Source organism: Netta rufina (genome assembly GCF_964035555.1).
Source record: "Netta rufina genome assembly, chromosome: 1".
In the NCBI taxonomy this organism is placed as follows: Eukaryota; Metazoa; Chordata; class Aves; order Anseriformes; family Anatidae; genus Netta; species Netta rufina.
Genome location: NC_140123.1, coordinates 192,591,593 through 192,838,669, shown reverse-complemented (window position 1 = coordinate 192,838,669; position 247,077 = coordinate 192,591,593). Strand labels below are relative to the sequence as shown.

Sequence of the window (247,077 nt, the reverse complement as noted above, 5' to 3'; positions counted from 1 at the left end):
ACTGTAACAGGCCATGATATGGCTTGCTCTGTGTCCCACAGCCCAGCTTAGACTCAAAGCAAAATCCTTCCTACCATTGCCCTTCATAATTATAGGGTAATTAATTTTTTAGGCTGAAACATACAGAAAGGTGGCTTCTGCACCTAGGATTTACTGCATGTTCCCAATGGGCCCTCAGGCAGGTACCTGAGAGACCTGGTTCACTGAGAGGCTTACTTGAATTTTGCCACTGTTTCAGCCAGCCTCCTGACCTTCCAACTGTCTGTAAATAATTTCCCCGTCAGAAAAATGTTGTCATGCCAGTCACTAAGCTCAGTGATTAAAAATTGGCAAGTACCTCTCATTCCATACAACAGGCACACTTTGCTGGGCTATTTTCAGGCTTCTGGTCTCCATCCTCAGCTGCACAGGAGAGCTTATTTGCATGCTCACAGTGGTGATGTGCTGCCCGAGTGAATGCCCAGCTAACCAAGCTGCTGGGAAATGGCATCATGGTGGGATATGTTCTTATTGCCATATCCGAAATCATGAGTGCTGACTGTACCCCTTCTGGGCAGTGGAGAGAAGCCAGCTGTGCTCCTTCTGGCAAGCAGCCAGGAGGACACAAGGATTGCTTTTGCCAGTGCTAATCAGTTTGGACAAATCCGCAAGAGAAAGAAGGATCAACAGGATCTCCAGATAGCAGGGAAGAGGAGGGTGATACAAGGGTGAAGGATTGCCTCTGTTCTGGATCTTATTGTCTGCAAACTCTGGGAAGAATTAGGCAAGGGATGCTATGATGTCGCTACAGCCCAGAAATTAGTCCAATGCAGGTATCATGATTTTCTGTATGAATGATGGGGAATGAGATTTTAAAGTAATTCATAGTTATGATTAAAATCATACCACAGGTATTGCCATAATCTATTTTAGTTTCACATCTGTCAACCTTTGACATCAATGCTGTGATTCAGAGAGTGTTTTTAGTGGCCAGATCCAGTTGTGCAAAGGACAACGGGCGTTTTGCTGGTAGCTTAATAGTGTACAAAATTTCACACCAATAACAGTGATCAAAGACAGTCAAAGAAATGTCGTGGAAAACCAAGTGTGACAGCAGGCACAGACAGGGCAGGCAGGCACATAAAGAGCACATTCTGCTACCCAGCAGGGCAGCACTTCAGCAGCACAGCTCATTTTCTCGCTCCACTTTGCAGTCTTCTACTTCTCCTCCTGCGTGCGAGGCAGCAGCTGTGCTGCAGGAGATGATCCCAGCCAGCGCCGCTCGGTTCCCTCACTGTTTTGTGGCCCTTGTGAGAGCAGCAGGAACAGCCAGCCCTGCTGGCAGGTAATGCTTCAGGCTCTGTGCCCTGTCTCGGCTGTTCTCCTCTTCCCATCCACGCAGCACTAGCCTAGGTACACAGAAAAAGCCTTCCAGCCCTTGGAGGAGAAAGGCCTCCTGAGATAATTATGGGTGGGGGCAGAAATATATAATTATCCCCCCCGCTCATGTTCCTAGTACCTGCAACACTTGCTCTTCGCTGTCTTTGCAAAAATTGAATGCTGCCAATCAAAAACATCTGATCCGTGGGCAGTGACATCCTGTTTTGTCTGCAGTGCTGCAAAGCTTTAGGCCATCACTGAACCAAACTTCTGACAGAAAAGCAAAAGGTACAGAAAGAAAATATATTTTGCGATTACCCCCCACATTCAATGGAAAGTTTTTACTTAATATTCCAGTCACAAACATCCTGAACTTAAAACTACCCTGTACAGCACAGTACCTGATGATTTTGTTTACAGCTCTTTTTATATAATTACATTTTTAGTGAGGAACTTGATCAAAAATCACCCTGCCTAAAATTCCTACAGTATCCCTTGAAAAGATGTTTTTCTACCTCTCTCCTATTGCAGACTAATTGACCAAGGGATTTGGAGAGATGAACATGAAAAATAAGCAGCTTTTCATTTTTAAAACAGAATGGGGGTAGGGAAGAGGGGAAGTACAACTTAAAGGTGATGACCTATTTAAGCCTCAGTAGTGGAAAAACTCTGAAAAACAGTTTTGCCTTTATTTTGTAAATCTGTTTGATTGTTTTTGGACTGTTTTCAACATACTTCAAAGATACTTTCAACATACTTCTAACTGAAATTGCTTACCTTGAGCATTAAGTTCTCTATCACCCCCCCAAAACAGTTTTTCTCATAATACTGTAGATTTTGCATGCTAATGAATTATCACCTCCACTTTTTTCTTCATGCACGGCTTCAAAATAAGCATTAGCAATGCAAACAACCTACATATGAAAAATACATTAGGCTTTTAGAATTTCTTTCGTTTTAATTCTCTGTGGTGCTATTAGTGACATAGGTAAAAATCAGACCAGTTAAGTGTAAAGAGTGTAAAATTACAACTTATCAGCCTGAGTGTCTGTGCCCTTGGGAAACTTAAAACTGAAGAGTGAGCGCAGTTATTGATGCTCTCTTTTATTATTATTTTTTTTTTTCCAATGGATTGGGAACGGCTCAACTTTGTACCTTTGGGTTTTCAAGGAGCATGCCTGTAGGAGATTGACTCAATATGCTTTTTGCTTGTGTTCTCCTCGTAGCCAGACTTATGCTCCCACCTGCCAATACGTGCTATCCTGATATCCCCTCCTGGGGAGCCTGAGCATAGGAAGCCATTATAAACTTGAACTTATTACAGGCCATAGCTATTGTTGGTCATTATGTTTTTCAATGAAACAAACTTCCTTTAGGTTGCATTATTTAAGTTTCTATGGAAACATAACAATATTCACATTTTAATTGAGATTAAAATATTATTTTCATAATACCACCTGACTGGTATATTAAAACCATTCATAACAGAATAGTTGTTAAACCAACCAGGGGAAAAAATCAAGCTGAAGCTGCAGTCATATCATTATTTTCTTACAGTTTTGTATGTAAAAAGGGCATTTGACTAAGGGAAAGAGAAAGTGGTGATGACTACGTAGATGCCCTTTGCCAGCCTGCACATAGAAACCACTCTGGGGGCAGATCACAGCAGAACATGACTGGGTATACAATTTTTAAGGTCTGATGCTCTCTGCTTGTCAGGATGGCTCCATTTTATTTCAGAAACAGAACTAGATATTCCCTCCTTCCTGCCCCTGAGCTGTAGGAAGGCCAGTCTCAAGGATTTTGTCTGTAGATTATCAAACATAGACAAATAGTTCTTTGATATGTTGGAGATTACTACTGTTCTTGAGAAAGGAGTAATGAACTTTGCTGAATGTATTAGAAAACTTGAGAAATGCATAGTGATGATATTATTAGCTATTTACCTTTTGGTGGCACCTGCAGGTCCTTCAAAATGCTGGTTCTTCACTGTATGAAGCACTTCACGTCACTCCAAATTCTATTCAATCCAAGCTAATGGTAATGGATGGTACATGAACACAGTCAACAGGGAGAACTAACAGTAGGGTAATTACCATACCAAGCAGAGGTTGTAACGTACAAGCTACTTAATTACTGACAAGGATTTTGTAGACAGAGAGGTGCTTAATGTAGGAATCTGGAGGAGGAAAAATAAAAGTTTTAGGGAACTTCTCTTGCACAAGATGAAAGAAGCAAGAAGCTACATGAGAAAAAAGTTGGACTGATACATGGGAGAAGTCTTGCTGAAGGATCACCCCTGCAGATATTTTCAGCCAGATAACATCATGTCTCTGCCTGGGGAGGAGCAAGGGGCAACCTTTCAACACCTATGTACAGAAGCTACAGTAATTGGTGAGATGACAGCAATGTTCAAACAACACATGGCTCTTTTTTACATTTCCCCTACTGTGAAGGCAGCCTGGGAATTGAACAACAATAGTCACAGCTCTGGATTCCTCAGCAATGCTGTACTCTGCCGTGTCTATCACTGTGTCCAGTCCACCACTGACCTGTCTGCAGGAGCACACAAGCCCCATCTCCCTCTACTGGTTTCTAGTAGGATATTTAAATTCCAAGTGAGAAGGGTGGTCAGGAAATACACTGAGGGCCAGAAATAAAGACACAGCTTTGATCCTCTAGGACAAATCAACTTGGCAAAAGAAAGCTCTGTGGATCCATCTCCCTCCCAAGGATAGCCACAGATCTTTGCTCCTTCCTTTCTAAGTGCAACATGTGTTTCTTTAATATGGTCTTTTGTAAGCTAGTCACACAGCAATGCATGTATACGTGCATTTTTTTTTTTTAATTTTTAAAATTCAAAAAATTAAAAAAATTGGATTTTTAAAATGCAAACCAAAGTACTCCACTTTGTTGCCTCCCCTCTTGGAGCAGAGTAAGAAAGTAAGTACCAGGGATGCTCATATACATGCAGCGCTGTAAGTCTCATCACATGTGCATGTGATGAACAGAGTATGACTAGAGAGTAAGTATAAGAAACTAGAAATTGGCATTAATAGCCTTACAAAGAGGAAATATGAGGTTGGCTAGGATTATGATATACCACAAAAGGTCTTGAAAGTAGAGACAAATTCTATGTATTCAAGTTAATGATGAAGATGTTCTTTGCACTGCTGCTTACAGTAGAAAGGAGGGTGGACACTGACATTCTGACCGAGTCAGAGAATACTCCACTCAGTTCTTATTTGGTTTTAAAATGGTGCCATGATTTGAAATGGCGCTCAGACACGTCTGTGCCTGGGGACTGATGTTCAATTAGCACAATCTGCTGCGCAGCAGGAGAGTTCAGGAAGGCCACTGACTGCCTCACAGGCGTGACTCCCTGCCACTGACTCTAGCTGACTGAGGGAAATTATGCTTTTCTGTGCTGTTGTTGTTCTTTTGAGGAGTTTATAGTGCATTCTTGCCTGCTTCAAAGTATTTTTACTTGCAAAGGAAAACTTCAGCAGGCCAGCAGTGAAGGAAGGGTGTGCAGAGCAGCTGGCCATGGGCACCACAGCCTTCGCTGGGCTGCCCCAGACGGGAACTCTTTTAATTATCCTGCTAATGATGCCTCCCTGTGACAGCAGCTCCTTCCTTTTGCTCTGGAGGCAGCCCTGGATGCCCTGCCTGGAGCACAAGTCCTGTGAGGAGCAGCTGAGGGCACTGGGGGTGTTTGGTCTGGAGCAGAGGAGGCTCAGGGCAGACCTTATTGCTCTCTGCAGGCACCTGAAAGGAAGGGGTGGGGAGCTGGGGGTCGGCCTCTTCTCACAGGGTACTGGTGACAGGACCAGAGGGAATGGCCTCGAGTTGTGCCAGGGGAGGTTCAGGCTGGCAATGAGGAGCCATTTCTGCTCAGAAAGAGCAGTCAGGCACTGGGACGGGTTGCCCAGGGAGGTGGTGGAGTCACCGTCCCTGTGGGTGCTCAAGGAGAGGTTGGACGTGGTGCCTGGGGACACGGGTTAGTGGCGGCACTGGTGGCAGGGGGTGGTTGGGCCAGGTGATCTCGGGGGCCTTCTCCAGCCCCAGCAATCCTCTGACTCCTCGGCTCTCCCCACGGCCCGGCCCTGAGGCAGCTGCCGCCGCCCGCCCGCAGAAGCGCAGCCGGGGGCTGCGGCCGGGGCCCGCCCCCGTACACGCGGCGTGGAGCCGAGCTGGGCCCTCCTCCTCCTCCTCCCCCTGCTCTTCATCCTCCTCCTCTTCCTCCCCTTTCTCCTTCTCCTCCTCTTCCTCCTCCTCCTGGCCCGTCCTCCCGAGCCGCCGTGCGGGTAAGCGGCACCCCCATTCCCCAGCTCCCGGAGCCCTCCCCGTGCCCGCAGCCCTTCCCTTCTCGTCCCGCCCGCCCCAGCCCTGGGCAGGAGGCGGCTGGAAGGACCGGGACCGGGACCGTAACGGGGCCCCGGGCCCTCCCTGCCCGCCTCTTCCGGGGCCTGGCGCCGCCGCCCCGCTCCCGGAGCCGCTCCCCGGGCTCCAAACCCCGCGGGGGCGCCGCTGGGGTAGGGCCGGGCTCGGCTCCAGGCCGCCTGCCGAGCTCGGCTCATCACCACCATCAGTATCGGTATCGGTATCGCGACCTGCTGCCATCGCGTTTTGCTCCCTGACAGGTCCCGTGCCCTGCCTGCTGGAGGAGCAAAGCCCCAGTGCCCGCTTGGTGCGGCAGGAAAGTCGGTGGCTCTGCCAGGACCAGCTCCCTGCTGGGATTGCTGCAGAGCCTGGAGGAGCAGCTGCTGTCAGGGCAGAGGGCTGAGGCAATTCAGCAGCTGTCAGGGAAATAAAATGCCTTTTTTCTGAACCCCCCTGCGCTGCGTGCCCCCACACTGCAGCCCCTGCCAGCGGCTGCCCTGCTGCTGGTCGCAATTTTGGCACCAGGCGTGACCGGGCCGTGCCTGCTAACTTCAGAGCCTCCGCAGCCAGCACTGAGTTCTTTTAGCCATTTGTATCATTTAGTAACTCAGCATTGCATATTTCCTTTAGAAACACGAGATTTGTCTTGCTATCCCCTTCAGCAGCTGTTCCAGAAGATTTCAGCGTGCTCAATGTGGATTCGTTCACCATGCAAGGAGACTCAGAAGGTATCTAGAAGCCTTTTCCTCAACAGTGCTTTATTGCCAGCACCCCATGAATTTGGGAAGATATGAGAAGAATCCAGAAATGCTGGTGAATTGCTTCTCTTGGGTATGATTTTTATAATAAGGATTTTATGTATGTATATTTTTATATATTTATGAGGACAACCTGAAAGTGATGCTTTCTGCTAGAAGTACACTGCTTTTTGGATTGTTTTGCTTTCTGATGCTTGTGCTTTGTTACCCCTTTTCAGGTATCACGTGCATTTTTATAAGGCTCTACATACTTCCTTTTTATTCCTTTTTTTTTTTTTTAGCTTCTGTTGTCAGTCCTTCATTTGAGCAAAACGTTTCAGATGTTCCTAAAAGTGGCTTTCCTGCCTATTTACCCTAAACTTTTGTGACCTTACAACTGAAAGTTGTAATTTAAATAGGTAGTGGCTAACAGCTAAACTGATAACAATTAGTTAACAACTCAGCGTGTGATGATTAGTCATGAGTCCTCCTTTAAAAACATACCCTTTAAATTTAAATAGAACATTAGAGGAATACAGAGTGATGGACGTTGCTCCCTAGTAGGAGACCACGGTCCCCTGAGAGGTGTCCTTGGTCTTGCATGGAGCACACATCTCCAGCAGCGTTCCCTTCCACGTTCCTCCCCACAGGTCTTTCTTAGTATGTCCTCACAAACCTCATTCTGTGCCTCCCGTTGTGCTGCCACCGGCAGTTCCTGTCTTTTTTAAGCATGCCTGAGCAGAGGCACCGTGTGCACCTTTTTTGAGTAGAGTTTTGGCGTATGGTGGGTTTTCTCTGTCATGGAGCCAGCTGGAAGTGACCATGATGATGAGCACAGGGCTGTTAAGGGCATCCTTGCAACGTTATGGTTATTTTTGTTTGGTTTGGGGTTTATCATTTTTTTGTTTGGTTGTTTTTTCCCAAACTTTCTCAAATAGATATTTTTCCTTTGTTTTTCAGATCTTTAGGTTCTGGTTCTGCTGACAGAAGGGTGGCAGCTGAAGTTGCCAGTGAAGAGTCAGATCTCTGCTCCACCAGTGTGAGTAGTCATATTCTCAGCAATCATTTCACTTGCTTGTTGTTTCATTTGTCCCATTCATTCAAAAAATTTATTACCCCTTCCTTATTATCCTTTGGCCTGAATTCCTGCCATCTTGAGTTCTGTGTGGGATTGTGTGTGTTAGAAGAGATGCACACAGAAAAGGAGAAGGTGAGGTTTCAGGTTTAGGTGGAATCAAGCCATGTTCTCTCAATCCTTGCAAGATCAAATCTTGGTAGAATAAGGAATAACTGAGAACAGTAGTGTCTGACAGAAGACTTGGGAACAGAAAGTTTGTTAGGCACTAAATTACTGTTGGCAGCAGAGTCTGTATGTACAGGGCTCGATGCAGCTGTGTAAGAGTTTGCAAGAGTGACAGTGGTGGCAAATGCATTGTGTGGCGTCGAATCCTGCTCCTCTATAGCTTTATATCCTTGCTGCCTCAGGTGGGTATTAAGTCCCTTTGATATCTCCCTTCTCTCTTCTCAAGTACATATTGTTTCTAGCTGTAAAAAAGAAAACAAAACCCCACAACTGTATTTGATGTTTAATGTAAATGCAGAAAGTGTTATGGTTTTCCCAAACTGTTGCAGAGTGCAGTCTTTGGAGTGAAGAGACTGTGTATTGATGTTGCTCTTGAGCAGCCAGGAAATAAGCCATTCTTCTTGCTCCTCAGGGCTTTCTATCCTACACTGTGCCTTAAACATGGAAACTGTAGAAATGAATAGCGTATCCTTGAAACGTCCTCATTCTGAGGATGATGTGGCTAATGCAGACGATATTAAAAGACAGAAGATCTCAGAGAAGTCTCAGACAGGGAACAACTCTGGGCAGAGCGTTGAGACTGTAAAAGAACAACCTGACAAATCTCTGCTTGAGGACACGAAAAATGAAATAATCCCCAATGAGGAAGGTGAGGAGCAAGAAGATGAGGAACTAGAGGACAGTGATGAAGATGGAGATCCAGAGAGCTTTGCAGACATGATGAAGCATGGACTGACAGAAAGCGATGTTGGCATAACTAAATTTGTTAGCTCTCATAAAGGGTTTTCTGGAATCTTAAAAGAGAGGTAACTCTTTGTCTTGTTATATATGTTAATTCCTTGTGTTAGCAGCTGTTGTTTTCCATTTTCCTTTTCTGACTCACAGGATGCAGTTGGATTATGTGCGGCCATTTGGGAGGTTCATCGCTTTCTGTTGCTAATGCTGAGATTGAAAGAAAGGTTTAATTTGGCGTTTTTCTTGGTTGTTTCTCTATTTTATTTGTTTTTTGTTCCTGTCAAATGGAACTCTGGAGAGGGAAGCTCTGTGTGGATAGAAATTGATGACTACACTAAGCTTTGCCATTTGTCTTTATCTGTGGCAGCAGCATGCAGCATAAAACCTTGTGCAATACAGCTGCCTTCTGTACAGCTCTTCAGTGCTGGTTCAGGAGGCGCTGATAACAGTATTGAAGCCATCCTTCTCCAGCTCTTCCTTGCTTTTCCCTGACTTTTTAGTGCTGTAGGAGTTAAGCATGTACATGTATACTGGCAGGTAGTCAACTAGACTTTAAGTTACACTCTGATCAGCCATAGTGTCATTTACAAAACATAAAAGGGAATTTTATAACTCAGGGTATGAAATCTTGCATTATAAACTTAGTAAGATGTTTGGCTTATAGTAGCTTTTATTTTTTTAATGAATCTTTTAGAATTTTTTAATTAAATAACATACTTGAATAAAACTCTGAGAGTGCAAATACAAAAACTCCAAAGCAAAAAATCATTGTTGCCCTACCTTAGCAAATCAGTTTTGTTTTACACACCGAAAAGTCCTTGTTTTTAAATACTAGCTTCGTATATAGAACGTTTTATATAATAAAATGATATGTACGTGTTTTGTGTTTAATCTTCACGTGCAGCAGTAAACAGCTAGCATAATCCTTCACTGGTGAACACAGTCTGTGCAGAACCTCCTGCTGGGAAATTTGCCAGTCTTCAAACTGAGGTGGCCAGATGTAGCTGTGTGCTAGAAATGTTTGTAGACTCACAGTTTGACTTTGATCCCAGTTTATAACACCTATAATTAATTTAATCCTAACATTTTTATGGTAACCGTCACTAGCATGTCTAGACAGCTACAGTTAGTAAGAGAGGACATAAAACACTCTTCCTTAGGAAGGAATTCCACCAGTAAGATGTATGGCTGCACAAAAGTATGGCAAATGTAGGACTGGGGGGGGACACTATAGAAACATTCCAATGCTGAAATTTTTTATTGATCTTTCAACATTCGTACATTCATAAGCTGAGGACTTTTTTTTCCCCCTATTTACAAGCAGTTGCTACTTAAAAATAATTTATCAATTGCAACAGAGACTGTTTCTACTCTCTTAATGTTAGTATGTTTTTATTACTGAGTGTAGCAACTCGATCCAAAATGTCACAGTGAAATTTTATGTTGCTGTCACAGAGGGTGCAGAACAGTTTTTGTTGGAGGATGTTCTCTGTAACTGAGCATATGTAACAGAGCTGAGCTTGTCTTGCTTTCCTTAGAGAATGACTAACAGGCACTTTATCCTGCAGGTTGTTTGAAGTGACAGTGTATTTGTGTTCAACTTGTGGTAATGTTGTAGTCTTAATTGTCACTACTGACAATTAAGGACATAAATTACTGATCTCCCCAAAGTAGTGGGAAAATGACTGAATAACTACAGCAGGTGCTTGCTTATCTGCAAAGAAGTCTACTTGATTTAGATACGCTAGACTTTCTGCAATGTTTTCTTGGTATCTTTCTGAGGGGTGGGAATAGGTACAGCTTTCCCATGGCTGAAGTTTCTTTTGCACTCCCTTGAATGAATTCTGTGAGTGAATAGTTTCTTAGGAGAGGACTTTGTGATGTGGGATATTTTTATTTGTTAACTTACAGCTTTAATGCATGCTTCTTCCCATCAGATACTCGGACTTTGTTGTTCATGAAATAGGCAAAGATGGACGTGTGAGCCATTTAGATGACTTTTCTGTCCCAGTGGATGATGAGGTAAATTCTGAGGTAAAGGTAATGGCTAAACTCGTTAAGCAAGAACATTAAGAGACTGAAAACTGTTTTACATGGATTACTGGATGTTTGTTTTTTCTCCCCCCCAATCCCCTTAAATGCATGTCAGGACCCATCAGAAGAAACATTTACAGTTTTGTCAGATGAAGACAAGCAGCGTTTAGAGGAGCTCCAGCTTCTTAAGAATAAAGAAACTAGTGTTGCCATCGAGGTAAAATTAATAAATGGGATAACATTTGTGGGGGAGGGGATAAGAGTGAGTGACTGGAAGGTGTGTGCTTTCTAATGCATGCGTGGCATAAGAGCAGTTTGAACATGATGTAGCAGCAGGTAATACTTGAACTGTTGCTAATTTAGGTGCAATTCTGTAAATTCTGTTTAGATACACTCAAATTCATGTGCATGAGTAGTTAAGATTTCAGTGGGACTGTGCACGTGAACTCAATGCATGTCTTAATTTCTGTGGTGTTAAAATTTTCTTGCAATATTTTGGTTCTCTGTATAGAAGTGTTTTATAGGGTATCTATGTGAGGAAGGTTAAATAAAATCCATCCTGATAAAAAGACTATTTCCAAGGATAAATATGGTCTTCTGTCACAAAAAAGTTAAAAGGATTCAAAACAAAAACTTCATATTTTTTAAAGGTCAAATATTTGATATATTTGAAGAACAACTCTTGAACTACATTTCAGTTAGAGAAATGAGTAAGATTAGGTCTGGCAATTTTAAATAAGCAATCCCGTGAGTCTTAACTAGTGATTTTTTTTTTTCCTTTAATACATGTAGAAAAACTTGGTTTTGCCAGAGTTCATTAGAAGAGGGAATTTTATTAAGCACAAAAGAGGGGAATTAGTCTTGAAAAATTGTGGTTTTGAATACTGAGACTTTGTATCAGTTACTAACTGTTTTTCAAGCTAATGAATAGGCCAGACTTTTAAAGTGTATCTATTCAGTTTAGTGTGATTGAGTAGGTTTTCTTTAAGCACACAAAAATTCAACTCTCAGAGAGTCCTTCTCCTTTTGTGTTATTTTATTTGGTTTGTGTATGCATGTGTTTTACCACAGGTAATTGAAGACAGTAAAGAGAAAAGAACAGTCATCCATCAAGCTGTTAAGTCCTTGTTTCCTGGACTGGAGACTAAAACAGAAGATCGAGATGGAAAAAAATATATCATTGCCTATCATGCTGCTGGGAAAAAAGCACTGGCAAGTGAGTTTCAGTATTGCAGCAATTGGGTAAAGTATATGCTAAAACTAACCTGAAGGAAAACAAACAAACAAAAAAAACACATTAGAAAGCACTTCACATGGAGTGTACATCCTAAAATGTAGCCTGGCCTTTTTCTTTTTGTTTGTGCTGATGTCATGCATCTAAAATAACTAGGAATACAAGTGGTATCTCACATTTAATTTTTTACTCGATTTTCTTTCCAAATCCTTAAATATATTTATGGTAGAAGTGAGAGGACCTTTCGGTATTATGAGGGGAACAGGCAAAACAGGGGCTTTATTATATGTATTGTTTGAACGTAGTTTACATGGACTTGCCTGGATCTGCAAGCATGCATTGTGTTTGTAGTTGAAACGCACTCTGCGTGTCTTGACTGTCTCGAAAAATCATGATAAAATTGTCCATGACTCAAATTGAGATAGGGCCTATTTGTTTGCTTGTAGTGTTATATAAACATAATATATTTACGGTGGTCTTTAAGATAGTTTCAGTCATTAGTTCTGAAAGCAGAAGTAGCTGTGTTTTATTTGCAAAAGATTGTCCATGCTGATTATGTTGTGGTTACTATTTTGGAATAATTACAGTACTGAAAGATTTTCAAAATGCAGTATCATATACACTCTTACCAAATCTTGTTTTGGTTACAGGGGATAAATTCACGTGTTCCACATCTTCTAATGTGTTTTAACTTTTTAATTTACATGCATTTTAGTTTTACTTTGATTGTCCTGCAAGTTGAGAGGATTGTCTAAATGAATGTTTTGCACACTTAACTAAAGGTTCTAAAGTTTGGTTTGAACTGATTTATTCCAATTTCATTTCAACCTACTGCAAGTGGTATAGTATGTAAGGCTAGCCCTTTTCATTTTAAAGATAAAGGAGATGGAGAAAGGAAAATAGAAGGAAATAAGATAATTTAAAATTTGGAAGAAGACCATCTCCACATTCAATGTAGTTATTACTTCTAAAGCTTTTTTTTAGGCAAGTATGGGAGTGTTGTGTTTTATTGGTACAAGTTATAACGTGTTATATATCTTGTTTAATCGTTTAGAAACTCTATGTTTGCATGCTTTATGCATGGAGTATGTATACTTACCAGCACAAAATTCTCCTCAACCAGTTTTGTTCTCTGTTGGTTTGTAACAGTTCTACCTCCACCTTTCCCTTCTGCTTGCACATATTCTTTAACCATTGTTACAGTCAAGTGGTTGTTATTAAGCTGACCGGTCTGATTTAACAAATACTGTATAAAATTGAAGTGTTTGGAATACACCAAAGAGAATTTAGTGATGTATCTCTAGGATTAGAACGTCTTCTGGAGCAGCATTTTGTGATGCAGAGGAGCATCATCTAAAGCTGAACTCTTAAGTTACAGTGCTACAAACATCTGGGCGAGGTGGTGGAGATGTGTACAGTTTCAGTGGGTGTGTGTAAGTGCTAATGAATGCAGGGTTTGAGTGCAAGTTCCTATTAGTCAGGATTATATGGCCTTCATGCTTATACAGCCACTAACACATCTCAGTCCTGAGCAGGTTCTGCAGGCAAGAAACATTTCAGAAGTGTATAATACGCAATAATTAGCTGAGATACCTGATTACTTTTGTTTATAATATAAAGGTTGCCAAAAATAGTTTCCTAAAATCTTAAAATCAAAAGCTGCTGTCTGTTTCTACTAAGTTCACACCCAAAATACTTAAAATACCGCCTTACTAAATTGTCAGTTAATTGCTGTTTCATCATTGTCCACAAATGAAGTTTGTTGCATCTCCGATTGAAGCTTTCCATATGTTCACTGTTTGCCTCTGCACGATTCCATTGCATAACTGTCTAAATTGCTGTCATCCACCACCTAACTGTTGGATGCTCTCTAAAGCATAAACGATCCCATAACCATAAACCTGCATGTTCACCTCTAAAAACCCTTTGACAGTCTAAAAATTAAATGCTACTCTTTTGTGCTCTTTACGCTATGCATTGGGACAGAGGTCAGAACTGCAACAGGTAAGAGATGTTGACATTTCATGCTAACAAAATGAAATGCCAACCATTACGACCTCCTAAATTGTGATGAGACTGGCCAAAGTAGTAACAATTAATTTAAAACAGAACAAACACAACAAAACAAAAACCCCAACCTACACACAAATAATGATTACAGTTCCCAGAAACAGTGAAGAATTAGGCTTGTACTGTCTCTTTTTCACTAGTGCAGTATAGGCAGTAGTCATTTGGTGCAGAGAGAGTCTGCCAGTAATAAGTGAAGTGAATTATTGGGGCTGACCATACTTATCTATCTATACACTATATGGTAAATTTCCCTTTGATTTCACTAAGCTAAAACTTTACGTTTCAGCCTTATATTTCAAAACCCATTCTCCAGATGTATACAACTTTAAATGTATCATACGTCCCAATCTTAACAGAGAGCTTCTAGCCCTCCAGTTGCAGCAAAAGGTTTGGAAAAAAAAATCTTGGAAATATGATTTTACTGTGAAATACATAATGAGACTCTGAAAAAATAGTAATAAGGAATGCGGGCTGCCCCTTCAGTCCATCTACCCAAATGAATACTTCAAAGTGTTGGGTCAGGGATAGATAAATAGTGGGATTATAGCTGCAGCTTTCCAGGACTCAGTGCTGGGGATAGGGATGTGGCTGTGATGCCCGGAAGTGAGAAGCCTGTGGGTATATTGTGCAGAGTCCTTTTAGTCTTGCCTTGATTAGGGCTCTCTTTTAGGAAGGTGTCAAAATAACTGTGTGCAAGATGAATTAGTTAAATTTGAAGAACTGTTTCAGCTGGAGAAGACCTTCTTGTGAATCACTTGCTGCTTTCCCCTCTTCTCTGTTAATTAATGAGTTCTTCATGAAGGTATCTTGTTCTTCAAACTGAATGCAGTATTTCATTGAGTGTGCTTAAGAAAAATGGTGGCTCAGAACAGAGACCAGTAGCAGCATGAGGTCTCTTAACAGATTTTTGATCATGCTACTCAGTTTAGATCCTAGGAAGCTTTATACTGGTTTTGTGGGAGGACTTTGCTTAGGAAGCAATGGTACAAGACAATCATTGAAATTATTTTTTAGTGATTAAAAACTACATAGATAGTATGTCAAACTGTAGCATGAGAAATTGTTTTGACAGTAGTGTTTGTGTGGATGGCACTTTCTCAAAAAAAAAAAAAAAAAGGCAAGAAGAGCTGTCCTTTAGCAAAAAGTTTAATGAAGCTTAAACACATGTCTGCGTGGGATATCTGAGGTTTATTAAACAAATGTGAACAAAACCAGCAGTGTTTTCTAAGACCTTCCTTTTGGTGTTGATGTTTATATACTGGAATAGGACTGGCTTTTTTAGATAGCTTTCATTTTTTGTAAAGAAAAGCTCTTTTGGTACAAAACAATGAATGTCTGCTTGGTGGCTACCAAGAGATAAGATGCTTCTTATTTAAAAACAAATCCTTAGTTTTGTTCTTGTAAAATAAATAATTAATGAACAAAGCACCTCCAAATAGGCTGCTAAAGCCTGTAGAATGAACCTTCATTCCCAGTAATGTCTTCAGCAGTGGATGAAGGTCAGAGGAAAGCTTTATCCCTGTAAGCTCCTGTGTGTAGCAGAAGCTCCACAAATATATTGACGGTTTTGCTTCCCTCTCCAGCAATCTCCAAATAATTGTACAGAACTGTAAATCAGCTGATAGTCTGCGAGAGCTGAAGTTCTCTCCCTCTGGTGTTCTCTAGACATGGCACAGTATCTGGCTTGAATTACTTGTTAATGTTGTAAGTGTGCCAGATTTTTCTCTCCCATATGACTTAAAAAATATCCGTAGAATATCCTGAGTAGGAAGGGACCTACAAGGACTTTTGAATCCAATTCCTTATTCACCTTAATCTTTTAATAATAAACTTTTTAAAGCTTTTATAGAGAGATAATCCGTGTTTTCTCATTACACACAGAAAAAAATCCTACAAAAATAAATAATATATTAGTACTATAAATATTACTGTAGTCATCATACAAACAGTGCTCCAATGGTCCAAATCTATTAATTAGAGAAGGCACCAGGTGAAAAGTGGAGTGGCTTTTACTGTACTGGCTAAAAGTAAGTATAATGATAATGTTTTTGAGGAGTTTAATCAGGTAATATGGCAATTAAGTGACTAGGGGATATTTTTATGTAGTTTCATGACAAAGGAGCTGTCACCATTTCATTCAAGCTTTTTTAGGTGCCAGGATTGATCAAACAGAAATTTACAGCCAGTGGAAGGAGAGAAGGTACTTTGCAATGTGCTTTGCAGCTTTTGCTGTCAGTATGTATTTATTTGTTTTTAAAGCGGATGGAGGTTATCAGAAATTGACTTTTACATATTTGTTTTAAATGGAACTGCAATGGCAACCATGTTCATTGTAATAAAAAAGTGACACTTCTAAAATGTTAACCTTTTTATTTTTAAAGATCCAAGAAAACACTCTTGGCCAAAATCTAGGGGAAGCTACTGCCATTTTGTACTGTACAAGGAGAACAAGGATACTATGGATGCCATTAACGTCCTATCAAAATTTTTAAGGTAAGGCTGCTGTGAACCTGTCTAGAACGCTGTCTTCCCACTGCATGCTTCATGTCACTGAAAATGTTAAGCCTCAGGTTTAGGTAAGAGAAATGCAATTATTTACTATTGCCTAATCTTTAGACATTTAAAAAAAAAAAAAAAAAAGACCAGCTTTGAAACTACGTTTCAGAAGGAAAGTACAAAGTGATCCCAAGTGATTTTAAAAGGCTACACAATTCAAATTGGCCCATCGGATAAGGGCTAGGCAGCTCTTAGCCTCAATGTAAATAACAAGAATTAAAAGCCAATTTTATTCAGGTGTGTGAGTAAGTGTGTGTTTTATGCAGGTATGTTATGAGTCTGTGTCAGGTACTGTTATGATGATATGCTAATTAGTTGCTAAGTACTAATTGATAAACTGTCATTCCATGTATTAAGTTCTCCAGTACAAACAGCGTTAAGTCCTTTTACCCTACAAAGTGCAACAACGCCCAGATTTGTGAAAGGCATAATGAGAACACAATGAATTACAGACAAAGAATTATTTCCAAATAGGGTCAAGCCAGTGATCCGTTCCCTGCTTTTCCACTGCCCTTCACTGTTCCTATTCAAAAATAAATATCTGCAGTTCAGACTGTAACCAGTGCAATACAATACTAATATTTGCATTTGAGAAGAGAACATTAAAAATATAATTTGGTGGAAATACATACCTAGTGGCAATCCTGCTACCACCTGGTGCCCATAGCTGGAATAACGGGATGTATTTCCTGGGTAACACAGGTTGTGGTACACAAAGTGGAAAGGAAATTTCCTTTTTGAGGGAAGAAATGGAACAAATTTTAAGTTAACTTCACATATTTTCATATAATGTGCATGCAAGGTATTCAAATAGACATGCTATTTGAAATTTTAAGGAAGAAATGGACCTGCTGTAATTTTATTTTTTATTATAATGGCTACGTATTTGTGAACTGAGTGGATATATAGAGAAAAGAATTTCAAAGCTCATATTTCGAAAGCACAGTTGTGGACCTTTTTTACATAAAATTAAAACAGGAAAGTTTAATTTTTATTTACTTACAGATGAGCTTAGGAAATGTCACACATATTTAGGAGTGTCGAATTGCAGTCTGCTTCTGGAGAAAAGTTTAAGTCTGCCTATATAAATGTATGTTCTATTTTAAATAGATGTATTTTCCACATAAAAGATAAATTAATAATTTGGGTAATTATACTGAAAATTGTGTTCAATCTGTGGCTACTTTAACAGTTTTTATATCTTTTACTGTTGCTTTTAAGAGTGAAGCCAAACATATTTTCCTACATGGGAACTAAAGATAAAAGGGCTATAACAGTTCAAGAAATTGCTGTTCTTAGGTAAGTGAAAATACCCTGGAGTGTTTGCACTCCTACCACGATGGCTTGGCTACCTCCCTAAAAAACTAAGACTCGTTATGCACGTAACGTGAACAGCAAATTCATGTCCTGATCTTGTTACGTGCTTGAGCATGTGTTAATGAATAAACTATAATCTTTTTTTTTATTCCATGGAGACTGCTAATATTTTCAGGCACTGGTACTCTGAGTCATAGGCTAGGTATGTGTAAATGCAGCTAATGTTTGGCTGAAGCAGTGGGCCAAATTATCTGTGTGCTCTTGCACTGCAGGGCCCTCGTGCAACAGCAGATAAGCAGAATGACACGGTGAAAATCCCGTCGCATTTCCTTCCTGACTTTTGTTTCCCCCTTCCTCCAGCTGGAATCCCATTTCCTTTCTCACTGAACTCTGAACAGCTCCAGAGAAGGCTTAACCACTGCCTTTGCTCATCTGTGAGTAGCCAGGAGGGGAAGAAAAGACAAGGAATTTTTCTTGCCTTAACCTACTCCCATAATACAACTTATGTTGGCATACTTCAAGATAATTACATGGTTCCTAGGCACTTGAAATTAGTGCTACTTTAGTAACAGAAGATGATGGATGCCTCACAGTCGTGTATTACAATATCTGTTTAGCTGGCTGGAATATTCTGCCTGTACTGATATTTACAGCTCTTTCAAAACCACAGTCCTCAAGTGGAGGAATTCTGAGGTTTGAGAGCCAGTAATTTATCAAGTTCTTGTTAAAAGGAGGGCATTCACTACTTAATTGTTCACAATTTTCCTTCCTGTGGTTTGCATGTGCATACATCTGTGCATATTAAAGGAATTAATTTGTGAACGATGTGAGGAGCCCAGATTATCGTTACTGAAAACAAGTTCACCCATCGATGGCAATTCACTGAACTTGTGGTGTAACCATCTCGGGGGCTGTTCTGTTTACTTTTAACACGGTCACATCTAACATTGCGTCCAAGAGCTTCGGTGTGTTGTAAGCATTGCCAGCTTCCCAGGGAGGAACCTACTCATTCTGGTGCACGTTCAGTAGCATCACAGCACCAAACTCTGCTGTAGATCACTGGGGACAGATGTCATGGGGACAGAGAGGTTACCCATTACCAGCCCCCTCTGAGCTGAGTGTGCTGCCCATACTGTTTGATAAACTTGTCTCTCCTGGTATCAGTTGTAGCAGAAGCGTCAAGGAGCAGCTCTGTGATGCAAAGAACAGGACATACTTCTGAAAGACCTCGCAACCAAAACGACAGAAATCAGTGACAGTTTCATACTCCTTCACTTCCACTGAGCTCACACAGTGGCTAGTTCCATAGCACAGTCTTAGAGTTAACCTGAGTGCATTCACGGTGTCTTTACTCAAATAAAGCAGAGTTAGGCTTGTGGTGTGGGGTACCACTGTACTTCAATATTAAAAGCTTTTTTTTTTTTTTTTTGAATGCATGTGCTAACATAGGTGTGAAAAGACAGTCTTAACACTGTCAAAGTACATGTTTTCTCTTGAATAAGTAGGCCTTAAGAATGTTCTCTTCTTTACAGAATCTCTCTTCTTCAACTAGATAGTCATTGCTTTTTTGTTTCAAAATGATGGCATTTCTATATTTATTTAACTTACCTGTTTTTCTAAGCATAAGGTGGTCACTGTTGGTCTGTTTCTCTTTAGAATCACTGCACAAAGACTTGCTCATCTGAATAAATGCCTTATGAACTTTAAATTAGGAAATTTCAGTTACAAGAACCACCCACTGAAATTAGGAGAGCTGCAAGGGAACCATTTCACTGTTGTTCTCAGGTAATATTGTTAGTGTGTATTTAGACAGTTCTGTTAGATTCCCCACCCCCTCCCTACAGGGAAGGGATGTCAGTGTATCTTATGTTACAAGAAAGAAGAAAAAAACAATTGGCAAAAGGCTATTCAATTTATTAAGTACTGCATAACACTAATGTTGAGCTGTAATATTTTGGGGATTATGAAATCATGTAAGCCCTTAATAATCTGTCTATGACAATCTTATTTTTTTAATGCTAGAAATATAACAGGGACTGATGACCAGATAGAGCAAGCAATGAACTCTCTCAGGGAAATTGGATTCATTAATTACTATGGAATGCAAAGATTCGGAACTACAGCTGTTCCTACATACCAAATTGGCAGGTACGTGTTGTTTTCATCACTTCTTATTTTTTTTAATCACCATATAACTTCTAGTGTATTTCTGGGAAGGTTTTTCTGCCCTATTGCATGTACCAGTTTTAATTTTAGATTCAAGGAAGGCCTTGTTTCTGAACTAGCTTCAGCAGGTACCTTGCATAATGCCACTACTTCTAATATTGCATAAATGCAAACAATACTTCTTATTTCAAATAAGTTTGCTCAATCTTAAAATATATTTGTCAAGTTCTTAATCAACTTTCCCGTTTGAATCTTAGAGCTATTCTACAGAACAATTGGAATGAAGTAATGGATTTGATATTAAAACCACGACCAGGAGGTAAGGTTCCAACCTCAACTATTCTGTGATTCTGTTAACCTGTGTAATTTGTCATGAGTGAAGTGTTAATTACTCAACTGTTTTAACAAAAGGTGAAATTAATGTTTTTTTGGCGTGTAGGTAAAACATTTTTATTCTGCATTCTTGTTCTAGCTGAAAAGGGATACTTAGTAAAATGCAGAGAAGAATGGGCAAAGACTAAAGATCCAGCAGCAGCCCTCAAGAAACTACCTGTAAAAAGGTGCGTGGAAGGACAGCTTCTACGCGGACTCTTAAAGTATGGAATGAAGAACATAATCTCTGCATTTGGCATAGTGAGTGTAAAAGTGCTGTGGGCTATTTACTTGAATAAACATTATTTTCATGGTATCATGATGAATTAGAAATACTCTCATCAGGCATCTCTCGCTCTAAGTGTAAAATCTTTATCCTACGTTTCTGCTTGAAGTACTGCTGATGGTAACGTATGACATCTGCAATCAATGTATAATGAGCTCTCCAATTTATACAACGGTCTCTTTAAATTGGAAGCAATACAGCTACACTTAGTAACCGTGTATAATACAGAACCGAGGATTTTGTAGAAATTCAGTATGATCTTTCTTCCTGTTGCTTAAAAAGTATAAATCAAACTGATAATATGTAAATGAATCAGCTTTGTATGGGAGGTGGATTCACTATCACTTTCAAGTTCTGTAATTAAGTTGAAATCTTTGGAGAAGATAGCTCATAACCAGCAATTATTGGGCCCAGCGCATAATTTCTTGTTTATGGAGAACACAATTAGAATAACGCTATGTCTCAATATCTGCAAAGTTTACTTAAGATTTCAGACTGTTGAATACGATGAATTCAGTGTGTTTTTTTAACAGCCCCATGTGTTTAAGCTGTTGAACAAAAAAACAACAAAAAGTTTGTCTCATTTTTAATTTAACCACAGTGCTTTTCACAGTGGATTTCAAATGTATAAAAGCATTATTTCTTCACATACCTTTTTCCCAAATCACAAATAAAAACCACAAGTCTGTATATAAAGTTGTTTTATTAGTCCTTTTGCTGGAGAAGGTAACATTTCAAATATGTGCATTTTTGGCTTATGAGTAACAGAAAAACCTAAAAATACATATTTCTGATTTTTCATTTTGTTTAACCTCCAGATACCAAGAAACAATCGTTTAATGTATATTCATAGCTACCAGAGTTATGTCTGGAATAACATGGTGAGCAAGAGAATAGAAGAATATGGGCTTAAAGCTGTACCGGGAGATCTCACACTTAAAGGAGGTAAAATCAAACAACAACAACAAAAGGCTGGTGATGCTTTGTAGTACAAATTCATAGGAAAACAAGGTGCAAATATCTATTATCACATAAACAGATCTGCTTTCTCTGCAGTCTGAGACTGCACTCAGTCAAAACTCTCTTCACTTGGATTTGCATTTAGCTGTGGTGAGATTGTCCATGATATTTCTCCTTCACGTATGCCTGATATGTGGTATGGGGACTGCTTATCTAGCAGTCCTTATTTCATTCAGCTTTAAAAGTCTTTGGAAACCAGGCTGTGAGTCTACTGGTAGCTGACAGCCTTGAAGACCATTATTTCTTTTCTTGGAAATGTCGTCTATTAGAGTGGAGATAAAACCGAGTAGTTAGCCCCCTCTAAGTAGGGTTGTTTCAACCAAATGGCTCATTTTAAATTTGGCTAATGTTAACTGTCACAGGCACCCATACTGGTAACTCTTTACTTTTCTGTCCTGATTGTAGCCACAGCTGTTCACATTGAAGAAGAAGATGTTCATAACTACACCATCCATGATGTTGTGATGCCATTGCCTGGATTTGATGTTATTTATCCAAAGCATAAAAGTAAGTCTGACTGTTGACTTACATAATGACTCTGAAACTGCAGATCTGCTTTAAGATTGCTCTTAAAAGGAAGGTGAGATCTGTGCAACCTTCCTGACCATTTAAAAAGTAGCTATTTCAGAGCTGTGCACCAGTAGTAGGTACGCTACTGTCAACCTCTCCCACTATGATAATAATGTTCATTATAATTTCTTTAACATAAATCCGTTTCATATTTTTTTTTAGCAAATAGTTTTTCCAGAAAACTTCTAATGAGGCAAAATGATTTATCTTGGCACAAGGGAAAAATTGGTGAAAAGTTCATTTAAAAAGTATGCACACTTGATTTTTTTAAATTACAAAACAAGTTAAACTTACAGAATACATAACCCAAAAGCTTGATGTTAGGAAAAAAACAAAACAAAACAAAAAACAGATCTGGCTTAATTAAATGTTAATAAGTATTAATGCTAAAAAAAATAATGCATCTCTCATCTGTTGTATATAAGGTATATTGGATTTAAATTGTTTTTAATGGAATAGGTTTGGCAATCTATAATTATCTGCATGGAACCCTATGTTATTATTAAGGGACAGAGTTGTAGAAATCATTTCAGTTGGAAGGAGACTCGGGAGGTCATCTGGTCCAATCTTTTGGTCAAACCAAGGCCAACTTTGTCCTGTCAGCTGTGAAACTTCCAAGGACAAATAGTCTCTAATGTCTTCTCTGAGTCTTCTCTAAGCTAAAGAAGCCCATTTGTCTCGGACTCTCCTCACAAGGTGTATGCTACAACCCTTTGCCATTGGGCTGGCCCTCTATTAGACTCATTTGAGTCTATCAGTGTCCCCTTTGGACTGAGGTGCCTGCACCTGGACACCCTATTCTGAGTGCAATCTAATGAGTGCCCAGCAAGGGGCAGTCATTATTACTGATGTAGCTTTTGTTGCTGCCAGCTTGCTCTGTTAAGTCTCCTTTCCCCCAGGATTCCCAAGTAACTGCCAGCAGTGTTGCTCTGTAGCCTTTACCATTACAATCATTCAGGTACGGGATTGTTCTTAACAAATTTCATGAGGTTGCTCTTGGCCCGTTCTTCCAGCCTCTGCCTAGGTCCCTCTGAATGGTAGTCCTGCCCTTGAGTGTATCGACTGTTCCCCCAGTTTAATTTTGTCCACAAACTTGATAGAGGAGGAGCTGCAAAGTTATTTAACATATCATGTCCCAGTTCCTTGAGGAACTGTACTGGTAACAAACTCCTAGGCGGAGCACAAACCAGCAGTGACTGTCCTTTGGGACCAGTTCTTTACCCATCTAGCAGTCCACCTACTGTGATGTTCTAACCTTGGATACAAGGATGCTGTGAGAACGTGTTGAAAGCCTTGCTAAAGGCAAGACCAGCAACATTCACGGCTCTCCACTCATCCTCTGATGTAATAATTTCATTACAGAAGGCTCTCACTGAGCTTTGGCTTTCCTAATGCCACCCCCGTGTGCCTAGGCAGTGCTTGTATATCCCATCTTTGAAGTCTGTCCTAGCCTTCACCTACTGTATATCTCTTTCTTAGATACAAACTTAGTCACAAATTCCCTACTTAACCCAGCCAGTCTTCCAATATTTGGTTAAACTGTTCTTGTGCTTTGCTGTCCCTAAAAGACTGGTCAATCTTGATTTTCTTTGGCTGTCAGAACTGAGTCTCAGAGCTGCATCCCATTCATAGCCCATATCTGAAACATTTGGAAAGCAAAGATCTGTTTACAATGTATGGCGCTGAACCACATTGAATTAAAAGATTGGAAAGAAAAGCTGAAAGTTTTTTGTATTCAGTGTATTTTTAATGGAATTTTCCCATGGGAAGCCTAATTTGTTCCTGTTCAAACTTCCCCGTTGCATGGAAGTAATGCTGACAATTGCACTGCAGACTACTGGCATCGGACAGCATTTTAGCTGCAGGATATTCTTATGTGTCCGTTGTCCATGTCTTTGCTTAGTGTAGAACGCTTCACACCCTTACTTAGGGATGCAAGACTGTAATAAAATTACTCATTCTTTTGGCAGTGTCAGAGCTACTTACAGGTACCCATCAGCTAAGTTCCTTGACTCATCTCAGTCTCTGCATTTTCAAAAATAGAACAAGGGGTAGTTTTGCCCCCCTGTCTTTAAAATCCATATATCTGAGGTTAGTCTTCTGAAGTTCGTTGACATTTCACTGACATCTTACACACGTCTTCCACTTATCGAAAGTATTTTTTAAGTTTTGTTTTCAGCTTGAATTTTGATTTGCCAAAAAAGATTCTTGGTTACTTGCCATTACTACTCAGGTTGTATAAGCAAACATTGTAGGTAGTAAGATTTGCAATATATAATTTTAAACTTTTGTCTAATGTTTAACCCATATATAACCATACGTGCTGAAAACTGTTAAAATACAAAGGAAGAAATGCTCTATGAAAGCTGTCTGTTTAATCAGAGAGTGTAGTGCAGCTGATTGAAATATTTTTTTTCTCTTGCAGTTGGTGAGGCCTACAAGGAAATGCTTGTAGCTGACAACCTTGATATCAACAACATGAGGCATAAGATCAGAGATTATTCGCTTTCTGGAGCATACAGAAAGATTATTATTCGACCTCAGAATGTCAATTGGTAAGTAGGAGAGTAAACAAACTTAGATGTGAATTGGCAGCATAGAGTCTATGTGGGATGACTAAGTTAGAAGCATCAGATTGACCCATGGCATGTACATATAGACTGAAGCATGGGTAGGGAGAAGTCTGTGTGCTTTCCTCATGTTGCTTATACAGCTGAAATTGAACCACAGCCTTATTTCTACAGTGGTCCTCTGGTTTTCAGATGCATTAGTGTCAAAATGTCTATCTGGTTGTTGCTCTCCTTGCAAGGGCTTGCCTAAACACTTCACAGATAATCATTCATGTTGAAACCATGATAGATAATATTCAAAATAGTTATTTGTTGTGATCTTGCTCTGAGAAAGTTGGTCTCCAATTAACTGTGTGTCAATCAGAAAGACCTATATCACTTCAATATACTAAATTACTGTATTAGAGACACAACCTACTTGTCACACAGCAACCAGATAAATACCTTTTAAACAGGTAACCGTATAAATGTGCAGAAAGACTTTGTCACTGATAAACAGACAAAATATAGAGGGTTTAGGTGGGAGTCAAAAACCTCAAATATTTAATTTTATTTTAAATACTATTGATATTTAAAGCTTATATACTTCCTAGTTACTTTTTTCAGCCTAGTCACTACATATGGAATGATTTCTGTAATATGAATACATAAATATGTATTTAAGCCTTTTCAAAGAAGTTTAGAGGGTTTTCTTCAAAGTGAATACTTTTTATTTTCTTTCCAAGTATTCTTAAGAGTTTACACCATTCTTCCCCTAATTTCATGAACTATACTTCTTGTATAGCTGGAAATCCTGATATGCCATGGGAGGAAAGAGATTACTTATGCAAAATCATTTCTCACTAGTTCATTATTTTGTGATAACCTTCATCAAACAGAGTCAAGTTTTCTATACAAAGCTTTACCAGTTATTGCAAGATATATTTCATAACAATTTCATTAGAAAATCATTCCATCCCAGTTGTATGATTGTACCTGGCAAATTTGAATAATAGTAGTAATGATAAATCTTATGTATGTTATAAAGGGAAGTTGTTGCATATGATGATCCCAAAATCCCATTATTTACTACGGATTTGGATAAGTTGGAAGGAAAACCATTACCAGTTCTTCCTACAGGTAAGTTAGTGTTCTTGCTGATCTTTAAATTTTTAAAATAAATTTCGTCACAAAGTCTTTTGGCACTACTTTCTGGGAGGTGGGTGAAGGGGGGGAGAAAGGAAGAGGGGCTAGGAATTTAATCTTGAAGGAACAAAAGCCTAGTGGTGGTTGTTGTTTGTTTTTTAAAGCAACACAAACACCCACACAAACCAAGGAAAACCCCATTCTTAACAAACATCACTGTCATTACCAATAAGTACTTAAGACATCATTTCTGCTGTGAGAAAACCTTTATTTAAAGTTATTTTTTATGAAATTCTATGTTACACTGTGGCTTGCATATTTGAGTGTGGTGGTAATGGCTGTTCTATGGAGTTAGGGGTTGGTGGAAAACTTGGGTCTACTTCAGATGACATCCAGAATAAGCTTTACTTACGCTCTTAACTTTTTTTTGCTTTGTGTCTCCTCTCACAACAGATGGTAAGTTCAGGGCACTGAAGATGGAGTTCTCCCTTCCCCCATCCACCTACGCTACTATGGCGATTCGAGAAGTTCTGAAGATGGACACGAGCATAAAAAACCAGACACAACTGAACACCACCTGGTTACGCTGAATGGGCTGTTAAAATGTCTTAGCTTTTAACATGTATAAAGCATTTTCCTATTTACATGTTCTGTACAAATCTTAAAGATTGCTAGTAAGAGATTTGTATTTTTTTAAGTTTTTATTAGTGCAAGCATTTAACTTCAGTAGTCATTTACAAGATGGTGGTTGTAATATAATTACAGGTTTTAGTGACTGGTGCTTTTAAACGAACGAATAAAGGCGTTGCTTGAGCTTTAACACGGCTGCATCTGTAAGAAGCGGGCTTATAATAATTTCAGACTTGGAAGAACGTTTAGCTTGCTTTTTTTTCGGTGAGCAGTGAATGTTTCTGCGAATTCTGAAGATCTATTAAATTACAGATCAGGAAACTGAACGGAGATGTTAATATTATCTTCAAAGAAGCTTGTGCCGGTGCGGTCAAGGATTCTGTCAGCAAGGCTGTAACGGGGTAGAGCTGCTTTAACCTCCTTGGGAAAATATTTGTGCCTATTCTCCTGCTTGCCCATAACTGTACCGAGAACAGGTAGTGGGAATAAACGCCCTGAAGAGCCTCGTATCGGGACCACCTCGCTGTGTCCCCTGACAGGGGCTGAGCCATGGGGCACAGGCAGGGCCGACAGGGGCGGCCCCTTCCCCTTCCCGCCCCTTCCCTCAGGCGGCAGCGGGCGGGTGGGGTGGGAGCGGCCGCGCGTGCGCAGTGCGCCCTGGGGCTGCGCAGCGAGGCGCTGACGCGGCAGGGGCGGGGCGGGGCGCGCGGCCGCGGCTCCCTCACGGGCTGAGGGGGACTGGGGGCGCTGAGGGCCCCGGGACCGGCGGCGGGGACCCGGTGGTGGCGGTCACCCGGTGCCCGCACCCCGGCTGTGGGGCCGGGCCGGGGCTCCCCGGCTGTGGGGTCGCCCAGGGCCTTGTGGAGCTCCTCGAGGCGATGCCGTGCTCCTCTGTTGGTCCCTGCCGGGGCTTCCTCACGGGTGTCCCCCCCCGTAGCTCTGGCAGAAGAAGCGATGATTGGTAACGTCAGACCTGAGCGGAGCCTTGGCCAGTTATAAATCCCTCAGCACTTGATGCTTCTGTGTGTGAACAGGTAAAGAGGGGGATTGTGGTTTCTCTTTCTACTTCACAAAATTATTTATTTATTGGTGTGTTTCCATGTTTTCTAACTTACCTAAGTAGAAACTACCTACATGCCGAACTATTTGCAATGATTATTAAGTCATGCTTTTGGGACTTTTTTCCAGTCGCACTCATGTTCCACTTCATTAGTTAATATATAATAAACCACCAGAGGAACGCATGTAAGTAAGATTTCTCAGCTAAGACTTAAGCTAACATCTCATCTCATGTAATGCAGGATCATTATTAAACATCTTATTTGAGTTGAACTGCCCTGCTCTTCATTGAGCTTTGTATCCTCGGGAGGTTTCTAGCTGGTAGTGCTGTCGTAGCGGTGAGTAACTGAAGTTGTATGATTAGTATTGCAGATAAAGAAAACATGGCAACTGTTAACGTTACAAAGAAAGAAGTCACTAGAGATCTAGACCGTTGCGATATCCCATACTATGTTTCTGAATTTGTGGAAAGAGAAGTTGGAAACGACTATGATTCTCTGAGGAAGCTGGGCAGCCTCATCGATAAGCTATCTGAAAATAAAAAGCAGTTAGAAGAACAGGTAAGCACATTCCCTTTTTTTTAATATGCTGAATGTGCCTTATGACTGATTAAGTAGTAAAATCGGTCATAAGATTTAACTAAATTGAAGCAAAGTATTGAAATTTCAAGATACCACTCTATATGATGCAATATTTTCATATGAGTTTCAATACTTTTCTGTAACTGTAGGTACTTACAGTTTCATCTGAAGTCCCTAAAAGAATTCAGAAGGCCTTGAAGAATGCAGAAGATTCTAAAAAATCCCTGAATCGGCTTCTAGAGGAAGAAGCTCTTCTATCTGATTCAATTGATAGCCACTTACTGAAAGCTGAGCCATGGATGGAGGAGCTTGGTGTGCTGATTAGTCAAGTAGAGGAGATTGAACGGCACCTGTCCTATCTTAAATGGATTTCACGAATAGAAGAGTTAAGGTAAAGTTGGTATACTTTAAAATCTTATATACTTTAAGAATATTCTCACTAATGTTATCACACAGCCTTTTCAGGGCTTAGCACTGCATATACGTGATGAGAGTGGTAACCATGTTTGTCTCATTAAAATATTTTAGATTAAATTTTATCTCAATTTTTCAGTGCACAAATGATTCTTAGTGAATGTCTGACCTCAACTTTTCTTGAATTTTATAGTGATAACATTCAGCAGTATCTGATGACCAACAATGTTCCAGAGGCAGCCAGTACTCTAGCTTTTATGGCAGAACTGGATATTAAACTTCAGGAGTCATCTTGTTCTCATCTTCTTGCTTTTGTGAGATCCACTGTTAAATTCTGGCATAAAATTCTTAAGGACAAGTTGTCAAGGTAAGGGATGCACTGTCACTGCCTCGCCTTTGTGTTGTACTGTAGGTTTGTGCTAAAGTACATATTTTATGTTGCAGTGACTTTGAAGAGGTGCTGACCCAGCTTCGCTGGCCATTTGTGGGGCCACCACAGTCTCAGGCATTTGGCCTTGCTGCTCCAGCCAATGCTCCTGACATATACAACAATTTGGAGACGTTATTCTGTCAGCTTCTGAAATTGCAAACCTCGTATCCTTTTAAATAGTTGTGGCGTGTTTTAGTAAGGATAATGGATTTCAGAGCTCTCGAAAGTCAAAAAGTGAAATCGAATTTATGTTACTTTGTATTAACATTATAAGGTACTTTACATATAGATAATGCTAGGTGGCCGGAGCAAGAATTTAAAACTCGTTTTCAGTTAAAATTCAAGTTCTTCTTTTTAGCAGTAGCAGGATCATAACTCCAAGTCATCAGATCCAGTGATCTCATGGTAACTTGCAGTTCAGGCTTCATGATGTGCACACCTTACGTTCTATACTTTCAGCAAGATTACCTATATTAATACAAATGATGATGCTTTTTTTTTTTTTAATTAGACGTAGTTAATGCTTTTAATTTCCTAGCATTACTTGAAATCTGTGTTAATCACTTTAATATATGCAGTCCCAGAAAGAAGAGAGAGAAAACTCAAGATGTTTGTCTCGGAAGGGAATTTTAAAAAATGGAACAATTTTCACTGAGCAGAAATAGTAACTTGCCTCTGAGGTAAGTCAGAAGGCACTGCTGCTCATCCTGTTCCTTTTGTTTGTGTGTGAAATCAAGCACAGCTGAAGTTCAAACAACCATTTTTACTCATTATTTTTCCTGGAGTGGTTGTAGCTTTTTTGTTGATGTTTAAATCAGCAGGACTGGACCGGGAAGAAAAAAGGTCATTCAGGGCAACCTGGAGCCAGTAACAATTTTGTCAGAGACTGGGCCACTTAAATCAGTTGCTTCAAAGTGGAAAACCATGAGTAGCATTTATTAATCTTGTGAGTCTGATACTTCTTTAGGAAACATGAATATGCACGTCTCTTGGATAGCCCTTTTATTTGGTATTGATGATGGTGGTTTTTCTTCCCTTTTTCTTTTTTTCAAATGATTCTGGTTTCCTAAATCAAACTGACTTCAGTGACTTGTACTGTCACTGAATAAATTATCCTTAGCAACCAGAGTTATTTAACATATAAAACGGAAGCATTTTGAATGTTGTTTGTATTTGAGGACTTGTATGCCTTGTGTAATACTGCCTTTAGCCAACAAGGTAGAGCTAAGGTGTTCACTCCTGTAAACCCACTTGATTGAAATTTTACCATTGGAGGAATCAACACTTAAATTTGTCCTTGACTGTCAAACTTAGCGATGAATTGTTAACCAAACCTAAACAGCTTCCAGAAAAGTATTCCTTACCCCCATCACCACCCATTATCCTTCCAATCCAGATCATGCTGAATCCTCTGCAGAAAAGATTCAAGTATCATTTCACTGGAAATAAACCAACCAATGTCTTAAACAAGGTATGGAAGAAAGCAGTTTGATTTATTTGTTTATTTTTCTAAGCAACAGATACATTACTGTATTTAAATTGTGTCACTTGGACACTTTCTTCTCTGAAATTAGGATTCTTAAATTGTGCAGTACTTGTGTGTCCCTTAATGGGGACAGATGCCAAGGTAACACGTGAAGATCTTGCAGAGGCATAAACATTTTCTCTGGGCCAGAGAGATGTCCACTTTGCCAGTTGGAAACTGACCTGCTTTTGTAATGAGTTATCTTCAAAGACTTGTGTATTTTATCTGAGAATTGTCACTGAAGCAGGTTTCCTACAGGTAAATGTTAATGTTGCTGTAATACATCTACAGCAGACTTGGAGAGCTGTTTTCTAATACTGTAGTTGCACAAGTCTCTGTTTGTGTTAACAGTCTTGAGTAAATATAAATACACTCACGCTCTTACAGTTGCTAATACAATGCATTTTTAATAGTATTACGTATGTTAGGGGATTCATTCTTTTTTTTTTTTTTTTTTTTTTTTAAATAAGCCTGAATGGTATTTAACACAAGTGCTTATGTGGATTGGAAATCACTCCAAGTTCCTTGATGACAAAATCCAGCCGATATTGGACAAGGCAGGATCTTCAGTGAATGCTGGGGTAAGCACTTTGTGTGTTTTATATGTAAGCATTTATACAGTCAATTTGTACAAGCATTCTTCTGCTGATTTCACTAAACTTGTGGTGAGACTTAACTGAGTCTAGTAACAGTTTTAAGATCATACATGTTTGCCCATGTTTGTCCGTATCTCTGATACTTTACTCACTTTCTTCTTTTAAAAGCTTGAATTCTCTCGTGCTCTGGTAATGCTGATTTTGGAGAAGCTTGCTGCAGATATTCCATTCCTGTTATACGATGATGCCCTCTTTTGTCACCTTGTGGATGAGGTACTTCAGTTTGAGAGAGAGCTCTACAGCGTTCATGGCTACCTCAGCACCCTTCCCAGTTGCATGCATATTCTCTCAGAAGAGTCCTGCTTCCAGAGGTGGCTAACAGTGGAAAAAAAATGTAAGATTTGTGATGGATTTTGTTGGCCTTGACACATTTTCTTTCTGATTGTGCAGAATACAAATAGTCTTCTCAAACAGGATAAGTCACTTGGACTGGGCTACGCCAAAAGTTGTATTTTTGAGGTTGGAAATGAGAGGAGTGCCCCAGGGGTTAATGCTGCGTCCAGCCCTGTTTTTTAAGCTGGTCTGTGATTCTGTGGTATTTTTATACTCTGCAGTTATTTTGACTAAAAAATGGTTTGACTCTAATAGTGCTTCTGAAGTTTATAGGACTGTTGTCCCTGAGCTGTATGGGATCTAGCCTGCGTATTTTGACAGAGTGTGCAGACAAGTGTGCAGACAAGGATAGACTTTAAACTGAAATGGAGCGAGGGTATTAATTTTTGAGAATCAGAGAAGAAATAAATTGGAATGGAACAAGCCAACTATTAAAAAAAAAAAAATAAAAAAATAGCCTTGACAGAATTCTTATACCTGCCTTTGTGATGCTGTTATTGGAATTGGTTCTGCATGAAGCCAGTCATCACTAGTTTTTTATGATCTGAAAACGTAAATTTTAACTCACTAGGGATAAAGATTTAATTTTTATATATTGTTTGGTTTTAGAGTTGTTTTTTTGTTGTTGTTAGAAATTTTTTTCATTATTAAATACTAAAACAATTTACAATTTCTGTGCTCAGTTGCTCTTCAGAAAATGGACTCCATGCTTTCATCCGAGGCTGCGTGGATATCACAATACAAAGATATCACCGACATAGATGAAATGAAAGTCCCAGACTGCGCTGAAACTTTTATGACTCTGTTGTTAGTTATAACAGGTAACTGCCAATCTGTGGACATTGCTCTTGTTTGTAATGACTAGTAGAAAAACTGCAGATATTATTTATTAAATATCTACTGTGTCAATAATAGTCAGCAAATAACAACTTTGCAAAGTTGTGATACTCGCAATTTAATAAGAGTTGTCCAAAATACAAGATGAGCAGGAAATTATCTAGCACAAATAATCTTGAGCTAGTAGTGACGTATTTTCAAATGCATTTTTTAAAATTTGATAATTGGCAACTTACCACATTCAAACCCATTAATTATGGAGAGAATATGATTTGTTACAATTCAATAAGAAAAATATCCTGCCGTTCCTCTTGAATCTACGGGATGTACCTTTTCAGGAGGTGCTTATTTGTATATTGAAGGGCTTTATCCTACACTGTGACTGGCTTTAGGGGCCATGTGATATTGCTAGGTGGTGTGGTATGATAACATATTTCCTAAAGTATTAGGATGCAATATGCTAGTGGAATCGTGAGGGGGAGGGGAATCTCAGATGTGTTGTTTCTTCACATATTTAGCTTTTGCATTGAGTAGTTTCTTGAGGTTGCTAAAAATAAGTCAGCTTTTTAAAAATTAAATACTGTATGATGTCTTTGTAGGAGTAACATCATGTAAAAAGATGACCATAATGCTTCGTGTTCAAAACCTTTTCTTCAGTGCTGGGAAACGTTAAATATTTTGATAATGTCTTTCTAGACAGGTATAAGAACCTTCCAACAGCTTCCAGAAAACTGCAGTTCCTGGGGCTACAGAAGGAGCTAGTTGATGACTTCAGGATACGATTAACTCAAGTAATGAAGGAAGAGAGCAGAGCTTCTTTAGGCTTCCGGTACTGTGCAATCCTTAATGCCGTTAACTATATCGCAACAGTGCTGGCAGACTGGGCTGACAATGTAGTAAGTAAATTTTATAAAAATAAATTAGTTCTGTTTGTTTCATAATCAAATATTACATTTTCAGCACTATTTATGTAAATGTATTTAGAAGAATTAATTATGGAAAAAATAGAACTAATAGTACTAATAGTATTGCTGCTGAAGTGCATGTGTTGCAGTAGCATGTGCACGCTTCTTGAATTATCCCTATGCTGAGCTAGTTTAAATGGATTTGGCGTGGGTGCCTGCATTACAGCTTGGTTCAGGTGGTGTCTGGAAAAGTCACTCTTTGATAACAGGGTGTTGGGTACAGTTATTTTCTGTGATAGCCCAGTGGCACCATAGCTATTCTGTAGCATGTCAACTTTTTCTGTGGTCATTGCAGAAATAAGCATTTTGTGGGAGATGGGCAGCTTCCAAATTGTTTTTGTCTTGACAGGAAACTGTCTGTAGCAGAGGATAATCTTGACTTGATAGGAGAGCAGCTTTTATGTTGTACAGCTGCATCTACAAAAGTATCTTGACGTGCTTAAAAGCAAAACCAACTTCATTACTGCTGTGTCACATTCAACTCAGTCCACTTCTTGCTATTGTCAGACCAGCAAACATGCCATTACCTATCTGCTGTTGTGTTTGGGACCCACATCAGTTGCATTACTAGGATTAAAACAGTTTTAATTGAATCAGGACAATGTTTTAAGTTTCAAGACTTCGTTTATAAACGTGTCAGGAGCATGTTTTGTAGAACCCTGTCTGTTAAAGTACAAACGCAGAGTTCAAATAATAAGATGATTTTTGCTAGTACTTATGTCTACTTCTGTTCCCCTAGTTCTTCCTGCAGCTACAGCAGGCTGAACTGGAGGTTTGTGCAGAAAGTAGCACTGTCAGCCAGCTACAGCTGGGGCAGCTGGCTTCAATGGAGAGCTCTGTCTTTGATGAGATGATTAACCTCCTGGAGCGCCTGAAACAAGATATGTTGAGTCGTCAAGTACATCATGTCTTCAAAGAGGTCACAGATGCTGCAAAGCTGTACAAAAAAGAGAGGTGATTCTGTTTGCTCTCTTCTCATATTCCAATATTATTTTCTGTTTAAAAACATTGAGGTAAATAAAGGCAAGAATAGCTAATAAGAGAAACTGGTTTCCTGGATAGGAAAGGCACAGGGTAGTAAGTATTGGAAAATTTTTTTTATCCTCACTTCAAGCCTGTTTTGATGTTATGCTTTCTAAAGTAGTTCTGCAGTGAGTGGGCATGTTGTCTTGAAAACCCTAGGAAGAACGCTGGGTCACTCTAGTTCAGATGAGAGTTACTTTCTTCCAAGTAGTATTAAAAATGGCCTGTAACTACTGCTTCTATCCTCACGGAATCACAGGGTTTCTTGAATTTTTGTGGTTGAGTTTCTGAAGCACTTCAAAATTAACACAACTGCTTGATGATTTTATAGATTAGCTTTTTTTTTTTTTTTTTTTTTTTTAAGAAAAAAAACACGTTCAGATTTATAACTAAAGCATCAGCTTAACATTAAAGGATATTAAAATAAAGCATTAGACTATGATTACCTTTAGGTTTGAAATGGGAAAGGAGGAAACTGAACCATTGTAACTGGCTAAGATTTCCTTACAGGATAATTTCAATTTCAGTTATTGTAATATGAATAATTATCACATCGAAGTCATAACAGTGAAATTTCTTTCAGGTGGCTATCTTTACCGTCTCAAGCAGAGCAAGCAGTAATGTCTCTGTCGAGCACAGCTTGCCCAATGTTGTTGACCCTAAGAGACCGCCTGCTCCAACTGGAACAGCAGCTCTGTCACTCGCTATTCAAAATATTCTGGCAAATGCTCGCAGAGAAAGTGGATACATTCATCTATCAGGAGGTAGGTATCTACGAAGTGTATGCAGTACTGTGCAGGTGTTGGTGACTGGCCTAAACAGAAGATCCCCCCCTCTGTGTTTGCAGATAATCATGGCGAATCACTTCAATGAAGGAGGAGCAGCACAACTTCAGTTTGACATGAGTAGAAATCTCTTCCCTTTATTTTCACACTACTGTAAGAGGCCAGAAAACTACTTCAAGCAGTAAGTAGGCAAATTTCTGATCCATTAGTGTTTCAGAACAGAACATCCAGATGAATGTTTTCTGTATCACCAACATTTTTTTTACAGTTTTGAGTGGGTATGAAATACTTGAACTACATGTATGTGGGTCATCTTTCAGTGTTTACAACAGCCCAAGTTTTGATTCTGCAGCACGTTTTCAGATAGCAACTGACTGTGATGTATGTTCTGGAGTATTTAGCACAGTGAGGATGTCTACTGCACGCAGATAGATGAACTTAGGGGATGTAAGCAGAATTCAAAAAGTGGGGCAAAAGAAACTACTCAAAGATTTAGTTACAGCACAACAAATTTTCTTTATCCTGAGGCTATTTTAAACTATGTTTCTGCTTAGCAGTCCAGTTGCTTTGGCTGGTGAGAAGCAACCTTCTTTCTGGTTAGTCTTTTTAAATAGCTGACAGTCTTATGCAGAGTCCAACGCTAAACTCCTGGGCTAATTGGGACAGAAATTTTACTACACATCTAAAGATCAATATGGAACGTGTTATTCAGTCCTGAACGCTTGAAGATGAAGGTTATATATTGGCATTCTTAATTGGAATATTCCTGTAGCAGCGTCTTAGTTTTTTTGAGCACATTACCTTTACAAAGGTAATCGATACCTATGTAGTATTCATAGCTTAAAAAAGAGATGCAGAAAGGAACATTAAAAGTAATGTGTAGTGGGTATGTGGCTATTGTACTAGAAACAATGTGGCAGGGTATCTGTTTGCTCTCTAATGAGATTAATAAGAGAAAATGTTCAGACTCGAGCAGCTTTCTGTAAAGGAGTGTTTTTTAAAAATATACCAAATAATGTTTTCTGTTGATAATTAGAAACCTAGCTTGGGAAGGCTAGACAGGTAACTTCTCTTCTGTATTTTTTAAACTAGTGGAAAAATTAAGAAGTCAAGCCAAGCATGGCAAATATTGGTGCTTGTAACACAAAGTGCTAAGAGAGCAAGACCAAGTATGCTAGGCAGCACTTTTCCACTTTTCAGTTCAGTACTTAGATCCTTTTCAGAAATCCTTGGAAGCCTTTTTCTTAGTCACTGTGCATACAAAATTAAGTGTATCTTATGGGTGAGTCTTCTACTAATTCATATAACTTTTTTTCCCTCCCATAGCATAAAAGAAGCCTGCATTATCCTGAACTTGAATGTTGGCTCTGCCTTGCTGCTGAAGGATGTACTACAGTCAGCCTCAGAAAATGAAGCGTCACTGAAGCCAAACCAGCCGTCAGCAACAGCAGCATTAAATGAACTTGGTGTTTACAAATTAGCTCAACGGGATGTTGAGATTCTTCTCAATTTGAGAGCTATTTGGCCAAATACAGGAAAATAAAGACTTCAGAATTGGTTAATAACTTGATCTAGATTACTTATTTGCTTTGCTTTTGTTTGAAGTAAGTTACAACATAGTTGTGTTATTTTTTTTCAACACTGTATGCTGTATAATTGGTTTGATCGAATCTTTACCATTTATTGTATATACTCTTAAATTATTTGAAAATGTTACTGACTTGGCTTCTAACTGCACAGGTCTTACTTCAATGTAACCACTTGGTCATTACATTTAAAAGCTAACAGTCTTCATTACTAATGACTATGACACTCTCACTTAAACACGTTTTTACATCTCTAAATCCCAGGTAATGGGTGATCTGTATCTAAAATATGCTTATGCAGGACCTGGGATGGAATGAAGGAATTTGTCAATTTGTTTCCTATATTTATGTTCTTTTTTCTTCTGTCCCAAAGTCTCTCCCATTTTTTTTTAGTAAGACCTCTTTTGTTTTTGAGACTCTTTTAAAAATTAATAAATGCTATGTTACTTGGCACTGCTATCTTTCAACCATGAACACTTCTTCCTGAAACTGATTTTTAAACCTCTTTATATATATATATATAAAAAAAGTATTGTCACAACTTTTAAAATTAATTTTATTTGCTGTCTCATTACCAATGATTAACAAAGTAAGCTACTAGCTGAAGGAGGAGACTTTAGGATACTTTTTTCTTTTTAAAGAGGTTTCTACTTATTTTTAACAAAATAATCTTACTAAGAAAGACAGTTCTCAAAAGATACCTTTCAAGTCCCTGGTAAATGTAAACAAATCTTTGTCATTTGTCCTTTTCAGCTGATTGCTACTACAGGGAAGAGAGAGGAAAAAAAGAGAAGAGAGCACTGTTTAAAATCAGTTGTTCGCAGCTGACACAGCAGTGAAAGAATGGAGCAAAATGCCTATTTTTAATATATAGAGCATACCGCTGTTCCATTTAATACACAGCCCAAATCTCCAGCAACCTTTTCTTCCTAGGAAAAAAAGTAAAATAATGCCCAGTTAGATAAGTTAGGATAACTAGTTTTAGTACTCTTTCAGTGATTGTCATAGTTACCGAAATATCCTCCCTAGAACCATATTGTAACGATGAGAAAGTACTGAAAAATTCTAAGCTTGTTTCAGCTATGTGTTACTACCTCTGCTATATCAGGCAGAAACAACAGTGGAGCTCGAGTACTTGACGTTTCTGGACCAGTGCTCTCAGTCCTGGGCTAGCTGATGGCTGCTTGTAGGGAAGAAAATCTGACAGGCCTGCTTTGTGTGGGTCCTAATGTGAGATGGCTGAGGGAAGTGCTGAGCAAACCCACCAGGCTAGAGCAATAGTGCCTGTTTAAATCTTTCGGTGCACAGCGGGTAAGCTTAAACCACCTGTAAGTCTTTTAATGACGTGCTTTTGTAAATAAAACATAAGCCACAGCAAAAGATCTGTGCATAGCAACTCTGCACATACCCGTTCCATTATACTTACACTTCTTCCTTGAACGTGTCCAGTGTGACGTTCTCATCATCACCAACGTGCAGGTTGTCTGTGCTCAGTCCCAAGGTTTTAAGAGCTAAAGTTAAGGGAACAGAATTTCCTATATAAATCTGAAAAAAATAACATCTGAAAGTGGCCTAGATATAATAAACAAAAAATAAAACAAACATAAGTAACTTTGTTTAACTTTCCAAGGTCCAGGTTGTGTGGTCAGAAGTGCTGATGCTTTTACATACATACAGATGGGGTTGAAGCTGTTTTAATGCAATTCTTTTGAAACTGTTTTAACAAAACTGTTTGAACAGAGGGGAGTGTGCTGACTGCCGTCTGGGCTGGACTGACCTTCTCGGTACTGCGCGGGGGTGATGTAGCCCAGGTCTGCCACGTCCAGCATCTGGAACATGGCGACCAGGTTGGACTCGTCCATCAGGCACGGGTACGTCCCCTCGCCTTGCCTGCCGGCCTTCACTGTTTCCAGCACCTGGATGAGGAACTGGCGAGGTCTTTCTGCAACAGAACCAAGCCACCGAGGTCTTTTTCTTCAAGGGAACCAAGCCACCGAGGTCTTTCTCCAAAGGCACCAAGTCACCAGCACCACCCGCCCCTCACCCCGCTCCTGCCTCCTCCTCTCCCTCAGCACCCCCGCCCGGTCCCCGGGTGCATCTCTCCCAGCGGCCACCACCTTAAAGACCCCAAATCTCCTTTTTTTTCCCCCCAAATCCCACCCTGGCCCCGCGGGGGAGCCGCACCGGGCTGGTGGTAGAGCAGCAGGGCGCTGAGGCGGCGGAGCAGCTCGGGGATCCCGTGGCGCTCCAGGTAGTCGCGGCCCCCCCGCTCGCCCGCCGCCATCTCGCCGTTGCCAGGGGAGGCCTCGCAGCCGCCGCCCGTTAAAACCGTTGGCCCTGAGGGGGAGAAGCTTCGAGAACGAAGCCGCCCAGCCGCCACCTTTGGGTTTTTTTTTGCTCCGTTGCCCGCCGCCAGGGCCCCCGGGCGGGTTCCGTCAGCCGCGGGGAAGGCGGGAGAACGGCGCCGCCTCAGGGCGGAGGGCTGAAAGCGGCGTCCCGCCGGCGACAACAGCCCAAAATTACACGGCAAAACTGCGGGAAACCGGGTCTGTCGCCTGTCTGCCGCGCTTGGCGAGCTGCGGTGCAGCTCTGCGAGATGTTCGTCAGGAGAAAGGGAAAGGGTGCCGCAGAAGGCCAACCCCTCAGCGCAGATAACCGCGGCATCCCGGACAAGCTCCGTTTCCAACGGGGTTTTACAAGATTCCACAGAAAAGTCCCCCTCCTGCCTACAAAAGCAATGAGTAGCAGCTATGAGGGAGAAAGATTTAAACATTTTTACTTCGCTTTGCAGCACAGTCCGTGCAAACAGGGACGAGACATCAAGTACCCTTTCTACTGTGCTACCCACTGTGAGGAGAAAGATAATGAAGCAGAATGTCCCACTAAAAAAAAAAGACACAGTTCATGGTTACCCAACCCATTCCTGCATTTCACTTTTCTACTCCCTTTCAGAAGATTTTGAACTAGCAAAGTTGGGTTTGTTTGCTGTTTTTTCCCCCTAAAGAAGACCAATGGGAGAAAGAGTATTTTGAGGTGCAGAGGAGTACAAACAAGTGTCTGAGCCGGCCAGCAGGGGAGAAATAATGACAGAAAACCTATTGAAAATGAGAACATAAGAAGATGATTGACTTGACAGGAAGGAACAACTGACGACCTGGAGAGAAAGGTAGGTAAAGGTCAGTGTTTGGGGCAGGGAAACAGCGTTTGGCAAAGTTTCTCCTTCAGTGGTCAACAAAGAAAACCAGCATGAAACGCATGCTGAAGGCTGAACTTCTAAGCATAAACACACAGGAACAGGCTGAAGTGTGTTTCTATGAGGAACGGTTCCAAAAATCACTAAAAGCAAACCCCAGTTTGATTTATTACTAGGAATGTATGTATTTTTAAAATTAATTTCACTGTTAAGAAAGCACAATTTGTTTCCTTGAAAAGATAATGTGTCGTGTAGGGGATTTATTAGCCACAGTTCATGTGATATTATCTGCTAAATGAGGGTTCTAAACGTGTGATAATTTAGGATAATATCTGAGAAGCTCACATGGACTATTGTATGAGGAATTAAATTTCTGGTGACTAAAAAAACAGGATTTGACAAAACATCTGAAAGTTTCCTGGTTCCATTATAGCGATGCTGCTAATTAAGTTTCAATCACAACTGCAAGGCTCACATCTATTTTTGTGTGTTTAAAGTGTCTTGGTTATTTAAAATTAAATTTGGTTAAAAGATTTAATATCTGCTATAACAGAAGGTGAGCATTTTACAAAATATGACTAATCACTTAAACCTTCTACCTAACTGTAAAGGACTGGATAAACTACCAAGACTCTTAAAAGATTTGACAAAGAGGAACAGGGACTGCAGGTCAGACGTGAAGCTGGTTGCAGAAGCATTTGGCTCACTGAGGAACTGAATCAATGGACATGTTTTTCCAAATCAGGTTGTAGAAGGTAGAAGTCTAGGGCTGTGGGATGAGACAGGAGCAATAAGAAGGGGGCTTGTTAATGCTGGGTGCTTCACCTGCTGCTGCTGCTTCTCACCAGGGGCATCAGCAAGCACAGCGGGAGCTGCAGTGAATGGGCTGTGCTGCTCCTGTAGATGCTCTGGAAAAGCTCCGCTCTATCCTTCCACCGTGTGTAGTGTTTTCCTCTGCTGTTCCTCAAGGGCTTCCAAGATCCCAGTGAATGCTTCATCAGAGGACACTACATTTATAGAGGGAAGTGCTTAACAGCAGAAATACCAAGTTTCTGGGTATTAATAATCTCAACAGCCAGAACCCTTTTACTTATTTGATAATTTTATTTATTGTATTATTGTCATTATTAGTGTATAGAGTGGCAGAATAATTTAGGTTGAAATGGCCCACTGGAGATAGTTGGGTCACCTCCTTCCCCCCCCCCCCCCCCCAACAAACGAACAAAAACCAAACAAACCTGGGGCTAACTTCAAAGCTGAGATCAGGTTGCTCACCTCCGTATCAAGTTCTTACAGTCTCTGAGATGATTCCACAACACCTATTGGTCCCTCTTCTGTTGTTCGTCTATGTTGCAAAGGCCCTTTTAAAATTATTTTTATTTTTATTTTCCTCCCTTGTGTTTAATTCTCATTGCTGTACCTTACACCTATTGCTTTTTTTTTGTCGTGCACCATCACGAAGAGTCTGGTGCACTCTTCTGAGAATCTTGGCACTCACCCGTTATGTAGCTGAATAGAGCAGTTTGAACTCTCCCCCTCTTAACCTTACCTTAGAGCTGAACAAATGATTTTTTCAGCATCTCCATCACATGCTCCAGCTCCTAACCATCTCGGTAGTGCTGCACTGCACTCACCTCGGCACTCGTACTGCATTTCGTGCTGTGGAGGCCCAAGCTGGAGGCAGCTCTGCAGATGGAGTCTCACAAGAGCCAGAGCAGAAGGGGACGCTCGGTTCCTCAGACCCCTGCCCGCATTCTTGCTGATGTGGCCCGGCGTGGGGCTGGCTTTCAGCACTGCAGGGGCCTGTTACTGCCTCGCGTTGAGCTTGCCCACCTTTGTCCTGCAAGGCTGCCTTTTGCCAGATGGCACCCGGCCTGGTCAATGACTTGGGGTTATGCCTGTCCCTCCCCCACCCCTGCTGTAGGCCCCTGCCTTTGTCTTTGTCCAACACACCAGGGCTACTGTCAGAGCCGCGCGCTGCTCTCAACAGCCCCCATCTGGACTTCCTCCCCCTGAGCCCCACAGTCCAGCCGATTTTCCACCCACCTCGTAGTTCACTCATGGCATCCAGAGCTGCAGCATGCTTGTAAGGACCACAGAATTATTCAGGTTTGGAAAGCCCTCCCAGATCACCTGGTCCAACCACCCCCTGCCACCAATGCCACCACTAACCCATGTCCCCAAGCACCACGTCCAACCTCTCCTTGAGCACCCCCAGGGACGGTGACTCCACCACCTCCCTGGGCAACCCGTCCCAGTGCCTGACTGCTCTTTCTGAGCAGAAATGGCTCCTCATTGCCAGCCCGAACCTCCCCTGGCACAACTTGAGGCCATTCCCTCTGGTCCTGTCACCTTTTCCCTGTGAGAAGAGGCCGACCCCCAGCTCCCCACACCTTCCCTAGTAGTAGGATGGTTTTAGAAAATAATGCCATCTAGTTTATTACACAATTAGCAACCCTTTGAGCAAAAATGTTCATGATTCCTCAAAAACAGGCTAACATTCTTGGAGAATGTCTGAAATACTCAGTTCTGTGAACTTTAAAATACAAAATGACGACTTGTTAGAGTAGACACCAGTTTCTCTGCCTTGCCCTACGCTGTCCCAGATACAAAGCAGGTAAATTTACTGAAACTCTACAATATGTCTCTAGGGAGAGGCTTAGGAAAAAAAAATCCAATGGAATATTTATCCAAGAAAGATATATTATTAGAGTGACAAGTAAAATGATATGGCCTCAGGTGTTACCAGCTCTGAGTGGAAGATACAGCTACTGAAAAAGTTGGTTAATGAGTAACAGGCAGACCAGGGTTTGGTGTTAGGAAAAAGCCCTCAGGAGGCCCTGTGGTGCATTCTTCAAAAAACAACCCTACTAGATGAGTCCCTGAAGGAGGAGGTGGATCGCCACCGTTGCTTCCTTCACGTTTGGCTCACAGGACAGGAGGGCTGTAGCCCAGCATCCTGCTCCAGTGCAGCACTTCCCTTGGGAAGTGTCTGTGCTCGGAGTGTGAAGCTGTACGGGCCTTGGATGCACTCTGTAAAACACCACGAGTGAAAAACAGCTCCCTACATCTTCCGTGTGTTTCCTCAGTAACGATGAAGGGAGGCTGGTGTGTTGGTGTTACTGCTCAGGCTGTGAGGCTGAAATACAAACCTTAAGGGGGTTAACAGGGAAGGAATAACTCCAGGCAAGGTCACAAACAAACAAAGCAAAACAACAACAAAAATGACAAGACAACCAAACAACTGACTGTGGGTCAAAATATGAGAGAAGGAAAATGAGAGCAAACAGCTGCAATTTAAGGGTGGAGCTGGCCAGAAGGGAAAGTTTTTGCAGATGCTGTTGAGAGGTTCTTAAGACCGATGCCTATGGGGCCTATACATTCTGCATCGGTGGCAGGGAAGGCTGAAGAGTTGAGCCCGAGCAATCCTTTTTAATCAACCTGTGAGCTCTCGTGTGACACAGCATGCCAAACCTCTGGCAGGGATGGTGGTGTCTCTCCTGCAGCGACGCTTTGTCACCATTCCCTTCTCTGGCTCGGTAGAGGCCGGGCTGGAAAAAGAGTGCTACAGCTCTGGGACTCGCAGGGTTACACTCGGGAGTTTGTCAGGCCATTTGTTTCATTTACACCAACAGGTTTTTACCTGCAGTGTTCTGTAAATGTGCCTTGTTCATGCCAAGCAGCTTCTCAGAAAAACTGCTCTCACGTGGTGTCACACCAACCTCGTTAACTGCTCCACATCAGCCAAACCCAGCTCCAACTCCAGAGCCCAATCTTTCAGGTCTGGTAGAAGGGCAGAGGGGCAGCTGAATGTTCTGCACCGCCTGGAACCCCTCCTGTTGCCTTTACCCTCGAAGTCAATCTCTCCTGATCCTGATCCATTTCTGGCAAGCTTCCCTTAACAAGGAGAAGTTTCCTGAAAGCTCCCCTTCTGTGGGGACAGCTGATCACAGCCTGGATGTTCCTATTCCTGCAGGCCAGCAGCATAAACCAAAACACTCTTGCACAAAGCAACCCAGCCCGTGTCACTGGCGATGGATTTTAACAAAACGAAACAAGAGCACACACACCATCTACCGCAGCTGCTATGGTTGAAGGACAAACGAGGACCCGCTGCTAAGGTGTCAGGTTATCTTTAGCTTAGGAAATTAGGTTTTAAAAGAGGTGTGTACTTGGTTGGAGTAGAAGCTTTCAAGAGGTATTCGAGAGGAAACACAGCACTAAGAACTGCATGAAATAAACACTGTGTTCAAAAAGTCTGACTGTGCTGCATGAATCGCCTCCAAGTATTTCTGGAATCGGTACTTGGCTTGGCTTCCGATTGTGAATTCTGACAGATTTGGATGAGTAAAACAGACACCGGTTGCAGACAGCAATGACTGCCTTCTAAAATCAATATTTCTCTGGTAAAAACAGAAGCATAAGAACCGGAGTGCAATGAGTAACAAAACTTACTCAGTGATCTGCTTACCTCTGAAACTGGTGGCATTTAAAGCACGTTAGATAATACAAGAGGGTGCTGCTGCAAGCAAAACACTTGTTGCGTAACCAAAAAGAGGGGTGTGGGGAACCAACTCCAAACAGAGAACAGCTTGTGAGCCAGTGCAACAAAGCAAAAAGTGCTAATAAACCACTTGGTCACATTTGGAAAATAATTTTAGTGGTCCCTGACCACTGCTGGCCATGGATGATGATGGTGAGCAACCAGTAACTCATGGCTGCAATATTGCATTTTCTTTTTTATAGCCCTCATTTCTAATGGCTGCAAGAAATATCAAATCATCTTGTAAACAAAACAAAACAAAAAATTGCAGTTCAATTTCTTGCTTTGAAGATCATCCATAATTGTGTCTCTTCCCTCCACTACCTCCAAGACCGAGTTTCCAGGTACTTCATGGAAGAAGCACAAAGCGTACATCTCCTCCAGACCTGCGGAAGAGGTTTGCTGTGAGAGAACAACCTGCAGTCCTCTCTGCAGAGCTGGTAAGTCAATGAACAATTTCAGTCACATTTGATCTGTAATTGGAAAGGGCTTTTACACAGAACAAGAATCTTAATGCCTAGAGATAAAAGTTGCATTTTTAGAATTAACAATGATAAAAACAAAAACTGGTTCTATTTTTACACTGCCTATTGAAGTCCAAATTCCTACATCTAGCAGCTCTGGCAAAGTTAATTCTTACACTGATAGAGTAAGAAAATGCAAATCAGCTCAGTGAAGGAATTCAGAAATGATTGATCAGAACAAAAACCTCAGCAGCTGATCATCATACATACAGGAATATTTTAGACACGAGTGCCAAAACCGATCCTAGAGCAATTCAGCCCTGTGCAGACTGGGCAGGTCTTTTGGACCAGGAATTCTCAGTGCTGGCTACTGCACGCTCTGTTGGAGTCTCTGGGAAGAAAAAAGGCAGCCTTGCAATACATACCCCTTTCACTTTGCCAAGATAAATAATGACAAAACCCATTTGTTTCTTACAAACATATAAATTATTTTATTTACAAAGCCATGTTACAAAAAAAAAATAATAATAATAAAGCAAAAAAAAAAATACAATCGCTCACTAGAGAATATCTCCAGGCCCGGTGTTGAACCATGGCAGTATCAATCAGATACATGTTTGTTCTGTTTTTCCTTTTTTAAACTGTAAGCCATAGAATTTACTATTTACACCTACTTTAGACATTTATTCTGCTTACAATTATCACAAGCATGGAATGAATTCTATTTGATACTGCTAATACATAAAGGTGCAGGACAAAGAATGAAAATACTTAGTGTTACAAAATATGGATTGTAGAAAAGAAATTGGCTGTACAAGTATGGCATTTTTTTTCTTAGAATGATTGGACATGCTTTCTTCAAAAGTCTTCTGGAAAAGGTTCTAAAATCTGTAGTAGGAAAGCACAATATAGCAGGTGCAAATTCATTTCTGTGCAACAACAGTTATTTAATATACCCCATGACTGACCAGCTATGCAAAACCCACAGAGTTTTGTTAAAGTGCCATGGGTCAACAGCATAACAAAATATAAGGTGTAAATAGAAAAATTTCTTTTTTTCTTCTTTTTTTTAAAACAATAGTTCACTGAGAATCAGCAATAATAGAATATGCTGTATAAACTATTCTCTACAAAGGTCGATCAGCACTATTTACAATTGTTACATCGATACAAAAGAAGGCATACAAGTTATCCAAGTCGCTTTTTATGGCTGACGGGCCTATGCATTGCGTATGTGTAACAACCAAAGCTTCTGAGCCTCTATTGCTGGAAACAAATCACAAGATTTTCAGGCAAATGGGCAAGAAAAAGAACTACCGAGTGAATGCTACACTAATAATGCATTATAGGCTGGTCCAGTTTATATCCATTTATTCAAATGTTTACTTCCATTTCGCTTTTCAGGCTGAATTTTTTGATACTTGCAATTAAATAATGATTCTTTGATGATGAAAGGCTGTGGGATTTTACTTGGTGCTGAACGTTCCTGAAATGCTGTCAGGTGTAAGCCAGTTGACACAAAATAACAAAGCAGCATTCAAAGGACAGGCTCCAGATTCCAGCTTTCCAATTAAAAGATGCATGGGAAGAGCTAAAGCTTCCTAAAACTACGAAATCGCTCCTTCAGTCACTGATTAGCATTAGTTCTCAGAAGCAACCACCAAATCTCACAACCACCGTTTTCCCTCAACAACTAGAAATAGCATTTCGTTGATTACAGAGGATGACTTTGTTACTGAGATTTTTAAACTCCTGCAGTTTTAAAACTCAAAATAAATTAAAAAAATCAACATAGTACTGCTCCTAAAACTGAACAAGACAAAAATTGTGCAAAAATAACAAAGATATGTACACATTTTTCAGTCTGAAGAAATGTACAATAAAAACATAATTCAAAGAACATTTCAAAAATATAAACATTGCTTAAACTTTCCTAAGTTTCATACTGTTTCTGAAACTATACGGTCAGTTAGCTCTGAAGTATAGCAAAACATAAATTATTACAAAATTAACACTATAAAAATTTATTTTAAGAATATTTCTAAACTTTTTTTCAAAGGGTCTAGCCTTGCTTATAATTGCTTAAACATTTTAGTCTTAAAATTTGCCTTAAGCCTTCTTTTTTTAAAAAAGAAAGTAGTAATAATCTCCCTATTTGCAGTCTCTCGCCTTTCCCCCAGATGTAAATAAACCAGCATATAAGTGCACTTTTAACACTGTAGAAATAAAAATTAACTCCTCTGTACTATTGTTCCAGTACCTAGTATTGGCTTCCTGATTATAAAATCTATATTTTATTAAAAAATTATTCAGTAATCCTATAAGAAACACTGTCAGTGCAATTCTATTAATGCAAGCCAATCTGCTCAACGCCCGTCCTTGCAAAGCCAAACTGTTACTGAAGTTATCAAGTACTGGGATGGATCTTAAGGGTCGAGACCTCCACCACGACAGGGGGATTTCGCGTGCTGAGCCTCGGATAACATTAACCACAGTTTGGTGCAAAAATCCTCTATGCATTGATTGAAGTATAGATTCCTTAAGAGCCTGATCCTGGAAGATGCTGAACACTCGGAATTCCCACTGAAATCATTAAATGCTGTAGGTAGAAGAGCACCAGTCAGGATTAGTCCCTAAAGTTGCAGTGCCCCAGCTGTTTGCAAATTACTAAGAAATGCACTCAATATTTATCCATAGGACAAGCTTAAATACAGAATTACTGTAATTTTTATTGAATGAAAAATTTTGGAGGTCCTTTAAATAAATTCAAATCATGATTTTTTTTTTCTTTCTTTCTTTTTTCTTTTTTTTTTTGGAATGTCCACTGTATTCTGGTAAGGAAACAAAGGGAGCATTGCAACGCTAACAGCTTCAAAAGGCATGAAACATAACCAAGCAGAACGCACAGATCAGTGGCAAATACAAGTGAAAAACTAAACAAATCACTATTACAGTTTTCTGTAAATTTGATTCTCTTTAAAACCACAAATTCATAAAAGGTTAAATCCATCTGCAGGACATAGAAAAGAAAAACCCTGTGGAGTAGGGCTGCTGAGAGCTAGAGATTATAGGCTGGTTCCTTTTCCTTGTTATGGAAGAGTCCTTATTCTACCAGTCCGGTTTGATGTCTTCTAAAAGAAAAACCAGAGCCAGGTTCAGAATCAGAAAATGTCTTTCAGTCCATAATACTTTAACAATGTCTGCATCTGAGAGCCAACTCAAACCATGAATCTATTTCAAGTCCATCCCTACTTACTGATTACATTTAAGAAAAGGACCTGCTTTGAATAAACTCGTTATTTCCTTTTGGGAAAGATTTTACTAAGCTTTGGCGAATCTTCTGTTCATTAACTGAATTTATCATTAGAAATAAAGAGCAGCAATTAGACAACAACTTTGAAGGATCTTTTTCCCTGCACAGCGTGTTTTCATGCATGATGGAACCCCATACAGCGCACACGTTGTCACCTTCCCTTAATAAAAAGATCTAGTTACTCAGTATTTAAAAACCACCGCATACTGAGGTCTTGAAGTATTAACACATGAAGGCACCTAAAAGCACTACGAAGAAAAAAACATTTGATTAGTTATAAACCTACAACAAGGTTTAAACAAAGTTTAAAATCTGGAGAAAACAAGCTTTTAACACAGTTCGTATAAACAGGTACAAAGAGTCTGATTGTAAAACTATCATTCCATTACTTTTTTTTTAATACACAAGTAAGGAAAAAGGAAAAGGAGTGTGTTTTTTTAATTAAAGCAACAACAGTTGGAAAACCAGACATGCTTTTATGTATATAAGCACTTGTTCAGGTCTCACATAGATGCAGCAAGGTTCACACTGAATGTGAACTGAGAACAACTCGTTAAGGTGAGTTTAACGTGATGGGGGGCAGCAGAGAGGCCCACCACAGTTGGCATCACAGCCCGCCAGTCCTAGGCAGGAATACCTGAGAATATAACGTGCCTCAGCAAATGTAGTAAATGACCAAAATAAACTCCTTTTGTGAAATGAGAACTATGGGCCCCCTTCTCTCCACACTGGTTTTGTCCAGGACAGAGCTCACTTTCTTCACACTGGCTTGCACAGTGCCATGCTTTGGGTTTGTAAGGCAAACAGTGCTGGTAACACTGCCACGTGCCAGCTGCCGCCGAGCAGCGCTCACACAGCAGCAGAGCCTTTCCTGCCTCTCATCCTGCCTGGCGGTGCACTTGGCAGGGGACACAGCCAGGCTGGCTGCCCCTGACCATCCAAAGGTGGCATCAGGAACAGCAATAAAAGCTGGGAGGAGGACGGTAGGACACTTAGAAGTTGTGGCATTTGTCTTCCCAAGCAACTGTTGATGAGGCCTGCCTTCCTGGGAATGGCTGGGCATCCCTCTGCTGATGGGACGTAGGGAATGAGTTCTTACTGCTTTGCTTGTGCGTGCAGCTTTTTCTGAATGCTTCGTTTTCACACAGTCACTCTCCCTTCTCTTGAGAACCAGCAGCCTTCCTCCCTCCAACTCCCCGCTCTGCTCCCCCGGAAAACTGACAAATTGCCTGGCCAATTGACGCAGCGGAGGGAGCCCAGAGGAGCTGCTCTGTACTCATATTTAGCTTGATGGCTGCAATTCTGTTTCAAACTGAATTGTTCCAAATCTGCTTTTCAGGCTTGTATTCATGAAAACTTGCCTGGTTTATCCAACTGTTAAACCCCAGTGTGGTAACATAAATCACCTCTGCCTCCAGCCTTGCCTTGGCCTCCCCGCAATGGTTACAACAATACTAACACTAAGCAAGAGAGCTCAGGATCCCCCAGTAATAACTTGATTGCCATGTCATACACTTGGAGATCCACTTATTGATACCTAATTAATAGCACGTTTATACAGACATATTACAGCACGCCTTAAGACTAGGAGTTTGTTTAGAGACTATTCAGTTGCCAAATTGGAGATGAAAGCTGTCAGCAAAGCAGCTCAGATTGGTTATGACAGTGGCAAGCATCTTTTAAGTAGGTAGTCGTTATTCATGGTTCCAAACACTAAAACCCCATGTCAGTGTTAAAACGAACAAACAAAACTAAAAACAAGCAACAAAATGTTCAATAAAGCTTAATATGCCTTCATTTTCTTTTGTATTTCTATTCCGAACTCCATACTCAGTTAATAAACTGACAGAAACGTATTTTTTAACAATAAAGAGTCTGTGGGGCTTAGAGCAAGCAAACACTTCTGGTTTTGATAAATTCATGGAAACAGGCAGCTGAAAAGCTCAGCAATAGCCTCTGTTTATATACAGCTGCCACAAAATTGATGTCTTGTCCTGTTAGGTTTTTTCCCCATGGGATCTAGACAACAGATCCCAACAAGCTCTGCTCCTCGGGTAGCGTGCATTTTATGTCCGACAGGAGCAGGAGGTTAAAGCAGAAAGTTTTACACTTCAGAAGAGCTTTATCACGTTTGTCACTGGCAGTTGGCTGGCAGTGTCTGACACAGCAAAATGCCAGTCCCTCCGAGTGCTTGGGTAGGAAGAAACTTTCCACTTATTTCCCTTCAGTGTAGTTCTGGCCTATGTACAGTCCTTTGCATTCAGCACCAGGGGGGTTGTTTCACCATCTGACAGTTCATCTCGGGACGTGAGTGACTCAGAATATGCTTTACTGATGAGACAGTTGTGGGTTTTCTCCACTACAATAACCACAATTCTTTTACGGCATCTACATAGCAGAAATTAAGCAGCACAGCCATTTGCAGTAGCTACTGTGCCAGGCCACGTAACAGGATTCCAACACTGCCTGGCCACAGAGCAAAACCTGCTGGAGTTTTTATTTACTTGTGACTACAGCTTGGTGAGGCGAAAGCCTTTTTCACACCAAGGACCTTGATAATGAATTCTTGAGAAATTACCCAGCTTGGAGAGTCAAACAGTACGGGCCACAATGAAAAAATTAATTAATCTATCAGTCTTCTGGCCAGGTGAGGGCTGGGCGACAGGTCCAACACCTGTCCTCACAAAGGGGCCGAATTACAGAATTTACCACCATTATCTGACTAGCAGTCTGTGTGATACACAGGCATGGCGTGAGTGCTGAGGATTTCACACACTCTAGGAGGAATTACACTTTCAGATTACTTTCTCTGAACAGCCGAGCCTTCTGCCTTCTCTGTCCTGTTTCTGTCCTTCCCTCGCTGCTTTCAGTTTTTGCCTATTTTTAAATGCCCACTCTTCTGTGCCAGTTTGGGGACTTTGCCATGCCACCTCGCTCAGCAGCGGAAGCTGGATAGAAAAGGCACGCTGGCTTAGCTGGAGCCCATGGAGACACAGATTCTGCTGCCGCTGAGTTTGTGTCACCAGAGCAACAGGCAGTGGGCATCGCCTAAGCCAACCTGAACCACAGCACAGGTGGTGAAAAACAAGCAGAAAACTTGTTATGCGTAAACCTCAGAGGAAAACATCCTAAGTGAGAGGAAAAAAATCTATTAGTTCACTGAAAGAAAGCTTCTATACAGAACTGCATTTATGACAAAATTGTATTTTAAGGTTTTACAATATTAAATATTTCAAAAACCATTTATAGACTATTGAAGTGTAATTTTTTAAAAGCAACTTACTTGTCTGTTGTGTACTGGGTTTGATGTACTCGAAGGACTGGACTGTGACAAAGCTACACTGCTATTTTTTCCAATCTGAAAGACATTAATTGAGCAGCATTGAGAGTATTTGTCAGTGGAACGCAGATGCTGGTAATGGCCTTCCTTTTCCTGAATAAAGTGGCACTAATTGCTCTGCATTCGGAACACAGGTATTTTGCTAGTATAAAAAACCCAACAGCTTCAGACAAAATTGTCGTTACCTCTCAGAGCCTGTATTTTAAACAAACACATTTTAAAAGGCACATAAATACCATTACAGGTAGGAAAATAACAGTAAGAAATGGCTTCTGGTGGAATTTAGGTTGTAAAACCCCACCTCTCTGGACTGGAGCACTCAGCTGTCACTGGACTCGCTTGGAGCAGCTCAGTCGGTGCACAGAGCGCTCAGGGTCACTCCTGCCTTGTCCTGGGCACCCTGCCCACTGCTTGGGGTTCACCAGTTTAAAGCAACTGGCCAAGCACCACAGCATGCCCTAAGTTACTCTCTTTTCCCCCCCCCCAGAGTCTCTTCATTTATCACTGCTTCATAAAGCAAATATTAACCAGTAGAATCAACCTCTGGAGGTTTAGATGTCCCGTTGTATCAATTTACTGGGCCAGAATGAGCTGGTCTTTGGGAATGAGTACGCATTTAACAGTATGTGTACATTGATTTTAAAAGTACTTCTTTAAAACAGTGTGATATTCAATCTGTATGTCAATCCCTGAAAGGTTACGGCACTCTGTAAGAGCAGTCTGCCTTAGGTTTTCTGCAGTGCCCCATAAGCACGTGGTAGATATTGTTGCTAAACAAAAGGGGAGAGCTGCTGGATCAAAGGAGCAACTCTCCAGGGGTTACAAGGCTGATAACAATGATCCAGGGCCCCCTGGTTACAAAATGGCAATGACTGGATCTGAACAGGATCCACATGGCCAGTGGACTTCAGGTAACATCAGCTCTAATCAGCTGATGGAGGAGCAGCAAGGCCCTGTCTTCTACATGCAACGAGAAATGAGGCTGCGGGTTTCCTGCTGGATGCATGGGACTCAGGCAATGGCTGGCAGGGCTTTCACCAGCATCAGTGTTTGCTCTTTCCCTTCTGCAACACCATTTCTTATTTTGCCATTTCATGTATGTACTGAGAAGCAGCCTTTGTATCCATATACGTATCTGCCCTTTCTCACAGAGACTCTCAGTTTTCTCTACTCACATCCTATCCAGAAGAAATGTTTAACGTTTTTATTTACAGCCAGTCCCGAAGGCAGTTCCCATGGCACGCAAACATTAAAAGGGCAGGCCTCTGCCTACCCTGCTCCCTCTCAGCATGTTTTGCATGTCACAGCTGTTCTTCTCCAGGCAGCTCTGTGCTGGATCAGGCTTTTCTTCAATATGCAAATCTTGGACAAAGACTCGCAGCCTTGTAAAATCTTTCTGAGCCATTCAGAACGCCGTGGCAAACCTGCAAACCTTTCTCCTCCATATCCACCACGGCAACATCCATGAAACTCTCGCACAACAAAACGCACACACACACCTCCTCCATCTTCTGAACGACAAAAACAGCCTCTGAGAAATCGACTTGCTGGGATCCTGGAGTCACGAGAGGGAGCACCACGCGCCTCTCAGCCTTTCCTTCGTTCCATGCTCCTCCGACTACTGGACTGACTGACTCGCTGCACCGCTCTGCGCCGAGCTGCCCCACCATCGTGTCTGAGCTCGGAGCTGGAAAGGCAGCGCTCCGCAACAGGAGGGTGATGCAGACAGGCTCGGCAGCTACAGCACTCAGTGTAAATAAAGAAAGATTGCCAATTGTGTTGGGTGTTTAGCGATGGGAACATTCTGAAAGCATTAGGGGTCAGGCCAGGAGTCAGATGATTTTTTCCTTTATCAGTACAGTGCAAAAACACGCAGTCAACACTTCCAGTTACTGCCTGTCCAGGCCAGACTTGAATAAAAAAAAAATCCAGACCCTATCACCAGTCGTTTGAGCTTCTTCCTGTGTTCTTACTCTCTTAATTTGATTTGCCTTATTACAGCAGGGAATAGAAGAAAGATTTTAAGTAATACTGTGTGGTTTTTTTGTGTGTGCAATTTTTACTGTGACTGCATTTCTAGAACACAGCAAGTCGAAACAGCAGAGGTTAAAAGTGATTTCCAGTATTGTATTCTCTGGAGTTCTAATATTCACACGTAGAGGACATAATATTACGAGACACATGTACTTAAGCGGATACAAGTGTCATTTGTTTATAGCACAAATAATCAGTAGGAAGAATCCATTTTGTATAGTGCACAATTCAGAATCCTTCTCACAAAGTCACCAGCTGTGAGCCAGGATTCTAAAACAAAATCAACTTCATTTTACCTTCTATATTTGATTGCTAGCGTAGCTCCAAAGACAGCAGTATGAGAGAAAAGGGATGGCTTCTACATATATATATACACACACATATATACATCTGTAGGTGTATGTACACATCCATATGTAAAAACATTCTGTTTAAAAATCTGCATATCATCATACTCATTACATATATTTAACATTTCCTTAAGGGAAAGTGATTAGTGTGAATTACTCACACATTAACATGTATTCAGAGAAGACCTCTGATTGATTCTTTCTGGTTTATTTGCATCCATTACTACGCAACGTGCTGAAACACATCACACACTGGAACAGGAATGTCCCACAGGAACAGATGTAATCACTAAGAGAATCAGAGTTTGAACCTGGGACCTCCTTGTAGCTCTTTATATTGCCTGGATCTGTAGGACATCTCCAGACCACAGCAGCTACAGATATGTTTATGTAAGAAGTTGATACAATCCATTTCCTATTACCAACAGTTGTACCAAACTAACAGTCTGTACTTTGTCTTCCCACTTGAGATACTTTGTCTTGGGGCAATTCAATCTTTTTGACACCTTCATTCTGTCTGCTGTATTAGTTTTTCATGAACTACTCAAATGATCTGTTTGCTCATTCCCTTCTTACATGCCCATTTCTGTCTGCTATTACCTGTGGATTGCCTTGCCCAAGATGTTACCCTGTCCAGTTCTGAATTCCACTTTATGTACAACATCTTTAGGAAATGAGTTTCACAACAGTTCATAAACAAAACAACCAAAAATTGTCCTAAGCTACCTCATCTGGTATTTCTCAGGTATTCTGTTCTCTCTGTCTCTGTCTTTCAGAAGCCAGGACCGAGCTTTATTTTCTGTGCACTGCACAGCATTGCATGTAATAGCAAAATTAACCAGTACATCATTTTAAAGACAGCATTGGCAGCTTTTCCAGCAAAATTTAATTCACATCTACTTTCATCCTTATACAGCATCACTGAAAGAAAAGCCAAAGCTCTATTGTTAACGACAGTGAAGGCCGAGCTTGCATCCTTATCTGTTGCACTGACTTCACCATTCCGACCACATGCGCACTAAAAAAAGGTAACTAAATGTCCATTAAAGGTCATCTGGTTAAGAGCTTAATTTCTTAGTTCTCCCAGTTTCAAACAGGAAACAGCATCTGAGGTCACGCGTCTCAGATTTCCCCCACAGGAAAAGGTAGATGTAAGCATTTTGCATAAAACAAATGAGGTGACTCACATTGACATTAAAAGATGAATCAGCAACAAGGTTAGGAAAATGAAAAGCCAAAATGCTGACTCTTATCTTCCTGCTTTAAATGAGATATAATTTATTTCAGAGAAATAAGAATTAAGATCAGAAATTGGTTCCTAAAACTAATTTATCCATTCTGGACATTCAGTTTTACTTTAAAAATACAAATAGCTACTTTAGTAATTGAATAAAAATTCTGATTAAAATATTTTAAGTAAAAACAAACAAACAAACAAAACTTTCCCCCACCAGCATGTTTCTGTGATTGATACAAACCAAATACAAATACAGTTCTGTATTAACCTAGAAAACACACTGTTCGATGGAAAACAATCTGAAGTGCACGTTTATTTTCTTTTTCATAATGCATGAAATATTTCAGGTAAGTCAAACATGACCATCAAAAAAATAACTGGAAGAGTCCCTTACCTGTCGAGAGATGGAGCTGCTTGTAGGATCTGGCACCGCAGAAATAAGGTTGGCAGTGCTCTTTCTATGAACACTATTCATACCAGGCATTTTAGTGATTTTACAGGCTTTGCTACTAGAACTAGAGTTTTTACGTTTTTTTCCTTCTGATTTGTCGAAAGAAAGGGGTAAAGAAGACACTGCATTGTGTGCTCCCAGGGAGTGGTCCCCTGAGTGGTGCACAAGAGAAGATACAGACAGATTAGAAGAGTCAATACTGCTTACTACCATGCTCATGTGTTTCACTGAGTCTGTTGAACTACTTGATAATGAAGTCCGTCCTGAGGGCTCCGATTTGGCACTGAGTGGGCTTGTTCCGTTATTTGTATTGTGCACAGACATGCTGTTATAGGAAGATGTAGCCTGATAGGAGTTCAAAGTTGAACTGGGGTTCAGGACACAGTTCTTTTTGTGGGACCCTGAAAATGAAGACGAGGAAGATGTCTGCAAAGATAACGAGGATGATGACGACGACGATGACGACGACTGCGGCTTCTTCTTTTTGTTACTTGAAGACTCATCGCTACGAGATGACAGGTCTTTTACTTTTGAGGATTTGCTGGTTTTTGTTTTGGATGGCTTGTGGGATGGGGAAGGGATGACTGCTGGCACTGGTGACACAGCTGATGGCGCCTTAAAGGTTGAGTCCATGATACTTAGGCTCGCAGCCACGTGAGGAAAAGCTGTAGTGTGTGACATAATGGAATTCGTATCTGATGTTGTCACAAAGGCTGCGTTTGATAACATGGCTGATGTCATTATGTAAGAAGAAGTGATTCTTGAACTGATAGGGGTTGAAGGAATATACACAGCGCTGGGGTTGCTGAAAGGCTGTAAGACTGATGCGGGAAAAGGAGTGGAGACGTGTGCTGCTGGAGAAGGCATGGGGCTGTCTGCCGCAGGAGGAATTTTCCTAAATAGAACAGAAAAGGAGATTTAGATACACACAAAAAATTCCATCTGAACAATGCAGATGGGAAACAACTCCTGGGAAGGAAAAGTTTATTAAAAAAGGCATTTTAGTTTTGATTCCTGTTCTACCAGTTAGACACATTTTAATATTCACAGTTCAAAATAAGTTCTACATTCTACAACAGCTTCAAAATGCTTTTACTTCTATCGTTTTTTCTGTTTAAACATAAGACTCCATTTTCAGGTTCTCTTATTAAGTTATGTGTGATTTAATACAAACAGCAAAAACCTATCACAAAGCATGTGTGTTTTAATATTGTAAGGATTCAGGAAAACTGGATTGTGAAGCGTATTTTCATCTGAAATGAATTTTCAAACCAGGCACGTTAATTCTATGAAGGCAGAGGAGACCTAACAGAAGAAGATTAGATGTAGCCCGACAGGAGTTCGAAGTTGCACTAGGGCAAGGTAAAGAATTACGCAGCGTAACTTTCTGCACAAAATTCTGCCATGGCACATGACTTCTAAACTGTGCAACTCCTCTGTTAAACCAGAACTCAGCTTCACTTCTGCAATGTAGCAATTATAGGTACGGTGTTACAATTAACCACTTTCTTGAAAATTTCATTTCCTTTTTTCTTTGCTTTACTAGAAAAAATAAAAAAAATGCAAATAAAATTCCCGATGACGGTACCTATCAACACGCTAGATACTATGTTTCATTCACTGCCTGTGTTTTGCCTGAAACTCCAAGTTGTAGAACAGTTTCAAAATTAACCTGAACTCACAGGTCAGATTTGATGAGAGTAGTACATGGGTCAATTTGGGGGGCAGTTGAGATTTATTTATCACTGAGCGTAAAGAGGAAAAGGAGCAATCAGGTCATTTGGCTCATCCCTTTCTCAATGCAGTACTATCCCCAACAGCTCATCTGGGAGCAGGTTAGACAGGATTAACTAGTTAAGTTATTAATTGCAGCAATATTGAAAAATTGACAGAGTATTAAACAATGCTTGATAAGCTCTATAACTAGCTGAACACTATTCAAAGCATATATCACCTGTGAAATTAGTAGAATGTGTTCAACTTCCTCTCTATTAGGCCACTGATAGCACACCTTCTATTACTTTATCCAGTCCAGTGTTAACAAAGAAACAGGCTTCCGTAATGGTGTCTTGGAAGAGTATCATACGAGCTTTTCTCATTATTTGGATTAAAATTTAATTCTCAGTTTAACCCCATTTTTATCATTAGAACCTACAGCTCACCATCATTCTGCCCTTGTTATCCTCACTACTGACACCTTTTCAATTTGCAGAGACTTAGTCCTGTCCTCAAAGAAGCATGATAAAGCAGCACAGGGTACTGTTTATAATAAAACACACCCTCTGCTGCTCTACCATAAACCAAATCCTAATTACTCGTGTTCTCACATAGTATTTTTCCTATGAAGACTCTCAGACAGAACATCATTTATGGTACAAATACGTAAGAGATTACATACAGACTATGCAACCAGAACTGAGCAAGCCCTACTGCCTGTGACTTGCTATGTGACTGAACAAAGCAGCTTATCAGGTCTGTTCCTCGGTGTATTTTTAAAGAAGAGCCAATGATTTATACCCACCTTTGTAAAATACTTTGAGAACTAGGATAAAATGCACTCTGTGGATGTTGCTATTGTTCTCAAATATGGCCTTGCATCCCTTTTACCTTTCGTCTCAGCTGGATGAGCCACAGCTAGAGCTGAACTAGCATCAGCTATAAAATCACAGCTTTACACACACCCCTGCTTGGCAAAGACAGGAAAAGATCAGTCCAGAGGACTGAGGACAACAGAAGAATACAAAGAGATGAAGCACTGTGAGCTTCCTATGTTATACAGACAAGTGAGTATGGATATAATACATGAAAATATTAGAGATTACATGAACAGCTGGAATTTGAGAAAACATTTACAATTGGATTTAGTGGGAGCAGGATGAGGCCTGTTTATTCCTTGTATCACAGAACTACAACAGAAATTATTTTAGGTCTTCATGAAAGGTGTGATACTAGCGACATTGATTCACGTGCCTGAATATCTTTTCACCTGGCAAATAAAGCCAATAGGTAACGGGTTTTAATTTTACTATTTATAGAAACCAAATTAGTTTTATTTGTGGAAGGTGACAGACACTAGTTAGCTGCCAAATTTGCAAAGCAGAAGAGAGGAACCCGTTGTAGATCAAGCATCACCTGTCTCTGAACAGAGATGACACTGGCCCTTTCATGGCAAACCCACCCACCTTAAACTATGCCTCCCAGCGCTGTTATCACTGAGTTACCAGGTTAGTCAGACGAGCCAAGCTTTAGTGTTTCAAAAATATATGTAAATAAAAATCAAACCTTGTTTATCTAATGGCTGGCATCCAATGAATATAACACAGTCCTGATAATAAATAGTGACATGAAACACTGCACTTTAGTGTCATTATATTGGAAGAAGAATGCATGTTCCAAAGTAGAATTTAAAAAAGTCATACCTGCAGACCCCATGAGTCTTTCAAATATAGTTGTATATTGTTTTAAAAAATAGCTTTTTTTTTTTTTTTTTGAAATGCAGTCTATTTTAATGTTTTTACACAACCTAAGCTTATAGTGATGTGGCACAGAGGTGTTTATAGTGATGTGGCACAGAGGTGTTTCAATACTAAGTCATAAAGAGAAAATTAAGACCTCAAAGCCAGGGAGTTTAAAGGGCACTATGGACTAAATATTTCTATATTCCATCTTACATGTTAGCAAACGGGTACTGAATTCCTTATCACACAATCCGAGTCTCAGAGAGCAAAGTGTGAATGTTTGTGTGACACAAGTACAAAGAGAACAAAGTGTGAAAGTTGTGTGACACAAGTACAACGAGCTAGGCTAACATGTGTTATAAAACTGCGTGGTATCAAGATGCATCTCCAAACACAGGAAACACTGAGCTTTAATGCACTTAAATGTTAACAGAACTAGTGAATTATTCCTCCCCAGATTTGGAGGGACTACAGAAAAGTCCTAAATCTGGGAGAAATCCACATCAGGATAGGAGATTGTTCTGCTGTGCTGCATATTCCTTAAAGAAGAAGAGAACATTTTTACTGGCATGGGCATATTACTGACGTGACTTAATGCAGAAGAAATTTTAAAAACAATCCCCAGTGGAGAGTTTAATTTTGTAGTTGTACAGAAATACAAATGTTGAACTACCCACCAAGTGTAAAACTCCCACTTACTTCCACATCTGTGAATTCAAGTGTTTTTCTACCATGGAGTTTAGTGCGAATCGAAAATGGTCCCATCTTCTGTCAAAGACGTAGTACCCTCTTCCCATTAAGCGACTACCGTATGAACAAAACTGCAAGAAAAGATATTTCAACGTTGTTCACAGAAAAGTATTTCTACATTATGAAAGAATGATCATTTTTACATCAAGTAATAACTTTGTAATTTATATCACGAATACCTTTAAAAAGGTATTTCTCACTATCTGCAGCATAAATATTATTTAGCATGATGTATGAAATTTGCGCCTAATTTTTCAGCTTAGTGTAAAGTATACTTCATACTCCACTAACAATTTAGTTTACTATCAGGTAAAGAACAGAGGAAGAATATAAATGCTAAGGTACTGCTACGGAAGTAATTCTGGCCAGTAGTACAGGTGGTCTGACACTGGAAAGTTCTCCTTTGCTCCAAGGACCATAGACAATCCTATAGCTACCCCAGTGTTAATTTTATTCTGCATATCATGTGGAAAACATATAAATGAAGTCTTTGCTAATTTTATTCCTTGGCTAGATCTTTATGAGAACCAACTGCTCACAAGTTCAAGAGTTCTCCCCCTGTTTCTTAGTTTCTACAATGTAAACAAATTCCCACTGCAAATCTAATGACACAAGGTTGCACTTTACTACTTACAATAAAATTTGCCACTAGCATGGGAGAAAGACAAAAACAGCTGCCGGAGAACATTCTTCAGCCCCTGCCAGAGCTGATGGGGTATGCTGTGCTCTACTTTCCATTTTTAGACGAATGAAGCAATAGCTTCAATGTCCACGTACACTCTCACATAAATGATATTTAATTACTGCTTCATAGCAGACTACAAAGATCAACGAGCACTGTAATAGCACCTTGCTGCCACATGATTTTCAGAGCTATAACCAATTGCAAGGGAGTTTCGTAAGAACTATGACAACAAATCATCTGTTCAAGTCACATTTAAAACACTGCAGCTTTTCTCTACAGCTTAGCAGAACTATACCTGATTTACAAACTATTGAGAAGAATATCTAAACCCAGAACTTACTTTCTCCTGCTTGTCCTGCAACCTACCAATGTTTGTCATATGCAACAAGCAGTCTTCTCTTCCTACCTTATCCCATTCATAAAGAGAACAGATGTGTTTGTTCTCTTTAGAATGCAGGCATCGCAATATAATTCCCTCATTCCTTACATTTTTACTGAAGTACATCTTTTTCTCCCCTCTTTAATGACTTAAGAATAACAGCAAGGCATGCCAGGGAGAGACACATACCCCAAGAGGTCTGGGATGGTGTCCAGAAAAATGACAGTCTAATTTCTCAGATTCTTCAGCTCCATCTGCTTCTCCTTCATCACTGGACAATCTACTGGTTAGATCTCCTCCCATGGAAGGCAGTGGCAGTTCTGGTACGTACCCACTGTGGTTTGAAGAACTGTTGCTGTTTATGCTATTTGCAGATGATGGTCTAGAAGGAGAACAGACATTTACATCATCAGTGTTCGATAGCTCCAGAAACCCACCTGCCAGAGAAACGCTTCCAAGTAAATTACACCTGGAATGACCATGTAAAGGACAGTAAAAGATAAAGAATACCTGACACTTGGCCTTGTCAGAAATATATTGGGGTTATCACCAGGTTACCACTAACAGAAGCACCTGTGTGTTGCCTGAAATTTTAAATTTGCCGTGAAGTTGAGTTTAAGATCTTGAGGGAGGCAAAGTGTATTAAATATGCAAACAAAACCAGATGTGTGAAATCTTCTTACACAACACCGTAACTCTGCTACTTGATTAATCCCAAATGTCCAGTTATGCTGAAATTAGCACACTAAATATAAACACGGGCGTTTAGCTTACTCCCTGCACAGCTAGTTTAGTAAGTGCAGTAAGTAGGAGGACCTCTTACATCATGGAGGATTTCTTTACCTCTGCCTAAAACCCAGGAAAACAAAGTGGGAAAGCGTGTACACCACAGGGCACAACATCTTCCCCTTCAAATTAACTTGGAAACAAACCAGATTTGAAGGTAGGTAGGTAGGGTGTGTGCCTGTGTGTGTAAAGGACTGGCAAATACAGTTTATACAACCAAGTGTATATCTACATATATATTTATACATACATGTGGAACTCTGAGGTTGGAAGAGACGTACACACTGAGCAAAATCAGCAGAACAGCAAGCTATCCAGCCAGCCTTCTTCAACCTAGTGAATTTATGCTATCAGCCACTAGACCCGCAGACAGGCGCTCTCTTCTGAACAGAGCAGGGGCTGCTTGACAACATCCATCAGCTAGAAACTGCTGCTGCAGTCACTGTTGCATTCATTGGAATTCATTGTGCGAGTGCTCTTCAGCCTTCGGGAAAAGCTGGCCAGGTCAAGCCAAGTCACTTTCAGTGAAACCAGACAACTTTGCCTCCGCAGAGCAGGCAGCACTCACATAACCCTTGCCAGCACCAGAGCAGCAGGCTTGCTGACTCCCAGCAGAGAGGTAGCAAGGCTTTTCCCTGGCACAGCTGCTTGCAAAAACAGAAAAGATGACACAACAGAGCAGCTGTAGCAGAAACAGAAGTATAAATTGTACAAACACAATGCATGACTGCTAGAATCCTTCTCCTCGTGTACCACTACCTTTCTTTGCAGTTTCTTCAGCTGACTCTCACTGAATCACATCCCAGTTTTGTTTCCGGAACACCTACTAAAAAACTGTCTGCCTGTCCCTCTGCACTCCTCTACATGTGAGGATGGCGTAGGTCACTCTTTTAACAGAGATTATGCTGAGTTCTCACCAGTTTACCTAAGTGTATTCTTTCATTCACTCCAAGCCCTGTCAGACCCACCTCTGTTGTTGTACGAACAAAATTGCATTATGACATGATGAACATAGAGAAAACATAGGAAATGTCTGTTTTTAAAACTCGAGATAGCAAGTACAACTAAAAATCACTTGGAAATACGGACTTTGTACAAAAGCCCCAAAATGGGCACCCAATCCTGACCAAGGCTTTTGCAAAGAACTGAAATATGAAACAAACAAAATATGAAATATGAAACAAAACCAAGGATCTTAGCTCCATCTATCCCAGTCCAAACGAGTGTAAAAAAAAAAAAAACAAAAAACACACTCCAAAAACCAGCAACCAACCAAAGCACATGGGAAAGTTTGCCAGAGGGTAAGGAGAATTCAGTAGCTCCAATACCTCACGGCAGTTTTTCTAAAGGGACATTTTTGGAAGTTCACACTGTCTTTCCGAAGCCTGTCCTTGTCCTTTAAACGAAAAAATCTTTGAAATGAGGAAAGATGTGCTACAGGCAGTTTCAAATCTCAAGTTTTAAGAATTAGCTGCTTACACTGTCATATACATGAAATCATACCTTTCTTTGAAGGACATTCTATTGATGTAATCGGTGAATTATTTGCAGAGAAAATTTCTATGTAAACATGCTGAATTTTGCCACCAGTACTCCAATATATATAATCATAGGATCATACAATATCCCGAGTTGGAAGAATCACAGAATCACAGAATCACAGAATTTCTAGGTTGGAAGAGACCTCAAGGTCATCGAGTCCAACCTCCAACCTAACGCTAACAGCCCTCCACTAAACCATATCCCTAAGCTCTACATCTAAACGTCTTTTGAAGACTTCCAGGGATGGTGACTCCACCACTTCCCTGGGCAGCCTGTTCCAATGTCTAACAACCCTTTCAGTGAAGAAATTCTTCCTAACATCTAACCTAAAACTCCCCTGGCTCAACTTAAGCCCATTCCCCCTCGTCCTGTCACCAGGCACGTGGGAGAACAGGCCAACCCCCACCTCGCTACAGCCTCCCTTGAGGTACCTATAGAGAGCGATAAGGTCACCCCTGAGCCTCCTCTTCTCCAGGCTGAACAAGCCCAGCTCCCTCAGCCGCTCCTCGTAGGACTTGTTCTCCAGGCCCCTCACCAGCTTCGTCGCCCTTCTCTGCACCCGCTCAAGCACCTCGATGTCCTTCTTGTAGCGAGGGGCCCAAAACTGAACACAGTACTCGAGGTGCGGCCTCACCAGAGCTGAGTACAGGGGGACGATCACCTCCCTCGCCCTGCTGGTCACACTGTTCCTGATACAAGCCAGGATGCCGTTGGCCTTCTTGGCCACCTGAGCACACTGCTGGCTCATATTCAGCTGACTATCCACCATCACTCCCAGGTCCTTCTCTGCCTGGCAGCTCTCCAACCATTCCTCTCCCAGTCTGTAGCTCTGCTTGGGGTTATTGCGCCCCAGGTGCAGGACCCGGCACTTGGCCTTGTTGAACTTCATGCAGTTGACCTCAGCCCATCGGTGCAGCCTATCCAGATCCTCCTGCAGAGCTTTCCTACCCTCGAGCAGATCGACACATGCACCTAACTTGGTGTCATCTGCGAACTTACTGAGGGTGCACTCAATGCCCTCGTCCAGATCATCAATGAAGATATTAAAGAGGACCGGCCCCAGCACCGAGCCCTGGGGGACGCCACTAGTGACTGGCCTCCAACTGGACTTGGCTCCATTCACCACGACTCTTTGGGCCCGGCTATCCAGCCAGTTTCTAACCCAGCGAAGCGTGCGCCAGTCCAAGCCAAGAGCAGCCAGTTTCTTGAGGAGAATGCTGTGGGAGACGGTGTCAAAAGCCTTGCTGAAGTCAAGGTAGACCACATCCACAGCCTTTCCCTCATCTACCCAGCGCGTCACTCTGTCATAGAAGGAGATCAGGTTCGTCAGGCATGACCTGCCTTTCATAAAGCCATGCTGACTGGGCCTGATCGCCTGCTTCCCCTGCAATTGCTGCATGATGACTCTCAGGAGGATCTGCTCCATGAGCTTTCCTGGCACTGAGGTCAAACTGACAGGCCTGTAGTTTCCCGGGTCTGCCCTCCGGCCCTTCTTGTAGATGGGCGTCACGTTTGCTAGCCGCCAGTCGATTGGAACCTCCCCTGATAGCCAGGACTGTTGATAAATGATGGAAAGCGGCTTGGCCAGCTCCTCTGCCAGTTCCCTCAGTACCCTTGGGTGGATCCCATCCGGCCCCATCGACTTGTGCACATCTAAGTGCCGTAGCAGGTCACCAACCAGTTCTTCATGGATAATGAGGGCCACATCCTGCTCCCCATCGCCTTCCACCAGCTCAGGGTACTGAGTATCCAGAGAACATCCGGTATTGCCGCTAAAGACTGAGGCAAAGAAGGCATTGAGCACCTCCGCCTTTTCCTCATCTCTTGTAACTAAGTTTCCCCCCGCATCCAGTAAAGGATGGGACCCATCCAGCATGGAAGGGACCCATAAGGATCATCTAGTCCAACTCCTGGCACCACGCAGGTTTACCCAAACTTAAAATAAATTAACGTAAATATATTTTTATTTCCAAATGTGTCAGAAACGGTCTTGAACATTACTGGCCATCTTATACAAAAAATGCCGCTAGTCCAAGGTTCAGAGCAGCGGATGGACACCGCTCCTTACGCCATGCCCAACCAGACAACAGGCTACTGTGGACAAATGCAGGTTAATACAAGTATACTCTATTTTTTTTTTTAACTGCTAGGAGAAATTCTTATAATTAATGTATGTTTTATCATGCAATAGCCCAAACACCGAATATTTATAACATAGCCTGTATAAAAGACTAGTACATTTCTAACAGCAACTTCAGAATGCAACACTTCACGCTGGAGAACTGCTTACCTCGGAAGTACAGAATTTGGTGGTCTAGATTTTGCAGGAGATGTTACTTTAGATTCTTGCCCAGAGTTCACTGAGGATCCTGACAGAGAGTCTTGTGCTGGTGTGGGCTGGCTCTGATAGCTTTCCCTTGCAGACGGTGGATGCTCTTTGTCTTTTGCGACTTCTTTTTCCCTGGATCGAGCTTTGTGTTCAGCTAGAAGGATGTCAAACTGTTTTTTACGGCCTGGAACTGCTCGTCGATGATTAAGTGAATGAGTCTAAAAATAGGGTGGTTAAAAAGCATTTGTGTGTGCATGACATTGTTTATGAGTCCTCTATACTTCCGATACACCACAACTCTCTACAAGATAAAAATCTACTTCAAACAACTTTAGCCACAGTTATGGAAATAAAGCTGTTATTCCACGTTATCTTTGATAAATTATGAAGCAATTCTTAAGAAATGCCACATCGAGGCTAAAACTACTTCTGCAACAATCTTCATAATAGACTCTATTGACTTCCCCTTTCCAGCACAGAAAGCATAATTCCAATAATTGTAAAATATTAAGAAGTAACGTCACCGCAGCTCTTAACTTACAATGAAAAACTGATTTCATTGGATTGAAAAATGGGAATACATTTTTAAGCAAATGTAATTGATTGTCTCTACCAACAGGCAGCACATACACATACAAACGTTCATTATCAACATCTTACTTTGTTGCTTCTTTTTAACATGAGGCTTATTATTACCAGAAGTCAGCCTCCGTGTAATTTATCATATGAAAATCACGTTATATTTTCACTAAAAAGTGACTATACTTCAACATTTTTGCATATGTGAGCTAAAAAGAGAGTATTTAAAATAACTCTAGAGCTCCTACATGAAACATTAATGCTTTTTTTATAACGAGATGACAAGGAAAGAAAAACAAACATCTTTCTAGAAACATCAGTGGAATAATGCAGATGCTCTGATTCAAAGAAACAGAATTACTCAAAAGAATTACCTGAAAACAGCGTCTGAATACCATACCCATTGTCTGTAAGACAGGAGCAGGTATGACCTCTCAAACTACTGTGGTAGGATTTAAACTATAACAAAGCATCTGATATTTTATCTTCTAAGAAAAATACCTTGCAGGTGAGCGATCTTGTGCAAGGTTTCTTTGTTTCAGGATCCAGTACTCCACAGTGTTTATTTGGGTCAAATTCTCTTTCTGTTTGATGAGGGTGGAGGAAAAAAGGAGAAAAAAGCAGATTATTTCAGGAATTTTAACCGGAGCAACCATATTTGCAGGATTTCAATCACAGACTTCACAGGAGTAAGTCTGCTTACAAAGCTGTACTCAACACAGTGGTCTAAACGCGGGACCAAGCCAAAAAGTGGTGAGTTCAGTTCCCTCTCTAACACTGGCTGCCTGTGAGGCCTCGAAATGCAGCACTTGCAAATCTAGCCTTTGAGATCGACTCCGACACACACTTCAGACACACACAGACTAAATACCGTAAGTGCTTTACACATTACTTTGACATACTCAGAAACCCTGAAAAACAACCAGCGGTGCCTAAAATGTAAACACGAGATTACTGGTGACATTTTAAAAACAAAATTTATCTAAATCTGTCTCATTTTCAGGAAGTGTTAAAAAAAAAAAAAAGCGCATGTTAGTTCTTATTTCCCTAAGTCAATGGCAGCATGGAGCTTAAAGTTTGCAGCGATTATGAAAAAAAGTCTCATTTGAGTTCTACTGATGATTAACATTAGGCGTGCATTTAATATTTAATATGCTATATTTGCATATTTCATTGTCATTAATATTTTAGTATTTATATACCACAGATAGAGTCACCTCCTTTAAGTTATATTAATATAGTTTTATGTTTTGCACTATAGAGCTGTAACAAATCTACAGACATAGAATTTTTATTTGATGCCACCAAAAACCTCCCGTTATCTTTATATTCCTAGACACAGTGTGTTTTAATTGGCAGAATGGTTTGCTTTTGTTTGATACAGGGATATAAGCTATTTGGCAAAATCATTTTTAAATCTACAGCTGTGTTATATTCAGATAAAAATAATTATCCTATGCTTAAATGCAACAATTAATCCGAGTACTTAAATGTTCCTTATAAATAAACAAACAGAATCAGAGCTAAGATGAAGACAGCAATTCCCAGCTATGCTATAATGCTAGGACACCATACAGCAAGTGGAACAGCTGGAAGAAGAAATCTGAGGCCAAGTAGCCTACAGAAGGTAATTCTTGTCTTCCGACAGCAAAATTACTAGCAGTTATATGTATTCTAATATATATGGACTTACAAATGATAAAGCAAACATCAAATAAAAGGTTATGTTATTGGCCTACTAGCAGAAAGATACCAAAAACTGAGCTTGAAAAATATAGCTAATGCTAGTCTTTTGGTGAAACCTAAAAAAATGGTCTGAAATCTGTCACACGCAGTTGTAGTTTCTGTGGCTTCTACAGGTCAACAGAAAGAGTAAAGTGGTCTGTGTACAACTAGATATGATAAACATTTTTCCTACTTAATGGATGAAAATGCATGTTCAGGTTGAAGGAGTTAATTACTCCTGTTTTTCAAGTGTATGAGTTCTTATCTGAATCACCTGCCAAAACCCCAGAAAACACACAAAAACCCTAAACAAACTATATGGATTTATAAACGTGCCTTCTAATGAAAAATCAGTCCTGAAGGCAGTGGCAGGGCTGTGCAATGTATTCTGGAAGACACAAAATTGGGCTGTGTTGGACCAACGTGGAAACATACTGCAAAAATCAAGAATTTTGGGAACAGCCAGACTGCAATTTGTGTCCTGGCCAAGCAAGACTTTGGGGATTGATTGTAGGAAAGAGAGATTTCAGAAAACCATACAGAGGTAAAAGCTAAGCGTGTAATGGACTACAAGCACAAGAAGTGGAAGCCTCTGCCACCTACTGATCAGCAAAATAACGTGCTTGCTCTGAGGAACACCAAGTATTAAACAAACAGGAAACCACTTCTCCTGAGTGAAGCTTATGTGGCTGCTCCCGAGGAGTCATGAACAAGAAACGTAGCTACAAATACGCCTGGCTTGGGCAACACTTTAAATGAAGATTTTCACCTTCTTGTCAGTGATTAAATACAGCTTCTGGCTACTTTTGTATCAGGAATTGTGTAGATTCCTGTGCACATGCCCAGCTTGAGAAAGCTGTTTCTCCAGAATGGGTTTCACTTCCTTTTGGTGGCCAGAGCAAGGAGCATTGTAGCTTCACATACAGAAGGAAGGTCACACTCCTGTTTGAAACAGCACAGATATTCTTAAATAAAGCTTAAACCGGGCATCTGTGTTTTTTAGTTTTACCCCAAAGAGAACAAGAACTAAGGAAAATTTAAATACGTGGGGTTGTTTTTTCCCAGTTTGCTACCAGGGAACACTGATCCACTTGTGCTGGGCAGCTACAGACTGTCTTTTGTGGGTCCACGAGCTGACTCCCCTCACTCACCAACAGTGCTCCTGTAAAGAGGGCAGGTTCATTCATCACCCAAACAACCACCAGCTCTCAGCAAAGTAAAAAAAACAACCAACCAACCAAACAAAAAAAAACAAACAAACAAAAAAACACAAAACAAAAAAAAATACCAACCAAGCAAAAATAAACCTTCAGCCACAGGAAGGGAAATGGTATGAGAGAAAGTGGAGGTTGCTAAAAAGGAAGGAAAACAGATGTAAACCAGCCAGACCTATAAAGAGTCTTCAAAAATTAACAGCTGCACCCCTGCATGGCAGAGGACAGGGAAACCTAAATCCCCAGGCAGCTTCTCCTTTTAGTGTGAAAAGAATATAATTTATGGTCTAACTAAAACGATCATCTTCTTGACCCTCCAAGCTCTTTTTCTCAGGCTTTATGCCCTTCAGTGTAGCAGGATCCATCCGAGTGACACACAATCTACAGACAATTAATTTACAGGGCTCACAGAACTTTTGTTCTTTGCATCATCACTGATTTATTGCCTTGCTGCACGAACACATGGGGCAGCACAAGCAAGATTTAATGGATTTAAAATCTGATAATGATAAAGAAACTTTACTGCAAGTATCGGTTTTGTGCATTTGTTAGCCATCTAAAAGTAAACCAATGCCTGTCAGAGTGCTCAGATAGTCCTGCGCAGAGCCCCAGCCTACTTGGAAATTTCCACCACTGAAACTTTCCCTATCCTGGAAGAAATCATGAGTGATAGCTTAGAGACAGAATAATGATGGAGTCACCTCCACACACGACATGGAAGCTAAAGGAATGATACAAAAATGATTCTCCTTTATGAGCATATTTCAGCAAGCACTTGTACAAAAAAGGAGCAAGTATCTCCTACAGCACTGCAGAGGTACATGGTGACATGAAGAAAATAAGTATCAATTTCAACTACCCAAGTAAGAATCGATCTGAATCGATCGGCTAAATTAAGCCCATAGAGCATTAAATGAAATAATGGTTTAAAACAAGCAACAAATTGGATCTTAGCAAGTAAAGAGTAAGTTATAAAAGCCGAACCAGCCACTTTTGCCTTTTTTTTTTAATGCTATCATGAACAACTGCTCCATTTTCTTACTTGCCACCTTTAACTAGTCAAGAAAGCAATCAGTGTGCTGAATCCTTGAAGGCGATGGCATTCTTCCATACCACACACAGCCCTAGCAAACACCTCTCACTGGTCTGGAATCAAGCCATGGATGCAGTACCAAAGAGCTAACTGCCAACTTGGAGAAAATGGAAAAAATAAAACTGATATTCTGTCAAAAACAGGACACACTCATTAACTGGAAATGAAAGCATTTTTCTTGTACACTTCCACTTGATTCAGAGCTTGTGCACATTTGGAAATCGTATGAACCAACTCTGTCAAGCAGACGATCTAACGCAGATCGTGCTGCCATTAGCAGAATTAGCCTTTCAGTACACACAGGGAGTTGCTGCCCAAATCACAAAGCACTGCCAGCAGATGAATAGACCCTGCACAGCTTCTAAAGCAGTCAAATTGAATCAGTTGCTTTTGCTTTAAACGGTATATCCCTCAAAACACTTTATTTCCCCCCTTTTATTCGAAACAAAAATATGTTTTTGGCTTTAGAGGACAAATTACTTACACGCTGCCCAACAGCTGGCATGGGTTGCCTCTGGGGAGCTCTGTGGAAAAAAAAATCTTCCTCCAGCAGATGGCAACCTCCCGACCTGCCCCCCTGTGCTGTTCTGTGCTTGACTGGTAAATCTGCACAGGGATCTCCTCAGTGCCATACTGCCTAAGGCCAGCCAGAGCATTTCCATTTGTGATGCCAGTCCCTCAGCCTCACTGCCCTCTCTGCCTCAAAAAGATCAAGATCCCCGCGCTACCATCTTCTTACTTCACTCACACGTGAATCGCAGAGGTAGAAGTGGAAGAGGAAAATTATGACATTTAGGATTCCCCCAGCATTCCCCGTACATTCCTGGAATTTTCCAGTGTTCACTATCAAGAAAAATGACTGTTAAATAAAGTTATGACCTGGCGGATAATGCAATGTCCTAAACCTCAGCTGCTCAACGTGGTCATGACCATAGTATAGTCACTCAACCCAGGCATATTATCTTTTGCTGTAGACAAACTGGTATTATATAATCGATGGAAGAAGCTTTCTGCCTTTCTGTTTTAATGAGTTTTCTTCCTTAAAATTTTACATTTGACTCGTTGGCCAATTGAAAAAATAGACTAAGACACTCTACATTTAAGCTAAATGGAACACGCATTTTGAAAATAGTTTGTTTACACGTGCTAGGAGTTTGAAAGCTTTCTTTTTCATATATGTAAACAAGCATCTTACAGCAGAAAAATCAAAACAAAAACAGGCTACAGCAGTTTATTAGTACCTTATTTCTGAGCCACAGAAAGATAAATGAAGAAAGATGGACTACATCAAAAAGCGAACCACGACACTACTCACCTGAAAGTCTTTTGTAAGGCTTGTTACTGCTTTTAGTGCCATTTTGGTGTTTCTTGTCTATTGAAGGAGCTATAATTCCTTTGCCGTTCAGAATCTTTTCTGGTGACGGCGGCACTGATTTAGACGTCAAACCAGATTTGACCAAGGTTGGAGCAGGTATGGTGGATGAAGAGGCTGAGGAGGAGGTGATGGTGGTAGTGGTTGCAGAATTCATTTTAACGTTGGCACCATCTGCCTTCACTAGATTAGGAATTTTCTCTAGACTGACTACTGGAACAGGAACACTGCAAAACCAAGAAAAATCTTCAAGTTGTGTTTTCTGTATCACAGATTCACAGTTCATTAACTCCCTTCCACAGATAAAAAGATTTTGTTGCAAGTAAAACATCTTCAGACCAAAATGGAAAACTTACTACAGTTATTGGCTACTTTTGTTCAATCAAATCTTTACAAAACCAGCCATCTGTAGAGCCTGGTAATGTAAAGAATTATGCAAATAAAGCTTTTCATTTTTAAATATACATTTCCTTACTATTCATAAACAAAATGATTCCTCGGTGCCTAGCAAAACACGTCCCCTTACATCCATGGTCTCATGCCATTAACACCAACATGTATCGGGTGTGTGTATGCCATGCTAAACTCACCATGACACAGAAGGAGTGTGCTAACAATATTTGCAGTTTAAACAAACACAAAAATAATTCATTTGCTCGAAAGTGTGTAAATGACATATAAATTCTGGGAACAAGGAGAAAAGAGATTTTGAGTATAGCAGTCTTAACAGCGATCCCTTTAAAAGTATCACCATGCTTGATGAATTGAGCACTGTTTATAATGAAATCTTGTGAATGTATGAATGGAAATCCCCACTATAATTATTACCTTGGTTGCCCCCTTTCAGAATAAGCTCTGCAGTAACTAACTTCACCTAACTTAACTACTGCAACAGCATTATTTGTGATGCTAACAGAAGTTACATTCTCAATTTGGTAGCAAAAAAGATTAACGCGAGTCATTTTTAAATCCAAAATTATAACAATATTTCTGAGTCATATCTGCACGAGGAAATATTCAACAATAGTCGCTGCTTTCAATCTTCCAAGCAACCCCCAAACTGGATGTGTTAGCCTACCAATTAAAATTCTAATTACCCCTCTTTACTGAAACAAACCCAGAAAGAAAACATTAATTTAAAAATACATATTTAATTTAAAAGCCTAAATGCTCAGAGCTTTAAGCCACGGTTTCTCTAGAGGCTGCAAGTGGAGTTTCTTGCCAAAGTACACACTGCCGTCAGTGCCCCAAGACAGGCAGCAGTTGCCTGTCTGTACCTCACTGAACCCTTTGGGGTTTCTTGCCATTCATAAATTCCACATAATTCCAGTCTTTTGTGTCTGAAAAACGTCACCTTGCTATGTGAGGAATGGTTAGCAGGTAGGAAGTTGCTACGATCAGAAAAAGATGGCTTTGGCAGGACATCCTCCATGGGATGCCCTACAGAAGCACTGGAAGCAGGGGCCAAAATCACTCAAGTCCTGACCTTCGTGGGATCCTACAAAACCTGTTTCCTGTTGGCTGCTGAAGATGCTAATCAGGAAGTGCAGCGTATGTGGCTGGAGTGGACTCTCCTAGAGCGTAAAGTTGTTTAGTTTTAGTCTAAGGATATTTTAATAAAGAAAAATGTATCAACAATGACAAACAACAGGTATATAAAATAAAAATTAAGCTGCAGGCACCAAGACACGTCCTGCAGCTGGAATTAACTTACATAAAACTTCCTTATCCTGTGGTATCATAAACATGCAAGTCAGGTGGTCAGAATACAGAACCAACTACAGTGAGATGCACAGTGCTGGCCAGTATGGAAAACAACTCAACTTACTCATAAAACCAGAATTGCTTAAGTACTTCAATAAAAAAGCAATCATGAAGCTATGATAAGAGGACTTGATCCTCTGGTAACTTTTTTAACCTGCTCTGAATTTACTAAGTTAAATGACAGATATAAATTATAACGTCTTAGGGTGAGGATTTATTTATTTTTGCTTTTAAGCTGCTGACAATTAAATTTCCTGAAAATGGGAGAATTTCTTTACTCTAGATCAAGTAGTTTTACTACACAGAAACTATATATATACACATATACATGTATAATAGAGCTGAACAAATGTTCATGCCATTTATAAGGTTTGTCTTAATTCAAAGTACTGATGACACAGTGATAGAGTCCAGTATCTTCTCTGTTCTAGTAGCTAAATGTGGGTAATTTAGAAAAAGTTTATCTGCTTTGCGGTGTGCAGAACCCTAAGTCCTAGAGTACGTGTGGGTGCTCACTGTGAAAATGAACAAAACCAAAGGGAGGCTTTGGGTTTTGCTTCAGTTTTTTTCCAGACCAACAAGTCAAGCTTGAGAATAGGTGTAATTACTTGTTACGCATTTCACTGCAATGTTGATGAAAATAAAAACATTCTCGTATTTTAAGATGGCCATTCTATATGACTCCTGGTAGTCTACCATAAGTTTTTGGAGATCTTAGAAATTACAAATGATCACTTCTCTTAATGTCAGTGGGAACTACACTCAACATTAAGGAACTCTAATTTCATGTCAGCATAACAAATAAAGATGAATTGATAGCTGAACTGCAATCTGGAAGCTGCACAGGACCAACAACCGTGATTAACTGCTAAGGACTAAAAAGCTAAATACATCAAACGCCCATATTTGTACTTGATGCTTCAAGAGAGTTCTCTGTCCAAACCATTTTTTGATTGAAAATTAAGGATTTATTCATAAAGTTCATTAGATTTTAAAAAATCTCCTTAATCTATTTACTACATTTAAAAAACAATTTTCTGCACAAAGAACCTACTCAAATTTAGTAAAGATAATGGCTGAAAGCAGACATGCAACAAACACAAGAAGAGAAGGGCACATGGCAATCAGTGAAAATGAGAGTAGTGGGGGTACAGAAGATCGCCACAGATATGTGGAGAAAAATTTGTATTCATTAAAGACAGGTTGTTCTCCTCCTCCTTTTTACAAAGGAAACTAACAATAACAGCAGTATTTACCTAATGGTCAGTAAAATATTTATTAGCATGCAAAATAGCAAAAATGTTCAGTATTTTTTCTATACTAAGAATGAAGCAGGATAACGCACCTCGATCACAAAAAGATGGTTTTTGATTCCTTCAGTAACTGTAAAATGCTAGCTGAAAAATCAGAATTTTTTTTTTTAAATAAGCAAAGCTGGACAACATGGCCATGAGTTCCAACAGAGCTGAAGAGATACCTGATGTCTGCACATTACTTTCTAACTGCATCTTGGAATATCTGGCAACTTAGACAGCCTAGTGCTGATGTTGTATTCACACCAAAAACCCACACTGGAAGGTCTTGGAAAGAATAATGGAAAAGCTAACAATAACAAACTGATAAACAATTTGTTCGTATGGTTGTACTGAAAAGCAAAAGAAATCTGTTTTCACTTTCTGGTGAGGTTACCAGTTAAGCTGACAAAGATAACTGTGAAAACTCCAACTCTCTGAATGCATTATAAAATAAAAACACTTTAAAAGCACATGTTAAACAAACAAAAATCAAAAACTAGTTTTCAGAGATTCCAATGAGGGTGTTGCTAGTGGGACTTCTTAGCCATCATAACCCAGTCTGACATGATTGAAAACTTCACTGGCATTTAGAAACAAACACTAGATGCCTGTCGGTGACATTTGCTGATAGAATTAGGATTGAGGGAAACCGTGACAGACAAAGGAAGTTATAAAAATTAGCATGGGATGTTTGGTGAAATGCATTCATTCAAAAAATAGAATCAAATGTAAAGTTATACACGAAGAAAGGAGCTATTCAGTGTACAGTAAAATATGGGGAGAAAACATACTGGAAATACGGACAAAAATATTTAGTGGTCAGTGGATAAACAATATGAGATTTTATTGTATTGTTGTGCTGACATTAAAAGAAAAGGATACAGCAAACAAGATTAAGGAGCAGATTTACTTTTCTCATCTCCTCGGTTATACTGGTACGTCTCCCAGTTTTGCTGACCAGTGTTCAATACCGATGTTGATGAATTAGAAAGGAATCAGAGAAGCCTATGAATGTATCTGAGGGCTACAGAAAGTGCTTTATCATCACAGGCTTCAAAACCTCATTCTCTTTTTTAGATAAGGTAACTGATTTCCCTGTTTTCTCATGTTCTTAAATAGACAGTAAATAGTAACTCCTTCAGTGGAGCCTGTGACAAACTCCTGAAACAAGACTGTATTTCCCTCCTCAGTAACTTGTGATAATTTCTTTCAGTTCCAAGTCATTACTTGTCAAGTCATGCCCAAGCAAGAAAAATAGTCATAGTATGTCACAATACTGGTACTCCTATCTCCTTATTACCTACACTTCCCTTTCTTCAGGCTTTATTAAATAATTTTCCCTTGCTATCATGTAATTTTGCTGTGGTTTTTTTTTTTTTGGTCATTCATAGCCATATTAATTCTAAAGCCTTAGCTACCTGTTCAACTCTTTTTTTTGGGTTTGTTTTTTAATTCATAGGAAATAAAATTCAAAAACATTTACAAATGTAAAACACTTCCATTTTTTATTTCTGGGATTGCCTCTAGGTGTAAGAAAGTATTTTTGATGCAGTGATTAGAATATATGGCTCAAGTTAACTCTTTTGAATTTTGTTCACAATTCCACGTTGCATTAGAATTTCTTGACAAGCTCCACTTCCTCATCTTTTCTGTGTACAAAGGCATTTCCTAATCACAAAGAAATAAAGACTAAAAGATGGTTAAAAGATTCCTGTAAGTGACATTACAAACCGTAAATGGTTACCCACAGGTATACCTTTGTGATCTTACTACAAAAAGACCAAAAATTCCCTACAGGTCAATGAAAACTACAAAATTTCTGTTTCATTTCCTTTATTTTAAGAATTTCTGGCAAGCAGCAGCTAATCCTCATGGAGGGAGGTCAAGGAGACTTGCTTCAGCTGGGATCGCAGGGCTAGCTGGCTTTAACACTTCACCCTGGTCTTACACTGCCTCAGGAGCATGGTGCAGGGAAATGAACATCCCGCAGCATCAGGGCAGTGCTGGGAAGGTGAAGTGGTGTCCTTCAGGCATCCAGGGAGGAGCCAGGAGCTCCAGGCCCCTGCAGTGGGGCCCATGGACCCCAGAGGTGCAGTTCCTCTGAGGAGAGGGGAGCAAACTGTGTCGTGAGGCGAGGAGGGATGACCAGAGACAGGATCAGCTCAAGTGGAGAGATGAGTCAACTGTCACCTCCTTGGCACCAGAACACTTTTTACAAATGGTATCTGGGCTGTTTTTATGGATCACCATCTCATGTTCATTATTATTATTATCACTAACAATTAACTTATTTGTTGCCTTTTTCTATTTTCTACCTGTTTGCTGTGTCTCCTACAACCTCAACTGCAAGCTCCAGAAAACCCTGGTTCACGTTTATCTTGCGCACAGTGCAGTCGTGCTCCAGCAACCGCTCCGGTCTCTGCGCACTGCTGTATTAATAGCAACGATGCTAGAGAGAGACAGGAAAAAAATCAGAGCCGAGTGGTATTTCTGGATGATGTATTCACAGTAATCTCTCACATTCCAGCTACAAGAAGGCAAGGATTAAAACAGCAGAGACAAAAATGCAACAATCGCAGCTCTCTTTCACCTGAGCATTCTGATCACGCCTTCTAAAGCATTAGCTGAGGAGTCCTCTGAACCGCTGCAGCACGTCTCAGGACATGGATGTGAAGAAAACGAGCTGCTGGGTCAATGCTTAAGATGATGACTCAAGCAAATCAATAGTGAATTAACAGAAGAGCTGGGTCTACATGCAGGCAGGCATGCCAACAGAGATCTACTGGGCCATGCTGTCGCAGAGGCCATTTCTGAAACACTGCTATAAATATAGCATCTAAAAATTAAAAGAGAGACTGAAAAAAATGTGAAGGAATCAGCTAAGTGCAATAAAGGTTATTCCAGGTCTGGAAAGCACTCATTACAAGTGATACGGCTCCTGAATGAAGCTAACCTATGTATTTGTGGTGTCTCATAATTACTGCAATGTAACGGACAAAAGCACTGAATAACTGGAAGCTTCAGATGACGATAAGCTGTAACGCATGGATACATGATGAATTCTGTGCGTATTTTTTGAGACAAATTTGTGTCAATTCAGTATGTCTTTCTAAAAGATAAGTGGGTGAAGTTCTATGCCTTGTACAGAATGGTGAATGGAAAATATAAATCTTATCTTAAAAAAGAATTACATTTACAAGTAATTTCTCCTTTAAAAAAAAAACAGATCTGCTGAATAATTCCTAGAATTCTAAATAAAAATGACAATCCACTAATGGAACAGGAACAAACTGTTTGTTAACATCTCACTATAAACTGTGATGATTATCAGACTGATTTTATTCTCTAAGAAATCATGTAATCTACGGCACTTGACACTAAACTCTGAAAGACAAGTTTACCAATGCCCAATTCGGACTGTCAGTGATCTGTTGTGTGATGATTACAGTATCTTTAACCAGTAGATGCCTCATTTTCCCCTGGTAAACAGAACCACAGTGTTATCTCCTTGCAGAGCTGCAAGAATTTGGTAATTCACAAAGTAGAACTACTGACATATTAATTGCCAAATAATTAACAAGTCAGTACAACAGTTTTAAACAACTAAATCTAACTTCTTAATCATCAGTAGATGTTTGGGATGTTCCCAATAATGGCAAAAAGGGTTGGTGAAAATGGATATTTTGTTCCCTTTCAGCTTTTACTGACTGACAGAAAGCCATCTGTTGCCAAAACGGAGGATACTGTTTAGATTCAGTTAGCAGGCTGAAACATAGATACGGAAATTGCTGTCTTTAAAAACGGGTAACAGGTTTGTAGGATTAATACTCTGAAGACCTTTCTGAATTTCTTTTAATTAGATTTAAAATAAAAAGTTCATTCCTCTTTTTAACATTCACAATAAAAGGCCACTATTCAAGCAAGAGTGTTTTTTTTTTGTTTTTCTTTTTAATAGTAAAGGAGGCACTTAGATGTTAACTAAAATAGCCCGTATCTCGTGTGTGTGTGTGTAGTCTAAACATCCAAAATTTGTGTTTTCAGAATTATATACCGTAATTGTCCACAACATTCATCACATTTATAGAAATGGTGGGTTCTGACTTACAGGAAGATTAGATATTGACTAGGTTTATTCCAGTGCAAGGTAAATTCTATGGCTAGGCAGATGCTGCTGTCTTCGAACTCATGCCAAGGAGTGTATGTTTCAGGCAGAGAACATGAGCTACTATTTTAACATACTAGGAGTTTATGTTTTGTCTCACTGGTGAATGGCTTATTTACTGCTTTAAGGCAGTTGTGTCCAGAAATGCTACCTAAAATCATGACCCTCTTATGCTAGATACTGCATATAAATGGGAAGGATACTTATATAATAAGTAGATAAAGCTTGAGGAAAAGAAAAAGGAAGTCCTTTTATCTCACATTCACAGAAACGGAACTGAAGCTGAGGAAACTGAATTGTAACAGTAGCCTGTGTAGAAGCAGGAACTGAACCCAAATCTCCTGAGTCACCAACCTAGTGACCTAATCACTAAGCATCTTTTCTGTAGATAACTAAATAACAGTTTCTTAAGGGATAAAACAGTGACCCAGTTCTGCTCTCTTTTACGTCTTTGCAACTCTGCTGCTATCATCACAGTCATGGGAGGATGAACCTGTCAGTCTCAAGCCTAGATGTGTTTATCTATCACAGTACGTGATGCAAGACTCCAAAAAAAAAAAAAAAAAAGTGATTTTTGCAGCTGGAATATTCTTCTGTCTTCTTATAAAGCAGCACACATTATCAAAAAGCAGAATGAGCTCCAATGGCAGCTGCCACTGAAGATAAATGACTATAACCAGTAAGTTTTCATGAACATGAACTAAAACAATGTTAAGAACTTTACAAAAATTATCTATTTAAAAGCATCGGTTTTAAGGGCTGATACTGTAAAGGCAGATGGACCTTGAAGATAGCAAACTGACTCAATATCTCACTTACTGTATGCATCTCAGAAAGGCAGACATTTGATGGAACATCGCAAGAGTAAATCAGTCCTTTTTCCTGTTCACATATATATATATATATATATATGTATATTTAAAAGACATCCCAATTTCTTCCCTTAAGAAATGTAGAGGCTTAAAAGGCAAACTTAGAAAAGATAAAAATAGACTTTTTTTTTTTTTTGGCAATTGTGAAATGTATATATAGATACTGATTTTTTGAACACCAACAGCTCAACTAACTGTTCTTTTGGCACTTACCATGGTTTATCCCTTGATACTTTTGAAGGAAAGACTGTGTGCTGTTTGCTACTGGAGGTAAGTAGATTGTCTTTGGGCGTTTTGAATGGCTTTGAGTTGCTGCTGACAGGGTTATGGCCGCTGATACAGGATTTCGGTTTCATCTGTACTAGGGATGTCCTGGAATTACAGGCTGGAGAAGCTGGAGAAGGGGAAGGTTTACACATTGAACCGTGTCTTCGTTCTGTAATGGAAAAATAATATACTTAACAACATTTCATAGCCTAACATTAAAAAAAAAAAAAAAAAAAAGAGGAAATTGTTCCTCTCTATTCTCGTTACAATGATTTAATCAATCCAAAGAATGATTACCAGTTCATTACTGTAGCGAATGTAATCATGCCAAAAGATAATTAAACAAAATCAACTCTGTAAAGTGCCCTGAACAATGTAAACAGAGCACAACAAATGCTAACTAGCAACACATATCTCCCAGAAAATTTCACTACGAAATCTCAAACTGTTGCTCAAGCACCAGGTACCCACCAGCACCTGTGTGAGCTACCCTGGGTGTCCCAGCTCCTTCAGATATGCAGCACCAGCCCAGATGACTCAGTGAAATACACCCTGATAGACAGGAGACTGCTTCTATCCGGGCTCATGGCAGATCCATGTGACCCGGTTACTGGGCAGTTTACCTCAGGACTGCCTTGCTCCAGTTTAATGGGAAGCTGTAAGGACAACATGAGGAAGACTGAGCAGTAGCTGAAACTGAGGGGCCTCCTGGCCGTGCTGGCCCCGCAGCAGGGCAACAGGCTTCAGGACAGGCAGCCGTCAGAGAAATTGTTTGTGTTTAGTCACTAATATTACTAATATTCCAATCTACATGTTTTACTCCTGATACTACAGCCATTTGCTTCGGAATAAAGATGTTTCCTGGGGAGAAGTGGTTTCCAGTCAGCGGCCGACCAGGCCCACACAGCGCTAGGCCACGGGCACAGCCACCGGGCACAGCAATACGGCCTAAAAACTGACCCAGAGCGTCCCCAAGGCGACTCTCCCCTTTTATACACATCATTTTTCCTAGTCCAAAGCCTTCAGCACTGAAGCTGAAGAGTGCTGGGTGCTGCTCTCCGAGAGGGCTGGGGAAGCATCAGCAACCTGCTGCTCCACGGGTTGGCGGTCACATCCCAAACCTGGCGCTCGCTGCTTTGGTAGTTCAAGGATAACGAAGAAAAATTTTCCCACAGAGAATCAAAACACGACAATTTGTCAGGCATGTCCGCAAGTAAAAACTTGCCAGCAGCAGAGGGATTCATCCATGATTAATTTGCAATAGGCGAATACCTCAAGAACAAAGAGAAACGCTTAAAAAAATCTACGAGGAGTATTTCAAACTGTTTTACTACATCTCCAGTGGCTAAACAAAGGATTTTCCATCAAAGCCCAGCACTTCCAGATCTCCATACATTCACAACTTTAACTACAAATGCTGAAATTCCCTCACGATTCTCCTGTAACCGAAGAACAAAACTTCCATAATTATTTTCAGTGCAAGAAGCTCTCCTCAACCCCGAATGGCAACCATCGTTTGCTGGTTTTCACCCGGCCACACAGCTCCGTGTACAGTCCCTGCCTCCAGAAGTCCTCAGCAGGATGTAATTAATTTACATTCATTTCACTCCACGTTTGTGTGAACAGCCATGTGAGCTACGCGTCTGTCTCTGAAGTGCAGTTCTATTCACAGATTATTCATTTAGTTAAATAATCGCTGCTGTGTTCAGGTTTACCAGCCTTCTCGGCAACTATTTAATCAGTTTAAATTAGATTAATAAAAATCTGCACTTTTACTGTTAATTACTTGAGGGCTAATGAAAAGGAACTGCTGTGTAACCAAGAAAACCAAGTGACATTGGTGAAACTTTGGAAAAAAAAACAACAACACACTCCTCAGATACAGATTCTATAAATTCTGGATCAATCACTACCCAAATCTTCACCATAGCTTCTGCTTTTCTCCAGACTGACTGCCCTCGAGTAAACCATATCTTTGATATCATCCCTAAGGATATATTTGGAAGTGAAATACACTACTCTGATATTAAAATTAATCTTCCGGAAAGACAGACATTCAAGATACTGACCATCTAAAATTATATTTAAAAGTCATCTAAGTATCACATGCCACAGCAGGTTATTTTTTTTAAGAGTCACCTTACACTGCATTTTTAAAAAAAACACCAAAGCTGAACATTTGGTGTTCTTTCCAAGACGAGTTTTTCAGTTCATTAATTCCCCAGAGCCAAACACTACATTAACATTTTTTTAAACAATGTAACATAAAATAGTAGAAGAGGCATAGCAGTAATAAGAAAATACAGTAAGTGCATCCCACTATTTTAAATAAACGTTTACCTGTAAGATAGGGAAGGAAAAGCTCAGAAGATTCTATATTTTATCTCAGTGTGCCAGATTGGTGGTGAGTGTTGCGATCAGAACTGACTGCTAAATGTGGTGTTTCCTCTCATCTCCTCCAGCTCCATTCTTCCCCCAAAGCACAACTACAGAAAGCCCTCTGCGCTTCAGAGAGCCTCTGATACTTTGCGAATTAGCAGTGTTACTCAGCTTCTCTTGAAATTTCCTATATGCAAAATGGAAATTGTGACCCCTCTAAAGTCACACAGCAGGAAGAACATAAATAGCCGGGGCCGCACAACTGTTGATAGTGTCGGACACCACTACGACAGGGAAAAATCGACAAGGTTACTCATGCAAGGTAACATCGCCTTAGTGTGGGCAGCAGCACCTTACCAGGAGGGCTGCAGAGGAGTGCTGGAGGAGAAACTCCTCGAAAGGCAGCAGAAAGCAATTCTTTAAGCTGGGCAGACACTGCGGCAGGAGGCTGGGCTTGCCAAAGGTGTGAAACCTCATAGAAAATCCTGATGGTGGGGGCATAAATCATAGCTAAATATTGATAGATTTCTTCGCAAGAGCTGTTAGGATAAGGGCTATTATTGTACGAGCTCCTGTTTCTGTGCGGTGCTTCTTTATCAAACTAAATTTCCCAGTCACATCTGTTCTTTAAAAATTTCTACTAATTTGTCTATTAATATTTTACTTATTACATTATTAATCTGCTGTTACTCGGCCTAATTAGTAAATTAATAGGTGAATAAAAGACATTTGCACATCAGATAGATATTATCAAGTCAAATATTCACGTGCTAGCACATCCAGAACATAACTAGCCATCCATGTAGAAGCTTCTACACTCATCTGCAGTTTCTACATAGATGAATTAGATCTAGCAGGGCAGATGAACTCACACACACACAGCTGTGGACGTATCTGTCCCTGTTTACTTGAACAAATGGCAGAGTCACTGGTTATACACGAACAGAAAGTAGGATGAAAGTTTTTGCCCCTAAAAATAATAAAAAAGTCCTGCAAGACAACTAGAAATCCAGTCACCGCTCCTAGAACACTGACCCAAGTTTTACACCCATTTCAGTTTCTGCAGAAGCTTACAGTGATGTGAATGTGTTCAAGTTTAAAATATGAAAAATGCCCCCAACTCTTCCAGTTAATCTGAATACTTCCAACTACGCTTGTGCTCCTCAAAAATAACAACACACATTCTGTTTTCTTCCCAAATAGCAGTTGCTGTCAAATCCAAAGAACAGAGAGAGCACAATCAAAGTTGCAATCCTCTTTACCGCATTAATCCTTCTGCAACCTCTCAGCTGTCTCAGAGCAGCCACTGCAGCAACTGACAAGCAACATGTGACTCGTGCTGTCAAACAGTTAATGTATTAACGACAGGAATCGCAGAAGTTTAACACGCTCGCCCTGAATTCACGGCGCTTTCTGAAGAATCGATCGCAGATCGATACCGGTCGTTTTTTCTGGTTAGTGCCCAAAAGCTCAACGCTACAGACCGTCCTACCGCGCCTCGCCAACTCTGCATCAGTAGCATTGCGAACGATCTTAAACTTTTCCAGGAGATTCTCCATGTCCTATGGAAACATGGACGCAGTCCAACTTTCTCAGCCAAATCTGAATTGTTTGCTAGATGTGAAGTCCTTATGTTGTTGGAGACTTAACAGTCCCTGAATCTCCAGAGCTTCTCTCCCCTGCCCTTGCACTCAGTTTCAACTCCTCCTTCCTGCATCCTACAGAACGCAGTCCCCTACCTTTCCCCAAAACCTTTGCTGCAGCTGCCAAAGTCCTCTAGGTCTGTCTTTGAATCTGTAATTCCACTGGATCCTCTTTGACTGGCCACCGGGGAATACTAGCAGCTGTTTTGCAGGAAACGCCACATCTCCTTCTAATCATAAGCAAAAAAGCAAAGCAATAGGAAGGCAACATGATCTCCAGATCTACAAATAGTGTGTGGGAAAAGAGGCAAAACACGTTTTGAAGTAGAATGCATTCTCTTTAATTTTTGCCTCGACTATCCCTTATGAAAGATGCAACACCCCCTTAGCTCTCAGCAAACCTTAAATACAACAACACAACATTAAATACATCGCTGGTAAATTAAGCCAACCACATATTTCTAGGTGCACTGCAGCAGTAGTGCACCCAGAGAAGACCTTTATATGATACCGAAACCACAGATTTCTCCAATTTGGACTACCAACAAATACCATGCACAGTATATTCCACCTAAATCCATTCTTACCCAACATGCTCTACTCAACATTCATCAAATCAAGTGAACAGCTTTTGCCCACAGTAAGCGTCTCATCCGCTGGCGAGACTTAGAAGACTGCAAAGGAAAGAAGTCATGAGACAGCTTGAGCGCAGAGACAGATACGCCTTTGGTCTTTCAGTATTTTTTGCAGGTACTTCAAAAAAAATCCCTCTGTCGTTGACAGAAGAGCACACTAGAACTTTGTCAGCAACAGTCATTTCGAAACATAATTCTCGCTCAGCACGATCCTACTTCCTGCATACAAGAGGCCTACAGCAAAATCAGTTTTAAGTTGACCCATGAGTAACTCAGTGACCCGGCGTGAGGGATTACAGCTTGGTACTACATTTGGAAAAAACAAGCAAAACATAATTGCTAACACCCAGAAATGTAAGTTATTTGCTGTTAATAAACAGATTTAGTTGAAATAAAACTCCTTAAAAGCTTACGTTCATCACAACGCTCAAGCTTGTAGTATTTAAAACAGCATAAACCTTCAAATCTGAGTGCCCTTTACCCACCACGAATACCATTTATTGTTCCCTATTTACAATAAGCAGATGTTAATGAAATTTAGTATCTACTCCACAGCGTGATTGTGTCCCAGCAGTACACCCGCCTTGTTGATGACCGTGTTACTTATGGTAACAGCAGACACCACCTATGCACGAGTTGCAGTTTTGCTATTTACAGTATATCCTGAGGTGCTTTGTTACACAGCCCTTCGCCGTGCTCAGTTGAGCAATGTATACTTACAATTTCAGCAAACAGTAAAGTGAAACCTTCCACCTTGTACTGATCCCAGTTCAAAGTTTAAAAATGCACTTGGCATTAATTCTAATAAAACCCAAACAGAAAAAAAAACAACAACCACACATGCCCGAAAAGCTACGATCAGCCACCAGAAAATTGAACAAGTAGACTACTTGCAGAAATGTGTCATCCTGCAGTAACTGGCAGCTGGTTCATAACAAGAGTTCATAAACACCTTGTAAGCACTTTCATTTTGCAGCCACAGTCTAAAAAAAAAAAAAACAACAACCTAACAAAAGCCAGTACGTGAGGCTAACTAAAAATAAACTCCGATCTGAAGCTAACAAACTACAGCAGAACGTTGCAAGACCGAAGGACGACTTTACCAGCTTTTTGGACAAAATACTACTCCGAGTCCAGCTGAAAAAGTTTGGAAATTATATCCGCAAACCGTTCCTCCCTCCTTGCACCGTGCACTGTAAAGGAAACGGCACAGTCAGTTTCATTTTGATACTTCTTGTAAACTGACAAAGGAAATAAACTGCCAACTCAAACCCCAGCACCGATCCGCTGCACAAAACGCAGCTCGACAATTGCGAGCTTCATTCCAGGTCAAATGACATAATTGGGGAATTATCAAGTGCTAAAATAACCGCCGTTCCGCTCGTGTTTATTTACAATAAACACAAGCCTCGCTTTCTGACATAAACCCACGAAAACGGTTCTCCATTTCCCAAAAGCCTCCGACGGAGTAGGATCAGCAAAATTATGCAAAACATCCTGCGAGGAGAAGAAATGTAAACCGAGCCACTTACAGCGAGGAGCAGGCTGCCAACTTAATCTGATTCTACGACGACTGTAAACATGTACTTTTGGAACGTGAAGCGATTCCCATTGCCACAGATGCCGTCAGAGGAAGGCAGCGGCGCGAGCAGGCATTCTGCGCACGGCAAGAAGCGGGCGGGCGACCTGCCGCAGCGAACACCCCACGGGCGCTCGCGCGCACACCGCCTGTTTTGACTCCCGGCACTTGTTAAGCACCAAGTTTCAGGTCCTACCAGTTGGACACCAGAGCTGAGCCCGTGCCAAGGACAACAAGCCCTGAAAGCGGCTGCGTGCCTTTTCCTTTTTCTTTTTTTTTTTTTTTTCTCCCGAATTGTTGATCCAGCCCAAGGAACTGCAGAAGTGAACCAAAGTGCAACATTAAAAGCGACAAGAAGCACAGCCTTTTATCAGAAGACACTCTTTTCTTTTTTTCTTTCTTTTTCTAGGGTGTTTACGTCTAAGGGAGCAGGGCAAACCTGCTGTTTTGCTGAAACATCTTTTATTTAGGGAAGAATGCCTTGAGCTTTTCCAAGGGTAGTTACAGATGAGACAGCAGGATTAATCTCTAGAATAACACTAAATTACTCCAAAGTGGCTAAATTTCTTAAAAATGGCCAAATTCCATAAAAAACACTCAGCATTTCCCAGAACACTTATTTCTTTTTGGTATAAAGCATTAAAAAAACAAAAGAGGAAGGGTCGAACAGACCTCCATCACGGCACACAAAAGCTTCAGATGGCGGGATTAATTATGCTGAATGTGAAACGAAGCTGCTGGCTACTTGCTTGCTTCTTTGCGAGTATTTTGAGATCTAAAGCTGAAGCTCCAAGGCCCTGCTGGTGTATGAGAGAGCCAGGAAAAGGATGGAAGAGTGAATACCTCGTCCTGGTGACAATGTCACTCCTCACGTCACGCCGTTAGGAGACCTAGATTTAATGCTGGTGCCAAGGCCTATTTCTTCGGCTCTAAAAGCGGATACTAATGATTTAGGATATTAACTTGCTTAAAAAAAAAAAAAAAAGAAGTTGGAGATTTTGGAGGCACAATTCTCTACGTGCAATCACTATTTGCCACCTGACACTGCAGGAAAGCCACCTGTTTTTCTATCACAATTTACACGCTCTCCTCAGCTCAGAAAGACCAAAAATCCCTGGGCAAAAAAAAGAGCTAACAGAGCAAGTGAATCACGGGCACACACTGTTTTTTTGCGTGACATTCTACTACAGAAAAGCAAGGAGAGCTTAGGCATGGAAATTTCCAGTTCTGCTGGAAGAGATGCCCTGGTAGCCCAACACGAAATCTGTGAGACATCCCGAATTCCCTGGGAGGGTGTGGGGTGAGTGCATCTTACACCTCGTGCCCTGCGCTTATGCCATAAGGACAGCCCTCACCATCCTCTTGCGCTATTTTATTACCTGCTGACCAATGGTGATAATATTTCCACTGGTGGTAATACTTTTGCTCTCAGATCAGGGAAATATACTACCAGCCCTAACCTACGAAGTTGTCAAGCAATAGTACTTCCCTTTCAGGCAAAGGCAGCACCACAGACAAATAAGAATTTTGTGGGTGATCTGTGTACGTGAAGAGAAATCTTTAGTTGGGCTATTTATTGGATGTAACTAAACGTTGTATTCCAATATTAAACATAACGTTAGGAACGGCACACTAGTTTACTAGAAATATAAATTTAAAAGCAACTCATTTATTCACTCCCCAAAGAATCTGGGGAATAATTTTACTCCAGACTGTTGCAAAAAGAGGAAAATTTGGTATCGCTGCTCCCTCACGCTTCATACCATGTAGCAGAGCCCTTTACTGGGCCTAGGGCAGATCTTTTACACTCAAGGTCATCTGCTGATACCCGTTTTTATTCATTTACTTGTATTTTTCAGAGACACCCCAGAATATTTTACCTACCTCCATCTTCAATGATATTTACAAAATAATTTATATACATTAATGTTTCAGGAACTCATCAGATGTTGCCCCTGTAATAAGACTATTACAGAAAATTTGTACTTCTACCTCTTCAATGTTTTGCTTAATCTAAGCAGAGAGAAAACAACACTTCTTTTGGAAGATAAGATAGCCACAGACGAGTATGGAGGGACAGCTGAGGTGGCCTGGCAAGTCTCCACAAGGAGCTCAGGGTTAGGTGTCACGTATTTTCTCCACACTCAGACCCAAACTGATCAGACGAGCGGTGCTCAGCTCCTACAAAGCTGAACGCAATCACTACGGTTTTGCAGGTAACTGAGCTAATGGTGTGAACCATATCACACAGACCAGCAGAAGGCCATCATAACTTCCACAAGTTAAAAACGCCTCTATAGGCGAAAGAATAAAACAAATTTAACAGCAAGATGAGCCTTGTTTAAGCAAAATACCCAGATTTCATGACTCCACCAAAACAATGCTGTAACTTACTGAAATTGGCCCAGAATAATAGTTCTGTAGCACTTGCATGTAACCTACTATTTAAAGCCTCTGGCTTTTTCAGCTCTGTTATTTGGGATCCAAACCCAGCATCTGGTGAAACAACATATTTCTTTTTTTTTTTTTTTCTATATTAACAACCAGATGTGCCATAAACAGAAAAATGATGAAAAATGTTTTTCTCAAAGTCCATGGGTTTGATCCCTAGATTTTCTCCACCTCAGTTACCCTGAACTTCTCCACCCCACAGCACCCTTACATTTCATCCCATATCCAGAGTCTTTTGTGGTCCCTGTCCCACCAACTTCCCCCAGCAAGGTCTAGAGGTACACACATGACAACTACCAGCACAAGTGTGCTGCTGCCACAAGGAAAGCTGTTCCCTGGGGGCACAGTAAGGTGTCTCCTCACAGTTGCTGATTTTCACAAAATCGCTGAAACTTGGCCTCTTTGAAGACAAATTGGCATGGAGTTAAAAATTCTTCAGCCAGAATCACTGTAATCACATGAGCCTTACTAGTATTATTTTCTGGAAAACTCAATTTGAAAAATGTATATGGTATTTTTTACCTGCTTTTGTGTATTCGTTACTCCTCATGGATATTCCCTGGCCTCAAATTAATCCCTTTGGAATATTCTGACATCTTTTAAAAATCAAGTTAACCAAACACACCTGCCCAAGAGAGGACTGCTGTTTTGTTCGGAAAACTGAATGAGCTTGTATTTAAGTTCCAATCCGTATTATCAAACCTGCAATAAAAGCAGCATAAGAGCTTTTTAGAGTATTTTTTTACTTTTACAGTATTTTTTCATTCCCAGTGTTTTAGATAAATCAGCTCATGCGTTTTTTTCAGGCACCTCATTTGCCACAAGTAATAAACCCTATTATTTAGAACACTGCGGGAATACCCACAGGTTATAACCCCCTAAATCACAGCCTCCAAAGTGAATGTCCAAAATAATTCCTGAAGAGGTCATTTATTCCTGTTTCTCTCACTAATACAATCCACACAGAAAAACCCCAAACCCTCACCCTGCTACAGAAGAAAACTGTGAGCAAACCATGCTGAAAGGCCTACCTGTAAAGGCATTTTGTTAGCTGCTTCTTTTCCTTCAGAGTTCCTTTAGTTTCCCATTTATTTACAATTTCAGATCCGAAAAGATGGTTTCTAATTTAACTTGCATCATTTCTGACATCTAACAGTGCAAAATAAGAAACTCAGCCCTAACTGCACATAAACGACGTAGATGTAAATCAGCTTAAGAGAATCCATGTGAAATGCACCTGGTATTCTACCTCTGAACGTGTCTTACCCATTTGTCACTGCAAGTAACTCCGTGCATTACAGAAGCCTTGCTGGGCATAAAGCTGTACCCGGTCATAACACCAACAGTTTTTCCATCACTGCCCTGAATGAGAGAGACTGATACATGTCAAAGATGTTGTATTGCCTCTGCCACATATTAGCGTGGCAGGAGTGGCACAGGGGAAAGAGGCAGGTGATTCCCATTACAGCTACACACCGAGGTGCATGTGTGATCTCTACACCATGGCAAGGCTGTGGCAGCACGGCCGTGCAAGGCAGCTTTCCCTCCTGCCACTTCCAGTGCCATCCAGTTCAGGTGGTTTCAACTTTCTGTGCATCTTCTCAGAAGCACACACATGGTTTATTTTATACAAACTTTTAGGACAAAATGAGTATGTAGAAACTCACCAGCTGACGACAGGGGTTATTTTTCCTATGAGGCACCCTAATTACTTTACTGTAATTAATTGCACAAGTTCAGTGGGAAAAAAAAAAAATCACTTCTCAGGCATAACTCAACTCAAAGTAATTCCTGCAAGTTTCAGCACCGATGAGCTTGATTTGTAAACAAACAAACCAAGATCATTGCAAGTCCAACTTGTAAGCGAGTCCACATACGGAATCAGTTTTGCCTGAAGATATTTAAATATGAGAACAAGCATGCACTAAACATCTTCCCAAGGTATCATGTTTGACATGTATCAGTTGGTTTTGATTTAAACCACCTGAGTCACTCAGAGCACAGGTAAAGCATTTTAGGCTGATTATTTCCCATCAGGGCTGAGCTGGTGTCACGTCACTTCAGGTGGGAAGAATGAACAGCACAGCACAGCCTTTTGTCAGGGGACAGAGCAACCTCTGGCAGTCAAGAAATCATTACAAGGGGAGTAAGCTTGGGAGCTAACAGGAAGGAGAAAACAGTTTTAAGGGTAGGATTGCAAAGTGTACAGACGGTTATTTATAGAGTCAACACTCAATTATCCATGGTCAGATTATCTGTACCAGAGATGCAGAAACAAATGAGCTCCAGCTGGGCTCATTAGCCTACATGCAGCTCAGTGCAAATGTTCCTATACTTCTAGGGCTGGCGTGGGTCTGGAAATAATGCAACAACTTCTTTCCAGCATAAGGCCGAAGTCCTTTTTGATCTAAACTGAGGCACTTTGGTTGTCTCCGTATGACATTTCCAAAGACAAGAACACCGGGGAAAAGGGCCCGGAGTCCAGCTGAAGGCACTGCCTTGCAGCATTAGCCCCGTGCCCCAGGTCCCGAGCTGTGTTAACTCAGGCCCCGCGTCAAGGCAGAGCTGGCTGCGTGCATTCCTGCCCTGCTGCGTCAGGGCTGTCCTCCGCCTGGACTCCGGGGAGCTCGCTGCCGACCAGAGCGGGATACTTGTGACAGCGCAGCAGCCAGCACCAGCCAGCATGGCAAACGCTAATAAAAACCCAAATACAGCTGGGATGGCCTCCGTGCTGAGGGGCTGAGCTGCAAGATCACTTGAGGTTATGATTTACAGCCAGGTCACTCAAGCCAGATACTTAAAGTAAGGGGAAACTTCAAATGTAAGCGTTTTCCTAACTGAAAGGAAAACAAAGCAACAGACGGTACCAGTCCAGGCTGAAGCGGTTTTCCTGGCCACAAAGCCAAAATTTCCCTGTAATTAGCAGTGAAATAAAAAGGTACACAGGGAAGGAAATGGAAAAAGAGCAACATTGCTTCCTACCTGCCAATTGCTTCCTCTGAATCAAGCTATCTGTGCTCATGCTGCAGGGCTGAATCCTTTCTCCCATCTACCAGGAGACAGCAGACTCCAGAAGAGACTTTACGCTCTTTAGACCCTTCTGGAAGTTGTCTCTCCTCATCAAATCGATGCTGCTATAGCTGAAAGAAATCCTACTATTTAGAGATAATACAAGATATTTCCAAATTGGAGGAGTTTGGAATTCTTTTCTTTTTCAGCTCTGGGAGTAACTTGGCCGAAGAGGCAGACGGAGGACAACATGCAGGATGCTGCCATGAAAAATCTCAGCTATAATCAGCTGACTCCAGCTTGATTACAGAGGAGGAACTACACTCTGTTTTTGGCAAATTGATCACAGAGCAAGGCTTTTCTAAAGCTTATTGCTGAGTCTGCAAATTGGTAGCTAGACACAGCAGTAGGTTTAACCAGCAATGGCTAACAAGAGAACCAAAATGAACCATGCCTGAGCAACTGACCTTGTTTCTAAATACTGAAAGGAAAATACCTATTTACACCGAAGACAGCAACTTATAGCATGGAACTACTTAAAGTAGTTTCAAAGGCTAGCAAAAACCAAAGTGTCATGGTAGAGAACACAAGGTAGAGAAAGCAGCAATCTATCCCAGAAGAACATCACTGTAACACTTGCAGGAAATCTGCAGGTGCTAAATCGACCACCTTTAAACCCCTCCTTTCCTTCTCCCTAGTCCTAAATGCCTTGAATTCTAGGCTTCTTAAAGTCTGAAAAAGAAATAATTCAAGGAAAAAAAAAGTTCAAAACCAAAGTTCACCCCAATACTGCTTATCAGAGACTTCTGGCAGTTCCAGTTGTTTTATCTGCTTAGATTACAAGTGCCTAACACCTAAAAGCTGATAGCACTAGAAGTTACAGAGGATTTATTGTCTTCGCTATTTTATCTTAAGACATTAAATTTATTCTCATTATTAGGAATTAATACATTTTGGGTGGTATAACACAGCCAACAAAAATGGAAGAGAAATCTACTGCTGTACATTATCTGCACATCTTGTGTATGTTTTTTTTTTTTTTTTTTTTGAGTACTTACTAATGCTGGAGCATCACAAGCACTAGAAGGGAGCAGACTCGATTACTGATAAACAACTGGGAGGCAAAAGACTTTGCCAAATGTTTGACGACTCATATCAGCAGAAGGTTTACAAGTTTTCGCCTCTTATTTACTGTAACAAGGTACAGGCCAACGCTCCCCTCCTCCCCCCCGCCAAATGCCACTGAACTAGGAAAGACCAGAAATGCAAAACACACGACCTGAAAGCACTGCGCTGAGCCTCAACTGTTGTAAGGTTTAAGGAAATACGCCCAAGGTATTTCCCCTTCACGTGGGCTTCTGCCACAGCAAATTTCAGCCTGCAGCTTCCAGGTAAACTGTCCGCATATCTGTCAAATACACACATGTGAGCTGTGTTTAAATAAACTTTCTGCTCCATTACTGCTCCCCCTGCCACAAGATATCAGCTCTAGCCAGGAACACGATTAGCAACAGGCTGTGAAATGCTTTCACAGAACTTCAGAGGTGACACTTACTGAAGGGCAGTGAAATTTTATGGCCTGAGGGCCCTGGGGCAAAGCGTGGAGGCCAGCACTGGGCCTCACGTGTGACTGCCACAGTCGTACCGCGACTGGAGATGCGATTTCTGTACCTGCTCCGCCTCCCTTTCAGAAGGTTCCTGGTTCACCTTTGCCTCCAACCTTGTATTAATACAGGGCTGCCTCGCAGTGAAGGATCAGAGAGGGGCAAAATATAATAAGGTCACCTCCAGTCCTTTAGCAATTGCTTCCTCGGGCAGGCTGTCCCGAGGCATGGGCTCGCAGACTCGCTGCACTCAAAGGGAACCCACTTTCACAAGGTGCCTACGTTCACTCTGTACCAGGGACTCTCCCTAATCATCTTATGCCAATTCGCCGATCACAAATCTTGCAAGCAATTCCTAACTCTGTTCCTGGTTACTTTAAAATTATTATACAGAATCACAGAACAATTCAGGTTGGAAAAGACCTCTAAGATCATCTAGTCCAACCTTCAACCTCGTACTGAAGTCCACCACTAAACCACGCTAAGTTCTACATCTAAATGTTTCTTGAAGACTTCCAGTGCTGGTGACTCAACCACTTCCCTGGGCAGCCTGTTCCAAGAGCCTCACAACTCTTTCAGTAAAGCAATTTCCCCTAATACCCAACCTAAACCTCCCCTGGTGCAACTTGAGGCCGTTTCCCCTCATCTTATCACTTGGTGCTTGGGAGAAGAGCCCGATCACCACCTCACTACAGCTTCTGCCAAGGTACATGATGAGGACTCCCCTGAGCCTCCTTTTCTCCAGGCTAAACAACCCCAGCTCCCTCAGATGCTCCTCAAAGACTTGTTCTCCAGACCCCTCACCAGCTTCGTTGCCCTTCTCTGGGGATGCTCCAGCACCTTAAACTCCTTCTTGTAGTAAAGGGCAATAGACTGTGGTGAAATAGACTACCTCTGTATGACTTCTGCTTTCCCCTTTAAAACTACCTGTCAAAATCTTTATGTGGCCACTTGTAAACAAATTATGCTATGCCGGTTTTGTATTTTAATTAACATAGAGCAGTACTGGTCAGATACCTCAGAACATCCTTAGCTCTACAGATAAAGCTCATTTAGCAGCCACAAACTTCCACAGATTTACAGGTAACCCCTCCATCAGCTGACACAGGTTTCAGGTAAACAAGCAGGTTTTCTTCCGCCCCGGAAAATCCATACAAGTTTTCTAGGGTCACTTAGTTATAACTGTTTAATAAGAACATAATGGTGATAAAGAACTTCTTTCTCTTCCCAAATTTTTAGTACAAATAGAGGAAAGCTGTGATTGCTGCATACAGAAAGTAACTGAGCTGTAATCCATACTAGAGCACAGCAGAGGTGAAGTGGCAATGCCGATGTTACAGCTGATGGTAAGCAGCCCTTAAAGCCTGCAGGCAATCCTTGTCTTTCCAATAACTCCAAACTGGAAGAAATCAGATATATTTAGAGAATAACTCAGTATCATGACAGTACTCTCTTTTAATTTAAATTTACACAATTCAAGCCATACTGAAGCCTCCAAAAGCAAACGTTTGGTAGTTCCCTTGTTCTTTATTTAAGAAGCTCTATGGAATTTACATAAAGAAGTCCATTAAGAAGTTGACAGCTGCTAATTCGAGAGTCAGCAATTTCCCACTATAGTGGCAGACTGTGTTTAAACTGCTGTAGTACCACTGTCATGTTATTAATCAAGTAAGGAGAAAAAGGTAGGAATTATGTATTTCTGAAGCACTACCTTGTATCGATACAGTCAGATGGAGCTTGCACTGTTTTTTTTGGCACCCCACGGCACGTGAAATAGATGTGACGGTGCAAGCAGAGGGCGTACAAATACATACTATGAAAAAGGGAGAAGTCGTGATAACTCCTCTGTATGTATGGGTCCAGCTGAAGCTTTTCTGTGCTTTTTGAACCCTTCTGAAGGGACAGCGGTGCCGGCTGCAAGCGGCACCCAGCGCCTGCTCCCCAGCCAAAATCCCAGGCGCATTTCGTGGGGGTTTGTGCAAGCACGAAAATCGCAGGAGACATCAGTCCCCGAGACGGCAGGCAACGCGAACGATCGATACTTGCACAACAGCACGCTGATACGGCTGGAAAGAATAAAAAAAAAAATCACACATAAAAAAAAAAAACACCACAGATAAGCGAAGGGGCAAAGTCCCGCGCTCTCCTGAGGCGCCTCCTCAGAGGGGCGCGAGGCGCCGGCCCCAGCGCGCACCGTGCTCCCTCCCCAGCCCCGGGCACCCCCCGGTACCCCCCGGGCACCCCCCGGTACCTGTCGCCGCCTCGCCGCCGCCTGCCCGAGCCCTCCAGCACCGGTTGTGGCCCGAGGCCTCGCCCGGCTCCCCCGCAGCGGGGCCGCGGCCGGTAGCGCTTCCTCCGGCCGAGCCCGCCGGGCCCCGGCCGCCATCCTGCCCCCGGGGCCGCCCTGCGCTGCGCTGCCCGCCGCGGGGCCGCGGGCTCCCCCTGGCGGGCCGGGGGGCGGGCTGCCGGGGCCGCTTTATTCGGTGTTTTTTTTTTTTTTTTAACTTATTTATTTATTTATTTATTTATTTTACCTCTGCGCCCTGATCAGGGAAAGGCCAAAAGGCGACAGGTTCGCCAAGCGGCCCAGGAGACGCCAGCTCTTCTGAGCAGTTGTCCAATTCCTGCCTCAAGTTGAGGAAAGCCCGGAGGAACGCCCCGCCAGCTACCACAACCCCTGGCCTCTCCAGCCAGGTTATGCGCTCACCTCGTCTCTCTGAGGCTGTAGCACTGGCTAAACTCCACAGAATAACACACAGTAATTAATTTGAATCACACATATACATAATCACGAATATAATAGTGGCCGGGGTTTGAATATCTCCACAGAAGGAGACTCCAACATCTCTCTGGGCAAACTGTGCCAGTGCTCTGTCACCCTCACAGCACAGAAATTACCACGATTAACGCATATTCTTTACAATACTAAAAGATTACACTTCTGAGGTCTTATTATCTTTGATTTTTACACAGTCACATCCAAGAGGACATGGGATGAGGGCCCTGCTGCAGGGCACTGCATTGCCCCCAAGCCCTCTCCTGTCCCCACAATCAGCCAGCCCCGCACAACCCTACCAGAAATGAAGGGCTCTGTGAACAAGCTGGACTTGCCACAGCAGAGCTCCACATGCCACAGCACCTCTCAAGCAAGCCCACATGCAGCTGACCACTGCTGGGAATCCTAGGTTGCCCATTATCTGGAAATACTTCCTCAGGTGTAAGTCTCCCCTTTTATTCATTAAGGGGGAAGAGCACAGCCCACAGGTACAGCCCATCAGCAGAAGCTGCTCCACCTGCAGCAGAGCAGTTGTCAGACCGTACAGAAAGCCAAAAACATCTATATTTGCAGCAGCCTAGCACGGGACCCCAGTTGAATGTAAATTTATTCTCACAGCAGAGACCAACATAAAATACTCTGACACATGCAAGCCCACATCATGAAGCACTTAACAAGTATCTCAGGATTTAACTTGCATATATTTGCACACATGCATGGAGCCCTGGTCCCCAGGAAATTAAGCTCAAAGCTGTTCCCTGGGGCACTGCGCTCCCCGGCTGCTCACCCTCCCTGCCTTCTGTGGGGATCCCAGGGGGCAGGCGAGGAAACGGCCCCAATTTATCCGAGTCTCTTTCTTAATCACAGAATCCTCTGCCTGAGGCCCTGGAAGGAGAGAGAAAGCGGTTGGGGAGTGTGAAAATACAGAAGCAGCACTCTCAGAGATTAGTCACGGTAAGTAAGCTCTTCAGGGGGCACTTCGGGTCCTCCTGGCAGCAGTTTCCATAGGGCAGAAGACAGAACCGGATTCAAGACATCCTGACCCACTGGACCCGAAATGGAGCCCAGGCAGACCAGTAATGGAGCCAATAGATCTTTGAAGGTACAGAACCTGTTTTTTTAATTATTATTATTATTGTAATTACTTTTTTTTTTTTACATTTAATTTCAATGCGGGGCTTGAAATAAAAAGAAACAAACACAAAATGACAAAACAAAACCCAAAAAACAAAACCAAAACCAAAAAATATGTTGTATATTTGGGGTATGAATCTACCTAACCAAAACAATACTAAATGCTTCTGGGATTTCTGAGTGGGGAAACATTAACACTGTAGGTACACTTTTCTCACAGAAGAGGTTATCACAGAAGCAAAGGAATAATGAAACAAAATAGTATTAAAAAAAAAAAAAAGAGAAAGTAATCAAGTAATAAGTACAGAAGTAGTAGGTAATATCGATGTATAAATAAATAAAACAAATAGTTAAGTAAAAATGCTTACAGACATGCTGATAAAAAGCTGACAAATTAAAAGCTTAAGGGAAATTCGGATTGTGTCGCATACTCCATCACTTATGGCTAGGATGCTACAGACACTGCTAATGCCCATTTGCATATCTCAGGCTGGTGCTTGCAGGGCAGCTGGCAGAGCACCCTGCAATGGGTAATCCTGGGGAGCCACAGGACAGCACGGCAAGTGAGTGGCAATTGCTGCCTCACATCTGCGTGTGGCAAAGTTTGCCTTCCAGTCCTTGAATGGCAAGCAAGTCCCAGCATGGTTCTGAATATTTAAATTGTAGCAGAGGGTAACGTTAAGGAAGGGTTAACTTCCGTGTAAAAACAAAACAATACACTATTTTGGGGGGGATGTGGGTTGGAGGGGCGCACAGTAACCATGCAAACAGCCTAGCAAATATAATTTTACAACAATGCTTTCAACTCTCTGAAAAATAAAATTCTACTATTTGAAAAGCAAGGCTAATATTAGCTTTTGATTAAGGTACATCCAGGAGGTTGTCAATTTTCCATATCTTAATATTAGGTGTCTCAAGTGATCCATCAATAGATTGCCTGAGCCAGTGTTTCAGGAAGCCATAACCAGTGCTTTCGTTTTCAATCTAAAAAGGGGAATTCATCAACAATATCAAAACTCCTATTTAAATTTAAGAGGTCTTCTTCAGTAGAGATGAAGACTGCAAACATTTTCCTTATAGATTAACTTCCAGTAAATAGCTTTAGAAAATGCTCTACTAACAGAGACAGCTCGTGCTAATGACAGACAAGTTGTGCACTCAATCATACGCAGCAAGCATTGCAAGTAATTGCTTTCTACCTCTGCAATTCTGATATGGAAGTTTTAACTACACAACCCAGAATCTTTAAAAAAAGGTTGAAAACAAAACAAGCCAAGGGTGAGAAATGCAGTATCATCGTGGATAATACAGAAAATAATTTTATTTATTTATTTTTTAATAAAGGATCACTCTGTTTGTTCGTTGCAGAGGCTTTAACTAGGTTAAGAAATATGGAGCAGCTCAAAGTGATTCCTTTGTAGCCTGCTTTTTTGGGTCTGTAAATGTGGCTCAGGTAATAGTACTACTACATAAAAATATTAAGGAGACTGCCTATTTGCCAGTGCATAAAATCAGCCATTAACATGCCTGATGTCAGCAAGAAGATGTTATCAGGGTGTTTTTAAGACTAATTTGAAAAGAAAACATCTCACCTCTGTAGCTAGCTTTGGACAGATGGAGCTGGGCTTGTCCCAGCTAAGAAAGGACAACATGCCAGCATCACTTTGGAGAAACTTCTTTGGTGCTGTGCAACAAAATAATATTCCTAAGGAATTTTCAAGAGAAGGCCTCAAATCTAAGAAGTGCTTTTCTGATGGACACCATTACTGTTGGAGAGCTTTCACATTTTAAGCTATTTGACCCTGGGGACATTTCTTAGCACCCAGTACGTGGAGACTGGTGACTCTGCAACGTGTTCAGTGACTAAAACTTTAAGATGCAGAAACAAGAGTCCAATCTGTTGGGAGTATACGTGTTTCTTGCTAAAGCCGCGTGGGCCTAAAATAGGGACAAAATTAATTTTGTTTCCTCGTAGTGCTAGGTAGGTCAACACGCAGGCTTTTTTCCCACCTAGAAACAAGGCTACAGCTTCAGCAGTTCAGCACTGGCAAAAACAACAGAGCAGACTTCAGGCAAAAAAATTAACCCAGCACAGAAATGAAATACCAGCTCATATATTTGAGCAGCAGCCGCACTAAGTGTTTCAGGTTTTTCTGTAATTGTATATTAATCTCACTCCAAGCCCCAAATCAGTTTCCTAGTGTTTCAGTGCCATGGATATCTCAGCACCAGTGGACAGAAGAGGATTTTTAGAGCAGTGCAGGTCAGAACATTTGGGAAAGCCAAAATTCTACTGCTTTTGTCTGCAGAGATCATCTCAGAAGAATCCCTCAAGCTCCAGCTGATCATTTCTGCAGACTGCTGGTAAAAATTACTGGCAGGTGTCATATCTAAACAATATTTAGCAGCAAACAGATTTCTATGAATTCCCAGTACCCCGACTCGACAACTCCAGTAGATCAAGTGTCTGATCTATTTTCAGAAATACACTCTACGAAGCTATGTCTGCAGCCTATAAAACACTCCTGCTACTCTTGAAGCATCACAGATCTTCATAAACAAATCAAACAACTATTATTGTATGGAAGAAAAGTACAAATCCTTGACTAACAAGTGGTGCTTGACAGACATTCAAGTTACACTTATGTTCTCCTGCACATCAGACTGATGCAGTCCCAAATTTTCAGAGCTGCTCCTCCAGAAAGGCCATGGCATTCTGCCTTCGTGTTTAACCTCCAGGAAACAAGAAGGCTGGAAGGTGAGGAACACAGCTTTAACTGAGGCATACATTACTCCTGAACAGTTCATTCCTAAAACCCATAAATTATTCTATTATTTTTGGGAAACCCTAGGAGGCCTGAGATACACCCACTTCCATTTTTTTTCTGTCTGCACATCTGAAATTTGTCCATTTTTCAGGCAGGGAATAGTAATTTCAGTCCCTTCACTTGATTCCAGTCAGTCCTTGCAAGATGTTTGCCCCATCCTGCCTGATGAGAGATATATGACAAGTACAGGTCTCTTCCTTTTCAATCTGTATCCAGGCCAAGAAGCTGTTGCCCATTTGGATGTCAATAGACATTCAAGTGACAGTTTAAAAACAGCTCTGAGTACCTTACCAGCATAGGAAAAGACAACCCACTATCTGCTTTCTTAGGAAAAACGTCAGCTTTTCAGAAAGCTCGTATTCAATGGGTTCCTCTTTCTTGGCCATGATCCCTAGGGGATCCTTAGACATAAGTTTCTCTCATTAAAAATAAAGTATTGTAACAACAAAAATAAACTATTAAACTATTTAATAACTGTAACTATTAACTATTAATGAACTATTAAACTATTAAGCTATTTATAAAAATAAACTATTAAACTATTTATTTTTGGAGTTGAACACAATTTTCTTGGTGTAAAACTTCTAACCCAAATTGTCTAAGCAAGCTGAAATTCCAAGAGGTGTCTGTCTTCCCAGAACGTAGCTACAGCTAATTGTAAGCAATCATATAAAAACCAGACCTTGTTCTCAATTACTTATACAAGATGATTTGAACACTTGGGCACCTCCCCAGTGCCACGGAGCTCAGCAGTACCACTCTGGGTGCAGCATTGGGCTTACATGCGTCTAGGGAAAGAGATGAAACTAACCCTAAGAGGAATAAACATTCCTTCTCCAATATTCAGACCTGCAATTCTTAGAGCAAGCTCAGGAAGACAACAGGTCCTTCATTACTTCTCCTGTGCAACCTTTTCCACTGCTCTAGGACTCCAAAAGCTTCTGAGTATTTTTAGAGAGTATTTAGATGCAAAGGATTCATGTTAAATGATATGCGAAGATTTAATGCACAAGTAAAAATCACAAAAATTATACTTCTAATAGCAGCAATGCTGCTGTATATTGTAGAGTTTTAAGCTTATTGCTGTAGTCCTTGTATGCACCTTGCTTCCTTAAGGGGTTAGATGGCAAAGGTCTCCAATATTAACTACTTAGAGCAAACAAGATCATATTTGTTGCTTGATCTGTGCAATGCTATAAAAATCTTCACGAGTGCCCCAAACTTGTATTTCTTCAGACTCCTCAATTCCAATTAATATTGATATCTCTTACTGACTTAATTAAAAGGTTTTGGTTCAGTCAGTCTCCTAGTAGTGCATTAGAATCAGTGACTTAAATTTAAATGATATCCACACAATTATTTTCATGTAATGTGGATATATGCATTTGACAGTATTGCAAAAACGTACTCTAAGTTGCATAGAAGTTGCTTGAAATTGTTAAACCAGTATTTACTTGCTTGTGGACATTAACTTCAATATATACTTTGGGAAAATAGTCCAGAGAGTATTTATCTAAACATACGGACGTATACTTGTACCTTTTGTACATAAAAAGTACACTCAGAAAATATGTCTTAAAGGTCACCTGCATACATAAGAGGAATATAGATACTATTCCTACATTTGCTTATTCACTAATTACACATTAATTTTCTCCATTATTTGTTCTGAGACCACATGTACCACCCTCAGACTTCCAGATTCTCTCCCTCCCCCCAAATTCTAAGATTAAAAAAAGAGTGAAAATGTTTCAAACATACCAAGTTTCTTACTTCTTTAGTTCTGATCTCCAGTCTGAGAAAACCATAACATCAGTGCGTTCTCACTAAATACACGTGCTCAGATAACGTACAATAAAAGCTGTTCTGAGGTAAATTCACAAAGTTTTTGCAGAAACTTGTGCTCAATCTGCTGCCTCTTCCCTGCTGAACGCTGTGCTGAGGAAGCCAATGTTCTGGATACGCAGCCCAGCAGGCCCCACCACTTTTTGTTTTCATTTAATTCTCATTTTCTACACTGCATATGGAATTTTAGTTATGTTGTCCCTGACAGAGTTTCTGTGTTTTTTGATAATATGAGCAGGCTCACTCCATACATTAAAACTTTCTCCCTACCACATCCCCTTTTAGGGTTCTGAATTCCTGTTGGAGACGAGCATGCCTTTTTGGGGGAAAAAAATAACACACTGCCACTAAATCTTAAGATATATCATCAGTCTGTGGATACCAACTAGCAGGAAAAACACTCAAATCTGAACAGGTATAGCCCAGAAAACATCACTTTTAGGTTAATTCAAACAGCAGATCTTTCATCTTCAAGGTCAGATGCCCTTTCCAAAAGATACGCTTTTAAGATTGTAGTTTAGATAAGACAGGCTGAGCCGATTTAATAATTAATTGCTGCTGCTGTTCCCCCTGAACCATGTACTCTCCCAGCTTTTTCTTTCCACTGCCCCTGGTATTCACCTGCTGCCCCGCCGTGCAAGCTTAGCTTGCTCAGCCAGCTGAAAGCTACCAAAACAAAGGGGGGAAAAGTGTGAAACCACAAAAAAACAACAGCCCAAACCTACCCAAATCAAAGCACAGAGCTTTCTCGTAGTATTTATAGCCTCAGTAAAGGGTGCGAAGAGCCACAGAAGCGGGTGAGGAAGGTGATGATGTGAGCGGGGCAGGATGGGTGTGATGAGAGGAGCAGGTAGGGCTCCTCAGCAGCAGTGTGCCACTGGGGCAATTCACACCCCCATCGGGTGCCCAGCAAGCAGCAACCTGGCCAGTGACAGCCAGCGGAGCTGTAAAAGGGACACCGATGTCACCAGCAGAAAAAGCACCCTGGAGAGATGACGGGGTTTTCAAGTTTTGTTGCTGCTGAAGCAGGTTCCTCTCACAACCGAGCCTCAAACCAGTATTTTTTTCTTCCAATCTATGAAGAGTTACCACGGCTGAACAGTTTATTCCTGCAAAGCATCACTGAGCACTGCCCTGTTTGTAAGGATGTCCTTTTGGAAAACAACAGCTAACACTCTGGCCCTGGCCACCCCATAGGTTGTGCCTCATGGCTCCTGGCTGCAGCTAACCGCGGTAAGGAGGACGTGGCACACGCGGCAAGGACGGGCAACTCCTCACACTAATATTTTGAGAAACCAAACGGGTCTGGAAAGAACTGGATACAAAAGGAGAAAAGTTCTTCATTCGCTATCTATATACACCACCAAGAACCTGCCTTCTTCACTTGTGAGACCAAAACGAGAGCTGTGGAGCTTACTTTACGTGGCAGACCTGCTTCATCGGCGACCTGGTGTACCTAGGAAAAGCCAAAGTCATGCAACAGGGATCTGCTACAGCACTTCTACACTCAGGGCACCTTGCTAGACTTGCGACACAACACTATCGTAATATTACTACCTTGCCTGAGAGACTCATCGATTTCATTACAAAAAGTCTAAAAAAGTCTGCTGCTGAAAATTCTCCAGAACCAGAACTTGAACAATTCTGCATTTTTAATCTGCCCCTAAGTTTTCAAACTAGAAATATATTGCTGCAGCATCTTATCTCCTAGTTAACTGAAAGCCATATTTTGAGTTCAACACTGCTCAGAAAATTTCACTATGTTAAAACAAAGTCCTACATTATAACAGTTTCACTCCATTAACATCAGGAAGTCAGCGAGCAATAAACAAAACAGAGGTTGCCTGTTAAAATAACAACTGGTATGAAAGACAGTGTAACACTCTTAGGCATAAAAACGTCACTGTCTGTTTGCACCACAAGAATATTGGTTATTGTATTTCTTGCAACCACACACAAGTATTCCATGCATTAAGAAAAGACAAATCACTAAAGCAACAGAAATCAGGAAGCCTTTCAATAGGTTCAAAATAATAGATGGAGGACATCCAAAGATACCAATGCAAACTGATACAGTACCAGGAGAACTTTTCTGTAGATGGATAATCCACATTAATTAAAGCACTGCTAGATACCACTGCAGCTAAGCTGTTAGTTTAGCTTAATACTAAGACAAAACATTTTAATGTAACAATGTGGGTTACATTTTGAAAACTGTTTAGTCATTTTTGCCCTCAGTACAACCTAATGTTTCTAGGAATGCAAGTTATTTTTATTAGGCAGCCAGCTGCAGACATTGCTGGAAGTTAACTGCGTTAAGTTCCAAAAAAATGAGGAAAATTACAATTCTGCACATGCCTTCAAAAGTTTCCCTAAGACATGAATGGAATCTGTGTTTGAACAGCAAAAGTCAAACAATTTTGAAGCTCGATTAAAGGAAATAATGATTTATTTGCAAGGTATCTTTTGATTCAATGTAAAGCTGTTTGTGCTTCAGTGTCTGAGATTTGGTCCATACTTACAAGAAAGTACTGCTGCAATGATGTATTACAACATAACCTTAAAAAAAAATAACTGAGCAACTGCCTACATCTCTACATCCATGCTGCATGATAGGATGTGGAAAGCCAGGTGATAAAATCTTCCTTTTACAGAGAAATCAACAGAAAAAAGGTATTTTAAGCCACGGCACAGTTCCATATTAAATACTTAACGTAACTGTCATCAAATTAAACAAGTTATTAATTACTACAAGTTCACCCAGCAACACTTCCTATGCTTATTTCTAGATGATGAAATTATACTTTTGCTCATAATAAAAAGCACAGATTAGTTTTTGTAAATAGGCACGCTTTATTTTTTAAACCACCAAAATACGCAGTGTTTCAAAACTTCCAGAATTATTCCTGCTTTAGGCGACCTGAAGCAGATTTGCACACGCAGTGCAGTCGCTGAGGGTGTGCTAGCAGGACACCCAGCACCACGTGGACCACGCTTTACCCCTGAGCATAAAGGAGCCGTGTTGGCCCAGCATTGCGGCCGCTCAACTTGATCAAATTTTAAAAAAACTTGCAAGGAAATTCTCGGCAGAAACCTTTCAGACTCTGAACCCCCTCCCCATTTCTCCCAAACCAAACCGGTACACCTGCAGGGTGCCTCACAGGAGCCAGCTGTAGGGGTTTCCAAAACGTAAGGTGGCCGTGCTGTACCCGCGGTCCCCCTCCATCCTGGCAGGGTCTGTATCGGGGATGGGCATATTTAAGGAAAAGCAGACCTGCCCCCGACTGACAGGTAGCTGGAGCGTTTTACAGACCAGCTGGTGCTGTGTAGCCGAAATCAAGCTTTAAAGCAAAGTTTGGGATAAAAAGGAGAATGGCAAAGCTTAACCAGTAAAGCCAGCGTAGGTCAATGCTGCTGCTGCCTCATCCAGCGTAAACGTCTCGTGGGAAACGCACTAAGAAAAAGAACCCTGGCTGAAAGAGAAAAAATAAAAGGAAAAGAAAAAGAGGAGGGCCAGGCAGGGTGAGATCCTGCCTTGAGAAGCCCAGCACGGTCTGCAACACAAACACCGGGGAGCGAGCGGCTTCCTCTGCGAGTGAAGCAAGGCTCCGAGCCCTTCCTGTGTCACAACTCCTGCGCTTCCTTCGCGCGCCCGCTGCCGCAGCGACGCGCACAGCCTGCACTGGCACCGCGCTGGGGCTGCGGCCACTGCCCAGGAGATGCAAGGCACCCAGGGGACACACCCAGCTCCCGGCTGTCTGGACTGCCCACTGAAATCACCTGTGATGGAACAGCTTATAACTTATAACGAGCTTCAGGGTTTTTTTTTAAGGAAAGGCTGTGCAGCCACGTAAGAATGAAAAGTTGCTGCTCTAAAATTTACAAAAAAATGAAAGATAAAGGAAATACTATTTTGCATCTCACGTAACTCCAGAAGTCCACTTTACAAAACTGAGTTCAGCAAAGCTTTCTGTATTGATTCCCTTCACGGGCATAAAATGCCCAGGTCAGACATTCAGCTAGCTGAGTATGGCAGAGACACAAAAAACTTACAGGTGATTACGTTAACTGAATCTAAAAGCAGGCTGTAACACATTTTCAAAAGTATTTTCTCATAAATGAAAAGAAAAACTACTACAAAGGTAGCGGTGAACTCCTCAAAATCATGCTTGGGTCAGCTGGAGTGCAGTAAAGTTCGCATTTGCTGAAGCTAAGAGAGGAATTTTGTGAAGTAAAGGTGTGACGTGATGAAGCAGCAAGATGACAGCTTTGTTAGGTGATAAGCAGGTAAAGTGTCACCTGTTTTACTTGCTTTTCAATTGATAATCGTGCAACTCTGACTGCAGAGATTAGCTGCTATAAGCGTATTCTTGTAACATTAAACAGAACTTTCAAATAGATTCTAACTCTTCTTCAGCATTAAAGAACATTGCATTGTTTTCATTTTTGTGCTTTATATATTTTTTGAAAAAACAAAATCAATCTAATCCTACTCTAAATATAAAACTTAAAAACCAAAAACAAGACATGAGGCAATTCTACTAAACTGACATTGAACCAAGGTTTGGTTTAAAAAAGAAAATCTGTATTTTTTTTAAATCAGAACTACGTATAGAACAAAAACCCAGGAACTGAGCAGAAATAAAAATAAGGCAGCATACATTACTCAGTGAGTAATTAATGGTTAAAACAAAGTCTTGCATTTAGCAAGATGAATTGTTAGTGTTCAGCAGAAAATATTTGTTTCTATAGCTCTCTTATGAAACCATTATAATTTACACTCAAATATCTGTTTTCTGAACTTTGCTTTATCTCACTGATACCATCTAGCTAAAATTGCCACACACATCCATATCTGTGAGTTAAAAAAAAACAACACACACAACCACAACAAAAAATACGTTGTCTGCTTAAACTTTGCTTCTGGTGCACATGCTGGCAACACCTCCATAATTTCTTCATATAACTGCATCACATGATAAGCAACTGGAAATAAAACTGACCTAGCACATGCACTACCGAGTAACTTGAATCCCTCGCTGCGGGTGAGGGTGAAGCAGCAGAGCCTGGGGCCAACCTCGCCAGGTTTCACTGACACTGACCTCAGAAACACACGGGAGGAAGGGATTTCACCTTCTCCTGCTCACGCTTCCAAAATCCACTTTCACCTTCTGAGTTTTTATCATAAGAAGAGCAAAGGAGCCACTCACAGGATGAAGTTGACCGGGCATCCTTAAGCTAGGGCACAGGCACCGGGTCGGCTCAGTTCCCCCACGCCTGCTGGCAGCAGCGTGCTGTGAGGGCTCAGAGAGATGACGGGAGGCAGGAGAGCACGTGGATAAAGCTGGCACACCGTGTCCTGGAGGAAAGACCTGAGAGTGCGCACAGGCAGGATCTTCACTTGGCTCGTGCTAATTGAAAGTTAACAGCTTTTGGGAATTTCTCTTTCCAAGATCTCCGTAACTGGGAGACACCAAAACCAGCAACGCCTGTGGGGTGCTGCAGCCTAGCGCTCACGCAGTTCTTTCTTGGGTTTGTGAAGATAACGTTGGGTACATGTGAAGCTGTGAACACGACATGGACTGGATGCAAAAACATCCCGAGTGGCTTCTCTTCCTAGTTCCCTAAAACAAAACAACACAAAACAGAGCAAAAAGCTCCGTTCCTTGCCTCAGCATGTGTTGACCTTTTCAGTCTCGTCCCTTTCCAATTGCAAAGCCAGGCTAGCTCTGACCTGACTGACTCCCAGCACGCCAGGTAAGGCTTGTGGAGCAGCAGAAGAAAACCCAAAGCGTTGCAGATCTTCCCAAGACTGACAAATGGACATGGGTGAGGTTCTCGTGACTTTCAGGACTCCATGCGAGGAAATGTGAACAGCACCCCTGGGGCTGTGCATTACGTTCTTGGGTATGTCCTTCCGCTGCTCTGGGGGGAGAACACTATTTTATTTATTTTTTTGTATTTATTTTTCTTCTCCCTTCTACCTCAGCAAGAAAAACACCTGATCTTGACAGAGCAAGTGTTACAGGACAGCAGGGCTATTAGCACATCATGCACTTGAGAATATTCACCCCGGTGCACACACAGCCATACATCTCTGTGCCCAGCGGTGGCACAGACCGCACCGTGAGGGAACGCTGAGCCTTTATCAGCCAACCAAACCCTGATAACTGCTGGCTGAGCATCCTCACTGCCCTCAACATCACTTCATATGCAGGACACATCAGTAGCTATCACTGATCCAATACTGACAGGAGCTGATACCACTATGGATTTTTTTCCCCCTCAAACATCCATTTACAATTCTCTGACTGGCTTTATTTTTCTTACAGACCAGCAATTTTGGGATGGTTCAGAGTGCTTTGCTTTTAAAATTCTGACTGATCAAAATATTTCCAACTTTGTATTATTATTATTTTTATTAAAAGGCCATTTAAATGGCTCTAAACATCAGGAAGGTGATGAACCCCAGTTAGAGGACTGCTTCCCTGATGAAAGCACTCCCCTTTCTGCCATAATGGATTTGAACCCAAGTATTTCACCCTGCAGAAGAGGACAAACTATTGCCAAGGGGGCTCAGGTATTTGTTCTCCCTTCCTCCTGCTGAAATTATTTCACTTTTTATAAACACGTTTCCTGAACCATACGCTGGATCTTATTTGTCAAAGCTAGGGAAGGGCTCTTCCTTGCTCTGTTCAACAGCTATTTGGCACCTTTATTCAAAATAAAAACTTTGATAGGACAGAAGAAATCAGCGTGGTCCTGAACTTGTGCCTTCCCGCACAGGGGGACTCGGTCCCTCAGGCAGCAGGTAATTCAGAGCCTCCCTCGTTTCCTTCCATTTCTTTTCCATATGAAACACGCAATCAGAGAAACAGGCAAAGGCTCTTAAGCACGGTGGTTAGGGCACTCCCTCGGAGATGAGATAAATCCAGCTCCCATCAGCATTTCGTTCCCCAGAGGAGAACACAGTCTGGCTGAGTGATCACAAACTCCCACCGACACTAGGTGGCCTGCTTAAGATGCTCTTGATTCCAGTCCCCCCAGATTAGGGAAGGATAGGGTAAATCGGGTGTCCCACATCACACACAACCGTTCTGATCTCCAAACTATTGGGTAAGGGAACAGAAGTCATTTTGAAAAGGTTGTCCTTTATTTCCTCTGTTTTTACTTCAGTCTCCTAAAAGAGATTTCAACTCAGGCCAAGTGGAACACTCTGCTTCTCTCAGCATGACATTTATTTTGTTATGAAAATGAGAGAAAAATTAGTTATACTCTTTTAGCCTTTTTAACACAAAAAACCTGTGTGTTTTCTTCTTTGGCAAGCTGGAGGAAAAAAAACAACTTATTTTTTCTCAAATGTGTCTACCCATTAAGTGGCAATAAATTACTCCCTAGTATTTATTCCAGATTTTTTTTTTTTCCAGAAGGTTTTGTTTTATGGAATAAAACAAAGGACTGAGATCCCATCTCCAGCTGAAGGACGGGCAAGCTGGCTGCAGAGCAGGTTGGCAGAGCCAGGCCGTCTGCAGTCACTCAGGAGCTCTCCAGAACCCGCGGATGCGGTTTTTGCGTTATTAACCCAAAAGCAAAGCCTCTCGCCGAAAACCACCTTATACCTGAAGATCAGAAGGTACCATCAACGCTTGGCAGAACACAAACAAGCCGACAGCTGCAGGTCTGAAACACGTTCAGGCCAGAGTGGTAGAAACTATAAGGAACCAAATTAGCAGACGTACAGATAAGTAAGATATACTGGGGAAAGGTCAATGGAGTTTGTTAGAGTTATGAGTCACAAACGTACTGGAAGGCATAAATGAAAGTGTGGATAGGAGAAATCCAATTAACACGGACTATTTAAACTTATAAGTTAAAGGAAACCATGTATTTGCGTTTCCTAGAGGAAAGGTAGCTGTCGAGGGAGGGGAAGGAGCATTCAACCCCTCCACCCGAAGGCTACCTACAAGGCAAAGAGAAGAGGGTGAAAACGGTCAGTTTTCTAGGCAAGAATTTCACCAGTGGCATGCAACATGGGGCTGTATTAAGGCCGGACCTATCCAACATATCCAGAGAAGAAGGTAGTTAGCCAGCAAACAAGATGTTTGGTATTTAATTACTCAGAGAACTAAAGATGAAAATCAGCAGATTGCAGAAAGACCTAATGTTGCTGAACGGAGTAATAAACCAGTAAATGAGATTCAATGTAGAGAAATGTAAAGTAAAAGGATATGGAAGAAAAAAAAAAACACAACAATATATACAAAACGACGGTCTCTGAATTATTAGTACAGAATAATGAGGTACTGGTCTTGTAATAGAAGTTAATCTCAATGATCTGCGGTGGTCAAATGTTATGCAAGGAACGCAGCACGACACCACTGCTTCCCTTTCAAAATTGGTTTAAAAGAGCTGGGTAAGGTACAAAAACACACAGTGAGGACAGGGACGGGTCTCTATAGGAGTGACAATTAAACAGATGCAGACTTGTCAAACTAGAAAAGCGATGACAGAGGAGGGTTACGCTACACACTCATTATGAAGGTGGACAGGAAATGAGTGTTCGCTGTCGGACAACAAGTTCAAAACAAAAAAAGGGAGGTACTTCACACAGCGGACTGCCAACTGCTGAGAATCCTTTCCACAGGACCCTAAGCTGTTAAGTCTCCATTATGTTTAAAAAGCAATGGGTCAACAAAATTGTTTGGCAGCGCAGTGACAGACACCGGTCTTTGCAAAGTTCAATTCTTTTTTACAGAATTTCTCTCCTCATCTTACTGCGTTTCCATCTCCCAGGAAGGTATGCTGCACGCCAGGTTGCTGAATGAAAGGCTATCCTGTTCTTCGGTGACTCAGACCCCAACTATCTGCACTGATACAAAACTGTAGGATTTCAACTTCTACAGAACTATTTTCGGTCGAGTACAAACTCTTCTATTACAGCTAGTTCCTGCACCAAGGCTGTGATGGCTTCACACACGTTTTTAGTTAATGGACAGCAAAAAAACCCTCACAACCCTGCTACTGAAAACATGCTGTTCTGCACCGTGCTGTTCTCTGCAGCAGTGCCTGGGTCTGACTACGCCTTTCCTGCCCGTGTGAAAATGCTGAAAAGCTTTGCTGCTCAATTCAGCATTCCCTCTGAATGCATCTGGCATTAGACAGCAATGAAAAGGTTTACTTACGCTGCAAACTAATCCTTTGTCGTCCTAGCCAAGTTCGAAAGCACCATTTTTACTGATAGTCATCTACCTAGAGTCACAGAACGAGAAACACTTGTCTCCAGACTCATCTGGACATCCCCGGGTAGTCCTGCCAGGGTGAGAAAGCTGGAAGTACACGCGAGGATGCGCTGGACCGCACGCTTCGTGCAACCCGATCAGCAAACACAAACTAAATCTATCCGAGCAAGTCTAATCTACATAAACCTTTTCTGTATTGTTGGCCAATTCCTGGCCCGTGTTTCAGCTTGCACAGATGTATTCCTGCTTCAGTATTTTGAGGTAAAAGCTGCACCAAAAAATGAGACTCCTCCCTGCCAATCCTTCTCCCAGCAAGCTGGATTTTAAAATGAAGCAATTTTTCAGTCAATCTCAAGCCTAAAACACAATTAAAAAAACAATAATTTTCTAGTTATGTAATTAGCAAACTGCAACACCAATGATAGACACATGGAAAGAGTAACCCTATACAGCACACGATTTATTCACAGGGAATAAAATGGAAGCAGGAGCATAAAATAATGATAGATTAGCACTAGCGTTAGACGTATTTCTCATATGCAAGGCTTGATATTTTATGGAAGTATGGTATTAGTTATACTTCACTAGATGCAGAGCAGATGCTAAGCATGATAAAAGATTATTTTCTCGGATACCAGAAGTCTGTCCAAAAAAAAAAAAAAAAAGGGGGAAAAATCTGTTATTTCCCAGAACACCAGTCAAGGGAAACGTTCCTGGTTAACAGCAACACTAGTCTCACAAGCATAAATAGCTAACGAGGCAGATTTCCTAAATTTTATTTAGGCATCTTAACAGTAGGTAGCTCTTGGTGCAGGAAGCTAAATCGAGCATTAAAAATTGACTCCAAATCAAACTACACACCTAGTGAGGTGAACAAGTTGCCCCTCATCATTCGCCTAATGTATTTCAAACAGTTCTCTCATTGTGTCTCATAGAATTTAATTAATTACTCTATCTAGATGAATTTAACAATTTTATTTTAAAACCAGAATCTTACGGTGCTTCTAACCTATCTGTAGTGATAAAGTGTATTTTAGAAGAAGGTCTAATTCAATATTTTTAGATTTTAATATGACAATTATTACATTAATACCACTAGTTAAATAGAACAGCATTAAGCTATTAAGATAATTACATGAATCACTACAGGATTGTGAAATGGGAAACACACAGAAGAGCTTCAGCTATAGTTGAAATGATGAGAATTTTAAGTACAGTATTTTATGCATGGAAACAAAATGTTTTGAATAGATTTGGCACTAGTCAGGTACCAAGACGCTGTATACTACTAGTACACAGTGAAACGAACAGAACATTTAGATTTTAAACATGCAGCTGTGATAAACATGTTTGCACACTGGAGGAAAATAAAAATCATGTTGAAATAAAGAAGAAGAAATACTTTAAAAATTCAGAAGAATTTATCTGGGATAAATATTATTACTGAGCATTGTGGAGAAAGTATCTGAAGTAGATTTGCAAGCCTTGTACTAGCTGGTTTATCAATAGCTGACATTTTCCTCTACTAAAAAATAGAATATTTTGTAAAATACCGAATAAATTCATTTATTCATGAAAGGCATTTAGCATAACTACTTCCAACTTAAAAAACAAACAAACAACAAAAGCTCTCGAACCTCAGCTCCATTCTTATTTCAATTGCTCTCCGTTGCACCTCTCTGCAAGAGGACAGGGTCTATCCTATCGCCCTCCGGCATGCCAAAGGACTTTGGTCTTCCACGCTGTACCCCAGGCGGCCTGTAGGTGTTAAAAGAGGCCATGGAAGTGGCAGCAGAAAGTGGAATTTCGGACCATCAGAAGTGGTATTTCTGGACAAGTAAGAGACTGATGTTCCTGCTTGCTTTCTGCTCACCATAGCAGCCTGATCGGGGCAGATGTGTGGGCTGGAGCTGGCCTCCAGGTGCTCTGGCCTCCTCCAGCCCTGGCTCTCCAGCACTGATCTCCAACCCTTCCTGCCCTCCACCTGACCCAGCTTGTGGCACAGGAGGTGGTCGGCTGCTAGAGAGGGCACTGCCCCAAAACTGCTGCTGTTTCCTTTGGGAAGAAGCAATGGACAGCAGAATCAGTGTTTTGAGGCAGCTTTCTGGTACAGGTTTTAGTAGATGAAGAGCAAGAAGTTGCTAAATCTATGCTTTGCGAGAAATTGCTAAAGATAACATACTATAAATGCATAGAAGAGTTAGAAAATTAACTATACCTAAAATGTTTACGCAACTGTGAGATGTCATTGTCGATGGGTAGGCCCATACGCAGGAATGACTTCAACAGGACTGAGATGGGACTTATAGCATTGGGTAGTGACTAATCCCAGCGTTAATTACCTTCTGTGAGACACACTGAGTACAACGCATCTGAACGTAGTACTACCAGAAAACAACCACACCCAAAAAACCCCACCACATTTTTCTTGCCTGATCACAAGCAGGATACATAAAGAGATAACAGAGGGAAGAGAGCTGCTCTTGAAACTTCTGTACTTTTGAATACAGCAAAGAAGCAAGGATTTCAGATTTGGGCCTTTGGCAAAGTTGGATTCCACATCAACTGTACCTTCTGGACAGTACATCACAACTTGATATAAAAAAGGATTTGTTCTTTCTTATCTTTTACTCAGCAAAACACTTCCAAGCAGCAAATTATGAAGCTTGTAAAACACCAACACCGCATTCTTTCTCTAAGATGGGAGACATCTACTTAATTCAGCCCAGGGAAGGCATGCTATGGAGAGCTCTAGCACAAACAGTCCCATTTCTAATTTTGTCAGGTTTTTACAGGTTATGATGTTAAGTTTTCACTGCACCTCTTCCCTCTGCCTCACTACCGCAGCCCCAGCCCTCCAGCAGTGAGGCAGTTGGAAGGAAGAGGCCCTAAACTCAGCCCTGTAAATTATAGTATGTAGGAGATTAAACTTAAGCCTAATGCTACAGTCAACCTTCAACAGCTGAGCTCTATAAATGGACACTCCTTAAAAGAAATCCTTATTGGTTACTATTTAAAACTACATCTCTATTAAAATCTCGACTGAAAGAAATTACAAGCGATACACATCTCCCATCAATGCCATGACAACACCACCCGCTTCGAGTATGCACGGTATCATTTAGCACAATTTGCTTGCAGGTTAAAAAAACATGTAAGGGCTCACTAAATAAATATTACCAATGAATACGCTATGCGAAAGAGAATTTCTATTGTTATAAATTAGCTTAGGTGTAAACTAGAACAATACACTTTCAGGGCACTGAAAAGCCCAGCTCTGTCAGTCTGCTTCCTCTGTAGATTTATTTAAGATCAGCACTGTAAAATTACAGCACAATCAAGGCAGTGTAAAGGCAAAACAGAGAAAGTTAGGGAAAAGATGACTGATTGATGTTTTAGCCTCAGATTTTTCAATTTCATACACAGGTAAGGGGCGGAGGGGAAAAATTACTATGCTAAATAACAACTGTATACATGCTGCTCACTGCTGAGTGTCTTCTGCTGAATAAATCCTGCTCCCTAAAGTGCAGTCCCTTGAGAGTTCAACCCTGCCAAAACGTTCCTGCTATCTCATTCAAAGAATCTTTTGAATGAAGGAATTGTCAATTATTGATGCATTGACTTAGGGCAAATTTTTGAAGCGTCTAAGTTTTTTATGGGCAGTTGTGAGCTTCCCACTTAGGCTACTCATTGACCTTATCTCTCCCTACATTATATCTATGTATCTATTTGTATATAGATATATATCAGAAACAGAGTTCAGACAGATTTATAGATAGATATCCATATATCTATGTGCTGTTTTAGGCTCTGTCACTGGTCATGAATTAGTAACAACAAACAAGACAGCAGTTTAAGCAGTGGAGTGATAGTAGAAAATATATATTTTAAAAGCCCCATAAAATACTGTGCTACTTTTTCTAAGCGAGCAGGCCAGCCAGTCTGAACACAGCTCCACTTTAAACTCGCAAGCTAGACTAAGAGAAAAAAACGACAAACTCTTTCCAGCCTCCAGCAGCTCTCAGCAACCTGCAAAGTGAAGACACTACGTTTGCTCTGAGCATCAGCTGCGCATCTTTCAGTCCCTGCCACAGTCCGTCCCTTGGAGCTGGGTGTTACTCTCTGCATTCAGGTTTACTTTGTGTGATACATCTCCAACACAAAATGCGTTTGTTGCTCTTGCTTTAGTGTGGCTTATGATGCATCTGCTGGTTAGGATATTCTCTTCTCCTAAGAGGTGGAAGATGAGAGAATAGCTCCTAGGCGGTAAGGCTACTAAATCCAAATCTCTTGCTTCCTGGCCAAGTTATTACAGAGAAGGCAGGATTTTGTTTTGTTTTGTTATTCTTGAATGAACATGGCCTCGCCAATGCCTCTTTCATGGAGCTCTCTCTAGGGTACATCCAAAAAAAACCCAACCCAAGCTGTCTGCAGTTCTGGCCGAGCACAGGAACCAATACTGAGGTGACCAACACCCTCATGTATACAAGCAGCTAAGAAAGATTTTCATTTACTTCTTGATTTGAATTACATGTTAAAATTTCATTTTAGCTTTTACGCACTTAAGTACTTCTCTGAATCTGGCCAGAGTCTATCAGCAGTCAGGATACAGAGCTGTTCTCTCCAAGACAGATTTTCCATTTCTGCACCTATTCAGAATCCCAAGAATTGCTCTGACAGTCTAAAAATACAGCACTCCAAGAGTATGTAGGGAAAGAGCTGAATTCAGAAGAGTGCTGTTTTAGTTTTGCTTCTGCAAGGGTAACATCCACCCTATCTGGATTGTCCAGGCAACGACGTGCTATTTAAATTCTGCAGGAATGGTGCAGAAAATGGCTCGTGGCCTCAATTTCAGAGACTGCCGCTATGCTGGGCCCACAGAACTTGCATCGATGGAGTCAGGACCAACCTACATCACCTGCAAGTACCATTGCAGGAACTGGAGCTCATATTTTCACCATAGACAGGAAACAGTTAGGTCACTGGCTGCAATTTGGTCTTAAGATTTCTGATAGAAAGACTGTAAAGCTAGAGAGAAATTTTACATGCTTGTAGCTACCAGGGGGTTCCAATATAAAGTAATAGAAATGAAAGATACAGACAAAATGTGTGTATCCTAGGCAATTGCACAGGTCAAGTTAAATGTATGAATACAGTACATATAGAATATTAAATTTCTTCTCTCCCATCCCCCTGAAAGAAAAAAAAATTGGATTCTTGCCAGTCCAGCTGCTAACATTAAACAACTGTTGCCATATTTAACAAAAAGCAGGGGGGATGAGAGTAATTTTCATTATTGTAGTTCTCTTCTGCAGTGAAACCTTACCGTGTGACAGCCCCAAAGTTATTTGATGAGCAGCGATACCATATAACAAGTTTTGACAAGGCTGTGAAACAAGAAAATCCCAGCAACAGAAGGAGAATTACTGAAAATGCCATTGTTCTTGAAGGGCACAAGAACGCTCCCCTGATAAAAGGTCAAATGCAGTGGATAAAATATTAACAATTACAAAACCCCAAACAGGCGTATTTTGTAAAAAGCAAGCCACTGAATAATTGAAATAATATCAAAGCTGAGAGTAATCCATCAAACGTGACAGTGATACCCATATCAAAATCCTTATGCAAAAAAAGATGCCAGCTAGTGATGTTCCAGTTCGTGGTAAGAAAGCAAATTGTTCACACTGGAAGCTCAGCCTGCTTTTCTTTAATCGTGGTTCATTAAATTGTAACACACAGCTATTACAATGGAAAATAGCTAGTCTGAGTAATTCAAAGTATATAACCTCTCTTAGAAAATAATTATGATCTGGAAGGGAAAATAATTTATTTATATTCTCCTGTACTTCAGTACTTGCAAGCTTGTTTGTCTTTTAAATGGTGCTTAAACAGCCCAATAGAAGGATAAAAGGAAATATCCTTTTCCTCCTTTCATGAGGACATGAATAAGTCGACCCAAGGATTTATAACGCAGAAGTAATGAAAATTAAGGGCAGCTTTTTTCTTTTTTAAGGGATAAGAATTTTTACTTCTTAATCAGAAGCCTACAAAAAAACAACCTTAGAGACAAGAAGGAAAGACAGCAACGAACCTGCAACAGAGAAGTGAACAGAGGAGGAGATCTACACATTCATTTTTCCTTGACAAAACAAACGTGTTCTCCTCTATACGCTACTACTTCATCAAATAGGGGTCTTAGCTATTCGGCTCGTTAAAATACCCTCCTCATTTTTTTGAAATCATTCCAGAGTATGTTTGGAAACTTTCCTTGATGATTATACTGCAGTGATTGTTTAAATCAAGCTTCGCTATTTAGCTTAGCTAATTCATGCCAGCTCCCCCCCCCCCCCCCCTTACTTTTAACACTTTTTAAACACATTAATTTGTTTCCTCATATTAAAAGAGGAACTCCAGATGTTTTGACAAGCTCTCTGCTGCTCCAGAGCTACCTTTTGTAAGAGGTTTTCTTTTCAACAGGAAAAGACCAAAGTTAGCAAGCCTATGATTGTATGGAACCTTTCTGAAAAAGCAACCAGAACTGGATCTGATGCTCTTTATTCTGGTAAAGGGTAATGCAGTTTAAGAATATCAAGCTTTGCTCCGAGTGCAACTAACAAAATAGAAACATCTCCTGGGAAATGGTACGGGTCCCATCTCAACAAATAACAGATACGTCTTCTCTTAAGTTCTGCGATAGTCTACGACAGACAGCTCAGCACAGGCTGCTACCCTAAAAATCTTCCAGAAAACAGATATATCGGAGAAAACAAACAAAAAACAAATACCAAGGACACTGTGGTACTTCAGGGATACTAAAACACTACACTTCCAGTGTCCCAAAAAGCGCTCTACATCCTCATTGAGGTCAGCATTTGAGAACAAACAGTCTCAAAACAAAAATTCCCCACATGCCAATATACTTAGACACTCTGCGAGCCATCTAACTAGGCTGATGCCTCATTTCAAAGTAGTTTATGGAGAAACAAAACAACTGCATGTTCGCATATTAAACAAACAAACAGAAACCTAAGATATTGTTGCACTGCAACAAGTCACTGAAAAGAACTGGACTCAGAAGCAAACGACACCATTCCAATCCTGTTGTCGATGACATGGTGATATATTATTTTCAGAGTGTACAATAGTACTGAGTGACCTCCAGAAATGATTTGATTTATATTTCCTACCCAGCAGCCTATAACAGCAAGTAGCTCTTTCAGTTGGATTTACACCATACGAACATGAATGGTTTAATCCTCATAAATGGATGCAAATGCTTATCCCACAGATGTAAGGACCTGAAACTGCTCTTAATAGCTCAGCACTTCCCTTAGAGGCTTGGAGAGATCTCTTGCTTCGCAATGCCAAGCTTTATGCTGGGTTCATTACAAAGACTGTCAAGATCAACAAGTCAGTCCTCTAATCAGCCAGATCTCTTATTTTACCTTTCTAATTTCTACTTGTCTGAGGCTGTACGATGCACCGCTTCTCGTTTTAAAAGCCTGAACCACAAGCAGATTTTTGTCTTTTTCTGCTCAATAGTCCAGGAAGCAAACCCTTAAAAGTTAAACAACAACATCTGCTTCTACAATCTTCACAACTTCCCAGTGCCATCGAGGATGGCTGCCACATGTCTGAAATTAGAGACAAATGAACCACTGGGTCGACTTACGCTCTGGAGAAAGGCAAATGCCATCAAGGACTCAAGAGAAGTGTACCACAGCCCAAATGTTCACTAAAGTAAGCATTCCAGTGCTGCTCCAAAGCCAAGACCTTCAAGTTACAATGCAGAGAACCTAGAGACATAAAGCACATGTCTGGCATGGATCTGAATCCTTACTGAGAGAATATGCACTGGATCTTACCAGGGATATTAGCAACAAACCACACTTTGCAGGAGATTCTGGGATAAATCTCTACTAGTCCTTGTCAATAGCAATAAAGGCTCCCCAGGATGCAGCCTTCAAGAGCCAAAAAAAACACCAGTGCTGGCTTCTAACTCTGCCTCATTTCATTGTCTTCGTTTCAACTTTAAAGCTGCAATTCAAGACATGTAAAATAATGCGTTTTACAGTAAATAGGGCAGTCTAAAATAACCTCAAAGTCTACTGACTGAGGTCTTCTCTGTCACTGAATTTACAGGTATACTGCTGCATGACCTAATTAATTAAACAAAATTTGATTAATAAGATACATGTCTAGCTCTTCTTTTAATCTTACTCATTTCATTTCATATCAAAATGATTGTATGTTAGCCAATGTGTGCCAGTAACACAACCTGTAGGACTTTCAGCAATAAATTTTTTTGGAAAAAAATCACTGTTTTGCAAGAATTACTAAGACCTCCAAGAACACTTCTCTCTTCTAAAACTTTTTATATAGGTTTAGTACATCACCTTTTCTGTTTTTTCTTTAAAACAATGTATATATTATATATATATATAAATATATAAAACAAATATATATACATATACACACACATATATAAAAAATACGTATTTAAAGCTCTTCTCCAGGCCTTCCAGCAATATTCTAGAATACCTTCCCTGAAATAAGTCTGCCTACATCAGTTTGTTAAGTATATTAAGTACAATCTTCAAGGGGCAACACCTCTGTTCAATTATTTTCAGCATGCTCCATTTCTTTTAATGCAGACTTTTTAAAAGTCTTTATTAACCTTAGGTTCTTAAATCAAGTAGTTCAGAATTTAACTCTCGGTTGTTCAGTGTAACAGGATTGTGATGAAGTAAAAGGGATTGCATAAATAATGGAATAATGGAGAAAAGAGAAAAAAAAAAGAAAAAAGGCCAGTGACTCACGGGATCTCTGCAGTTCACAAACAACACACTAATGCTGATGTTAATTGGTTAATTCCAGAGAGCTCAAAAAGTTCCTTCCAACACAGATTACTTCACTTTCATCTATAAAAAATACCATTTTGTCCAGCTGTTCAGTTCTACAATATCCTTTTACAGCTCTTCAGTATCCTCAATCTCATATAAAGGACTTATCACCAGCAAGTTCTTCCACCTCTGCTCTTTCTAGCCGAGTTCACAGAATGGTTGTTTTGGCAATGCTACCCTGTACCAAACTTGGACATTAAGATAAAGAATTCAAAACACTAATCCAGCATCTCACTTTACACTTCTTGCAGGAGTTTCACATGGCTCCTACGTGAAAACAGGACCAGCTTTCATACCACTCTCCAGACCAGGTGGTCACATCCAGGAAAGGGCACAACTACCGAAGGCTACCGCACAGCATTGTCAATAGCTATGGGTCAGAAATTCAGCAGCATTTATTTTCTCTTCTGTCATACACCCCTGTATAATGCACCAATGCTTATGGCACCCACTGTACCGATCAGCACACACAGACAAGCTTTTCTGCTGTCACCGAAAGAACCATAAGATACCTGAAGCTGGACAAGAAGAAACTGTGTATAAGAGCAAGAAGCAAATTTTGGAGACAAAAAACATAAAAAACCCACACAGGACTGCTTGTCAAAACCCTGGAATTAGCATCCTATCCCTCCAATTAATTTAGAATGTCTTTTTCATAGTAATACTCTTTCAGATCATAAATTACTCAGTGGATGCTAAAAGCTGTATTTCCTTATTAGTGTTTTTTCACAGTTATTTCAGTCTGGGCCAAAGGTACCAGTGAGTTGTATGACTGCTTTTGAACATGAACACACTTGCTACTGGTTGGTTGTCAGCAGTCCATCCGTACAAACCCAAGGTAATACTTTGTTAATCTCTCCTTCAAAGTAAATACACTTTTACATTTTCCACTTACTGAGTTGCTTTGCTGTCAAGAAGACAGAAAGGGACACAGGATTTATGAAATCTATTTGTTGTTCGTAGTCAAGGCAAACTTTGCTGGTTCTTTTTTTTTTTTTTCCCCCATCAATGTATTTCACTGACACCATCCTCAGTACTAGCTCCCATTCATTATTTTGCAATCGAATCAATTTGATTAAACTGAATTTTAAGAAGAAAAAACTTTAAAACTTCAAGCAAATCTAGTCATTCCAGTCACATTTTGCAATCCTTTAAAAAACAAAAGCCAGGAACAAAACACTGGACAAATAACAAATAAACCACCAGATAAATAATAAATAAACCAGACCTTGAGATGAAGTTTTTCAGAGATTATTTGAGAGTAGTTTGTTAATCAATAACAAAAATTTCTAATTAAAGCAGTTTTGCTTAGAAATAAACAAAATAAAAGTTATCTAATTGTCATACTAATTGAGAAATAAATATCTGCACATTTCTGGTTTCTCAAATGAACAGCTTTCAATAGAATCTTAACTAATGTGATGTAACATGCCAATTATTTCAAAAATTAAACCATATAAGAGATATAAAAACAAATCTGTAAGTTCCTACATATAAATCCCATCAGAAAACAATCCATCATAACATCCAAATTCTGGTTAACATCAATCAGTATCACTCACTGTGCCACTTTGATAAAAGACAATCCAATATTATAACAGCTTTAGGCTAGCTAGTATCTAACTAACAGGATTTATTTATTGTAATAGGTTAATTTAGTATAACAAGTTCAACTTGAAAAGCCCAGCTTCTAGAACAACTAATTTAACTTCCTTCTTTACAGGAAGCATGCCTATTGAAGGCATTCCTGATATTTTCTGTGGAAATAACACAAGATAACTGGACAAGTATCTGCAATGCCTCTGTCACGATTGTATGCAAGGATTCTTAAGAGAACCATACGCTGGTTTGGCACTGTAATTCAGGAAAGAAAACATTCACTTACCGCAGTGTGACTGGAAAACCTGTGGCTTGACTACCTGATTGCAGATATTGCACACTACAAGATAGAAATCATCATGAGCTGGATAATGGCCAAATAAGTGCATATCTGTGGGAAAGTTAAAAATATATACAAGAATTAGAAGTTATGCTTTAAATAGATGTTAAGAAAAAAAAAAAAAAAAGAAAATACTGTAGGGCCGTTACTGTTATATTAACTTATACAAAACAATTTTATACACTGCTTGATTAGGGCTTCTTACTACGTTAAAGAGACATTTTTCCCTCTTCTGGGTTTCACGGAGCTGTCCTAAAGCTGCAGCCACATCCCCTCGGTCTGAGTCTGAACAATGCTCACTGCCAACAAGTGGACTGAACGTTTCTGTACTGGTCAGCCACAGAAAGAGCAGAAGAATATGTCTTTTAGCATCCCTTCCTAAGGATTATGTTAGAAAACAGGATGCCTGAGTTAGGCTCCATGTTACAATATTCCGAGCATGACTACAGAGTGCTGGAGAAAGTCTCCTGCTTAAAAGCTGGTTAGAATAACCAAGGTCAGCTTAAACCAGTCAGAAACACCATCCCTGTTTTGAACCAGGTGTCATGATGTGAAATTCCCGATCCTTTGCAAACACCCCTCCTTGTCCAAATGCCCTCCCGTTTGGTTCCCTGACAAGCCACAGACGGTTCCTGAGGTATTTCCCAGTGACAGCATGAGGAATCGCATGAAATCAAATGATGGGACAGGCAAACGATGACAGGCACTTGTCCCTCCCAGCTGAAACACAGACTGCAAGGCATGCATTAAGCCATTACAGGCACCGAGCACAGTGGGCTTCCATTACTGCCGAAGGCCTCCCAGCTCTGACACCAGCAGTGAGTTAGCGCGTTTCACTGCCTTGCCGCAACTTAAGAACAAGTGTGTGGACTCATCCGCCAATTTTCAGCTCTGAAGGCAGTCACTACGGTCACTCCTGTTCCTGTGACCGTGTTACCACACCCAGAGGTGCTAACGAAGGTGCTGCTGCCTTTGTGACCGCACGCCTGGCGCCAGCTGCACAGACCGCGCTGCTCCCCGAGCAGGGCCGCGACATCTTCGCTTGCAGTCATTTACTCAAGGACGTCACCTCTTTGTTGAAGGATGACACTAAATGGCATTCCAGGGTTTTTCAGCAGCTTCCAAAATCTATTAGAGAACCTGCAAGTGCGACTTATGACTCAGCCTGAAACGCCAACCTGGCACCTTTCAGGCAGGCGCTTTTCTGACAGGAAGAAAAATGGGGAGGTCCTCAGTGAGGACAAACACGCACGGCAGCAGCTGAGCGATAACCATCAGTGATGAAATCTTACTTCTGCAATACGTTTTCGATGTGCAAGTCATACTTTTCTTTAAAAATAGCTATTTATCTCAAAAAGCAACTTTAGCAAGTACATTATATCACCAGTTCTTAACAAAAGCAAGCATTTGGGGCCTAGCATTATTTTAAGTGATTCTGCCCTGTGGTCTTCCCTGCTGTGCAGTTGCCTGTGATGGCAGTGCTGGCAGCCATGAAGTGGGAAGTGTCTCCAGGCCACGAGAAACCCACAGGGCCCAGGACAACCACTCTCATGCTAATTTAGGCAGCACCACAGGCAGATGCGAACAGGCTCACTGACACATCCCTGGGCATGAACCAGCACTCCCGACCCACAGATATTCCTTGGTCTGACACGATGAGAATTATTTGTTATCCCCTGAAAACCAAAAGCCTCTTTCTCTGTTACTGCTCTTACCAGGCCATGAAATCCCACCGAAAGGTTTACTAATTGCGACCCCTTCGCGGTTCTAGCCTCGGACTACCCAAGGCTTTAAATGCACCACAAACAGAAGGAAGCAATCAACACATTCAAGGTGAAACTTAAAGAACTGCAGTAGTTAAATATAACTACTCAGGTAATATTTTTGTGCCTTTAGTGTTAGTACTGATGATGCCAACAGCAGGCCTGTTTTCTTTCTCGTTTTTCATGTGGATAAGCTCATGATCTTAAAGATCACTTTACATCAGCAACTCTTACACTGGCAAAATCTCATGTCCAATTGTAACACATAGATTCTCACTAACAGACTGACAACCTACACAGAAAAGAGTATTTCTCCATGGTATAATTTGATACAAATTCTCTGCTCAGAAGCAACCATTTCATTACACTTCCAAGATATTTCAAAAACGGTTAAAACATCTCAAAGACTCGAAACTTTTGTTCCTTCTGCTTGAATAGCCCAGTGACAATCTTGCTATGAAAACATGCAGGATTTGCCCTTTGCAAACACAAAAGATGCTTATACTTGCAAGTTTTTTTTCCATTTTAAATTCTTTAAGTCCATTTAGCCTTCACAGCTCTGTATGCTAGACAATAAAATATGCCTAGCCCTGAAGCATATGAAATCTGGCTGGGTCTGAGTCTGAGTTTTATGAAGTCTGGCTGCAGGGAGCAACTTATAAAGACGCATAAGGTAGTAATACTGCAGAAATCTATCCAAGGACATAGAGTAAGAAATCAGGTTAGTTCACAGGATCACTGAATCATCTGCTTTTTCCACCAGACGTGGTCAAGGAGCCAGAGCAGTAAAGGACAGGTTCTGGTACCTGTGAGCTCACTGCACAATCCTGGCAAACAGCAGACATTCGGGTTTTGGGGATACCCAGGTGGCAGAAGCTGAGATGCAAGGAAACTGCACAGATGCGTGAGAGATCACACCCAGAGGGTGCCGTGAGAAGCACAGCATCAAAGAGCTGATGTGGTGTACAAGATGTTCCGAAAGGCAGCGCCTCCAAAGTTTTTTTCAGTTTGCAGATTCTTAGAAATAGTCCAGTGGAGGTGAAAAACCTCTACTATAAACGTGGGCCGTTGGATACTAAGTTGATTTACTAGCCACCTGTCAAAAGTCTACTTAAACTAACCCAAGAATCGCAAGGATTGAAGACCAGAAGTTGGAAATCAGAAGCAGAAAGACTACACAAATAAATTGTTACTATTTAATCACAGTACCTGCAAAACAAACTGAAGACTATCATTCAGACTGGATTCCTTAAAAACTCATTACGCAGGAATTTGTAAGAGGGAAAATTCATCATGTCCAAACAGGTTGAACTAACCCTGGTAGTTCCATCAATGCTAACAAGATTGGCACAAATTGGTCTTCACGATTAAACTCATGATCCACAAGCACGCACACAGTATATATAAATTATTTTTTAATTAAAAACAGTACCAAGCATTAGTTTTGTCTCGCCAGAAATTCCAATCAGGGACTCACTTTATTAGGTGTGACGGTATTACAAATGCAATCCGTATCATAGAGAATTGGGAATGAAGAAAACAAGGAAAGTACAAAATGATAAAGAAAGCAGAAAATAAACAAGCATACATCTTTTTATAGATGTTTTCTTGTTTTTAATAAGAACAGCCTAATGCTAGTATGTCCTACTCGAAGCAGCCAGGACTAAAGGGTGATTTTGGACAAGGAATTTGTTCTCAGATCTGATTACAGCCATTTGACAATCTAGATCTTTTTATGTGCAGCAAAAAAGACAACAGCCTCTCCAAAGATTTATCTTCTCGAGCCAACCATCACACCTCCTTGGCTGCTAAGCTGGAAGCAACAGCGATAAGCTTCTCAGGAAAGGTTAACTGTGGAGAAGAGAACAGAAAACAGCCCTTTCCAAAGCTAACTCAGGAAAGCCCTCTTCAGGAGAGAAGGTAAGAACATGGAAGAAGACGGCAGATAATCCATGAATAGGGCGAGTACCTACCAAATGATACTGAAATCATTATTAAAGCACAGAAAGAACAGGGAGGGACAGAAGAGAGAAGGAGGATTGTGAAGAGTATTTGTTTTCTACTGACACTGTCAGAGTCTGTGGCCCACTTGTTTCCTACCTGCAAATACAGACAGCTACAAGTCCAAGGCAGAAGAAGAGCTGCCCACTGCTTCTACCAAGTAAAAGCTGTCCATGGCCCCCATCACAGTTACCTCATTTTACCAGAAGATGCTTTCAGCAGACTGGGAGTACGGTCTTGATGGAAGAACGAACAGAAAACTGATTTTCCAGTCCCCACAGGCTTTGTGGAAGGGTTCTCTCTATATACGCCTCTCCTCGTAGTACCAAATCATTGTCCCCTCAGAATGAAATCTTTTGGCCAGCCAGGTCCGTGATAGCAAACACTGACAACAGCCTTGCTTGAAAAGGAGCTATTTGACTAACAGGATGCGGAGTGTCCCATATCATGTGAAAAATATGCAAGATACGTGAAAATCAGAGACAGTGAATGCTGACTGTAGGAAACCTGACGTTCCTAGATTAAAATCTTAACCCAAATATTACTGTGTGTATACTTTGCCATGGTGCTTGGGAAACAAATGCAACTTCTGCTTGTAGTTTTATCACTAACATTTGCAAATAAAAAGACAGCTGTAGCCACATGACACAGTTTTGTAAGACATCAGCTTCGTAAAATGTGCATTGAAAACACAAATACCATAGAAACAAAAGAAAATGTTGCTTCTACAAACCGTGGCAGGAACATAAAAATGCAGGTGTCAAATACGACTTTTTATCTTCTACGACAACACACACAAAGGAATTATTTTTAGTTACAATCAAAGCCAGATGACTTATATGAAGTTCCTGCTCTGATATTATATAATTCATAATCACTTACATCCTACCATACAATAAAACACAAGCTAGAAGTAATCTAAAACACTCTTCCACTGCAGAATTAAGGTTGTTGAGCAGCAAGATCTCATAATATTGCGTGGGAAATTAAATTTTTAATGATGATCTTTTGCTATAAATTATACACACTTTAAACATTCTCCTATATATCAGCTGCTTCACTAAGTGTTCACACAAAGCCTGCTTTAAAAAATATTAGTGATGCATATGGGAAAGAAGAGGGGGGAGGAGGAGAGATGGAGAAAGAATATTCAACTAACACTGGTTTAAAAACTAATAGAAAAACTTAGAAAAGGCAGTGAAGAGAATTGTAATGGGAAAAAAAGAAATCCATGTGCAGACACAGACTTCCAAATTCTGTGTCTAGGAACTTGCTCAGTATTTCCCTCTTGTTCCACAGAAGTGAAAAATCCATGCATCATTCAAAAATGTGGGAAAGCAAAGAATCTTTCAGTGTATTACATTACTTTCACATTTGAGATTTCTTAAAAAAAAAATAAGTAATTTGAATGTTGACTTGAAACTGAAACAATATATTCAGGGTATTACTCAGAGAGCAGTTGAATGTGCTTGCATAGACAGGATAGCCTTATCTCAGATATAAGCGTCACACTCCTTGCATCAGCTTTCTTCTCCACCAAGTACAATTTTCCTTCGTTTTCTACTTTTCATGAAAAAAAAAGGTAAGTTGTTCAGTAATTATTTATCCTATATCAACTGCATTTTACCCCTGAAAATGTTGAAGTCAGAGATGCAATTAATCACAGAATTATTTAAGCTGAGGAACCTCTGGATGTCATTAGTCCAAGCCCTTGCTCAAGTCATGGGTAACTTCAGGGTCAGAGTGACAAAGTAATGATCAAGCTGATTTCTCTTCTGATGAATAAAGGCAGGTCACGGCTGAAGTAACCATGAAAATGAGGAAAAAGCAAAATTAAATATTCAGGACACAACTAACATAGAACCGAACACAACTGTCCTAAGTCCTGAGCGATGTGCTTTGGGTGTTAGTATAAGGAACCAAAGACTGTGTATGATAAAAACACAAGTATTAATGAGAATAATACAGAAATATTGGACTTTTCAACAATAATAAATTAAACAAAACCATGACCAAGACAGAAAAAATGCAGGGAAACAAGAAACAGCAAATAGAACAGACAAGAGTCAGAGTGGTAAAAGGTCTAGCTGGTGACACCTTCAAACCAGACTGGTAACATTGAATGGCATGCTGCCTCCCAGGTCAGAGCAATCATGAGGATGCTGGCAATCCTAAAGAACATTGGCAATTTTCCATTAATTACAGTTTGTACAGGAAATACCACCCCCAATGACTTTGAAAGATTTTGCACTACACTGCATTAGGTAGGCATCTTGAAATTGCGTCGGGTATGGAAGTGGTGCCTTCCGTTCCCAAAGACCCATAACAAATGAAAAAAACATACAGAAGTGGGAAATTAAAGATCTAAACAAGTGTAGCGGATTCATAGTATCTGTGGATTTTTCAGAACAACAAATTGCTTGTAGAGATTAGAAAGTGCCCTATGCTGACATTGCTGTTTTGGACAGGACACTCTGCATCAAGAGAAAAGAAACACAGGACAATGAGAAAATAACCAAAATAAGAGCAAGAAAGAGCTCTTCTTGCAGAATTCTGAAGCCCTCGATGAAATTTATGCAGACTATTTGCAGTCCCAGCCAATATTAATTTGGCAACACAGGATGAGAATTGCCTGGACTATCAGACTAATGCATCATAAGAATATTGGAAGAGAAAACGCAGAACTTGCATATCAGAAAGTACGCTGCATACCTGTGACACCAAGAAACCTCAGCTTTCCACACCTTAAGATACCTAAAGGGTAAGAAATTTGCTAATGCAAGTTCTTCCTCCTTGAAAAACTAATTTCTTAACACTTGCTAATATGGAGGCAGGCACCCCGTACCTCCTGGGGCAGGCAGAAGACAGCTCAGCTTATCCACCTATGGAGTCTTTATTGCCCTCCCTGTACAATAAGACAAAGCACAGCCTCCAACACAGAATAAACCAGCAAAGTGCCCAGCTGCTCTTGTATTACAAAGGCAGTTGATTTCTTCTGTAACAACTTTCTTTCCATAACATTTTATGACACTCAAAATATGTTATTTTGCAGTTTTCTGTTTCAGTTGTAAATCAGGCTTCCAAAAGAATTTAGACCAATCAAACTCAGGCACTGGCACTCCCCTGTGCCATCAATTGTCTGATTACACAAGGAGTCACGTTCAGAAAACTCTGAACTAGGAGCAACGTAGCAAGAGGAAGGACAAAACAAAACAGGAAAACGTTTTCTGGCAGTTGAATTCCCTGAGCTGTCCCGCTGCAGAGCCTGATGACCACTGCTAACAGCACAAGGGAGGGGAAGGAAATGCACAGCCCAGCACTGGAGAGCAGGAGGACCCACAGCAGGTAAAACTGCAGCAGAGCAGCTGAGCCTTGCCAGCTTGCTCTGGAATCTCTCACACAGGTATCTGTGAAACGTTCAAGGAGGGCAGTAAGCTCCAGAAGCAGCTTTGTAAAAATAAAGTTACTTGTGGCTCAATTAAAGATGGCAGAAAGCAAATGGATTAATTTGTACTGTAAAATTATTCTGAAGCACATCATCTTTTATACAGTTCTTTAAACATTTCTAACACTTCAGATTACTAAATTGATCTTTAAAACCGAATTCCCACTTTACCATTTAACTCCTCAATTATTTTCTACAATGTAACCAGACAGGTTAATTTTTACCTTTTCAGTTCCTGAGCACACTGGCTCTCCTGCCTGTCCCTCCATGACCAAGCCTCCTCTCTTTCTGATGCAAAGGGTGTTGGCAATAACGCTAAGAAACCAGAGCATGTTCAGAAGGGGCCACATGTCACTGGGGTCTGTTTGGATGGTTACATGAATTTCTGTTAACACTTCGTTGTTAATTCTTTATAATGAGATTTCCTACCACAGGGCAAATACAAGCATTTGCACAGGGCAAATACATTGCATATGGTTGCTGCAGCTCAGGACTGGAGAGGATGGAGGTGGCCCTGCAAAGGAGCAGCCAGGGCAGAGACAGACCTTCCCCTGCACTGCCCCTTCTCTTCTGAGCCTGCATCCAAGAATTTGGAGAGCAAGACAAGGCTGAAAGGCAAAGGCAAAGGAGTTCAGCAGGGTGACGGGCAATAAAACCCGTGCTAAGGGATCAGAAACATTGCCTAGAGATGGATTGTGGAGTTAAGGCTTATAAATACTATCTATCTCAATTCACTATTTAAAATTAAGTACAGTGTAAAGTATAATCATAATGTATGAACATGCAGCAACTGTAACAACCCCAGTTACATAAAATACAGCCTACAAAATTGTGACTGTTCTTAAGTTTTTCTTTAATGATTAGATTACACTGCAGGTAAATTAATCTTAAGGATATTAATTGTTAGGACCCCGTCCATATCCAGAAGCAGTGATGACATCCCATTTGTAGAACACACAGCACAACTACTCCTGAGCTTCTAAATACAGAGAATATGGGGAAGAAGCCCTGCTCAGGAGACCTTCTTACCCTGCCAAAGCAGTAGCTTTCCTTTAGATGCTCACAGATATCACTGTTGAAACCACCTAAGAGTGAACACGTCCACACACAGGTGTGCACACATGGGAGAGAGAATATGCAGGAGGACTGCCTGTCTATTCATCAGACTTCTGATTGCTGCAGTGCCCACAGCCAGGCCAAAACGGAGGAAAGGCTGGAAAGCATCTTCATTTCCCTCATAACTCAAAGTCACTGCCACACACTTGACTAGAGCCTCCACGAACGTAGCAAGAGAACAATTCTTCCTCCCTTGAACATGTATCAAGAGGAGGCTCGTTGCAAATGAGACTTGTCAGCACAAGTGGTATCCATCATGGATGATGGGACTGCATTTCAGTTCGGATTGATGTATGGCTCTCCAGAATTAGACGTCTGACCTTTAGCAACAGATACAGGGTTTCACCACACACAGACTTTCTCAGAGACCTGCCAGCTTTTCTGCTGGGACAGCACACCTTGACACTGAAAAAAACAAAACAAAACAAAAAAGAGAAGAGATCTCATGTCTGCCAGTCAGCTACAATAACTGACCGAAATACAGTATTTGAGCTTCTGATTTTCTGCCACAAAATGCCTAAGCTTTCTGATACACCAAACACACCGAAAAGGCAAGGAAACAACCTGAACGTACTGGGACTGCAGAAGAAGAAGGGTGAGGATCTAGAGATACTAAAAGCCAGCTGAAATGTTTGGTGCCTTTTTAATGTTTTTCTCAGTATTTCACAGAATCTTCTAACATTTTTAAGCTACAGAAGTACTCAAACTATGAAGAGGGTACCTGAGACCTCTCCTCAGCTTTCACTTTTGGCATTACAATGGCTGATGATTACCACAGGGCAATGGCTTGGTATCACCATTCTTCGTGAGAGGAGTGGGCAACCCTTGCTGAAGATCGAGACTAACAGGGTTTAAAAAAGGATATCAGACTTCTGCAAGGCAGGAGAGTCTTGACAAGCTAAATAAATTAGGAAGTGAAGAGCCAAAGGTGAAAACAGTATCAGTGACAATCAGGGAACGTTTTTCTGGAAAGAGGAGCCATGCAAATGCTCCTATTGTAGGCCTACCTCTTTTTGGTAGTTTGGCACTAGGCATTTGGCTAAGAATGCTAACAGGGAAGGAGGTTTCTCTTTTAGCAGTGGTGAAGAATGTCTTCTCTATTCCTCTACAGCCATCCATCCAAACACAGATGATTTCCAAGATTGCCAAGATAGGCACCAAGCCAGCCAGCAGGGCAAACAGTGCTTGGGGAGTGGAAAAAAAAAAAGTTTTTCCAGTTCCTTGGAAGTGAAACACACAGAATTTGAAGTGGGTTGCTATACAGCCTCCCTTACACTTTCTTTATCAGACTGACATCTTCTTTCTGTCTGAGCTTCTCGGTCAGCATTTGGTGTGATCCCACTTGGAGCCCGACTGTTCCGAGCAGCAGGGCCTAGTCCAGAGGGCAGCCACTGGATCACAGTGGTCAAAACAAAAGATAAGGGAAAAAGGGTTGAGGATGCACACGTTTATTAACTTGAGCTAAACGCAGGATATTCACCAACTCCTGACTTTGTACAAACTGTCAAAAATACTCAGTCACCCCTACAACCGATATGTACCACAGCAGTGGGACCGACAGCGACACTGATCCCAAGAACCTGTTCCATCTGCATAAGACATTTCCTCCCTACAGGACACCATCAAAAAAAAAAAAAAAAAAAAAAAAAAAAAAAAAAAAAAGCCTTTTTAAAAGAAGAAAAAAATACTAATGCATTTTTATTCAGGAGAAAATGCAGGTCTTTCTCTACTTCAAAGCAAATCTTGCAAATACCTTTTAATGTTCAAATTTAGTCGACAATTGCTAGCTGACTACCTCGAGGAACACAATGAGCTATTGTGGGGTTATTAGAATAGCTGAGAAACTGCCAGAGTGACCAGAGACATTTTTTTTTAGTTCTTGTTCACCAGAAATGTCACTTCTGATTGTGGCTAGACAAAGAGGTGAGAAGACAACATCAATTACTGTCAACTACTGCTCTTCATTACAGCACAATAATCCTACGGGTTCACTATAATCAATAAATATTTACTAATGACATAGATAGTTTATTACTTAATTTCAAACCAGCAGGCTTTCTGCATGGATTTAGTGCAAAGATTTGAAATATTTTGTTATGCGAGTCAAAATAAATACCTGAAATCAAAAGAAATTAATAACCCTTCTCCAAATTACACAACCAATGTACTACAGATCACCTTTGCAATAGGTCATGGGTCACAGTGAACTTGAAAGTGTTTTTTCCCTTATTTTTCCCCATTTGCTAAAACAATAGCTTAACAATAATTTAGCAGTTTAATACAAGATCGAGTGATCTGAAAAAATAAAATTTGAAAAGAAAGTAATGTATCTGATACTTATTAATGTTTTACCTCTTCCCCCTCCTCCTTTTTTTTTTTTTTTATTTAAAAGAAATGTTGAATACATCTATGTTAGGGGCTCCTGCGTACGGAGAAAAAAAAAACAAACAGAAATGTTTTAGATACAATTAATTTGTAATAAATTGTTTTAGTAAATCCATCATCTGAAGTGCTAGTAACAAAATCCTACAAGGAGTGCAGGTTTGCTTATTTCCTTGACAATACAAACCAATAAAAGTATGTTCACTCCATAATCAGTCCTCAAGAGAAAATCCCACAAGTGAAAAAACAAACAACCCTTCACTCCTATTTCTTCTGTGCAGACTGCCATGCAACAGACCTGAATCCTCCAACTGGCATTTTCATCATAAACACCCTGCAAGACACAACCGGCACCGATGTGCGGGCCTGGGAAGCTGCCTTATCTTCTGCAGAAGAGCAACTCTGGTTTAGGGCAGTACAACTGGACTGGAGGAGAGCTGGCTTCGTTCCTGGCTCCAGAACAACATACTTGTATGACCCTGATTAGATTTTTCTGTGCCTCAGTATCCCATCTCTAAAATCAGGATAATATGCTCTTTGTCTGCCTTGCCTGTTTAGATTGCAGCCTTTCTGTATTCTCTTACTATTTGTCCATACACTGCAGCCACAGTGGGGCCCTTCTTTTTGGCTGGGCCTCCTCTATTACTACTGAACAGGGAATGAATAAGATAACTCTTGGTATGTTTTAGGACTGCTCTGTGACAATTGCGATGCTACTGCAAGGACTTAAAGAAGTCTTCATAACCTTTACAGGAGCATTTTCAGACCCAACTGGCACACATCGTTACAAAAAAAATATTCTTCTTTGTTGACATTATAGAAAACTATTATGTATGCTTTACAGAAGTCACACTTTTTGAGTAAGAACCTATATATACTAAAGGTTACTGCTCTCAAAGTATCATTTGCTGCTAAGGAAAGTCTGCTTCAACATACGCAACAACTCAGGCATCAGAAAACTCATAGAAATCTCAAATCTAGTTCCTTCTCTCCCAAATTGTTCCACACATTTTTACAATCAAGTTACTATTTCTTTATGACAAATAAAGAAAATCCCTGCTGCTTTAGTACACCTAGGATGCAATATCCAGCAGTGAAGTGCAAGTTTGGCAAATATCATCTTTTACCACTAGGTTGCTACTTTAAAGTAAATGACTAATGGTTAGCCTTGTCCATCAAACATTTGGTGTCTACTCTATAAATAAGTTTAAGTAAGTTTTCCAACAAGACAATAGTGACTGAATGAATTCATTGGGGCACTTTCTATGCAGCCACAAGCACCAATTTCAAATTCTTCCAATAATTGCCTGTCTTCTCCCAATCTCCAAGTTCTCATCAATCATTCTGTTTTGTTACTCCAACTCTCTCTTAAAAAGACTGAGAGCATCTTTTAATATAGGAATTCTCCTCTTACTGAAGATCCAAGGTGCCTACTGGTTCCTAATTGATAGCTGGATATTACATGAAACTGTATTGTACTACTATTTTAGAAGTACACAATACTTCCTACGCCTCTCTGAGAAGTTACTTTCAGACAGACTTCCAACAAAATCATGTTTTATCTCCTTCTCTCTTTCCTGTAATGATGACTTTTACATTGTATTTCCAAAAGATCCTGGAAGTGTTTAGTGGCTTGAAAACATCCAGCCACCTCATTCAACAATTGGCAATGGACAGGGAGGGTAAAGATGTCCCCACCTTACAATGCCTTGTACGTGTACAAATCTCTATACCCAAAAAAAAGGGACTTCTAAACACAAGTCTCAGAATTTGCTCACAAAATGCTATGTGAACTCAGAGTTACAGCTGTTTCCACAGCCTATTTCACAAAATACAGCACGCGTGAAGAATTTTTGTAGTCAATATTGCAAAAGCCTAGAAGATGGCAGCTAGGAGGTTAAGCCTGGAGCCATCCCTCCTTTTCTTTTTCCTCCGCACAACTCCAAACGACACGAACTTTATTCTCATCCTTGTTGATGTGCAGATTGAGGTACCACTTCAGCACTCATCTGGGCTTTTATTTCAGTGAGAGGGTTTTATGCCGAAGAAAAATACGTGAGAGAAAGGTCATTAATGGATAACAAGATGTAGAAATATGAACGAGCAATTTCTTAATCAAAGTTCAAACATCCAAAAACTCTACCTCAAGGCCACTCAGACAAAACAGTAGAAAGAGGAGATCTATTTCTAGCAGATTAAAGAGCAGTCTTTAGTTCCACTAACACACAACTCCAGAAAACAGCTCTCTCATTTAAAAATTCCGCTCTCAAGGGAATAATTATCCTTGCAAGTACGATCAGTCAAATGTTTTCCTCTCTCAAAAAAGCATACATATGTAATCAGTTCTTACACCGAGATACATATAGTACAGTTACGTGCAGACCACAAACATCTCCAGAATAAGAATATGCTCCTGCTGGTACACGTTAAGTATAGATAAACTAGACTGGCAACGCGGCACGTGGTAGTGGTACAGTGAGCTCTTCCCCGTTCACTAAGGAATCACAGAACTGTAGGAGTTGGAAGGGACCTCCAGAGATCATCGGGTCCAGCCCCCCTGCCAAAGCAGGTTCCCTACAGCAGGCTGCCCAGGTAGGCGTCCAGAAGGGCCTTGAATAGCTCCAGAGGAGACTCCACAACCTCCCTGGGCAGCCTGTCCCAGTGCTCCGTCACCCTCACTGTGAAGAAGTTCCTTCACGTGGAAGACCAGGAGATAGAAGCACCTTTGCTGGACTACCCAGGGCCATGCTAAAAGCCTGCTGCACACCTCGGGGACTTCATACCTCACACAACCCTGACAGAGAACACGGCCATGAATGGCACAAGGGCCAGCACAAGCCCACATGGCACAAGAATAACCATCAAGGCTTCGATCTGAGCACCCTAAAACATACGTACACATTGCATTCAGAGGTATTCCCCTCCTTCCTTCAGTGGTACTTCCCACCAAGTTATAGTTTAGTACAGATACAAGATCAATGACAATGTAAAGCCTCAAAATAAAGCTATGTGGTTAAAGCCATCATCCTATAAAGGACCAAACCCTTGTGATGAGACATACTAGTAAGATTCACTGCCTAGATAAGAGAAAAATTATGTATTCTTCGTTATCGCTGCATCAGGCAAAATAGGTCTTAAGAAACTTGAAGAGCTTTTGCCAACTAAAGAATGAATAAAAGAAACCATAAGAAGTTCCCTCTATGAAATATTACGCTATTTCAGCTCTGAAGGCTTTCAAAAAATTCAAAGAGCAAATTTAAAGAAACCTGCAAATCTGGTAGTACTGAAACAGCAAAAGGAGGAAATGAAAAAAAAATGGAAGAAGCATGTGCTATTTGTATATGTCAAAAAAGATCATCTCTGCTTCTCATGCTGCACAGTACATCCTAATACTACAAATCATCAGTTTAATATTGCCACTTAAAGGCATATACACTAATATAATAAAAGCTATAAATAGGGCTCTTTCCTTTAATGAGGGAAAGTAGTTTATTAGTTCAATCACATTATTGTGCTATTTCAATTTCTGCCACCTATTGAATATTGCAGAAACCTTATTGTGATGTGCACACGTAATTCTCACTATGTCGTTTAACACACAAAATCATTTCATGATTTCATTATTACAATTGCAAATGAAGACTTTGAAACTTAGAAGTTTGGAGGTTTTTTGTTTGGTTTGTTTTGTTTTTTTTTTCCTGGACAGGTTAAAAAAGGTGGCGTTTGGGGCATGAACTCCTTAAAATAAGGGAAGATAATTGTTTTTCTTTCCTCTACCTTAAATATATGACTACAACAAACCTTCCAGCCCACTTTTTCACAACATTACTTCATTTTCCACTATTTGGCAGCAGCAATAACTTACTAGGACTTCATGGTGTAACACAAATATCACAAGGTAGCGTTTCTGAGGGCTGAGGAGCCTTTCTGTTTGAAGAAAGACCACTGCATGCAATGGAGAATCAGCATGCTGATTCATTTCTTGTGATGTGCTACACTGACCTAAAAAGCAAGGAGGTTTTACAGCCATTGAGCAAGCCTCTCAAAGCAACCCCGAGACAGGTTTCCTCATGGCAGGTAGGCAGCAGCAGCTGCACAGCTGCTGACACCTGGATGAGGTTAGGATATAAAAGGCTCAGCTCTTTCTGCTGGGGAGCCAAGACCATCCTGGGAACATGCACAAAGAAACCTGCCCCAAGATTAAAGCAAGCTGCTGAAAATGGGTCTGCTCAGTGACAGTCTCAGGTTCTCGGGGTTAACGTGTGAAAGGTGAGTGACATTTGCTGACATGCCCTGGTCCCAGAAGCGATGCTTCTGCCAGCTCCCAGCTTCACCTCGCCCACCTACCAGCTCACTGCAACGAACGGACCACTCAGTGCTTCTAGGAAAAGTTGTCGGGCATCAAACTGCAGCATAAGGAGGAATCTCTCTTCCAGCATTATGCTCTTTTAATGACTGCGTGTAGCAAAGAGGTTATTCATTTGCTTAATCCAATATTAGAGCATCGTGCTGGCTCTGCAACAATTAAAAAGTTAATTAAAAAAATAAATCAACAAAACAGTTCTATCTAAAGATAGGATCCACGTTTATTCAGCTTTTCTTTGAGACTGCTGTGCCTCCTGGTACTCCACAATTTATTTAATTGTAGAGATATTGGTACAAGAGGTCTCCTAGATACAGCCCAAGATGCAGCTTTTCACAGATACTGAGTTCTCTGGTGCACACCTGGCCCCAGCAGTGATAGCACCTTAGCTAGATGAAGAGAAAGGAGACAGAGAAGAAAAACCACCTCCTCTCGTGCATTCAAGATACACTCCAGCATCATAAAGCAACAAAAAGTCAGTGAGATCCGTGGACGGAGATCACGTGAGACCTTTCCACCACTCCCACTAAATAAAAACATCCCCCAAACTATTACATGGAACAAACCTACCCCCCATTTATATAACTGCACGGGTCCTCAGAGGACTGTTACTAATTACCATGCAATCCAGCAGACAGGGCAGTGGACAGAGGAGCCAAACCCTGCATTCTTGCACCAGCCCACTGGGAAAACCTTTAGCCAAATTTCTTGAATACTTCGTATTGCTTTCCCTGTACATCAGAAGCAGTTATGTACATTGTAACTCCTAATTCAACATTTTAAAGCTTAATGATTAAAAGCATCCTGCATGAAAACAAGTAATGTACATGTTTTAATACATGTTAACGCCTTATCTGCAAGTTTATGCGACAATTATAACAGTGTAAGTGAGGGCTAATTTCTGTCCCAACACTCCATCTAGATACAAAATCCCTGGTATTACTATTTTTCCCAAAAGACCAAGTCCAACAAAATTCAGTTTGGGAAAAAAAAAAACACAAAAACAAAAGCGCAGCAAATGGGCTACATATGGTGTAACAGCCATGCAAGTGAACATCTGCCCACTGAGAACTGTTTGCACATTCTCCAAGCACAACTACTTCGAGGATCTGAAGCAAACTCTGAGGCTGTATTTCAGAGTGCAGGAGGTCTGTACGTGTCCTGAGGGATGTGATGGATCCCAGCACAGGACCGTGCCCCGGCCGCTGCTGCGGCACCAGACCTGTGGGAGCTGCTTGCCTCAGGGATGCCGGCAGCAGCTGGCTGAGATTGATGTGGTCCGTGGCTTTAATGAAGGGTAAATGAATATAATGTCAGACAGGACCATTATTCTAACCAGAACAGGCTGTGAAATTCTTGCTGTTAAGGAGGTAAAACGCCTGAGAAGAGAAGAAGCGCAGGATGCACTAACACCCCGCTCAGCACAGTGCAAGGGAAGACCAGATGCATCTGTGGGGTGCTTGTTGGAGTATCACTCAGAGCCTCAGGTCACTGATGTACACCTTCCTTCTGAGTGTCCCCTTTGGCAGATGTGGGTGTTTTGCTGAACTCGGTATGTGAATGGCATGCGACACTGCTTGAGAACGTAAGATCCCTGCTAACGAAGCTCCTGCGGATGATCTATCTGTTCTGTGACTAAATACTGTCCTGTTTCTGAAATTATTGTGAACAGTCCTCCTAACAGCTAAGATCTGGAAAGGATATTCTCTAGTTATCAGAGCAGAAATGTTCAACGGGGCATTTATTTTTTTTTCAGGCATTCACGATAGAAAAGTCTCCGCCTAAGGGAATCTCTGGAAGCCAGACCACGTCGCCTCTCACAATGGCAAATACAAAGCATCCTCAAAGCTTCTGTCATGGGCAGAAGAATCCTAAACCAGCTTTGTACCTCAAAGTGCATTTGTTATTTTAAGTCTCCAAGTTCAAGTGGAGTCCATCATTTGAAACATAAACAGAGTCAAACGGCCACAGTTTAAAACTTGTCTTTCATTTAATTGTGAGCATTAAAGAACCAAGAATCTTTGTAAGTTTATAAAACCCAACTCTTTATTTTGATTAAAACAACATGTTTCTGCAATGAAAAAAGCCACTAAGAGCTGTAAAAATCACTAACTATGTGGAAGCAAATACTCTGAAATAAGTTACCAGGATGCATAATTGCTGCATGACTATACAATAAAGTCAAGGCAGTCTGGAGACTTGAACTATAAATTTCCTTGCTGATTTAATGAATTTCTTTAATGTCTAAACTAATAACTTTATCACGCATTTCCTACATTTGCAATATTTGTTTGAAGAATACTTGCAACATCAGTTCAACTGTTAAAAATCCTGTAATATTACTGCATTTTCTCATCGTAGTTTGACCTTATCTCTGTTTTACATTCGTGAGTAACAACAACAAAAAATGTTTCTTCTGGCTAAATAATCCTAAACTCATCATAAACACAGATAAGAACTTGCTAATCACAATTCTGTTCCTTTATCCTTTAAGTGGCAGCAGTTGCCATTTCATGCACCAACTGAATTTTATGGGAAAAACTGTCAAAGGCATCAACTATCAAATTCAACTACAATATACTCACAATTTCAATAGAAAACATGGGCATAAACAGGATCCGTCCTCAGATTCACGGTCTTAGCCTCTAACTGTGCATACATAAATACAACTCTTACATGGAAGTAGATCCTTTTAACAGCAAGCAGTGTTGCAACTCCCTACCAGCTACAGTCCAGAAGCTAGCCAGTTGGCCCATATTACACTGAAAATTGATTTATTTTGGTTCAGTATCAACAGGCAGCTACCAGAAATTAATTGATGACATCTCCCCTTGTCAAAGAAAAAAAAGAAAATACAGATTAATCATGAAAAAGAAATCATAATGCTTTAAAAAATCACCAGTGATCGTTCACGCCCAGTTAATTATCAAACGTGCCCCGATTCTTGCTGAAATAAGGCACTCGTAGCTAGCTTAGAATCACTGTTTACATTCCAAGATAATTCACAAGCACTTTACAACTGCATGTTTCAATAACCTTACAAGGACTTTTATTCCTCTGTGGAAACAGAGTATTACAAAATGTCAAACTTGTTGCAAAACTGTTGATGAAATTGTGAATAAAATAATCCCTGAAATTCCACCAAAAGAAGATACATCACACCAAAAATAATTAAAGCATTCCTCCCAAATGAATACTTCTTCACAAAAAGTATTCTTAACATTTTTATAAATAATACAGGACTATTTTTTCCAGCTCTGTCACCAGCTGTTATTTCACAGGCTGAATTATATTTCACTTTATTGAAGTTACAGAATAAAATGCACAAAGGCCTAAACTTTATTTTAATGACCGGATTACTGTATCAGCACCGTGACATGTCTACGAGGATATAGAGAGCTCCTCGGTGGCATATCTGGATTCATCTGCATACCTCTCAAATACATGAGGAAGACTTCTAGATTCTAAAACCACCAAACATAAATAAGAAAGAAATGCCATCAGTTCCAAAGAAATGCCATCAGTCAAAAACCTGAAATTTAAAGGCTCCTGGACGCATGAGGTGACCAGGATCACTCCCGGTGGGAGCTGTCCTGCTGTTGATGAAAACTTTGCCCCCTGTTTGGTCGGGCAGAGTGCTGAGCACACATTCCAAGGGAACTGGAAGCCAGCGGTAGCCCAGACACCCTCAAAACTTGGGACACTCTAAGCAAACAGAAACTTAATCATTTACCACGCTTCTCCATGCCTTCCATCAGATTCAGACAACTCGCAGGCTCCTGGAGGATTCCCACCTGAAGCACTTGCACACCCAGCAAATTGGGTGAGAGGGCAAGCTAGCGGCTAGGACACATCCCCAGCAGCTTCAGATTTGCTCCCAAAACATAACATCTCCCCCTGCTCCTCTTCCCTACCCTCCCCCAGGTAATCTCCTCTCACCTCGAGCCCTCTGTCCCCTTTCACCTCTCCAAATCTCTCTGGTTAAAAGCAATGCTATGGCAGAAATGGTGGGAGAAACTCCAAACCAAGTAAAAGAAGGAATCCCATGCAACACTAGGTTCCTTGCTTGCTCCCTCAACCAACTCCATAGGGGTGCTCTGGGACAGTTATTTTTTCTTGTTACGAGAGCAAACTGATACTCCCTGAAGTGAAAGGAAGCCTCCATCAAGTTACTGAGTGCTGTGACATCGAACTGCTACTCTGCCATCTGCTTGGAGCTAAAAGGAAACTGAGGAAAAAAAAACAAACAAAAAACCCACATGATTTTAAGGCATCTGAGGCTTCAATACACAGGTTAGACACCTACAGTAGAGTGCAGCCCATATATATTCCTGTATAAATAATACAATCCGAAGTAAGGTTTGCCAGTGGATTTTGCTAAGTACCTTGCTGTGTTTGACTGCAAGTACAGCACAAACACAACACAAAGTGTAAGGATTCTGAAGACATCTTCCACAACATGTTTTTTTTCTAGAAAGATTCAGAAAATAAGTTTTTCTCTCTCCTTAGGCAAAAGAAGAGTTAGAACTTAATTTGCCAGCAGCAGACGGTGTAAAGCTGTGGCTGGCCTCGGCCCCCAGGTCCCCCATCCCACCCTCCACTACCTTGCTCTCCATGAAATCAGCAGCTCCTCAAAGCGAGGCAAAACGGGATGTAGGCTCCATGCAGATACAGCTACCCACACTGGGTAAAGACCAGGAGATAGGGCTATTGGGAATGTCGTTGAAAATGTAGCAATTACCAGCATTACCATGCAGCAATTACCAGCAGCAATTCTTATTTCTTTTCCTCACTCCGCTCCCATACAGTCTCCCAGTGAAGGCACAGCCAAAGCACTCCAGCAACAGAACTGGAGATTTCTTTTCCATGTTTGGAGCAAGTCATTTGGCCTCTCTCTGTTTCTGTTTCTCCATCTGTGAAGTGTCGCAGAAAGCTTGAGAGGCTTAATTTATTAACAGGCTGCCAAGTGCTTTAGACAAGTGTGTTACTAAAGCATTAAAATTGTGTTCATTGGTTCTGAAAGGGTAAAGCGCTAGGCAAATCAAAATAAAAACAACAATATCCTTCGAGGAAGGCTACTCTGTTTGAATGCAGAAGTGTCATGTTTGTCTTATTTGCCTTTATAGGAAAAAAACACCTCCAGACTTTAAGTGTTTTATTACAGCAGGACATCCTGAACCCTCCTTTCTCCCCATGTCCCGTTACACTCTTGGAGGAGGTGATAAGCAGGGATAAACAAAACAGTAATGCCAAATGAAAGTGAAACATGCCCAGTCAGACTCACTGCCTCCAGGCCGCAGGGAGACCCATCGGCAACCCCTAATTGACAGCAGATGTCAGCTACAGGTTGGCTGAGCGGGGCAGAAAAGAGCCTGGATGCTAATACAGGCACGGGCAAGCTGCTCCCAACACCTGCAAAACACAATAGACTAGATACTGGTAGTGAGCAGCACTCAAGAGCTGGACTTCTTTCAAAGCAGCATCCACGTAGAAGTTTTATATCTATACAAAATCAGGCTTAAGTCATTTGCCTTTTTTTTTTTTTTTTTTTAATAAATATTCCTTTAGCCACCATAATTGGAATTGTAGAATCAGAGAATCATTAAGGTTGGAAAAGCCCTCCAAGATCACCTGGTCCAACCACCCCCTGCCACCAGTGCCACCACTAATCCGTGTCCCCAGACACCACGTCCAACCTCTCCTTGAACACCCCCAGGGACGGTGACTCCACCAATTCTCAAAGCCACTCCTGGCAAGACAAACAGTGCACCTAAAGCGCTGACAATGGACAAGGATGATATAAAAATGCCAGCTATATGGTATAGATACATATTGACCAAGCCCTCATAGACTAGTTACACTTAGAGTACATAACACCTACTTGTTGTAGCTAAAGCCACCTATGGTAAGCAGCAGCTGAAACAAAATAAGAAATCCAAAAGAGAGACTGGCAACAACAGCATGTTCATTTCCTTGTGTTTTTTTTTTTTTTTAATTATTAAAACATGATTAGCCCAAAGAGGTTAATATTCTTCAACACGTCACAAATGAAAAGCAGCCTGCATTTTGGCAAAAGACCCCCAGCACACACTGCCGAGGTTATAAAACCAGATGAGAGACTATAACCGATGCCTGAAAAGAATGTCATTTTCTATCACCAGACATTAAGAAAAACCTCAAAACCCAAAACATGATTGCAGAGAATTTTCTAAATATACGTATGTAAATGTATATATATTTTTATACACACACACACACACGTGTATTTTTAGGATAAAAAAGTGGATCTGTTGCAATCCACCTGTAGGAATTCAGCACGTAGAAACGCTAACGCTGCAGTGCCATCCTTCATCTTGTTCCTGCTAACCTTTCTGTGCACTTCAGATCTTTTCCAGCCTGCAAACAGGCTTTGCACCACACTGCTGCTGTGCCTTAATGCCGGTAGGTAGCCGAGCACCACACAGCTGCTCTGTCACAACCCCCCAAGCAGCACAGGGGGAGAAAATGTGATGGAAAACCTCACGGGCTGCACAAGAGCCAGCACACCACTCACAAGACGGCCCGATCCAGCTGTCAGGGCCGTGCACTAACCCTCTGCACCCCCAGGCTCCCACAGCAGCACGAGGTGTTTCAGTTCCACGCCGCTCAAAGCCCACGCTGCAAAACCCACCGTGCCTACAGCATCCCGAAGAATCACCATACACTGAAAGCAACCTTTTTTTTTTTTTTTTTAGTTCCTCACAGGTGTGGCTCTCTCCCAGTAGGTGACTGGCAGCAAGAAGTGAGGGTTTCAGTTCTGTCAGATGTTCAGAGAGCAAAGTGCTCCTCTCTGGGAGCTGGCACCTGACCCACGTGCCATGCCAGGCACGCACTGATAGCAGTTAACGGGCTCCTTCACACAGCTCCTTGCGGGACAGGAGCTCTTCTGGCTCTGCTGTCACTTGTCTCCTGCAGAAGCCTATCCTGACATTTTGATAAGGGGAGTGGAGAAGCGAGGAAGGCCTTCTTTGTAATCAACAGACATCAGGTGAAACTCAGGATTCAGGATGCCCTGACTGTTTTAGGCCATCACAAGCTACACGAGGCCCTGAAGCTCTCCAGCTTGTTTCTCCTACAGCAAGTACAGCTTTTGGAAGATGACAGTCCAGGTCAATTTAGAATTTGAGACCGCTGCATGACAATCCAGAGCACGACTTTTAATTATTATTTTTTTAAACATTTGCCTTGTTCCAGTAGAAGGCAAACGAGAAATAAGAACTTTGGGGCTGTTACCTTCCATCTTGATTACGAGCGATGAGAAACAGCACCTCACAGGAAGGTGAAGCCTTGTCTTGAGCTTTCTACAATACAAGTTTCCATACATTTACAGATCTTTATCTGACAGCGACAGTAAGCTAGACCTGCCTAAAACACAGCCCAGCAAACCACTGCCTTGGCTGGTTACCCTGGGCAGATGAAGTCTCTATCTGACTGCTTCCTCCAGCTGCCACGAAGCTGCCCCTACTGCAGGATATCAGCCTCCTTCTTGAATTCCTGCTTTCAGATTAGAAATTGAACTTTGTGGTGCTTTATGTCAAAGTATCACCTTCTGTATTTGCCAGAGTCTCATATGCAGTTTATCTTAACAGAAGTATGGATTAAACAATGAAGAAAAGGTTAAGCAGACCACGTATCTGCACGAACTTCCAATGGTTGTAAGCATTCTTCAGAGCAGATCCTGGCTTAATCCAGTGTTTGCGAAATTGGGGATAGAGGGACCTATATGGCGAGGGGATTATGACAGTGATATTCCATCCAAACATTCAGGTTAGCTCACTACACACATAAATGTTCTCTATTCCCAACTAAGAGCTGACAGATCAGCCCCCTGCCAAGCTACATCACCTTGTCCCCAGCACCGAAAAGGAACTGAGGAAGGATCAGCCTCTCTGGATGCTTAGACCCTCCTCCATGGTACGACTCCAAGGTAGCTCAGGCCAGGTACGGCCTTGACATTCCTGGCCACAAACAGCTGGAGCTCGTGCAGAGGATTCATGTGGCCCTGGAACAGGACGTGCACTGACACACGCTTGGAGCAAATCTCATTTCTCACTTCACAAGTTGCTTTAGCCTTCCCAACTGCAGAAAACAAAAACAAACATAAACCCAAAGCCTAAACCTGATCTGCAGTCCTGAAATTCTTTATTTTTTATTGGATGTGGAGGCCCAGAAATTTAACAGTTCATACACAGAAATCCAATATCGAGTATTTTCTTTTTTAGAGCCTCAATTCACGAAGCTTTATTTTACAAGTTTTGCAGGCAGTAATACTGGTAAGGGGAGGAGGGAGGAGAATTTATAAACGTGAGTTGTAGCACATTCACCTTCCCCCTATTTTTGTGTACAATGCTTGCAGCAGTTACAGAACCACCGAGGTTGGGGAAACCTCGGTGTGTCTGCACTGGCAGTTGGTTAGGTGCTTCCTTTAAGCCCACATACACAGCCTCTAAGTTGAGGAGTACCTTAAATCAGCCCTGCTGTGGATATAACCAGGAGAAGAGGTGACCCTCTCGCTCAGGTTATCCCCCGATTTTACAGCAAAGAGAGAAACTAAATGATTTAAATGCTATAGTCCTTCAAAAAATTTCTACTATTTCTTTTGCTAAACCAGGACACGGAGTTCTCCCACAGTTCATTAGAAATTACAGAGCCTCTTACTTACCATAAAGATTGACCTGCCATGCCCTCATAAATCCACGGGCAAGAGGGCAGCACCAGAAAAAACAACACGGTCACAAAAGTTGTTTTCCTCTGCAAACAAAGCGAAGCCAAAGAAGATCTTTGGGCCCAGCTGCCAGTTACGTGAACCAGGGTGAGAAGGCACAAAAACGACCTGCAATGCTTCTAAGAAGGCTAACAATTATTTTGTAAAAGATTAAGTTATTCTTAGAATTAGCAAATGGAGAGATATTTGTGGGTTTGATTGGTAAAATAAAAAGGGAGAATGGAGAGCACTACTTCCTCTTTTGCCTGTTCCTAGGGGACAGTCCCCTCTCACCCACCCTGCCAGCAAGCTGGCTTTTTGCTCTGACCACCTCGCCTTTCACATTAACTTTTCTTTTAACAAAAGCAGCATTTAGCATCTATGCAGTTTTACAGAGGGGAAGAATTAAGAACAAAAAGCTTGCTTATGATCTGGACTGAATGTCTACGTTAATTCTGCCCATAGAAATCTACCACGTTCCTCTAGCTTCACAGCCAAGCTTTTTGGTTTGTGAAGGCACCCTCCCTGGGAAGCACCAGGGCCTTACACGAGGATTTTGTGCAACAGGGAGCCTACTACATCCCTTGATAAGCTGTTCCTATTTAATTGTATCGTTAGAAAACTGCAACTTACTTCTAGCCTGAACTGATCTAGCTTCAGCTTTCAGCCACGAGAATCCCCTTAATCTTGCTGACAAAGAGCCACCGAACTGACAGATACCTTCGCCCTGTCTAAGTACTTACGGACTTATCAGGTAGCCTCTACCGTCTGTTGATAAACTAAATAGATTGAGCTGCTTAAATCTTCCATGCTAAAGCTGATTATCCAGACCTCAAATTAATGTAGATTTTTTCTGAACCCCTTCTCGTTTTTTTTCCATCACCTTTTTGAGTGCACACATCAGAAGTGAGATGTAGTTTTCCTGTAAAGCTGGGGAGAAAGCAGCAGTATTCACCTCCCTCCTGCTCTGTTTCGCTGTCGTGCACTTCCAGCCTTTTTCAAGGCTGCTTTGCACAGGCATGGTTAAATTTATCAGCCTTCTGGAGTAAACCTTCCTTCTCCACTTATATTCTAGATGAAAGCTCCTTCTAACACAACCACCTCAGAATGGACCACGACCAAATTTGTTGGTTTGTTATAGTGTTTTTTTTTTACCCCAATTGTACAAGCTCTACATCTAATGGAACATATGAGTTCAATGCCTACACTTCACAAAGGAAAAACCACAGAGCAAAAAATGACGTTGCAATCATGTAATAGTTCCCAAATTTAAAGGTACCTCCTTCAGCAGCTATTTCCTTCAATCACCTCACCGTTCACCATCTATTTTGCACCCCGGTGTACTGATGCTCCCTCGTATATTCACCTCTTGAGGTACTGGGTGGACACAGCAGAGTTTATTTTAAGCAAAATCAAGTGGGCACAAAGGAAGGTTGCTTCAGGCTAGAGGCAGTGAAAGGGCAGAGCCGTAGGCTAGCCATGGAGGATTTAATAATGCAATAAATCACCCCATGTAGTAAAAATTTATTGCCTGCTATGATCTTCAATCGGATTGGTGACCAACTGGATCACCAGCTAGTTTCCTCTTCTGTCTCAGATAGAAACATAACCCACCTATGGCCACAAAGTAGCTAGGGTAACCAAAATAAAAAACTGAAAAGTAAGATCGTATCCTTTCCTGGTATCCACCCTCCTCACTGGCACAGCAGGTGCAGGGAAGAAGATGACCCTAGTGACATCTGCACGGGAAAGCAGCAAGCAAACTAGGTTTTGGAGAAGTAACATCAAGTCCTACTTTCAAGTAAGTTTAAAATGAGAGAAAAGCACTAGAATTAACACTAATATTTATGGTGACTGTGTACAACACACTAGTATTCAGGGTGACTTGCTAAAATACAGTGAAGTACCTTTTATTCCCCCTCTTTTTCCCCTCTAACAACAACTGGCCGGTTCTCTTAAACTTGGTTCAGGCAACTGTTCTTTGGGGGAAAAGATTAGCCCCAGCACTTCATTTCAAGCGATGGCAGCCTTTGATCACTGCTTAATTTTAATAAGCAAAATTTGGTGCCATTGGGAGCATCTTTTGGAAATCTGTAAGCACGGAGCTAGTCTGTAAAGTACGCCACAACCTCTCACAGGCAAAGGTGAGGCACTTTGGTCTAAAAATGCTGTGTTTTGGTTGTTTGTTTTAAATTAATACATCCTGTGTTCACACTGCAATCTAGAAATGAGGTATTGCTCCTTTCCTTTCCAAATCATTATGCAATAAAATGTTTTGGGGAGGCTGGATGCCACCCTATCAGCACACTGAAGGCTTTCAGCATTCTTTCATTTAATTCCAGCGCAGGTAGGATTAGGCTGTCAACAGCAGCCATATTTGCATTCAAAGTCCCCCGTTTCAGTGACAAACGGATTGATTTCTGCGCATAGCTGTGGAACACCTTGGGCTTTTTCCCAAGGAAAGGTGATACACGAGAATTATCGGTCGTTACTTGGTTATTTTTGTGATTTCTTCCCATTCATTCACTTTCTCATCCAAGCGATGGGTGTGCTGCAGACACCGATCACATTTCATATCCTTCCTCTAGATATACACACACAATCTCAATTATTACTAAAAGCAGTTTTAACACATGATTTCAAACGCAGGGAAGTCCTTCTCACACCTTCACAGTATTAAAATGAAGACGCTTCCAAAAGCACGTTCTGTGTTGTTCTCACAGCACTCTACACTTGCACGTGGTACTTCCAACACCTGCCATGAAAAGCCCACCTTGGAAGGGTTCTCCTGAAACTAAATCCAAACTCTTGAGGACTTTGGTCACAACAGATTCACTCTAAGGATGAAAGTCCATAGCAAGAGTCAAAGCTGCTTACAATTTCGTATCCCATTTAGCCTCTAATCCCACAGCACACAAATAAATGGACATAAAAGAGCTAGTGAAGAAGAAGAGAATATGAAAGAACGACAAATGCTGGTGCGTACACATTGTGTTTGTTTCTCTTCAGTTCTGGGCTAGTATCAAAACCAGGGCAGGTTTCAGGAGAGCAGATGAGGCTGAAGCCTAATAAAGAAGGGAATGTTTAAGTATTTAGAGAACAGAGAGCATGTTTAGGAAACGGATTTAAGGAAGAATAAGATTTATCTTTCAGTAATGACACCGTGTGTCATTTTTGCAGTTCAACAATTACAAGTTGTTTCACTTTCCAGCTCCAAGACACTAAGATAATACTAACAAGACGCAAAAACTTTTTTTTTTTTGCTTTTTTTTTTAAATGAACTGCTTTCACTAGAAAACTCTTCTGCACACATCTTCCGTGTATGCTCTACTATCAGCTTTGATGCCTCCTTCCTCCACATCAACTAATTATTCTCTGCCTCCTTCAAATTCCTCCTTAAAATAGCTGTCAGCATGCCATTTTTCAACATTCATAGACAGACTTTTGTCTTCACAACACACACTGCTCATAGCTTTGTCTGAAGTACATTTGAAGGTCTCTAAAATACAGACCACCCCTTCCCATTTTTAGAGCTACCCCTTCCACTCATTTTACACTATTTAAGCATGTAAGTTACACACCTCTTCAGAGTTTTTTCCAAACATACTTACTAAAAAGGCATTAAAAAAAAATTCAAGAAGCCTCACATTCAGAATAAACTGCCAGGAAAGCAAGAAAGCTTCACCATAGTTTTGTTTTGTCAAAAAACTCGGAAAACAGTCAGGGTAGCGACAGGTATCTTGAAAGCTGGAAACATAATGAAAGCTGCAAATAAAATCTGCAGCATTCCCTCATTTCAGCGATGCAGTCAAGAAGACTATTTTTTTTTCTGATGAACAAGAAACCCCAAAATACATGAAGCTGCATTATGCTTTCCAGAGCCTAAATACCTACAAAGCTGGGTAACACACACCCAGTGTGCTGTAGGTTTTGATATTAGCTGGAGAAAACTTACCCCAAGCACAAAATATACAAAAAGTCTATAAAAATACAACTATGTGCAGCTCACCATAATTCTAAGAGCTCAAACACTTTTTCTCCAATTTCCCCTTATGTTTTTGAATTGCCATGCTTTCAGTTTCTTAGCGTATTTGCTCAGGATTCTCTAAGTCTTCTAGAAAGCCAAAAAAAAAACCAAAATAAAAACATGAATCACAGAACACAACTGTGGACTTAAGAGACCTTGAAGAGAAAATCTGAAGACTTTTTACAAACATTAATTCACTCTCCACAACTGCAAGATGTTTATGAACTAGTTGGATGACTGAACACTTACAGCAGGCAGGGAGACAGGCAGAAAGCTGCTTGGGAAAGAAAGGAAATGCAATGAATAAAACCTCCCAAGCCAAAAGATCAGCTCAGTCATCCTGTGTGTGTGCAGACAACTCTTTCTCCTCGCATTCTTCTCTTCCTGATCCTTTCCTTACACAGATGTTTAGATCTACTGAAGAAGTGTGAAAACCTGAGATTAACATCTTAAAACACCGCGTTGCCTGTATCAGGAACAGCCGCCATTCCCATGTAACACCTCGAAAATCATTAAGTCCTGCTTCCTCAGAAGGAAAAAAAAAGTGCTGCATCAAAACATGCCTGTCTGTAGTAGGTAGACAGTGCCAAGCTCGCTCTGCCATGCAAGACAAGCAAAAGTTCGTGTTTACCAGAGCGCTGAGGCTACACCCTGCACATTATGACTTATTAGCCTGGGCCCAGTCCATGAAAATGTAATCGTATGGCCTTGCCTTAGCTCTCAGAGCAGGAAGCACAAGTCAGGATCAGTAAGTGAGGGCTCTTCTAGGCATACAGCTGCTCCTGATGCCCTGTGAAGAACAGAACCACTGAGCTAGCAAAGCAAAGCCCTTTGATCTCCCTCACGGGATGTGTTAGCTATAACCAGTGAACAAAGCACAGGAGCCTTCTACTGCCAAAGCCATGGTCTACACAATCATCGCTCTCCTTGGAGAAAGGTGAGAGCCTCTTGATTGCTCCTCTTCTTCTTCAAGGCTTTGAAGCTTCTCAAAGGCACGCCATGGATTCAGACGCGGGGCAGTCGGGGAGGGCGAGCTGCCAGCAGTCCTCTCTCCAGTCATCTCCGAAATAATCTTTCATCGGGGAACCTGACCCAAAGGCTGACCCAGCATATTCTGAGTGGCATCAATTTACTCCCTCAGCACCGCTTGTTATTGCCAGCCCATTATTCCCGATATCCAGCACTCCACCCTCTACCACACTTACTACGTATTTTTGCCCTTTCTGTTTCTACCTTTGATGTTTTTTTTTCGCTTCTCCTTGTTATGACGAGGTCTGACTCCACCGATCCTGAACCCATGCTCATTTTAATGATATCCTCCTTTTAAATACCGTTTCCGCTGCTTTATCCTTGCCTGGCCTAGAATTTGCAGTGGAAAAGGGAACCAGTCTGGAAATGAGGTTAGTGCATTCTTTTTCCCCCCTCTCTCTCTTTCCCTGCTGCTTATTAAGCCGTGCCATTCCTCCAGTGGAGCTGAACCCACACCTGCAACTTCAGCCTTTTTTCCTCCTCCTTTTGACTCACTCCTCGAGCCTTTCCTCCTGTCCATCTCTTGCTCCACAGCAGAACACAAATACAAGAACACGAAAGAGCCAGAAAAAAAGAACACCGCAGAACATCTGTCCAAATCCTCTCTTATCACCCCAATCCTCACATCTCCTTTCCTGTTTTTATGTTCAACTTCTTTCTCCTCCTGCTCTGACAGCCAACCAGTATTTCCCCTGTCTGGGAGCCTACCTCTGATCCCGTGTTTCTCTAACTGCACTGCTTCTCTTTGTATCCGTCTTTCACCTTTAAACTCATTATGAGCTGTTTAATGACAAATTACACTTGCAATTTGTCTCCGGCTCCAGCCTGAACTCCCTTCAGCTGTCCCTGGCAATCCAAAGCAACTGCTTTCATTAAAATGTCTGAAAACGTCTTAGTACTGCAACGTCACCAAATCTGTCCTCCGTAACCCTCGTGTGTCTTTCATAGAAAAATAAATTTCTCCTTTTGAAGCATTTTCCTTTTCTGATTTCCATGATTCTGTGCTCTCCTGCTTCCCTTCCTCCCTCTGTCAACTCTTTCACAGGTCACTGAAGGCCTCCTTATTGCAGCTTCATCTTCTGCTTGGGCCCTACTGAGCTACAATTTTTGCCTTTTCCTTCTGTCTGGGAATCCCCCGAATCACACACTCAGCTCCTTCGGACACAGGTCTCAAACAGAGTAGATTTATCTCTACACAAAACTCTCAGCCTATCTTTCTGACACCTCTCGTCACCGAGTAGCTGTCAGCTTCAGCTCAGCATGGCCAGAACAGACCTTAGATTTCACCTCTCCCCACCCTCTTGTCTCCGCTGTCTTTCTTGATCGCTGTGGACAGCAGCAGCATCTCGCCCATCATTCAGATATGAAATACGATGTCATCATTGACAATGACTTTTCTCTCGATCCATTTACTCGGGCTACATCTGTATCTAAATGATTCTCCCTGTCTTGTATCCTTAGGACAGTCTTCGCTCAAGATCTCCAGAGCTAAAGGTCTGTCCTTTGCCTCACAGTAGTCACTAAGGTATTTTTGCCGCAACAAACATTCTCCTGCTTATTCACCCTGTTTCAAAAGTTATTTTGAGGAAATAGAAAAAAAATGATCTATCATTACTCTACATCCTTCTGTGCACAAGTCTCTAGTTCAACTTTAAGCACTGGAAACAATTCAGCTTTGCTTTTCAGGTTCCTCTGTCTCAACTATGTTATACTGCCCAAATCCTACTTGCTCTCACATCATTTGCTCATGTTTCTAGAGGGTTCGTGACGGCAGTGTTCATTTATTAAGCTTCTAACAACCAGGCCGTATTTGCATTCAGGCCAGCTTCCACCCTCGAGTAAGGACGCCTTGCAAGCACTTGCAGCACTACTTCACTGCTCTCTGAACATCACCTGAAAGCTTTTCTTGCACCATTCTAAGAAAAGCATGCTACTAGCAGTCAAAATCTACCATCTATCATGCTGAGCAACTGTGCTTTTTTGATTTGTCAATATTAAAACCCCTGCTTTGTCACGTATTTTAAAAAATAGTTCTCTGTGGCACAACGATTTCACAACACAAACACACACGCACACAGCCCTGTGCCCGTGCCCCGCACAGCAATGTCCAGTCCCTGATGGGGCTCCTACACATTGGGATCCTGCAAACAACAACACTCCCTTCCTACTGAGGGCCGTGACAGATGAATTACTTACATTCACCCAGCTCATTGTCCTCCAGCTGACTCCATTATCAGCCCCAAACAAACAAGTTTTGGCTCTGTCGATGCTTGCTGCGGTGGCGTGGCTCCAACAAACTTTTCTGATCTAAATCATCAGGAGCATCCTGCCTGCCTCCACGGGGCATAACTAAGAGCTGCTGAAATAATTACTGGAGAGGTTAACTATCACCTGATAACCGACCTGACCTGCACAAGCAGCCAGCCTGAAGGTGGCTTCCCCTAGAGCAGAGAACACCCCTCAGAGATTGAGGGATGAACGCACGTGATGATTTACACTTCTGTAAATCCCCACTTCCCCCATTCTGACCATTTCAACCCACAAGAATGACAAGCTAAAGCCACCTTCTGCTACCACAGGGGCGTTTCAGTCCATCCTGTTTTGTCTTAGTAGGCAAGATTCAAGAAGCTTGTCAACAGCTATTACTTCCACGATACTAGCGCTGTCCAATCCAAATAAAACTTCAAAATCCCAGAGTCTCTGCCCCTCCTGCGTCTAGCCCCACCGCAGGAGGAAGAGGAAGAATGACTGGACAGAAAACATCAAAGACTGTGTAGTAGGAAGAAAAACACACAACATATAAACAAAGGAAAGAAAAGAGCACAGCAAAGATCCCCTCACAGACTCAAACCCCACAAGCACTCGTCCTTTGCCAGTCATTCTTACATCTCGATGTTTCTTCGCCAGACATTCTTCTCTCTCTTCTGCCCAACACCTGCTCCAAGTGAACGGAAAGGGAAGCAAGCCCAAGCCCCTTGTGTGCTGTACGCGGCTCTGTCACAATACAACTGCTTCCGTTTTGCAGACGATTCAGGAGGAGCCTGGGGACTACGTGAAACTGCACTAGAAATAAATTGGTACCAGCAGCCGTACAGGACCTGGAACTTCTGCCTTGGAGTCCTCTGCTACTTCTGGCTGACAGTCCTTGGGATCTGGGACAACCACGTCTTTCCTTCCTCAGACACCACACATTTTATATACACGCGCTCACCAACACCAACAAGCAGTAAGACCAAACTATTCTGAAGGCTTATTGCTGTCAAGAACGCAGGGAGGAAGATATGTTGGGCTGTATTATTAATATAATGTGGTGAAATGTGAAAGGAGACTGCTGAACAATAATCGTGGCATTTCACAAGTATGGCAGACATCTCTATTTCTCTTTAGTGTACGACCACAAGCAATCAGAAAGCTCACTTCACCATCATCGGTGGCTTTCATGCATAACTTTTAATAAGCCACATGAGTTATGACGCAACCAATTCCTTAAAATCACCAACAATCAATCACAGAGAGTGGACAGAGGAAGAAAAAAAAGAAATGAGAGAAATGATGCATGCAATAGTTGGTTTTCCTCTGCCCCATATCTGTCTTCAGTAACTGCAGGATTCCATCTTCAGTCTGAGTCAGCTCAGACAGATGCACAGCACGATGACAGAAACTGGATCACTTTACCCACACAGGGTCTCTCCCTCACCCAGGAGGAGAACCATCAAAGACTTCTCGCTACAGACTTGCTGAGAGATCTGTCAAACACCCTTACTGTTTCACTACAGCATTAGCCACAGGTTTTTTGGCACATAAATTACTAGCTTCACCTGGCACCCTGCACCATAAACTCCGGAATCAGCTTCTTCAAGGACAAGCCAAAGAGATTCTCCACCAAGCTGAACTTGGAAGACAAGAGACGTTCAGTAACTTGACATCAATCCATACCCAATAGAAGCTGACAGTATTTTTTGTTAGTTATTCTAAAATTACTCTTAATAACAAGCTGTCATGACACTCGTATAACCTTATGGTGGAGTTAACTCTGAGAAATACTCATCCATACACTGCTTTTGCTGCAAGTGATCTTCCTTAGTGATGCACGTAGCGTTAGACATCAGAACTTCCCCTAGAAATTTCACCAGAAATTTAAGCTTTCTGCCAAGAGATTGAATGATCACTCCAGCAATACATAACTTAAACAAAATGTATTTTAACCATGTTTCCCATAGGATTTTCCACTGTTCCCATCTCATACACCTCAGCCCTGGCTAAATGGCCAACATCTTTTGCCGTGAAGGTAAAACAGAAGCTGATAATGGCCTGGTTTTTAGTTACCTAGGAACAGAAAGCCCATTTCTTGGAAATTACTCCATTTCTCAGTGGCAACTTGTGTAGTCCTTCTTTAAGCATGGAAACCTGTATTTCATCTATAAACTGTAATCCACATGCAGAGGCAGATCAACAAGGAAGCACATGTGATTCTGTATCTCAACTGAAATTAGATACACGTTATTTCACTTTCAGCTTTGACAACAGGGCTTGGGGTGCACTGCCGTAGACACGCCGTTTCCCTCTCTCTCTCAAGTCCCGAGATAAGTTCCAACAAGCAGGAGGAACGTCAGCGCCAGGTCTCTAGTGGCAGTGCTGTCCGTGGACAGAAAGCCACACTTGCTTTCCTCACTGGCATTCAAGAGACATACCTCAAACTAAAGGAGGACTAAGCCCTTCAGAGCAACTCTTGCAGAAATACAGGGAGAACACCTGAACATGAGATGCTCCACCTAAAAAAACAGAGCTTTTGAAGAAGTCATTTACAGAACATCAGTTTTAGATCCATATTCAAAAACCTCAAAATCCCGATTCAAACCACAGAATGACCAGAGAGCACTCCCATTACTCTGCTTTTGTTACCCAGAGTGTGGGTTGATGAGCTAAAGGACATAGACTCTAGCCTCACAGTTACATAGTTGTTTTCTGAAAGCTGACCTACAATTCTTTCTAAATTTCTGGGCACAATCACACACAAGGTTTCATTCTTCCTCCACCACTGGTCCTCAAGACGCGTTGTCTGAGGCCACAACCAGGAGCCACTCCGCTCCCGAAGCTGTCCACGGAAAAATAAACGGAGGCAGGTATCACATCTGATCAGGAATTCAAACGCCAGAGCCCAAATGATTCAAACCCACTGCCATTTCTCGTCCTGAACAAAACCCCCATCAGGACCTTTGCTCTTTACCCTTATCCTCAGCATAAAGATAAGAATGGTAAGGAAAAGTTCCTCTTTAGGACGGACACATTTCTGTATCCTGCAAATTCTCAGGCTGTTTGCTCACCAAGCTCTACCTGAATATTACATCTGCTTAAGAACCAGTATCTCTGGAAGACCTTATTAGACTACAGGGAAGAGAAAGAAAATTTTACAGTATTCACCCCTCTATTTTCTCCACTACAAAACCAAAAAGAACCCAAATCACCAACTAAGGTAAGGTGACCTAAATCCACTGACCTCTTCACCTCTTCCTTTTGGGGCAAGCCATTACCATCTTATTTCCCTCTCAGCCCTTCCCAACATTCCCCCCCACCACAAAAAGGTGAAAGATGAAGGCAACTAAAAAAAATAACAGCTTATTCTTAAGTTTTTCTTTGATATGTTTTTAAAGGAGACAGACATCACCCTCCACAAACCACTAGCAAACAAAAAATTAAAGAAATCAAATCAACTCCCTGTGCTTACATTAACCAGCTGCTTGCTTTCTCTTCTTTCACAATCTTCTCATAAATAATTTTAGTTCTCTTCCTTGTTTTTCATACAGTACAATGCTGTATGCTACAGCTTTTTTTTTCCCCCTACAGAAGTGTTCCCTATCATCTCCCATCCTCCTTAACTTCTTATTTCTCCATGAGGAATGATAAAACCATCAAGATACTTTTCTGAAGAAAAAAATACAGTGAGCAGAGCTAATCAGCATCCTTTTAATTTTGTTCTGATGTTACCAGGGCATTTAACAAAAAACTTTCCATCAGATATTTACGTGGGAAGTCAAAACAGGAAAAACACTGGAAACAATCACCCAATAGATAAAAAAGCTCTGGTTTGCACGTACAATCTTCAAGTCAAATGGTCACATTGGGGGCTGTACAAGTATCGTACAGAAAATCCCAGATTTTAATGCAACATCAGAAAAACTGAACAGAGTATTTTATGTAACATCCTTAATGCTAAACAATAATGAAACAGTCTGGTTACTGACAAGATTATCTAAGACAAAACACACACATCATCAGACCGAAACCTCAATAATACAAACCCACTGAACTGAGAAACTGAAGTTGACTATGACACCAAGTACCCAGATTTAGATCTAAATCCCACAGGTCATATTTAACCCTGCTGTAGTTAGGAAAGATACACAGGATATCTTTTGCTCCTTTTAACAGCCTGTGTCTGCCTAGAAATACTCCCAGCACTTAATCCTTGCGCGTTTGCTAACCTGATTTTATACACAAATAAACTAGAGTTCCGCAGGTAAGAAAAACCTCACATTCTTCTGTTTTCTTAAATGCTGTATAAAGTCAAACATATGCCTCCAAAATTAATCTAAACTCAGTTGCAGGTTATTACTGGCAATAAAATGCCACAACATCTATTCCAAGCATGCAGTTATGGTGACTTTTCACAGGACACAAATTGTCAAATAAATACAGGCTCGTTTTGTTATGCATGCTATCAGTAAGAAAATCTTCAATTCTTCAAATCTGCCATTCGACTTTTTAAAATTCAATATAAATTCCAAGTGCATCTCCTATTCTGATAACCCCTCTTCTAGCTAAGCTGGTTGGTTGGTAGTGATTTCTCAGATAAGTTACACAATACTGTTTCAGCTTCCTGATTAGATAAGCAGATAAAGTTGTTTTTATTTTTTTTTTCTCTGGCACACACATTTATGCATAAAATTTTTCATTTTCTGTGAACACTTGCAACTTCGTAATCCCCTCTCCACAAATCTACGTGCCAGTAAAAGTCAACCATGGACAAACTACATCACTGAAGGAAAACATAAAGTAAGTATTAGCATGCAAAAAGCAATTCTGTCTACAAAACTGAACAAACGTTCAGGAAATTTCTCTCCCTCTGTGCTGCCTATATACACACACCGTAGAATAAAAGAAAGCAGCGAGCAATCTTCCTATGGTGTTATTCCTTCCCTACAGATGGGGCACAGAGTGCACGCAGCCTCAGGCATCTCTTGTGTTACAGAAAGGAACAGCACGGCCGGACTGTGACCCCTTGGCCCAGGGATGTGCTAAGAGGTACCCACCACGTTGGCAGGAGGGTTTGGGAGCCCATTTCCCTGCTGCCACTGCAGAACATCATCTCCTGAGTCCCACCCGGGCTGCCAGGAGGAAGAAGAGCAGCCCGTCACTTAAATAAACAGAGGACGTGACCAGAAAGGAGGCAGCGACACAGGGATGAAGCTGGATGGAAGCATTTTTTTGACACCTGGTTCTACCAAACCCAAACGAGCCCCCTTGTCATGGTAGGGAGGAGACCATCGCCCTCCCACCCCTTCCCCACACCATCCTCCCTACGAACAGCTTCACTCACCCAAACGCGCCCCTTGCCTAGCCGCCTATAAGGGATATTGACCAAAGCTGACAAAACTCAGACAAATATTACAAGAAGCAAGCGTGGCAAGATCAGATTTTCCACTGTCTTTGTTGAACAGGGCTGTAATTTTTAATACTCACAGTCCTGCCCGTCTGTCACCCCAGTTACCTTACACACATAAAGCCTGATTTCTGTAAGACACCGCTTACGATCCCTACACAATTACCTAAGACTGCGAAGCAAAAATGAGTTGGGTTTGGTATTAAGACCCACCACAACTCCAATCCTTGTCTATTAACAAAGCAAATAAAAAGAGTCAACACCTCACGCAAGAGATGTGTGCAAGATCCGAATAAGAGCACAAGCGTCTCTGCAAGTATGTCAGCAATGTTTTCTGTAAACCACTCTAACCCTTCAAATTTTTCCCCACCTTTACTCTTAAGGATAGCGAGGCTCAGGGAAGATTTACAGTGGGCGTTCAGACACACGGGTGGGTGTGGTGAAAGCACCTGTATTAACTGGCTGCTTAAGTGAATGCAGTAGAAATATTTCGACACACGCTTATTTATTCAAACTTTTGGGAAGTTCTTTCTAAGTGATCCCAAGCAAGTTACCACTTGGAAGCAAAACAATTCCTAAAGATTTTTGTTTGCTAAATACAGCAGTCATTTTTGTTCGTTTCTTGTTTTTCTTTTAAACTGTACTGCAATGCAAGCACTATAAAAAGTAATAAGCAGTTCACACCTGTCACAATCAATAGCAATAACGACATTACGCTTTGTTTGGAAATAATTTTTCTGGAGAGCACGTTTAAATAGATCGCCCTTGCTGGAGTCTCTAAACTCCCCAAAAACAAACAAGGAGAGACTACAGCTCACAGCCTAGACTGAGTCGTTCTAGGAAACGATTTGCATATTAGGTATGACTAAGGAGCAGTGATGCTCTTCAGTCTTTCTCTCAAATAGCTCCACAATGAGAATTTGTGCTCAAGGACTTCTAGGCACAAAATATTTAACCTCAACAAATGATGCTCCTTATGGAGGCCAAGCTCCAGTAGCAAGATTTTTGTTCAATTGCTTTTGAATCAAGTGTATGCTCAATGCTACGGATGGACTCACAGAATGTTTGAGCCTTGAACATTTACCTATAAATAAGCTACGTTAGAATCCCAGTTCCGTCTCTAACTTATTTTTGGGCCGCAAAATAGAGTTCAGGCACATAAGAGTCAAGATGGGAATACAACCAAGCTTGGCATCTCTGTGGAGGCCTTTCAAAGTGGAGGTTTTATTCTACTTTTAATATATTTTTATTTAATGTGCACTCCACTCCAATCTTGTAGTTTATCACACAAATTTACGTTACTGATTAATTCATTCTTTTTCTAAGGGCTCACTTATAAGACATAATATTCAATTGAGCTGCCAAGATGCTCAAAATTAAACATGCCTGTAATGACAACAATAATATGATGAGAAGCTTAACATCATTTCAGAATATGTATTATGACATTACAGGTAATAGTGGGATTTCTCTCAGCACCCATAAGTCACGGAGAAGTTTCACTATGATGGGATCACTTGTTATGAACCGATTTCACAAGTATTACTCGCGATGGGAAGGTTACAAGTGCATAACACTGATCCTAACAGAACAGGAACAAATGGAAAGCTACATGAGAGTATGTCCCAAACCATTTCACTAGCTGCATTAGGTGTTACTCCAGTACCGTGTTAAGGACACACATCACAAACAGAATGGGTCAGATGGGTTTGTCTACGCTCACCAGTGAAGTTTCTCCTTCAGCAACTGACAGAACTATGTCAAGTATGGCATATTAGCAAATACCATTAGCCTGGAATTTGCCTGTTCGTATTTATGGCACCAGAAAACCTTATGACCCAGATGACCTTTTATATTTGTTTTTGCATAATACGCATGACTTAGCCTGGCATAAGGTGGTATTAGATGCTGGCCGCTTCAGTTGACTGTAAATCACATTCGGCAGTGAGAATGAAGGAATAAAACGTGATTTAACCTAAAGTGAATGAACTCAAAGATCGCGAGAGACTATTTCAATGAATAAAAGCGTTTTTTGCGAGAGTCGGCAACGATAACACAAGGCTTCAAGTTGATGCCCGGGTTTACACGCTCATCTTCAGCGAGGAGCGAGTGGATCGTTGCGCCAAGAAGGTCCTCGAAAGAAATCCAATATGGCCACTGATGTGTGGGGGTGCCTTTTGACTTAAAACCGCCTCATCCCTTAGCACGCTGCCAGCCTCACGCCTAATATCACACATAATACACCTGTTCTGCTCCTCGCACTTGGCGCGAAGTTGCCCCGGGGACGGCCACCTGCCTGCACCCAGCCCCCGGGAGCCGGCGGACAGGTAGCGAGGCGCGCCACGCACCGTCCACTTACCTTCTTTATTAAGCCTCATCACCTCCCTGCTCTTTCCACCCTCCTTTCCAGCCTCTTCCAGCTCTACACCTGCGGGCGAGAAGCGGCGTCAGGCAGGCCCGAGGGGGGCAGGTATTGTTCAGTGCTGGGGAGGGGGGGGGGGGGGCGAGGACCTTGCGGGGCGATTCCCCCCTCACCGCCACCCCCAGCCCGGGGGCACCCAGCCCCACGCACACCCCCCACCACCCCCTTTCGGGGCATCCCCCTCCCCGTTTCTCTCCCTCCCCACAATTCCCGTTTTTTTGGGGTGGGGGGGTTCAAGCGGCGGGGCACGGCGGCACACATGGCAGCGGGGGCTCGGCGCGTCAGCTGAGCGCCCGGGGGGGCGGCACCTCCCGCAGCACGGCCCGGCCCGGCCCGGCGGGCGAGGAGGAGGAGGAGGAGGAGGAGGAGGAAGGAAAAGGGATTGTGGGGGGGGTGGGGGGTGAGGGGGGTGGTGTCGGCCCCGCCGCTCCCCTCCCCCGGCCCCCCCGGCCCCTGCCCCGCCGCCGGGGGAGGGGAGCGGCGTGCGCGGAGCCGCGGGGCCGGTCCCTGCCCTTACTGTGCGGGGGGGCGGCGCCGTGAGCGTGCGGGGGGGCGGCCTCCCGCACCCAGGCGGCCCAGGGCTGGCCCAGGAACGCTTCGGGACTGGGCACGGGCCGCTCCAGGGCCGCCATGGCGCCGCGCCTGCTCTCCTGCCCCCCTCCTCGCTGCTTTCCCCCGTTTCCTTCGGCGGCGGCGGCGGTGAGCGAACGAGCGAGACACGGGATTCGAGAACGCCGCACGTCATCCTCGGGACGTTCCGCCGCCCACACGGGGGTAGTGTCAGCCCCTGCTCCCTATCAGATCGGGCTCCCCGCCGCACGGCGCGCATGCCCGCGGCGCCCCCCCCTCCTCCTCCTCCTCCTCCTCCTTCTTCTCCTTCTCCCTCCCTCCCCGCTCCGCCGCGCCTGCGCTGCGCTCCCCTCAGCCGCCGCCACAGCCACAGCCACCAGCGGGGCCCTGCCGCCCGCTTCGCCCCGCAGTAAGTGCCCGGGACGCGGTGTCGGGAGCCCGGCCGCGCCCTCCTGCCCCTCGCGCCCCGGGGGTGTCCGGCTCGCCGCTCGCCATTTTGTGGTGCGAGCCCCTGCCTCGGAGGCGCTCCGGTGCCGCCGCTGCGCTGAGGCGAGGGAGCCGAGAGGCTGTAGCGCGGCGCACCTCGCGCAGGTAAGGAGTTTGAGAGAATAAACTGACTGCCACAGGGCCGCACACGCACACCGGGGGAGCAGCCGGCGCTGTGCAGGCTCCACACACGGCGCCCTTCATCCCGCTGCTCCGAGCCGAAGAGCGAAGCCTCCAGCTCAGCAGACGCCTCTCAGGGTGTTGATGTGGCCCTCCAGGTCCCATCCTGCCTCTCCTTCAAGGCCCTTTGTCACCGCTCCTTGCTGCCCCAACCCCCTGTGGGACGCTGCATGCGGTTAATTTAGGCTAAAAAATACCCAGGGCCGGCCCAAAGGTTGGAGCAGAGCCCAAAGGTGAGCAACAAGAGTAGCTCAAGTCAGCAAAGCAACCTGGGGATGGGCACAGCACTGCAGCCTAAAATGGATTTAAGTGAATTTCTTACAATTCCATGGAGATCAGGCTCTTTATGACACTACAATGGATAAACACTCAGGGTAAAGGACAAACTCCCTTTGCCTCGTATACACTGTCAACAGATGCTGTATTAAATACAGACAGCGTTCACACTCCACCTCTTCCAAAAAGTAGCTGGAATATACAAGCCCCATCTTTAATATCTGGAGGCAAGCCTAAAATCTTTCATACCATATGGCCTGGCCAGAGTGCCTCCAGTCATGTAACACTAGCTACAAGAAACTACAGGAACACAATTAAAACAATCAAAGCAGCAGAAAGCTCGCCAAAGTATGCCTCAAAAGAAAATCAGTCAATCGCGGCAGGCTTGTTAGCAACCAACGTGAAGCAGCCACGGGATGTGTAACCTTAGATACACCACACGTGCAACTTCCAGAAGCAGGAAGAGCAGTCTTGCTATGATACAAAGCCCTGGTGAGATTTACCTTGAATATTAAGTACAATTCTAGTCAATAGTTTAAGTTAATCTTCCCATAAAACAGGGCGGAAAGGGTTATCAGAGAGATCAGAGGAATTAAAAGTCTACAGTATGAGAAGAGCTTGACTTAGTCTAGCAAAATTTAGCTGGAAATTGATATGATTGATGTTTTTAATTATCAGAAGACATAATCATCAATGGGGAGGAAAAAAATAAAGAACAAATAGACATAAATTGCTTATGCCAAGGTTGAAAATTAGAAGGTTTCCGGTTATGAATGAACTATATAATAGCTGCGTGCAAAAACAGGACACTGGACTTGACAACTCAGAATAAAAATAAACCTATGTTTCAATTTTCATTAAACCATCATTACAATACCAGACTATTTCCTGATTTTTTTTTTTCTTAATACTTTCAAAGCCCCCGCTATTTCTGTTCCTGGCAATTAAAACAAGCACCTATTTCAAAATTAAATACTTCACGCTCCTGATTTGAATAGCACATTACGACAAACAAAAAACATTAAACTGTGCTCACTGCAAATAAAACTTTAGTCAGGAATAGCGAGATGGAATTCCTTAAGAGGGATAGTAAATGTCATGAAGTTAATGGTCAACCGTGTTTGGCATTTGTGCTCAAACTGACTGCAAGAGAGTGGAGCAAAAAGCCTTGACAACAGCCAAATAGTCTGGTAATTAACGAAGTTGCACTGCACAGCCTTATGCCATCATGCTTCTGTGATTACCGAAGATAACGTATCTGGAGAGAAGATTCAGAAGGAAGATGCGAGCACCCAGGAAATCCCCATCAGTGAAAACCAACATAAGATTTCAGGGAAGTACATATGGCCAAACATCTAACTAATATTAAACACTGCCACAGGATACACAAGCAATAAAGCAATTCCTAACCACACAACTGAGAAAAAGGGGAGGGGGGAGGGGGAAACTATTTAATACAAGCTGCCACAAAACAAGCAAAAAAGTGAAGAAACTTTCCAACTTTAACACATGGCACTAATCTACATGCTGCTTACCATGACACACTGCAGATCTACAGTCTAGGCTCTAACAGAAACAGACCATATGAAAGAACATTAGCATAAAATCAAAGATGCAAGATGTACCAATTCCCTCCTAAAAAGAAACAATCCAGTGACTTACAGTTTGAGAGAAACGTTTCCAAAGCCCTCCCAAAGGAATTCTCCCTCCTCCCTACCATATGCATTCAAGAGCAACATTATCATTAAACAAATGGTTCCACAATCATCAGAATGGATGTGCTCAACTTTCCACTGATCACCACCTTTACTTTGAAAAGTGCAAGCTCTGCTTTGATTGTGTCCTCACCACCCGTGTGATCTGCACCAAGGAATGAACCCCATCCCTTTGGCTTGTAGGGTCCAAGCCCTGAAGCCGCAGAAAAGCAGCCTCCGTTCTGCACCAGGGTTCCTCCTCAAACCTGTTTCACTCCAGATTGGAGCCAAAGTGTGCAGCGTGGATGGCTGTATGTTTTGCTCCAGAGCCCTACAGTGAGACAAGAAGGTGGGCGACCTGGCAGTTTAGAAGCTTCTGCTATGGTGAATTTGAACTCAGGCTGCAGCTTTGCAGCAAAAGGGGCATTCAGATGGTTTCTTCTCCCTTTTTTTCTTTCACAGCATTTGTACAAGGACAATTTTAGTTAGGACTTTTTACTCCTCTTTCAAATTTGCTGGTATCAGTCAAAGAGATCCAAAAGTTATACATGGAGTTAATGGAACCAGAAGTTATAGATGGAGAGAAAAAAAAAGGGAGGGAAAGGCACAAACATTCTAATCACGGAAGACTTACTTCCACAGGAAGTGAGTAAAGAAAATGCACATGAAAGTGCAGATGAAACATCCTTTATATTTCTTCTCCACCTGCACACACAAAAGTTTAGTTCTTTTATGACCTTGAACAAGTCACTTTGCCACAGCAAAAGAGTTCAGTCAGTCAGGAAAGGTGCTTCTTTCCTTCCCCAGTCCCTCTGGATTTTTTTCTGTTTGTTTCAAATGCAAAGTAGGGCTTCCTCTTACTATGTGTTTTTCAGAATTTGGTATAATGCAACCTTGATCTTGGTAGCAGCTTCTAAATACTACACTGATTTAATCATTACATGGAATTAAAAAAGAAAACTATAAGCAAATTAAGGCGTTTAAGTAATAAGCAGTAAAATACGGATGAAACCTAACTCTAATCTTTTTAATCCATATCTCACTGGTCTTTAATAAGACAATCTCCAAATGCAAGCTTTCCACTAAGCGAGCAAGAGATAAAAATCGTATGTTCCTATGTACACTTACTAGAATTAAAGACTTGGGCTTCATAAAATCACAGGGAAAGTTACAGCGTTTAGAAGAAATCCGAAGTTGTGTCCTGGCCTTTGGTTTGTATGGAGATCAATTCAACATTTCTGTAATTTTCAGGATCTAAATGCTGAGAGATAACAAAACGAAACAGCAGTTCCCACATGTGGCTGTCAGGAACATCACATGTAATCACCGCGTACAAATAAATAATGACATGCTTGCGTTTCAGCTCCGTTGTCGTATACTGAGAAAATACCATGAGGTCGCTGAAGCTGCATGTGCAGTCACAACAACAACAACAACAATTCGTGAACCTCTGTTTTAAATCATGTATACCTGACAACAAGTGCACCAGATGGCTTTAAACTGGCTGCAAAAGTATTACAAAAAACAGCTGGATAAGGTTTCAATATCATAACGAGATTATAAACATATGATGTTCTTGTGACAAAATCATTATGATTTAAGCAGCTTGGCAAGATTCATTAGTACTTTTCAGAATCCTGTTTTACAATGGATTTTCCACAATCGTGGTTTTATCTTATAGAACAGAAATTATTACAGAGCAGACAGTTTTATGAACCCAGGTATCCACTTTGGTGGGAATGAAACAGTAAATGAATCACAAGACTTTCTTAAAGACAGTCAGCGATGGAGTTTGCATAAGAAAAGCCCCAGCAAACTAGCTGGCTGTTTTAACCTGTTGGCCATCTATTTGTAGTTAGTCTCTCTTTCCACTGTGGATAAATGAAATTTCTTACTGCGAAATCTGCATCTCAGGGGAAACGATACCAGAGAGGCTGGGACTGAGAAAGTGCGAAACCCACAAATAGTCCTGCCTTTCTGTGGTGAAACTGATTTTGAAACTTTTTCTTTTCTACAGCGTAGCATCCCAGTCTGCTGTGTGATAATTGCAGATTAGTGAAGCGAAATGGATACCTAAAAAATCCTACATTGAGGTTTCTGCAAGCGTTGCATACAGGATTGCCATTAAAACAACTCAACACCTAGCAAGCCAAATGTAAAAACCACTTTGACCCACTCCCTACAGCCACGTTTCTGACGGAAGTTCACTCCCTGTACTGTTTCTGATCACTTTGTGATCTCAGAAGGTGTCTCAAACACTATGCAAATGCCATCATAAAAGCCTTTTGCTAGAAAACTGGATAAAATAGACACTTATAGCAGAGAAATCTATTTTAATGTCCCCTGAAATAGCACAAGAGAAAAAAAAAAGTCTAAATTAAGCTTTTGGTTCCATCTTAGCCAAAGAAGCCAGCAAGCCAGCACTTAAAAAAAGAAACAGTCAGAGAAATGGAGAACTGAAAAAGAAATTCTAAGTGACAGTATAATTTTTTGTACATACCACTGCTCTTGTATCTCAACAAAACATATTTCTCAAACAAGCATTTCAAATTGCTTCACCCCAAACAAAAAACAGTGCTTGAAACACTACAGCAGCACTAATCAGATGAAACAGAAAATCTAAAGAAAGGTATGTTGCACAGAACTATGCCCAGAAAACGCACAGTACATTATCTTATTAGGGTGAACTCTCGAAAGTTTAAAGAAAAATACTACCAAAAAATGGCCATGAGCTAGAGGTGGAAATCAACACTTAACTACGCATTTCAAACCCAAGAGAGTTACGCAAGCAGTGTGAAAAAATAAATCGCACATCCTTCTGTTCCAGTGTCTAAAAGCCTGTTCTAAACAGTTTTGCTCACATATTGGTTGTAGTCTTAAGTACATTAACACAGCACTGTACTGCAGCTAATTTCTCCTGCTCTTCAAGAGGATAATTTATCTTACCTACTGTATTAGCAGAGCTGGCGTGCCTCTGCTATCAAAGCTAGTAACACTAATTATCATTGTATTTCTAGAGAGGAGTTTTTTGTACAGTGCAGACATGCATCTTCACTGGACACAGGAACTTACCAATTGCTTGTAGGAAGCAAAGCAAAGTGTTTCATTTTTCTCTGTAAGGGTTTCAGGTTTCAGCCGGGAGCCTCGAAGTTCATTCAGACCCATCTTCCTTACCAATACTTCAGCTCCCCCAAGACTGTTCCCCATGTCCAGGCCTCCACCAGACACCTGAACATCTGGTCTCCGTGATACGGTACAACCCGTATCAAACAGGGATCTCAAAGTCACTTCTTAAAACACACTACCCAGGGTCCCTCGCCTAACACTCCATCAGACAAAATTATGACAAGAAACTTTGGGTTAGCCCAGATCCAGGGAGTGCACTGGTAGCAGAAGATTGAGTGCTAGATACTTAAGTGTGACTGTTTGGGAAGATGGGAGACACGAACGACAGGTCAAAGAGTACTTCACAGGCTGAAATTGAATTTCCCTGTATTGAGAGACACCCAGAAAAGATCACAGTTGGATTGTTTCAAAATAACAGTGCATGTTTCATAGTGCTTCTTAAAATTATTAAGCATATCTAGTATTGGTGCAGCAAAAATCGCTTGTATTTTACCTATTAAATATTTATCTGGTTTGTTTTATTCAGAACAGTTTCTTGGTAAGTAACGGCAATACAAATATTTTTATGGCCATTTCCAAAATAGGCTCTTAACCATCCAGTCAGGACAGAAAACATGAAGCTTGTAGGAGTTCCCTGCATTTTTGAAAAACATGACAAAGTTGTTTAGATTTTGCATGATACTTGGGGATGGAGAAAGTTACCTCGCCTCAGTATTGAGTCTGCATTCAGACAGCTCGGTCCTCTCCTCGACTTGGCTCCCTCAAAATGCTCGCGTGAATAATAAAAGCCACAAAATGCAGGTCCCCGAAGATTTTCACACATTTCCCATGGTGTAGGTGTAGAAATATACTTGCATTAAAAATTAAGCTCGCCCTGTTGAATAATGCATGTTATCCCTTTCCATTCACCCCACACACTGCGCGTGCTACCTGAGCACTGCGTAGGCAGCACACACCACCACAGCAACTTGCTGCATCTCTCTCAATGGGTCATAATCAATTTTCTTTTGTTCCTTCTCAGCATAGAGGCCGTATTGCTGCTGTTTGTATCCCTCTTTCTCTCCGACTTACATTTGCTGAATTCTGTACCTTTTTCTCTGTCACTTTTAGCCAAAGCACTGCAGGGTGGGTTTTCATCTCCCACCAGGTCACTCTTGTGAAGCGCTGTCCTGGGGTTTGTTTCTTGCCCCCAGGCTCTCACTGATCACCTCCCACGTGGGCCCAGCTGCCTCGCCAAACACCACCACGTCTGTTAATACTCCCTGCCCTGCTTTTTATCCCTTCCTTGCAGTTCGGAGCCTGCCTTCCTCCTGCCTCCCTCACCAGAAGACTGGTCTCTCCCGTATGTCTCTCCCAGCCATGATGACTCTCTCCACCTCCTGCCAGTAAGCTGCCTCTCTCTTCAGAAAACTGTTTGGAGTTTCTTCTATTGAAATGCTTCCTCACCTGTGGAGAAACCACCTTTTCTTCTTCCTTCCTTTCAGCAGGCAGCTCTGAAAGCCAGCTCTGCCTCTCCTTGGGAAGCTAGAAGCCCTCCACGGCCTTGTGCTGCCTCTGGCCAGAGGCCTCTGTCCCCTGGTGCAGGGGCCTTCTCCCCCATCTACTATTTTCCACAAATTCTGGGCTGTCCCACCCTCCAGCAGCTTGCTGATGTCCACTGCAAATGGGGGCTCATCCTCAGCCCTCCCAGGCAGAACGGAGCCCCAGCCACCCCAGGGCAGCGGCCAGCAGGGTGGGGAGGCCAACAGGGCCAGGCAGGGGGCTTAAGGTACAGGCACCCAAATTGTAGCCTGTGCAGGCTGTCCCTTGGCATTCAGAAGCCGTTTGAGTTTCCTTCAGCCCAGCTCTGAAAGTTTGAGGCCAGCCAGATGAGAGGTTTCAGTGGGGGCCAAGTGGTGAGGCCTTTGGTGGTGGTCACGTTTGGGCCCTAAATCAGTTGATAGCAGAGGAGGCCAAACCTGCTCACATTGGCTCCCTGGGCCCTTGCTCAAAGGGAGCCAGCTCAAATCAGACCTTGCTTGAGGTTCTGAAATGTTTTGGCAGTTGTTATGGTATGTCCTATTTCCAGCTTGTACAGGAAGCAGACGTTGAAATCACAGAAGAACGCAAGCCTGTTCTTCTTGTATTTCTGGCTGAGGCTGGAAGTGGAGTGCCAGAAATCAATTGTATCTGATCTATTGTACAGGAAAAGTCTCCCGTAGCTCCTTGCGTTGACACGCTGACTGTTCAAGGAGCTTTGTCCTTACGAGATTCCAGCCACGAGCTAGCAGAGTCAAAGTTAGCATCTTCACGTACAGCATCTGGAAATTCATTACAGTCCAAATGGATCCCAAAGGCCGTAGCAGGAATTTGGGTACAGTGAGTGACATGCCTGGCAACTAAAGGCAACAGAAGTAAAAAATATATTTTATATTTAAACAGCAGCTTACATGCATTTTTTTTTACACTTGTTTTTTTTTTTTTTTTTTTTTTTTTTATAGTCTCATTCTTCAAAATGTCTCACAGGCCAGCCCGCACTTCTGTCAAGTTCTTCAGCAGACATTGTGCACAGACACTGAGGTTGCCGAGACCAGATTTGGATGGACCTCCGTTACGGTCTCACAGATCTAATGAATGTTGTAATTAAATCCTCCTCATAATGATAAAAATAGGTCATCCGTTGATGGTCTGTTTATTGGAAAACCATGGTCTGATGAGTAGCCACTATTTCCTTCAAGCAGACAAAGTGTAAGCAAACAGATCTAATGATACGTGGAGTTAAATACAACATAGGCAGTCAAGAAGGCAAAAGCAAATACATTAATAAAAATATTCAGCCTTGCCTCTGAAGGTTGCACGGTTCTGAAACACATAGGGGCCAAGATTGTTAGCCAAATTTCCAGGCTCATATTAAGAAAATCGTTGTAGATCTATAGCTATCAAATATTTAACTAGCTAATAACCTCCAGTGGTGCAGCTCTGGGCATTGAATTATGTCTTGATTTCTAGGTACTTTAGCATGAGGCATCTCATACATGCAAAAGTTACAAGACTAATAAAAAGTGAGCAATACTATTTTAGGGAAAAAAAAAAAAAGTTAATTAAAAATCATTATAAAATTCGTATTTGGATATTTTGTAGCTTAGATACCCATTTATTTGACGTGAGATTGTAGCTAGAACTGGCTTTTGTTTTCTGAACATTTTCATTGACAGATTAAAAAAAATGCTTTTCCCTTAAGGGACGGTGGACATCTGTAGATTCCCTCTGTACTTAATTCTGCTGAATTATTATTATATAAGATCAATTAAAAATATTCAAATTCAAAGCAGTTCTTAAACACAAACTCCTCTTCCTTATGGGGAATTGAAGTCTTATTCTGTATATACCAAATTTGAGCTCTTACATTTTTACTTGCATTCATATTTACATTCAAAGGCCCTGTAATAAGCTGATAATAGAATGCCAGTTTTTCCTGCTGCATTAAGAACATTATTTTTCTCTTGGCATCGCGGCAGCTAATGCATTCGAAATACTATTGGAATTGTAGCCTGTGATATAGGAAAGGCTACCAAAATTAGAAGGCTTGATGTATACTGGGCTGAAAACTCGTGCAGAATATTATCTGTCTAAGCATAAATGGACTGTCAGCCCTCTGTGGCAAGAGGTGTCTACTCTTCTGGTTAGGAGAACAATGGAGCCTTTCTTTCTGTGCCCTCACACATCATCAAAATTAGCACAATTGCTACAACTCTGTCAAATCTGTTAGTAGCATAAGCAGTGGAATTTTACTGAATTCTGTGTTCCTGTCATAGTATAGCTGGGCACTTTTAAATATTTCTTGAGCTGTTCTTAACCAGTGAAGCAAAACTTGTGTCATGCTGTTATAAACAAATACAAATAGGATGTTGGAGGTTGTATGTAAACAGAGTGAATTATGGTGGTGAACAGACCTCACAACAGTCCCTTGATTAACACGACATTTAATAGGAATACAATACGAATTCCTAGAAATGGATAAATAAGTTTGGAGGGGTTAGAAGTGGTCTTTTTGGAGGACTTAACGGATGTGCTGTGCCACGACTACATGTCCCCTGGATTTGCAGAGGGAAAACTTGAAAGGCATCTCTAGGTTGTGAAGGGGATCATATGTGGATGAATTCCTCCATTTATTCGGGGTTTAGTAATTTTGCCTATGGAAATTTATACATCAGTTGACAAAAAAACCTCAGTCTGTCCTTGTCAATCTGAATCTTAACATAGCCAACTGTTCTGTGCAGTTCTTATGCTGCATTTGTGGTGTAAGAGCCTAAGAGCATGCTGTGTTGGCCACAGGATTATTGGTCCTAGATTTTGTAAAATTTCCCATGCACACTTCTAAAACAACAGCAGAAGATTATGAGAGTTGGCAGATACCACAGACATAATTGTTTTCAGCAGTTAGAACAGATGTTTTAAAAACATTTCCTTATTCAAACCTTCAATTAGTTCAGGGCTGGTGAAATGCAGTCCCTCCTATTGTCTCCAGCCCTCGGTGTATCCATTAAAACTGGACCGCTTCTTGCAAGATGGTTGAACTCACCAGCATATTATTTCAAAAGGGCACATGGGTAAGAAGTTCCATCAATATCAAACCCTCATGATGTCACTGTTGTTTTACTTTCCTTTTCTCTTGTCCTTTCAAACTCAAGCTGACCTGGGATTAAACATTGTCCTCATAACTTACTTCTCTTGCACTAATAGGCTGACCTCAGCGAACACAAGAAATGGTTGGAGTAGCAAGAGGTGAACAACAGTACACGTGATCTTGACTGATTCATTTGTACCCATATCCTGCCTGCAGCACAATTGGCCACACGTCAATGAGAGAAGTTTTCCTTTCTTTTCTATCCATTCACTTCCCTGCTCTGTTTACCTAAGCAGCAGGAGTCATCTTAACAGTTGGTAGTGAGATAAGATACAGAATCGAATATATCTTCTTGTCCCTCAGAAAAGACCATTGGTAATTTCTGAATAAATGTCTCATTCTCTCCAGGATACTCTGAATGTAAAGAATTTCTCCAAATAATTACAGTTTAAATGCTGAATCTCAAATATATATATATATATATAATTATTTTTTTTTTCTGGTGTACATTGAATACATGCTTTAAGAAATTTCCTTTTTCGTGGTTGCTATGGTAAAAAGCAGGCCCCAGTCCTTTTACTTCAAACCCATGAACTGCAATTAACTGTTTAATGTTGTAACATACAACAGCTCTAGTAACACCTTAACAGCTTTGAGCATGATACTCCATCATCTCAGCAGATGGTGATTTTTGGCATTCTGCGTTTTCAGTTTATTCTTCTCCTTTATAATCCTTGCCATTATATCTTTTGGAAAACGCTCCTGGACTAACTTAATTGCGATTTGATTATACCGAGCGATTTCTTGGATCTTTTCTATTTCCATTAAAGATGACCGATAAATGAGAAAAAATATGTTTGTACATGTATCCTTGGCAGCAATTATAAAAGCAGATTTTAAAGAACTTTAAGAATCTGTTTCTTCTTATCTGTAACCTTAAAAAATACAGTATTGAAATACCCCATGTATTCTATCAGAGCTCTACACATCAACAGACAAGGAGACGTAATTGATTCTTTTGTGAAGAAAGAGCCACCCTGAATGTTTGTCAAGAGTCTGAATTGAATGAGAGCTACCAAATTGAACTTGTTTTACTAAAGGGAATTGCCCTTTACTATGATTTCTATAGAGCTGAAGACTCAATTCCCCATGAATTTTGTTCATTGTTTTATAGATTTATGGCTCATATAAATCTGTGTCATGTGGAGATTTAACCATATTTAGAAAAAAAGTTGACTTTGTCCAGACATTATTAGGAGCAAGATTGTCTGGTGAAATTGCTTTTCAATGGCTCTCCCTCTTTCTCCTATATAGTATATTTATATTTCACTTGTAATATTATTTTTTTTTTCTGAAGTTAGAAACGTATTCTTTGGATAAAAACAGAAGCGTTCTTCATTTTGCTCCTTGAAGGGATTTTATGTATTATGCAGGCAAGACACTTCAGATGTAGATGTTGTCTTAAATTATGTAATACAGGACCAAATAAAGGCGTGTTTTTTTTTGGTATCATCATCATCATCATCATCATCATCATCGCTTCTTATTTAGAAAAAGAAAACAATGGAGAAAAAGGAAAAGAACAGTTTTCCCAGAATCATGAGAAGATAATTTTGCAGTTTCAGGTTTTAAAATATGAATGTCTCATTCACAGCTATTTCCTGGCTGACTCCAGGTTTCTCTGATTATTATTTATTCAGTGCTGATAGTGTGTTTGACATTGTGCAAATATAGAAAGAGATATTCCTGTGGACTATCTGCCAGGATTTCCTAGTTGTTAGTGGCAGTGTTAGCCTCTTTAAGCAAAAGCTCGAGGCTGTCTTTAAAATGGAGATGCTTATCCGTCCTGCCAACGTGCAGCTTCATACATAAGACTGTGGGAAACACTGCTCACATGCACCCAGCAAGGCTTTGGAAGGATGGCCCCAGCAGAATTTAATTTAATTAGGACAGCAGCAGCATGTGGTAGCTCTAACTGATCAAACCTTTAAGAAGAGACAGTCTTGATAGTTTCAAAAGCTGGACTTTTTTTTTTTTTTTTTTTTGGAAAGGTAACTGGGAAGAATCAGTCCTCTGTCCTGATTTGACACCTGAAGAATCAAAGAAAGACTATGTGCCTGAATGCATCATGCTTCATTTTCAAACCTGTGTCTTCTGTGAAGTCACACAGGAACTTTTTGGTAAGTTATCTATAGGGCCTGCTGACAGCAGGTATGGTTAGTTTACCTGGACAGTGATGTTGGTGTCCCTCAGGTTGTTGCTGATGTTGGCAGACAGTTGCCAGACTGATGTCTACTACTGGCTTTGCCAGAAACAGTGTCTTCTGAATGGTAGCAGTGGAAGATTTCTGTCAAGGATTAATATCTCAGGTTAGTGACATTTGACACAGACAGACAAAAAAACAAAACAAACAAACAAAAAAACTTGCTTGTCTGTTTATTAGAAAAGAGTTATCCTCTCCAAGGAACTATGGAGCTGTAACAAAATCATTCTCACAGACTGGATAATTAGTGACTCTTGCTTGACTTTATACATGAAAGGACAGGTTTGCTGTTTCACAAATGAAGCACATTTTCCTATTGATCACTTAAACAAAACAAGCAACAACAACAAAAACAAATCAAGCAAAAACCAACTTGCAGCGAAGGAAAAGGCGGAATGCGAATGCTTATCCTTGTTTGCTCCCTCCCTAGAATGAGCATTTCACCATCTGATCCTTTCAGATATCCCAGCAGAATGAAAGGATGATGCCAATATGCTTATCTCTTTGTCTGAGGTGGTGACACCACCCATCGAAACTAACACTCAAAAGCCTTCAGTAGAGCAACACGTCATATACAGAAGTCAGTATCTAAAAGCCCTACTTCCAGAAATGAATATACTGCCATATATTGCACAGAAGCAACCAAAACAAAAAGACTCATTTAAAAAATGCACAAACCTCTGAGGGATTGGAAAGCTGAAGTCAAATGTGTTGAGCTCATTTCATAATTACAAAGAAACTTAGAGGGATATATCAAGTCTAATGAATAAATTGCAATTCTTGAATTAGTAATAGTCACTAGACCCTGATTTTTATTTGGAAGGGAAAAGTAAGCACTCAGATTTCTTTGCACCTCCACACACCCCAAAAAAGGCTTCTCTTTGCTTAAGAGAGAATTTTAAGCAAAGACTTCTCTTTGCTTAAAAGCAATTTTTTTTTTTTTTACATGGAGTGAAAAACCTGATTTACACTCACAGGAAAAATTTAATTAATTCTTATTTTACAAATCTTCCACAATATTTATTCAAAAGATTGGCAAATTCCAGGAAGTTCACCCATCCCTGAAAGAGAAGTTTTGTAAACAAATCTGGCAACAAATTTGTTTTAACAGCAGCAACCCTGCTAATCTGTCAAGATGTAGTTCGTTTCTGACACTTGATTAAATTCTTTTTTGCTTAGGAATTGAAAGTAATTTGCTAAAAACAAGCCATTTAGCTGGGACATGGTGGCTGCCCCTCTGATACTTCACAGAGCATTTAATTCATTTCAACAGAAAACAAGTAAAACTATAATGTTTAGCACTTTTTTTTTTTTTTTTTTTTTTTTTTTTTAACAGAAGCAAGGCTAAATTTCTGTATTCACAAATCAGCAACAATGTTAGGGGTTTCAAGGTCTGGTGAAACCCATTTATAGTGTTATCCCACAAATTGGACCAGCATTAATTTGCATCCTCTGGACGCGAATGAAGAGTTTTAGGCTGTGATTCCACAGGCATTTTCTTGCCCAGGCACCCTATGTCCTGCCATTCATTCTTGGCCATGTCGTTCTCAGTTCTTTTCCAGAATTAAGTCATAAATCCAGCTCCCTGGACAATAGCTGAATGGATAAAAAAAGTCTACCATCAGTGACCTACCTAATACCAAGAGTATTAGGCCAACTGGACTGACTGGTATATGAACATTTTGGGGTATCAATTTCTTGATTCTAACAGAGATTTGGCATTTCATCTCGCTGCTACCCCTTTGGATGGGAAAATATGTTGTGATTTTATTTTCTGTCATAGATTTCATAAAGCTGTGCATATCCCAGGGCAAAGGCTCAGCTGGTGTAAATGTCAGTAAAGCCACGACAGCAGCAAGGAAGATGTCCAATCTTCCTGCCACTTTCCCAGCTCCTTCAAAGCTAAAAGGTTGATCCAGGTCCCAAAGAAGTCAGTGAGAACTTTCTCACTGTGCTGTAGCCAGCTCTGGGCATGTTCACAGCCACTTAAGTAGAGCAATTAAGATATTGGGCTAATATTAGTAGTCCTTCCCTGCCTACTTACAACACCCAAGTTGTTTGAGCTAGCTTTCATCTCACACAAAAGCCCGAGGAAATCAGCTGGTTTTGTGTTGCATCTGAAAGGTCGCTCTGTGTCCCCATGGACCAAGAGGTATGGGGGAATTCCAGAATCTGTGGCCAGCTTCTTGGTATTTATTTCTGGAAGCTGTTAGCTTAGATATTTTAGCTAATCTTGGTCATGGAGAAGTGAGATGATAAGAGTGAGGGTTTTTAGAACATCACATTTATATGTGTTTTAAAATATATTTATAAATCTGCCATTCTTGCTTTTTAAGTTCTTTTTTAGATGGAATTTTAACTCAACAGTTTTTATGGACACTCAGGGCAGGCCTGATATTCTACTTCTCTAATACCACATGTAAGGACTCTACTGAATGGCCTTCTCTCTAAAGCAAAGAAGATACTCCTAAAAATCCTGGCAGGGTTTGACATCAGTAACTCCATATGGTAGTATTATTGGGAGGCATTTTAGTACCTAAATAGTACTTCATTTGGGGCAATCTGTGATACACATTTTTTTTCAGTATATAAAACATCAGAATGTAAGAGGAAAAAATCCCCCATAAGGATTTTTACTTTACAGTGGGAAATAATGAATTTATGAAATATAAGCAAATGAAGTTAGCAGCCTCTTCCTTAATTGTGATTTGTGCTACTTAAAAGAAAATGGAGTTGCGGCTGTCTCAAATTTCTAGCTCTTCTCAGGCTGAAAAGTATTATTCTTTTACACTATTGACTCTGATTACCTCTGTGATTTAATCCTTTTCTTTACATGCTTAGTGGGTAGACATAGTGGGAAAGTCACAGCTACAAGCAATAACATACCAATTAACTCTGAGGTACTGATGGGACATTTAAGTAATTTTAAGTCAACACACATAAACATTACATCGCTGGCTTGAAAATCTGGACATTGTTTGCAGCTGGAAGATTTGATTGCTTAATTGATTTTGATTTTCGAATTGCTTTTGAAAATCAACCACTGGTTTGAATCTGCTCCAGATGGGCAATGACTGGAAATTGTTATAATCTGGCATGTATTTGGTAGCATAGATAAGTGAGTTGATGGCCTCATTTTGATGGCCTCCAAAGCATTATGAGTCAGTTCCCACAACACACTCATTTGTTTAAAGGAGGGAATGTACCATTTTCAATAAGAAGCTTGGCAAAGGCACTGACCAAGATGATGTCCCTGGAATGTTTTTAATATGCTTTGTAACCATTGCCCACACAAACTAAATGACTTTCTGTTTAGACAGCTGGATTTCTGTGTGGCACTAGATGGCAATATTCCCTCAGCTCCAGCAACGGTCAGGGTAGCAGTGCACAGCAAAGGGACATATTCTGACCTTGTTTCCTTGTTATCACCCACGTAGCTTATAAGAGCTCAGTTTTACATGACTGAGGACAGTCTGAGCTGCAGACATATTTTTCTCTCTCTACATTCACCCACCTACCTTTACAGCTTCACGGTTCTCTGTCAAAACATTTGTTGGACAAGTATGTTTACTGCATGCGGTCTTCTGTTTCATTAAGAAAGGTTTTGTGGTCTCAGGCTGTTCCATGATGTTTGTGCTCAAATCCACAGGCAAGAAGTGTCTACATCCAGAGTAGTGCACTGCTTTCCTGCTGCCTTTCGCCTATTGATGTGGTGGTAGACTGAGTCAAGTCATTACTCAGATGCAGCGTTGCCTCATGTCACTCACAGGTGGCTCATTTTTTTACTCACATTTACTGTCAGATAAAATAAGTGTAATCTACACTCATAACTGTAAAAAAGTGCTCCTGTATCTGCACCCAGATGAATTTGGATCTATCTCTGTGTGATATTTCTTAAGTTTTTTTTTCTGATCACTGAAACTACAGGTAGCAAGGAACAGAGCCAGTTAAGAATACTGCATCTATCTCCTTTGTGTCGTTAAGATTGTGTTTGCCTTCAGGGTATTTTATTCAGACCCAGATCTATTGAAATGGCTTTTCACGTCCCAACCACCATACAACCTTTTTCTCACCTCATAAACCCACTGTCATGCTGCCACAGCTGTTCTGCTACATACTTTTTAGAGCCAAGTTCCTCAAACCATGTTCACTGCCTCCCTTGTCCTCTTATGGCACATCCCCATGCCCTCAGATCAGGACACAGCTTCACACATCCAATCTTCTTCTTTCTTCCACTCCTCAACTTCCCCAGCAGAGACTGAATTTTCTCCACCATTTCCCTTCACCATCACGTCAGTGAGAAACCCAGCTTCAAACTCTGCCTCATAAGTTTCTGTCCTCATGTCACATAGCTGAGAAAATAATGGTGCTACTGTGTTGGTATTGCCGAGCAAGAGAGTGGAGCAGAAACAAAAGTGTATACCAGATCCTCAGGTGGTATGATGCTGCTGCATGTCTTCTGACCATGGCAATGACTCTGCAGTGACTTTTGGCCAGCTGATGTGCAGTAGTCTGAGGGGGAGAGAAGCTGGCAGGAGCACCAGAAGCACAGAGCCCTGAATAAGTCACCCTGTAGTTGCTTCAAGGCCCCTCATAAAAGAGAACTGTCCTCTTCCAGATACTTCTGCCCAAAAGCCAGTCTGCAGTCTGTCGAAACAGCCACCGAGAGTGGCAGGAAGTGAACAAAGATGGCCGGTTCCCTGTGGTACCTCAGAGCCCTGGCACAGGCCCATCCCCACCGCGGCCATGGCAGCCCAAGCGAAACCGGGATGTCTCCAGGGCTGCATGCCCTTCTCTCATCACACGTTCCTCCGCTGCTCCCCCGGAGAGCTGCAGAGCCCAGCTGAAGATCTCGAAGTTCCCGAAACAATAAACAAACAAAGTTTGTTATGAAGCAGTGAATTGTTCTCAGTCCTCCTGTTAAAGGGTTGGAGGAACTTAAGTGTAAAAACCTGTCCAACTCCGAGTGAAACTCCACCACCTGAGCCCCAGCCCTGTGCCAAGCCATATTTCTATTCATTCCCTACTCTTTTTTAAAATAGGGATCATAAAAATGTTTTATTTGTGCTAAAATGTAAAGTCACTTTTGCTAAATATCATCCAATCCCTTTTGTTGAATAAAATAGTCAATATACAGCGTGTTTTGTGATGCAAAGGCCTGTTTAAGGAATTCTCGGTGGTATATTGAAGTATATGACTAAGCGAAGTGCATCACATTGTGTACATAGAAACCCCAGAGTTTCTGTACCCATATTTGCCCAGAGCATTCTTTCTTGTTGCATTTGCATTATTTGCTACTTCAAGTCCTTGCTCATTTATTTACTGATCAGCTTAGGTGGCCAGGCAATTACAGTAACAGACAAACTTGTAATGTGCAGTAAATACTGTATTATGAGGTACGAGGTATTGCCACATGGGCTCAGGCCCTGATCCAATATCCAGTGCTCAGGAGACTTCATCGGCCTCAACACATTTTTCACCGATTCTTTACTTTCACTGGAATTTAAAGACAAATCACTCAATTAAAATTCAAGTGATGTACATGGCTGGCATGGACAAAAGACAGCAATTCTTGCAGGTATTGAATGCTCTACACCACCACACATTTTTGATCTTGAAGCTCATGACACAAAGTTGTTGCTGGTAACATCTACTTTTGCTCAGGTGAATGAATAATGTGTTTTACCAACTTTAATGTTACGTTGATGCAGAAATAATAGTATTTTTAAGCAGTGCAAGAACTTAAAGGGAAAAACATTTGGCAATAATACACTGTTTAAAGTCATGGTACTTTTCAATTGGCACCACTGAGCTTCAGTGGAAGAACTTCAGCTCTTTGGGTCTTCCTGTGTGGCCCTGCAGAAGTCACTTGACCTTTCTGTAAGGAAGACTCAAGTATGTCTAGGGCTTTCCTAAACTGTCCTTGTAATTGTCTGTCCACATTTGTCATTACAGCAACACAAAGGAAGACAGAGGCTGATCGGGCAAGATGGAGCAGAGGGAATGGGAAGGATCAGAACAATCTTAATGCCTTAGTGCCCCCGGTCCTCCTAAACTGAGTGCTCAAATTCTCAAGTTACGAAATAAGTGGCAAAAGCCAGACTCCTGGGATTCATTTTTCTTTTGTGAATGCTCTCATCCGTAGGGTGTATACATGTAACTGCTGGAGCAATGGGAGAACTTGTTTTCACTGTTGAAAACAGCTACGTTTTCAGGTTTTGGTGTGTACTTGCCCAGATTTTAGGCTTTCTTTTACTTAAATCTGGATCCCCAAAAAGCTCTTGACATGATGGAAGTACTTGCAGACACCTCAAGTTAATTATGACTAGCAAGTTTATGTGTTGACAAGTAAATGCTAGAAAATAGATGGCCTGGATATCTGTCTGGGATGTTTTTACATAATTGTGTGGGGTTAGTTACTAAATTTACTAAGCTGGGATCGCTTTAGGTGAGATTAAGGTAGCCTGGATACTACTCATGGCTTTTAGTTTGCTCTTGTTACTCACAAATGGTACAGAGGAAGCTTTTAGCTGAGAAATCAAATGAAATGGTGCATAAGTTTTTGGTGTAGGATGCCGAGGTACTGTTCTAATATTTTAGGAAAGGTTACCAAGGCAGCAGATGGAGTAGCTGTACTGTTTAAAGAGAAAGGAGATGAAAATAAAACTGACAGTCTGGGCAATTTAATTGGGGAAATAACAATAAATACTCTTGAACTGAAGTTGGATCAGGTGTGGGAAAATTCTCGTCAGGCTGCTCCATTTTTGGTGGGTATTTATCACAAAAAGAGCAAAATGTCTCTTCCTGTGTGTTGGCTAAGCAAAAGAGAGCCACTACTCTGGCTGAAGTAGCCATTAATGAGAAAATTATGTCTTGAACCTCTGATGCATTTGAAAAGCGAGAGAACTTTTCCTTCCCGTTGACAGACTGGAAGTCAGTTGAGAATTAAATGTGCAGGAAAAAAGATTAATGTCCTGAACCTGCACATGTTGTTATGCAAGTAGACTATGTCTCTGATGATGACCTCTGTTAAAATCCCCAGCTTTCCTGAGGACAAGCAATTGAAATTTTGCACATCTAATTCTGTTCTTTTCCCCTTGATATCCCTCACTTTCAATATGCTTTATTTCTACATCCCAGCCTAACACTGGAACAGTCTCTCACACTCCAGTCTGTTGGTCTTTCCCCTGGAATTTCTTGAAATTTCTTGAAATTTCTTGAAATTTCTTGAATCTTTCCCCCTTAATTTCTTGAAAGGTGTAGCACCTTCCTCTTGCACTCTCTATCTTACCTGACCCCCAAGAAGACATTTTTTTCAGAAATTCATTTATTTTAACAACGTTCTAAATTGCCCAGGTTTCAAATCATCTTGAAAAACAAGGAATGATTAAAAACCCAGCTTGTTCCTTGACCTTTTCACATTCTCCAATTAATATTTTCCTCCCTCTGTTTTGCCTACAAACTCCCTGGTTATATTCTTGCTTGCACTGCCTTGACCTCTTTTTGTCTAACTGCTTTACATCCCCAGAAATCTCATTCCTGCCATTCCTGCAGTGGCAGAGGTGTTGCCAGCATCACCAGCGAACTCCTTCTACCTTGCTCACCTTTTCCTAACCAGCTCTGCATTTACCGATCTGAATATACTTATTACTACTTGATTTTCTCCCTTTTCAGGGCTCTCTTTTGACTTTGGTGTCTTTCTCACCTAATTCCTCAGAACCTGGCAGGACGGACCAGACAACCACAGAAATCTTCTCAGCAGAAGAGTATAAAAAAAGAGGGATCAAGGAAGGTACTGAGAGATATTGGCAGTGACTGCAAGACGAAAAAGCCAGACCCCTTTCTGCTCACAGGCGCTCCTCCTGTGTGAGCTGCCCTTTATCTGCTCTCTCCTCCCTCGCTGTGTGCTGCACTGGGCTCTCCCCCCGTCTCCCTGGTCACCTTTACAGTCTATTCTCACAACATGCTTGAACCATGAGGCTTATCAGTGACTACTTGAAAGCCCTGGAGACATATTTAGAGAGAAAACAGATATTAACTGCTCCATAGGTCTTCACATAGCACCTGAAAACCATTGCACTTCCAGGGAAAGCTGGTGAAAGGCTGGCATTTTAAGCACATATGTTTTCCAAATGCCTTCACTATCCATGTCTCCCATATCCCTCTGTGGTGTCTTTAGCACAAGATGTACAGAGGAAAGTCTGATTTATGTATATGGACACTGAACTCCTGCTGAAAGTAGGTCTGTGTGGGTTCTCATATGAAGGAAGGACAAAACAAGGATGTATTTATAGGGGAAAAACAAACAAACAAACAAACAACACAATAAAATAAAATAAAATAAAATAAAATAAAATAAAATAAAATAAAATAAAATAAAATAAAATAAAATAAAATAAAATAAAATAAAATAAAATAAAAACAGCCTAAGAAATAAGAAAATAAAATAAAGGATAAAAAATGGTGACCTCTGAGTTCTGGGAAAAGCTTGGCTATTCAGAGCATCAGATGGGAACAGTCCATCAAGCTAGATATTAAACAAGTGTAAACATGTATCTGAAATACTTTAAAACTTAGCCCCGATATTTCTCTAGTTTCTTCAAGAGTACAAGAAACAGCAGTAGAATGGGATAGATTAGACACTGCGACTGAAAGGAGGTAAAAAAGCTACCAACAGGTTTACACTGTGCTGGTAATTATTAAAAGATCACGAGGTTATTGTCCAGGCCTGGTTCATGTCAGCGCACACAGGCCTCACCTTTGTGAGGTATCCGTTCAGATCATAAGCTTCTTTGTGGATCCAGAAAATGCATGTGAAGGGATGGGCAATGAGCTGGTATGTAAAGGGACAGGCTAGATTTTTTTCCAATATAAAGACATTTACATTAATATCATATCATCATAACTAAGTCATCTGAGGGTAAAGTTTTCCATATATTTTTTTCCTAACATAATACCTAGGCACACATTCCCTGGGGCAATGGAAGATTAGTTTCCTCAGTACTACAGACCGATGCAGTGTGTGCTCACAGGATGATACAGTGTGGCCACATTTACTTGTAGACCAAGGCTGCATCTGGACTTGGCAAGAACTAGAAGCACTTTAAAACAGATGCAGATCAACCATCAAATGAACATTTCTTGTAATTCCCCAAAGCAGTATCAGATATGTGGGTATGGGTCAGCTCCGATCAGTAGTTTTACTGATGCATCTTTTCCAGGGTCATAGCAGCAGATTCCTCCCAGCTACAACCATCCTGTAGCTTAAGGTGTGCATGCAAGCACAGCCAATGCCCCTTGCAGTGTTATGCTAGCTGTTCGTGTTCAGCATGTCCAATTAATATTCTTGTACTATACAAAACACAGGAGCACAGGATAGAGCTACCTGATCTAGTGTCAGCTTTCACTGGGACAGCCACAGAGTGTCATGAATCACTAAGTCCTGCCTCATGGCAGAGCTGATAAGTTTGTATGGAGGTGTTTAAGAATTAACTGGACAAATCCCTAAGAAACCTGATCTAATTAGGCCTCCTTTGAGCTGGGCGTTTGACCAGGTGACCTCCAGAGGTCCCTTCCAACCTAAATTATTGTATGAGTTGATGCCAATGCACATATATTGCATCCAGTCCCAGTAATAGTGCCACCTCTATAATACACTCCTCCAAAAAGCGCTAGGACTGCCCTTAGATCAAAGAGAAAAAATTGCATGGGTGTATTGTGGGCTAGCTCTCTAAATCCAAGGGAGTCAGTGGTAGTTTATGCTGTTCCTGAAACAGCTACAGCAAAACTGACTTTGTCATGTACATATGCTACAATTTTTCCTACAGGTATGCAGTGTGCATGGTCTGAGTAATTCTCTGATACTCAGAGAAACGAGAAAAATTCAGGTTCTTGGTGTAAGAAAGAGAGCATGAGTATTTGATCCTGGTCTGTGAAAAGAGCACCTCATTTGCCAGAGATACAAAAGCAGCACAGTACTTCCACGTTTAGAACTTACTAGTTTCTTTACATAATGCTTCAATAAACAAGATGATTGCAGTGAAAGGATTATTCACGTCTGTTTTCTCAAGTGTGGCCCAGGTCTGTGGATGGAGTGTCAGCAAGGAGCAGTTCTCCGACAAGCAAACATGCTGGCGGTGTTTAGAAACTCCCTTAGAGACACGGGTCCTTTGTTTAATTTCTCACTCCACAACATGACAAAGAGGAAGAATTTAGGTGGAGCTGATTATAAAGGAGGGAAAAGATATCATAATCTTCCTTCAGTTGGCATCCTGGGGACATGAAGGAAAGGGTCATAAAGACGATGAAGAGCACAGTCCTCTTCATTTTGCTGGGAGTAGTATCTGGTAAGAACATGATTTCATTACGCTGCTAAAATTAGAACACTGTTGGCTGTTGTACTTTCTCTTGGGAGCTTTATAATACATATTTAAGGATCAGACACGGATGGAAAAAATCAAGTAACAATTATTTTTCTACTGAAATAGATTGAGCTCTGTGGTTACAGCAGTATAATGAAGAGAATATGACCTCTCAGTAAGACACTTGGCTGGAAGAGGCACTTCAGTGTGTAATAGCCACTGCTCAGTAAGAAAGTGTTGGAACAGGAAAGGAGATCAGTTCTGCAAGAGACAGTATCTATTAACAATACTGCAGTATCCTCCTTTCAAATATTGATAACATTTCTATCTGATGAAGTAAAATAAGCAACCAAACAGAGAAAACACTGGTAGAGGTTATTAGGAGCGTGTCAGTATTTTTGCCCAGGATAAAAACATGGAAGTTTTGCCAATATGAATACGTACGTGTTAGCAACTTAAAGTAGATCTTCAAACATCAATCTGTGTGGCTGATGGAGTTGCTTGTAGCAAGCTATCTACCCAGGTAGGATCACTTTGCTTTCAAGGAAATGAATTCTTCCAGTCCTCAGAAACGTGTCAGTATTTGGTGTTTTACCTTTATGACCCCCAAACTGTAATCAGGACGCTGCATGTGAATCTCAATGTTTCTTGAAGAATGGTGGTTTTTTGATGTGCATGGTTGCAGAGAAAAAAAGCTTGATGACATGACTCAGGCTAACAAATCACACATAAATAAGACTTGAACATACATATACATCTCAAAGCCAACTTCATGATCGCTTTGTTTTGGGCTCAGAAATTGTTAACGTTTGGGGCTGGTAATTCAGATATATAATTTATTAAATTTCTTCAGGCATAGTTCATCCTCTGAAGTAAAGTGGTAACCAAGGACTTGTGAATACAAAAGGAAGGCTTTTGTAAAATCAATTGGAAGAAGAAGACGCCATTTAGACACAGGGTGGAAAATTTCAGTTAAAAAAAAAAAAAAAAAAAAAGAACAAAAAATGAGAGCTTATGATTTAGAAAGACAAATCCTGAATAAACTGCCAAGAAAATCTTCAGAGATAATATGAAAATAGCAACTCTTTTCTTTCTTCATTTCTAAATGTTGTAAATGATTTCATTGATTTTATAAATGGTTTCCATTAATGAACTCTGGCTTGCTGTCAGTAGCAAGTTCAATGTTCAGCTCCACTTGTGGAAATGTATCCCCAGAAGGCCCTCTCAGCTCAGTCTCATTTGCATGGTTGATTTCTGTTGATGATGTTTTCCAGAATCTTTAAGAACATTGATAAACGCTTAGTCCTTCTCTGGGACTTGTAAAGAAGGGGAAATAGGACTCCATGCTTTGTCTCAGGGACTCATCTACTGTTATTACTTTTGCTTCTTATTAAGCAAAGACACTAATATCCTGTCTTTGATCCTATGGGGAACATTATTTGAGTGTCCAGTAAGAGGAGCAATGGCTGACACACAAAACAGATCATATGTGATCTGTCCCCTAAAATGCTCCAAAATGTTGCTAGCGAATCAAAGAAACAAGATTTGGGATGGTTTGGGGCAAAAATCACCAAGGCTTCTTCTAAAGTCATTGAAAGCACTGGAGCTGAACTCTCCCCTTCCAGATTAAAGATCCTGATGATCTTGGAGCAGTGGCAATTTTAATGCCTCTTTGGGAACTGGTGTGAACTATCCTTCCCTAGCCATAGGGGAAAGAGGGAAGTGGTTCCATCCTACCAGTTTAGGAGGCAAGTAGTGTAGTGCACAGGAGCCCATTTCCCTTTGGCGTCCTCGAGCTCCAAACTGAACCTGAGCATCCAAGTGTGGCTATGCTGCAGCCCTAATGGCCTCAGAATAGTTCCTCTGCAGCGCTTTACCTCGTAGCTGCCCAACAAAAATACAGGCTTTGTGAAGCTTTGCTACAGTAAATGCTGTGGTATGAACAGCCTGGCCCTCAAGTGAAGAGTATCTCCCGCTGTCTTGGCACAGGCTGTGTGGAAAGTTTTACTAAAGGCAGCTAGCTCCCTTGGCATGTGGTTTGGACAAGCCAGCAAAGCCCCCCAAGCAACATCCAGTCCAGCCGTGGTCTCCTGTTGAGGCCAGTTTAGGGATATGAGGGTACTAAGATGTTGTTTCAGGGCATGCCCTAAAAGCTGACCTCATTTATATTTCCTACACACTCTTCAGGAGATAAAGCACCACAGGCCCCTGTTAAAATAACACAAAAATACCCTTGATAAACATCAGAGCGAGCACAGATTTTGTCTCGGGGAGTGGGGAGGCCTGACGGAGTAGCAGGGAGTTCACACGAGGCCACGGGATGCCACAGCCTGGCTGCAGCCCGGAGGCTGTGAACCACGGGGTGCCTTTGTGGGCCCTGGGGAATGGACGGCTGCCCGTCCGTGCTCGGAGCAGAAGAGAAACCAGCACAGCCCCCAGAGATGCTGCTTACACAACTTGTCAGCCGGGCCTGCACACAGCATGCCAGAGAGATTAAGGAAAGGGAAAACGGAGGAAGTGGGCGCTGCAGGCAGCGTGGCTCACGGTGAAGATTGCTTCTTTAACATCCCGGCCTGTGTGGTTCAAGGTGGCAAACAACACAGAACAATACTACTTAAACATCAGCACCCTAAGTGACAGTAGTATAGTGCTGAATTAGAGATTCCTTCTTTTGCCATTAGTGCTGGATTTACTACAGTGCAATGCCACCATTCATAAGCAAAAAGAGAATCAGGCCGTTTTGTGCTCATTAATGGCATCTCCTGGCACCAGCTGTGCGCTCCTGCTAGCCTAAAACTCCCCGAAGTAATTTCTCATTCATTTTCATCTTGCAGGAAGAAGAATCCAGTTGCTTAGGGGCTTACCTGCAACAGGCACTGTTGAAGAAAATTCTCCAGCTGGTGTTTCCGTTCACACCTTTAATGTCACCCTTTCTCCACTGTCTTCTGAAGGTGTTGCAATACATCCTACCATACTAAATTCAAATCCACTTACAGAAGCATTTGATATTGAATCCACAGGAGATCTTGTATACAGGGTGAGTTTTACATTTAGCTTGAGCAATGCTCCGTCCTGGAGGCTGATGGTTCCTGGATTACTGAGAACTGACAGAGCACAGTGACTCATCTTTTAATCAGAGAAGAGTTGCAAATGCAGACCGCCGTACTATTTGGACATGCTGTAATAGATATGACAAATGAGTAGCAATAGTGATTATGATTTTAATTGCATCTAGGCAAAAACTGCTTATCACAATAATTCTGTTTATTCTGGGATAGAAAACATGATTTTCTAGAAAATCTGAGGTAAAGAAGGACATGTAGGAGCCGATTCTGTTTTGAGGTTTTATCCATAGTTTTTCAACTTAATTAATATGAAGTCACTGTGAATTTAAAGTGGATTATTTAAACCACATGCAGCTCTTACTTGGACACTCTCACCTCGAATTAAAATGAATTTGACTCACTTCCAAAACAAAGTAAGCTGAGTCAGATCAAAGCCAAGTTTAACTCGGAATGAGGGCTGTGACATATGAGGAAGTTACCTTGAGGTATAAAGTTATCACACTTCCACACATCTGTGATCTATTTCCATCTATTGCGTACTCTTGTCCTGTGGAAAATGCAAAGTAATTTTGGTTGTTTCAGGCTAGTTTTTCTTGCTGGATAAATTAGCAAGTATTACCTCACATTTGTCACTGGCAGTGAGTGTTCAGATGCATGATAACTTGTCATCCCGTTGCAACTCACTTGTATGCCTGCGCCTGAACGACACTCAAGAGCACCTTTGAATCCACTTTTCTGGAAGTTTCCAAGGAAATTCAGGTTTTCACAGAATTGATACAACGGCCCTTTTCTATTTCTCTTTGCTGATGTTTCTGGGAGAAAATGTAGGGGGAGTAAGACCATGAACCCGGGTGTCTGCAGCTCATGGATTGACGCAAGGCAGGGTAGCTCCTTCCAGGCTTTCTCCGCCCCAAACTGTCCCTTATACAAGAGGTCCTTGAGTTGCTCTGTGAGGCCACAACATTTTGGTCTTTCCATTTTCTTTTTACTCACATTTCAGCCAGTGGCAAGGGTTGTGACAGCAATCAGCATATAATCTAAAATACTCACTGCTTACTGATGGAAAATGTCCTGTTACTGGTATTCTCTCCTATAGATTATAAATTACATCTCTTTCATAATGTGCTAATCATATTTTTTTTTTCTCTTTTCAGGTTGTTACCAGTGGAAACCCTGTCCTAGATTATGAAACAATGCCAAAGCGCTTTGATTTACAGATTTTTGTTGAAGATACAACTGGGAGAACTGACCTTAGTACACTGACTGTCCAAGTAGTAGATAAAAATGAACCTCCTGTGTTTCGAGGAAATATGGCAATTCAAAGTAAGGTGGTAGAGGCATTTGAAAAGAACAATACTGAAAAAGCTGACATCACTTACAAAACAGAACTGCATACAGTGACAGTGGTTAAAGTGGTCTAAGAGTTTTCCTTTAGAAAAACAGGAGGAACAGGGTGATGTTTTTATCAAAGCTTTATTTTATACAAATATTTGGTATAGTTAATCTCTGGAGATGCCCTTCTGTTTTCTTAAAGTTTTGACTAAAATTGATGGAACCACTTAAAAATGTTTGAAGAATATATATATATATATATATAAACATACATACACACACACATATATAAAAGCAGACTTATTTATATCGGTAGATATATATACTATTTTTGATGTGAAGTGACATCAAGGTATATATTGGAAACATGAAGTTTGGTGGGGATGTAACCAGTATACTGTGGGTCCATGTTTCAGTAGTTTGTTGAAACTGGACTGATTTGGAGAAGCAAGATAAATTTAAATAAATGTATATTGTGTGTATGCAAGAGTTTCTTGGAGAGAAGAACAAAGACAGCAATCTGCCAGTGTTTGATACCTGTGTATCACATTTGCACCTGCACGTGAAAATTAAGTGGAAAATCATTCTGAAGAATGAGATCTCCTAGATTGTGATTTATGGTGGTGTAAATGGAAAAAGGCAAAAAAATGTCTCCTGCCTGTGGCAGATGGCAGTAAACCTGGCTACCTTTCAGGCTTACCTGAAACCAGGTTTTCTTTCAGACTACATGCAAGGTGCAACAGGGAGAAGTCTGCAATAGCATTAGCAACGAGGCTGGGGTGTCTGAACTCATAACAGCACCTAGGCAAGAACATTCAGTAATTCAACACCCAACATTTTTTTTTTCTTTCATCTGAGAATAGCAAGCTGTGGTCTGTTCGTGGTAGGTATTTGTAAGCGGCTGCTGAACCCTGTAGATCTGGAAAGCAGTGCTATTATTTAGGCTGGTGGCTTGCAGCTCCTGGAATGGTCAGCAGAGCAGTGTGGCTGCAGCCTGGCCATCCAGTGCTGCAGAGGGCAGGGCTTGCTGCAGGGATGGATTTAGCGCAGCCGTGCTCAAATCAGCCCGCTCACTAATGCCTCCTGAGCACATTGACGTTCCCACTTCCATACAATACTTAGTTTGTAAAGCAAATTAGCTTCCCTGAGGGAAAAGGCCGCGTCATCTTCTCGGTGTCAAGGGTGTCTTGCATATCATGGGTGCTGCTGGAATCTAATAATAATTAAACGTGACACTTCAGGGATCGGCACAGCATGAAGCACACTCTACGTGGGAGCTTGTTACAAATCAGTGCATCAGCTTAACTCTCAGCTAGAGCTGCCATAAATTGGTGAGCACAGATGTCTGATCTGTCTAACTGCGTGGCTTTAGTTAACAGTACCAGCCACAATTAGACGCTAATTGCACATTCGTTGGTTATTAAAAAGCATCTCCCTCTCATTAAACTTTATATTCATATTTTTGTCCTCTGGGAACAACTCATTACACTGCTCTGGGATTCCCACTGCTCTGATGAGAAGCAGCAGTCAGCAGGGGTCACAGTGGAAATTAATAGTCCAGAAACGCCAGGTCCAGCAGACACAAAAGGGCAGAAAGCAAATAATGGGATCTAAAGATTTGTTGTTTTGCTAATCACTCTGGCCAAGGAGAGCTAAGCCTGTTGCCTGTGGCCCAGTATGGGATAGCCCAGTTGGGAGAGCTCCTGATACAGAAAGGAGCTATCACAACACTCCTTGCACAGAATTAACACCCATAATAAGGCAAAAGTTCAAGCGCAGACCATCCACGATTTATTTACCTCACAGATGTAAAAAAAAAAAAAAGCATAAAAGATGAAGAAAAGCTCTGAGGTCTCCTGGCAGGGGACAAGGGTGGTTGTAGAGGGGATGGGAACCTAGCATGGAGCTATGTTCTCCCTATCTGCATGGTAAAGGCAGACACATGTGTACTCCATACCCCACTGAGCAGCTCAAGGGAGACCTGATGTATAGATCAGCCTCCCTAAGGCATAATTCAGATTGCATCTATCAGTGATGGTTTTCTGTTTACAGATAAGCACTTTTCCTTTTAATCTTTTGAGTGTTTCTTTCCTGTGATGATTTTGGAATTACACTGGTGAACTGAGAACACATATCAGTCAGAAATATGCCTGGACAGCTTTAATTTATCAGTATGTTTGCTGTTGTGTCCTTTATTCTTATCCAATTAACACTTAGTACACTTATATCTGTGCAGCTGTAACTATCTACGTCTTGGAAGGTACACGCCCTGAACGCATTTACCAAGTTGATGCAGCTGATCCTGAAAATGGTGGACTCAAAGTAAGCTGAAAAAAAACAACCAGAGATGATATTATTGACTGTTTCTGAAATGCTTATTGCTAGCATCTTTCAACAATGCACTTCATCGTCAGGAACACGGGAAAAGGTTTTGTCAGGAAAAAAGAACCATTTTCAATAATAAATTGAGAAAACCCAGCCTCAACACTTGGGCTCAAATTGCATTTTGATTTCTCAGCACTCCAAAAGTAAGGGGTATTGAAGGCAGAATTTGATATAGTTAATCAGAGATACAGTAGAAATCATGTCTCTTTTTAAAAAAAATAGCTTGCAAAACATTTTTAGTAGATGAGAGTGATTAAATGTAAGTAAAGTTTTTAATATTGTGTCACGGTGTAAATTCTTTCAAATGAGACGGTAAGGAAACTGCTTGCAAGGCAACTGAATCTCATTTTTGTGACAATCTTAGGGCAAACTGTGACCCCCAGTTAAGAAAATGGATTAGCAGATCTGAAAATACTCTTGATATCAGCAACATTCCTGGAAAGTGATAACTTTGTTTGCAGAAAGGAGAAAAGTAACTGCACTAACCTAAGAACCATTTTGTAGCTTTGCTTTGTTGACTTTTGTGTTATAACAGACAGCATGTACAAGAACAGAACCTGAAGATGTTAATTCCACGTGTAGCATTATTCAGGAGAGCAATTACCCTGACATCCATCCTCAGGCTTTACCCAGCCAAACCACCAAGCCCCGGTGGGCTGGTGAGGAGGGAAGCAGAGGCGAGGGGATGTATCTCGTGCACTGGTACGGTTACGGTACCCATTTGTGTTGTGCAATGCACAAAGCATCTGCAGCTACGTGCAGGTGCTGACCACTGTGTGAACACTGAGCTTCCACTCCCTCAAGCACCTCATGAAAGTCCACTCATCCCACCCCAGCCTCTCTCTTTGCCTGGTCCTCCAGACTTCATTGCCTCCTGCACAGCTCTTCTTTAGTCTCCCAAATCCAGCCCCAGCCCTTCTTCTCTCTCCTCTTGCATGGAGGTACTCTGCTGCTACCCCAAAAATGATTTTGCCAGCTGTGTTGTGGCTCTGACCTCTATGTTAAATTCCCATTGCAGGTCTGGGATAGTAGGAGATACTGTACCTTGGCCCCTTCTACAAGGCAAGGCAAGAACAGAGAGATGCTTTAACAAAAGGATACAAAAACTAATGCATTGTGCTCTTCATTTCAGTATTCCTCGCTTCCTGCATCAGTGCCATTCCTGGTCTTGGAAAGTGGAAGCATTTTTTCCAAAAAAGTATTTGATTATGAGAAAGATCCACATTGGTGAGAATTTATTTAATTCATGTGCTCTTTTTATTAGCTTACAGTAGGCAATGTTTTCCTATGTAGCCATGGAGTGATTCTTGTTTTGTTTTCTTATTTAACAGGTACTTTTTAAATATAACAGTGACAGATCCAGAAGGACTCAACTCTACTAAAACAGTGAATATAAATATAATTAACATCGATGATGAAAGACCTTACTTTACCACGTGAGTGAAAAACTTCCATTGTAATGAAAATGTAGATGTTTTCCCAGCTTTACTGCCTTGGCACCAATGGGAGGGCGTAACACAGGACAAGCTAATGTAACAACACAGTACTACTGAAAACTGTATTTTCATTTTGTCATGAATCCTGTTGTTTTTCTGAGAAGATTTGCTCTCGTTTCCCTTTTTTATTCTTATTTATATTTTTAACAGTTTTAAGTTTTCCAGGTTCTGCCCTCGTGCTAAAAGCAACCAAACAAGCTTGTTGTGCTTGTAAGCGTTTAGAGAGGTTAAAGCTATGCAAAGACCTGTGGACAAGTTCAGACAAAGACATGAGTTTTACTCTGTGTGAATACAATCATACAGAGTTTACCCTTCATGCAGATGTGCATTTCACCATAATGATGTTTATTCATGCAGAAATGTCTAGACATAAAAAGGTCTCACTTTTGATCTGTTTTTTCCTCTTCTTCCCAGACACTTACACTTGTAAATGATCCCAGTGCTGTTTGAAACGTTGCCATCTCTTACTGTGTCATAAGCAGGAAATTGTTGTGTCATAACACACAAGTCAGAAATAGCTTTTGAAAATTAATGGAGCTCTAGCTGGAAGCAGGAGTATTGTTGAAAATTTGCAAAACGGGAGAGAATATCCATATGCTACTAGAAGGCTATTGTGTGGTGGAAAGTGCAATGGGTGGTTGTTTCTGAAGTTGGAGCCTGACAAATGCAGTTCTTAGAGGGTTAGTCTGATTATGTTCTTGATTTATCTTCGTCACTTTGCATGAGACACTGACTGGATTCTGGACACTCTCTTTACCTCTCTTGATACTGAGGCTTTACAAGGTCCCTGCCAAGAATATTTATGGTGGGTTCTCTCCTGATATCTATGCAAAGAGGGAGAAGACAGTGCAGCACCTGGGCACACCAAGAGGTCTCCAGCCACTTGTTTGGAGCAGTCTTCTGGCTGCCTTGTGGGACCTGAGCAATGCACAGCTCCTGGGCTGAGGCCAAGGAGCTGGACAGTGCTGGGTAAAGGGGTGGAGAATCTGAAGAAGTGGAAGAATAAAATATTAGAAACAGATACGGATTTTTTATTGTTGTTGCTACTTATTTATAACTTGAATTTCATGCATGCAGTAAGCAGTAGGGTTAACAGCTCTCTCCATATTACTATACTGATATAAAAAGGAGGAATCCACCTCCCAGGCCCAAAGTCTGCATGGTCTGTTCTAGACTATTTTCTCCAAATGTTGCCCTTTCTGTTTATTTATCCTTATGTCTGGAATGCTGAAGGAGCTCTTTTAAATATTTATCTATTTGTTCAAGATAACAAAAGCTTCAGTGACTGGAGTATCCATAACACCTCACGTCTAAGGCTCGGATGTCGTATGGCACAAATAAAGCTTGGTATTTGTTTGAATCTTTTCCGCTTTAGATTGACACTAGAGACCAAAAATAGAAGCTCGGTTTGTAAAGAGCTTGAGATTAAATTGCACTTCATGAGCTGTCCTCACTGTGCACATGCATGCCCTCTCCCCTGCTAAAATGTGAGCTACATGCTGGGACTATATATTTTCTGACACTATAATAATTAGTGCTGGGATGGAAGCTGGGGAAACTTGACAAGTTAGAAAACCTTCTTTATTTTCTCCTGATCAAAGCTGTCAAGAACAGAGTTTCAAAGGGTCTTTTTAATTGTTCTCACAGTATATGTAGGCACATCTGTTTTTGGTGTTCACAACACTCCATCGGCATTTCAGCCTTTTGAAATTCTGCATGTTAAAATCAATGGAAAACTCATGGAGCGAGGAAAACAAAGGAGGAGACAAGAAAACAAACATATGCTTCCTTCACAATTATACTGCGGCGTCCAAAAGGTCTGCTTGAACCATACTGTAAAATACCACGGGCAGGCAGCAGGTAGGTCAACAGCAGGACACAGCCCAGATGTAGCTGTGTAGAGGAGGCCCCAGCTCCACAAGCACTCTGTGCAATGGGTCCATGCAGGGCTGGTAATTTTGGCTGTCTCACCAAAACCAGCGAGAGCTGTCCCTCCCGTATCTCCAGTGATCAGAGAGGAGTTTTCAGGAGGCATTTTTGGTAGCAGTGATGGAGATCTGTTGCTGTTTGTTTTCTTTCTGAGTAACTCCTGAGCAATGGGAGAACAAGGAAGCGATCCAACACCAAGAGTGGGACAGAGCCTTAGTAAGTACACAGACTCCATGGCTTTCACAAACACCTTTTTGTTTGTTGTTGGCTGAACGCTAGGTGTTTTTACTGAGAAAACTCTATGCGATTTGCCTGCTGTATGCTTTCCTCTTTTAACATCAGCTGACAGAACAGCTGAAGTACTGTGTCTTCTTAGCCATTCTTCAAATTGCAAGTGAAGACCTGGAGGCATCAGATCTTCTACTCTGCCTCTGCAATTCTCTGCTCCAGTTGCTAAATGCCCCATAATGCTGGGTTTCAGAGGAAAACAAAGGGCTCATGTTTTCCTATCGTAGGAACTATAGACTAGTCAATTAGCTACGTGGTGGCTTGGAAAGTTTAAAGTGCACAAAAATGGTTCGGTCTTGAAACATGCTCCTAATGCTTTTCTGAACTGTTGAACACTTTCAACTCCCTTTGACTTTTGTTAGCAGATGTTTTGTGTGTTTGTGTGTTTCAGTGGAGTAAATCAGCCCTCATAAAGTCCTTGCAGAGTTTTTGCGTGCTTGCCTACGCCTGCTTTCACATGTGGTTCAAGTACCATAATTGCATACCTGAGTACCCATGTGAACATGCAACTGCAACCATTACAAGCAATCCTGCACGATTGCCTGCCAGACCGTACCTGGGCCGTAAAATTCACTAACTTCATGGGAAATCTGGGAGCACTGGCATATCAAACAGCAGCACTAAAGAACCGTTTTCTCCATGTAAAATGAATCAGACAGATGTTGCAGAGAATTTGGAGCAACATCATGAGGACATCTGGGGGACACCCACAGCAGGGCTCTCTCTTGCCTCTGCCTACTGCAGGGCCAGCTCAAGCTTTTCAGTAATACTGTTGTCTCCCAGATGCCTCCAGCATTCATTCCAAAATACAATTAATTGCATTAGTGCTTCTATTTTTGTTTTTGTCTTGCAGAATGACAGCATGAGAGCAAGTGGCTTTACAGACTGGTGGCTTTACAGGGAGACAAACTGCATGACTTAACAGCCCCTTCCATTTTCAGCTTCCACAGTTCTGTGAAAGTCAAATTGCTTTTCCTGTGACAAGTTGCAGGGGAAGGGAAGGACACTTGGTTGTGTGGTTTTGTCATGCTTTATGCCCACATTCCAGTTCAGCTACTGCTACAGGTCCAGCTGGCAGAACCAGTGACTGGGATATTTACCCTGACATCTCCCAGCCCAGTGTGGCCATGGCTCTGCTGCTACAACTGGCTGCTTGGCTAAGTCTGTGATCAGCTGCTCCTGCAAACACAGACATGCCCTTTGCTGAATTTTGCTTTCTCTTGTAGAAAACAAAGAATCTACAGGATTCCAGAGGAACAAAGCCCAGGGACTGTGGTTGCCAATATAACAGCTAAAGATCCTGATGATGAAGACTCTCCTAGCAGACTTTTCTACAGCATCCAGTCTTCTGTCCCATATTTCTCCATAAATCCATGTAAGACAAAAAAACCCATATCTTCTAATACACCCCCCACCACACAGCAAAAAATGATTTTGCCTGAGTTTCTCGGTAGGTTTTTAGGGTCAAGTTCTTCCATCAGCTGAACAGGGTTAAATAAGATATCTTAAAGAAAGTAGACCAAAGGTGACTTATTGACAAATACTGACTGGAGTCAGTATGGCTGGAGGTTGATGATCCCTTGCATGAAAGTAAGATCAGCTGCCTTCTTTTTAATCTCTGAGGATTTTAATCTCTGCGGTCCTTCTGGGGCTCTTGCAACAGCTGCAAGTAGTTAGACCACAATTGGCTCTCTCCTACCTGAAATCTGCTCTAGCACTGAGATGCACAGCAAATCTACACCTCAGCTTCATGGCTCTATTTATGCCCTTCCCCAGGCAAGGCCATTAAAAAGAGTTACCTCTCTTGTGCTGTTTCTATGTTCTCTGGGGTGCACATGCCACTGACCTGAAGATTTTCCTTCTAGGGCTGGCATTCAGTGACTGCTCTGTCCCTCACCTGCTATTGTTTTAGAGCTGCTGATCACAGCTGTAAGAGATGCCATGCAGCACAGTGCTATGGGGGATCAAGATGATCTTTCTATGCTTTGGATTCCCCATGCCCTTTGGCCATATGTTGCTACTGCCCCCCTTAATTGCACCCCAAAAGGCAGAGGATATACAAACTGTTCTTCACCTCCTCAGTACTCTAGGAATAGTATTGTGCTCTGCCAGAACAATCTTCTCTTTTTTGGGCAGAGGCTAACAGAAGTGAAAAAAAAAACAAAAAAAAAACAATAAATTAATTGCATGGCTGACCAGAACACTTGGCAGAAGCTGAGAGCAGATCTGTTGATGTATGAGTAGATTTAGAGGTGCTGAAGGATGCTTGAATGACAGCAGCAGAAAGTGAAGCCATTTTACTAGATAGAGAACAAGGCATTAGCAGCTCACTGTCCTTGATGGTCTGCAAGTGCACTCAACTCTGACTTGCCCTACCTCTTTGAGAGTGTAAGGGAAATCTGAGGCCTCTGCTGAGGCCACCACTGGTATATTTTTGAGCAATGGTTATTTATCCATGAAAGTCTTACACAGAATTTTCAAGGCCATCGTGTATTGTTTTTAAAAATAACTAAACCAGCCATGACTTCCACAGAACAGAATAATTTTTTGTCCGCCACTTGTCTGCTGAGCTCTCCCATCCTTCCGCATGTACACCATGAGTTTTGCTGTCTCCCTGAGGGTGAGTATCTAACTTCTGGCTGCTTTCTGCCCAGCAACCGGAGTGCTGCAGGTGACCAGGAGACTCGACAGGGATGTCCCTCCCCTGAAGCTCCACCCTAACATCTCAGTGATAGTGCGGGTGGAGGACAGTCCCAGTGGTGGCCACGCCAGTGAAATGGAGATCATCATCACTATTGAAGATATCAATGACAACCCACCAGAATGCATCCCCTCTACCTTCAGGTATTGAGGCTCTTGTTGCCTGAGTGCCACCTTGTTGTCCCAGCCCAGTGACACGTCTAGGGCACATCCTTTAGGGTCCTCAGACCTACAGCTAGATGTTCAAGTGGATATTTAGCATTAGCCTTTGAAGGTTAGTGTTCACTCTAAGTACTTTAGGACAGAAAGTTCACTTTTCTGACTTGTGCAAACTGAAATTTGGGCTAAAAATATCTCTGTATGGTCAGATACGGTATTTATCTTTCTTTCAGATACCAAATTCATTAGGGTATCAGAGCCATATGATTTACAGAATTACTTTTCTGACCCATACAGATCCAGGCTCCTCCCTTTTTACTTTATGTTAAACTGTGGGGAATCACTCACCAGGGTAAGCTTGCCAGGCAGTTCTGGAGTTTTATTTTGAAATTTCTAAGCTTCTCTTCTGAATCTGTTTCTAGTGGCCTCCATGGTGTTTGTCTCATGAAATCTGTAAGGTCTTCAGAGTCCAGATCACCTCTTGTCCTGTATCCTCTGTACATGGTAATTTAGCCATGGACTTTTGCAGTGGCTCTGAACTCTCTGAGACCCTTGTGATGATCAGCTGGTTTACGTTTGTAGATGAGGATATGACATTATCTTCATTTTATAGAAATACTGAGGTCAAAACTGAGCAACAGAAATTGTCCATCTGAAGTGTCTGATGTGCCTGTGCTGCAATCTTTCAGGGTACACAGCGCTGCATAGTGCAGTTCTCAAAGAGTTCAACTGCACACGTGGTAGTCTGTTCTGCAGCTAAAAATCCAGTGCCTCAAGCCAAGACCCTCTGCAGTGAGGGATTCCTGGTTAGTGGGTATCTGTTTAAACTGCTTGTTCACTAACTAATATAAATGTCTTGCATTTAAATCACGTAGTTTTGTGGACTGGCAGGAAGAGAAATGAATTCTTTAGAGCACTGCTTGGTTACAACATCCATGACAATAACAGAACAGTCTCATTGTTATCCAGTGAGCTCAAACTTTGATCTAAATGAAGCAAAAGTTTTCTGGGGAGAAAATGAGATCAACTAAAGAACTACAGTTCTGCACAAGGAAAAAAAAAAAAAAAAACATCAGGTCTTAATGACATTATGACATTTAGTTAGTTCTTCCGTGTTTTTTTTTTGTTTTGTTTTGTTTGTTTGTTTTTTGTACTTAATCCTCTTGATTAAAAAAAAATGAAATCAACACCTTCTGTTCCCAGTTCCATCATGTGCATCACGGGGACCCTCACTGCCAACAGGAGGGACAGAAACGCTAGCTTCACAAAGTACCAAACAGTCCAGGTATTAGTTAAGGAGAAAAGAATGAGGTTCTCTTCAGAAAAACATAACACACTGAAGAAATGAGTGTTGTAAAGACATTTTAAAATACTAATTAGTAATTGAACTAATTACTAATTAGTAATCTTGAACGTTAAGATCTCATGGCAGCTTCTGAAGTGAAGCGGAGTTCCAAGTTTTTGGTTTGGGTCTGGCTAAATGTTTGTGTCCTGCCCATCACACAGGGCTGTTATCCACCACAGCATATGGTTCAGATTCTAGGTTGCTTCATCAGCTGTTGTCTATTTAGATCTAGGATTTCACTTAGAAAATAAATGGAAGTCAATGTTTTGGCATGTAATATATGAAGAGTTCAAGGGGAGAAATATAAGGAGCTCTGATGGGAAACATGTTTCTTTTAAACAGGAAAGAGATAAATGAAAATACAACTGCTGGAACATTTCTTCTTGATCTCAGAAATTACTGTAAAGATATTGATGTTGATGTACCAAACAATCTATTTAATTTCACCGGATTATCTGGTTTTGGAAGCAATAACTTTGCTCTGGAGTCTACTGGGTCCGGAAGACTTGTGGTCAGTCATTTGTGGCTTTATGCTAGATTGTCTCATTAGGAAAGCAACTTATGAAATATCACTAAGTCATTTCTTACTTTGTTGTCTGAAAACAAAAACAGAATTACTGTAATTCATGTCACAGTGGAGTGAGATGGGGAGAATGGCTGTTTTGACTAGATGTGAGCTACGTACCATTTGGTAGGATGATTTCTATGGATTCTACAGAATTTGGTGAACAGAAAACTGTCTTCTCCCATTTTAAATCAAAGTGCTAGATATGACTGAAAAAAAAAATAAATATTTGGGGGTAGTGGTGGTATGAGACACCAGCTTTGAGATAAATAAGCAGAGAAATCTGATGTTGCTTCATACCCATTTATTCATGACAGACCATGGAAGATCCTTGGTCTTCAGCAAGAAGAAGCAAAATACTTGAGAAATCCCAAACATAGGAACTGCTTCCCAGCTTCCTTGGTCAGAATTGTAAAACCACTTTGTGTGATAAAAATTCACCAAAGTGTGGTGGGATTTGCACGTGTGTGATTTTGCGTGTCAAAACATGGCTTCCTTATGCTAATAGCTGCTGCAATATTTGCATTTGCCAGAACCCCCACCAGCTGCTGGACAAGTGCAGTGGTGGTTGCTTTGTTAATTTAAAAAGAACCACAGACAAGTACAGAAAAAAGGAGGCATCACAAAAATTAGCGAATACAAAGGCATTCTGCCTAAGGGACAAGGGTGCTACAGGAGCAGTAAAATAATTTTGTATGGTTTACTTTGATTTCTCATCTGAAGTATAAATGTTGATGACCATTGTCCTTATCTGCTTCATCTACCAACACAAAAAAAAAGAGAGTTTACTTTGCTGCACAGGACATGATTGTTGTCAGCCTTTCGATTACCATGTTTGTGTAACGTAACAGGTTATCTGAAGTGTCCCATCCCTCCAGGAGTTTCCCTACAGACAATAAACAGTGGATGCCTGTGCTTTAGTGCTTCTGCCCCAGAGTTTATGAGGCTCCTGCAGAGAGACAGAGCTCAGGAGATGAGGATTTAAATCTCTGTGTGAGCCACCGCTTGGTAGCTACTTGGTTCCTGGACAAACAGTTGTAGCCGAACCTGATACCTATAATACAGGTCTGCAGGCATGAGCTCAAGGAGTAACTATTGCTATTTAGCAATCACAGATTCTTACTGAGCCAACAAAGGGCACAGCAAATAGCCAGCTCATTAGATACACTTTGAACTAACTAGGTAAGAGGCCAAGACCTTATCCTTCAAACGATATAACTTCCTGCACTTAAGAGGAAGATATTTTGTTGGCAGAAGGAAAGAGTTTTGAATTGCCAAGAGACACCAAAGCGTGAACGTAAAGAAAAAGCTTGAAATTCAATCCTGTAATTGATTTATAGCCTATATTACTCCTGCAGGGCAATTCTACATAGTCAAGAGGGAGACCACACTTACAGAATGCTGAAAAAACTAATTGCCATCATGTGTATTGTGACTTTATGTGTAAAGTGTAAATACAATTGTGTTTCTTTTTAATTTAGATGACTGGAAGTATTGATTTAGAAAACCCAGCTAATCTAGGAGTTGAAGTTTATTCTTTAACTGTCAGAGTGCAAGATATTGCCTCTCCTCACTACTCAAGCAAGTATCCCTTTTACACTTTTTTGATATTTTCCTGTGCTGTAACAGCATGGAGAAAGGAATACCATATGTATTTTGAATATATGCATGAGAAAATTTCACAGCCATACTTAACTATGATTTAATCTTCTGTTATATTTCCAGACATCATTTACATTTACATCAGGATAAAGCCAGTGAATGATTTTTTCCCAGTCTTCGATAGTTTATCATATGAATTTAATGTTCGAGAAACTACTAAAGGTACAGTAAGTAGCACCTACATGATAGAAATAGTGTTGTCATGCTGACAAATATATTTTTGCTCCAAATGTATTTTCATTTCTTTGAATAAGGAGAACGCCTCGAAGTTCCACTTTGACTGGGGTCTCACAGTATACCACCTAGTAACCCTAAATAGATAAAACTGGCAAGAACTCCAATTGTACAGATGGAAACTGAGACACAGACAAATTCAGCAATTGCACAAGAAATCTGTGACAGAGCCAGGAACTGAACTCAGATTTCTTGTTTTAGACCGTCTTTCTGCTCTTGCTAAATTAGCCTTTTGGAGGGATCATGATGGTATAAAAAAACAACAACACTGTAGACCATGGCACAGATGAGAGAGCCTTGTCCCAGAGATGGTGTGAGACTGTCACTCCACTGTCCCTTCAGACCTGGCTCACCTCAGGTGCAGCAGGCATCCTGGAGGTGGGGTGGGATAGGGATGCTTAGATGAGGAGCACGTGCTCCACCAGCCAGTGCAGCTTCTCATACTGGAGACAAGGTCCTGTCCATTCCTACAACAACCCAGGACCAACTGCTGCAAACGTGGCCTTAAATCTGTTGCAACTGAATTTGAAAAGGTTCATGTGCTTGACTCCCACCTCAGTGCCCTTCCTGTTCCTCGATGAGCCCTGCATTTTAAGTTTGTGGGGCAGCATCTTTCCTTCTTGGTAGTCCTCATATGCCAGATGTGACCACCAGCCTACTCTGTGCTGTACTGCTTGGCATGCAGAGGGGTCGGCACAGGAATGGCATCTTCCCCAGCTTCATCTTCTCCCTCATATGACCTGATGCATTGGCTTCCTTCTGTAGGCTGAGAATAAAATCTGACATCTGTTGGATATAAGCTGGATAAATCTTGATCCTCATTCTGGACTTTCCACAGTAACAGAAAAACTGAAGTTGGAAAGGACCTCTGGAGGTCTCAAGTCCAACTCCTGCTCAAAGTGGGACCAGTTTCACAATTAGGCCGTGTTGCTCAGGGGATGAGGATCCAGTCGAATTTTGAAAATTTCCACCAGTGGAGACATCACAGCCTCTCTAAGCCCTTGCTTCAGCTGACCAACTTTCATTTCAGATAATTTTTCTTTGTACACAGTTGGAATTTCCCATGTTACCACCTGTGTCCATTCCCTGTTCTTTCATGGTTCCCTCCTGAGAATGGTGAATCTCTATCTTCCCTGTGCCTGACTTTTAGGTAATGGGGTAAAGTAACTAAATTCCACTTTCACCGTTCCTCCTCTGGCCTGCACAACCCCAGTGCCACCAGCCTCTCCTCCTGCCTCCTGGGCTCTGCTCCATGCTGTCTTAATCCCCCCTGGCTTTACTCCAGTTTGTTAGTGTCTCTTCTACCTGGGGCCCCAAACTGGTCTCAGGTCTCCAGCTGTGACTTTATGAGTGCTGAGGAGAAGGGAGTGGTCACTTTTCACCACATCTTGGTAACACACCCATTAATGCAGCCCAGCATGTGGTGGCTCATGAATAACTTGTCCACCAGGGCCTGGGGTCCTGCTCGGTCCGTCCCAGCCTGTGTTGGTGCACGGGTTTGTTTTGGTCCAGGGGTAGGATCTACATTTGTCTGTGCTGAGCTCCTTAAGGCCTGTTGACCTATTGCTCCAGCCTGCCAGGCCCTTCTGAACAGCAGCACGTCCACCACTGCCCCGGGCTGGTATTACTCAGAAACCTGTCCCAATGGCCAACCAACAAGGAAGGTGTGCAACTGCATCACACAGCAGGCAGATAACCTAGTACCTGCTTGAACACACCAAATGATTATGGCCAGCACAGGCTCAAAGCACGGGTGAAGGCGGCTGTGCCTGTGGTCAGCAGACCTGTGGGTCTCTGTGGTGCTTCAATGCCCTGGGGGGACAGGAAAAAAGCATATTTCAAACAGCCCTGCTGTCCTGTCCACAACCTCCTCTCCCTTGTCATGGGCCAAGGAGCAGGCCCAAATCTCCAGCCCTAGCCCTTAGCTCTGTTTTCTTCCTCCCCTGGTCAGGGGGATCCTGCTAAGGGTCTGCAGGCCTGCACAAATCACTCCTGCGTGCCCTCTGGAGAAGCCGTCGTTGGTCGCTGAAGAATGTGGTGGAAATGCATCTGGTGTGGGAATGTGCAGCCTGGGACAGAGCTGGGGACACCAGGGAGGCTGAGGGTGACCAGCTCCCAGGGGAGGTCTGCCTGGCAGAGGGACACTGACAGCACTGGCTCCTGTAAAACAGGAAAACAAGGAGGGCTACGGAAGGAGCAGGAGACACACAGTGGTCGCTCAGCAATTGGGCTGAGCTGGCAAGACCTGAGCCCAGGTGAATCAAGGCTGAATCAAGTCTGCAGAGACGGGTGTGCACAGTCCCAACGTAGTTCCCACAGTTTACAGCACTGTCATTTGTAGCTTGCTTCATAAATGCTCCATGCAGAGGTGATTCAAACCACCCTTTAAACACCCCAGAAGGAGGAACAGCAATTATTTCTGAGGGAGGACAAAGAGTCTAGTGCTTGGGCTGCTGCAAGGCAGTAATTTTTGTGTCAGTGCGTGGCTCTGGGGTGGCTCTTGCCACCAGAGCACTTTTGCTGTGTTTCTCTACAGACTCCTTGCATTCCGGTATTTATTGCTAGTAGGCAAGCCTATACGTGGGGGAGCCATAACACAACACGGTAAACTGGTATTTCTTACAATTACGCTTTACTTCTTTGGGGCGAAAAATACTCTAAAACAAATGTGTAGTTACGGTTTCATCAAGCTTCTGTAGGAACAAGCAATCTGTACTTCCTTTTCCTCTATGTTTAAAATGTTAGTGAAATATGGATTTTCTTCCTCTTAGTTGGATCCAGAATTGGAGAAGTGCATGCCAGTGATGCAGACTGGCCACCCAGTGTCATCACTTATTCCATTGTAGCTGGAGGAGGCACCAGAGATTACACAAATATATTCTGGATCAGCCCAACTAATGGAGATGTGAAGATTTTGGCTAGATTAGACTATGAAACAACTCAGAAACACCTTTTCACAGTGCAGGCCTCAGACCAGGAGAAGACTGCAACAGCATCTGTGAGTAAATCCAGTCTACTTCTCCCCCTTTATCTATGCTTTTCTCTCCTTGACAAGAGCAGTAAGACGTTGGGCAAACCACTTTTGGTCTGTAAAAGGCAAGTCCTGCACAGGACTGTAAATTGGTCAGGTGAAAGAGATGGTGCTTACTGTCTTGATTCGTTTCTTACAAAATGGATTAAAGTAAAATTTTTATATTTTTAATTCTTTTTTTTCTTTCAGTCTTTCTTCCTTGTCTTCCAGATAAATAAAATTGTTTTCTGTGCCCTACCCAATTTAAGGTATTCCTTATGGCTACATATGTACCAGAAAACAGAAAAAGGAAAGAGTCTTGAGGCCAAGTAGCAGAGCCTAACTGTATCCATGCCTAGTACTGAGTCTTTTTTGGACTTCATGTAGTGCCCCTATAGCGCTCAGACATACTTATGATTTTATATGTGACCTTTTTTCACTGCAAAATGATCAGTGTAACATAAGAATTGTGTTGCAGTCCATCAGAGTTGTGTTTTTATGGGGTGAGTCAGAGGGGGTTTAGAAAGGCCATTACCAGCATTTCTCTCATACTGGCATGGTCAGTCTATAAGGAGTCTTCCTTCCTTTCATGGATCATATTCTGAATTATTATTAACTATGCTAAGAAGCCTACCTAATGTCTGTGAAGCAATTTGAGACATTTGAAAGGAAGTTTAATGAATGTCTGGTACTGTTATTAATTCTCATTCTTACTATGACACACTTCAGGTAATTCAAATGATCAGCCACATCAGATTGAAATCCCTGTGGTTTTGGAACATGCTTCAAGTTAAGAAAACTGTAACAAAAGATTGCCAATCACAAGAAGCGAAGGTCAAATGATCACAGACATTTTCTGGTAGAATCCAGTGTGGAAAGGAGGGTCATTGCTCTTCAACTGCGGTTGACCAGAAGAGCAAAAGGGGCAAAGTGAAATAGCTTCTGAAGTTAATAAAATTCTGCTTCAGCACAGTAGAGGAAATTCAGCTAGCTATTACTCTTTTCTTTCAGGTAACTGTGAATGTTTTAGATGTAAATGATGAAGAACCAGTTTGTTCACCCAATTTCTATGCATCTCAAATCCCAGTCAGTTTATCAGCTGGGACCAATGTAAATGGCTTCAGGATTCAATGTCAAGATCGCGATTCTGATCCCAGGTCTTTCCGTTACTTCATTAAAGAAGGTACTGTGTCATAGCATGTGAGCTGGGAGCAGCGCACAAATTCTTAAACACATGGTTCAGTTTTATTTGTAAATAGAAGTCTAGCACAGTTTAAGTGCTACTTCTCACGGAGAGCTAATTGTGATCCCCAAGTTTCACGTCATTATTTTGCTGATTACCAAAAGAGATGTTTCTATAAGTTGGCTATGGATGCTGCCACCTAGAATGATGCCCTTGCAAGTTTGGATTGCCTACCACATTAATTAATTGGCAACGGACTGCATAATTGAGAAGGACTTTAGTAGAATGAGCTAGAAAGATCTTCATGGTCAAATTTAACTTCCAATTATAGTTGAGTGAATCTTGAGAAACTGTGGTGGCTTTTGTTACTCTGCATACCTCACCCTTAGGTGATGATAATCAGATGATGGTAAATAACTGAGCAAACCTGCATGTCCTAATTCCATGCCCTATGCATTAAAACCACATTATAAAAATATATTAGGCTTGAACCTAATAATCAACTGCATCTGGAGAACTGTTACAGTGTGGACTGACATTTGGCTTCATAAAGAAGGAAACACTCTCTCTTGGGGAAATTTCATTTGTTGTTGTTGCTGAGGTTATTGACACACACTACTGAAACTTTAAGTGTGGTTGCTGGCATGATTTTGGTCTGTGCCAAGCAGTACATTTACAGAGAGATCTGGGCATTGCTGAGGAACCTAAGACCTTGCCCAGTGCACTGTGTATGGGCCCTATGGAGTGAAGGTTCAAAGGTTTGGCTACACAGATGTGCTCTGTGCCTTGCAGTGGGCCTTTGAGACAGAGCCCGTGGTCTATTGTATGTTGGATGGTGGACATGGCCTTCAATGTCACCTCAACTCTGGAGCTCTACAGGGCAACAAAAGCAAAACCAAAGTACATCTGGTGCTTTTACACCACACAGGTGTAAAATGATCCATAAAAACTCATCAACAGAAACTGCTCTTTTTGTTTGCTTCGTGCATTTATTTTAATGTGGGATTGTTTTTCACTTTTCTTCCTTTTTTTTTGTTGTTTTCATTTATTTATTTATTCACTGTTATCACTTGCAGGCAATGTGAACAATCATTTCACCTTTTCACCAAGTGCTGGCTCCAACACATCTCAGCTGATTCTTGCATCTAGGTTTGACTATGACAGCGGACTTGATAAAAGCTGGATTTACAGGCTGCGTGTCTATATAACAGATGACAATTTACTATCTGCCAGGGACAAAGCTACACACCTAGTTAAAACTGGTACAGTGTCCTTAAGCATCAGGGTTATCCCAAACCCAACAACTGCTATTACCACCACGGTAAGTTCACTCAAATTTATGCTCAATTCTGCAGTTCTTTTATGGGCTAATTGCCATGGGAATGAAGAAAAGAGGGTAGATATATGCAAAAGGAAAGCAAAAAACAACAGGGGGTCCACATTTGGGAAGTGTTGAGCCTTGTGTTCTTACATTGAAGCCACTGGTTGTAGATATGCTCGGGGTCAGGAAAGATTCTTGGTAAAGATTTGTAACATCTGTTTTGTATTTTAGTTTCTAAAACAAAAAGGGTGAGTATCCAAGCACCAGGCACTCTGCCATTACCATGTAACTGGAAAGTTAAGGATTTTGGCAGCTTTATTAATAAGGAAAGTGTAGGGGTTAACCTTTGCCTGGAACCTTAAAATTACCTCATGCATTTTGCTCAGCCTCCTTTTTCTTTCATTTATTTATTTATTTTTGCTTTTCACTACTCCGGTGTCCTTGCACTTCTGTTCGCTTCTTTAGCAGTGGGATGAATTACTCTGTGCCTACCAAAGTCAAAATAGGCAACAACGATGACAACAAGAAATCGTTATCATTTGCAAGGGCCATTTTTCCATCCCTCGGTCACCCTCATGTAAAAGTTCAAGCTGCCTGTCAGGAACTGAAACAGTTGTGCACATCCCAAGTTCTCAGCAGGTTTCAGACAGGCAAAGCCAGATGGGTGGGATGGGTATTTCCAGAGCTCCCTGTCCGCATGGTGGTCCATAGCTGAGCGGGGGAAGCCTGCAAAGCTTTTGGCAGCCAGTCTGGGACCTGGCCTCACACCCTGATCAGCCTGTGGAGCTGTGCACCTGCATCCCACTGACATAGCCAGCTCCTTGGCACATCCATCCCAGGCAAGCTCTGGCTCAATGGTTTTGCTCTGGAGCCAATTTCCCTCAGGGTGCTGCAGGACACAAGCAGAGCTTGCTTTCCTCCTGCCTGCTGGAGCAGCACAGCCTGGTGGGTGCAGAGCAGCCTGCCTCCATCCTTGTGCTGATCTCTGCCTTCATCCCTTGTCTCATCATATCTTCATCATCCAGAGTCCATGCATTTTCTTCCTGCCTGCGGATGGCATTAGCTTTTTTCCATTGCATGCAGGAAGGAAAATATTAGGATATTCAAGGGGTAAAATAGTTGTTTATTGTAAAACTGCCCAAATGTGCCAGGGTAGGCTAGTAACTGAGCCAGAGTCAGGGGATCTTCCAAACAGCACGTGCAAGTCCAGAAGCTTTGCTATGAAAGTGCTTAAATCCAGACTTGCAGACTGATTAATAACCCAATTATCATCTAATGCTCTGTTTGGAAGGAATAAATGGCTTTTTCGCAGCCTTCTCCTCTCCCCTGCTTGATGAAGGAATGAAAAGCTGAATAACGAGACTTATTCCATGTTTCTTTTCCCATGCTTTACTACAACCACAGACAGTACAGACCACATACCTCAGTGTTCAATCGGCCTGCCCAGAGATATCAGCCTCCCATTTTCAGACTGTTTTCCAGAAGAGCACTTCCATTTCAGCACCTTCTCCCATCGCTGCTCATTACTTGGGTTCAGTGTAGCAACCTGACGACTGGGATGCTGTCATGCTGGTAGTGCACTGACAGGAAGCCCCATTCCAAAAAGCCACTCGTGACTTCAGTCCCAATGAGGATGGGGTGGTGGTGGTGATCTTAAGATTATTTTAGCCTTTGTGTAAGGATTTGATGTGCCCAGCACAACTGACTGGCAATGGACACTGACAGCTCTTCACTTTAAACGTCTCCTTTTAATAGTGACTGATATTACCCACTTCAGCTACCTGTCAATTTTTGCAAGGCTAAATAAGTTACTTCAAAGGTGTCCCTAGGTGGAAAACAAATAGATACCCTTACTGAACTTCATACACAATGTGATGATAAATGTCTTACTGAAAATTTAATAAGAATGTTGGTAGAAGATTGAAATGAATAGAACCACACCATGTGTTGACCCAGGTAGAGCAATCAAGTAATTTCTAATTCATATAAAGACAGTTTCATGACGGGACCCTAATGAATGAGCTGCTAGTGACCTGCCAGCTCAGAGCTGTGTCTCATGGCACACAGAAGATGTGGGAGATCACGACTGCTCAGGAAGTGTGGTTTTCCCTTCTGGAGAAAATCACAGGGCAAAAAAATAAGTTTCATTTATTTTATACAATAACCTAATTCCTCAGGGTTCAACTGCTTTTATGAAGGGGGCCGAATGATCGCTGCAGTGCAGATGACCTACTTCCAGTTTTGCCTTAGGTAACAAGAAGCCATTATCTTGGTAATGGCAGTATTCCCTGAACTTCCAAACCCTCCAACAGTGCACTCACAGCTTCTCAGGCAATCTGAGGCTTTTCAACCCCACCATGGCACGCCTATTTTAATATCAGACATTGAAACACCATCTGGAACCAGCTTTTGCATTGTGGGTGGGCTCCGTTTCACCTGCCTTTGGTTGCCCAGGATCTCAGTGGCCTATCTCAGCCATCTGAGCTGCTTCGGCAGCCAGCAGAGAGGTACGTGGGGTGAATCACTTCTCCAGCAGACGCTATCTTCCTCTGCTGATCATCTGCAGAGCCCTGGGGCAAGCTTGGGCCAGGTGCCTGGGTGCAGAAGTTCAGCCAGATGAACGGTGCCGTCGGTGTCGGTAACCTTACAAGAATGCAGCGTTGAGAAACGTTTCCTATCTTGTTTTAAAAGCCTGGCTTTACTCTGGTGACGAGGAAGGAAAATCTCTACTCCGACTCGGCGTGGTACGTGCCCTTCATCATCACCCTCAGCGGTCTGCTGCTCCTGGGACTGCTGGGGTACCTGGGGCTCCTGCTGGCCACCTGGCTCCGCACCCGCTGCCCTCCGGCGCACAAGGCAGACAGCGCTCCTCTGTGAGTCCTCCCGGGTGTCATGCCAGGGAGCCCCTGGCACGGGCAGGGAGAGCTCAGCCTTTTCAGCCGTAACAAAATCTGTGCTTTGAATGCTTTATGGCGGTATGCCCTCTGCTGTAGTAAATGCAATTACTGGCTACAGCAATATTTGGTGTTAAGAAATGAAGGAAAAATGTCCATGGATTTTTTTTTTTTTTTCACGGATTTGCTAATACTTCAGCATTAGCTAAAGGTCACAGTGGAATTAACAGTCATGACCTCTAACAGCAGCTAAGCTTGTAAGGCCCTGTTGGAATCCGTGCCTGACTGTGCTGAGCAAAAACACAAATGTGCCTGCTGCCCACTGCAAGGGCGCTGCCATCCAGGCAGGTACCACTTGCATATTCCTCCCTCTCAGCCTAGGAGCTCTGAGGTCTTTCCAAACATTGGCGCTAATGCCAAATTCTGTGTTCTGGCAAAGATTCTGCAGATTCCCTGCAGTGTTACCCAGGCTTGCTGCAAGGCTCTGGCCCATAAAGCCTCATGGCACCTCTAAGTGCTCTTTTTTGGCAAAAGCCATGGAAGCACCTGGGAACAGCTCTGGTTCAGTGTGGGGAGAGATTGCTGCTGGGAGTCCGAGTGCCTATAAACTGGCATTGTCACAAAAGCAGAGATAAGCAGCTCTGTCAGCGGGCTGGGCTTTAAAAAGGATTTCTGTAAATATTCTCAGGATTTGAAGTTAAATTTAGAAATTGTAGAAAATGTAAAGAAGTAATATATGACTGTGATTATAATTCAAATGGTGTGTGCAAGGAGTTTAGCAATTCATGATAAAAATGACAAATGAATCTAGAAGCATATAGCTCGGCCATTGTTATTATTTATTAATAGGGCAAGTGATTCATTGGGAGCAGGCTCTTCCATTAAAAAGCAATTTTTATATTTTCAAATACCTTTACAATCTTTCAAATGTTTTAAAAAGTATTATCTGAGCACCGCAGATCAAAAAAATTGACCTTCCTCCAAGGATGGAACAAGATGAGAATGTCTGAAAATACATTTTTCCAGATTACATAAATCCATAATGCTATCATCAATAAGTCTGTATCTTTTTACTATCATCCCTTCCTGGAGATGTGCTAGCACAATGCTCAGGGCTGTTTTCCTGTTTGGAAGCAGTGTTAAATGATGCAGGCATTTAGTGAAAGGAAAGCATAAAACAAACAAATCAAGCAAATCTCAGAACTCAAGGAAACTCATCCTTCTTGCCAAGTGGAAGAGCATGAAGCATGATACTTTTATGTAGGCATAAGCATGATGTTTTCTAAGTGCATTTCTTAATCTTTTTTTTTTTTTTTTTTTTTTTTCATTACAGGATAAATGATCCAGGTGCGTGCCTCTTTTCTATATTTTAATACCTCTCAACAACACTGTGTTTGCTGTTCTGTGTAAAATTTGTAAATCCATTTCTAGACAAATACATTTGGCCCAGTACAGACGTACTCTGATCAAACACCCTGGCTGATAATGGGATGCCAGCCCATGAGATGGTCCTTTTGGTCCTCAGATCTATTAACTACTAGGTAAACCCAAGTTTAGAGTAGCCTGCTATTCTGGTGTGGATGCTAAAGAATTGCAGTATTTTTCACATGCATTTCATATGCTATCTGTTAAAAAAAATCTTATCGCTCCAAAGTACCTTCGAGAGTCCTCTCCACTGTAATTCCCTGTTCTCCGATCCCTTTCATTTGCTCCCCTGATTTCATCACACACTCCTGAAGATTTATATTCGAGTATTGGTGCTTGTAAAGGTGTTTGTATAACTTAGCAGAGGCTTAAGTTACATACACAAAACCAGGTGTTCTTTAAGCAGTCTTCCTTCTAATCCCATTAACATTCCCCTGACAAGCATGACGTGCCTTTTCTCAATCAGTATTGCCCAGCTTGAAAAAAAAAACACCACAACAACACGTGACTAACAAACCCCAACAAAACTAGCTGTTCTCTTGGTTGCCCAATCTGAGACTTTTCAGCATTGGCCGGCTTCCAAAAAATGGTTGCTTGGTGCTTTCTGAAAAACTGGTTCCCAAATGATGGGCAGCAAAGGTCAGACAGAACAGGTTCCCACTGATGCTCAGGTTCAGGCCCATCTGCAACATTTCAGAGCATTGCAGGTCTGGCCATAAAGCCCATTGGTGGCTTCCTCTGAAGGAAGGACATTAAACAAACCAGCAAGGAGTGCACAAGAAGAAATCATAGCAACTAGTTGGGTATCATCCACAAATCCATGCTGTCGAGATGCCTGTGGCACTGCCGCTGTGTTTGTTTGCATGTGGGATGAGTTAATAGTGTGGTAAATTCACACATAACCAAACTGTTCTTCAATCTGAATATGACTTGACTGGATCTGCAGCACTTCCCTGTTTTGTCTCCAAATGCATGTTTGAGTGCACAAGCTTAGTAAGTACAAACATTCTTGGGAAAAATCTACATTTGTAATTCAAATATCCCCCAAAGTGAAACTTGTTTGCTAGTAGATAGCCAGTCCAAGGCCCCTACAACACCGAAGTCCTCAACATACACCTTGAAGAAGTGATACGTGGTGCACAGACCTGTGCTGGCTGGGTGCCTGGGTGGGGGCATCTCACCCCTGAAGAAGACTCTGGTTGTGTCAGTGTGCAGTGCAGTGTCATGCATAAAAGGAATTATTCACTGAGCAAATGTGTGAATAAGTTTCAATAATGAACACACTTGAATTTCTACATCTGTTCATATCATTTATGAAGGATGTTTTAAGAAACCATTGTTATTTATTCATGACTGAAGGAATAAGACTTTTAAAGGCTCAACTTTTAATTTGTCATTGGCAACTGTGAATCGCCACTCCAAACCATTATGAAGATGTTTGCCTTTCAAATAGTGTTAGGGATCACTCTTTGAAAAGAATTAAGACTCACTTAAGATGTCTGAGAAGCTGAGAACTAAGAATCTCTATTTTTGGGGGGGAATCTTGACTTTAATATCTATAATCAATGTCCAAAAAAATCTGATTCTTTACAATGTGCATTTTCTTTCTTGTAGGAAAGAAGAAACCTAAGAAAGAAGTGGTTTTGGTGAGTACTGCCAGCCTCAGAGCAAAACAAAAGTTTAGTTTTGACCCCCATCGTGTGGTATGATCATAGTTATTTCCATTGTAATAGATTATTATTATTATTATTATTATTACTATTATTATTATTATTATTTTAATTTTTCTCCCAGATACCACATCTAGGGGCTCCTTCCTTTTTCACAGCCATAATGGCATAAAGGCTGCAGTGTGCTCTCTCCCTCCCCAAGTTCTTTGGAGAGGGGATTCCCAAGCCTCCTCTGGGTGGAGGCGAAGCTCTTGTGGTTTACACACGTGGGGGTATTTTGCATGTTAGACCTTATTAATTCTCCTTTGAACATCTAGCAGCAACACCCTACACCACAAATGGCCTTTGTTGCCAGTTTTGATTAAACTCAGCCTACAGGAATGCACTATACAGGTCATATATACGCCTCCATCCATGTAGGTCAGCATTTCCAAGTCACTGCTCCTCCTCCTTGCTTAACTAATTCACAGGATTTGTTCCATGTTTTGTCTCCCTTCACAGAAAATGACAAGGCTAAACACTGTCTTTGATGGAGAAGCCAGAGACCCAGGTAATAAAAAGCAATTAACAGTGAATATGAATATTTGGCCGGAAACAAACTGGATTAGTTGACTTAAATATGGCTTGACATTTGCTTTTCGTATTTCAGATTTGCTGTTTCCAAGGAGAGCAGGAGCTATATTTCACAGATAGTGAAAATCAAGACAGTGCCCTAGTAACATTTCTAATGGTAGAATACACTCACATCCACCGGTCAGATTATTCACTGCTGCTCTGCTAACCCTGAGTGTGCGGAGCTGGTACTAGGAGGTGAGAGACGAGGAGGAATTTGCTCCCAGCCTCCTGCCCTGCTGCTGTCACGGCTATGTGGTTTCACCTCCCCATGCATGGGAAATGGCCAGCAGGTTAATGTAGCCGCAGGGGTGCTGAGTCTGTCTCCAAAACCTCTCCCTGGATGCAGGGTGGGTGGGTGAGCTACTGGCACCTGCACAAACCTCCTCCAGGCAGGAATAGCACATCACTGCTATTTATCTGAGGCTTGAGCATCTCTTGCTGGGAAGGACAGGGAAGACCATTCTGCTTTCAGATACAGCTGTGGTGACTGAGGGCCCACATGGAGAGGAAGGGTTGGTAGAATGTGGAAAACACCCGGTCAAAATAGGTCTTCAACAAATATGTCTGAAAATAGGTCTGAAACAATAGATCTCAAATTATCCAGAAAAAAAAAAAAAAAAAAAAAAAAAAAAAAAAAGTTGGCCTTGTTTCGAGGCTTAGATTCATCTAGCCAAACTTCCACCCAAGTGTTTGTACCTCGTGTTTCTTATTAGCTGTCTCTGGGCTCTTAGAGGCTGTGAGCTAATAGGAAACACCAGGCGCAGGGACTTCAGTAGAATTTGGGTGAACAAACGGGCCCCTACTGTGCAATGAAGTTCATCCACAAGGCTGCCTGAGGATGGTTTGGGCCAAGTCCAAGCCCACCTGCTATTTATAAAGAGGTTCTGGAGGGACGTCCAGAAGTCCCTGCTTTTTGCCTGCGTAACGGGGTTTGTTAGATGTTAAATGTGGATATTCTCTAGGCCAGTGCAAGAGCTGGGCACCTGGCGGTTCCCTTCCTCAGCAGACCCAACCACACCAGGCTTATGGCCAGCTGAGCCCACCCAAACTGCCCCCCAGAGCCACAGCACCTGCGTTGTACATGCCACAGGCACTAAGATGTAACGCGGCTTTGTGGGGTCAGGAGAGAATTGTGGGCTCCTCACTCCTCCCTCTCCCCTCCATGACTTGTCCCAAACCATAGAGGATTGAGTGCTGGCAGTTCAGAGATGAAATCTGATAATTCCCAGCATATCATCTGTTGAATACGGTCAGGAGGGCTGGTCAGGGACTGCTGCCCAATCTGGGCTGCTTTAACATGCCTGCCTGGTAAGCACTCAGAAAAAATACCACGTGAAGGGATCCAGTTTCATCTCTAATTGCTCAAATTGTGTTCATATGTCAGAAACCATTAATTCTGATACAAACTGTAACGTGTAGTAACACGTAACCACCGTTTCTTTCCAGGCCTCAATAGTCTTGTTTGTCTCGTATTAATGGTGTTTAATTACAAGCAGTGCCACTGCAGATCCTGATTCTGTCTGTTTAGCAAGAGACAGTAATTCAGACCATGAGGCAATCACACTGGATGGATGGGCATTTTTCCACCTCTCTCTGGATAGTGAATGAACTGAGGGAGGAGAGATCTGCTTTTAGTGTCCAAGTAGAAATTACTCATAAAATCTGAAGAGGGCCAAAAATCTTTGTAGTAAGGAGAGGTAGCAACGTATGCTAAACAAACCAAACTTAACAATATTTTGTATATCTGAGGGAGGCATACCCATGCACCAACAGAAAGTGCATTTCATTTCACTGTACTCACAGCAGGCCAGGAGGAAATCAGTTTGTTAAAACAGTGACACAATGTGTACAGCTCAAACCCATGGGGAATCCCAGATCTCTGAACCTCGTGTCACCCTAGATGACCTGATGTGGTCTGGAAGGCATACACAGCGTATTGTGATCCTAGCAGGTTTTGCTATACCAAGTAAGCAACTCCTCTTGAAAAAATAGGCACACACATACACGGTGGCCTTTCCCAGCATAGCCACAGGCATAAATTTGGGGAGAGTAAGTCATAACAACTAAGGGCTATGTATGGGTTTGTTACACTGACCACAATAACCCACAGTAATTCGGATGGAGGGTTAGGATGATAACAAGGTCCTGTTTTGAATATTCCTATTCTCTGAAGCGCAGAGCCAGTTTTTGTATTAATGGAAAAGCATCCCCACTGAGCGGCCTCCACGACTTCCAGGGCACCACACTTGCAGAAATGCATATTTCAGGGCTGCCTTCCCAAACTCGCCTGCTTTTCCAGGTGTTTCATGTTTTCCTTTTCAGCCTCATCGTGAGGAGAGCTGTCATGTCGTAATCTGCTAAAGTAGTCATGATTTTAATTCCTTGTCTTTTCTCCCTTGCAAGTCACCGGCAAAATCTATGAATTCAATACATGGTCGGGGGCCCGGAGGTGGAAGAAGAGCAGTGAGCCCCTTCAGCCCACTCCGGCCATGCAGGTAACGTCAGGTGCCAAGCAGTGGTGGCCAAGCGACAGCAGTGGCCAAGACACAGGCAGAGCAGAGGCACCAAGCAAAAAAGAGACTTCAGAGAAGAGGAAAGAGCCAACCACAGAGACAAAGAAAGAACCAACCACAGCTGCCAAGCCTTCAGCAGGGCCATCACAAACACCAGGGCAGGACGGGGTGAAAGTACAAAAGCAGAAATAGGAATCTACAGACAGGGGGTTACCCACACCAGCCCCCAAAGGCAGATGCTGACCTCTTCTCCACAATGAATGCTGCATTTGTGTTACACCAGCCTGAAAGCTCTCTATCTGTCTCAGCTGCAAAACATCGGGTGGCCACTGCTGTGGACTTAAAGGCAGGATGAGCTGGACTTATTTTGGCATGTGCTGGTAAGACTGGGAGAGATGGGAAGGTGCAGTGACAATCAGGGCAATGATCATGGTCTAGGAGCTAGGGTAAATGCAAACCTTGCTTCTCCAAGTGCAAAAGCAGACCCTGGTTGTTGCAGAGGAGTTGCTCACTTCTTGTGAAGGGGTGGACATGAAAGGGCAAGAAGAAAAAACGAAAGCACTGTCATGGACAGAAGCATCTGCTGCTCCCTGGGCTGTAGCTGCCGACAGCTCCCTCCTGGAAGAGCTCTCTGCCCCCAGGCCACCATGGCCAGGTGCTTCTCAGGGCAGGCAGCACACACACGGACCTGCTGAAGGGGGCCAGGAGCACAGCTGCATTGAGTGTGAGGCTGGATTGCTTCTCCTGTCCCTGCTGAGTCTGAACAGCAGAAGGGGTGAAAAGCAGATTAGAGTTGAAAAGTTTGCTGGTAACAGCTAAAAATATTTTCTTTTCATTCAGTATTTTATTTCATCCTTTCCTCCCCATCCTGTCTTGCTGTAGGAAAGAACAGAGCTTGAAAGCAGTTTTGGAGTGGAGACAACCCACAACCTGTCATGGTATCTCAGGCTGTCATGTCAACATTTTTAGCTTATTTATCTTTTGTAACACTAGTGGCATTCAATATCTTCACCTTTGGTATTTCCTCTGGCATATTCAGAGTTTTACAGAATCAAGTGGAACACACTCAAAAGAATAATTACAGCAAACACATGTGGTGAAATAATCTTTTCCAAGTGTGATCATGTATAATGTAAGTGCTGTCTAAAAACCTGATATAAAACAAGCAAACTCTGCAAGATTTCAGAAAATTATTTTAATTGTAAGAAAATTAATTATAAATGATGACTTAATGCTCAGTGTCTTGGATTCTTTTCTTTTCTGATGAGAAAAAGGTGTTTTGGCAACAAGGGACTGATCTCAGCTAGGTGGTAAAAGAAAATTTTTGGTTTAAATTTAGCAGGGACAGTAAGTTAAGATTCTGTCACACATTGTTTTTTGTCATACAACAGAGGACCTGGGTGGGAAGGCCCAGGGTAATTTCACTGAGGATCCTACACTTCACAAAACCACCCTTCACAGTGCTGCAACCCTTGTCTGTACCCTGAAGGAGTGGTTTGGCTCGGGAACAGCTTTCCTTACAAGCACCAAACATCGAGTCAAATGACATTTCATTGTGCAATCAGAAACCCAGCGTGTCATGAGCACAATGATAGAGATAGGAAGGAGTGATTTATGGTCTCTGAACATGTTATCAGTTTGCTGTGGCTGTGGTGGTTGTTATAGCGCTGTTTGACCTTCCAGCACCAACAGGGCTTGTCACATTTTCAAAGCTCCAACCCACCATTGTTTGTGTTCATTTGCTGTAAGCCACAGAATCGCAGAATTGTGGAATGGCTGAGGTGGGAAGGGACCTCTGGAGATCATCTGGTCCAGCCTCCCCCGGAGCATATTACCCAGGGCTGTGTCCAGATGGCTTTTGAACAACTCTGGGGAAGGAGACTCCCCAACCTCTCTGGGAAACCTGTGCCAGTGCTCAGTCGCCCTCACAGTAAGGAAGTTTTTCCTCATGTTCAGACAGAACTTCCCGTGTTTGTGCCTGTTGCCTCTCATCCTATTTCTAGGCACCACTGAGAAGAGTCTGGCCCCATCCTTTTGACCCCCTCCCTTCACGTACTTATACAGATTGATCAGAATCCCCCTGAGCCTTCTCTTCTCGGGGCTGAAGAGGCCCAGCTCCCTCAGCCTTTCCTCATATGAGGGATGCTCCAGTCCATTCACCACTTTGGTAGCCCTTCTCTGGACTCCCTCCAGGAGCTCCATGTCCCTCTTGTACTGGGGAGCCCAGAGCTGGACACAATGATCTAGGTGAGGCCTCACCAGGGCTGAGGAGAGGGGAAGGATCACCTCCCTCGACCTTCTGGCAGTGCTCTTCCTAATGCACCCCAGGACACCATTGGCCTCCTTGGCCACAAGGGCACGTTATGGTTGCACCAGACAATCTTGGAGGTCTTTCCCAACCTTACTGATTCTATGATTGTGTGTTTGCTGGCTCATGGTCAACTTGTTGTCCCCCAGGATCCCCAGGTCCTTCTTCACAGTTGTAGGCACTTCCTTGGCTGCATGTACTTGAGGAATTTCCATGAAGCATCTCAGGTCACTACAACTCTCCCCTTCCTCCATCTCTCCTAGTTTAAAGCTCTCCTCACCATGTTGGTAAGGACAAAAGTCTCCGTCCTTAGTTCTGCAGTAGCTGGTAGCTCTGCTGTAACTCTGATCTCTTTGTCACTGTGACATAAAGGTACCCACAGGCACAGCTGGCACCTAGATCTTCGTTACCTGAAGAAGTTAACTGCATTGTTTTCATAATTTTTAGAAGTTTATTTTCCTGGCTTTTCTCTAGGGAAGCTAGATGAAATCCCCCTCAATTTCTCTCATTCCACTTCTGTGATTAGGAGATAATTACCCCTTTTTAAAGAGGAGGCAGAAACAGGCTTTCGTTTCAGCCAGGAAACTTGGAAGGAGATGGACAAAAACTCATCTTTGTTTACTGCTGTTCCTGCTGCTGAACTACGCAAACTTCCTTCCTTCCTTCTCAGGAAAAAAAAAAAAAAACCAACAACAGCGTAACATGGTGCCACAGCATGCTGTGAACATTCGTGTAAGCAAACTCATGGTCACGGCCAACACTGCTGGTGCCGCAGTCTCCCACAGCTGGCCAACATCTGGGTGAGAAGCAGATACCCTGGAAGGGGTGCTCGCATACTCTAGCTTCTGAGCAACAGCCAGCTCGATGAAGAGGCAGCGCTGATCTGTGAGCTGCCAGACCTAAGAGCTAGAACTGCCCAGGATGCCTCCATCCAGCAGAGGTGAGCCTAGCTGGTGCATTCAGCCTTTTGGGCAACAGGTTCCTTAAAAATACGTCCCCTTGCAAATTCCATGCAATTTGCTGCATGGGGCAACAATGTGCTGACCCTATTACGTGCTTCCTGACTCACAATTAGTTCAATAGGTGCGGTGCTGACCTCCAGCTTTGTCTAATTCTTCATCCTGATCTTCACCTCATTTTGGCCATGCCAAAACTACTTCCAGGTACTCCTTGTTCAGAATCTACGAAATCAAAGAACATTGATTGATGCTTGATGGAAAAGCAGCACAATTTTCCCATCAGCTGCCCCTAGTGCTATTGACTTTTCTCCCACTGAAAGAATCAAGAACAGCCTCACGTCTCACCAAGCTGAAGCCCAGCAGTTCATTTTAGTCTCTTTTGTAGAGCAAAAGCAGAGAAGATAGTACTGACTGGCCTAGATGTACACTTATTATTTGTATGAATATGTGAAAGATACTGAGCTCTGCAGTACAGCCTTAAATATTAGAAACCTCATCTTATTGTTAAACCAGCTTTTGTTCTTTTTTCATTCAGAAGTGTCTTTGAGAACACAGATTCAGTGTTGAAAACTGCCACTAGATGGACTGGGAGCAAGGATTACAGTAGGCTCTAAACAATAAAAGCATTTAATTATTGGAACAATTAGCTAAGATTGTGGGACTTTTCCATCATTTGAAGACTTCAGAAGTCAAAACCAGCTTCTGTGTGCTGGAGAAGGCCAGACTAGATGATGTGAACAATTTCTCTAGTCTTCAATAGCTCTACTAGTCTCTGTGCATATAGTTTACAAGGTGTGAATTTCGGTGCCATGTATTTTGTAGTGATGGCACTGATGAGCTGAGACTCTTAAGAGAAAAGTGTCTGATGGTTCAAGCAGGGTGGCTGAGGGCACCAGTTCCTGACCTCCAGCTGCTTGTCACACATCACACATTAATTTTATCCAAAGTTTACACAAAGCAGCGTGAGTTCTGTGGCAGTGTTTGATTGTTGTGTCTCCACACGGTAGCTTTGTATTAAAGTTGCTACGGAAGTTTCAAGAGGGATTACGAAAGAGCACAGGTCACTCTTCCTCACTAGGCCTAGTTCCCCCCCGCAGTTTGTGTGAACATATTGCTGTGGTTTTGGTTCTTTTCTCCAAAGCAAATACACTTCTACTGAATAAATGCTCTGCTTTCATGTTGCTAGCAGTACCAATTAGCACCTGCAGTAAACATCATAAGTCTCAGCTTCTGGCCATGTAACTTCATTTTTATCAAGGAATGAAAAAGTGCTGATACTGTATTTGTTCAGGGACCTACACAGGAGAACAGTTTCAGCTGCAGAGATGGAGAATGTCTGCCCAGGCAGCTGCCACTTCGTGACTGCTCGCTAGGAGCAGATGGGGCTGGGACCCCCTCAGACAAGGTGGTGGTCAGGCAGGGGGGACAATCCTCCTCTTGAGCAAAGTATCTAGCTGCTGATGAGACCCAGATTGCAACACCATAATGGAAATACGCAAGCGACCACAACTGCACACTGCACGTGTCCCAGGTCTGCTGTGTTTATTGCTAGCCTGAGATCTGCAAGCAGAGCAGGCCCTTTGCAAGGCTCCAGCTGAGAGGTGCCAGCATCTGGGACGTGCTTGGTCTGAGCTAGCTGCTGCAAGCTCCCCGTGTAGTCACCGGGGAGACAAAGGCACTTTGGGGGTTATTTATCTCATTGCAAATCAGTCGTCTGTCTGGAATCGATCAGATGAGCTGCACCCTAAGAGCAGCTCTCTCTGGCTGCCTCGATCAGATACCAATGCCAGCAGATCAGCAGAGCCTCAGCCCAGGGTGCTCAGACGGGGCGGGTCTGTGCTGCTGCACCCGGGCCTGAGGAAGCTGCAGATCAGCAGCAAGCAGTGCGTGGAGGCCAGCTCGGCTCTGCTGCTGCTTGCTCAGATCCCAGGAGGAGAACAGGCACCTCTGTGGTCTGCAGGCTGCTTCCTGGGACCCGCCTTTGGGGTCATTCTGCGTCTGGAAGATGTGAGATGTGCTTCCGAGCAGCCAGGTAGAAGAACATGGGCCTGGCCAGGAGATCAAAGATGACAAACACGTGAGTGAGTGTCTCAGTGCCTCAGTGAGTGTCTGGGTGTTATTCAAGGATGCCATCATGTTGCAGCTCTCTGGTATCAAACTCGGCCCAGTCTTGCAGTTGTGTCTGATCTCCAGTTCCACCCCATGGTTACTGGTGGGGGATATTCCAACAGGGCAGCAGGGCTGTGTTTGTGCAGGATCTGCCTGGCTCAGCCCTGCCTGGGCATCCAGCACCCCAAAGCACCCCATGGCACCCCGCAGCACCCTGCGGCACCTCATGGCACCCCATGATATCCGATGGCCTTGCCAGAGGGACTGTGTGTATCCAGGTGAAAATGAGCTGACACACCAACACCCCAGCTTGTGAAGGCTGCTCCAGGGATCTGGGGAGGTCCCAGTACCCCCAGTACTCCCAGTGCCAGCCTGATTTTCATGCTCCCACAGCATCGCTGTGACCGGTGCGGGACCAGGCCCCGAGCACCTACAACACCCCGAAACACACCGCCGGAGAGCTGGCTCCATCCCTCCCTTTCCCCTTAGGCTTTCCCCAATATTTCTTCCTGCTGCAGCCTGGCACCACTCCTGATCCCCCAGGACCCTCCTCCCCGTGGCTTTTTGCCCAGGGGCTGCTGCCTGGAGCCCGGGCCCGACCCTGACCCAGGGCCGGGGAGCGCAGCTTGAGCGGAGCAACACTGACCCCAAGCGGCTCGGCAGCCTGCGGGGCTGGGAACAGGGCCACGACGCGGGGAATTGTCCCTTTAATGTATTTATCTGCGTATATATTTCCGAATATATCCACACAGAGATATATACACACATAGCAGGTGTGTGCGGTGCAGCGTCGATGCCAAAGGGCTGCCAGCCTAGAGAGAGGAGAAAGGAAAGAGGTTGCAGAAGAAAGGCAGAAAGCACAAGTAAATTTGAGAAAAATGAATATTAAAAACATTGGAAGGAGTGAGGAAAAGGGTTGTAGGACACCATAGCAATGTAGATTTATCAAGTAAGGAATGATCCCATTACAGGATCATGTTGTGGTGGAGCAGGCTGGATCATTTCTGGAACAATCCTGCTTCAGCCCGTACACAGGAGCTGCAAGGCTGCTGGTACCTTGTTCCTTCTCATCCCTCCTCCCCATCACTGCTGTGCTTCGTGTGAGGTATCATACATCTTAGAAGATCGATGACGAACTGAGGTGACAGATGTTTCATGCCAGTATTTTGGTGCTGCTCTGACAGGTAAGTCAGGACAAAGGTGGATGGTCCCAGGGATTTCCTCATGGAAATTCAGCTAGGGCCAAATCAGTGTCATGCTGTTAGGTGTTCCTGCAGAGATCCTGCCCCATCACTGACCTGGAAGCTTTATCACTGAGTGAAAGCAGCCTGAGCTTACCTCTTAGCAAAATAAAGCAGCAGAAAGCCCCAATCCTTCAAAGTCCTGCCCGTTTGGGGGCACCAGCACTGATGCATGGCAGATACAAGCTCTGTCACTCCAGGCTGAAGACCTGCTGCACTTGCTGTAGATCCATACGAATAACTGTGCTGCACCTGGAAGAACAGGTTCATGGTCTCTTGAAGATGAAAGCAGAAATTTGGGGGGTTTCCAGCAGCCCTCCTCTATTTCTAGCAGGGTTGTGCAGAGCACACGTTGGCCACATGTAAAAATAGTCAGTCAAGAAAGATCAAAATGAAATTATTATTTCCTTGATTAAGAGCTTTCAGGGCCTCAGGGCAAGATTAGAATATGTGCCCTTTGGCTTCTTTGATTTAGCAATGCATTTCTCAGATTTACATCCTGGTCTAGCTTCATCCTGGAGATGCTCTTCATGGAGGTGAGTGCAAGCCTCACAGGCGCCAGTGCCTGCCAGTCCTTCCTCATGACTTTTGATGCACAGTCTCTGTGGAAACTAAAGCTAAAAATAATCACCCTTATCTCCTCCACTGGCATGCATGATATTCTTCTCTAACCATAACTGCTTGATCTACCTGCACTCGTGATGTTCTGGCAAGAGACCCTACCAGTCCCATGCTTATTTCTGCAGCCGCTGACTCTTCCCCAGCACTGGCACCTCCCATACTGCTGGTGCTGTGCCTGGGGTCATTGCTAGTACTCTGTATTGAAGATGCCTTCTGGGCCACTGCTGGGAACCTCTGAAAACCAGGAGTTCAGCCCTGAGCTTTTACAGCTCAATGGACTACACCACTTCCCCCCCCTCCACCCCCCTCCTTTTTTTTTTTCTTTCTCTTTTTCTTTTTCCTTTTCTGCTTTGGACCCATTATTAGCATATTACTTCCTTTTTCCTTCTTCTGTTTCCAACTTGGGATCTCTTCTTTGCTGGCCAGTTCACCAAGCATCAACGTGAAAAGCTCAGTTTAATTGCAGGCTGTTTCTGAGGTGTAAACATGGCTCGTTCATGCTACAAGCACACTGTGTCAGTGAGGAGCTTGGGGGCAGCGCTGGGTCCTTGAATGGGGGGCAGCTTCCGAGGTGCACTGTTCTGTGGTGTCTTGTTAAAGAGTAGCACAGTTTGGATCTGATGGCATTACAGACTCCTCGTGCTGTGCTCAGAATAGGGCATTGCACAGCACCAGAAAAAAAAAATGTGTTTCTCCAGCTAGCCAGTGTGTGCCCATCATGGTTTGCCCAGTCTTTTTCTCCTTTGCTGGACCATTAGGTCCTCCCTTGCAGGCAGAGACCTCAGCAGGCCACTAATGCCACCCAACTGATGCCAACTGATCCACCTGAAGATCAGAGTGATGTAAGAGAATACACAAACAATCAAACAAACAAAACCCCAAGACCTTCCAGGCCATGGGGACCCCTCTGTGGAAAAAGGTGTGTGCCATCTCAGCCCCTAGGACAAGGGGTGACACAGAGTAAGTGTTCTCCAGTTATTGTGGAAACCATGAAGTGAAACTTGAGAGCACAATTCCCATATTGCTGTGGCTGCTGTGGGAAGCAACTACAACATTTTGTGCTGAGAGAGCCAGTGTAAAAGCAGAAAATGACTGCTTTGATCTGAAAAATGTGTTTTAAAAGAAAATCCTAAGAAACCTGAAAACGAGTACCGTCTAGCGGCTCGAAAAGGTAATAGTGAAATATGGTATTTTCAGTGCTGAAAAGGGGAAAAATAAACCTGCAGAAGCAGAAAATGACAGATTCCAGCAGCAGGATTAACATGCGTAGTGCAGCGACTCGCCCTAGAGCAACGGAGAGCTCCAAGGGAACCTGATCATATTAAATGCAAAGCTAAAATTAGATGCTTGCAAAAGCAGATCAGGATGCAAAAATTAAAAATAGCTGCTGTATCTGCAGAAAGTGGCGGAGAATTAGATTTGAAGTCAACAGAGGAAAATGATTTAGGGGATGATATGCATACATGGTAAATGAAAAAGGAGCTGGGAACAGCGGCATGTGTAACAACTGATTGCACACCATGCCGAGGCGGGGAGGTGCAGCAGGTAGAACTGTGGTTGCTTCACAATGCAAGAAATGACCCTGGGGCTTTGGGACAGACAGCTGAGGATCGTGAGCCGCAGGGAGAAAGCAAAGCCGAGGACTGGAGAGTGCTACTTCTAGATAAAACTACATCAAATTTTGAATCAAATTGAAATGAAATGTGTAAATTTGTTAGTGCTTGTGCTGCACCAGCTTTTACTTAGCCTGTGAATCAGGCCTGAAGGCATCAGTACAGAGCCTCCTTGATGAGTGCATTAAGTCAAATTGCCCAGCAGACAGGTAAGAAGAAAATGCAGCTGGCAGCACCAACATAAATTCATAAGCCAAGAAAAGATAAGAGTGCATTTTATGAATAAATGAGGAATTGCTCTGATTTTGGCAGGATGTAGCATCGAGTACAAACCACTCGCTGCTGATGAGGCACAGGTAGCTGCAGTTCTCCTGGCAGCAGCAACACTGAGCTAGGTTCCTTCACCGGAGGATGAATTACGAGAAGTGGCAACCCAAACACACCTCCACTATTTGCAATGAACACCGATGTCACTGGAGGAGAGGGAACCCACCCTCAGACATCCCCAAATGCCGGCAGGATTCTGTTCTTGGCCAAGAAGTTCCCTCTGGTATCCCACATTGACCCCCCAGCTCCATTTTCCTGCACTGCCACCCTCCAGCCTTTCTTCCTGCCACAGGTTTCAGATCATGGTGCTTCACAGTCTCACCGTGTATCGCCCCTCAGTTCACCTGCCGGGGCTGCATAACCATAGCTTGTTACCAGAAGGATTTAGGCAGTCTGAGAGGATTTTTATGAGCTTGCTCCATTGATGGCTGCAAGAGAGATTGCTGCCAGCTGAGGACACCTTTCGAGATCTGGCAGATTTCCAGGCCCTTTGTTCCCTCGGTACAGAGGGATCAAGCACACTGCAGCTCCTGTTAGCAGCAGTGGTTCTTGTGCAGCCGAGATAAAGCTGGTAAATCACTCAGCAGTCTTTTTTTTTTTTTTTTTTTCCTTCCCCGCTCTCATGAGTAAATAAGGCACCGAGCATCTCGGCGCTGCCAGCGTGAACGTGATGTCAATTCAAAGGCAAAGGCTTCTCAGCCCTTTGTGGGTGTCCGGTGTAAATGCGAGCAGCTGCTTGCTCCTGCTGCACGACGCTTTCCATCTCATCCCAGCGGCAGGACTCGAGCAGACATCAAAGCAGGCCGTGTTCTGCTCCAGTCCCCCCCCTGTGCAAAGGAAAACAAGCCTTATCCTAATGAACCAGAAGGGGACACGTGCCTGTTCTTTCTTTTGGAAATCTTGCTGGCTGAGGACTACACAGCACATCCACCTCAGCACTGCTAACGTTTATCTGTGCAGAGCACGCCACGCGTGCAGTCATCGGCTTGAATTTCTTCACAACACAGCGCTGAATCTGTTAGTGTGTATTTTACCAGTTGTAGTCCTGCCATATTTTATCTCTCTGCCTTCTAAAGGAAGCACTCCTGAGATGGGACCCACTTGTTTCATCTACAAAAAATGCAGCAGAAAGTTTGAGCCCTGCTGAGGACAGAAATGCCTCTTCATAAAACACCTTCGTAAAAGCAGACCGCATTAAATTTAAGTTTTGGTTGAAACAAAAGCATTCCAGCTCTGGTTTGGCTTCAGCTGCTGGCTGGACCCTAGCCAACAAGGCATACACCGATCTAATCCATCCCTGCTCTCATGTGCAGAAGTACACACAATTACCAGTTTATAACTAAGCTGCTCGAATGTCTCCAGCAGTGCTGTTTGGGACACAGTCAGCTTGTCACAGCACTGAAGCTGCAGGTGGTAGATAAATAGACGGGAACGTGCTTTTGTTAAAAATAATATTAAATGTTAAAAAACAGTTTTATACGTATCATGTGGAGAATTACATATGATGAATTATATACATTCAACAATTTATATTTGATATACTTGGTATTTTATATCAAAGAATTATGAGATTGAAAAGCTTGATTAGTCTATAAGTAGCCGTGTTTTTTTTCCTTGGACAATAAGAAAATTCATAGAAGTTTTAGACTTTAGGATGAAATTCATACTTTAAACAAGCATAATGCAAGCAGGGAGCCTCTGGTTAAAAATTTAAAAAACAAACACCACAAAACAAACAAACAAGGGACAAAGGCAAACAACAATGCATCAGATGTTAGAAAAGAAAAGAACGTTACAAAGAGGAGACCTCTGGAAAAAAAACTTGGTTCAACCTTGGTCAAAGCAGTGCTAACTTTGATCAGGTGACAAACACTAATGGGCTCCAGATTTAGCTTTGGAATTAAAAATACAGCAATGGAATTACTAAAACTTCTAAATATTATCTATCTTCCTGATTGAGCCACTTGTATAAGGCTGTCTTAGTTCATCATGATGAAACAGCACATGGCTTTTGTATCTCAGGTGTCTACAATTCTGATAGGAAAACAACAGTTGATAAGGCTCAATTGGTTTGACTTAACCACAAAAAAAAAAAAAAAAAAAAAAAAAAAGAGAAAGAATAAACAAACAAAAAAATACAAAAAAAAAAATATATATATATATAAAAGCCCTATGTACAGCAACAACAAAGTATTATTATTTTTTTACCAGCTCTTTTTTTTTCTCTCCTCCCAGCTGTACATGGCGATATAAACATACTATTACGAAAGAAGCCATCAGTGACAACTGTCAGCTCAGGGCAGTGCTAGATGATAAACGACATCTCTTCAAGGAGGAATGAGGATTTGAGGCTTAAAGTTAGCACTTGGAACATAGAATTGATACAAGAGAAGAGGTCAGAAAGGACATCACAAGTCATTTTTTGTCAGGAGTTATTGAAAGGCAGGAGAGCAGCTAATATAAGACCACTTCAAGACAGTGCTTCCTTGTATATATAAACAATTGTCTGGCTCAGTACTTTAAATCTTGATAAAAGCTTCATGTTCTGCATTAGTTAACACCTAAGCATTGTAATTACTGTATATGCAGCCTTTCCAGAAGATTCACACTATAGCTCACTGCAATTCTGCTGGGTATGACCTAGTAGCAGAGATTAAAGAGACGATCAGGCTCATCTTTTAACATCAACAATTCCAGCGAAGCTTCAAGACCCAATTAAAATTACTAAAATGACAGAACACTAACCCAGCCAGGAGTCATCTTCTGATCATTTAATGCAAAGGAAGTGCCAAGAACATAGGACTACGAGCAGAGCATACACATCCTGGCTAATTGCATCTAAAATAGGCCCAAGGAAGGCTGTGGAGATAGCTTGGTCAATCAGTGTGTTAACACCAATCACCAACTGCTCGAAGACCTTTGAGTGTGAAGTTAACACAAGCATCACTGCCAAAGAATGAGGCTTTGGTGGTTTCATCTGCCCTTTAGATGAAAGCGTCTGCAGAGCACAGTTTGTGCTGGATGGTTCCAAGGAATACCCACAGTAAGTAACAAAACGGGCAGCAGCAGGCAGCTCTAGTCTGCAGGACTAACAGATAGTCTACAAAACAACACACCCACCAAAAAAAACAACTGAAGGCACCAGCATGAGAACTCCTCTACGTGATCAGCAACAGCTAAAGCCATGTCCCAAAAGATACTGCATTTGCATCTATCACAGCAGTAAGGATTGAAGGTACCTTTGTCATACTACTTTTACTATACTCTTCAGCGTGAAAGTGGATTATCAGAAATGCTGTAGCTCTAGCACACTGAACAATTAAGATTTGTGTTACACACACCGTAGCTTGCATATGTTTATTTGATGACACAGTTTAAAGGAATCAGAGAGATGGAACAGGAGTCTGTTTATTAATCAAAACAAACATTGTTTCTGTGCAATTCACAAAGTCAAGTATCTTCATTTGTGTAGTTTACATGGCAAGGTTTTGGTAGCAGGGGGCCATAGGGGTGGCTTCTATGAGAAGAATCCAGAAGCTGCCCCATGTCAGATAAGGGCCCTGCTGCTGGCCAGAGCCAGGCCAATAAGTGATATTTTTTGCGCCTCTGTGAGAGCAGATTTAAAAAAGGAAAAAAAAAAGACTGCTGTAGAACAGCAGCTGGGAGAGCGAGGAGTGAGAAGCAGCCCTGTAGACCCCAATGTGAGTGCAGCAGGAGGGCAGGAAGTGCTCCAGGCAGGCAGCAGCAGTTCCCCTACGGCCTGTGGAGAGGCCCCTGGTGGAGCAGGCTGTCCCCCTGCAGCCCATGGATCCCACATGGAGCAGATCTCCACGCTTCAGCCCGTGGAGGAGCCCCCGGTGGAGCAGGTGGATGTGGCCTGGAGGAGGCTGCGGCCCATGGAGAGCCCCCGCAGGAGCAGGCCCCGGGCTGGAGCTGCAGCCCGTGGAGAGGAGCCCACACAGGAGCAGGGTCTGGGGGGAGCTGCCACCCATGGGGGACCCGTGCTGGAGCAGTTTGCTCCTGGGGGATGAACCCTCTGGTACAGAGCCATGTGGGAGCAGTTCTTGAAGAGCTGCTGCCTGTGGGTAGCCCCTGCAAGACTGGTTCAGGAAGGATGGCATCCCATGGGAGGGACTGAGAAGGAGCAGTGGAGATAGCAGCGGAGATGAAGTGCTATACACTGACCACAAACCCCATTCTTCTGTGCAGCACCAGGAGATGAAAGAAGGTGGATGGGGAGAGGAAGGTGGTTTTGGTTTCTTCCCTTTGTTTCTCATTTCTTTAGTAAAATGTATTGCCTATTACTACCAAGCAATCTCCCTAATTTGAATCTAGTTTGCCCATCATGGTAATTGTTGGGCGATCATCCCATCCTCTTGCCCTCAAGAAGGATTGAGGGGTGAGTCCCCCAACCTTATCTCAACCCTTGAGCCCTTTGCATTTTCTCCCCCTTTCCTTCTGAAGAAGGGGGACAATAGAGAGCTGTGGTGGTGCTCAGCTGCCCACCCATGTAAAACCATCACACCATGGCTGTCTATAAGAAGATGACTCATAGTGCTCCAAATAAGTGGAAATAAACTCAACAATACTAAAGACTGGGATATTAAGGAGTGGGTCATATTCAGCTAACTGTATTCCTGTCCTTCCAGCTACGAGGACCGTCCACACAATGCAAAGGAAGTCATAGAAACCCTGACATTAGCTATTAGAATACATTAGCTTGAGTGTCCCAAAGTATTTGTGAAAGTGTTAAGCCATACTTTTTTTTGTTTTAACATTTAAGTCAGCTATTGCACATAGATAATCATATCTTTGAGAAACGATCTTTTATTGAAACTCAGTCTTCTTGTCCCAAGGCATTTAGTAGTAACACATTAAACACAGAAATAACACCCTTCCAGTCAGACCTGTTAACAGATTTGATACAGTAATCTGGATCATCTGCAAGTCACTGGATGATGCCTACAACTATGTCAAAGCTTCAAGTTTTACTGATACAGCTTCTGCAAGTTAGTGATCATAGGAGGCAGCTGAACTACATTTTCATTGGAATTTCACGCATCATAGTTGCATTTACATTTCATTTTTGTTAAAGGCTTATTAGAACTAAATAGGTTGCAGTAATAATGCAATTGCAGTTGCTCCTTACCCATACCTCCTATGAGGGTAACATAAGAACCCTCCCCACAGCATCAGCATTTATATAACCTCAACATTTTGCTCTTTAAAGATTGTACAAAGTTGTGCAGGTTTTTAAGGCATAATATATTTCAAGATAACATTTCAATTGAAATTTCAAAGACCTTATGTCAAGCTAATACTCTGTATAGACTTCCATTTTGTACTATCAGTTATTAGTAAAAGAAATCCTAATAGTTCCATGCTCTTGGCAACGTGATGTGAAAGCAGAAGCACTTCAAGTTATCATCTCATTTTCATATCCTTTGAGCTGGATATATTCCTACAACTTGAGAAATTTTGTTTGACTGGTTGTGCAAGTTGGTGTCCTTGTATACAAACCAAATATTTCCTCCCCACAAAACCATATTAAGCAAGCCAAATACCTGTAAGAGAAAAAAGTGAGTTTAGGCTTGAAAGAACTGACATCAAGAACACAGATCATGACTTCAAGGCAAGCCAGAAACAATAGCTATCTCTGGAACCTCTAATTGGGAGAAGAAACTGGCACATGCTTTCAAATATTACAGGGTATTTTAACTAGATTTTGAAAAAAATCAGATAGTCAACTTATTCCATACAAAGGACAGAGTTCTACGAGTTTTTTCAGTCCCTCAGTACCTCTGCATATGCAGAGTGCATGACTGATTATCGGGCCAAATTATAACAACCAGAGCTCTAAAAAGAGGAATTTACTAGGATGATCATACAATGAGACTCATTTGCCCTGCTGTGAGGAAGAGTTCTGTCTATAAATATGAGCACCCCATACTAATCTTTGTTTTATAAGGAACCTCTGATGTGCAGAAGTTCACAAAAGTTCATGCGCTTAAAAACAGCTAGGCTCAGCACCAAATGGAGAGCAGGAAGCATAGTGTTTCCTCCATACTTACAGAAGTCAGCAAGCCATTTGGGTGGCTGAGCAACATATTAAGGTGCTCTAGACTAGAGATAGAAATAGTATGGCAACTTAAGTGTATGGAACTACCATATCAATAATTCTGAGACAGACCCTACAAGTCATTTCTGTTCATTTCCTTGAAGGAAGAAGTTTCCTTTTAAAGAAAGGAATGCTAATCAATGGTTACCACTGTATTAATAGGCCTGGACAACTGATATCCCATAAAGCAATCTTAAGTTGAAGCAACATGTGTGATCAGTAGAATGGGAATCTCAGGTACTACTGACTAATTCTGTAACACATTTATTGTACACCATGTGGTGCAAGAAATACATACCACAGACACATTCAGAGTTCCCATTCTGGTCACAGAAACAAAGTGACAAGTTGTTCCTGGTGCTTTGCAAGAGTCAATTTGTGAAATAATACTGGCACCCGTGGATATTTTGATGTCAGCAAGTGCCTTTCCCCACGCAGAAGTACTGACCAGCCACAGAAAGGTTATTATGACAGTGAGAATTAAGTCCTACAGAAGAAAAGCATTCATTATAAGGTTTTCAAAAAATTGCATGGATGTACACAAGAAAATAAGGCAGAAACTACATCAGCTATATCAAAATAACCGCATCAGTACTAATAAGCACAAGCATATGTAGACATTAACAATATTGTAGTTACAACAGTTGATTATCAACTACAGAACTGTACTTATGCTTGATAGATACAAAATGCATACAATCTGATCCTTTGGAAGAAATTAGGATCTAGATCAGATGCCTGACACTTGTTATAAAAATTTAAGTTTCACAAAGCTAGGGTACCAGCAGGGAGAAGAAAGCAGAGGATTTAAGACTACACTGCTGTTATGCTAAGACTTTGCTTGAAAGGTCACTAGATCCATTTTTTGGGTATGCTCTGGATTATCTCATTCTGAGGATCATGGATTTAGTACTTAAGGTGAATAGAATTCACAAGATAGCAATTTCCCCTCTGCTACTCACATCTGCACAGCAGGTGCTCTACAGAGGAGAGATTCCTAGTGACTAACAGAAGAGGCTCCCCCTACAGAACAAATCTATATTCAAATACATGATAAAGAAGGTGTGAAGACACTGTTCACATAAGAATGAACTTCACTCCAGTCTTTGACTCAGTAACAGGGTAGCATGCCATAGATATTAAAGGGCATAGATTTCTATTTTCTGCTGAAGTGCTGTAGACATTAATGCAAGACATTTGATACAAGCTCCACTTATCTTTTGGAGCTACTGAAGCTTCATAAATTCAGGTGTTGTTGTGTTAGCAGTGTTTCCTATCTTTGTGTTTTTAAAAGGCAAGGCATTAAAAATCTTAGTATTACTTACAGTTAGTGGAAACTTGCTATTGTGTTGATACACATGCTTATATCCGACATATACAACAAGGGCAGCAATGCAGTAGAGTAATACCAACACTGCAAGCGTAACAAAAAACTGTGCAGAAGAGGAGAAGTTGCCCACAAGATAGCTGTCAGTCCAAGTACCACCACAGCGTTCCGGATCTGGTTCACTAAATACAACAGTATTCAGCCTAGAAAAGATGATATACTTCATGTGGTTAGAGCTCGCTGTACAGCAGAAACATCACACAGTCATGCCTCCAGAGCAACTACAAACTGATGGAGAAATAGGCCGTTAAGATTGTACTGTTTTGCTGATTAAATCAATTTTGCAGCTTTTACACACTGCTAGGTAGTTTAAGGTAGAGCAATTCAAAGCAGTAACAGAATGAATTGTCCCCTCTAACTACTTGTTTTTGTAGGGCACTTACAATCACAATGCTTTGAGCAGTTATAATATTCACTTTTTAAACTACCACAGAGAAAGTCAGGTGGTTTACTTTATGTAAAAGAATTAACAGCATAAGCAATCATGAAGAAAAAGATGAAAGCAAAGAAAATATAATCAGCATATAATGAGTAATAACTGAAGAGATAACACTCACCTGAATGGATATGCAAAAGCAGCTGTTACAGTTTTGTTCACCACACCCTTGCAGGAAACTAAAAGGGTAGTTTCACCATAAAAGCCTCCACAGGTTGCAAAAGCAAAAATGGAAAAAATCTACAGAAGTTCACACATAGCCATATTAGTATACATCACTAGAGCTCAAAGGAAACAAATATAAACTTCTGGCAAAAATAGCTAGTGAAAAAGTAAGCAAAGGATGAAGTTAGTGATGGGAACTTATGTCAAGAGGGAATGAAAGTGTTGAGTTTCTATAACCAAGAAAAGAGAGCAACATAACTAGTAAGGCAATTTGAAAGTTTTGTTTGCATTTTTCTCAGCTTTATAGCGGAGGTACCTTTTTTAATTTGAATGCTTGCAGGAAGAGCCAGCACAGCAGCTCTCAGTTAATAAGCATTTTTAGGAGTCTCAGACACCCACAACTGTACATTAAAGCAGTTAGTTGCTCCACACTCAGTATCTGTAGCTCTTACTTTCCCTTTGTTTACTAGGGAAACCTCAACACCACAGTGCCCAGGACACAAGATACAAATACTGAGCAGCACAAGTAGCTATAACATTTGTAATTAATACATAATCCTATTAATCTACAGAACTGCTTTCCCCCCTCCCAGCCAAAGAGCTGGCTGAAGAGCAGCTTCGTTGATCAGCCACCAGCAGCATGACAAAGCATGGAGCCAGCAGCCTGTTGGCATGCTCCTAATCAGGCCTGCCCTGATGAGGCATAGGAGCAAAGCAAGGCCCAGGCCAGGAGGAGAAACAGCCCAATGAAGGAAACACAGCCTCCCCCAGAGCCTTCCCAGCCCTACTCACCCACTGAAGGACCTTTATGAAGCCCAGGGGCTCCAGCAGCATGCCAATGTCCACCCGCAAGCCAAACATCCTGGAAGACACCAGAGCAGCCTGCAACAACCACAGACACCCACACCAGGACCACCTGCCCCAAGGCTCCCCCTTTTAGAGCCAGTGGCCCTGCTCCACCCCACCCCTCCCCACCAATTATGTCACGCTGGAGGCAGCCCCATCCAGTTACCTCATACTGGGATGGCCCTGCCCCTATTACCTCATACTGGGATAGCCCTGCCCCTTGTTATGTCACACTGGGGTCCATCAGCCTCGAATTAGAGGGAAAGTTCAGCTGTGTGGGGTGGTTGCTGCTGCCATGGAGGCCTTTGTCTCCAGGTGGGGCATCCTGCTTGGGGAAGCAGTGCAGGAAGAGTCATAGAAAGGAACAGTTTCGGCCATTTTGTGAGATAGGACAGCAGTGATCCTGGCAGAGGGGGTGCTCAGCTGAAGTTTGGTGAAACTACAGTGAGGCCCTGAGTGCTGTGGTGTTGGGGCTGTGCGTCCTCGTGGCCAAGCCATGCATTAGGAACAACGGGTGGTGGCCAGAGGACAAGCATGGCTGTGTGCCATACCTGGATTTGGGACTTACTGATCTTATTAGACCTTATTAGAGTAGTAAGCCATGCTTAGGGCCGGGGACTGGGTGAGGTGATCTCCAGAGGTCCCTGCCAACCAGAGTGACTCTGATTCTCCAAGTCAGGCAGGCCTGACCTGCACTGTCCCCCATCACAGCTCACCCCATGCAAGAGAAGTCAAACACATAAAATACTGTCCATAGATAAAATACTGTCCACTGCAGATGCTGGGTGCTGGGAAGGTTTTTTTGTTTGTTTTGTTTTGTTTTGTTTTGTTTTGTTTTGTTTTTCCCATTTCACTCAATTGTTCCCTGCATTTTCTATCCCTTTTGCGAGCACCAGGAGATGGCAGGCATTTTGAGTATCTTGACAAGAAATATTGAAAACATCAGCTTTTGTTGCGCAGGAAGTTTTCAGTTATGAATAATAATTGCAGCAAAATGCCACTGATTCCTTACAAATGCACAGAAGCCCAGACATCAGTGGTGAATCTTCTCATGGACTTTCCTGGTTTCTGTATTCCCTCCCCTTCTCACCTGTGCTGCTTTCTATCCTTGCAGTGCCACACACCCTTCTTTCCTCATGAAATAAAGTGTCAAACACTTACAGAAGTTGTTGATCCAATGAAGTAGAAAAGAAATGGCAGCAAAGCAAACCAGGAGCAGCAGGGAAATGCAGCTGGGGGTTGCTATACAGAATATGACATGGCTGTTACACTTCCCTGCCAGTGGCTGAGCAGGGCTGCAGAGGCACCTGGAGAGAGGTGCTACTGGACCAGCCCTGGCCTGCACATAATGCAGGCTCAGATAGGTGTAGCTGTGTGCCAAGTGCCCTCCTGAATGGTCTTTCACATGCCCGAATAGGAACAGCTGTTGTTTCTTTTTAATTGTTTACTGTAAAGAATAAAACCCTCTCTTTTCCTCACTGAGTCCTTATAAAATATTCCTGTGTTAGTTGTACGGCTCTGCATTTGCATTACAGTCATTAATGTCTCAGAACAGACCATCACACACTGAGTCTTAGGCAATGTGGTTCGTTTCTCTTCCTACCCAGTAAGAATATGCAGAGATGAGAGACTGAGCAGCCTGCTCACCATGAACTATGCATGCTGTCACCCTCCAGAAAATGTGAGGTGATCAGAGCTACCTCAACCTCCGGTGAAAGGAAGAGGAGCTCCCACATGTGTGCCCTGTGAGTCAGAACTGCTGCACTGCCAGTTCCCTGGGAAGAAGAGCAGGCAAAACTCCACCATGGGCTTGCCAGTCAAATTATTGCCAGGATCACACAAAAGTAGAGCGGTGCTGTGCAGGTACCATGCCCTGAGAAAGCTGGTCTCAGCTTGTGGGACAAGTGGGCACTGCAAATCCCAGTCAGAATTTTACCTGCAGTTCTGGTTAGCCTTCACAGCCTCCTCGCTACATGCCACAGACCTTTGGTGATCCCCAGTGCTGAGCAACTGTAATAATCAGACTTTCCTGAATTAAATCTGCGACAGATGTTACTACTGTGAATAAGTTGTGGGAAGCTGGCCAAGGGTGGTAATTCATAGGAAGCTGCCAGGCTGGGTAATACTTCTGAGAACGGTAGCAAAGAGTCAGGCTTTCAACTAGCCTGGGGTTGCTCTGCTGCGAAGCATTGGCAGCAGGGTATGACATTCTCACACAGTTTGCTTCTTCGTTCAAGGAGAATTTTCTACCCCAGTTTCCTGTGTGGCAAGCAGGAGAGGTACTGAGATCAGCCTGCTGCTTTGGGCTCCTGGAGGCAGTCCAAATTTAAAGCTGTGAAAAGGATGGTTCCTTCTTTTCTTTCACTGCTGCATTACAAATACAGCTGCTGCCCAGCCTGGCAGCCTCCTCCCTGGCTGGTGGCTTCTGCTTTGTTCTCATTTGTGCTTGTGAGCATTAGATGAACTGCACAGATGAAATACAGTCAATCCCCAGCTGTCAAATTTTGATGTGCCCGTCCCTGAGGGTTATATAAACTCTTAAAATGAATAGAATAGGCTCCTTTATTACAGGAAAATGACGTTGTTGATGCCTCAAAATTCAATGAATTAGTGTCACTGATTCTATTTATACCACTATCTGTAAACTGCTTTTAAATCTGATGTAGCTCTACGCTTGCCAGCCTTAATATTAACGTGGTTACTAATGTGTGACCTTGCTGTTAAGATCAACTTACAAATTAGTTACTAGTTACAAGTAATGACTAGTTGGCTTTTGTATTGGAAATCTCCAAGAATATGCATCTGTGGGTACAAAACACAAATGGTGTGGAGTGCACTGAAGGGTGAAAGCATGTGCATAGCAGATGCCACTTGCGGAGCTTTCCTTGGAGGAGTGAGGCTGTTCTGCAAGCACTCAGATGGGACAGGGTGCCAAACCTCTCAGCACTCCAGCAGCGTGCAAGCATCATCAAGCACATGCTAGAATTCATTTTTGAAATGTGGTATTGTCTTTTTCTGTCTGTGTGTATGCCTTGAAAGCACACAAGTGATCAGCTGCTCTGTGGAGCAGGCTACTAAAACACTCTGTACAATTAAAAATGACAGCGAGGTATCACAGGAGGGGGAGCACCCAGGACAGCAGGGACCAAAACTACCAGTCTGCAGAACTGCACCTTGCATTTCCAAATGAAGGTGACAAGGTGACAAGGAGATGGTCTGTACCACCTGTGTGTGCTCTGGCGTGGTTTTGAACACATGGAGCCTTGAGAAAGCTCCATCTCCTGCAAATATGTCGCTTAGCCCGGCATCAGACCTCTAGGAGCTCAGGGCCAGAGCTCTCTGCCTGGGCCTTCATCCACCAGCTTTAGGGGTGATTTAGATATGCTTAGAATCGCAGAATCATTAAGGTTGGAAAAGACATTCAGATCACCTGGTCCAACTACCTCCCCACCACCACTGTGTCACCCACTAAACCATGTCCCCAAGCACCATGTCCAGCCTCTCCTTGAACACCCCCAGGGATGGTGATTTCACCATCTCCTTGGGCAACCCGTTCCAATGACTGACTGCTCTTTCTGAGAATAAATGTCTCCTAATTTCTAACCTAAACTTCCCCTGGCTTAAGGCCATTCCCTCTAGTCCTATCACTAGTTATCTGTGAGAAGAGGCCGACCCCCAGCTCCCCACACCTTCCTTTCAGGTAGCTGTAGAGAGCAGTAAGGTCTGCCCTGAGCCTCCAATTCTCCAGACACAACAACCCCAGTTCCTTCAGCTGCTCCTCACAGGACTTGTGCTTCAGACCCTTCACCAGCTTTGTGGCCCTTCTCTGGACACACTCCAGGGCCTCGATGTCTTTCTTGCAGTGAGGGGCCCAAAACTGAACACAGCACTTGAGGTGTGGCCTCACCAGAGCAGAGCACAGGGGGATGATCACCTCACTGCTCCTGCTGGCTACACTATTCCTGACACAACCCAGGATGTCGTTGGCTTTCTTGGCCACCTGGACACATGTTCAGGTGTGCATTGACCAACACCTCCAGATCCTTTTCCTCTGCACAGCTTCCCAGCCACTCTGCCCCAAGCCTGTAGCATTGCATGTGGTTGTTGTGACCAAAGTGCAGGACCTGGCACTTAGCCATGTTGAATCCCATCCCACTGGCCTCTGCCCATCAATCCAACCTGTCCAGGTCCCTCTTCAGGGCCTTCATCCCTTCCAGCAGATCAATACTTCCCCCCAGATTGGTGTCATCTGCAAACATACATACCCTCATCCAAACCACCAACAAAGATATAAAAGAGGATAGGCCGCAACACCAACCCCTGGGGAACACCACTCATGACCAGTGGCCAGCTGGATTTCACTCCATTCACCACTTCTCACTGGGCCCGGCCATCCAGCCAGTTTTTAACCCAGAAAAGGGTGTACCTATCCAAGCCATGGGCCAGGTTGAGCTCATGCTAGGCTTTAGCCTTCCTGATTTTTTTCTCTGCATATGCTGGCAAATTCCTTGTACTCTCCCTGAATTGCCTGTCCCTTCTTCCACCAGACATAAACTCTCTTTTACTCCTGGACACTCAGCAAAAGTTCCCTGTTCAGCCACGCTGGTCTTCTTCCCCACCAGCTCATTTACAGCACACAGGAGCAGGCTGCTCCTGTGCTTTTAAGACTTCCTTCTTGAGGAGCGTCTAGCCTTTCTGGACCCCTCTGCCCTTCAGGACTGACTCCCAAGGGACCCTTCCTACCAGTGTCCTGAGCAGCTCAGAGTCTGCCCTCTAGAAGTCCAGGGTAGCAGTTTAACTGACGCCCCTCCTGACTTCACCAGGAACAGAGAACTCGGCCATTTTCTGGTCACTGACCACGATGGCTCCTGACCACCACATCTCCCACCAGTCCTTCTCTGGTAGGTTCACAAGCCAGCTGAGTCAGGAAGCTGTTTTCCACGTACTCCAGGATCATCTCTATTGAGCCTCATTTCATCCCCATCCCCCTTCATACCTAGTTTAAAGCCCTCTCAACGAGTCCTGCCAGCTCCTGGGCTAGGATCTGTCCCCCCCCTTGAAACAGGAGGGACCCATCTGCAGCCATCAGGCAAGGTGAAAGGCGTGAGCAGAATAGATCAAATACAACAGCAGCACAACCAATTTCAGCTCAGAATCTGCTCAGTTCCTTCAAGAGCAACATAAGGAGCAAATGGAAGAGATGAAATGGAGAAGACTGTTTCTAAGATCTGTGGTAAGGATGAGCAAAATGATGCTGGGTGTACTCAGTATCTGCCTCCTCTGCCATGAAGGGGCCTCCTGTGATGTCAGCTGCCACCTGCTCAGATGCCACCTCAGTGTATGCTGGCACCCACCCCATAAAAAGGGCAGCCCTATAGCTGGCAATCTCTTGCCAAGTTTTTTGCACCTGGAATTCAAGGAGACTTGGAGTAGACAGGTTGCAGGGAAATCAGGTAGGGACTGCCAGCCTTTGGGTGGTGTGCTGCAAAGGCCAAAGGATGGATGTAATGATCCGTCTGGGACAGAAGAGGAAATCCACCCAAGAAATAGATGCCCTCAATGGTCAACCCCCCAGAAGGTGTCCATAGATGGATGATGGGGGAATGATGGTTGGGAACCCACTGAAAACATGTGAGCAGACCACTGGGGGCTTGGCTGAGGAGAACAACATCCAGGACTTGTGCAGATGCCCACCAACAAAGTTGGTGCAGACCATGCCACCCAAGAAATGGATGGATGGATTCTCCCCCTCCTTATTCACTGACCTTGGAGACTGCAGGGCAGTTTCCCACTCCTCACTCTCCCAGCTGCTGTTGCCCAGCAGGTTTTCTATTTTTTATTTTTATTTTTTTCTTTCTTAAATCTGCTCTCCCAGAGGTCCAGCCAGCATTGCTCATGCCTTGACTCTGGCCAGCAGTGGGTCTCTTTGGAGCCAGATGAAACTGGCCCTTATCTAACATGGGGCAGCTTCTGGACTCTTCTCACAGCCCCCCTAACTTCTACTTCGTTAGTTAGAATTTACAGTTAGAATTACAGAATTAATTAGAATTTACAGCTTGACTTCATAAGATATTTTATTGACTGATGTTGTAAAGGAATGACAGTAATTTGTGATTCTGGTGCTGAAATCAAATCCTGTTAAAGTCAATGGAGTTGAATGGTTCCAAAAAATTATGGAACAAGACCACAGCAGAGCTGTGCAGGTCTCCTAGGGTCTCTCTCACAGGGATATTGCAACGGCACAACTAAAATGCACTTTGATTTGGGCTGTGAAGGTCTTGTAGGATTGGACTCCAGTGGGCCAGTCTCTGTAGAGCTGGCACTATTTTTTTCTGTGTTTCACAGTAGTATTTTTAATGCAGCTGGTGTAATGCCCTCATATCCTGAAAGGATCTGTCACAGTTCAGTGCTGTTTTCCCTGAGTTAAATGAGTAGCGGCTCAACCAGGAAAGCATACCCTATGGGAGCCTGTCTATGATCCCTACTGTCTTTATAGTACATGAATCCCACCAAAACGTACCAACAAAAACCTCCCAACAAATCTAAAAAAGTACTGCTGAGGTTTCAGGCCACCCTAACTAGCCTTGCTGCCTTGAATAGCCAGTTCCTTTAAGTAGTTAAAGAAGCATATAAGAAGAGGGACAGGTGAAGATAAAAATGGAAGATCTATTTGGTCATTTTCTCCACTGCATCCTACATGTTCAAGAAAAACTGTTCCATATGTTAAGTGGCATTTAAAGCCTTGTTTCAGTCTAAATGAACCAAGCAATCCTCCCATCCACATCCAATGTTTCTCAGTATTTTAATTTCTGTGTCTGTCTTCTTTCCTCCCCATCTTCTACTTAATCCCTGTAAGCAATACATCTCCATAAAAATACATACAGGCATTTGTCTGATTCCTCTCCTTTTCTGCTTGTCAGTTGGTTGAAAGTATTTCATTATTTAAAGCATTCTTCAAAAATGCTCTCACGTCCTAATAGATTTTTTTTCCCAAAGTATTTTCAGGTGTCACATACCAGGTATGGAAGTACTCTGAACTGTATACAGTGTTCTAGCTATGGGCTCATTAATTCAAAATTGTAAAAGGCTCTTAATTTTTCACTCCATATAACTTATCTCTCCACTGGGGTTCAAAGTATTTTGGAACATTTTTGCGAGTGGTTTGCATTCCAAAGTGGTATCAAACATATTAAAGATAGGTGGTGCTTCCATAAGGCTAATTTCATACGCTGAAACCAATTCTGAATCAAATCTCTGCAAGGATAAATTTAAGCAGGTAAACCGTAAAACTGTTTAAAAGCAATGAAAAAGTCTACTACAGAAAAAGAGGGTTATTTTGCTTAGAAAATCAGTTTGGCTTAGAGAGAAAGTGAAAGAAGTAGAGAAATTATACAGCAAATGGGAGAAGCTGGTAATAATGAATACAAATTAGAAGGTAGCCTATTGCAGAAAAGTGATAAGAAAGCAAATGGACCAAGGGACCAGTATATGGTATGCAGACCTGCAGACAACAGCAATGCATTTTTAAAACATAGGAGGAAGAGAAGAGATTATACCAAACTGAATAGACAGAAATGATGAAAATCAAGTTAAGGGAAAAAAAAAAAAAAAAAAGCAGGAAGGACCAATATTATGGCCTCTATTTGGGAAAAAGCAGGGAAGTATTAATATGCTAATAGTGCAATAAATCCTTTCCACTCCAGCAGGGCTCAGGAGAGTGTTGAGTCCCATCTGCTAAAGCTTTTTCATCAGTCGTCAATACCCAGCAAGCCCAGTTTGGACAGGACTGATAAAGGAGCTCTCGTGATATTAACACTGATTGCCAATCATCTTTGAAACACTGTAAAAGATCCAGATGTCTGATGTTATGGCAATGCTAGCCCTACACATTTGTCACCATTCCCAAGAAAAAAAAGATGGAGTGGCTGATGACCCTCTTAATAGAGAATTAAATTAGAAAAATGTAGTTAATGTCAAAATATATGGTCATTTGGGAGTTAGGTTTTGCTGATTAGCCTATGCTTAAGCCTGTGGTTAAGCAGTGATGATCAAAAGACTGGGCTGATGTAGTTAATAGTTGTCACTGTAATGTATTTCAAGGTCTGCAAGACATTTGACCTGGGACTGATGGATGCAGGAAGATATAAAAGTGATGTGAAACACTGATTTAATTAGAAACTAGCTAGCTGGAAGGTCTTAATCTGGAAATTAGTATTATTATTAAGAAAGCAAAAATAATTTCTCAGTATACTGAGTCTAATTCTTCAAAAAAGATAAAAGGAGGACAAAGCTTTGGGGCTTACATAGCAGCTCTCAGGATGTCTCTGAGCCACCGGTGTGGTGAGGCTCTGGGACAGGCCAGCAGGACTCCTGGCTGCCCCTGGGGACATGTCTGCATCAGGGACAGCAAAGCACCACTGTGCAAGGAGCATCCTCTGGAGCACTGAGCTGCAGCCTCACTGACTGACACTCGTGGAAGATTAATTCAGAGTACCTGGGTGATTTACATGGAGAGCTCATTTTCTTGGACTGAAAGAAGTTGGATGGTTTAGCTTATCAAAGTGAAGCTGAAGATACTACTGCTGTCTTGAAGTACACCAGAGAGTAGGAACAGGGAAGACAGAGGTTTATACTAAAAGACAGTTTTACCACAGGGATTGCTGCATATAATCAAAGAATATAATTTATGCTGGATGTAAAGTGTAAGTGAGAGGTTCTGGAAGTGTCTTCCAGCAGCAGACACGCTCTAAAAGTTGTTTTAAGAGGGAGTCAGAGTATTTGTGTTATTGTTGCTTGTGACAGCAGCGGAAAAAAACGTGATGATTCATGATGTTCTTTTCCCATGCTAATCTCCTACACAGCCCAAACAAGGATTAATTCAGGGAAGTCCGAGGCTTTGTGTTTTATAGATAAAGCAAGAGAGAATGATTAATTTAATACTGATCTGGCAGGGGAGACACCGTTACATGGGACTGCCCTGTCCACAATATTCTCTATTCAGCAGATTTGCTGTAACTTTAGAAACTTCAGGTGGGGAAAGTGCTTTTCTTCCTCCCATAATCAGTAAATCTCCCCTGCCAAATAGCTTTCTACGGGTAACTTCTCTTGATGCAACAGGCTGCATTTTTCTGTCCATTTTGTTAGATTTCTGTCTGTTTTCTAGTACCTTTGCATCATTTTATTTTCTTGTGCACTCTGATATTTTAAACCTTTCCTCTTTAGAACTGCTAGTATATTGATTATTCAATGTATTCCTCTTTTGGCTCTCTAATAACAGCACTTTGCTGCATGTTTCCTTTTTCCTGACTTCTGTGGTACCTCTTTTCCTTTTCTCCAAAACTCTGAAAATCACTGTTCGGTGTTGCACTTTGCTAAAATCCTTGAGACACTTTTACTGCATGTGATGTTCATCTACCAAATCCAAGCAGCTTTTATGTCCTGTAGTTAAAATAATTTAAATGTTCTGAGACACAGTATCAATTTCTTTAAAATAAAAATCTGGGCATTTTATGCTGCCTTTATTTCATTCTCTCATAGCAGCTCAGTTACTTCAGAATTGCTTTGTTGCTTCTTAGTGCCCTCTCTGTCTTGAATTTTCCTACTGCTGCATGTGTAAAAATGATTGTTATTCTTCTTGATCCCTGTGGAAGCAGGCAGGCCGTCGTGTTTCCTACCCCCTATGTTTCTGTGTACATTTCCAAAGGGCAAGGAAGGCCCAGAGAGGTGGTGGCTTCTCTGGAGGATGCTCCAGAGCAGAAGTTTCTCATAGCTGCTCTTGCCTCTCAGGCAGTGCAATTTCCACGTGGGATCACAATCTACAAGTGAATCCTGTAGCTTAATTTTCATAGCTCATCATTTTGTAGGTGTTAAGCAGGCAGCTGTGAGAGTCTGTGCTGTATGCTGCTAGGTGAAGCGTTCTGTGAATGCACCTCAGAAAGTCACCGCTGGCTCTGGAACACAGCGATTAACCGTAAAGGACAAAAATGATGATGAATGCACGTGTATTAAAATCTCTAAATTTCATTGCAGAGTTACCAGTCTTCATCCAGAAGAATGTCAGCTGCTGACAGGAAGATCCTGCCTGGGAGCTCTGGGTGGCTCCAGCCGTGCAGACGGAATCCTGTCGTACCATCTAGTGGCATGCTGGGATAGCGCACGCTCTGGAAACTGCCCGTCCTCTGAATGGTGCAGTTATTGTTGATGTGTGATATATATTGCGTAGATATGTTTTTTAATTATTAATCTTGTTAAGCTTTTAATTGTTAGAATTAAACTTGTAAATTTTTTAATTGTTAAAATTAAACTTGTGAAACTTGTTATTATTAAAGTTACTTGTGAAACCCAATAGAAAGGAGTTTACCGTGAATTTCTTGGGTGAAGGGTCAATATTAAGAATGGCACAGGTGCTGATTTAAAGTGGAAATGTGGAAAAAAGGAGGTAGAACATATTCTCTGCTTCATGCAGACCAGTGTGGTCAGCCAGATAAGCTTAGTGTGGGCATCAGAAGCTTCCCTTGATATACATTGCTCTCACTAAAGCCTAACACTCAATAGTGTAGTGGGCTTACATGGCAAGGTTTTGGTAGCAGGGGGCCGTAGGGGTGGCTTCTGTGAGAAGGATCTAGAAGCTGCCCCATGTTTGGTAAGGGCCCTGCTGCAGACCAGAGCCGAACCAGTAAGTGATGTTGTTTGTGCCTCTGTGAGAGCAGGTTTAAGAAAGGTGGAAAAAAAAATAAATGCTGTTACTCAGCAGCTGGGAGAGTGAGAGGAGTGAGCAACAGCCTTGCAAGCACCAAGGTCAGAGCAGAAGGAGGGGGAGAGGGGTTCCAGGCGCCAGAGCAGAAGTCCCCTGCGGCCTGTGGAGAGGCCCCTGGTGGAGCAGGCTGTCCCCGTGGAGCCCATGTGTCCCACATGGAGCAGATCTCCATGCTGCAGCCCGTGGAGGAGCCCCCGGTGGAGCAGGTGGATGTGGCCTGGAGGAGGCTGCGGCCCATGGAGAGCCCCCGCAGGAGCAGGCCCCGGGCCGGAGCTGCAGCCCGTGGAGAGGAGCCCACGCAGGAGCAGGGGGTCTGGGGGGAGCTGCCACCCATGGGGGACCCGTGCTGGAGCAGTTTGCTCCTGGGGGATGGACCCCGTGGTACGGAGCCATACCTGGAGCAGATCTTGAAGAGCTGCTACCTGTGGGAAGCCCACACAGGATCAGTTCATCAAAGACTGCATCCCGTGGGAGGGACCCCATGGCACAGGGGACGAGAGTGACCGAGAAGGAGCGGCAGAGACGAAGTGCTATAGACTGACCATAACCCCCATTCCCCTGTTACCCTGCTCTGCTTGGGGGGAGGAGGTGGAAGAAGGTGGATGGGGGGAAGGCGTTTTTGGTTTCTTTCCTTTGTTTCTCACTTCTCTAGCATGTTAGCAATAAGAAATAAATCTCACTGTCTCCCTACTCTGAGCCTGTTTTGCCCATCATGATAACTGTTGAGCAATCTCCCTGTCCTTATCTCAACCCTTGAGCCCTTTGCATCGTGTTTTGTCCCCCTTTCCCGTTGAGGAGGGGGAGTGAGAGGGCGGCCGTGGTGGAACTCAGCTGCCCACCCAGGTAAGACTACCACAAATACATATGATCTGTATCTTATGGTAAAGCACACCTCTGTAGTGCTACTAATAACTTACTTTTTGATGAATCTGGAAATCAGAGAACCCCTTCCCTTTCCCCTCCTTCATTTTCTCACACCAGTCTCTGAGAACTAACCTTGTATGTTCACTTTTGTCAGTGCTGGTTTAAAAAAAACACATTCTCCACTCATGGCTGTCTGCAGAAGTTTGCACTGTCACACATTTCAACTGATCGGGACAAAAGATAAATCCATTATTGTATTGTATTGTATTGTATTGTATTGTATTTATTTATTTTTGTGCCAAATAGATGCACAAAAGCATTGCTGGCACAAAGCAAGGGGCAGTTTTTGGGGAGGAACAAGCAGCTGGGGGCAGGAAATACCTTCTTCTTAGCTACCTTGTTTTGGGAATTTCTCCTTAACCAAAGACTAAGTGAGAAAAAAACAACCTGCCTGCCACAGGAGAGATCAGGTGTCCCACTGCAACAACAAAACCAGAAGATATTGCCCTTTCAGAAGAGTATCATAGGATTGTTCAGAACACAGAGAGTAGGAGAATTGGGCTCCCAAATGTACTGCACTGTCCCGAATGGGACTCAAGATCAGCTCAGATCTATAAACCAGTTTTAAGTTTCAAAGGACCTGTTGTAGAAAACCGAGTCTGGGAAGCTTTAGAAACAGTTTTAGGACTTCCCCATTTATCTGATGGATGAATAAAATGCATTATCCACTCTGCATCCTGAATGAGCGCTGCTATGCTGCTGTGCAGCTAATGCTGTTACAAAAATTGTTTGCATTTCTAACCAAATCTCATTAGAAGTTTTTGTATAATTAATTATACAAGCAAGCTGAACACATTACTTTGCTTTATTTTTTTTAGGGTTCCAGATTTCCCAACTGTTGACAAAGGATGTGTTAATGTCATCATTATGAAGTTCTGTTGTTTACTGTTTTCTTCAGCAAGTAGTAATTTTATTGACTTTGGCAGAGACATCGGTGTTTTGCATGATTTCAATAGATTTTGTGACACAGAGGCATAATAGAAACCAAGATGTTCCAGAGTAAACAGAGCTATTACTACCAGATGGAAATAGTCCTGAAGCATTATTGAACTTGAAAAAAAAAAACAACAACATTTTAAGACAAACATTTTAGGACTCAGCTTAATCATCTTGAAACAATATCTAAGTATAAAATAATATT

At 42.0% G+C, this 247,077-nt stretch overlaps 6 protein-coding genes across 16 annotated transcripts; 3 read left to right on the top strand and 3 right to left on the bottom strand.

The window, feature by feature from the left end:
* Window positions 1-5,612: 5,612 nt before the first annotated feature.
* On the top strand, window positions 5,613-26,657 carry PUS7 (pseudouridine synthase 7). Of its 5 annotated transcripts, none has more exons than XM_084305902.1 (18): window positions 5,613-5,666; window positions 6,408-6,573; window positions 7,440-7,518; window positions 8,195-8,588; window positions 10,455-10,551; window positions 10,667-10,768; window positions 11,623-11,767; window positions 16,237-16,348; window positions 17,633-17,710; window positions 19,385-19,513; window positions 19,751-19,876; window positions 20,152-20,213; window positions 20,367-20,527; window positions 21,371-21,497; window positions 21,978-22,079; window positions 24,568-24,697; window positions 25,740-25,831; window positions 26,291-26,657. In XM_084305902.1, the coding sequence occupies exons 4-18, from the start codon at window positions 8,224-8,226 to the stop codon at window positions 26,425-26,427; spliced, it is 1,965 nt and encodes a 654-aa protein (XP_084162028.1). In that variant the 5' UTR covers window positions 5,613-5,666; window positions 6,408-6,573; window positions 7,440-7,518; window positions 8,195-8,223; the 3' UTR covers window positions 26,428-26,657. The 5 variants fall into 5 exon arrangements, with proteins under 5 accessions (XP_084162028.1, XP_084162029.1, XP_084162031.1 ...); XM_084305903.1 differs by having other exon boundaries at window positions 5,619-5,666; window positions 6,405-6,555; XM_084305905.1 differs by having other exon boundaries at window positions 5,619-5,666; window positions 6,405-6,573; window positions 10,455-10,539.
* A 512-nt stretch (window positions 26,658-27,169) lies between these two features.
* RINT1 (RAD50 interactor 1) lies at window positions 27,170-37,114 on the top strand. Its single transcript, XM_084306179.1, has 14 exons — window positions 27,170-27,501; window positions 27,891-28,086; window positions 28,257-28,498; window positions 28,715-28,888; window positions 28,966-29,115; window positions 30,266-30,422; window positions 30,947-31,057; window positions 31,241-31,466; window positions 32,149-32,286; window positions 32,999-33,198; window positions 34,007-34,221; window positions 34,874-35,054; window positions 35,138-35,256; window positions 36,402-37,114. The coding sequence occupies exons 1-14, from the start codon at window positions 27,482-27,484 to the stop codon at window positions 36,616-36,618; spliced, it is 2,346 nt and encodes a 781-aa protein (XP_084162305.1). The 5' UTR covers window positions 27,170-27,481; the 3' UTR covers window positions 36,619-37,114.
* Window positions 37,115-37,424: 310 nt separating this feature from the next.
* Window positions 37,425-38,945, bottom strand: EFCAB10 (EF-hand calcium binding domain 10; the record flags this gene model as incomplete). Its single annotated transcript, XM_084306446.1, has 4 exons — window positions 37,425-37,590; window positions 38,088-38,172; window positions 38,439-38,603; window positions 38,846-38,945. 4 exons carry the CDS (start codon window positions 38,943-38,945, stop codon window positions 37,554-37,556), a joined length of 387 nt encoding a protein of 128 aa, XP_084162572.1. The 3' UTR covers window positions 37,425-37,553.
* Window positions 38,946-45,369: 6,424 nt separating this feature from the next.
* On the bottom strand, window positions 45,370-161,491 carry ATXN7L1 (ataxin 7 like 1). 7 transcript variants are annotated; one of them, XM_084306492.1, is made up of 13 exons: window positions 161,291-161,491; window positions 160,711-160,779; window positions 121,769-121,873; window positions 79,805-80,027; window positions 71,442-71,725; window positions 66,596-66,678; window positions 65,477-65,733; window positions 61,194-61,240; window positions 61,048-61,106; window positions 59,744-59,865; window positions 55,530-56,481; window positions 51,458-51,532; window positions 45,370-47,992 (listed from the first exon to the last, which is right to left on the bottom strand). In XM_084306492.1, exons 1-13 carry the CDS (start codon window positions 161,403-161,405, stop codon window positions 47,951-47,953), a joined length of 2,433 nt encoding a protein of 810 aa, XP_084162618.1. In that variant the 5' UTR covers window positions 161,406-161,491; the 3' UTR covers window positions 45,370-47,950. The 7 variants fall into 7 exon arrangements, with proteins under 7 accessions (XP_084162618.1, XP_084162617.1, XP_084162616.1 ...); XM_084306491.1 differs by having other exon boundaries at window positions 45,370-48,422; window positions 61,048-61,240; window positions 161,291-161,489; XM_084306490.1 differs by having other exon boundaries at window positions 61,048-61,240; window positions 161,291-161,488.
* Window positions 161,404-216,318, top strand: CDHR3 (cadherin related family member 3; the record flags this gene model as incomplete). Its single annotated transcript, XM_084306293.1, has 21 exons — window positions 161,404-161,547; window positions 169,291-169,458; window positions 181,649-181,766; window positions 187,170-187,372; window positions 188,555-188,723; window positions 190,969-191,054; window positions 192,250-192,344; window positions 192,449-192,553; window positions 196,057-196,205; window positions 197,485-197,674; window positions 199,377-199,545; window positions 201,081-201,216; window positions 201,325-201,423; window positions 204,267-204,493; window positions 205,517-205,688; window positions 206,765-207,009; window positions 209,701-209,882; window positions 211,237-211,250; window positions 212,943-212,974; window positions 213,500-213,548; window positions 216,017-216,318. 21 exons carry the CDS (start codon window positions 161,404-161,406, stop codon window positions 216,316-216,318), a joined length of 3,054 nt encoding a protein of 1,017 aa, XP_084162419.1.
* A 14,421-nt stretch (window positions 216,319-230,739) lies between these two features.
* Window positions 230,740-234,271, bottom strand: SYPL1 (synaptophysin like 1; the record flags this gene model as incomplete). The annotated part of the gene is made up of 5 exons (XM_084306282.1): window positions 230,740-230,868; window positions 231,721-231,909; window positions 232,748-232,952; window positions 233,367-233,485; window positions 234,203-234,271. 5 exons carry the CDS (start codon window positions 234,269-234,271, stop codon window positions 230,740-230,742), a joined length of 711 nt encoding a protein of 236 aa, XP_084162408.1.
* Between the last annotated feature and the right edge of the window lie 12,806 nt (window positions 234,272-247,077).

What these genes read in the sequence shown, in the direction of transcription:
- PUS7 (XM_084305902.1), top strand. Translation starts at nt 8,224, where the DNA reads ATGGAAACTGTAGAAATGAATAGCGTATCCTTGAAACGTCCTCATTCT. An exon ending in TCTGGAATCTTAAAAGAGAG is followed by an intron (nt 8,589 to 10,454) that starts GTAACTCTTTGT and finishes TCTTCCCATCAG; the next exon opens with ATACTCGGACTTTGTTGTTC. An exon ending in GTCCTATCAAAATTTTTAAG is followed by an intron (nt 16,349 to 17,632) that starts GTAAGGCTGCTG and finishes GTTGCTTTTAAG; the next exon opens with AGTGAAGCCAAACATATTTT.
- RINT1 (XM_084306179.1), top strand. Translation starts at nt 27,482, where the DNA reads ATGCTTCTGTGTGTGAACAG. An exon ending in AAAAGCAGTTAGAAGAACAG is followed by an intron (nt 28,087 to 28,256) that starts GTAAGCACATTC and finishes CTGTAACTGTAG; the next exon opens with GTACTTACAGTTTCATCTGA. An exon ending in TCACGAATAGAAGAGTTAAG is followed by an intron (nt 28,499 to 28,714) that starts GTAAAGTTGGTA and finishes TGAATTTTATAG; the next exon opens with TGATAACATTCAGCAGTATC.
- ATXN7L1 (XM_084306490.1), bottom strand. Translation starts at nt 161,405, where the DNA reads ATGGCGGCCCTGGAGCGGCCCGTGCCCAGTCCCGAAGCGTTCCTGGGC. An exon ending in CAAGATCGCTCACCTGCAAG is followed by an intron (nt 65,734 to 66,595) that starts GTATTTTTCTTA and finishes CCCTATTTTTAG; the next exon opens with ACTCATTCACTTAATCATCG. An exon ending in CCAAATTCTGTACTTCCGAG is followed by an intron (nt 61,241 to 65,476) that starts GTAAGCAGTTCT and finishes TTCTCCTTCTAG; the next exon opens with ACCATCATCTGCAAATAGCA.